The sequence below is a fragment of the Ruditapes philippinarum genome, unplaced genomic scaffold (genome assembly GCF_026571515.1).
Source record: "Ruditapes philippinarum isolate M1 unplaced genomic scaffold, ASM2657151v2 ctg279_1_1_1_1, whole genome shotgun sequence".
NCBI lineage: Eukaryota > Metazoa > Mollusca > Bivalvia > Venerida > Veneridae > Ruditapes > Ruditapes philippinarum.
The window spans coordinates 576-254109 of NW_026858680.1; the positions used below are offsets into that span (position 1 = coordinate 576).

The 253534-nt window shown below is 31.5% G+C and overlaps 2 protein-coding genes across 7 annotated transcripts; one reads left to right on the plus strand and one right to left on the minus strand.

The window, feature by feature from the left end:
• Positions 1-18799: 18799 nt before the first annotated feature.
• LOC132753933 (uncharacterized) lies at positions 18800-56334 on the minus strand. 2 transcript variants are annotated; one of them, XM_060744488.1, is made up of 10 exons: positions 55970-56334; positions 25975-26142; positions 25114-25278; positions 24550-24665; positions 23892-24073; positions 23349-23502; positions 22563-22619; positions 20814-22335; positions 20392-20483; positions 18800-19455 (listed from the first exon to the last, which is right to left on the minus strand). In XM_060744488.1, the coding sequence occupies exons 1-10, from the start codon at positions 56050-56052 to the stop codon at positions 19316-19318; spliced, it is 2679 nt and encodes an 892-aa protein (XP_060600471.1). In that variant the 5' UTR covers positions 56053-56334; the 3' UTR covers positions 18800-19315. The 2 variants fall into 2 exon arrangements, with proteins under 2 accessions (XP_060600471.1, XP_060600472.1); XM_060744489.1 differs by lacking the exon at positions 55970-56334 and adding an exon at positions 32437-32564.
• Positions 56335-118510: 62176 nt separating this feature from the next.
• On the plus strand, positions 118511-239397 carry LOC132753934 (uncharacterized). 5 transcript variants are annotated; one of them, XM_060744495.1, is made up of 10 exons: positions 118511-118639; positions 232101-232268; positions 233644-233808; positions 234247-234362; positions 234960-235141; positions 235539-235692; positions 236484-236540; positions 236769-238290; positions 238629-238720; positions 238933-239397. In XM_060744495.1, exons 1-10 carry the CDS (start codon positions 118557-118559, stop codon positions 239070-239072), a joined length of 2679 nt encoding a protein of 892 aa, XP_060600478.1. In that variant the 5' UTR covers positions 118511-118556; the 3' UTR covers positions 239073-239397. The 5 variants fall into 5 exon arrangements, with proteins under 5 accessions (XP_060600478.1, XP_060600477.1, XP_060600476.1 ...); XM_060744494.1 differs by lacking the exon at positions 118511-118639 and adding an exon at positions 155592-155789; XM_060744493.1 differs by lacking the exon at positions 118511-118639 and adding an exon at positions 160806-160963.
• The last annotated feature ends 14137 nt before the right edge of the window (positions 239398-253534 follow it).

Consider the following 253534-nt stretch of genomic DNA (forward strand, 5'->3'; position numbering starts at 1 on the left):
TCGGTTTGATTGAGTCTGTACATGAGGATAATGAATAAGTGGCAAACATCCCTCACGCCCTAGCACCGGCTTGAGCGGTACTCAATTCTCAACACTTTATAGTGTTGGCATCAATGATCCCGAAGGACCAGAAAATATAACAACACTGAAGTGAAGTACGGGGCAACTTTTTTATGGCTGCCACACGGCACTTGACACCTGATGTTGTGAAGTACAAAATTCTGGAAACAAAGTGATCCCTCGGAAGCATTAATCATGAGAATGAGAAAAACCTAACACAACTACAACATGTCTGCCAGATCATTTGAAAGAAATGTTCGAGAAAAGTGCTAGTAATCTTGATTTAGCAGAAAGAAACAAATTTGCTGCCTTACTTAACAAGTTTCAGGATGTTTTTGCAAATTCTACAGATGATTTAGGATGCACAAACATAGTCAAACATACTATAAATACAGGTGATTCAAGTCCTATTCGGCAACCATATAGAAGACAAGCATATGGAAAAAGAGAAATTGAAAAATTAGAAGTGGAAAAGATGCTAAATAAAGGTATAATCGAACCGTCAAATAGTCCATGGTCATCACCAATTGTGTTGGTTTCAAAGAAGGACGGCTCCACGAGGTTTTGCGTAGATTATCGTCGTTTAAATGAAGTTACAGTAAATGACGCCTACCCGATTCCACGCGTAGATGACTGTCTTGATGCTTTATCTGGCTCGAAATGGTTCAACACTATGGACCTTTGTTCTGGGTTCTGGCAGATAGAAATGGACGACGCGGACAAATTTAAAACAGCTTTTTCTACAAGCAGTCAAGGTTTATATCATTTTCGAGTAATGCCGTTCGGATTGGTTAACGCACCTTCTACGTTTCAACGTCTTATGGAAAATGTACTGCGCGGTTTGCAATGGGTAGAATCCTTATTATACATGGACGATATCATTACGCCAGGTGAAATCTGTTGACCAATGTTAAGAACGCCATTCGGCGTTCAGTGTCGGTGTCCCCCTCCATGTCCAATGATAAACCTGTCCGTGCTCTGTCTTTGCCCTGCCTTGTTTTTGTTTGGGGTCCGCCTGTGCTCATTGCCACTGGTTCTTGTTGCTGGGTCATATGGGGGTTGCGTTCATTGAACGCCGCCTTTACTTGTTGATCTTGTTTATCATATTTTGAACATGCATTTGAAAAGACTTCGAGGAGCTAGACTTAAACTTAAACCATCTAAGTGCCAATTTTTCCAGAAATCTGCTAAGTTTCTGGGTCATATTGTATCTGAAAACGGAATTGAAACAGATCCGGATAAAATTAAGGCAATTAACGATTGGCCTACTCCTAAAAATAGCAAGGAAGTAAGGAGCTTTATAGGATTGGCATCATATTACCGAAAATTTATTCAAGGTTTCTCTGACATTGCAAGACCTTTGCACAAATTATGTGAAAAGAATGCAAGGTTCCTCTGGAATGAAAACTGCGAGACAGCTTTCAAGAGACTAAAAGTTTCACTTAGTACATCACCTGTGTTAGCCTATCCGAAACTTGGTTCAAGATTTATTCTGGATACTGATGCATCGGATGTTGGCGTTGCTGGAATATTGTCTCAAATTCAAGATGGAAATGAGAGAGTTATTGCGTATTTAAGCAAGTCAATGAATGTACATGAAAGAGCATATTGTATAACGAGGAAGGAATTATTGGCAGTGGTTGTTGCGCTGCGCCATTTTCACAGTTACCTTTATGGTCAGGAAATTCTTCTAAGAACTGACAATGCGGCCGTGAGCTGGATGAGGTCGTTAAAATTGCCAACTGGTCAAGTAGCCCGGTGGTTGCAAGAACTGAATACCTATAACTTAAAAGTAATCCACCGCGCCGGAAAAAGTCACCAAAATGCAGATGCTCTCTCAAGAGTGCCGTGCAAGTCATGTAAACGCCAACAGGAACTACAGGATGAATTTAATAAAAACAATGACATTACAAGTGAAACATCATTAGAACAAGTGAGGACTGTCACCCGAAGTGCAGCTAATGACCTACTTACACAATTAAGTAATAACCAGATACTTTTAGATGGCTGGAGTTGTATTGAGATTTCAACAAACCAAATTAAGGACAAAAATATAGGAATAATTAAGGTTAAGCTTCAGGAAGGTGATGAAAGACCAAATTGGGCCCAGGTATCTTCCGGAACTGCTGCGCTCAAGACATTGTGGAGACAGTGGGACCGCCTTGAAATAAAGGGTGATTTACTTTACCGTAAGTTTAACAGCGACAAAGGTGATATATATCAGCTTGTTACACCTGTTGAAAAGCAAAATGAGGTAATTAAGTACCATCATGACATAGCAACAAGCGGACATCTTGGAGTTGAGAAAACTTTAAATCGAATTAGGCAAGCATTCTACTGGCCTGGAATGACTGAATCTGTGAAACGGTATTGTCGGAAATGCGATGTGTGTGCTGCAATGAAACTTTCAAGAGAATCAAATAAAGCCCCATTAGGTCAATATCACGTTGGTGAACCTATGGAAAGAGTTATGATGGATATCTTGGGACCTCTTCCAGTCACCAAAAATGGAAACAGATATATTCTAGTCATTAGCGACTGGTTCACTAAGTGGACCGAGAGTGTTGCAATATCAGACATGGAGAGAAAAAACTTCCTTTGAGATATGGTGCTCCCTTACAGATATATCCGACCAGGGGAGATGTTTTGAATCAAAGCTAATGATAGATTTGTGCCAGATGCTTGGTATAGAGAAGACCCATGCATCGCCGATGAGGCCGCAGGCCAACGGATTGGTAGAAAGATTTAACCGTACATTGATTTCTATGCTTAAGGCATATTGTATATCTCACCAAAACGAGTGGGATATGTATCTACAACAGGTAATGATGGCCTATCGTTCATCACCTCAAAGCAGTACAAAGGTCTCCCCAAATAAGATGGTATTCGGACGGGAAGTTGTTCTGCCTATGCAAGCTATGGTTGGACGTCCAAGAATGGAAGAGAAATTGGATGACTGCAATCAATTTGTCAGGAACGAATGAGCAATGCAAGGAAAAGCACTATGATTCTAATTCTAAGAAAGTGAAATATAAAGTAGGAAAGCATGGTTGGCTTTTCGGCATTTCTCAGTTGGGTGGTTCCAATATTCTTAATTGAATAATGTTGAATCACCCTTAGGATATGTTGCCTGCTTTTTAAATTTGTCTTTTGACGTCTTATCTGTGATATGCAGGCTTCATAACCTCTGATCCCCTTTCAAAATTCCATTTTAATTAGTTCCGCCCATTGTTTTCTCGTCCCCGAGTAAAAAAAAGCGTGTGCCGTAAACTAGAAAACAATGGGCGGAACTAAATAAAATGGAATTTTGAAAGGGGATCTGAGGTTATGAAGCCTGCATATCACATATAAGACGTCAAAAGACAAATTTAAAAAGCAGGCAACATATCCTAAGGGTGATTATACAGTATTCAAGTAGGAATACTGGAACCACCCAAGTTGAAAATGGCCAAAAAGAAGAAACTAAAAATACCACATTACATGTATACACAACAATAATGTCGTGCTGAACGATTTTCAAGGATCGAAAATATAACATCATTGATTAAATGTACGGGGAGACTTTTTACAGCCGCAATCCCATCTGAGTAACGTTAAAGATGTTGCCTTTAAAAGAACTCTCATGTGAACCGCCCAAGGATGTAAGGATAAACAAGGATGCTGTGAGTGGATAAAATGGGCCCTTGGTTCCATGCACTTGCTTGTGATCTTTTTATTTTTGTGTATTTCAGGGAGAAATGTTGGTTGTGTGAGGCAATGTTTGCCAACAAGACTCACCTACATAACCACCTCACGTCCGCAGCACATCGGAGATTAACTGTGATATGCCCATGGTGTAAAGGACGAGATCGTACGTTCACCAGAATAGCAGATTTAGAGGTACACTATAACTCGACTCATACCGAAGTCCATGTTCCGAAGAAGGTATTCACTAGGAATAATGGGTTTTATCTTGCCAAGTACCCTAAGGACTATGCCAAAGTTGTTGGCAAGATAACACCATATGACAGTGAGGAGGCGTATCAGGCAAGGCAGGCAGTTAGGACGTGGGCAGAAGGCTTCAACGATAAGAAAGAGAGATTAGAAGAGTGGAATAATGGATGGAAGGAGGCAGATAGTACAGTTGGGAGAGAAGGGAGCGAGTCAGCGGATAGACGAGTCATTAACAGACGGAGGGAAAGAGAGTTAACAACAGGTTCGGAAGAAAGGGTTGATGATGGAGGTCAGAGGAGAAGCAAGGGCAGAAAAGACAGGAGCTCAGAGAGACGTGGTAGTGGGAAGGATAAGGAGTACGAAAGGAATGAAGAGTCAGTTAGGAGAGGTGATAGTGAAGCGGGAAAGAGCAGTGTTGAAAAGAGAATGTCGGAGAGGGGTGACAGCGTCAGAGATGATACAGAGAGCGGGCAACAGCAGAGTACCAGTACCGGAAAACGTAAAAGGCAGGAGAGTGTAGGGAAAGATAGCAGTAAACAGTCGAAGACAGATGCAGCAGATGAGGACGGGTTTACTTCTTACTTGGATGACATTGATTTAGGAGAGGAAGCAGGAGGGGATGTTGCTACGGAAGTGATTGAGCAGGATGGTCCAGCGAAGGAAACGTCAGAGGAAGCCATGGAGGCGAGTAAGGGAACAGCTAATGTGTTAGATGGGAGCAAGGATGATAATAGAAGTGAGTCGGGGGCGTCAACTTGTTCCAATACTACAGGTTCCAGTTTCTTTACCATATTTCGGGGACAAGGTGGGAATATCAAAGATAGAGCCCACAGGATTTTACAAAAAGGTTGTATGCCTGTGTGTCCACCTGCGAAGCGTGACTGGAATGTCACTACAGAGTTAGATTTTGGTGCTGGGCTCGTATTGGAATGGCCGCCTCAGAACTGGCGAAAACTTACAGCTGACCAACGATTCATGGCCCGTGAATATGCTGCAATATTCATCGAGAAGAAGGACTTTCCTATGTATGTCAAATATATACATTAGTTATACATTATCAGGGGATAACACGCTCTGTGTTTGTTTACATCTAAAACCACGAGGTAGAACTACTTTCAATCCGTATTATGTCCGAGGTTATTTTACATAATAGCCGAGGACGTTCCGATTGCAAACTAACAACACAATAACGCCGGTTTCATTATAAATACGCAGAATGAAATTAACCGTAAAACATCTCGGAGTTAATACTGATTGAAAGTAGTTCTTCAAACACGTGGCTTTAGATGTAAACAAAAACAGAGAATATAATATTTGTATAATGAGTAACGAATGCATTAGTTCGTGTGTGTGTGTGTGTGTGTGTGTGTGTGTGTGTGTGTGTGTGCGTGCGTGTGTGCCTTGGTGCGTGTGTGCGTGTGTGTGTGTGTGTATGTGTGTGTTTTATAGATTATATAGTGAACTTAAAACATCTTCTTGTGAAACACATCTTGTCCAATTCCAACCAAACTTGGCAGAATTGTTCCATGGATGAAGGGCTTCCAAAATTGTTCAAAGAATTCCACAAGGTCAAGAGCATAAATATTTTGCATAAGGCATTATGTTGTAGACCTTCACCAAGAATGTTCATATTTTACCCCTGGGGTCAAAATTGACCCCGCCCTGGGGTCATAGGTTTTCCTTATATGTATTATAGTGTTCCTAAACAAAAGCTGTGAGTGGATTTGACAAAATGGGCCAAATTCGAAACAGACGACAATATATAATTTAAACAACAATATTTATTAGAATTATATTCTATGTATAAGAAACGATGTATAAATAAATTAGATCTTTAATTTATATGAATAAATTTATACGTTATTTATTTTGTTATGAAAATTCAGGTAGAGTCTTATTGCTTGTCTGATTCCTGTCATAAACTGAAATGTATTTACATTACTGCTGGTCAGTTCCTGCTAATCTGCTCCTGCCCCTTGAAATACAAGTATTCAAGATGTACAATGTAATGATCAAGTTTCGAAAGTTTCCGTTAAATGTTTCCGTTAAATTTATTAATGTGACTAATTTAGATGTTCTTGGCCGACTTTTTAAAAGAAAAGCTGTTGTGTTTTGCGCGCGTTCCTTCCTATTTTAAATGCCCCGCGCCATAATACTTTTGGTTGAAGGCCGAATAGTGGTAAATCGGTAGTTCCAGCCAATCAGAACGTTCAATTAGTGAACGCTTCATTCTCGTCCAATCAACAAGCTTCCCGGTTTTCCACGAAGAAAAGTGTGCATCCGCCTTACAACTTAAACATCTCTCGTGGAATTGATTTAGGCATGAAAAGTTACTCATATGTAATTATACGTCAAACTTATACGTTACTTTAAGTCATTTTATAATTTCATCTACAAACAATACAGTATTTAGCGTCTCTGAATGTTTCTCACAACACTGTGAATTTACGAACACCATGACGTCACAGTTCGAATCATTGTTTCTAAATAGAATTAGCCTGCAACTTGAAAAAATATTAGATTTGCGAACAAACAAGTTAGTTTACAGTAAGTACATATGCTAATAAGTTACTACAATAACAGTTAAGTCTAGGGATTATGTTTTTGAATGACTTTCCGATATTGTCATTTGTTTTCGTTACCCAGAAGTATAAAGTTACATTCAGTCAACGTACCTTGTATTTCTCAACAAAGAGATTGTTAACTATCACAAAGGACAGAACGGTATTTTAAACACTTTTTATTGTTCATATAATAAAGAAGCAGGAAATGTATATGAGCTCACATTACAGTATAAACATGAAATTTTCTCCTCTGAATTGACAAAGACTAGAGGTTAGATATTCCTAGATGTTCGCTAACGGAATTTTCAACGGCATATTTGACGGAAATTATGGTCGATCTTTTAACGGATAATTCTACGGACTTCTGACGGATATTTTTACGGATTTTTCCACAAATATTTTGATGGAATTTTAACAGATTTTTTAAGGTGTTTAACGGAAAACACTGCGTACCAATTAACGGAATTTTGACGGATTTTTCTTTGGCTTCTAACGGATTTTCCTGGAGTATTTGCATTGATATTTATTGCTTTTAAGATAACAAAAGGAAGGTTTCAGCCCTCGTGGATAACAGCAATCAGTCGGATAAAATTTACCTGACAGTCACAACTGAAAAGCTCAACTAACATCACAAAAATGGCCGATGATCAGGAATCCGACTCTGAAATAAATTTTAATGTAAATAATCAACGGAATGGGGATGAAATCAGGGGAGACAATGGTGATCACATTTATGGAGTTAGAGATTCACCATATAGACGTGGACCAATCCCTCACATAAAACCAGATGCTTTCACTGGCGAAGAGGATTGGGATCAGTACATTTCATATTTTGAAGATTGTGCGGAGCTTGGACAATGGTCAGAAAAAGAAAAATTATTGTATTTGGCAACATCACTTAAACAACAAGCCAGATTACATTACAGTTCTTTACCATTACATGAGAAGCGTTCATATGATACACTCATACAAAGGCTTGAACAGAGATTTGGAAACAAGAGGCAACAAACTAGATGACTCTCAAAAATGCAAAATAGAACCCGTGGACGACATGAATCAATTGCTGCTTTCGGAGATGACATTCGTCTTCATGCAAAAAAGGCGTACGTCGACCTTGACCCCGAGTTTTACAGGAAATGCTCGCGCCGCAGCATTTGTAAAAAATATATCTCCTGAGAGGAGATGTAGACTGATGGATAATGACTGCAGGAGCATAAGGGAGGCCGTGGAAGTGGTTGAGAGGTACGAGGAAGTGCTAGGTAAGACGAGTAGGGAAGCGGGAATTACTCATGTTCGAGGGGCTAGCGGAAGTGCACTGAGAGATGGTAATTTTGTACAATCATCTGTTCCAAAGCCAAACACAAATGATTTAGAAGAGATCAAAGATGCTATTCGTAAAATCGAAAATCGTCTTGAAAAAGTAGAAAAGCGGGAAAGTTTTAATGGTAGGGAAAGGACATGCTTTTCTTGTGGGTCAAATATGCACTTCTTCAGAAAGTGTCCAAATCGCAACAAGTACATTGGCAAATCTGCCCAGAATCAGGAAAACTCCAAACCGTCACATCTATAGGTCGTGATGTGGCGGACAATAACAGAAATCGACCTAGTCATAGCAACAGTGTAAGACAGTCTGATGAAGTAATGCCAAGGGTAGGGCAAGTTGGAATGAAAATGAATCAATGGGATAATGGCTTATACACCCGTGCTAGAATAGGAAATGCGGATATTCATCTTTTGCTTGACAGTGGCGCAACATCCACATTTCTTTCACAAGAAATCTATGAGAGGCAACAATATGTTTCCTTTGAAAAAGAAAACAGGATCTAGTAATCCAAAGTGTTGATGGTAAACCAATAACAGTTTACGGTAATGTTGAAGTAGAACTCTTATTAGGGGACTTTGCTGTGCAAATATCTATTATTATTTGTGACATATCCTTGGATGGAATCTTAGGGCAGGATTTCTTAATGAGTCACATCAAAACATGGAATTTAGAAACGTATGAATTGCACACCAGGTGCAATAAAACAATAAAACTTCATAATGGAGAGGGAAATAATAGAGTATGTCTATTGCTTGTAAAAGAGAAAGCACAGGTGCCAGCCAAGACTTGCAAATTGATATCAGTGAAAATACAGAATGCAGAATGGCTTTCTGAAACTGCTTATGTGGAAGGGATAGAAAATGAGTTTCAAAAATTCTTTCAAAATTCCATTTTATTTAGTTCCGCCCATTGTTTCCGTTTAGGGCACACGCATTTTTTTACTTGGGGACCATATGCCGCTCTTCATGGAATGGCACTTACGTGTCACATTGATGGTTCCATGAACACATCTGCGGATGTTTCAAAATTCCTAATTGTACCAGTTCGTGTTCAATGTTGAATTCTGCTTAAGCCGGTGCTAGGGGGTGTGGACGGTAACTTGCACTTTCCAGTACCGTCCATGAACAGGCTCAATCAAACCGAGCCTGCAACATTTTATAATTTTGTTGTGTTGGGCTTTCTTTAGGGATTCTGTTTTTCCCTATTTTTTCAATATCCTTCCATGATCATCGGAGGAGTAATAAATTCGCATAGTAATGAAACAGTAGTAGTATTGCTCAATGACTTGAATTGAAGATGGGACAGAACTGGGACAATGTCATCCAATTGTAGAAATTCCATATTCAATAGATATGCCAAAAGAACGATGTGCAGGTGTAATAAATGTCAATTCAGCTGAGAAAATTCTGGAAACAAAGTGATCCCTCGGAAGCATTAATCACAACAAAATAACATAAGAATTGCAGACTCGGTTTGATTGAGTCTGTACATGAGGGATAATGAATAAGTGCAACATCCCTCACGCCCCCTAGCACCGGCTTGAGCGGTACTCAATTCTCAACACTTTATAGTGTTGGCATCAATGATCCCGAAGGACCAGAAAATATAACAACACTGAAGTGAAGTACGGGGCAACTTTTTATGGCTGCCACACGGCACTTGACACCTGATGTTGTGAAGTACAAAATTCTGGAAACAAAGTGATCCCTCGGAAGCATTAATCATGAGAATGAGAAACCTAACTCAACTACAACATATCTGCCAGATAATTTGAAAGAAATGTTTAAGAAAAGTGCTAGTTATCTTGATATAGCAGAAAGAAACAAATTTGCTGTCTTACTTAACAAGTATCACGATGTTTTGCAAAATCTACAGATGATTTTGGATGCACAAACATAGTCAAACATACTATAAATACAGGTGATTCAAGTCCTATTCGTCATCCATATAGAAGACAAGCACATTGAAAAAGAGAAATTGAAAAAATAGAAGTGGAAAATATGCTTAATAAAGCTATAATTGAACCGTCAAATAGTCCATGGTCATCACCAATTGTGTTGGTTTCAAAGAAGGACGGCTCCACGAGGCTTTGCGTAGATTATCGTCGTTTAATTGAAGTTACAGGAAATGACGCCTACCCGATTCCACGCGCAGATGACTGTCTTGATGCTTTATCTGGCTCAAAATGGTTCAACACTATGGACCTTTGTTCTGGGTTCTGGCAGATATAAATGGACGACGGGGACAAACTTAAAACAGCTTTTTCTACAAGCAGTCAAGGTTCATATCATTTTCGAGTCATGCCGTTCGGATTGGTTAACGCACCTTCTACATTTCAACGTCTTATGGAAAATGTACTGCGCGGTTCGCAATGGGTAGAAATCCTTATTATACATGGACGATATCATTACGCCAGGTGAATCTGTTGACCAATGTTAAGAACGCCATTCGGCGTTCAGTGTCGGTGTCCCCCTCCATGTCCAATGATAAACCTGTCCGTGCTCTGTCTTTGCCCTGCCTTGTTTTTGTTTGGGGTCCGCCTGTGCTCATTGCCACTGGTTCTTGTTGCTGGGTCATATGGGGGTTGCGTTCATTGAACGCCGCCTTTACTTGTTGATCTTGTTTATCATATTTTGAACATGCATTTGAAAGACTTCGAGAGAAGCTAGACTTAAACTTAAATCATCTAAGTGCAAATTTTTCCAGAAATCTGCTAAGTTTCTGGGTCATATTGTATCTGAAAACGGAATTGAAACAGATCCGGATAAAATTAAGGCAATTAACGATTGGCCTACCCCTAAAAACAGCAAGAAAGTAAGAAGCTTTAAAGGTTTGACCGAAAATTTGTTCAAGGTTTCTCTGACATTGCAAAACATTTGCACAAATTATGTGAAAAGAATGCAAGGTTCCTCTGGAATGAAAACTGCGAGACAGCTTTCAAGAGACTAAAAGTTTCACTTAGCACATCACCTGTGTAAGCCTATCCGAAACTAGGTTCAAGATTTATTCTGGATACTGATGCATCGGATGTTGGCGGTGCTGGAATATTGTCTCAATTTCAAGATGGAAATGAGAGAGTTATTGCGTATCTAAGCAAGCCAATGAATGTACATGAAAGAGCATATTGTATAACGAGGAAGGACTTATTGGCAGTGGTTGTCGCGCTGCGGCATTTTCACAGTTACCTTTATGGTCAGGAAATTCTTCTTAGAACTGACAATGCGGCCTTGAGCTGGAATTGCCAACTGGTAGAATAGTCCGGTGGTTGCAAGAATTGAATACCTATAACTTAAAAGAAATCCACCGCGCCGGAAAAAGTCACCAAAATGCAAATGCTCTCTCAAGAGTGTCGTGCAAGTCATGTAAATGCCAACAGGAACTACAGTATGAATTTAATAAAAACAATGAATTACAAGTGAAACACCATAAGGACAGGTGAGGACTGTTACTCGAAGTGCAGCTAATGACCTACTTACACAATTAACTAATAATCAGATACTTTTAGATGGCTGGAGTTCTACAAAAATATAGATATAATATAGGTTAAGCTTCAGGAAGGTGATGAAGGACCTAATTGGGCCCAGATATCTTCTGGAACTGCTGCCCTCACGACCTTGTACAGTGGGACTGCCTTGAATTAAAGGGTAATTTACTTTACCGTAAGTTTAACAGCGACAAAGGTGTTAAATATCAGCTTGTTACACCTGTTGAAAAGCAAAATGAGGTAATAAGTACCATCATGATATAGCAACAAGCGGACATCTTGGAGTTGAGAAAACTTTAAATCGAATTAGGCAAGCATTCTACTGGCCTGGAATGACTGAATCTGCAAACAGGTAATGTCGAAAATGCGATGTGTGTGCTACAATGAAACTTTCAAGAGAATCAAATAAAGCCCCATTAGGTCAATAGCACGTTGGTGAACCAATGGAAAGAGTCATGATGGATATCTTAGGTCACCAAAATGGAAACAGATATATTCTAGTCATAAGCGATTGGTTCAATAAGTGGACCGAGAGTGTTGCAATATCAGACATGGAGAAAAAAGAGATGTTTTGAATCCAAGTTTATGATAGATTTGTGCCAGATGCTTGGTATAGAGAAGACCCATGCATCGCCGATGAGGCCAACGGATTGGTAGAAAGATTTAACCGTACATTGATTTCTATGCTTAAGGCATATTGTATATCTCACCAAAACGATTGGGATACATATCGATGGCCTATCGTTCATCGCATCAAAGCAGTACAAAGGTCACCCCAAATAAGATGGTATTAGGACGTGAAGTTGTTCTGCCTATGCAAGCTATGGTTGGACGTCCAAGAATGGAAGAGAAATTGGATGACTGCAATCAATTTGTCAGGAACGAATGAGCAATGCAAGGAAAAGCACTATGATTCTTTTTCTAAGAAAGTGAAATATAAAGTAGGACAGCATGGTTGGCTTTTCGGCATTTCTCAGTTGGGTGGTTCCAATATTCTTACTTGAATAATGTTGAATCACCCTTAGGATATGTTGCCTGCTTTTTAAATTTGTCTTTTGACGTCTTATCTGTGATATGCAGGCTTCATAACCTCTGATCCCCTTTCAAAATTCCATTTTAATTAGTTCCGCCCATTGTTTTCTCGTCCCCGAGTAAAAAAAAGCGTGTGCCGTAAACTAGAAAACAATGGGCGGAACTAAATAAAATGGAATTTTGAAAGGGGATCTGAGGTTATGAAGCCTGCATATCACAGATAAGACGTCAAAAGACAAATTTAAAAAGCAGGCAACATATCCTAAGGGTGATTATACAGTATTCAAGTAGGAATACTGGAACCACCCAAGTTGAAAATGGCCAAAAAGAAGAAACTAAAAATACCACATTACATGTATACACAACAATAATGTCGTGCTGAACGATTTTCAAGGATCGAAAATATAACATCATTGATTAAATGTACGGGGAGACTTTTTACAGCCGCAATCCCATCTGAGTAAAATTAAAGATGTTGCCTTCAAAGAACTCTCTTGTGAACCGCCCAAGGATGTAAAGATAAACAAGGACGCTGTGAGTGGATAAAATGGGCCATTGGTTCCATATAATTGCTTCTAATCTTTTATAAATATAAATATTTTTGTGTATTTCAGGGAGAAATGTTGGTTGTGTGAGGCAATGTTTGCCAACAAGACTCACCTACACAATCACCTCACGTCCGTAGCCCATCGAAGATTAACTGTGATATGCCCATGGTGTAAAGGACGAGACCGTACGTTCACTAGAATAGCTGATTAAGAGGTACATTATAACTCTATTCATACTAAAGTCCATGTTTCGAAGAAGGAATTTTCAAGGAATAATTGGTTTTATCTTGCTAAGTACCCTAAGGACTATGCCAAAGTTGTTGGCAAGATAACACCGTATGACAGCGAGGAGGCGTATCAAGCAAGGCAGGCAGTTAGTATGTGCGCACCAGGATTTAATGACAAGAAAAAGAGATTAGAAGAATTGAATAATGGATGGAAGGAGGCAGATAATACAGTTGGGAGAGAAGGGAGTGAGTCAGCAGATAGACGAGTTATTAACAGACGGCGGGAAAGAGAATTACCAACAGGTTCAGAAGGGTTGATGATGGGGGCCATAGGAGAAGCAAGTGCAGAAAGGACAGGAGCTCAGAGAGACATGGAAGTGGGAAAGATAAGGAGTATGAAAGGAATGAAGTGCCAGTTAGGAGAGGTGATAGTGAAAAGGACAAGAGCAATGCTGAAAAGAGAATGTCAGAGAGGGGTGACAGTGTCAAAGTTGATACAGAGAGTGGGGAACAGCAGAGTACTAGTACTGGGAAACGTAAAAGGCAGGAGAGTGTAGGGAAAGATAGTAAACAGTCGAAGACAGACGCAGCAGATGAGGACGGATTTACATCTTACTTGGACGACATTGACTTTGGAGATGAAGCAGGAGGGGATGTTGCTACGGAAGTGATTGAGCAGGATGGTCCAGGGAAGGAAACATCAGGTGAAGTCATGGAGGTGAGTTAGGGAACAGCTAATGTTTAGATGGGAGCAAGGATAAGATGATGATTGAAAGTGATTCAGGGGCGTCAACTCGTTCCAATACTACAGGTTCCAGTTTCTTCACCATATTTCGTGGACAAGGCGGGAATATCAAAGATAGAGCCTACAGGATTTTACAAAAAGTTTGTATGCCTGTGTGTCCACCTGCAAAGCGTGATTGGAATGTCACTACGGAGTTAGATGTTGGTGCTGGGCTAGTTTTGGAGTGGCCGCCTCAGAACTGGCGAAAACTTACAGCTGACCAAAGACTCATGGCCCGTGAATATGCTGCAATATTCATCGAGAAGAAGGGCAACAAGAACTTCCCTGAAATCTCGAGGAAGCTCTTGTTGGACAAGTATCAATTTATGAGTTTGGAGGGAGAAGGCAAGCCGCCGGAGGAGGAATGCGCCTCAGACAAGATCGATGCCAAGATTAGACTTTATAACTTTTCATATGTGAAAGGAATTGTAAAAGGTGAAATAGAGGCTTCTAGGGTAGCATGGGGCATTGTTAAGAGCATCGAGAGAGCGGAAAGATGGACCGATACAGATGAAATGACGGACATGCTTGACAAGCATGGCTTGAAAATTAGACTTTAACTAAGGCTGTGACTGGGTTGATCACTGTTGTTGTTATTGTTGTTGTATCTAAAGGATTGTTCTGGTGGTTAACTTTGGAAATGTAAACAAAAGACTATTGTTATTGTTATTCTTTTTCAAACATGTTTAAAGTAATATGTAACTTTATAATTGATGCATTTGTTCTCTATAATGTATGTTATTGCTGTTTTTTTTATTTCATGAGTAAATTGACACTGTTTATTCATTGAATGCATGTTTTTCTTGTTAATAGACATTAAATAATCCAGGAGGATTATATTTATAAAGGAGGGGGAAGTGTAATGTGAGCTCATATACAATTCCTGCTTCTTTATTATTTGAACATTAAAAAGTGTTTAAAATACCGTTCTGTCCTTTGTGATTGTTAACAATGTCTTTGTTGAGAAATACAAGGTACGTTGACTGAAAGTAAATTTATACTTCCGGATAGCGAAAACAAATGACAATGTCGGAAAGTCATTCAAGGCTTAACTGTTATTGTAGTAACTTATTAGCATATGCACTTACTGTAAACTAACTTGTTTGTTCGCATATCCCATATTTATTCAAGTTGCAGGCTAATTCTATTTATGCTATCAATATCAATTTCTTACAATGAACTCTAATCTATCAATATTTATCACTTTTTTATTTCTTGTTATCACTCTTTATTGAAATGTCCTTGGTGCCTATTATGTCATAGAAATGCTTTTATTTATATTTCTCAAAATCTTTTTATTTCTGGTATTCTTTTATACTTTTAAACAAAATGCTCATTGGCCAATTCTTATTCTGTTCCATTTTTGTGTCGCCTCTACGGAGTAGTGGCGACATATAGGGATCACTTCTCCGTCGTCTGTCTGTCCGTCTGTCCGTCTGTCTGTCTGTCTGTCCGTCTGTCCGTCCGTCCGTCACAAAACTTGTCCGGACTACCCCTCATAAACTACTGGTGCAATTTCATCCAAACTTTACAGGAATGATCAGTATCAAGTCTAGTTGTGCATATTGTCAGCATTTTCCGGTTCAATGATTTTTGTCAGAGTTATGGCCCTTTAGAAATTTTTAATTTTAAAGTTTGTCCGGACTACTTCTCTTATACCACTGAAGCAATTTCAATGAAACTTTACAGGATTGATCTGTAGCTCAAGTCCTTGCGCATATTGCAAGGGTTTTCCGGTTGAATGATTTTTGGCCGAGTTATGGCCCTTTGATAAAAAGGTGTTTTTTTTCTGTGTGTTGCCAGATACACAATAGCTTGTCCGGACTACTCCTCATAAACTACTGGTGCAATTTCATCCAAACTTTACAGGAATGATCAGTACCAAGTCTAGTTGTGCATATTGTCAGCATTTTCCGGTTCAATGATTTTTGTCAGAGTTATGGCCCTTTAATAGTTTTTATTTTTAAAGTTTGTCCGGACTAGTTCTCTTATACCACTTATGCAATTTCAATGAAACTTTACAGGATTGATCTGTAGCTTAAGTCCTTGCGCATATTGCACAGGTTTTCCGGTTGAATGATTTTTGGCTGAGTTATGGCCTTTTGATAAAAAGGTGTTTTTTTCTGTGTGTTGCCAGATACACAATAGCTTGTCCGGACTACTCCTCATAAACTACTGGTGCAATTTTATCCAAACTTTACATGATTGATCAGTACCAAGTCTAGTTGTGCACTGTCCGTCTGTCTGTCCGTCTGTTACAAAATTTGTCCTAACATGAAATTGGCCATTATGAGGCGACACATGTGATTACTGATCGCTCTTGTTTGCTATTAGTATATTTAGAGATTAAGTAAGTATTTTTTATGGAAGTCAAAGTACTACATTTTGTTACTTTATATGACAGTCGTTTAGCGCTTTTTTATTTAGGTAATAAACATCTAACATCCTCTAAAACGATTATTAAAACGTTATAAAACTAATGTTGACCTTTCTAAAGAAGTTATCTTATAGTCGTTTTGGAGGCACGTGCCTCTAAAGCATGCTCAATATTGATAATCATTGTCTTACATTTATCTCTAGCTTATCCCTGATCATCATCTTAAGAGAAAACATGTGCACCAAGAATGATAAAAATACTCACGTTTGCTTTCTGAAAAAAAATGACAAGCATACAAATACACTTTTCAAATGAATTTTAGTGATACATAGCGCCGAAAGCTGCAGACTTATTACATTTAAAGTAGTAAAAGTTATTTGAATTTCAGAAGACTGCACATCCTTATAATAAATGCTTCTTTCTTAACGATTAACTTGTCATGATTCATCAATCTTTTTATATTGTTTTCCTCTTTGCTCCACAAAAATTAAACATTCACTTATAAAAAGTAACTGTGTATCGGAATGTTGAATGAAGAAACATACATTTATTGATGGTATTGTCCCAACAATATTGACCTGACACTTCATTTACTTTCGTAAAGGTCATTTGAATATAAAATGACCAATATCTATCGAATGTATCGATATATTTGCTAATTTCACTCGTCAGTGAGCTTTGGTGTATTGGTATAGATGTAAGACCACCGATCTAAAGGTATCTGGTTCGATTCCTTACCAACACTACGTTATGATTTCTTTTTTTTTTAAATTTACTTGCAAAAATTAATTTGAAATCATTTTACTACACCTGATTTTAGCATACCTTTTAAATGGTGTTTTATACAAAATTATATACTTTATTTCATACGGTTCTCTTTGTGACGTTATGCAATTGTATATGCTTTAGCGCATACACGCTATAAAGACAGTTATTTGAAATACAAAATAGATAGGACATACAACAAAAAGGTTTGCAATAGTTTTAAAAGAGTGGCAACTTTAAAAATAAAATAAACAAGCAATTATCATAGTATTGCAAGCAATCCATACGTCCCCTACCGGTAAGAGCCCAAGCAACATTCTGAAGGGCCATTGGCCATTCACTTATGTTCCTATTTTAAGTAAATTTGTTGAAAAAGTTCTTTAAAAGTGATCACAGGAAACAGTTTTTATGTACAGACAGACGGACTGAGGAACACTCTAAAGTTATTTTTTAAAACATCCCTGTTATCAAAATATAACATTTTTAAAAATCTATCATGATTGAAGAAGTTGGAGTAAAAATTACCAATTTCTCAAAAAAAAGTTCAAAAGGGGCATAATTCTGGAAATAGTCTTGCTAGAGTATTGAACACTCACAAATTTTGAGTGACAATAAGAAACATTTATATTAAGTTTGAAGTAGATACATTCAGAAAAAGAAGTTATTAAAAAAAACAATTTTTTTTCATGAAAATTTTAAGTTCAAGGGAGGTAATTCTGATAAATTTTGTGCTAGAGTTGTAAACCTTGTCACATATGATGTGGTTGATGACAAGCAACTTATATTTAAAGTTTGAAGAAAATACCTTAAGAAATAAAGAACTTATAGTGAAAAAAACTTAAAAACTAGAATCAGAAATCTTGAAATTCAGTCTATTTGTTGCCATAGCAACCAGAATTTTCAACATAGGAAGATAAAAAAATATGTGCATAATTTCCATACTGCCATCTACCCATATGTCAAGTTTCATAAACATATTTTCAGTACTTTTTGTGTTATCACTGGATCCAGGTTATGTGTAAAATTTGCCGTATTGTCAGTCTATTTGTTGCCATAGCAACCAGAATTTTCAACAAAGGAAGAAAAGAAAAAGACGTGCATAATCTCCATACTGCCATCTATCCATATATCAAGTTTCATAAAAATATTTTCAGTACTTTTTGCGTTATCCCGGGATCCAGGTTATGTGTAAAATTTGCCATATTTTCAGTCTATTTGTTGCCATAGCAACCAGAATTTTCAACATAGGAAGAAAAGAAAAAGACGTGCATAATCTCCATACTGCCATCTATCCATATATCAAGTTTCATTAAAATATTTTCAGTACTTTTTGCGTTATCGCGGGATCCAGTTTTGTGGACGGACGGACTGACGGACGGACAGACGGACAGACAGACAGACGGACAGACGGACGGAGGGTAAACCTAAAGTCCCCTCCGGTAAACCGGTAGGGGACTAAAAATGAATCGCTGAAACAGGATTCGAACCTATCAGTTTACTTCTATAATCTTCAAGTGAAGGCCTTTTACCAACTGCGCTAAGACGGGTTTTTAATTTACACCATTTTAACAATTGGATATTTAGATTCATATCGATTTACAAGTAGATCGTAACGTTTACGGAATATACCGACAACAGGGTCAAATGCAAGAGTGCCAGATCAATATTGTTGGACAATACATGGTTTTCTTTAGGATAATATGGAATCAAACAGTATTTATTTAGTCTCGATTGTAAAACAGATAATTATTAGCAACGAATACCAACATATAATCTGTTCAATAGAAACAACGTTATATAAATCACATTTAAGTCCGCTTCCATCAACTGACCAGTACTGCTGCCATAAGAGGAGAACAGTGCAGAACCAAAGAAGACCATGGCCCTTTGGTTAATAAGCTGAAATTTTAAGTACAAGGTCACCGCCGCTTTCTTTAACAAAACTATCAATGAGGCAAACATTAAAATTATCTTACGGAAATGCCGTTTCAACGCATTTAATATAGCGGTTGCACGTGTTGTATGTACATTCTCCATGTAATAGTCCGATATGTTTTATTAACACATTTAATGTATTCGTTATGTATGTTGTATTTACACAAATCATGTATTCGTTCAGTAAACTTTGAAGGCATGCTTATCAGCACATGAGTTACAATATTCAGTAGTTTTACATTATGATATGTCAGAGAGACTTGTTACAGAAACACTTTACTACTAAGTTAATGCTATATCGTTTTTCATCTTGTCTTCTTTGCGTTTAAATATTGGTAGTTGTATAAGGAACAAGTCTATGATTTCCACGATTGTTAACATACTGGCACCAATAAACAAACCCATAGCTCCACCAATATCACCTGAAATCAAGAAATGTCAGATTTAGAAAATCATTTATTTTTAGAAACCGTTAATTTTGTCAACTGCTTAAAATCACAAAATAGAGGACATGCCTATTTAGAGATAATATATCTTATTGTTTATAATCATTAGGGAGTTGAGCATCGATGGATGTTAAACTAACTGAGATACATGTTGTGCTATAAATAAATACTTTATAGTATTTAAGTGGCATTATGCCCATCCAAGTGTAAATGGTTAGTAACCAGGTAAAGATCAAAATAATCTAACCAATTTGCCATAATTTTGTTCAATTCTTATATTTTAGTATGAAAAAAAATCAATAATCCATATAAGCAGCATAATTTTTTCATAAATATCCTTTAGAAAATATCGGAAACAAAGAGTGGGGCAGTCTTTTTAAAATTTAGATCATTTTTTATATTTATCACTAAAATTTTTATTATTCCTTATTATAATAGTCACTTTTGTCTTTTTTTTAGAAATACTTCTTATTAACTTGACAGGGACAATAACGAGCACAGTGTCACCTGTATTTAAAGCATTACTTTAACAAATGATTATGTATTTCTCAACAACAAGACTAATATAAATAAAATTAGATTTAAAACTTAACCTTTTGTTTTCTATAAATTAATATTTTGAAAATATTTTCTGTAAAAATATGTCACATATATCTAAAGTTGTCTGAATAATGTTATCCTCCAAGTAAATGATTTAGAATGATAAAGATGTATCAATTGTATTTCAACCAGCTTGTTTTGATTTGCTTTTATATTACACATAAAAGTCACATACTATTATGACACTTATGGTAGTTACATATTAAATTATATAGAATTTTAAAAAAACTTTAGCACGTATATTCAAATATATTTTATATCTAATTTTAAATACTTTATCACGTATATTCAAATAAGAAAATATATACTTACAAATTAAAGCAAAAAAGTCGTAAGCTTTGTGTTGACTAATGTATTCGTAGCTCAGCTGCCGATAAAAAATGTCCAACTGTAGAAAATTCTGCCTGGAAAGTAAATAGAGAGATCTTTACTAAATGATTTGAACCTGAACATAAACACACTCAAAGACAAAAGAAAGTGACTTTACTCTAATAATTATGTGATATAAAGTCTATCTTTGTAAATATAGATGAAATACATGTATGAGCGAATTGCATGTTTCGCTGCTGATTAACCGTGCCTTATAAAGCCCCAAAAATTATAGACATTTTTTAAATCTGGCATCAAAATATACCAGCTGTTTTAAATCATGTTTTATTTGTACTCGCACATGTTATAACACTTGTTTTAGAAATGAAAAGAAGAAAGTATGCAGGATAAATTTCTATACTAACTTGAGGAACTTCCCATCAACAACAATGTCATTCTTGAATTTTTCCAGATGAACAGTTACACCATCATTTGCGATAAGGAAGTCCTCGTCTTTGTTAAAGACGTGTTGTCGAACATCAAGTTCATGCAACTCATTTATTTTCCCAGTCCACTCATCCAGAACTACGGAAATATTTCTCAGAAACAAAGCATTATCAGTATAGTTATAATACTCTATGGAATCTTCGTCTGTAATAATTGTTGTCCATATATTTTTCACTGGTTTATTCAGAAGATTTGTCAAGTCGTTTATCTGTTGGCCTCTTGTTTGAACTTCTTGGAAAAAAATCCTTAAAATATTAACCAATAGTTTTGTCTCGTTTGATAAGAAAACATGAGCTAGATTCATAAGATTGCCTTCAGAGCTATCTGTATAATTTTTCATTAGTGCTATGATTTGTTCCATATTAGGTAAAATGTTTGTGGTAATATTACTCAGTAAAGTCACCAACGCATTTAAATTTTGTCTTAAATCAACAATGTTTGCATTAAAAGACGACCACTCGTTTTTAAAACTTGTTATTCTTTCCTGTATTACCCGAGTTGGCAATTCTATCCCTTGCGAATATACAACGCTTTTACTAAACATAAATGTCCGGCACGCATACTGAAACCGTTCGTATACATAATTCAGTTCAGTATCATTTACAGTTCTGTTCTCATACGCTATTGTGGCTTGATCTATAAACATACTGAGGACGGTATCCATTAAATCAAAGTCACTGGAATTCAATGTTGGAACGTATTTAAGCATATAGTGATTGTGATGCATTGAGTAGTTCATCAGAGGTTTAGGAACGATGTATGGATTATGAGCGCGCGGCAAATCTTCAAATTTATAATCAAATATAGGCGTTCCTGATATAAACGAACTAAGTAAAAGGGTTATATTTTCCCGCGCTTTTTCAGCAATCTTTTTTCTAACAGTAAGAGAGTCCAGTATAAGCTGGTATAATTCAAATCTGCTGGAATAATCTGTATTATTCTCGGTAGCTAGACGTTCGATTCGTCTTTTGTTCACTAATGCAAATTCAGCATAAGCATTTGCAACGTTTTTAAGGGTTCTCTCTTCCATTGCTTCACGACCCCTTAGAAAGTTCTTTTCTATAGAATAATCTTGGTATCTGTATATTCTATCTTTAACAGTATACACGTCTGTCATTTCTGTTACCACATTTTCCGTTACATTTCTTTGATTCGCGAGGCAGTTTGCAATAGAGGAAATAACCTCCTTCAATTGAGTAAACTTATCGTAAAATGTTTCTGCTATTGATTGGAAGAATCCAAACGTGTCTTTGTCCATTTTTGACGTAATCTCCGAGGCATTCTCAAATTTCTCAACCAATTCTGTAGCTTCTGATGACGTGAGTAGTTTGTTGACCAGATGGTTTGAAATAGAGGCATATGATACAGAGGGATCGTAAATGGCGAAGTAACAAGGAACTGGGCAACCGCAATCCTCACGTAAAGACTTTGAAAACTCAGCTGAAAATATAGCGTTAGAAATCTATGCAAACATTAAGTTTGAATTAACGCATTTACTTTTCAAAATTCACTGTATATTTCGTTTAAAAATGGTAACATTTTATAAGACTATAGTTATTGTTATAAATATCTTTTAAAATCTTATCTTTTGTGCGCAGTAATCCATAAAGGTGGTCGTTAAAAATGTTAGGTTGAAAATATAGATGAAAAACTATTTGTACACTTACCTTTAAGATCGACGAGGCAAGAGTAGTATGCGCCTAGAGTACATACTGGTATTGACCCTGTAAAATTATAATGAATTAATTCCATATTTCACAATTATTGACATCCCCAGTACAACGGAATATGAGTAAGACATACTTTCCGTATGGGGAAATAAAAAACTTGTCTTGTGTAAAAATGAAAACAGCTTGAAAGGTTTAGCAATTTATAAGTCATTCTTAAGTAGATTTGTATCCAATTATCCAGCTAGTAGATAGTTGGTTATTTGAATATACAACTACCAACTACTTACCAAATTGACGCTCATCCAATTAGTAGTATTTCTACATACAATTAAATGTGACTGTATACATAATGAATTATATTTTACTATAAACCGTTTGCTGCAGCAATGATAATGTGTTTTATTTATAATTTAAACTGCATGAATGTGAAAACAATGCTCAATGCTTTAAAGGTTACACAACTGCATACATCATAACACAAACCGGTAGAGTGGTACAAGGTAAAGTTAACAATTGTTTCACCAATGCTTAGTTGTTTTAAAAATATTTATTTAAGCGCGATTGCGAAACAAGTTCTTGCAGTTCTTTTCGCTGCCACTTCCTGGAACCAACCAGTTCTGGTGTCATATGAAGTAATATGGTCGTGACCCAAGTAGGGCTCGAATCAATGATCCCTGGGTTGATAGGCAGATAACTTAAACATTAGGCCATCACTCCCCTTTACATGTTATGTTTGATACATGCTTAACACTATGCTTAGTTAAATAAATATAAACAAATGACCTTTTTGGTCAGGCATGTAGATATCCCTACAGCCACATGTCTTATGTGCCAGATCAACTAGACAATCTAAATAACATTCCTCGGTTGTATAGAAGTCTGTATGTGACAACTTCTTTGTATCACATTCTCCGTATGGCTTCGGAAGGTTTTCAATCTGAAATAAATATAATTACTACTGTGCTCTGTGTATTTAAAAAATGGTTGATAATAACACATAATATTGATTATATTTTCAGAACTCTGATCTTATGTAATTATCTTTCGTTAATTTCGAAGTCAGTACAAAAGTGTACATTTTAAATGAACATATAAAAGAAACATATTTGAAGTAAAGACAAGCATGACTCTGTTTTTGGAAACTGAAGGGACACATCTCTAGATATTACCACACAAATGCATTTGTATAATTATCGCTCTTTTTCAAACAATGCAAATCAAATTAAATAAATATTTAATAAAACATATATTATTTAAAAAAAAGCTAGGAATACATTTGCAACAAGATTATAAAAGAAAGATTTATGTATATGTTAAAAGGCATACCGTCATAAACTTGACACCGACAAACGCATGTGTTCCGGTGGGCACTGCCTGACCAAGCTCGTGCACGAACGGCATTTCTCGTGAGTCATGTAATAATATTTTGATACCAGCTGCATCATGAGGGCCGGTCATGTACTCATACTGCTCCACATTCAACGTCACTCGTAACCCAGAATCTACTCCTTTATAAACGAAATTTACAAAAAGCAAATGTCAAAATATTTTTATAATTTTAATGGTTAGTCTTCATAAATCAACGTTCAAAGGATTTTATATATTAGAACGTAATTAATAGTTATACAGATACTTTCATCTCCTTTAAATTGAATATAGTAATAAAGTAAATTATTTACATTTTTGATACTATGTACAGAAATTTCTATAAGATACTGTCTTTAAATAATTTTTATTGCGTGCTTATTATTGAAATAAAGGAAACAACGGAATGGATGTCAGGTAGATATGTAGAGACAAATCATAGGGTAGTTTAATACAGTAACTCTAATAATTGTCTAAGCATGAAAAACAACTGCTCTTAATTGAAACGTTATACATGTATGTAAGCATGGTATTTGTAATGTTAAGAAAAAAACTTGGATAACAATATTAATGTAGAATGACATGTTACTAGAACATGTTACACATGTAAAGTATATACCTGACGAGGACACCAACATGTCCTGCTTCTTCTTCTTGAAAATATAACATACACCATGATCTGTTAGGATCATTTCAAAGTCTTCATGACTACAGTTGCCATTCTTCCATACACAACTAGCACAAAATAAATCATTGAATTTCATATAATATCTAAGTAGACTGTTACTATTGATAATCACCAGTACTAAATAAACGATTTCCATTCGATATTGTTTAGACATCGTTAAGCTCCTGTGCAACTCACTTTCTCGAAATCAATTCTTCAAGGTTTTTCCTACATATTACGAAAGAAATGCATGAAACTTTGAAGACGTGTAGATATTTAACAGTTTTCACATATGTTATCGTCACGTTATCCGATTTTTGAGATATTTTATTTGTCGTTCGTAATTCAGAAACAGTCAATGTAGTGTATCTTTAAAAATAACTGTTTATATTTATAGAAATAATTGTCGGTTTCCTTTTTGCTTATTTAAGACAAAAGAAAGAAGTAATTACTTTTTATACGTGTCAAGTTACTGCATCAATCATAAACTGCATACAAAATATGTTGCATCATTACCTTATTATGAAGTCTTCTTTTGTATGAGCAAGAGATGTATATAATTCTTCTAAACTTAGATCTGTAGCGTTAAATTGTTCAAGTTGTTGCAGGGAGATGGTTCCAGTGGTTGAGAATAGGAGTTCTATTAGTCTGTATCTATGAGTTTCAGACGCTTTAGTTGCCCTGAAACATGAGAAATAAGTGAATGTACAATAAAGGGAGCTCCCTGAGGTCCAAAAGCTTAAAAACATAAAAAAATGAATTTCTCTCGTAAATCAGCTTGGGCACATAAAATAATAAAGATAATCTAAAGATAATTAAGGAATATACACACAAAGTTTTGGCCATTTGATACTTTCGTTTTGTCCTTAACTCCCAAAATAAAGCAAATATATCATATAATGCACCAGTTAGTTGAGGGGAATATCTTCATAAATGAGCATTGCACTGCTGGACCATTGAGGTCATGTTTTATCTTGGCAACCAAAAAGGCAAGGTAGGGTCAAATAACAGTTCAGACAGGGGCTTTCAGTAGAGAATTAACCATCTGACTCGGGTCGGTGTCTTCATTTGGTTATATTTAACCAAATGCCAGTGAGAACTGAATTGACGCTTATTGTAAAGACATATAATACATGTATATGGTAGACAAAGAGACAGCTGGGAAATATCACTTGCACTACAATTACCTGTTTGGTATAGTTCCTATTGCAAATCAGAATATTATCAATATGTCATGCATTGTATGAATGTATATACTCGTATAAAATTAACGGTTTAATCTATATCACATAACTATAACTTATATCAAATCAGTTAAATATTAATTAGGGCATAATTATGTCATCTATGTAAAGGTCCTGTTGAAACCGACTGTACCTGAAAGCATTTTGATTACAGATGGTGACCGCAGGAAAATCAAGCGTCTGGTTGTAATTGATCTTCACGTTCACAGCGATAGGACGCTCGTAGAAATAGCCAACTCTGTCGATGATTTGCAGTATAACACCAGTAAGACAGGCAAGTACAAAAATCAACCACATAAACCTGTCAAATAAACAAGAAAATACGTGAAATGTTTTATGTTGTTGCTTTTGTTGTTTTTGTTTTGTATTTAACATTCTGAGTAAGTTTCTTGAAAATTTTAGACATGAAGTTAAAGCTAGTTTATACAAATCTTTAAAAAAATAAAAAAGTTAATTATCATCAATATAGTTTTGACATTTAACTCATTCGACCCGTACGCCGAGTATAGTCGTCGTCTTTATCTGTTATCGTGTACCGCGCGCCGAGTATAGTCGTCGTATAAAATTTATCGGCTATCCCGCATGACGAGAGTAGTCGTCGCGTATTGAACTACTACTGTATACCGCGTGACGAGTTATGTCGGCGCATTTCATTGGTTGTTTCGACGGGTTATATTAAGATTTGAGGTATTTTGACCAATCAGGAAACGCGTTATGTGTATAGTATAAAGGTTTACCTATACGAAAGTGAAAATTTTACCGAAATATCTCTATCTGAAAAAAAGTTATAATGCGTTAAAAAAATGGAAAATCGGAAGAATTTATTTGACATAATGTTTGATACGGACACGGAAAATGGCGCAAATTCGGATTGTGACATTAGTCTCGATAGTGAAAGTGAGATAGAATCAATCTGATAGATCGAGTGACAGTCAAAGTGAAAATGAAAGTGCGGACGAAAATGTGAAATATTCTCAGTGGAAGACAAACGATCGGTCAGAATTGCCTAAGAGACCATTCACAGGCCCAAATCCAGATCTTGATTCGGATTCAAATGAATTTGATTTCTTTGAACTGTTCTTTTCTGTGTTTCTGATTGAGCTACTTTGTAGACAGTAATTTTGATTTTGTGTACAAAAATATTTAGTCTAGGTGATTACCTTTTTTTCATTCCTTTTTATCAAGAAAAGTAACATAATTGAAAGCGCTAGAAAATAAGAGTAACTGTTCTAATGTAAGAAATACAAAAATGTAAATACCTTACAGTTTTTGTATTTATTTTGTAATTATTTTTATATTATTATTATATATAATTTTTATAATTATTATATATAATTTTGAAATTATCTAAAATTAATCCACACATATAACAATTTTCATTCATATTTCATAGATGGATTATTTTTTCTGGCTAATATTTTCTTACTTTTAGACACAGTAGTAAAGATAAATTATTTAAATATTGTTTTCTTTGAAATTTTCTTTAAAAAAAAACAACAGGAAAATAAAAGTTTTTTTTAATGAATATGAATTTCTGATGTATATACACCTCTGCACCATAAATGTTACATTTCGTGTCTGTTTTTATGAGCTCCACAACAAATACTTATATTTGCTCATTAGTCATTACTATACTTATTTATTTGCATAATGCTTCCAAAGTATTCATTTCTAATTTGTAAATTAGCAGTAAATTTCTCAATATATTTTTTAAATTATTATATTATGGAGAAGAATGTTTTAATAGAAATTTATACAAAAAATAAAGTTCTTTTATTACAAATAAACTGATTTTATGTTGAAAATCTTCTTTATTTTATTGATAATAAATCAGTCCAACATGTTGCCATAGTGATGGAAGTTACACCACTGATTAGGTAATTTTATTGCCAACATTTATGTGTCATTTCAGCTTGATTGGATTAAAAATGAGATTGCCAGAGGCAAATTACATAATGCACCCCCTATTATTTATGACCTGTCAATAAAACAGTGCAATATCCCTCAGGGAGACAGTTTAGATAAAATCAATAAGGTACCTAGGAGTTGGCTTATCAGTTATCAGTAGGGTTTAAGTGGTACACAGTGTACAGGGTTGAATGAGTTAATGATATAAATTATCTTTGGAAAAATCTTCATTTAATGTATGACTTATGCGTAAGGCATGGGACAATTTATTTAATTTGTCTATTGATTGATTGGTTGATTTTCTTAAGACCTGGCTGTCAAGGATAACCTACGAAAGTACAAGCACTTATTTCCAGTAGGGTCCTTACCGCAACAGACTCTAGAGACAGCTATGAGATACAAGGGAGTCCGGGAACCAGTCACTAGCTCTTATTGAATAAATCCCTTGGTTCTTTTACATGCCCAGTGTAAAGCACTGATACATGCGAGGATTACCTGGGTTACTTACCAGTTAACCTCTAGGTAGGTGGGAAACACTGAAAGTGTCTCTGAAAAATCCTAAGGGTGTTACCCAGGATCGAACCCGGAACCTCAGGAGTGACAGTCAGTGGTCTAACCAACTGAGCTATCGCGCCACCTAGATATCAAACGATGCATACTTCTGATGTGCACAGCAAATTGAAGTTTTCCTTTATTTCATAATTTGTTATCAAACGTTTTTGTTTTCATGTTCTATACTATTACAACCAACCAGCTTCATTTCGACATGTACTCAGGAAACAATTGCAAACACAATACTTCTATAATTTTGATATCAATGTCTAAATACTTATGGGGGAATATATACCAGATGGCGCACTTTACTTGCCATGCTAACACCTTTTTTTTCTCTGATGAAACTTTTAAGATGTTATATAAGCTGAAAAAAGTTGCAACATATTCCCCCGAAGTTGAAAGGAGAATAAATACAAGTAATTTAAACATTAATTTTTTTTATAAATCAATGCTTTGTTACAGGTCTTTTAGAACAAACACTTCTATTTGCCCTAGAATTTACCAACTATTTTTCAAATCTTGTTTTTATTCTGTTTGTCGTTACCATGGCAACCTAACGAAAACCATCCGTGTCGGCATACACAAAAATTCCAGTAGGCCTATCTTTAAAGGACGGTCATTACTAAGAATTTCCTGCCAACTGCATTACGTGTGGAGTAAGACAAGGAGCGTCTATTACTCAATAAATAGACTTGCTATCGCGTTGTTAACATTTTCATGATTTCTGTAATCGTTTCACTTCTCTGTCTTTTACAGACATGTGGAAAGACATTTATGGCTGATAAGAATTTCTAAATCTTAAATGATATTGTGTCGCCTTTTCTTTTATACATGTACTTTACTGTGATAGGCATGTTATTTAGGTATAAGTCATTTTATGTATTTTTGAGTACCAGTTATTATTATCCCCTGCCGAAAAGGCGGCGGGGGATATAGAAATAGTCTCCGTCCGTCCTTCCGTCCGACATTTTTGTCCGGAGCATATCTCTAAAAGTATTTGAGTAATCAACTTGAAACTTCATAGCTGGATAGACCTCATTAAGGAGGAGTGCAGTGCACAAGAATGATAACTCTACCCTGCATAATTTTTGAGTTATTGCCCTTTGTTATTTTTCAAAATTGATTTTTGTCCAGAGCATAACTCCAAAAGCCTATGAGATATCAACATGAAACTTCATAGGTGCATAGATCTCACTGAGGAGGTGTGTAGTGCACAAGAATGATAACTCTACCTTTTATAATTTTTGAGTTATTGCCCTTTGTTATTTTTCATACTTAATTTTTCACCTGAGTGGAGCATAACTCAAAAAGTGTTTGACATATCAACATGAAATGTCATAGGTGGATAGATCTTATTGAGGAGGAATGTTGTGCACAAGAATGATAACTCTTCCCTATACAATTTTTAAGTTATTGCCCTTTGTTCTTTTGCATGCTATTTTGTCCAGAGCTTTTCTCAAAAAGTATTTGAGGTATCAACTTGAAACTTCATAGGTGGATGGATGTCATTAAGGAGGAGTGCAGTGCACAAGAATGATAACTCTACCCTGCATAATTTTTGAGTTATTGCCCTTTGTTATTTTTCAAAATTAATTTTTGTCCAGAGCATAACTCAAAAAGCCTTTGAGATATCAAAATGAAACTTCATAGGTGCATAGATCTCACTCAGGAGATGTGCAGTGCACAAGAATGATAACTCTACCTTTCATAATTTTAGAGTTATTGCCTTTTGTTATTTTTCATACCTAATTTTTCACCCGAGTGGAGCATAACTCAAAAGTGTTTGAGATGTCAACATGAAATGTCATAGGTGGATAGATTTTATTGAGGAGGAATGCTGTGCACAAGAATGATAACTCTTCCCTGTACAATTTTTGAGTTATTGCCCTTTGTTCTTTTTCATACTATTTTGTCCGGAGCGTATCTCAAAAAGTATTTGAGGTATCAACTTGAAACTTCATAGGTGGATGGATCTCATTGAGGAAGAGTGCAGTGCACAAGAATGATAACTCTACCCTGCATAATTGTTTAGTTATTGCCCTTTTTTATTTTTCAAAATGAATTTTTGTCCAGAGCATAACTCAAAAGGCCTTTGAGATATCATTATCAAACTTCATAGGTGCATAGATCTAACTCAGGAGGTGTGCAGTGCACAAGAATGATAACTCTACCTTTTATAATTTTTGAGTTATTGCCCTTTGTTATTTTTCATACTTAATTTTTCAATTTTAATTTTTTTTCTCAAAAAGTATTTGAGGTATCAACTTGAAACTTCATAGGTGGATAGATTTTACTGAGGAGGGATGCATCACACAAGAATGATAACCTACCCTGCATTATTTTTCAGTTATTGCCCTTTGTTATTTTCAGCCATCAGTATTCACATAGGTTTCAAATCTGTAATCACTATAGCCATCAGTTTTCATTACCAAAAGACTTCTTAAAATGGAATTATTCTGCTGTACTACATATACATTCTTCCAATGAGCAAACACATTCGGCGGGGGATGGCCATGTTGACATGGCTCTTGTTACAAATGCAACAAAAATGAATCAATAATGATAAAAATATCATTTACAAATACTACTTTTTGTACCAGAATATGTGTGACAAACTGCAAATCTATCCTTTTCTTTTGATATATTTGTGATCGCAAATTTTCGTATTTGCAATACATGTATACAGAACTTTTGAGGACCAACTTTGAAATCGTGTTCAAATAATTCGTGTACAACATTATCCATAAAAGTGTTTATATGATACACATAAGGATAACATTTTTCATTTTCATTTTTTATCTTGGTTTGTAACTATTTCTTTACAAAATTTAGTTGACATTTGTTATATATCTTCTTTTAAACAATTACACTTGCACTAATGCGTCTTATTTATCGTGTTTAGCAACAAGTGTAACAAACTTTTTATGTGACAAGGATTAAAAAAAAAATGTTCATAAATTCGTGTAACTCTTTTCAGTGCATTTTTGTCAAATGTTTAGTAACGACACTTTTCCATTGAAGTATAAATGGCCTTCCTAAAGTATAATATTAGATTCATGATTGATAACAGACTGTAAAGGTGTTTCTAAATATCACGCTATGAAGAATTCTATATTATATAAATACACGCATATTTTTAGATACTTGATGACTACAAAATAAGAAGTGTGAAAACAATACATGGACAGATTTTGTCACACAATAATAATGCACACAGATTGCGTACGTGTCATGTGAAACACTTGCGATCTCTCACCGTTTTTGAACGAACATATCGGTTGCCTTAACACATTTATCAATACATATATTTTTTGTTTTTGTTCTTACCATCTACTATCTATAGCATTTGTATCAATATAACAGAAAAGTCAAAACTGCTGAAAACAAGATAGTGAAAGTAAAACTTTTATTTTCGTTAAGTAAAAATTGCTTACATTTACACAACTGTGATTCAAATATTACATGAGTTTGTAACGATATCTATGTCCCATCAAAGCAATGAAAGCAGAACTTAATCAAAAGCCATCAGATTCACGAATATTTTGTTTAATGGTTATAATGAAATAATTTACACCACTTTTCACAATATCTAACATCGACTGTTAACAGTAGTTTGTGTTCGTTACGTAACTCATTGGAATAAAGGAACATTAAATAAAGTAAAAATAGTATTGAAGAAATGAGAATGACGTACATGAAAACGAAAGGCTCACACGGGTATTTTGTCAAGGATTAACAAAAATGCTTCACACGAAATAGTACTAAATCATAATTAGAGGCTGATCATTTTCAAAGTTACCAAACACAAATGAGTCTAAAATTCAAAATTTAAGAACATGGTCAAGGTTTGTTCTTGTTTAATTAGCTGTAACTGACTATATTACAGCATAATTTTGTAAATGATGTCTAATGGTAAATACGCAGATCAGATATATTTATTTAAATATAGAAAACACATCGAGTAACAGCTGTGAATATTACCTTACCGAAAACATATTAAGTAGATATCGGACTAAGAAAAAGCGGTAAAATTGTGACGGGAAGCACTGTAATAACCAATGTATTTATAAGATAATAGTCAATTAATGTGAGTAAAATATAGCAAAGTCATTGATACCATTATAACATTTACCTTCTAAACGGGGCATGCGATGCCCCAATATATCGAACTCCATGTAAAGTAGTATTCTGTGTAAAATCTCTGACTGATTCCATTATCCTTTAATGTTATCATCCGTTAAACTTAATACATGATAATCCATTCAATGCAGAAACATTGTGTTCATCAATAGTTATATAGGCGAGTACCGGAATGAAATCTAATATCATGAATTTGAACTTCTAATACAGTGGTTTTTAACGGTAATTGGTAAAATCGTTGCCGACAGAGCAAAGAATTACAACTTGGAATTGCCTTCTTATACTTGATAAGATATCATTGTATTTTAAACATGATAATTTACTTTTACATCGATAGTGAAATTAACTTGCTGTTTTATTTTTTTTTGTGATTTCTAACTTTTCAAGCAAAATGATTAAAACAATGATTGTAACAAAAACAAAATAACCAAACATGAAAAGCAGAACTGAAATTTAAACAATATTATGTTTGCTTACACAATTGCATTCTAATTTACATATATTATTAAATAATTTATATTCTTACATCGGGCAATGAGTATGTTGTAATCAGAGATGAATAAAAGAGAAGAAAGCAAAAGCACTTTTAAAGTTACATTTGCATAATGTTCTTTCCATCAAAAGCGTAGGTGATGCACTTCATATCTTTGTGTATTCTTTATTATTTACACACTTAATAATATATTTCATGTTCAACTTTGCAACAGGTTGAAAACAAATTCATGTCTTACCCATTATTAATGTAATGCGAACAGTTCGCTGGCTGACAAAATCAAAAGATTTTAATCAATTAAATGATGATGTAAAAAGAAGTTCATATTCTGACACATTGGTACACAAACTACAATATCCGCCTTATATTACTTCCTTAAGTATATGAAATTTACGCTGCAATACAGAATGATGCCCTGTCCGCAGAACCAAATCAAAGCATGTTTGATTACTTCTAATCCAGTTACCTCTCTATCGCGTGGGTTCGATCCCCGGGAGATGCTTTGGTAGTTTAGCGCGGAGGAAGGTAGTCTAGTACTAAATTTACTCTCCAGGAACGATGGTTAGGAAACTACTCGCCTATATGACTGAAATACTGTTGGGAAAAGGCGTAAAATGAAACAAACAAACAAACAAACAAACTAACAATAATGCAATATTTATAATCACTTTTTGTTCTTTGGTACTACATGAATTTCAATTAATTTTTTACACTCAATACATTTTTAACAATATAAACCCCTGATTTGGAGAGTATTTTAAATGGCTTTGACATATTTACAAATGTATTTCAAATGTTTTAATGGTTGAATTGTTTCTGTATGGATTATTTATTCTGAGTCTCCTGACAGGTTAAAAGCTGCTTTAAAAAGCTGATATGTCCCGTATTGAATAGGAACGCAAAAACAAATCATTGATTTTGCTTCCAGGAGCATATACTGTAGCAATATTATCAGTAAAAAATGTTATTTAATGGTAAATAAAAGCAGTTCAAACAGTATACAATATTGTTATTACAATATAACCGTTTACAATTTTTATTTAAATCCAGAAATAATACATTATAATTGCATGTAATAACGTGTACGAAATTAACAAAAGTTTCATTCGTAAATTTAAAAATCTATTAGCTACTTAATATATAAAGGAAACTTATTTTGATATTATAATAGAGAAAACGGAAATCCCTAAAGAACGCCCAAAACAACAAATTGAAGATGTTGTGTAGGCTCATTTTGACTGGAGTCTTGCATTCAACATTACATTTACATTTAACATCATCCATGTGATAAACTAGACCTATACCGAGTGTCTTTTATCTTTGAGGTCACAGGAATTAAATTGCATTCAAACTGGCTGATTCATTTAATATATAAGTCATCTATTATTATTAATATTGTATTGATGCAAATATTTATAAGTTCAATTTATGAACTAACTCGCCATTAATCTGATGAAAATGCATACAACCCACAAAAACAAAAAATGAACAAGAGTGTTCAATATTTTCAGTTATCATTATTAACCAGTATTGCATTATAATCCCAACTATTCGTTTCCTAAACATAAATAAAAACTTTGTTTGGTTTAAACATATTTTATTTCGAACATTTTGTACAAACAAATTTATCATACAATATTGAATAACAAAATACAATGCTGAAAAAGGATCAGATCCGAAAGCATAAATGCCTATATAGGCCTTTTCCTAACATACAATTAATTACTAGAAATAAGACGGGTTTGAAAATGTTTGAAATATTGAATAAGAAGAGAAAATAATTTATTAATACTAATAGATTAAAGAAACAGGAGAAGTAAAACAGATAAGATTAACGACCTACGGAAACAAAAAACTATATATGTGTTTATACCTGAAAGGAGTAGGAAACAGGGACTTGAGATAGAAAAAGAAGCATAACGTAATAAAAAGTGGATAGAGAAAGAGGAAAAATCTATTCGGTAAGTAAACTGGTGGAGGAGCAGTAGATGTTGCATAGAAATATGGAAATCGTTTGCTATCTCGGATATTATATTTGAACTTGCCCTGAAATATATTGATGTTGATGTTGTCACTTAAGTTTGTGTCGCCGTTAAGTTAGTGTGTGGAGAGTTACAGTACAGTAATCTGAAAGTGTTTGAAAAAGTCTGTCTCTGATAGAAGTTGTATTTTTTGCATTCAAAGAAAAAATGATGGTTAGTTTCTGGAAGTCCACATTGGCATAAAGGTGTGTTTACAATATTTTTTCTGAAAAGATGGTGGTTAAGAGAACTACACTCTGTTCGTAGACGTGCATGGTAATATTTGCCATTTTTCTGATACCTGTAATAGAAATATTTTGGACACTTTTTAATGTTTCTATTCAATAGACACTTGAAAAGAAGATAACGAAGGGGCATTTTGTATATCCATCTGGAAGTTCATTCCATTCTCTGAGAAGCTGAGGGAAGAAAAGCATTTATAATATAGAGAAGTTCTTGTATGTTTATCCCTTGTATATCGTTCGAATTTCGTAAATTATAACGCGAGGTGTCACCTACAGAGGGAGGGACAAGACTTGATAGGTAGTCAGGAGATAGTCCATTTTTCATTTTCATAAACAAGAATTAAATTTATGTTTCTTTTCTTCTACTGTCTAAAAGTTTCCCAAGAGACCTCTCGATGGAGCTGATGAATGGACACAAGTTTGGTAACACCAGATACAATTCTTGAAGCTTCATGCTGGATTTATCGAGTCATCTTTTTCATATTGAGTACAATGTGGTGTAAACAACATCGGCGTAGTCTAGATAATTGGCCTGATATAAGACAAGTAGATTTTTTCTAAAGATTTACGTTCAAGTTGGAATTTAAATTTGCGCATGATATGTATACGTTTCCAGCCCTCTCTTTTACCATGATTAATATGAATCTGCCATGAACATCGTCCTGAAAAGTGTAAGCCTAGGTGTTTGTGAGATGTCACTGAAGATATTGTCTGTTTGTTGGATTGACAGAGGTGGGATGGAATAGTTTAGATGTTTTACGTGTGAATTAGGCATGGTTTTCAGATTTGGGAAGGATTAAACTTTACTAGTTCATTTGTGTCAGCCCATGAGGAAATCTTTGTTAATGTCAGATTGAAGAATATCAGCCGCAGTAACAGGATGGTCCCAACGATCAAATACAGACTGGTATCGTCGGCAAAAAGATTTACAAAGGACCTTAAGTCAACAACAATGTCATTTATATAGACTAATGAAAAGAAGCGGACCCAGAATCGAGCCTTGAGGTACTCCTGCGTTGATGACTGATCAATCAGATTTGGCGCCAGGAAGGACAACAGATTGGCGTCTATTTGACAGATAGTCCGAAAACCAGTCGAGAAGGGGTCCTTGAATAACCGGCTCTTTTTAATTTCACCAGGAGACCCTTGTGCCATTACTTTACGAAGGCCTTGCTGATGTCGAAAAAGACAATCAGTATCTCAAGACCTTCATCAAGGGCTTTTACAGAAGGAGTTTGTAAAGAAAGGTTAATTGATTCAACAGTTGAGGTCCGCCAGGTTTGAAACCAGATTGAAAGGGAGATATAAAGTCATTATTCATGAGAAAATTATATATATTACTTGAAAATAATTCGTTCAAAGATTTTTTCCATGCAGCATAAAAGAGATATAGGACGATAGTTATTGGGTAAAGATGGATCGCCTTTCTTAAAAATTGGGCAAATATTGGCATCTTTCCAAGTTTGAGGAATCTTACAAGAGCGGAGTGAATGATTAAAAAGTGAACAGAGTGGGGATTCGATTACGGACGACGTTTCATATAAGATCCTATTGCTTTATTTCATCAGGCCCAGAAGCTTTTATTGGTATTAAGAGTTTTGATGGCATCTTCAACATCTTGAGTTGTAATATATATTGAAGTGAGGGTGTTCCCAGGTTGCTCATAGAAATCGTCCGGACTTCTTTATCAGAGCTTTCAAGAGAGGGACTGATTGCAAAAATAGTTGTATTATAATTCAGATTTTTGATTTTGTTGTCATATGTAAGTCTTTGAGTAACTGGGTGAGAGAGTGCCGGAATTGTTTGTTTTTTTCAGTAGGTGAAATGAATGATTTTAATGAGTCTCCACCAGTCTCTCTGCGATGTGTTGTTGATGTAAGTGAGTCTGCAAGTTTTCTGAATGTGATTGCTTTTGGCCGTATGAATGAGTGGACGATTTTTTTACGTAATTGTTTGAATTTTTGGCTCTATGATTAAGTCTTTTTCGTTTTCGAATGAGCTTTTTATTTGTGTCGTTATCCATACTGCATCGTCGGTTTTACTATTTATGATTTTTGTAGGTTATGCTGCTCTGAAAGTCGAGGATTTTTTTTGTTGCTTATAAGTGCATGTTCATTTATGTCGTGTTTTGATTTGTTCCTAGTCAGTTTTGCATGAATTGCTTTGTTTTAGCGTGTGGTAGTTGCCTTGATCATTCTAACCAACAACGTTTGTAAAGATCCCTGATTTAGGTTTTAGAAGGAAAAAAGAGCGCAAAAATGGGCAGTGGTAGCGATGTTTTTTGGTCATGTTCCCCAACCCGGAACGGTTATTACTCGATGCTACATAGAAACAGAAAAGATCTAAAAACAGGCTGAAGTCTCGGTAAAATTGTGTAGGTTCGTTATTGCTTGCTCGATGGTTGAAATTGTTGAAATTAAAAGAAAGTTTGCGTCGTAATTGAAGGACTGATGGATTAAGAGTTAAAATCTCCATTTACATGATATCTGGATATTTTGTTCTTCTGCCAAGTTTAGAGAGTTGTTCTAGAGTCGTGTAATGTAATCTGCGCTTTGGTGGCGATAAAAAATACCTCCAAGATTCGTTTGATTGGATAGGAATATTCTCTACCCATACACATTCTACCATTTTCTAGGTTCGAGCATACATTCGCCGTTTGTTAAATAGTGAATTTTTATTGTTTATAAAGATGAAACTCCGCCGATGCTTTATCAACCCTGTTCATTTCTTTGGAGCATGGAAACATGGTTTATATGTCCGATAGAGAACTGGGTAAGCAAGTTTTCGAAGGCAGCTCCGAACATACTAATTCGTGGTAAGCAATTTCTATTTTGCTTACAGACTTTGAACTTATATTGAACAGATTTAAACGGGAACCTGACGACATTAGGATTGCAAGTTCCAGGGACATAGATGACGTAGTGGACAATGATTCGTTTGAGGATATTGTTGATGATGGCCAGGGATTCGGTGAACTATCTCAGATAATAAACATATGCTCCATTGACTCCTTTTGCGAGATAGCGATGATTTGATGGGGTTAAGTTCTTTTTGAATTTAGCATTCTAGCTGGGGTTACTTGTCTGTATGGGTTATTTAATGTTGTCTGTAACTTGATTCCTGTTTAAAGGAGACGCGAGTATGTAATTAATCTGTTTGAGCATGTGAATAGAACAAGCAAATTTTTGTAAGAAGGGAAAATTTCCATGTTTACAGGTAAGAGGTGATGTGGGTGCATGACATTTATTCACTATGTAATTGATGTTAGGAACAGCAAAAAGCGCACGCCGTTCTTATGCCTGAAAGTATATCAATTTTTAGCATCCGTAGCCATTCCATTTCATATTCCGAATAGATGTCCTTGGGGAAAAAGAGAGTGTTGGATATAAGGGGAGAATGTGTTTGAGGAAGACAAAAATAAAGAAAACGATGATGATAATTAAGTGACAATTTAAGATCAAATAACCATATAAACGACCAAAGGAGCACTGAATCTACCTTTAGGATAAGATAGCGTTGCTTATGTCTAAACTACCGGATTTTGTATAAAGGCTCTTATAAATCGATTACTTGTATTCAAAATTTATCATTTTCTATTTACATGTTATACATATCATTTAATATCAGTTATTCATTAGCTCTGAAAGTTATTGACAAATATTCACCAACAGTGGTTTGTTTGAAACATAGATTTTTGAAGAGATGTAGTATGTTTAAATTAAACGTGGACAAAGAACTACATTATTTCAATAACTTAATATAATTATTCTTGTCATATCATACTTGAAATAAGGAATTAGAGTGACATTTGCATTATGTACTTATTGTTATAATTTTTTCTAAGGCATATTCTTAAAAGAGACACAAAAAATTCAAAGGAAATAGCCAGAGCATTACAACTATCATTTAAGTGCATATAAGTATTATATTTTATTGATTTTATTTACATGAACTATATGATTGCATTTTTTGTTGAAGTTTGTCTTAAATTATCTTCTTTTTTCATTGATTTTTAACAAGCAAAGGTTTAAACATCTATATGTACTTTAACGCATATAAATATCACGCCATGCACACATACATTTATACACATGTACTTCCCAAAATTGAATGCATTCATGGGTTAAGATTAATTCTTATTAATTACAATCATTATAAAATATTATTGGTTTTCTATATAGTTTTGAAAGCTCAAAAAACATAGAAATATATACATAAACACAGTCATGCAAACAAGTAAAAACTACAAAATATACATAAACACGTACATACAAAAAACACATATTCACACATTACATAAATGTATATGTACACACATTTTACTTATGTACACATAAGTACATACATATGTACCCACTCACATCTACATGTGTTCATGGTAAAGCTTTAACCTTAATATGCCTTCATATAAATATCAAAAAAAGGTATTTCTATGATAGTATGAATAGCTCATTTACCTCAACAATATATGATATTGTTTATAAGTATAATTTTTTTTATCATAATCATTTACGTTTTCTAAACATCACTGATATAAATGTATTTAAAGATTCGTAGATTACATCGCGATGTATATTCAATCTTATTTTTATAGGAAAAAAGAAAAGAACAACTTTACAGACAAGTAACTTGGTCAAAGTTAAAAACTTTGATAATGGGGAGTTAAGCAGATCTTAATATGCATATAATAGACTTAATAATGCAATAATCTACAAGCTGTTTATATATCATTCAAATATGAACGTGATTTGTGTCTTAGATGACCTTTATTCGAATTTCTAAAATGTTTAATGCAAATGATTGATAGATAGTTTAAAAGAAGACTTTGTTTGGTGTTACTTTACACGATCCAAAGTCTTCAGGTTTCACTTATTTACTTCTAATCATTCCAGATAATACCTTTATATGTTACTTCTTAACTGTTAAGATATAAACACGGCATTTAACATGTTTGCTCATAGGTTTATTCAACTGTTTTGTTGTACAAACAAGGAAAATATTACTGTTAGACTTTCTGGAACTTGCATAACAAAGGTCTAGAATTTCTCTATGAAATAGAAAATATAAGTATTTTCTTAATGATTTCCTACTAGGAAAATTGAAAACAAATTCAAACACGATTGGAGCACGATTAAACTACGTGAAATTTCACAGTACTCAAACGCGAAACCGTACGCATACTTCAAAGATTCCACATTTTATTCAGGCATCATGTACAGACCGCTTACATACTGATTCCAAGTCATAATCAAATGGATGATTATATTAATGCCAATTTTTTGAAAATACTACTGCCAATTACTTTTCTCAGTGATAAATTACAATTTTTAACCTTCATTTAAATTGGCAACTTGTTATCTTTTCTCTTCTTAATTCAAATTATTTCATGTAGCATAAATAAGGATTCGTTTGTGAAAACTTTGTATTGAAATATTACGCATCATGGATCGGCATGTAAATTGCTTAATATTATGGTTACTATATATGAGAATACAAATGTTCTGGGCCAAAAAGGTACAGATTTAAAAAGTAAAAGTAAATGCTTGCCGAAAATAACAATCAAGAGCCTAATGGAAAAGCTCTAAAGGAAATGTTGTATAATTGAGTAGGTATTATGTATACTAATATATTTCATTAACATCAGTTACGACCTGCACAAACCAACTTCAAGGACAATAAATAATATTCATATTACCACATTAACATGGAGAACTTTCATTCAAAATGATAAGACGATTATCTTTTCATATAAATGGAAAGTATTCAAAAAATTTAGAAATACTTCATTATATCAGAATTTCTTATATATTGCAACAAAGTAACTATAAAAGTAAAACCAATTAATAGTCGACAATAAGACCAAAACACATGCTAATTTAGCAGACCAAGACATTAATCGACATCATCAACTAACACAGCATTTAATGAAAACAAAACAATAAACAGATTTCCTTTAAGCCTACTAAGAAAAACTGGTAAAGATTAAGCTGATTATAACTATTAGTACAACGCGTTTAGAACCAAAAAATACAGTATCCGATATTGCACTACAGCAACTGGTGGACAGTGTCATAATAAGATTTCAAAAAATGAACAAATATAAATTTGAATATGACCTGATGAAATAAAAATAATAACGACTAAAGTTATATATATACATTTTGACAATTTTTAAGAAGGCATATATATATATACCATTAAAGATCATATGCTTACAATATGAATGTAGGAAGAAGCTTTTAGGTTACTAAGAAAAGAATCGCATAAATGGCCGCATATATGATGTGATTTCTATCTACTATGAGTGAGTATGCTATTTTAAATCTTAATGCAATAATAACATGAGACCTGCTTCTATCCACCATCATCAAAGATAATATAAAATGTCTACTATTTCATTCATGTTATACGATTTTTACAAAAAAATACAAAAAAAAAACAATTTAGAAAAAAAAATTCAACCATGAAAATTCAAGTATTTATCAAAGATTACGGTCTTACTAAGCCACAATATCTAATAATTGTATAATAATATCTAAACTAAGACATTCTGAACGATATAGTTTTATAAATAGAATATAAATTATACCCCAAAAAAAATACCACCAACACTATGCTACAGAAATTAAAGATAAAGATATGTAAATAATTCATAAAATGATACATTCAGATAACTGGATTAAACATGATTTAAATAAAAAAAGGAACACAATGAACTTCATACAAAATAATAATAAGAACAAAAATATATAAAAGATACCTATCATTAGCAACATGTTAACAATTATGTTTAACTTGCAGACTCCATAACGAACAACAAGAATGATCTGTAACGACGGTAAAAAATACCAATAGAACAATGTACAATATAAATCCAATATTTCTACTACAGGCGATGCAATTATAAGACAAGACTTTTATTTCTTGTTACTTATTAACTTATCAATGTTTATTGTTTGTCATTTTGTTTTTTGGGAAACTACATCTTTTTTGAAGTATCTTAGACATGTCAACATAATAATGCTAAAATAATAACTGTTTTAAAACGTTGATATTAACGAAAGACAATGTTAGATGTTTTAACTAGTTCCTTATAATACAAAGATTTACTGATTTATTATATCACAACATCCAAATATGATCGAAAAACTAACTTACAGTATTCTAGATTAAATTACATTTATTATCTAATTAACAAATGTAACTTTAATCCGATATAAATCAAATTTGAATTTTCAAGCAAAGAACATTCTTATCAATCTAAGTAAATAAACAATTGTCAATATACAACTACATTAAAAGATCATAACTGCCACCAGAATATATTACATTTCTATTCAACACCAAGCCAACAATTTTTCGTTCCACTACAATTCAAAATATAACATTCTAAATCTCAGCGATGCTCAAAGATTCTGTTAGAATCTGAGAAAAGAGAGACAATTAATTTATTGTAATATACCAAAAACAGTTAATATCGTAACTAATGATCAAATTATTCATGGAAACACATTTGATGGATGATTTTCCTTTGAAATGAACAGAAATGATTAGTCAAATACAGTTTAAACAAAGAGGCTCAAAAACAAGAAAAAAAACATCTTTAATTAAGTGCATTGGTTTCTGTCCGTTTGTTTAAGCGTTGATCTACCTACGTGTACACTTCCCGTGTGGTCCAGGATGATTAGCATTAGGTACTGTGATAAAAAAGGGAGTAGGGCTTGTAGATTTAATTGAACGACCGCCCTTTGAAATCGTTTTTCATAATATTCTCTAAAAGAAAAACGTAAAACAAAACAACAAAAAAAATATGCAGGACATAAGGTTTTTTAGTAGGAAAATCTACATATTTGAATAACCAATAATATTCAATATGTCATGCACGAAGGTCTCTCCTATGGATCCATTCACCTTCATGTGACCACGCATAGTTATGAACCATCTCAGGAAAAATTGGAAGCAATGGTACCCCAAAGAAGAAGAACATTACTTTGGCCCTAAACGAAGACACAAAGGACGACGATACTATTAATAATCAGTATATTTTTGGAGGAGAGGAATGAAACACAGGCGACATTCACTTAAGGCAGTGATTAAACAAGAGAGAAAAGGAAACATATTAGCTTAAAATTACAGATTTAAATCACAAAAAGATTTAGAAAAAATATTTTGCATAGAATATTCAGGTATATTTTGCAAAAAAATTAAAAAAAACAAAAAAAATAAAAATAAAAAATGAAGAGATAAATAAGTAAAACTAGCATATTATAGTTATTCGTCCCCATATATGATATAGCAATTCAAATTTTTATCACGGAAACAAATATTTTCCAAGATATATAAAAATCAATATGAATTGGATTATCTGATGAGAAAAAAAATTAGGCATACAAAAAAAAAAGGAAGACATAATACACAGAAGGCAAAAAAAATTAAGTAACAGAGACCATCAACAAATGTATCAATTGTAACTTAACAATAATATAATAGCTTTTAGAATAAGAATATAAATACCGAATCCTAAAAGAAAGCCAACACAAGAAACAATGAAAATGTTGCGCTACGGTTATGATAGACCATGAATTACATGAAGAACGGATTAGGAGAAAGGACAAGTTACAGTCACCGCACCACCTAGCAACGAGCCTTAAGCACAAGAACTTCAAACATTCATAACATATTGAAATAAAGTAACAGTTTTGAAATATTAGACATTCCGCATACTGTTCATCGGCGTCCTATATGGAAACCTTCAATGTCTGACACTTCGTGCCATTCCATTGAAAAGACCGAGCGTTGGTCCCAGTTAAATAAAAAAGCAGGTGTCAACTAAACGAGGAAAACCAATGGGCCGAACATAAATAAAATAGGAAATATTGAAAGGGGAAATCAGAGGTTATTACAGCCTGCGTATACAAAGCTAAAGACGTCAAAAGAATATAAAACGCAGGCAACACATTTCCTAAGGGCTGATTCACTTATTCAAGTAGGAAATTGATTCACCACAACTAGAAAACTGCACGAAAAGTTGAACTAAAAATACCACAAGCACAAACAGTAAATTAATCAGTGCTTGAAAAAACGATATTTCAGAATTTTTAGAGTTACTGTATATAACTATAGACACAAAACTAATCGAAGTTTATTTAAAGCTTCATTAACAGTTTATCCTCATTAACTCTTTAAACTTATTCCACAAGTCAATTAGCATTATTATGCACCTCAATCAGGATTTGTTAAACAGCACTCATAGTTCTTATAATTCTTTTCAAATTTGTAGGCACACACGTTTGAATTACAAAAACTATAATTATATGAGTGTTCTCCATGGGCAGCATTAGAGATTACTCAGGAAAAGGCGCGACAAGAAGTCACCGAAATTAGTTATATTACATATTAAGATTAAAGACAAATTAATATTATCTTATTGATTTGTCCAAAATGGAAATAGACAATATTTGTACACATAAACAAATGAATTTATGCATAATAGGACACTATTTTAACTGAGCATAATATTAAACGTTTCATTTACGAGTTTTATACAAACAGGTTATGCTCAAATATTTGTTTTCGGTCGAATATCCTTCAATTCAAAGGCACATATTTCAAACGACCATCATTTATTTATCATATATAACACACGCCACTAGAAATTCATAGCTTCATTATTAAGTAATATACATACAAAAACAACAAAGAGTATTTCGATCCAACATATACCTTATTTTATAGATTTGAACAAGAATTAATTTTCTTATATTTCAGCTTGAAGTTGAATTTATATTTTTAAACAACTTTGAAGGGTCTTCACCAAGTTTTTATGGCATGACGGGACTAAATTAAGGTTTCGAGATTTATGTTCAATTTCATGTAAGTGTTGACAATAACTTCTGTTCATTCGCTTACTTTATTTTCCGAGAATTATTATTCTTATCATGAAAAAAGAATCCAAAATTAAAAAGCGACTCAACATGGCCTACGAATAGCAGAAAAACACAATATTCAATTTATTCCTGAGTATATTTTAAATTTGTCTTTTGCATATCTTTTTGTTAAGTGCCCCACTTGGTCTTTGCAAAATTCAGATGAATTTGTTATACTCTTGGACCTCAATGGAGGTAATGAAAACCGCTTTTACGTATGGGTAAGAGGTTTAGTCTAGAATAGGTGTAATATATGATGGAAATCGAAAGAAAAATGATAAATAGCTTCTCTTGAAAATATTTTGCAGTGAAATATTGACACATGTCAAATTGTTAATAAGGTCAGGAGACAAAATGAAAATTAGTATGTTTGATAATCAAATCAAAAACTATCTTTATTATTTTTGTATTTTTTTATTATATCAGCAACTTAATTTGACCGTCTTCAAAGATTGTTTAATTGATTCCAATTAGTAAGGACAATGTAAATTATCTTCAATCATTATAAACAAAAATCAATAAAAAATGTTGTTTCTTGTTATCTTTTAAAATATAAACTTATGTGCAACTATTACCAGCAAATGAAAAGTAATACTTATAGTCGGCCATTTAATGCAATATCAGCATGAAATTTATAAATATTTCAAACAATTTCTTACAAAAAGCAAATTACGATTAGCTAACCTGAACATTGAAGCTCTTATCACTTCGCTGAATCAATTGTTATCATCGTTTATATAAAGTTGCAGTTGTATATTACTTTTGGCTATACATTCATGAAAATACCAGTATTGATTTTTGATATCAAGGTGAGATAGAGACATTATTTCAAATATTTAACCAATCCATTGATTTGATAATATGTACTCGTATTATGGGAGATTTGAATTGTGGGAGCCTATATCCTTCGTTATCAATATTTCAACTGGTATACAAATACATGTTCTACCTGATATTTCGCATGTATCTATGACCAACTACTTATTAAACTAGTAAAAAGTAAGTTAAATAGTTCTTATATGTAATTGTCTGATCACTTTTTTCGAAAATAAGAAGTTGATGTGGTGATGTAACGGACGCCGTAGAATGTTGTTTCTTGTGTAAATTTTATAAAAGAGTCAATTGTTTTTGTGAACACTATATAGGTCCTGAATACGAGCACAAGTTCTACGTGTATCCCTCTGGACAGTTCAATAAAATTCTGCTTGTGTAGATTAACACAAGCTGTGTTATAACTATTCATTAATTCTGCAAAAATTCGCTATTCATCTTTGCAGATCAAATGAAGTTTATGTTTATAGTTCATTTACCGTTCATTATAAGTTCAAACTATCATTTGATAATGTTCCATGCCGCCACTATTTAGCAATTTTACCATTTTATGATATTTGAAGCGCCAGCAAATACTTTGAAACGGTATGTGAGTTATTCCTTGGGGCAGTGATTTATCATATAAGTTAAGTGTCTCTGTGATTGCACTGAACGTGATCGTTAGATTATCTAAATACATTATAAAGTATGAAATACAAATTGTTTTTTGTGCTTTTTCTAGAAATAAGGGGTATGACCCTATATTGGGATAGCTACAGTTTCTGAAATTAAAACAGTGCCTTTAGGTTTTGCAACCGAACTGGAAGGTGTGTCTCTCGTTCAAGATAAAAAAATATAAAACAACTTTGGTATTTGATTTAAATTGGTTAGAGAAATAAAATCAACATGTCATTTGTAATTGAGATTTCTTCTTCTTCATTTTCTGCGCCTTATGTATGACCTAAACTGTGCAAGTGCGCCATTTAATCAAACAAACAAACAATCAGCTTGTGTTTTTCAGTTGTCAAAATAATTGTCAATTTGTTCGTATTTTTTATTCATTTGTTTTGTTCATATCTTTTGTTCACATCTTTTTCAATTGTGACTTTGTGTGAGATTGAGGATACTAATAGGCGATAAAAATGGAAAAAGATTTCATTGTATGATCAAAATTCATGTAAATGATATTTTCATAACCTGCTCAACTAAACAGAATCTGCAGTATTTTTATTTTCTAACACTGGACGAGTTTTAAAGTTCTTATTTGTCTTGATTTAAAGAAGTGTTTGTTTGGTTTTGCTTCTCTTTTTAACTGTTTTTAAATAATTTCAAGTATTATGTACTGTTCTATGGCTAAATATGGCTTATATGCCCAATCAACCAGGGCCCGCAACATTTTCAGTTTTCCATTTGTATATCAGGGCGTTCTTTAGAGATTTCGTTTTTCTCTATCTTATGATACGCCATTGGCTGAGGTTATAAACTTCATTGCCATAACATGTTGTTCTCTAAACAATACCTCAAGGCTGAGATTATTCGATTATAAGCTGTGCTTAAAATACTCTTAGAATGGGATAATAATAACATCGAGTTTGCTAATTTAGCTTCCTACCAAAATAATGATATGAATTAAATTCAAATTAAATTAAAAACAAATATAATTCGTTAAAATAATAAGCTTGCCTTTAAGATGCTGTACTATTATCTTAATTTGCAATAATCATATCCTTCCGTATCATATATTCACAATGAAATCATGTTTGTTCTTCAAAACAATTCTTGAGGCACTATTTTGTTTGCGATATTTTAATATTAAGAAAGATACAAATATAATTTGAATACTTTTGCTTCATACTGATCTTTTATATAAATTACTTTTATTTTAAAACTCAACATCCGCATTTTCCAATTTTTCCCTTCGTTATGTCTGACACTTTCAAATACTAGATGAACAGAATCAGTGAAGGGATTGTTTATTTTCTAAAACAGTTACATTTTGTTTCACAATATGAGCCTGAGACTCATTAGCTTTCTGGGAAGGGGGTTCGTTCCGTTTTTTATTACGATTTGCGCATAGTACTCATAGGGTTTTAAAGATAGAGAAGTTGTCGATCATTTCATCAGTCTTTACGGCTTTGTAACATATTGGTTGAAACCAAGTACTTACAGGATTTAATCTTCGACAAACATCTTTTTTGTAGCTTTCATAAACTGTTTCTTATTTTTTCTTTAATTTATATGCATTACGAGTTGATAGTTGCTAATTCATGCATTTGAAGTTTAGCGGGATTTTTGTATCTTCCCGCAAGTCGTCCAATGAGTGATTCGCATGCATTGAAGCATAGTTATCAAAGTTTGCAAAATATTAAATAAACCTCATTTAAACAAATATTGAAACAATAATTTTTCATTTGATCCGAACCTTCAACGGTTACCTTCATTTGAACCTTAAAGTGTTACACCTTGTCACTGAGCCTAGTAGTAGGTCAAGAATGTTGCTAGTTATTTTAAGATTTACATTTACTGTTGCACCATACATTAAAACAACCCGTACGGGTTGCTTTGTAATCCGATTAAATTTTATTGACAAAAGGTCATTGAATATTCCTCAAGTCAATATTGCCAAAAATTTGTAGTGTGAGGTCTAACTTTTTTATCTGAGATTATTATTCTTCATTATGCATGTCATTATCATGAACTAAAGTGAATTGCTCTATAAAGAAAGGTCTGTAATGCAAGAAATAATTATATTGATTGTATTTGGTATCAGACAACAAACCATGAAAAGATATATAAAAATGTTGCCTGGCAAGTGCGAGATACATGATCCATTACTAAATAGTTTTGTATATCTTGTAATGAAATGTACGAGAGGAAAATATAATTATTATGTTCGTACTAAATCACTGAGAACCTTATCAATATTTAAATCAACATGTTACACTTTTATTGTTAGAAATGAGCATGGAAAATGTACCCAATGTAGACCAAACCACTTTGGATTTGACATTCATATAAAAGTAACTAAGGGGTGAGTAGCTCTCAAGTCTTACATAACATAAGTTTGTAAGTATATACGTTAACATATACGTATGGACGGACGAAACGTGTTTGTATCGAATGGCAATGCATAATTTAGCTAACACTCTTATAAAAAATATAGCTGTTTTTTTTGCTGCAAACATTATTATTTTGATTTAATAAGAACACTTCCAAAATGTTCCGGAAGATTATGTTCTGTTTACGGACGGTATTCATGTGTATGATAGAGACATATTATACTATTACTCTTCTAGGAATCAATCATAAGGTGATTAAAACATTTAAAAATTACTGTCGATGTACTTTTTATAAAAATATGTTGCAAATAAAACTTATTATTTTAGATTCACTAAAACAAAAATGAATTTCTAACTGCATTAAAAGTCAAGAATAAATAAATCCCTTTGGTTTACATTTTATGTCTTGAAGAACCCGCAATTGATCAATCTTTTTTGAATTAGGTCACAATATAATTAGTTAATGAAGCTTGAAGGAATAACAAGTAAGCGTGCAGGGATTAGAATTTATGTGATAAAAAAGAAAGACTTCTGTTGTCGTGCCAACTTCAATGTATATATTTGGCTAATTATATTTTCGTCACGTAGTGTAATATGTCGACGGCTTAAAGAATTGAGAGAGTATTAGAGGATGCCTGTGACCTACTTTCTGTTCAAGCAAATATATTATGTTTTAAATAAGTCGGAATAAAAGGAAATTAAATTAAGTAGGTTTATCAACATATCCAATTCTATTGAATATGTTTTAATAAAATACAGATATATATATGTTCACCTCATCAAGGTAATTTGTAAACCAATGACTGACTGGCTGAAGCTCTCTAAACCCTACACCCCTTGAAGGCTTGTCTTCAAACTTAATTAAAGTGTTTACAACAACAAGGTTATGCTATGAAGCAGCTGAGTCGTCTCTAAGTCATTATTACCTTTGAAAATAAATGGACAAATACCAGACCATTTCGTTTCAGTGCTTAACATCCTATGCCACTTGGGCTTTTCTTTACACCCGGCACACATTTTCACATCAAAAAGGCACAAAAAACCACTGTGCAGACACAATTTCACTCTTGAAGGTCAAATTCAAACATTTTGAGACTTTACTATGAATTCTGTACTTTTAAAATGACTTTTTTCAATCTTAACATAAATATTTGCTTATAAATATAATGATAAATTAAGCAATATAATAGCCAGTGCCATAGAGATCGGACATTCGTCACTGTTGTAGTAGCTCTAGTAACGTATGCTTTAAACGCCCAATCCAAACATAGTTCAGTTGGTGTATGAGTGACAAAGTTAAATGTATGATTATGAAAATACATCACATATACAGGAAAGACATTTAAATTATCGAAAATGGATTTTTTTCTTATTATTATTGATGAATAAAAAGTTATCAAAAAAAATCAAGCCACTGCTGAGACTTCGTGACAAACGTAAAATGATTGTTATGGTTTAATATTACAGTTTGAACATTCACATTAATAAATGCTTTGAAAACAATCTAACAGAATGAGACCTAATGATGCGAAGCATATTCGTTCAAAGCAAGTATCATGTAAACAGTGTATTGATGTAAGTGTAAACAAATTGCACGATCATCTTCAGCAGAACATATTTGAGTTATTACAAAATCATTTTTTAACTTCATTGTGTGTTGTTTAAAGTAAAACATTAAAAGTGCATATAATGCATTTAACTCATTATTTGATCAATAAGTTGCTAATCGGTTTTATTGTCTATTCGTTATTGCTAAAAACAAATAAAAATTGAGATATTAAAAGTGTAAATCAATTATATAATGTAATAAATCATAATTATCTGTTGAAAACAGAGAGTATGTCCAAACTTTGTGGACTATGACGTTACAATATTTTATTGGTTATATTTTAACAAAAATAGGACATCAATTAGAACTCCCTTCAAAGGTTTTTGTAAATGCCATCAATTACAAAATATATTTATAATATGAGTTTACCGTTATCGATATTTATAGTAGTAGATCATGATATAATATATATTATACAAATGTTTGTACATTACATTAAAAATTGTGCAATTTCCAACCATCGAATAGAAAACAAATTATCTAACCATATGGTGGATGTAACAGAAACTTACCTGAAATTCATGATAATTTATAAATAAATTAAAAGAAGAAATAACCGAATGTCCGTAGTTATAGCAATATCAACTAATATATAGAGGATAATTGTTTGTTTGTGTGCAAGATGAAATTTTATTTCATCGAGTGGGCTTTAAAAACAGTATTCTCACGAATGGTGTAGCCACGAGTGAGAATACTGTTTTTAAAAATCACGAGAAGAAATAAAATTACATCTTACACCACAAACAAACAAATTTTCTTTTTATTTTATGCTTAAAAACAAGTTAAAACGAAATTTCCTTAGTATTAACGTTAATATTTAAATCTGTTTTCCCCATTGAGAGCCTCATTTAGTCGAATTTCTCATTTAATACATGAAAGTCTTGGGCTGAAAAATACGTTTGACAATCAACGTTAAATGGCGGTGATATAATTCATTTCATTAAAAACATATGAATGATCGCTTGTTTTAATAATAAAAACAAACAATTTTAGTAGGAGAAAAAGTCCAACCATCCATTAATCCATATTTCTGTTTCTTACTGCGAATTTATATTAGACCTGGCTCTGTTATATGTATGAGGCGCCGTTTTTAAAAGTTGTGTATTTCACGGGAGGAAAATAATTGTGTTTGATTCAGAGGGATATCATTTTGATTTGTTAGCCATACACCTTTTTAAAAGAAAGAAAACTTATTTGAGGATTGTAACAGACAATAAATAAGTGTTATAAGATGTGTAATTCAAAAAGCGGCTAAGAAATTGGAAAACTTGGAAGGCTGCCTTACGAACGCTTGGTTGTTAATTTATTCTTCGGGCTGATGGCTGTCATTGCTTTTTAAGTTATCATAAAGCATACGGCAATTATTGCTCGTAGGATACTCAAATATGCCCAAATGTCACCAAGAGCTGTTTTGCATGTGGAAGGAATGTATTTTTCAGACTGTAAAATTAAAAGAGTATATTTGGTGATTGGTAATATGAATGAATAGAAGTAACTTTTCTTCTTTTTATTACTTTTGACATTAAAGTTTTTTATCAATTACATCTTTGCTTTTCTCTTAAACAGCCTGACATTGTCAGAACTGTCAGCAAAAATAAAATTGAGGTACCACATGGGGAAAATTTTGAAAAAATAGTTTTGTTATTGAAAAGTGTGAAATTATATTTGATAATTTTCACTGTGAAATTATCAAACATAATTTTCACGGATAAATCAGTAATTCACTGAAAAGCATAAAATTAAATATTATTTCTATATCGATACGAAGGAGTCTATAGATTGAAATTAAACACAACCAAACACACCACAACACACACATTGGAAATCGTTGTGGCTTTGTGGACTAACAATGGATATCCCTATTTGTATATTCACATAAGCTGATGTGATGTGCATTTAGCTGTTGTTAAACGTTGCTTTGTATCGCATTACAGTATGCGGTAGTATAATAATAAATCTACATATAAAGGTAAAATACTGCTTTACCGATATTGTTGATGAACTTATAATGACGTTAAACCGTACAGCTTAAGAAGAATCGCGTTTGAGTCAATATGCATAATTTGTGGTGAATTGTTCTTGTAAAAATCAAATGCACAATCTTAGATGGATAAACATTTTTTTATATTATTCGAATTGAGATAAATCCATTTATTGCAGTGACAGTAAACCTAACGTCGCCATCGTATAGTTTTGTATCTTACACTGAAGTTACACTGAAAATATCTCGTATTAACACATTTAATATGCATAATATTTCTTGCTATTAATGATGATATCAAACAATCGTACACAACATTAACTGTCGGCGAACTAATATAATAGAGATAAGATAAATGCATTGAGAAAGTGTTAAAAATAGCCACGTAAAATGTCAATACAATGCATAACTACGGCAATATCGCCGCTGAAGAACTATAAGGAAAAAAGTAAAACAATCGCTTTATTTACAGTAATATTATTGCAAAATATAATTCCGAAAAGTATATGCAAAATGTAAACAATCACTTCTTGTCATATGGCGGATATAGTTCCGGAAAAAAATGCTATAGTTAAGTAGTCGTTAATCAAGTCAATTGACACAGAGATATACCTTTTCATCTTTAACACGACACATTTATAAGTCCGCGGGTACCCGGTCATTCGATATTTTATTAACTGTGAGCTAATTTATCTAACTCTTATTTGATAATTGCATTACTGTTCTTCATAATCTGAACAAGAACATAGTACTTTGGTTAATATCAGTTGAAAAATTTCAAGATGCTTGTTGTCCAAATTTTGAATACCCATCGCCATACTGATAGGTAGTGCATATTTTAGTGCTAATTATACGATCTATTTATGTCAAATTTGTTCTATATAAGATTGTATGTCTGTGGGGCTGACACTGTTACATAATTCAGACTCATAGAATTTACAGACATGATTCCCTTGTGGTGACTGTTTACATAAATGATCCACAAGTGTTCCAAGTAACTATGATTTTACAGGAAAATGAAACAAAATAATTAATGTCTTCACTTTTCCTGCTTTCAACACAGTCGGATTCTATATAAAATTATTTAGTAATTAAGAATGCTGCTAATGGTTTAAGACACATTTTAAATTAAAGCAGTTAAAGAGGAACTGCATTGATAATTAATGGACTATGGTTTAAATTGATAACATGAAAAGCAATTGGAATATGTTCGTCTTGACAAATATGTCCTTTGATTGATTGAATAATAATATTTTTTCAGATTTTGTTAACCGATCTTTTCGCTGAAAATTGAGTAGGCAATAAACAGTAGAAATCATTAATCCAAAATAAACGTAAATGACAGGCTCTCAAACGCTTGAATAAAATTGGAAAGCATATATTGCACCATAACAATTACTTGTTTATTCTAAACATATTGTATAATAACAATTCCTGTTTTATAGTAATGCATTTTCATTGTAAAATCTTTAAATGGAATGACATTTATCGAGACGACCGGGTTAATATTTTATCCTGAACTGTTTTAAACCAAATCAATTTTCTATTAAAGTATACTGATTCATTTTGTCGTCTGGCAGTCTACAACAATGCAATAACAATTACGCAACTGTTAGGTTTGGAATGCATCAAACATCGCTAAATCATCTGTGACCAATACATTAAAACATTGAATATTACTCTTTCGAGTTTTTTTTATAATACTGGGAAGAATGGTTCCCATACTGTCAAAGCTTAAATATTATACTCCTACGTTTAACATTGCCTTACTAACATATTCTTGCACATATAGCTGCGACGGCAACATAAGTTTGCTGTAGACCATATACAATTTAAAGAATTCTAAACTACAATGTTTTTGGTTGATCTCGACAAAAATGAATGTTTCTCTTGGATCAAGGATATCACAATGATAAAAAGCTCCTTCTTTAAACATGCAAATGAAATAAGAAAAAAACAAAATCTTTAAAGATCGTCAATTGTTAATTAATTTCAGGAGAGGGAAAGGGATTCAGAGAGTTTGATACCTTATGGAGAACTGTCCTTAAAACCTATATAACAATTAAAAATCAAAGCACAGAAGGCGCTGAATTTGTTTGGGTCTCAGAATGTCAGAAAGGTGAAGGTTTTGAGATTATAAACCAATTTGTTTTTGTATAGTGCCACCAATTTGTAAAAATGAGTTTCCTTAACGGGGATTTGAACTACAGACCTCTCGTTTCCTTAGCGAACGCGCAAACCCTTCGGCCACGGTGAAGTTATATGTCAACGGCCTGAAGAAAATCATATTATTCTAAATTAGGGTTTGTAACCCTTATTATTTCGACGCTAACTGTTGTTTAACACAGATGTAAATAATCATGGAGCTTACTATAAGCATGTATATCTATAAAGAATAAAGAATTAGTTTTCCTCGACCATCCTGGAACTATTTTGCTTTAAAATCAATGCGCCTGCCATTTGACTATCTTTACGCAGTGATTTCCCCTGAATTTTGCGGCGTTAGTGTACATATAAAGGGAAGTAACCGCTTCAAAAAGCGGACTACTTTCGGCATTTGCAATTAACAGCATCAGAGTCTGAAATTTTGCTACCATTATTTGTTTGGTCTAACGACCCAAACAAATATAAAATATTACCCATTCCATTTCTTAGCCGTTGGTAAAATCCGTCTATTTAATGTAAAACACGGTGTTTTCTGTTTGTGAAGAACTATTAAACTGTGTATGTACCAATATTTCACAGTGAAATATCATTTTTAGTATTATACAATGCAATTACCTTTATTTCACTGTGATAAAAAAACTAAGTAAGTTTGTGTATCCTATAACGTACACAATGCAAATGATATATGGTTCTGTTTTTTTCTCTCCAGAAATTACGATTTTCCAACAAAATATTTGACGATCTACATTTCAATTGATGTCAGAAACTCATAGATACATACCGTTTCTGGCACTATAGTTCACAAACTACAAATATCAGTTTTGATTATTGCTATCAACATTATTAGGACGAGCTCAGAACATAAATTCATGTAGATGTATATCAAAATAATCCTGTGATATGATCAGATTTATAATGAAAGATCGGAAATAAAGGTGTCGATTTCTTTCACAGGTTATCAATACTTCAAATATACATCAGCGGTACATTTATCTGGATTATTTTTGTATGAATACGTGTATATAAATATATATGTATTACTGGTAGAGTGACTTTTTAATTCAAAAGCCAATATATGCGTTATTTCTTAACAATTTTATAAATATTAAAAAAAGCCTTTGTTGTACTATTCTTTTTCAATCTAAATATAACTTTATTGCTTATAATATTATAATCTCAAGTGTTTAATAAAATACAAATGTTCTGATCACTTACCTTCGGAAGTTGGAGTTGGAGGGAGTTAAATAACGAACCCCATGAAATGTTGTTTCTTGTGTAAATTTTACAAGAGTATCCATTGTTTTTGTGAACACTTATGATAAGAGCACTATACAAGAGTTATTCTATGTCCATTCCAACTTGATCAGTCTGGAAATTACATTCAAAATCGGCTCGTGAAGTGAAATTTGTGATGTGTTAAAACACTTCAAAGATTCTACAAATATCGCGTTCCATTTTTGTAGATCAACCTTATATTTATTGTAAAGTATCAGTTCATTACCCGTCAACATGTCAAATGTTATCGGCAATGTACAGATCTAATAAAAGAACTTTTTCGATACCATTTAGAAACATGCTAGTTTATAGAATGTGAAACGCTCGCAAAAATAATTTGACACTGTATTGAAGTAATTCCTAAGGGCAGTAATTTAACATATTAGATAAATTTCCACTGTGATTGCACTAAATGAGTTGATTAGATTTGATTATCTTCATTACAATATAGGATATAATATGCAAATTGCCTTTTACAATAATATTGTGTGATTTAGAGTAATTTATCCGAAAGGAATTTGCGGCCTGTTTTGCTTTTTTGGTTTGTGTGTGTTATGCTTTTGTAATTATGTATGTTATTCTCTTACTACGAATCATGGATTCGAACCTATACAGGACAGGGCTAATAACTCATGCAAACGCATCCACAAGTGAACACAGTTGCCAGTCTCGTAGTTTAGATAAAATAATTTTATATATTATTAAGTGGAAGAAAAGGTTTGTGTTTAAACTTTCCCTGAAATATATTCAACGCAGCCAGTTGCTTGCTATTTACAGAGTCATGAAAAGAAAGATATTGAGTGTCTCAATTTGACGAAGAAAAAACCGGACGACATTTTCATTTTTTTTCTGACCTGAGGCCGGTTTGTTTTTAGTTTGACTACCTGTAAAATTTACAGGAAATGACTGAATATATGTAAATTTTCTATTGGTTATTTTAAAATTACAATATTAAATCTCGTAATCTGGTAATTTTTAAATCAGTGAAGTAGGATTGTTCTGACATGGTATACGCGTCTATTTTTTAATTGATCTAAAGGAGTTCTGGAAACGAACTATCTACATTACTATCAAGTTAGATTTCAAATGCTAAAGTTCTGTTTAACCATGCCTTTTCATAGACATTATAAGTTCTATTTTCTCATGTACGTTTATGACGCTGCTTGAAGGAGTTATATTAACGAAACCACCACTTACAATAACGTCCGCGATCCGGCTTACAAATGCGCATGAAAATAGAGAATCAGATAAACACATAATTAAACAAACTTATCCGGTATTATCAGTTATTTATGTGAAATGGATACAAAAGTTATAATTTCCATGTATTTTACATATTAATGAAGTAATTATATAACCGCTAACGATTGAATGGATTGTTTATAATGAATCATTGTCAAACTATTTTTAGATTTAGAAAGCTTTCTTTCTGGTTTTTTTTCCGGATTTTAGAGTTCTTTCGTTATTTCCACAGGTGTTGCAAATCTGTTGATTGGGGTAATTCGTACCAACGTTGCCATATATAAACATTCTATTAAAATTTCGATTTGATTAAACTTCAATTACATGAAATGTTTTTCTTTGAGCTAAAATGACATTCACAGTAATAGAAATAAAAGAATTACGTGACGGTAAAAACGAATCGAGACGAAAACAAATGAGAACGAAATAAATAGTTTTATTTGTAGTTCTAATTTACTTCTTCTTTGCTTTTAACGGATTTACTTCAGGCTTGACATTTTGTTTCTTTTTTAAATTCTTCGTATGTGCCAATATATGCATATGATTATATATTTCAAAAATCTAAACGTAAAATTCAATAGTATGCTCATTTTCATAATCCTTACAGTATGATTTTATTTGGAACCGTGTTTCCTAAGATACGATATATAAATAAATCAGTTTTAGTTCGGCTTAGTATCTTTTTTTGAAAGATACTTCTTGTGTATGTTGTCAATGCGTACTTATCTAAGTATTAAAATGTGAATATGTGAATTTATATCTAAATTATATGTGTCTTTTAGTTATATGTGGCTATGTAAATGTTATTTATATGTTATGCGGCTATGTGTATGTATCTTTTTATGATATGAGGCTGTGTGAAGGTCTATTTGTATGCTGCTATCAGTACGTAGCTGATTATTATACGTCACAAGGTAGAATTAATGATAAACTCCTGGCGTAGGTTCGTCAATTTGATGAACTAATACGAAGAAAAAGCCAAATAACATAAATAAATGATTATAATGCAAAGTAATTTAAACATACAAAAAATACAACAATACAACAATTGAGCGATGCAAATGAGAATTAATTTCAATAAAATTAATAAAATGAAAATAATCTTACCACAGCGACTCAATACAAAAAGTAAATAACTTAATAATAAGTTATGACCTATCAACAATTCTATTAAATAAACTTATAGAATTAATGCAAGTAGAATTGTGTATCTAAACTCGTAAGAGCATAAAGTAAAAGTGACCTGGAGAAGAAACAGCGCACGGCAAAATGAACAATTAACATAACAAATGAAACGGTCGTGGCATTTTACATGGCTATGTATATGTTTCCGTCATTAAATGTTCAACAAAATTCGCAATAATTAAACGCTGCTCAATTTCCATTGTCTTTTATTTGAATTTTCTTCTATTATGTTAAGAACTGATAAGCCTAGAGCATTTGTTAAGTAAATTCTGGTTGGCTGTAATTTGACCAATTAGATAAGTTGTTACATACAGTGCCACCTGTAGGTAGATGCTAGCTCCCTCTGGGATGCAGAAGTTCATTTAACCAGGAATCTAAATGAATTTTGACATTCTGCAGCTAATTTTTGAAGACGTAACATCTTTAAAAGCACTCTCAGGTAAATTAATTATTCAATTTATTTTAGACACTTTGGCACTTTAGTAATCCTTAGAGATTAACTAAATTCACTGAAATATTTTGATAAATTTGTAAGTAATTTTTATAAGTTCCTTTTACAGAATAAAATAAGATTAATTAATATCTTTTCTTTGTTTTAAGTGGTAACCATCTTAAATTATTAGATCTAATTTTTTGTAATATAGATTAAAGCAGGACTTGCTACTATTTAGATTCATTATTTTATAGCACAGAATCATTAAGGCTATTTTTCATATTTTCAGTTATTACATTTTTAACAACTTTCAACTTGTTTAAATCTTCTTTTCAACTAGTTTATTCTGATTTTCATAGTTTTGGTTAAATAAGAACAGTTTATATCGTCCCCAAAATCATTCGAACATTATGCAATTTTCGTACCAATATTTAAATGGATATATTCTCGACACATATTGTCTTGAATTTATTTTAAGTATACCAATCATTTCAATTTTACGTGTTATCCGATTTATTTTCCTTCGTCCAGACGTTTCAATCTTTGTCGCAACAGACATACATTTAAGAATTTCAGACATGGCATTACTTTGTGAATTTATGCATTAGGTTCTACTTTTTCACAAGGAAGTGGCTAGCCGTACGGGCCCCTAGCCAAAAGTTTTAGCCGTACGTGAGTCACGTACGACTAGCCAGGACGCACTGTTTTGTCTAGCCGTACGGCACTTTTCAAAATTATATAGCAGTCGAAAGTGCATATGTTATTTTGTGTTTAAGTCTCCACATTTATATTCGTGTGTTCACTTTAATAAAGATGTTCCGCCATTTTGTTTAAAATATAAATACGAACAAGCGTTGTTATATATTTTGATAAAAGTGTCAAAGTTGCATGTTATAAGTTAAAACGTCGTTGTTTTTCATGCTTATGACTTGTTGTTTTATTTGTATGAAAGATGAATTTTTAAATCATTTTTTGTTAATGAAGCACATGGATGGAATAAATAATCATAACGGCAAAAGAAGCTTTTTCATAACGGCATGATCGGAGTGGAATTGATAAATAAATAAAAAGAACATTGACAAAAAAGAAAGAAGAAAAAACGGTGAAAAACAAAAACAATTGTATAATTTTTAAAAACAGTAGATAAATAAATATATAAAATATAAAATAAAGCGCAATCGATTAATTAGCCTTAATTAAAGCCTATCCAGGTTTTAGAATGTGTTTCACGGAACTTGCACACTTTCCTTAATGATGGACAACCTTCTATACTGTCGGTAATTGACGCAATTATCAGAGCACAACAACAATTATTTTTGGTGCTTTTTTTCATTTTAAAGGTGTCGAAAATTAATCTTATTGAAACAAAAAAGGATTAATATCGTAATTTTGTTAACTATTTCAATTGATGTTATTCAACTGCAACCAAACGCTCTTTTTTCTCGACGTCTTGAGATGAAAAATATAGATATTCGTACTTTATTTACTGCAGCCATCAAGGCGATTAAAAATCGAACGAAGACAATTGCTGTTTCTTGGTTAAAATCCTCACTTAAAGTCATAAAATAACATATGCATTTTCGACTTCCATATAATTTTGGAAAGTGCCGTACGGCTAGCCAATACAGTGTGTCCTGGCTAGCCGTACATGAGTCACGTACGGCTAGAACTTTTGGCTAGTCGTACGGGCCCGTACGGCTAGCCAAAATATGCAAATTTATTATTAAACAAAGAGCACATACCAAGAGCATTGAGAAAAAATTGATTTGTAATTCGGATATTCAACTGTAATAGAGAACGATTTTCAATGCTGATTAACTGTTCTCATCATTTGGCGGCGTCTTTGATGTGAAGTATCAACATTGAACTTGTTCCTGAATGTGTTGTACTTGATTTATGTTTGTCGCGAAGTGGCATATATCACCGAAAGTGTATTGTGAATACTTTCTATTCAATCAAATACATTTTCTCTTATTCGCAATGTTGTTCAAATACGGGCAATACACGCACAGATTCAAAATTGTTTCAGGAATAAAAAAGGTTGTTTTCCGTAAATAAAGCATCTGTTTAAATAATAATAATCCATGTAATAACTAAAGACAAATTGTCACAATCTCGAGTTTTCTAGTCCTAAGCTCAATATTTGTCCACTTATTTTCTATTGCAGAGAATAAATTTCAGAATTAAAATATTCCAACATAATCATCAAAAAGAAGTTCAAAAAAGTGTACCCTGTTATATTTCTGTATTTTACTTTACAATATAGAGGGAAGCTATTCTTCCTACTTTATAAAGAAGTCGTATAGTGCTCTCCCTTTGTTATTTCTGAACTGTTACAGAGTATTCTCCTTTTCTTTTGAACATACATTTTAAAGATTCAACTTGATTACATGCACATCGTCTCATGATGAACATCTGCCGAATAGTTCCAATTTACTACTATCAATTAAAGATACAACGTGGATAAAAAAATTGAAATTCATACACAATGACTAAATGTGACTTTCGCAAATGGAAATAATGTTTCTTCTTTTTAAAAAAACTGGACATGTTTTAGAAATGTAATGATATGCAGTTGGTAGAGAATTGTGCAAGAGTGAACCAATACAGATTAATTTTGCATCTGCTATTTTTGATTAATTAGAATACATTATGACCGTATCAGTCATCGCTATAAAATGATTAGTAATGTTTTTTTTGTTAATGTGTTGTTTGTTGTTGTTTTGTTGTTGTTGTTGGGTTTTCGTTGTAAATTGCATAACTGTTGATAAGATAATTGCTGTAATGTCTTTCCAAGAGCAGTAAGAAATTACTCATTAGTGTATGTTCTATAGATAAGATGTATTTATCTGTCCGTTGACAATATGCATTCTAAACAAATACGGAAATTAAAACCATGTAATTAGTGTATTGATGTATTGATGAAAGTCCACAAATATCAAAGAATTGCATGCTTGGTAAGTAGAAAAAAACATGTTAAGAGGAGCAATGAATCGATTTTAAATATAATTGGTGTTTGAGGTAAAAAATTCAATGTGAAATATCGTATTAATCTAATTCAAATCAATCAAATTAACATTTAACTCGCTCGTCTGTTCCGAAAACTTTTTATAACAAAATATGTCAATAAAATGTAAAAAAGATTCATCCAATCAAAATCAAATCTAATAATCTCGGACAATCAAATCTAATTATCTCGGATTATGTATGAATCATGCCGGAAATATTGTCCTCTAAAATAATAGCATGTAAGGATTTTGAATCTTTTATATTTTGTTGATAGTTAAGACACAAATCTTATTTGTATTATTTTAACCTGTCACATAATATCACGCACTATATTTTCGTCGACAGACACAATGCAAATAGTGAAGGTGAAATTCAAGGCCTATCTTTAGTATATACATGGGCATATAAGTGTGACAAGTAGCCTAATTCTGACAACAATTAAACCAAGTGCATATTTAAAACATACTATTTTTATTTTGTTTCTCGCATGGACATATTGAACACTATTCCTTAAGAAATTAGAAATTCAATATACCATCTGCCGGTAAATATCACATCATATACAATGGCTTTCTGTATAATAATGATCATGCAACATTATTTTCCACCATATTATTACATGTGTTAGTTTGATAGCATTTCTTTTTTAAGGTGAAGGTCCATTGTGCCACATAAATGCTTTTAATTGTCCTTTTAAAATGTTTTTTTTTTTGTTTCCTTTTATAAGTATTATCAGTTTGCAGATATTACTCATTAGCCAATAACCTTAACTATATTTTGCTCCTTTTGTTTTAGCGTACAGTTATAACTCCGTGCCAAAAGGCGCGGAGCTATTTGCGTTTACTATTTTGTTTTGTCCATGGACATTTTTATCATTTAATCCCCTCGATTTACAGCTATAAATAAATAAATTCGGAAGTTGTGAATCGATTATAATAATAAAAAAACAGACTTTGTTTATTTTGACTACAGTTTTGTATGTTCCAAAGAAAATACATTTAATATTCTAATCTCTAGCAAGTCGAAAAGTTTCAAGTTCTTTCATGCCAGAAAACCTTAGTGAAAACCCTTTAAACAAACAAATACATTCTATTAATCTACATAACGCATAAAAGATTTCAAATAATTATTCACAGTGCTGACATTTCATTTAACATGCTTGTGTTACTCATACCTAGTTAGTGCCAAAACTGATCTTTGCAATTACCTAAATTTGAATATGTACTAACTAAACACGGTTATGGAATTAATAGAGGATATTTAATGAGTTTTGTTTAATACTAAATTTATTGAACGAGTTGAATTAAATCATATTATGCGAGCCTCTTGCGAGCGTAATATTGTTTTATTAAACGAGTTCAAAAAAATTTAGTAATGAATCTACACGAATATAATATTCTTTTTATCACATATATAAAATAAGAACTGTAAACTGTTAAAAAGGGTCATTTTCCATTGACGCTCCTATAGTGTAACGCTTACATTAGTGCGCATTAACGCTATGTTTCAATATAGCGGAAATGACGTCACGTCAAAGTGTTATTACACTAGTGTAATATCGTTTTTATTAAATGGCTTTATTACACACCTGCGCCGCGGTTTATGTGATAAACAGTGTTATATAACATGTTAACAATCTAGTCAAAGTCAACATTATATTCAAACATGTGCAGTTCGCATTAGAACATAATTGTGTTTAAATTGTTAAAATAAAAACTGCCCTATTGGGTTGTTAAATATTTGCAAAATGACACGATCCGTGTATATGTATTTGTTTCGTGGTAATTGAAGTAATAACGTAGGATCTAATGTAACAAGAAAACTAGGTTTTGCAACTACAGATGTTATTCAATATTATTATTTTGGATGTTATATTTAATATTCTACAAGTAGGAAATAAACGAAATTTAGATTGAAACAAAATCAAACAAAAAGGAGCAATATTTTTTGGCTTGACAGTTTCCAACGATGATCAAATGTAATGTTATTTACTGCAAGTCTTGCTGCATCTTTCATGATCTCCCTTTGACAATTTTTACCATAGTAAAATATATTTTGTTTATTTCAAATTATATGATGATGGAATAATCATAAGGTAACAAATGCGATAAGCATAATCTTGTTTATATGCCTCAAATGCGTATCAAATCCCCTAAAAAGCATATTATTTTCGACTGTAATTCTCTTTTAATAACCTTTCAAAAGGGATTACTAGTATGAATTATTTATTACTTCATTAATTAATTGCTTATTCAGACTCAAGTATCTACTTATTCACATTAATAGAAACAAGATTGCATTTGTAAAAAATGCCATCCCACCGCATAAATACAACACTAAATAGTAATGTAGGAACACAATTTTTTTTGTTTCTATACAGATTGCCATAATGCATAGATCACTTCCATATCTGTTATAATCAGATAAGTACCTTCAGACAATAAGTTTTTTAATTTTTTACTTTATGACATAGTGACTGAAAATCAATGGTCCCCAGGGGCGGGGAAAATTTTGACCCCAGGGCTTTAATTTGAATAATCTTGCCTGAGGTTGACTACACAATGTTTAATGCAAAATGTCTAACCTCTAGCCTTTGTCAATTAGAGAAGATGATTGTTTAACGTTTTTACTATATACATGTAAGGAAAACCTATGACCCACGGGGCGGGGCTAGTTTTGACACTAGAGGCAAAATTTGAACAACTTTGGTAGAGTACCTATAGATGATATCATATACCAAATATCAAAGCTCTAAGCCTTGTACCTTCAGACAAGAAGATTTTTTTAATTTTTTACTATATGTACAAATTGAAAATCAATGACCCCCAGGGCAGGGACAATTTTGATCACAGGGCTATAATTTGTATAATCTTGCTAAAGGTTCACTACACAATGTTTCATGCAAAATATCTAACCTATAGCCTTTGTGAATTTAGAGAAGATGATTTTTTAAGTTTTACTATATACATATAAAGAAAACCTATGACCCCCGGGTAGGGGCTGATTTTGACACTAGAGGCAAAATTTGAACAACTTTGGTAGAGTACATATAGATAATAACACATACCAAATATCAAACCTCTAAGCCTATTACCTTCAGACAAGAAGGTATTTTAAGTTTTTACTATAATAATATTATGTACATATAGTGAAAATCAATGACCCCCGGGGCGGGGCCAATTTTGACCCGAGGGCTATAATTTGAACAATCTTGGTAGAGGTCTACCAGACAATGCCTTATGCAAAATATCTAAGCTCTAGGCCTTTTGGGTCTTTACAAGAAGATTTTTTTAATTTATTCTTATAATTCATTTTGGTTGCCATGGCAACCAGATTTCTGCATGGAATGAAATTCTTTAAACAACTTTGGAAGCCCTTCACCCAAGGATCAATCCAAGTTTGGTTGAAATTGGACTGTTGGTTTTTCACAAGAAGATTTTTTAAGTTCACTATATAATCTTTATAACACAGACACAGACACAGACACAGACACACACACACGCACGCACGCACGCACGCACGCACGCACGCACACACGCACACACACACACACACACACACACATGCGGTGGCATAATAACTAAGGTTAATAAGTATCGGTCTAATAATGTATGTACCATCACAATCTATTGATTGTTAATCATAACCTGATTATATAGGTAATTGATAAGTCCCGTCCGTTCTCTTCCTTTGTATCATCCCCATTATTCGTTGTCCTGCTTGAAATAATAATGTTGACCGACAAAAGACAAAGTTTTCTATATCATATTGGGACGTATCTTTACAATTGGCGTTTTGTTTTGCTCACAATTGTTTAAGTATGTATTAATATATTAATTTGATTTGACCAGCTATCGTCATTGTTTTCTATATGTAACTATTCATATTAATCGAGTATTTTAAGTCATGTGAGTGTATACCTTAACTAAAGATAATTGAAACAAGGCATAGCATTTGGTGGCACTTTCTATTTTGTGTTATAGTTTTATGCGCGTCTGGAGTTAGTATTCATTCATACATTCTTCATGTAGGGCATTTCAAAAGATATTGGTACACGATGTCACCACAAAAAGAAAATTTGTTGGGTGCAAGACCGATGCCCGTAATTCCAAGAACAAATTTGTACCACAAGGTCACCTGTCAAATCATGAACGGCTAATAGAATTATCAATACTTGATGGCATAATAAAATGTTTGACATGTATCTGTTTCACTGTAAGACGATATGCCGTGCTCAACCACGTCAGAACTTGAGATGTCAAGGCCGTGCTTAGTGGTCAAAAGTTAAATCCATTCCGGTCTTTAACTTTCTAATTCATTGATGAATTGTCCAAATATTTTGCAGATATATCCATTAAGGTCAGAGGGAAGATGACACCAAGGTCAAGGTTGTTCTTTGAGGTAATCATGGAAAGGGCATCCATGCCTTATGGACACATTTATAGTTTATTTAACTTCTGTTGAATTACATGTGTATAATGTAAGTGATGGTAACAAACTTATTAATCAACCTTAAGAAACGTTAAACTATCATCAAATACACTTAAATAGTTCACTAACCAAATGTGTATAACATTGTATATAATTTCAAGAATAATTTTATAATAATACCGATATTAATTGATATACAAATTGTATTATATATTTGCAACCTCTCAAAAGCGTTCCGGTTTGACAATTTAAAGGGTAAATAAAACACAGTAAAAACTCCAAATCACCTGTTTAGACAAAATATAAAATTGAAAATTTTTGGTCACGAGATAAACAGTGATATAATGGCAGTTTCCTGGCTATAATGAATTTTAGCTCGAAATATAAAGTCTTTAACAGATACATTTCTTACTATGGATGGAGCAAATACATACTAAATTTGATTAATTCTTGGAAGAGCTACAAAATCCGCACGTTTCTCAACGCTGGTTTATGTATTATCAATCCTTTAAAATATATTATAAGGGCCAGATGATTTCAAATGACCTGATATTTGCAATAGCAGTGAGAAAGTTTAAAACATTTAAAATGACAATTCAAATCATTATCAGGAGATACGCCATGGTAATAGTGTTTTAGCAATTTGAAACAGACAAGTAACTAAAATATGTTTTTTTTTTCCAGAATTCAATTGCAAAAAGGAAATAGAGTGTGTGATTCACATGCATTTGCTTTTTATTCTATCCTATCTCTGCAAATATTGCATAAATATTAATTGTAAACTAGACATGAAATATATACTCTTTCATCTTCAATATAACGAATTCGACGTTTTGTCCAATTGCTTCTGCTCATTAACTATAATGTGGATTGCACCATGCGCTATGTCTCAAAGGTATAATAAATTAAGTATATGTGTCAATTTTGTCCCTTGTTGCTGCTTTTATGAAACATTCAGACTTCTTTCGGGAAACAATACATTTTTCCTGAGCTGTACAGTACACTGACTTTCTATAAAAAGTGAATTTCAATAATAAATGACATACTGTAAACATGTTTATTTATAGTTAGAATAATGTTATTGGTGGCTACTGGAACGTTGTCAATAACATAGTTAAAAACGTTTAATCATTGAACACTATAATCGATGCAGTTACATTGTTATAACTTATATTTCTTTCTCTTATTTATCATTTTCGTGTCTGTATGAATCAAACCAATAAAAATGATAATGAAGGCTATTTGGAATCTTTGCTACAGAATTATGTCAACAAACTTTAAGCGGAATATTGTTATGTTTCGATACTATCACAAAGTTATGTATATCCAAAAATATTCATATGCAAAAATTATTTATTTGCATAAATACATTTAATATACCCATAATTAAAGCCAATATTTTGTAAGTTTTTTACACGGCGTGTTATGTAATAATCATACATGAACAAATACAAAAAAGGTATTTTTTAGCATATTTGAAATATTTGGGAATTATATGAGAGTGGGTGGTAGCTTGTACTTTAACTATCGTCTAAAACAGAATTGGGTGCGTATAATGTATTTATGCGTGTGCAGTTGTCATCAAATTGTGAGTGTTGGCTCACATTAAGGGATTGAAATAAAAAAATTGTCATAAAGACTTGCATGCAGCTCTTTTTTCTGTTTCCGGTTCACAACAACTGCCTTAAACAAATGTGTACACATTATCAGCAGAAAAGGCAATGTGTCCCAAAAGCAAAGATCAAAGTCACTGTTTTAGATTGATTTTACCGTTTTGTCTTATAGTTTTTAAGTGAGTCTGGAATTTGTATCAAGTCCATAACTTCTTCATGCATGATGGTATTGCACAAACTAGTGGTACACATAGTTACAATAAGTAGAGACTGTGTTGGGTTTATAGACCCACGCTCGTACCTTCAATGTAAAGGTTGTACTACAAGGTCAATTGTCAAAACAAGTACGGCTTTTACCTTTGCCAATACACAATGGATTGTCGAAATGTTTAACATGTTTGTTTCTAAGTCACAGTCAGACGATGTATGGCCGAAGTATAGATGCCAAGGTTGTATTTGAAGGTTAAATCTTGTGTCATAACTCGAATAAGTGGCGCAATGTTTGACAGATGCCTTCACCACAGCCAGGCGTTGCAAGACGTACGTCCGCATTTTTAACGGCAATGTCCTACTAAGGGGTAAAAATAAAATCCTGTCCGGTCTATATATTTCTTATTCCTTGGTGGATCGTTAAAAAATTTCACAGACATTTCCACTAGGGTCAGAGGGACGTAACACCAATATCAATGTTGTAGTTGGGGGTAAACATGTCATATGGCGTGGGAATAGGTGTTCTATTGACACATATTTAGTTTTTATAACCTTGTATATAATGTAAAGGGATGATAAATTGACATTTGCAAACCCAAGCCTATCGTCAATTAAACTTACCGATGATTTAGGACATTGTTTATAATTTCCTGAATATGTCATTTTTTAAAGATCCTGTATGTTTTGTGTGTGTACCACACTTACAAAAAATTATATTTGTATATATTTATGCAAATAAAATAATTTTCAAACATAGAACAATATATAAAATATGAACTGCAAATATTTGCGCACATTATATGTAATCAATAAATTATATGCATTCATTTCTATTGGAAAATTTGACTTAGAATTTATAGAAAATAAATTTCTTATTACCTCCCTTTATTTACATGATATGTTTAATTCGGATCTATCTTTACAATTAATGCTTATTTGAACTTGCAATATTGACAAATCTTAATTTGGGCATCATATCTATCTAATAAAACCATAAAAAATGTGTTACAGGCTCTTTAAATAATTGTATTGTTTTATATAATGTAGCGTTGACGCAGATTTGTAAGTTCATTTACAGGCATACGTAACAAATCGATTCGTTAATGTTCTTCAGTTCACACAATGCATTCACAAGAGCAGTGTTTATATGTAATAAATAACAAGACATTGCATTGACAGAATAGCATAATGCAAATTATATGACCTGTCATGTTGAGAGCGTAACAATTTAAACGTACCAAAACTGAAAAAAGTCTTTTAATTTATTTACCTTGCATCTAAAGCAAGTATTATGTTCTAGTAAAGGTCAGTCGATAGAGGCTATTTTTACAAAATTACATACATTTTTGGATGATATGTTTAATAAATGTACACATATACTTGGTACCTTAATAGTTTCATATCTATAAAATCTCTTTAGTGTAAATATGAAATGGTTTTTCTTTCAAATTCAAATGATGAACATTCTAAAGGTAAAAGGAATTCATCACTTAAATAATGATGACGTAAAATACATGTTCTGTATTCTAGTGGTATCCTGCTCCAAATACCAATCTCATAAGATAATCCTAAAATGGCATTATTTGTTTTTTAATATTAATTCTATAGACATCACTTGTGTTAAAGTTTCTCAATAGACCATACAATTCAAATTACAGCTTTAAACATTTAAAGTAAATCAAATCAACGGTACAATTTATTACAGCACTATTTATTTTTCAAACATGTTTGTGATTGGCACTAATTTAACTATGTAATATCTATTTAACTCAATATAGACCATCTAGTATAAGTAATACTGTGATGGGTACAACACAAAGTATCCATTAGAGTGGAATTCCAAATATTAAATGATAAATAGATACAACTTAAGGGATTAAATCTTTATTTGAAAATGGACTTACCTTCTATAAACTGAATTAGATTCTGTCACATATCTTATTCCATGGAAGGTAGTGTTCCTACAAAATTCCTTCACGTCACGTACGAAGGTGTTATCTAGAGATCTACTTCCTCTAAATGTGTGACTCGCTCTTTTGATAAATCTAATGAGTATTTCTTTTACACTTTATATTCTTCTGAATTTTACTTTACTTATGGTTACATGTCTAAGTCAATTAAAATCTTCTTCTCTGACAGTAAATCACCTATTATAAGTGTTTTCTTAAAACTATAACAATAGCACGTTTTGCACTTTTGATTAACGAACAGTTAATGTTATTTTTACATGTTCTCAATGAAACATTATACCATGCACTGTTGTATATAGATGGAAAAACAGAAAAGACTAGGGGGTTGCGGAGGGGGGAAGTAAAGGTATTGTCATGGAATGTAAATGGTCTTTCGAGAGCCAAAATGGAATGCAGTGAGTTTATAAGTATCATAGCTGAAAATGACATTATATTTTTTATATGAGTCATGGACGTGTTCTTATAGCAGTGTATAGTAAAATTGAGTCGGCTGGTTATTCATGCCACAATTGGAGAGTATTTGAGAAAGGCGAACAATATACATTTAACGCCGTCTTTGACGTTTGATGTGCGCCGCGATTCAAATATTTGTTAAGGTATTTATGGCATATTTCTCTTGTTTGTCGATATTTTTATATATTTTTTCTATGTAAATTTGTGAAAATGTTTCCACAATATGGGTTTATTTGACATCAAAATATCAAATTTGTATCTATAATATTTAGCTTTTAAACAATATTGTCACCTATACTGGGACAACCCTCTTATATTGTCTGGACCATATTTATTCAAAATGACCAGAAACGTATATATGAGCGTTAGTTCAGAACACATGTCATAAGGCCAATAATTATTTCTGACTTAAGTTCAAAAATGAGCAAGTAGCTTTACATACAGCTTCAGTTTATTCTGTAATGCCATTCGCGACATTGTGCCAGGTCGCAATTGTACATTTAATACTTCACAACAGCAAGTGTCAAGTGCTGTGTTGCAGCTGTAAAAAGTTGCACGTACTTCACTTTAGCGTTGTAATATTTTTCTGGTCCTTCGGGATCATTGATGCCCTCACTATTAAGTGTTGAGAATTTAGAACCACTCAAGCCGGTGCTAGGGGGCGTGTGGCATGTTGCACATATTCATTTTCCCTCATGTACAGACTCAATCAAACCGAGTCTGCAATTCTTGCGATTTTGATACTTCACAACAGCAGGTGTCAAGTGCTGTGTGGCACCTGTAAAAAGTTTTCTCGTACTTCACTCCAGTGGTGTTATTATTTCTAGTCCTTCGGGATCATTGATGCCAGCACTATAAAGTGTTGAGAATTGAGTACCGCTCAAGCCGGTGCTAAGGGGCGTGAGGGATGTTGCACATATTCATTATTCCTCATGTACAGACTCAATAAAACCGAATCTGCAATCCTCTTGTAATTTTGTTGTGACTAATGCTTCCGAGGGATCACTTTGTTTCCGGATTTTTATACTTCATAACAGCAGGTGTCAAGTGTTGTGTGGCAGCTGTAAAAAGTTGCCCCGTACTTCACTTCAGTGTTGTTATATTTTTCTTGTCCTTTGGGATCATTGATGCCAGCACTATTAAGAATTGAGTACCACTCAAGCCGGTCTTACGGGGCGCGAGGGATATATTGCACATATTCATGATCCCTCATGTACAGACTCAATCAAACCGATTCTGCAATTCTTGCGTAATTTTGTTGTGATTAATGCCTCCGAGGGACCACTTTGTTTCCAGATTGTTTTTACATCAAAGCTCGATTATAACTGGTTTGCTCTTTGAAGCAGTTGATGACTGAACTCTCTACTGCTTATGGGCCTTCTTGTGTGTCTTATGACACAGCTAGGCGATGGAAAACGAAATTTGAGTCTGGTGTAGAGTGCATCAAAAATGCACCAAAATCAGGTAGGCAAAAACCTGCATCTCGTAACGAAATCGTTTCCAAAATAAAGAATATCATTGAAGGAGATGCCAGATTTACAGTTCGTGATATTGCACAAAAGGAAGGCATATCACTATCAACGGTTCACTTTATTTTTTAAGAAGCATTTAAAAGTCAGAAAGATTTCTGCTAGATGGGTGCCATATCTGTTGACCGATGAGCAAAAGAGGCAACGCGTCAAGGTGGCCAAAAGGCTGCTTCAAATGTTTCCAAAATATGACAAAAACAGTTTACCAATGTCGTCACAGGTGATGAAACTTGCGTCCATTATTTTGAGCCCGTCAGAAAAGTTAGCAACAAAATCTGGGCCACTAAACACAACTAACGCTCAATAATTGCCAAACGGTCTTTGAGTGCAAAGAAGGTTTAAACTCCCCAGCAGTCATTATTATGCTGCTGACCGTTCCAAGGCGGCGCCCCACTGTGTTCCTCAGATGTATGTCTATGTTGTTTCATACTGTTTTGGTGACACTTTTGCTTGTGTCCCTTGTTGTTTTCTCGTCTACGGTAAGTATCTTCCCCATTGCCTCTAGTTTTTATTTCTTTGATTAAACCCCCCCCCTTCCCCCGGTCTCCTGTCCCCTTCCCCTTTGTGGGCCTATTATTATTTTCTTTGAATTCCTAATCAGTTACAAATTATTTATCATTTAATGATTAACGTGTCGTTGCCCTGTCCTTTTTATGTTTGGGGTCCACCTGGGCTCCTTGCCATTGGTTCTTGTTGCTGGGTCATATGGGGGTTGCGTTCATTGAACGCCGCCTTTCCTTGTTGATCTTGTTTTTCATATTTGTATGCAATTTTCTTCTCTGGTGAAGGAGTCGCATTAAAAGTGCCGGTGAAAAGGGCAAAAGAATCACTGGGTAGTACTACAAAGACGTAGTACTTAAGAAATTGAAATAGTATTATAAGAAACGACGCCCTGTCACTGGTTTTAAGCATATCCGTCTTCTACATGACAATGCCCCCGCTCATACCTTTCGCAATAGTTTCGGCATTTTTGAAAAAAGAAAAAGTAACTGTTTTGCCTCACCCCCGTTTTCTCCAGACCTTGCCCCATGTGATTTATTTTTGTTTCCGAATTTGAAATCCTTCCTTGCTGGGCGGAAATACAAGTCCCGATAGGCACTTGGATCTGCCATTCATCAGTATCTTAATAATGTGCCCAAATCGGCGTACCGTGACGCCTTCAAGAAATGGATACATCGGTTGAAACTTTGCACTTCACGGGGAGTACTTCGAGGGCATGAAATGAACACTTTTGAGCTAACTTGAAATTTGAAGTATCCAGATAGAAATAAGCAATACATTTCGAACATCCCTCGTATGTCTTAGCTAAGGCCTTAGTGTATGGTTACTGCGGATACTATTCAATGAGCATAATTATTTTAGCGTGCATTTTAGAACTGACTATTATGTTAACAAACCATTAAAGTTTATCTAAGTAACCAATTGGACAATTATTATACAATAGATAAATAAAGAATCCCTAAAGAAAGGCCAACACGGCAAAATTGAAAATGTTGCAGGCTCGGTTTGATTGAGCCTGTTCAAGATCGACTTTCTTTAAAAATACAGTACCTAACACACATTTTCAAATACAAAATTCTGGAAACAAAGTGATCTCTCGGAAGCATTAATCACAACAAAATAACATAAGAATTGCAGACTCGGTTTGATTAAACCAACTCAATTAAAGCATCGCTGCTTCCGGATAATTTAGTATATTGAATGATTATTAAAGTGCTTAGCATAGTACATTCATTATCATGTTATCAATTGTATTTCATCTTTACCAGATTAAATACCATATATTGAGTGTTCCACAGTCTCGGAGTACTAATATGTTCTTAAATCGATTGTGTTATGGTACAATGTTGACTTTAAAAGCCGTTTGGTAAGGTTCGAACATGTAGTACATGTGACTTGTAAACGATTTCTTATTGGTTCTTGCCATTGGTTCTTTGGTTCTTGGTTGAACCAAATGCCATTGGTTCTTGTTGCTGGGTCATATGGGGGTTGCGTTCATTGAACGCCGCCTTTCCTTGTTGATCTTGTTTTTCATATTTTATTACACGTAACAACAAAACATCGATTTTAACTTACTTTCACAACGATCCACATTTTCAGACTGAAATGATATTTTCTCAGAATAAACAATTTCACGCATGTGGATCTTGTACGCATCAGTGCACGAAAAACGGTCAAGACCGGTAACATTCAATTTATGATCTTTAAAGGATAGAATACAAGAATATTGAACATCTTGTTTTATCTAACATAAAATTGCCTTTATAGGGTGATATCTATCTAAATTACAATTTGTAGTCACGCTTTCAATGAAGTTCATCAAAACCCACTCCCATGAAATTGTATAACTCATCAAACATATTGATACAACTTTACATCTTTATTTCCTAAAATTAATAAACGTTTTATCAAATTTAATACGGTCCAAAAAGTAACAATATGGTCACAAAAGGATTATGCACTGCCATGTCAAATTATATAAAATGTTTCTATTATAATATTCCTCAATGTTTGTTGATGAAATTAAAAAAAGTATCCTTGTCTATATTTTTCACGGATGATAAGCCATTGTTGTGTGATGTGATTTGCATTTATTTGTTTTAGCAAGTTCTATATATATCACTATTGTGAGTGCTCTCGGTCAAAGATTAAACATGTGGATTGAAAACGTTGTTTATGATTTGCGCAGCTATAGCATAAAAAGCATCAAATACAAACTACAATGTATTTGGAAATTAGTACAAACAAAAATTGCAAGTAAATGACTTCATTTTGTTCGAGAACTTACAGAATTGCATGGTCAAATTGAATGAGCTAACTTCATAATCAATATTGATAGTGTCGAAAGTGACTAAAGTCAAAGTTTTAAAAGGACACTCTTAATTGTATAGTTCTTTGTGTAATATCCATACAAACATATGACGTATTTGCGTAGAAGTTTGTACAGAATTTGTATAATTATAATCTCTTTTGTCATTGGCAACGGTGATCTAGTAGTACAAGTATTTGCTACTCAACTAAATGATTATTTTCTAGTTCTTTTTTATGATGCGACCATATTACCTACAAAAAGCTCCAGTTATGATAATTCAAAAAGGAACATCAAAGTAACAGACTTAGACGCTTTTTATTACTTGGGGACCATACGCCGCTTTTCATGGAATGGCACGGAAGTGTCACATTGAAGGTTCCATGATAACCGCCGTATGAACACATCTGCGGATGTTTCTAAATTCAAAATTTTACTATTTCATGTTTAAATGTTGAATTCTGCTTAAGCCGGTGCTAGGGGGCGTGGACGGAAACTTGCACTTTCCAGTACAGTTCATGAACAGGCTCAAATTAACCGAGGCTGCAACATTTTCAATTTTGCCGTGTTGGGCTTTCTTTAGGGATTCTGTATTTATCTATTTTAGAACAACGTCTTGCAATTGCGTTTATTAACAAGGATATTATGAAATAGATAAAATACAGAATCCCTAAAGAAAGCCCAACACGGCAAAATTGAAAATGTTGCAGGCTCGGTTTGATTGAGCCTGTTCATGGACGGTAATGGAAATTGCAAGTTACCGTCCACGCCCCCTAGCACCGGCTTAAGCAGAATTCAACATTTAAACATGAAATAGTAAAATTTTGAATTTAGAAACATCCGCAGATGTGTTCATACGGCGGTTATCATGGAACCTTCAATGTGACACTTCCGTGCCATTCCATGAAAAGCGGCGTATGGTCCCCAAGTAATAAAAAGCGTGTGCCCTAAACGAGAAAACAATGGGCGGAACTTAATAAAATGGAATTTTGAAAGGGGATCAGAGGTTATGAAGCCTGCGTATCACAGATAAGACGTCAAAAGACAAATTTAAAAAGCAGGCAACATATCCTAAGGGTGATTCAACATTATTCAAGTAGGAATATTGGAACCACCCAACTAGAAAATGCCGAAAAGTTGAAACTAAAAATACCACAAGCACGACAACAATGACGTGCTGAACGATCTTCAAGGATCGAAAATATAACATCATTGATTAAATGTACGGGGAGACTTTTTACAGCCGCCACACGGCACAAATAACACGGATGTGATCATAAAATAGATAAAATACAGAATCCCTAAAGAAAGCCCAACACGGCAAAATTGAAGTTTCTGTTTACGAAATGTGACATGACAACGGTTAAGAACGTACACGGCACGGTTACCGGGGTTCGGGTGTACTACCTGACTCACCACATTGCTCGAAGATTATCTTCCTAAAATAATTGAATGGATAACTAAATTTTGATTATTTCACTTGATGATACCACTATTAATGATATCAAGTTTAAAATAAAGAACAAATGTGTTTCAGTCTATCTAAAGAGACAAAAGCCCGCGAGAAGGCAATAATTACAATAATTATAATCTAATTAGAGACCGAGTCTGCAATTCTCTTGTGATTTTGTTGTTATTAATGCTTCCGAGGGATCACTTTGTTTCCAGATTTTTTTTCTACCATTTATTTGTCCATTTACAAGGTATCTCTTCTTGGCATATGAGATTATCAGTATTCTTAATTTAAAGATAAATGTCTTCGAACTAAAGAGATATAACACTTGTAATAGTCTCCCAAAACAAATTCTATCAAACCAGTTATCTCCTACTATACGTAGAACTAATAACAACAACTGTATTTATAATTTGGCAGTATCACCACTTAAACAGGTTTCTTAAGTACTAGCATATAAAAATCTGGAAACAAAATGATCCCTCGGAAGCATTAATCACAACAAAATTACAAGAGAATTGCAGACTCGGTTTGATTGAGTCTGTACATGAGGGATAATGAATATGTGCAACATCCCTCACGCCCCCTAGCACCGGCATGAGCGGTACTCAATTCTCGACAGTTAATAGTGCTGGCATCAATGATCCCGAAGGACCAGAAAAATATAACAACACTGAAGTGAAGTACGGGGCAACTTTTTACAGCTGCCACACAGCACTTGACACCTGCTGTTGTGAAGTATAAACCATGCTGGTTTTACTCTCCTTAAAAAATAACCAAGTTCTGGCATGTCATTCGCAAGGAGTCAATATTTTACACACATTCTGTACAAAACTCTTTACCTTTGATACCTTTGAATAATTTTGTGATAAATTGAAGATTATTCCAACAGAACATATCTTGATAATTAATGTAGAAATATATTTTATAAATAACGTAGATACCCTTTGATCATGAATATGGTAAAATTATGAAATAGATAAATACAGAATCCCTAAAGAAAGCCCAACACGGCAAAATTGAAAATGTTGCAGGCTCGGTTTGATTGAGCCTGTTCATGGACAGTACTGGAAAGTGCAAGTTACCGTCCACGCCCCCTAGCACCGGCTTAAGCAGAATTCAACATTTAAACGTGAAATAGTAAAATTTTGAATTTAGAAACATCCGCAGATGTGTTCATACGGCGGTTATCATGGAACCTTCAATGTGACACTTCCGTGCCATTCCATGAAAAGCGGCGTATGGTCCCCAAGTAATAAAAAGCGTGTGCCCTAAACGAGAAAACAATGGGCGGAACTAAATAAAATGGAATTTTGAAAGGGGATCAAAGGTAATGAAGCCTGCGTATCACAGATAAGACGTCAAAAGACAAATTTAAAAAGCAGGCAACATATCCTAAGGGTGATTCAACATTATTCAAGTAGGAATATTGGAACCACCCAACTAGAAAATTACAACGTTCTGTTCTATATATCTACATTAACTGTTATAGCATTTGCAACATTAGTCATGTCTCGAAGGTGCACTTTTTTAATAACGCGTGTGTATTAGGACTTTCTCTCTGACTCTCTTGCATGATTCACCTATAAATATGCTGTAACATTATTTAGTTAATAATTACATTTCATATCTATTTCATTGAAATTGCTCAGGGTAGTAGTTTCGCTGTCAATGAAAGTCGATTGACTTAACATTGTTGGGATTCGTTCTGTCTAATCTTATATTGTTTCCATTAGCAAATCATTTTAAACAATATTATTACATTTTATTTCCTCTTCCCTGATAAACTAAAATGCATGACAGTCACTCTGTTAATAGATCAGCATATAAAGGAATACATACCAAACATGATAAATGAGGTACAGGTACTTTAAAGGAAATTGACTGTCACATGTTTGTTTCATACTTAACGTTTCACATCTGCGGATTTGTCTAAATTCAAAATTTCGTAATTTACAATTTGACACTTTTAAATGTTGCAGTCTGCTTTATTCGGCGCTATTTGACCGTGGATAATAGCTAGCAGTTATCACTATTTTTCTGTTCATGCTAAATCAATCCGAGCCTGCAACACTTTCAAGTATGTCGTTTTCTGCGCTTTTGGTGATTCTCTTTTTCTCTATTTCATTTATGCCAAGTGATACATGTAATAAACGTACAACAAGATATTGTACCTATAATATGATTCTGCAATTGATAATGTGATTAAACACGTTATAATTATTTGAACACATTGATATAAAATCATATGAATATATGTAATTTTTATAATACGTATCCTTAAACTCTTTGTACACAAAATTAATCAGGTATGTGTTGTGTTTTGGTTCTTCTATCTGATATACAGCTAGTACACAACAAATTGTCTTCTTACAACTGCATTTTAATATATTTTTTATTCAAAATCCGAAAAAAATAGTGAAAAACAGAATCCCTAAAGAAAGCCACACAGGACAAAATTGAAAATGTTGCAGACTCGGTTTGATTGAGCCTGTTCATGGACGGTTATGGAAAGTGCATATATAAGTGAAAGCCCACATACAAAACACCCACTATAAAGTTCAGAAATCAATATCAACACTGTTGTACAGCGTCCACCGGATATAGCCCCTAAAAACATCGAAAACGAAAGTAGAAAGCTGTACACCGAGTACACCCAAGGTAATGTTTTAACTTATTTCTTCATCATAACTTCATCGATTTTTCCAAACTAAACAATTTTTGTGAAGCTTAATGTTTCTGGTTTTCGAGCAATATTTGCTTTTGTCTGCAAATTGAATACTTTGTGTTAACTTAGTGATAAAATGTAGCGTATTTGTTGACATTTGCGAACGATGTTGATATTTACCACTAAATCAAGCCCAAAACGCATTTGCTGTATCAAAATTCGCCGTTTAACACAAAGTATAGTCATCCCTCTACTTAGATTTGAGCTTACACCCTTCAGCTTGAGCTGCTTTTAACAAAATTTGCAAAAAACGGCCTTGCCTTGTGTACAGAGTCTAGCAAAGAAAACAAATTTAAGTGAACGGGGTGTAGTAGTTTAATGTACAGGGTTTAGTAGATGTGTACGGTGTCTAGCAGTCAAATATTTTTTAAAGTATAGTCTTTTATATAATTTTTACTTGGAAATAATCTCATTTCAGACCAAACATGGATAGATTAGAGGACGATACAGAGGTATTTGGTAAATAATTTAACTTTTTAGTGTTTTTGAGCCTAACAGTATAGCTGCCTTTAATTTTTATTGTCATACCATCAGCTGAATAGTGCCTGTCGGTATTTATAAGACATGTTGAGGTGTCTTCTGACCAACTCGCTGAATGGAGATGGTCCGAATGGGGATTTATATATATACATGTATAACTAGCCTACACATAAGACATGAGGTCGATAATTGATCAGACACTTAAAAGATTATGCACGAGTGTCATTTTCTACAAAACGGCATTTGCACTGTCTTCTATAAAACAGTTTTAGCCGCCTTATATAAGCTATTAGTCGACTTAAAAGATACCGATTATAATATGCCGAATAGACTCTTTAAATGTTTCATATCTCTCTGCACACTCTGTACATTGGTATGGCATTGTTGAACTGAAAAAATAAAATACCATTATTATCATCATCGTCATCATCATCATTGAATAGTCATCATTATCATTTTATTTTTCAGAAAAAGCAGCAACATTTATAAGCGGCAGCATTGTATTTATTAAACAATATCGAAATCACAAGTGAGGTCACCCGAGTTTGAACGCAAAAAAAATATGAAAGCCTTTATAGCCACAAAAGATAAATCTAATGATTTACCTAACTAATCAAGGCGGATATTTTACCAAAGCTCATTAACATATGTTTGTTTTCCAATGAAGTCTTAAGACCAATGAAATAATAAACCATTAGAACAAGTTTAGGTCAAGCATAACCCAAACATGGTTTGAAATTGTTTAAGACAAATTATAGAATTTGCTTACATAATGTTCTACCAATATGGAATGAAATTGTGGTCTTTTGAGTTTTACGATTTTCCTATTAACTACTGTATAAAGTTACGAATAAGTCATAGTCACGAATAAAAAGTGGTATAGCAGGACGGAAACTGTTTACTGCAATTAATATACATGTTGCGTAACATGTTTACAATTTGAAATTTTTCATCTTTTAAAAAATTAAAATCATTCACTTCACAATCCCTGCTCCCGACATTAATCGTTTTCTTCATATGCTCTGGTACTGAATTTATTTTGCAGAAAACGACATTCGTTTACTTACACCCCGTACACAACAGTTTTCCATCTACACCCCGTACACATCCGTGCTAGACTCTGTACACAAGGCAAGGCCGTTTTTCGCAAATTTTGTTAAAAGCAGCTCAAGTTGAAGGGTGAAAACTCAAATATAAGTAGAGGGATGACTATTGTTTGTATTTACGGCGGGATTCGATACAGCAAATGCGTTTTGGGCTGGTTTTTGTGCTATATATCAACATCGTTCGCAAATGTCAACAAAAACGCTACAATTCATCACCAATTTAACAAAAAGTATTCAATTTGCAGACAAAAGCAAAGGCTGCTTTAAAACTAGACATATTTAGCTTCACATTATTGTTTAGTTTGGAAAAATCAATGGAGTTATGATGAAGAAATAAGTTAAAACATTACCTTGGGTGAACTCGGTGTGAAGCTTTTTACTTTCGTTTTCGATGTTTTTTAGGGGCTATATCCGGTGGACGCTGTACAACAGTGATCAAACATGTTGTGCGTCATGCAGATAGTCACTACTTGAATTATTTTCACTTGTTAAAAACAAAAAATATCTATATTCATTTAACATCGGCTTACAATTGTTTTTCATGATAGACTGAATAGTACGTTTTTATATTCCGTCAAGCTGGCGAATATTAACTTTACAAATTGATTTAGTATTGGTTCTAAATCGATAGATGTCTTAAATATATGAAGGAGATAATTCATAATAAAACAGATGACACTAAAGATGATTAATGAAGGAAAACTGGAAAATGCACTTACCTTCTATATACTGAACCAGATTCTATCACATATCTTATTCCATGGAATGTAGTGTTTCTGCAAAATTCCTTCACATCACGCAAAAACGGTTTTTTGTTTTCTATCCTTTCATAAGTTTTGCTTATGTCATTGATTTTCGTGAAAGGTTCCATTTCTATTTCATCAAACGAAACTTTATATTTGTTTTGAAGGACGCATTCAGTACTTTGTGTCAACATAATCAGTCATTTCCTACTTACTCTGTTTTCAATGAAATTGTTGTTTACATCTTCTTATATTATCACCTCACTAAATCTGCAGTTTTATTTCTATTATTATAGAAATCATTTTATTTGCAAATCGCCATAAGCTTTTTGAGTAATCATCGGGGAGATTCTGACAGATTCAAATCTACCGTAAATGAGGTCAGATTTATTTCTTCACTTTAATTATAAAACACTTATTAAAAATGCTAAAATTGTTTACTTTTTTACAAAGTTGTCTTTACATTTAACAATCTAATAATGATATATTGATCCTCTAGAATGTAAAGTAGGTCCCCTATTTCAATTGTTCACGGCATAATCACTTGTAATAACATTTAGTATTCCTTTAAGACACTGTCATTAACAGGTTTAATTGCGTACCGTTTTTTAACAATAATATTGAAATGTCACAACCATGACCGTCATCGTGTTATTCTCAAAAGGTTAAGCATGCATTCAACAATTCACATTTTTAGATTTTCAATTAGTAAAGTTTTCACACAGTGGATAAATAAAACATCACGTGATCGCTAATTTTTATTTAACTGTCAAAAAATGACAGAAATGTTGTTCTATCTCAAGCACCTTTAACATTACAACACACAGTTAAAATGATTATCATATCCTTATGACAACTTATAGTGTAGTTTTGGAATACATTTCAATTATATATTTAAGTTCGTAAAACCCACTTCCGTGAAATTGTTTAAACAATATAAAAAAAGTATTGATAAAAAGTTAAATCTTTCAATGAGATAAAAAGGAAATCAATAACGTTTAGATAAATCCGAAAAGGAGCGAAAACGTTTGATCAATGAACATTTCATGCATTTTTTACAGGTCTATTTGTTTTCAATAGCTCTAGACGATTATGTTATCATGTCAAGTGCTATGTAATTGTTTCATTTCCCAGCGGTTTCCAGTCGTCTAAACTATAGGCGGAGAAATAGAATCTGTTGAAATAAAAACTAGTATATGAGGACATATCAATTTATTCGATGATGGTACATTGTACAGTTTGTTGTGATGTTTATAATTGCATAACGGCGAACAGCCGGAAATACGGCGTATAGACATCGCCGCTAATCTTGGTTGTCGCCCTTTCTAAGAAACGGACAGTTGTCAATGTAAACAAATAAATGTCTTTCAGTTTAACCATCACATTAACTTACAAAACAAGATAACACAAAATGATTATGAGAAATGTTGTTTATTGATGTTTACTATTGATAAATGCTCATTATATTCCTTTGAGAGAATAATGTTTAGTGTAATAAACTTCTGAGCTGGAAAAAAACGATTCTAGATCTGACGTCACTGATCGTTTTTCTACCGTCAATCTGAATTCATTCTAGGAATTTCTGAGGGTCATGTTTTGTCTTAGGCAGAGTAATTTAATTTTTTTCTTTAGTTAATAAATCTCCAATGTTAAGCTTTGTTAAATCAATTAAAATTCGAATTTTCGAACGGTTCTGAGCATTTGAATGTCCAAAGTAGTTGGCCCCGGAAAAATAAAACGCATACCTAAAACATGTAGAATTGGATAAATACCTTCCAAGCACAAGGATTTAATGTATGTGTTTTGTATTAAATATACATCATGAATCTTTTTAAAATTGTATGCTATAATTGCGTCAACACACGTTTATTTCGTGTTATAAAGTCTGCAGAGTCCCTCGGAACTGTTGGAGCCCGAGCCCGTTAACCGTTCCTCGGGACTCTGCAGACGTTATAACACGAAAAAACGTGCGTTTACCCTATAATAATATCATTTTATAATTGTTAGTTTTTTAATGGTCATAAATGTAATATCGTAATTATTTATAGCATATATATGTATATACAGTCATTTATAATCCATTTGTGTAAGCAGGGCCGTTCAAATACATATAATCAACACCACACTGGTGTATTGTCCCTTATTATGTTATCACTATTAGCGAAGACTCCTCTTAAGGTATCTGTTCACACTTAGTAACAATATGACACTAGTTATATTACCATGTTGAGCATAATTGTTTTATTATACAATAATTGTAATATCTATTTTGATTTTTTTTTACATATTTTATGAATATTGTTTTCTTTTTCTTTCTTTTTTGTGTTTTATGTGCTATTTTAATACTAAGTTTTTACGTTAAGTACTTTTTTTATTAAAATAGTAAAATATTTTTTTTAAGAATTTAATTGTCATATTGACAGACGATTAACTGGAAAAAGTCAATCAATTGAATAATTCATAAAATCTAATTTGTAACTTAGAATAATTCCTCAGCATGTTTACTAAACACGAATAACAAATTAAATAAAATGTTTTAAAGTTGATGATGTCATATTAATACCATTAAAATGTACCTTTTTACTAAATTATTGGTTTTTTTTCGAATTGTATGTTTATGTATAATAATAATCAATTTTGGGAGTTGATCTGTGTTTATTGGCGTCCGCGCCGAAGCCGGCGCCTCTTATGGAATGAAATCAGATTTTGTGAAAGGGCGACAGCAACTTCTCGAGCCTTTTAGTCGGACATTCCGATCAGTATGAGGGTGCTTGGTTATTAATTAAAAATGAAATGTCGCGATATATACAATGAATAGCGAACTGGAGAATTTCGCAATGCAAACATTTTCAAATGAAATAACCTTTTCCGTCAATAAATCGCGCTCTTTGGGGTATTTTATTTATCATTTTGTAGTACACAGTGGGTTATTATGGTACATGTATCCGAAAGCTGAACAGAATGATGAGTTGATGACTCAAAATTATTCCGAAAATCTATTTATAGAGGGATGTACTCCTATCGGTAATTCCCGGTCTCTCCTGGTCTATTTTGACCGGGATTTACTAGTGACCGGCGAATAGTACCACACGTTTATTGTCCGGTCTCTCCCGGTTTTGGAGTAGATGAGTAGATGTTTGATATCGTTACAGAACATAACAAATATTTTACAGTTATATAATTTTTTTTTTTAAAATGAATGTTTGTCACTTAGTTTGGTTACAATAATTAATAAACACAGATCAACTCTCAAATTTATTGATTATTATTCTACATAAACATACAATTCGAAAAAAAACCCAACAACAACAATAGCATGTTTTATTTTATCTATATGAGATAAAAACAATAAATATGTACAATAATTGAGAAAAAGGGTACATTTTTATGGTATTAATATGACACTATCAACTTTGAAACATTTTATTTAATTTGTTATTCGTGTTTAGTAAAGATGCCGAGGAATTATTCAAAGTTACAAATTAGATTTTATGAATTATTCAATTAATTGATAATTTAAAAAAATGATAAAGAGAAATACAAATGTACATGTATATGGTTTAAGAATAAACAATATTATATATTGAAAGATTAACCATAATTTACTGACTTTTTCCAGTTAAGTTTTTACTTATAATCGTCGGTCAATATGACAATTGAATTCTTAAAATAGTAGTAAAGGTAAAAACTCAGTATTAAAATAGCACATAAAACACAAAAAAGAAAAGAAAACAATATTCATTAAATCTGTATTTTTTATTAAAATAGATATTACAATTATTGTATAATAAACAATTATGCTCAACATGATCAACCTGGTAATGTAACCAGTGTCATATTGTTAGTAAGTGTGAACAGATACCTTTAGAGGGGGTCTTCGCTAATAGCGATAACATAATAAGGGACAATTACATAAGTGTGGTGTTGATCATGCATTACACATATGGATTATAAATGATTGTATACATGTATATCCGTTGCTATTAATAACCACGATCATAAAGAAATAAGTAATATTCTAATCTCTAGCATGCCAATCAAAGTTAATAATGAACAATGTCTTTCGTCCGTTCATTCATAAGTGATATACAATTCTGGTAAAAACCAATTAACCATTGAAAAGTTTATAATCATATATCTACTAGTTCATCTTCACCTGCTGCATTTCTTGGTTGGACGCCCTTTGATGCTTTGCATCAATGCTTTTCTTGTTAACTACTGTAATCAAACTAAGTGACAAACATTCAATTTGGAAAAAAAACAACTTATTTGTCTGTAACATCTACTCCAAAACCGAGAGAGACCGGACAATAAACGTGTACTATTTGCCGGTCTCTAGTGAAAATAGACCGGGAGAGGCCGGGAATTACCGATAGGAGACCGGCGAATAGTACATCCCTCTATAAATAGATTTTCGGACTTTCACAATGTTAAGTACAGTTTTCAGATACATGTAGAACAATAACAAACCATAATAACCCACTGTGTACTACAAAATGATTAATAAAAAAACCCCGAAGAGCGCAATTAATTGACGGAAAAGATTATTTCATTTGAATATGTTTGCATTGCGAATTTCTCCAGTTGCTATTCATTGTTCGCGACATTTCATTTTTGATAATCAAATGCCCATCATACCAATCGGAATGATCGGCTATTATGACCGACGAAAAGGCCCGAGAAGTTGCTGTCGCCCTTTCACAAAATCTGATTTCATTTCATAAGGGATTCGCGCCTCGGCGCGGACGCCAATAAGGACTTAGTATCAAGCTTTATTTGGTTTCATTCATATTCACTTAATTACATCACTACATGCAGTGTTTTCTCTAGAGAGCGTTTTCTGCGTTTTTGACGTAGTACTTTTGCTTTTGACGTTGTAATATTATAGCCGTGCGATTTCGTGACGCATATTTTTGCGAGCGTCGTAGTATAAAAATTATATTTTTTTCTATAATTAGCAAGAATTTCATCAGCTGATCGGCACATGATTGATCTTAGACGCTTTAGTGATTATTATACGTTTAAAGCGCTCAGACGTTTCAGATTGTGACGTCATTATCCGGGTAAATCACAATGTCTGCTTCGAAAAAAAGCAGCGAAGATTGACATCTTTTTTCAATAAAGACAATGTTACCGTTGATGGGGCGACATAATCTAACGTAAACAACTCTGCGCCTATACCAAATGAGGTTTTCCAACCAAATCAATCGGCGAATGCTGACACAAATGAGAATTCCAATCAAAATGATAATGCTTGGAAGCGAGTTTTTCGTACCGAGTGGCTTGAAAGCAATTTTTGGTTGCAAAGTTTATATAATTGAAAATAAAAAAAAATCTATTCATTTCGGGATGCACAAACTTAAGAGCATTCGGAACTGCCTCGGCTATTATCTATAATAACCTCGTAAACAATACGGATTGAAAGTATTTCTACCACGCGGTTTCAGATGTAAAAAGAAACAGAGATAATGTAAAACGAATGTATATTTTTGATATCTAATGTCTGTTCCGGTAACTCTTGTGCTTGAAAATATGTCTGACAACAATTTGCAATTTAAATATGCCCACTGATGTTCAATTTTAAACAAATCGGACTAAATGTCAACAGGTTGGTATTTTGTACTTTCGGTTTCTACAACCATAATAATAAATATATAAATAATGTTTTGTTTGCTTTTGTACCTATGAATTCACTCATTTTAGGTGGACTTTTACTACATATATTGGAAATAAACTTGTCAACAACTCCCAGCATTAAATTACTATTTGTTTACATGTTTAGTTTCTAAGCGTAGGTTAGACCGAAATACCGCATCCGTTCTGTGTATTCATACTATTGTGTTCGAGGACCTTACCCGAAGACTGACGGAAAGGGCCGAGTAGTTGCGATTGACTTAAGAGTTTTGTAGTACCATATGGTACAAGTTACGGGAGTTGACGGAAGTAAACGGAAGGTTCCGGACCAACCGGAACTAGTGTGTTAGGCTTGACAGTTGGGCCCCATATTAGTGTAATTTATAACTAGAAGAAGTAGGCAATTCCTAGCTTGGCTACGATCCAGACGTGGAAGGTAAGTCGATTGTTTGTATTGTCAAATAATATATGATAAACAAGATCAACAAGGAAAGGCGGCGTTCAATGAACCTTTATAATCAATCGCGACAGTTCTATATTGGTGGCAGCGGTAATTTTTACGAATTCCGTTCCGAAAGATAGATGCTACCAAAGCTCTATGAATTTACCGATTGTGCACGAATTTGCCCTCAAATAAAAAGTTTGTTGTCCAATACTGTAAACACCTTACATATTGTGAATGTGACATTTTGTGTATGCATTCACAAAAGTTATTAAGAAAAAATGTCCCATCAAAATTAACCCTGCTGTAGTGGTAATTTATTCTGCATTATTTTATTCTCCATAGTCTCATGGGAACACACTTGCATTATAGATAATTTTAACAAAGCCCCCAAAATATTAGGGCAAAATATTTCAATAACTAGAAGGGCAAGTAAAAGTTGAGCTGGACTGGTCTTTCAGTAAGTTCAGTTGAAAAATAACACTAAAAAACAGTTGTTTCTGGTGAGCGACTCAGGGCCATCATGGCCCTCTTGTTATAGTATTGCAAGCAATCCATAAATCCCCTACCGGTTAGAACCCCAGCAACATTCTAAAGGGTCATTGGCCATTCACTAATGATTCAATTTTCCTCTATTTTAAGTACATTTGTTGGAAAAGTTCTTTAAAAGTAATCACAGGAAACAGATTTTATGAACAGACGGACTGAAGGACACTCTAAAGTTAATTTTTGAAACATCCCTGTTACCAAAAATAACCTTTTTAAAAGCAAAATTCTTAAAGAGGAGATAACTCTTGAAATAAAGATGCAATTTGATAAAAATGTTCAGCTCTTTTTGACTAATCACAAATATTGTTATATTTGCCATGTTTTAAGCAAAATTGTTGCCATAGCAACCATTTTTTCATAATAGGAAGAAAAGAAGAAAGACATGCATAATCTCCAGACTGCCATCTACCCATATGTCAAGTTTCATAAAAATATTTCCACTACTTTTTGAGTTATCATTGATTCAGTTTATGTGTAAAATTTGCCATATTTTCAGCAGATTTCTTGCCATAGCAACCAGAACTGTCAACATAGGAAGAAAAGAAAAAAACGTGCATAATCTTCAGACTGCCATCTACCCATATTTCAAGTTTCATAAAAAAAAATCCAGTACTTTTTGTGTTATCACTGGATCCAGTTTATGTGTAAAATTATTAGAATTAATTCAGAATTTCAAACGCGCTTGGCGATGGTCAGGTTAAATATGCCTATGTCATAACCTATATTAATGGTCAAGCTTAAAAGGCCTAATATATTTCTTTCGTAAATGATTTTTAAATTAATTTCAAATATTTTTAAACTAGAGATGTTTGTTTTTATAAAATTCCGCAGACAATGGTGGCATACTGTTAAAGTATTTAGATAACTGTCATACGTTGGAATCTCATACATTTGAATGCTTCTTAGGAGATTGATTAATTTAATTAACTGACATAGAGAATACAAAGTGTCCCGTTGATCGCCTTGGTTTTCTTATGCGATGATTTCTTTCTCATTTGTGTTATTTCCTTATTATTTCTCTAAACAAGTCAACACTATTTGTATTGCATGTTCAACAATACATCACATTCTTTCATGTATGAAATTAAATAAATATAATATTTCATTACAGTTTTAAATTTCTAATACTTAAAAAGCTTAGAACTTATACTAGTTCTTTATACAAAGTGAAATTAAAGACTTCAGCATAAACACATGCATGTACAATGAAATAACGTAATAGATAATTTTCGACGCTTAGGTTATATGAAAATTAAACGGATGATATTAAGAAAACCCTTATATAATTTATGTTCCATACTTTGAATTCATAGCTTTATTTTCATGGAAAGTAAACTTAATTTATCGAAACTTGTTTTGTTTTCCAAAATAATTTTCAAACTAACAACATGCGAACATATATTTAATATTTTCACCAGTGTTTAACAAAGTGTTACTTATGTAATCAAAGCTTTACAGAAAATGTAGCTCATTCCTTGATTCTCATCATTAAAATCAAAACAAAATTACCTTGCTATTTAGTGTCAATATTTTTGAAAGAGTTCTGAATTTGAAAGCATCGATTAAAATAATTGCCAGATATTATTGCCATTGGCCAACAATCACAAAGTTTGAAACTATTTTGTCATGTTATTCTAGAAAAAAATAATTCAAAAGGAGACAAGTTTACATTTTCCTATCATTGTACATGTATATTGATCTCGAAACGTATCCAATTTTTATTGAGTTTTGTGGACGGAGGTATTTTCCTTCGTATTTTCCTGATGATAAGTCCAAAATATGTTCTTGACGGATGATGCAATTTCCAGCAATGTGACTTTTTTATTCAGAATTCATTCAGAATAACGTAATGGATAATATTCGACGTTTTAGGTTATATGAAAATTAAACGGAGGATATTAAGAAAACCCTTATATAATTTATGTTCAGTACTTTAAATTCATGGCTTTACGAAGGTTCCATGATAACCGCCGTATGAACACATCTGCGGATGTTTCTTAATTCAAAATTTCGCCATTTTCGTGTTCTGCTTAAGCCGGTGCTAGGGGGCGTGGACGGAAACTTGCACTTTCCAGTACCGTCCATGAACAGGTTCAATCAAACCGAGCCTGCAACAGTTTCTATTTTGCCGTGTTGGGCTTTCTTTAGGGATTCTGTTTTTCTCTATTTTATATACTTTAATGCACTTTAAAGACGATCAATATTTACTCTTAAATAGTATACTCATCTCCATCACACATATAACCTGTCAAGACCGAAATATTCTGCATCTTAAAGATGAGGCAATGGACATATATCCATGATCGTTTATTCTAACACGACCCGCATTATTCCCCATTGAACATGAATAACCGAAAGTGTGTGTTATTATGCAATAAAATTACTATTTGACTTTCTATATTTAGACATGTGAAGTAATCATTATACACGTCATGTAACCACTGAAAATGTAACGCGCTGAAAAAAAATACGGAAACAAATCGGGTGCAATTTAGGTTAATATCAAGCTCGCCAGAATTTATTTGTTGATGTCGTGTTAGAATCGAAATAATATATCCGTAATATAATTCCTCGCATCCGAACTCCAAACAGTGATTCTATTAAAATCATTTTTGGGATATATTATTTCTCTCTCTCTCTCTCGTTCTCTCTCTCTCTCTCTCTCTCTCTCTCTCTCTCTCTCTCTCTCTCTCTCTCTATATATATATATATATATATATATATATATATATGAAAGAAAGAAAGTCATGAGCGTGAACCCGTGGTTCGAGTCCCGGCTGCGGCGTGCCGATTTTTCGTGCGATTTTTATATATATATATATATATATATATATATATATATATATATATATATATATATATATATATATATATTGTCTCTCGTTTTGTATTTTGTTACAAACTTAAAATGTTCCGTTGTAATTATGGTCATATAACAAACATCCTCCGCTAACCCAGATTTGATAACATTTTAAATTTGCATATTGTTGCTATCAACTATGTTTCCTGTCTATATTTATTATGCTAGAAACGTTGTATAAAGCAAATAAACTGTTTTTTATTGTATTGTATATCCGACGACTTAGGAATGTTTTCTTAAGATGCGCTTTATGCCGAACGTTCGATATATAAACAAATAAACAAAAGATAAATAAAAAGTGTCAAGTGTTTCTTTCAAGCAGCTGTGTGTTCATAGATATATGGTTGTACATTTGTACAAATATCTATAAACAATTTAAAAACAATTTATAAACAATTATTTGTATTTACAATGTACTCAGTGCAGAAAAATCGCAGGTGATGCCAATAAGCTTAAGTTTTGCTTTGGTGTCCTGCCGAGCTTCTTACCGGTAGTCCTATGTTGCTGAGTCGTGTGGAGGGGGGATGACCCTTCATTGACGATCTTTTGTTCATATTTCATACTCCTGTGTTTGTGGTCCTTATCCGAAGACTGGCGTTACGTGTCACAAAGTTGGGAAGGGGTCTACGCATATATATATTACATATCCAACGAATAAATTCACCACACTATACTCTTTAGTGAACTTTACAAATGAATGAAATATTTTGGACTTGGAAAACATTATTGAATTAATTTGTACAGGTGACCTCTTTTACACTTTCTCTGAATTAATTGTCGCACTTGCTATTTAGGTAAAATTATGATATCATCTTTTTTCATTAAAATCTTATTATACTAACATGTTCAGCGTGTTTAATGTATTGTATCAAGATGTCGCGTTACAAAATGACAAACGCACTGATCATAATTATTTGACAAAATTTGACATTTGTACTTTTATTTGTACGCACATAAGTATGATAAAAGTTTATTGATTTGTTTCGTATTTTGTTTTCTTCTCCAAAGTACATAACCTTTAACGTATATCCTGTTTGACTGAAGACAGCAGGCTTGTCATGTTGGGTTTTTTAAAAGTCAGAGATAAAAATATGGTTGTTATTCATTTTAACTTGAAGACCTATTTGAAGAATAACTAGCATAATAATGTTTTATTGTTCTGATTCTTTTGATAAAAATCAAGAATGAGTAGACCGATAATCTTAATATTTATTAAAAGGAAATGCCCACGTCTAAAGCACAATTGATTCAAATAGATATTTTTTGAAATGTAGTTAGGCATGCCTTAATCAGGTTCACTTCGTGTGTTTTTATTTTGGTAAATTAGAGCTCATTTCTTGTCAAACATATATTGTAAAATGATTTGAAACTTCTATATCAACAGATAGAAAATTAAACGAAAATATTGTTCTCCTCATAACTGAAACAGATGTTACGTCATTACAACTTTTATCTGTATCTATTAACATACTATTAAAGATAAATCATTCACTGAGAAATAAATAATTTTGTTTCCTACCTAACCAGATACAAGGCTAAAATGAAAACACAGGTCTAAACAAAACAATATTTATCCCGTAATCATTTGTTATTTATGTAATCTGTTTCCGATAGTTTGAAAAGTAAATAGATTAAAAATATGACATACATATGCATTTAGTCAGGGATGTCATATTTTCAGTATTTAATCGTTCTGTGCGACTATATGGTGTTAGGTTCGTGATATTCTAAGTTGCTTCAATTTCACAATTCTATTACTGTAACAGTTGTTTCCGCTTTTTATTAATTTGTCTCTTTCATTTTATTTTTACTTTGATGGAAGCATACTTTGACCACTGCTGTCATTGAAAAGGCTCAAGCATTTAGAACCTGTATTAATTCTTAATTGGTCCGTTGTGCGATCGTCATTGTTTGTTTCTGTAAAAAGCATTATTAATAACATTTTTAAGTAACTTAAAAGTAATTGACAGCAATCGAATAAAAACATGTCAATGCAATTATAAAATAGAAAAAAACAGAATCCCTAAAGAAAGCCCAACACAACAAAATTGGAAATGTTGCAGGCTCGGTTTGATTGAGCCTGTTCATGGACGGTACTGGAAAGTGCAAGTTTCCGTCCACGCCCCCTAGCCCCGGCTTAAGCAGAACTCATCATTTAAACATGAGCTAGTAAAATTTTGAATTTAGAAACATCCGCAGATGTGTTCATACGGCGATTATCATGGAACCTTCAATGTGACACAGTAGTGTCTTTCCATGAAAAGCGGCGTTTGGTCCCCAAGTAATAAAAAGCGTGTGCCCTAAACGAGAAAACAATGGGCGGAACTAATTAAAATGGAATTTTGAAAGGGGATCAGAGGTTATGAAGCCTGCATATCACAGATAAGACGTCAAAAGACAAATTTAAAAAGCACAAATTTAAATTTAAACCACACAACAAAATATTTTTCTAAAAAGTACCATTATCGAATAAATCGATATGTCTTCATATATTCATGTCAATGGATTCGTTTTTTTACATTTTAGACGACTGGAAACCGCTGGGAAATGATACAATTTCATAGCACTTGACATGATAATATAAACATCTAGAGCTATTGAAAAACAAATAAACCTGTAAAAAAGTGCATGTAATGTTCATTGAAAAAACGTTTTCGATCCTTTCCGGATTTGTCAAAACGTTATTGATTTCCCTTTTGCTCAAAAAAAGATGTTACTTTTTATCAATACTTTATTTGTTGATACAATTTCACGGAAGTGGGTTTTTATGAACTTAAATATATAATTGAAATGTATTCCAAAACTACACTATAAGTTGTCACAAGGATATTTTAAGCATTTTAACTGTGCGATGTAATATTAATGGTGCTTGAGATAGAACAACATTTTCATATATACGGAATTCAGTCATAATAAGACAGAAAAATAAAAGTTATCGATCTTATGATGTTTTATTTATCCGCTGACACGTGCGAGATGAACATGTGTGAAAAATTTACTCATTGAAAATCTAAATATGTGACTTGTTAATTGCATGCTAAACCTTTTGAGAATTACACGATGACGATCATGATTGTGACATTTCAATATTATTATTATTTACAACAGGTAAGCGATGTAATCTGTTTATGACAGTGTCTTAAAGTAATATCAAATGTTATTACAAGTGATAAATCCGTGAAAAATTCAAATAGAGGACCTACTTTACATTCTAGAGGAACAATATATCATTATTAGATTGTTAAATGTAAAGACAACTTTGTAAAAATGTAAACAATTCTAGTATTTTTAAATAGTAATTTAAGTGAAGAAATAAATCTGAGGCTCATCTACGGCAGATTTGAATCCGTCAGAATCTTCCCGATGATTAATCAAAAAGCTTATGACGATTTGCAAATGAATTGATTTCTATAATAATAGAAATAAAACTGCTGATTAAGTGAGGTGATAATAAAAGAAAATGTAAACATCAATTTCATTGAAAACAGAGTAAGTAGGAAATGATTGATTATGTTGACAAAAAGTACTGAATGCGTCCCTCAAAACAAATATAAAGTTTCGTTTGATGAAATAGAAATGGAACCTTTCACGAAAATCAATGACATAAACAAGACTTATGAAAGGATAGAAAGCAAAAGAACTTTTTTACGTGACGTGAAGGAATTTTGTAGGAACACTACATTACATGGAATAAGATATGTGATAAAACCTGGTTCAGTTCATAGAAGGTAAGTCCATTTTCTACTAGTTTTCCTTCTTTTATCATCTTTGTGTTATCTGTTTTATTATGAATTATCTTCTTCATATATTTAAGATATGTATCGATTAAGAACAAATTCCCAATCAATTTGTAAAGTTAATAAGAAACGTAGCATTCAGTCTTTCATAAAAAAAAATATTACTATTGTAAGCCGATGTAAAATTTTTATAGATGGCTTTGTTTTTATCAAATGTAAATAATTCAAGTAGTGACTATCTGCATGACGCACAACATGATTGAAATTGATTTCTGAACTTTATAGTGGGTGTTTAGTATGTGGGCTTATCGGATTTTGAATAAAAAGTATAATAAAGTTCAGTTGTATGAAGACAATTTGTTGTGTACTAGCTGTGCATCAGATAGAAGAACCAAAACACGACACATACCTGATTATATTGTGTACAAAGTCTTTAAGGATACATAGTATAAAATTACACATATTCACATGCTTTTGATATAAACGTGTTCAAATAATCTTAACGTGTTTAATAACATTATTATTTACATAATCATATTGTAAAGTACACTTATCTTGCTGTATGTTTATTACATGTATAACTGGGCATAAATAAAACACAGAAAAATAGAATCGACCAAAACCGCCGAAAACGGCATACTTGAAAGTGTTGCAGGTTCATGTTCACAGACACGATAGTGATAACTGCTAGCAATTATCCACGGTCCCATAGCGCTGATTTAAGCAGACTTCAACATTTAAACGTGTCAAATGGTAAATTCCGAAATTTTGGATTTAGAAAAATCGTTAAGTATGAAACCAAAATTCATGAAAACATGTGACAGTCAAAGTACATGTAACTCATTTATCATGTTTAATATGCATTTCTTTATATGCTGATCTCTTGTCAGAGTGACTGTTATGCATTTTAATTCATCAGAACTAGAGAAAATAAAATGCTATGATATGGTTTGAAATGATTTGCTGATGGAAATAATATAAGATTAGACAGAACGAAAATCCCAACAATATTAAGCCAATCGACTTTCATTGACAGTGAAACTACTGCTTTGAACAATTTCAGTGAAATAGATATGAAATGTAACATAATTATTAACTCAATAATGTTACAGCATATTTATAAGTGGATCATGCATTACAAAAGAAGCAAGAGAGACAGAGAGATTGATCTAATACACACACGTCATTAAATAAGTGTACCTCCGAGACATGAACAATGTTTCAAATGCCATTACAATTGAATACAGAGAAGCTATTGAACAGACCGTTGTACTTTTTCATAATTTTTTCATTTTGATGGTCATAGAATATGAACTTTTTTTCATTTCCGTAAGTTATAACATATATTTCTGCAGTATTTATCAATGTACGAAGAAACAAAATACATTGTTTATATACAACCAGACAAACCTTCTTTCTGAAAACAATGTGGAAATATATTTTGTAAATGTGGGATTTGGAAGTATATATAAATTTAAAGTGAAAAAACTACTTGTCAGAAATGATTGGTCTGATGTTAAATGGATAATTTGAACTGTAAAACTTGTCATGAACTCAAGTTCAGTATTGTAAATTGCTCTTCAGAATCAGTAGCATAAACAAAATATTAATAACGATATTGATGCTAAAAATGAGAGATGTTTTTCTACTGCAATATTGTTTTACTTAAATGAATCTAAACATTTTAATTTGAGACTCAGCATTGCTTGAAAGGTAAATTGGGATATTTGTAGCATCTTCATTTTGTTATAGAGTAACACAAACGGGGTCTTTTATTTTGACAATAGTGATATCAAACTACGAGTATATTTGATAATCATTTATGTATGCATTTTCTTCACATTTAGTAAACTTAAGAAAGTGCTGCAATTCCAATGTTTGAAGGAAGATATTTTACATCTATGTGCTGTTGTAACAATCTTCTATTTAACACAAAAATATTCAAGGTCTCATAGGTACGGAATATGTATACGACCTTAAAATATCGGCTGTTTCCGAATGACATGCTTGAACTTTGTTATTTTAGAGTAAGACAAGCATAGTATACATGGCAGTACTTGTAAATAAACCTTTAGAATGTGTGATACTGCCGAATTACAAATAATGGTGTTGTTAGTTTCTATTATCCTCTACGTTAAATGTTTCTTATATTGCCTTAAGCATAACACTAGAACCAAATCAAGTCAAAGAATAGGCAGTTTATATCCTACAAAAATCTGGAAAAAGGTGGCTCCTCGGAAGAATTAATCACAACAAAAAGGAGAAACTTTTCTTTGTAGTCGTCTGCATGATTATTGGAGGCACTTTTGATACAAACATGCAAAGTTCCGGAATATGTCGGCCCTTTAAGTATAGTAGGAGATAACGGGTTTGATAGAATTTGATTTTGGGAAACTATTACAAGTGTTATATCTCTTACGTTCGTCCACATTGACCTTTAAATTAAGAATAGTGATAATCTCATATGTCAAGAAGAGATACCCTGTAAATGGACAAATAAATGGTAGAAGGCGATATACAATAGAGTGAAATAAGAATCCCTAAAGATAGCCCAACACGGCAAAATTGAAAATGTTGCAGGCTCGGTTCGATCAAGCCTGTTCATGGAAGGTACTGTCAAGTGCAAACTACCGTCCACGCCCCCTAGCACCGGCTTAAGCAGAATTCAACATTTAACATGAACTTAAAAAATTTAGAATTTGAAACATCCACAGATGTGTTCATATGGCGGTAATCATGGAACCTTCAATGTGACACGTTAGTGTCATTCCATGAAAAGCGGCATATGGTCCCCAAGTAAAAAATGCCTGTGCCCTAAACGAGAAAACAATGGGCGGAACTAAATAAAATGGAATTTTGAAAGGGGATCGGAGGTTATGAAGCCTGCATATCAAAGATAAAACGTCGAAAGACAAATTTAAAAAGCAGGCCTCATATCCTTAGGGTGATTCAACAGCATTCAAGTAAGGAATACTGGAACCACCCAACAAGAAAGATGACGAATGGATAAAACTAAAATACAACAAGCACAAAAATGATGTCGTGCTGAACGATCTCTAAGGATCGGAAATATAAAATCCCTGATTGAATGTACGGGGCGACTTTTTACAGCCTCCACACGGCACAAACAACGCTGATGTGGCGATAAAATAGAGTGTAAAGAAAGCCCAACAGAGTGTAAAGAAAGCCCAACACGGCAAAGTTGGAAATGTTGCAGACTCGGTTTGATTAAGCCTCTTCATGGACGGTTCTGTCAAGTGCAAACTACCGTCCACGCCCCCTAGCACCGGCTTAAGCAGAATTCAACATTTGACATGAACTGGTAAAATTTAGAATTTTGAAACATCCGCAGATGTGTTCATATGGCGGTAATCATGGAACCTTCAATGTGACACGTTAGTGTCATTCCATGAAAAGCGGCATATGGTCCCCAAGTAAAAAATGACTGTGCCCTAAACGAGAAAACAATGGGCGGAACTAAATAAAATGGGATTTTGAAAGGGGATCGGAGGTTATGAAGCCTGCATATCACAGATAAAACGTAAACCTGATAAACCTTACCATCTAGGCTTTGTACCATTTCACTGAATTTGACACATATAATACTAAGTATTTTTAAATTAATTGTTACGATTTGGCATTCAATATTTCTTATTTTTGTTGAACAGAATGTAAATAACTTTGAGTGCCAAATCGTCCTCGTTTGTTCAATAAATATCCAGTGTGTACAGAAACATTTAACTAATAATACATACAATAGCAGTTTTCCTAAGATAAATAGGCGTGGGCTTAAAGTTATTTAATTGAATCATAATTAAATCATAATTATTGTAATTATTGCCTTCTCGCGGGCTTTCGTCTCTTTAGATGAAAAACATTTGTTTATTATTTTAAACTTGATATCATTAATGGTGGTATCATCAAGTGAAATAATTAGATTAATTCATCCATTCAATTAATTTAGCAAGCTAATCTCCATGCCATTTGGTGAGTCAGGTAGTACACCCGAATCCCGGTTTACTTTCCTAACCGTTGTCATGTCACATTTCGTAAACTTCAGAATATCCTTGTCAACAAACGCAATTGCAAGACATTGTTCTAAGTCTGTCACTTTGATTTTCCTTTTTGAATTATCATTACTGGAGCATTTCGTAGGTAATATGGTCGCATCCTAAAAAGAACTAGATAATAATCCAATAGTTGAGAGGCAAATGCTTGTACTACTAGACCACCGTTACCAATAAATGACAAAAGACATTGTAATTATACAAATAATGTAAAAACTGATACGCAACTACTTCGTTTGTATGGATATAACACAAAGAACTATACAATAAAGATGGTCCTTTTAAAACTTTTTCTTTAGTCACTTTCGACACTATCAATATTGATTATGAAGTAAAATAGATAAATACAGAATCCCTAAAGAAAGCCCAACACGGCAAAATTGAAAATGTTGCAGGCTCGGTTTGATTGAGCCTGTTCATGGACAGTACTGGAAAGTGCAAGTTACCGTCCACGCCCCCTAGCACCGGCTTAAGCAGAATTCAACATTTAAACATGAAATGGTATAATTTGGAATTTAGAAACATCCGCAGATGTGTTCATACGGCGGTTATCATGGAACCTTCAATGTGACACAGTAGTGCCATTCCATGAAAAGCGGCGTATGGTCCCCAAGTAATAAAAAGCGTGTGCCCTAAACGAGAAAACAATGGGCGGAACTAAATAAAATGGAATTTTGTAAGGGGATCAGAGGTTATGAAGCCTGCGTATCACAGATAAGACGTCAAAAGACAAATTTAAAAAGCAGGCAACATATCCTAAGGGTGATTCAACATTATTCAAGTAGGAATATTGGAACCACCCAACTAGAAAATGCCGAAAAGTTGAAACTAAAAATACCACAAGCACAACAATAATGTCGTGCTGAACGATCTTCAAGGATCGAAAATATAACAACAGTAAGCTCATTCAATTTGACCCTTGTACTTCTGCAAGTTCTCTGACAAATTAAAGTCATTTACGTCCAATTTTTGTTGTACTTATTTTCAAATACATTGTAGTTTGTAATTGATGTTTTTTGTGCTATAGCTGGACACAAATCATAAACAACGTTTTCAATCCACACTTTTAATCTTTGACAATAGTGCAATATATAGAACTTGCGAAAACAAATAAATGCAAATCATATTACACAACAATAGCTTGTCATCAGTGAAAAAATATAGACAAGGATATTTATTTATCAGTGAATCACAATTAATTTTATCGGCAAACATTGAGGAATGTTATAGAAGAAACAATTTATATAATTTGACACGGCAGTGTATAATCCTTTTGTGACCATATTTTTACTTTATGGGCCGAATTAAATTTGATTAAACGTTTATTGATTTTAGGCAATAAGCAATAAAGATGTAAAGTTTTATCAATATGTTTGATGAGTTATACAATTTCATGGGAGTGGGTTTTGATGAACTTCATTGAAAGGGTGACTACAAATTGTAATTCAGATAGATATCACCCTATAAAGGCAATTTTATGTTAGATAAAACAATATGTTATTCAGTCCTTTAAAGATCACAAATTGAATGTTACCGGCTTTGCCGGTTTTTCATGCACTGATGCGTACAAGATCTACATGCGTGAAATTGTTTATTCTCAGACTGAGAAAATATCATTTCAGTCTGAAAATATGGATCGTTGTAAAAGTAAGTTACAATCAATCTTTTGTTGTTACGTGTAACAAAAAAAACGTTTACATGTCACATGCACTACATGTTCGAACCTTACCTAACAGCTTTTAATGTCAACCTTGTACCATCTTACAATTATTCTAAGAGCATATGAGTACTCCGATACTGTAGAACACTCAATATATGGTATTCAATCTTGGAAAATGATAATACAGTTGATAACATGATTTACGAAGGTACTGTGCTAAACACTTAAATGATCATTCAATCCGGAAGCAGCGAGGTTTTATTTCAGTTGTATTTGAAAATGTAATGGTGAGTGCGTTAGGTACTGTATCTTTAAGGAAAACATACGTCGATCTTGTATTATAATTCTCCAAATGGTTACTTAGATTACTTAGATAAATTTTAATGGTTTGCAAACATAATAGTCAGTTCTAAAATGTACGCTGCAATACTTTTGCTCATTGAATTAAATTGTAGTATCCGCAGTAACCAAACACTAAGGCCCTAGCTAAGACAAAAAGAAAACCATAACGAGATTGTTCTCTGAGGATTTGTCGTTTTTAATTTGCGTCGAGGTATCAATTGATTTCGATCAACATTTGATATTTAGCAAATAGTTTAACTGACTATCGTATACCAGAACAGTGGAAAGGTTGTCATTTACTATGGAACAAACGTAATATTACAAACCTCACAGATTTGTATTATTATATTTTTATTTTTAATGTTTTATTACCAAAGTGTATTTAATCCGGATAGTAAGTTGAGGTAGAATAAACAAAAATCACTATGCTGTGTTCTACTGATTTGGATATTGCTACAATATCAGATTAGCCAGAAGCATTGCAGCCGATTCTAACAAGTCAATGATATTTGGGAAATAATAGGTCAGTTTAAGTGAAATGAGAATGAAATATGAAATAATAATTCACTTAATTAATAAATTAATTAAAAGCATATTTATAAGTTTACCATGTGAAATAAAAGCAACAACAAAGATACTTAATACACACTCACACTATTAACTTATTGTACAATTGCGACCTGACACAATGTATCGAATGGCATTACAGAATAAACTAAAGCTGTATGTGAAGCTATTGATATTACTTGCCCAATTTTAAAGTTAAATAAACAAATAATGTCAGAAATAATTGGTCTTATGACTTGTATTCTGAACTAAAGCTCATATACAATGCATAGGTTTCTGGTCATTATGAATAAATATGGTCCAAACAATGTATATTTTACGACTGATTACTGCATAAACGGTTGCTAAAGCCTCTGTTATAATATAACACTGTGTCGAAACGGCGTTGTTACAATAAACAGAGCGCGGTTAAATTGCAAGTAAAATCTGATAAGTTGGAGATTTTTCGGCCTTGTCACCACGACCAAAGCAATTCCAAATAATTTTCACGGCGTTCTATACTGTTCGTACTGAGGTTTAATTGACAATATCTGAACATTTAAATCTCTGTAGAAGACGTTACAGTGATATTATGGCACTATTTAGGATCTCACGCTGTGCTCCTTTCAAAACGCCGATGGATGGTGTTTGTTTTGAGCATGTTCGAAACAAATCCCGCCGGTCGTCTGTGTATGCGGTCCCATCACGTTTACAGTGCAGCAACGGTGACGTTTGCTTTTGTACTATGCTCAGCTGGAGTTCTTATTTCTATCTTAACGTGGAAACGACCACGCTAGCAATATATATTTAAAACAATTCGTTTATTTGTATCTAACAGCTTGCCTTATGAATGTTTTTTTTTCAACTATGGGGGCTATATAAAATTAATCTTTCACATTGAGTCTAATGGTCATTTGAATTTCACTGCTGATTCAGAAATTTTCAGCAACTTACGCTGATATTTTAATTACGAGTTTGTGATACGGAAACCCCGTTTAGATGAAAATATGTAATAAGAATAGAAAGAAAACCTAAAAACAACAACAAAAAAACTACGAAGAAACAAATACCGTTAAATTATTTTATTTGTAATCTTAATACAAATAAATTTGTAAATACTAGCTTTGTTTACTATAATATTTTTTTAAAACTTAATTTCAAAGTTGCCTTTTTTAATTTAAAATTTTCATCATGAAAACATTTGTGGACATGATACACTATGCATCCGTTGTTGACGTTATAGCTCAAAATAGCTCTTTAATTATATATGTCCATGTCTTTCGTGTTAATGTTAATTGGTATGTCCATGTCTTTCCTGTTAATGTTAAATTTCTATTTTGTTGATTAAAATCTCTCGTTAAAGAAATAGAAAACAAATAAATGTACAGACAATTGGGACTGACATTTCACAATTGTGTAAACAGCTACATAGTGGAATGTGTATTCGTTTGCTTTCCTCATCTTTTTTAGTAAATTAGAAATACGTTCTATTGAGATATTTTAGTTGATTTAAATGATTGTGATATCTTCAGGTGACAAAACAATCAACTTAATGGAAGTAAGTAATTCATTCTAGTTATTGTTTATTTTGATTGCTTTTGGTTCGATTCCTGGACTTTAAAGTGCAAGTAACATTTGTAGTGGCACGTTTGTGGCAACAATAATTTTATTAACAATCCCTCTGCAAGGTCACAAACACATTTACACCAAAAATAACATTATCCATATCTGAGCAAAGTTTACAGACAATATGTCTAGTATAATTTGTATTGAGAATATGTAAATATAACAATATTATATGTTCATTAACCAAAATTGAAAAACATACTATTGTTATCGTTTTAAGATAACATTTATAAAAGGTGATTTATCTGACCAACTGACATTGTTACACTATCATTACTGTATAAAGTACTTTCATTCTCCGTGGTCGAGGGGTTAGAGTCGATGACTTCTAATCCAGTTACCTCTCTGGCGTGGGTTCGATCCCCGGGAGATGCTTTGGTAGTTTAGCGCGGAGGAAGGTAGTCTAGTACTGGTGTAACTCTCCAGGAACGATGGTTAGGAAACTACCCGCCTATATGACTGAAATACTGTTGGAAAAAGGCGTAAAATGAAAATAAAAAAAAAAAAAAAAAAAAAAAAAACTTTCATTCTGTTTGTATTACAAAAAAGATTGAAGGAAAATTTTGAATGTCCTTCACGATATCTATTTTAACTTTGTTTGTCTACTTGCTGTTAAAACATCTCTCATGCACAATGCTCTTAACATCCTTGATGTTCACAAGGTCCCAGGACAAAACGATTACAGTGCCATAAAAGAGTTTTTGGAGAACTTCCTTTCTTGATTATTTGGATATTTGGAATTTCATTTATTTTACATTATGGTAAATTGCATATATAAAATTACTTAAAAACAAACTGTAATATTGACAATGTATCTTGTATGCAGTATGCAGCGCAACACTTGTAAAAAGTCTTATGAATGCTTAAAAATAATACACAAATAAACAAGCTTATAAATTAGTTGAAGACATAGAGAGATTAAAACGTTTACTGACAGTGCATGGTATAATGTTTTATTGAGAACATGTAAAAATAACATTAAATTTTCATTAACCAAAAAATGCTATTGCTATCGTTTTAAGATAACATTTATAAAAGGTGATTTACTGTCAAAGAGGAAGATTGTAATTAAATTAAAAATATAACCACAAATAAAGTAAAACTCAGGTCTATATCATGTATAAAAAGAATGCACATTCACTATATCAATTTTTTCAATATTCTTGAAAAGAGTCCGTGAAATATAATGAATTAAATGTTATCGACTACAACTGTTTGTTTAATGCATCGAGGCGTGAAAAAATACACGTGTGGAAAGTGCATTTATAAGAAATGTATCGTTTACATCTACAACCATTGAATGCAATACTAGTTCTTGAGAGTATAAGGCATTCCGATATCAGTATTAAAAGTGTATAAATGTTGCCTACCCAATAAGGAGGTGCATTTTATGTGTGATATAAAAACTTACATATTGATAAAATGGTTGACATTGGACTTGTAGAAATCATTCTATATACTGGATGAAAATAAAGTACATGAGACTGTTAGTTGAATCAAGTTCGGTATTGATAAATGAATTATTTAAAATAGTAGTCAAATGGGAGAGATTAATGAAAGATAAAACATTTTAAAAAAGAAACGCTCAACAACAAAAATGTTTACAAAAAGCACCGAATGCACACCCAAAAAAAGATACCAAGTATCATGTGAAAACATAGAAATGGAACCTCTGGCCAAAATAAATGGCACTAATGCGAGTCACACATTTAGAGGAAATGGATCTCTAGATAACACCTTCGTACGTGACGTGAAGGAATTTTGTAGGAACACTACTTTCCATGGAATAAGATATGTGACAGAATCTGATTCAGTATATAGAAGGTAAGTCCATTTTCAAATAAAACTTAAATCCCTTTAGTTGTATCTGTTTTATTATTTAATATACGGAATTTCTCTCTTATAATGGATACTACAACTTAAGTAATGTATCAGTGATGCACCAATCAAAACATTTATTGCTGTCACCCAGTTCTTAATCTCCTGCCTGGGGGCTTGGCAGAGATCTTTATCTATCAACATGCTTGACTGACTTCAATGTTTAAACTGCATAATTGATTGGTTAATTACTTTCCAAAGGTCTAATGAAATAAATAGTCACAGATAGTGGCAAATAGATATGTTAAAAAGTACACCATATTAAACTATTAAATCTTTTTTTCCATTTTCTAAAGGAAAGCCCTACTGTATAATTAATAAATTGAAAATTATTATTTGTAAATTTAAAAGATGGCGAGTTTTATTAAGATAATATTAAAGGAATGGCATTTTAATAACTAAGAAATAACTTACTCAGATTTTTATCAAGATGAAAAGATTGGTCATTTGCTTTTAGTAACTTTTTTATGACAGATATATATTTTTTAAATAAAATTTAAATTGTACTGACCTCTGGATTGATTGATGGAAAAAAAATCTTATTGAATATTAGTGTTTGAAATTATGTTTTTGCACAATAGAAAGGCAATATTTTAATACCACTTTACTTTGGAAAATCGTCTATTATTCAAATGAGTAAATTGATCAAGTGTTTGAAATTATTTTTATTAACGGTCGCGCATACAATGCTTACTACTAAACACCAAGGGAATTCTATTCGAAAGACCTTGCATACAAAATACAGTGTGCTGTAAAATCATCCAAAAGGTACCATAAACAGCACTAGAAAGTCAAGGAAATAACACCATTTTCAACCTCATATTTCAAAATTTTCTCAGTCTATGGGAGGGGACACCCCAGGCCCACCCCAATTACATGTATTTTTTCTTAATTCCATACTGTATCATATACACAGAAATAAGCCACTCATAAGATGACCTATAAAACACATCAAATTGCAATTTTTGTTACATGAACAAAATGCTGGTCCAATCTTCAAACAAAAGTGCACAATTTTTCGCCTGTCGCGTTATTTTTTTATCAAAATCTTCCACCCATATGTCAGTCCCCCCAGGAAACCATGTTCTGTATCCGCCCCTGTTAGTTATAATAGATGGTCTTTATTGACTAAAATGAATATTACAATGTTTACATAGAATAAGTGCTTAAAACAATAAATAGTGCTGTTACAAACTGTAACGTTGATCTGATTTACCTTTGAATCTTGAAAGCTGTAATCTGATCGTATGGTCTATTGAGAAATTACTACACAAGCGTAACCTATAGAATTGATATTAAAACACAAATACATGTATTGCCATTTTAGGTAAATAGTACAGCCAAAAGAAAACAAATTGAAAGAAAAAATTAAAGCCACGATTTAATACATTTAAAAGAACATTACATTTAAGAAATGTTATAGATATAAAATACAAACATATAAGATACAACAAATATGTGTACACCAGTTCAACATATCATCCAAAAATTAATATTATTTTTCTAAAAATAGCCACTATGCATTCCTAGTACATATTGCTTGTTTTAGATGCAAGGTAGATAAATTTAGAAACTTTTTTAGATTTCGAATGTTTATATTGTAGATCTCTGAAAATGATAGGTCATGCTATTTTGACATTCCAATGTCTTCTTATTTATTATATACAAACAATGCTCTTGTGAATGTATTACATTATGTGACATGAGAAAAATAAACGAATTGATTATGATAATCAAAGTGATTTGCTGTTGAGTCATATGAAGTTACAAGCTATTTGCGTCAACGCTATAAAACAATATAATTGTTTTAAAAATTTCTAAAGTAATCCGATTCTGTGGAACACACAATTGTCATGTGTGATTCAATTTCGTTATAACGATGCAGACTGAACTGATTACATAAATATAAATGTGAAACAAACAAGCAAAGTAAACAACTATTTTATCCGATAATTGTGTTATTCATTAAAACAATAAATAAATATACTGAATTATTAGCAATCAAAGATTTCTTATTTAAATTTTATTAAGAAATAGGATGGCACGTGTATAAGATACTGTCTCATCTCTAGACATTTTTATCCAAATGCTTAATTTGTTAAATCGTAATGGTGAACAGACCTAATAAGCAGTTTTGTAACCGTACAAAATTATAATGCATTGGAAAATATTCGAGTTGTTTGTCATTTAGCCCTGATAGATAACGAATATCTGATATCAATTTATCGATATACTGCTTAAGGTGACAACAGACACTTTCCGTGGTACTCACATAAATGTCATTTAAACAAAGTTATTTTAGTAATAATTGTTATTTATTTAATCTTTGTGCATTAAATGTCGTTGATCATCATAAAAAATAACATATTTGAAAAAAAATGCCTTTGTAAATGATTGATTTTGAATAAAAATCTTAAAATTTTAAATCGTCATATCAAAGTCATTTTTTATTTTTTTGTCATCAAACTTTCGGAAAATAACCATACTTATATTATCTGGGGAACCGTGTCTCAAATTTTTTCTATCTTTTTTCAAACAAATATTACGTAACGTCAAACATTTTATGCGACTTTTTTCACCATACATATTACGTAATTAAAGATAATTAAGTCTCCTATTGAGCAAACAAAAATCCCTGACACGGTTCCCTCCGTAAATGAATTTCCTTTCATGTGCTTTAAACCGCATGTTAATTGCTTGATTATTAAAAATGTTATGCCGATTCAAAGTTAGTCCGACCGGCATCAAACGAAGTGTCATAAATCGGCTGTTCTCTCTCGGACCCCTACGTTTCACGCTAAATAATTGCATAATACACAAATATCGCACCAGAGAGGGTCACAAGTTGCGGTAACATACTCTAACAACATTTTATGACCCAGTGACATCTGACCAATTAAAAAGCTGCTGATTAATATCAGTTTATAGCCGAAATTTCTTCAATTCTTAACGTGATTTACTGTTCGTCTGGTATCTGTCGCACATGTCACGTGACTATCGGTAAAATTTGAGGCACTCAGTGGGGGGAAATGGAACGCATTTGCGCACCCCTAGCGGGGTATTTAATTGTTTCCTTTTAGAAATTTATTATCATCATCAGCATTATTATTGTATTATACCAGTGTCACTCTGCCTGTGTATGAAATTCCGTTAAAATATAAAATAAAATAACAAAAAACTGAGCTTCTGACAGTCTTTTAAAGTCCATGGTAGATGTACAAATAAGAACGGGATATTATATATTTTTTCCACCAAATTGATAATGCTTTAAAAGGTATTACTCGATCATTATGATCTGGCCTTCTTGACTTCTATTATGAATATCATCTATGCACGGCATAGAGATCCAGTTTCTACCGGGATTGACAATAAATTTCAGATTTATTAGTACTGTGTCCGATTTACTGGCGAACAATTTATTTTCACTGAGAATATATTTTAATATCTTTTTTTTTATTTATAGAGAAATAATCATCCTTAGACAATCTAAAATGGTTTAGAAATTTGTCAGGGACACCTTACCACAAGTCATATAGGCGTTCACATAAAAAATGTTGTCTGTTTTTGTTGTTGTTTTACTTGACATTGTTAGGAAACGAGGTTGAATGTAAAGTAAGCCCTTGAATCCGTACAAAAGTCTATCAACTCAATGTAATATCTATCAGATTAACGGGACAGACAAATTATTTTCACATATTATGGATATTTTAGCAACTACATTTTTAATCAACCACGTGGTCGTGCGATTTGCCGCTATCTTAATTATTTATGTTTCATTCATGTTACGTACATTGGCCGACAATTTCTTAATTTGCAATAAAAGGCTAAGTGTTGAGGTATTTATAAAAGATGTACGGTAGTTGTACGATACATGTATTACGAGAAGTATGGACCAATATGGACCTGTAATTCACGGATATATGGAATTACCGATTTCCCTCATTGATGCCTCAACAGGGGGCGGAGCGTTATCGATAATCGACAGGTTACGCGAATAGCAGATACGAATAGTATAGGTACCGTTTTAAAACGTTTAAAAACACATTTTTTGGTTTAACTGCTTCCAAAATTAAATCACGAATGTGTTCAGAAAAGGTTGATAAATCTACTTAGCAAAAAATCTCATTTTAGGTATTTTCAGAGATAATTGACTCCGTTGTCACCTTAATAATTACAATTTACTTCATTCACAGTCACCGTAATCGTATTATGGAAAAATGTTATAAGACTTGAAGTGCCATGACGCCGGTAACAATTTCAGCTGAGTCAGAACTTATCGCAAGTTTTTTTTAAATCAATCAATTATAAGTAACAGGTTTTATATTAACACTATAAACACTGGGTAATTGCAAACTGAATCTACGCGGACAAATTGAGTACCAAATGTATAGGTGCAAAACAAAAAACAACTAAATATAAATGAGTGTAAATATAATAACTTTACCTAATTTAAACTTTTACAAACGCAATACACATCAACACAAATTTAGAAAATAAATTACATGTATATCAGGCTTTGTGATATAAAACGCACCAGACACAATTTAAATTACAACATATAGTATTTAGCAAGAATAAAAAATCCTATGTGCAATGTATATTGAAGTTATAATAATTTGATTCATATAGATATGAATATACAGTAAAAACTTTTTACAGTGACCTTCGATGGGAGAAAAGAAAAAAGGTCATTATAGACGGACAGTCTCTACATAATTCGGATATATGAACATATCATACTAATATTTTGTCGAAAAGCAGGATAGTACCATACTTAGGGTTTAATTATATTTTTATTGATATTAAACATACCAAATATCATTTATAAAAAACCAGGACAGTATTAAAATTGCATGTATAATTGGTTAAGATTATAAACTACACAATTACATTAGTATTTAAAAGTTACATATTGATTAAAATGTAATTTATATTGATAAATCTGTTTGTAAAAAGAATATTTAATTTCAATTTTACTAATGAGATGTTAGAGACATTTAATTTTGTATAATCAGCTTGTTTACTTTACGGAGTTCAATGTATTAACAAATCTTCACATAATTTCTACAGATAAGTACTCAGAAAAAAAATTTAACAATCGAGGTTTAGAACATAGCCACACCTTTAAGACGTTGAGCATTGTTTACCTTTACTCGCCAAAACACCTCAGCAATTATGTATATGCAGGTGTCTTTAATCACTCAATCGGCGAAAGTTGATTGAATCTGTCGCCATTGTGTGTAATTGTCAACAAACAGCCACAGTGTATTAGTGTGTCGCCGATTGGTCAATGCAAACTGCCGTAGATACAACGCGCGTTCTGATTCGTCAATCGCATGAATACATAATGATAAAGATATACATAGTGAACTCTTGCCGTGCGGCGTGTATTAGACTTTGTTCATGTTGACACGCGTTCTTAACTAGCGGATTAACGGTAATCGGTTGTAATTTAGAGGTAAACAAATTGTTAACAGACCTAGCGGCGTAAATAAGTATGACAGATCATTAAAAAAAATCCGGCGACTTCAAAATCTCTTTGAAGTTTGTTTTAGGCGAAGTCGCTGATCAGAAGGCGACTTTTTCGCCCAAGTCGCCCCCTAGCTCAAGCCCTGCTTCCCTTGCCAAAGTCATTTTTCACGGCGCAAATACAGTAACTGGTGACTAAATCATGGTCGTTGTACGGACTAGACAGGGAGTCGCTACATACAGACAATTTATATATTAAATACTGTTTGGCGCACCTAACTATGGTCACTAAAGACAGAACGTCGCTATATACAGGGGATCACTAAGACAGTCTTTACTGTATTAGATAAGAAATGAATATCAGTTATATCAATGTTACTGCATTGTTTATAGTGTTCAATGATTAAATGCTTTGAACTATGTCATTGACAGAGTTTCAGTAGCCTCTAGCAGCATTTTTTCCCTATCTATATATAAACTTTTAAACAATTTCTCATTTATTATTAAAATTCATTTATTAAAAGTCAGTGTACTGTACAGCTCAGGAAAAATATATTGTTTCCCGAAAGAAGTTTGAATATGAAATAATTATTAGCTACATTATGCAATAACATATTTATGAGTGTACCATGTGTTATAAAAGCAGCAACAAGGGACAAAATAAACACATATAGTTAATTTATTACACCTTTGAGACATAGCGCATGTTGCAAACCACATTATAGTTAATGAGCAGAAGCAATTGAACAAAACGTCGAATTCGTTATATTGATGATGAAAGAGTATATATTTCATGTCTAGTTTACAATTAATATTTATGCAATATTTGCAGAGGTAGGTCAGAGTAAAAAAGCAATTACATGAGAAAGACACACTCTATTTCCTTTTTGCAAATGAATTCTGGAAGAACATATTTTAGTTACTTGTAAGCGTGTGGATTTTGCAGCTCTTCCAAGAATTAATCAAATTTAGTCTGTTTTTTGTTTCATGCATAGTCAGAATTTTATCTGTTAAAGACATTATATTTCGGGCTAAGATGCATTTTAAAGTCAGGAAACTGTCGTTATATCACTGTTTGTCTCGAGAGCAATAATTCTATATATTGTCTAAACAGGTGATTTGGAGTTTTTTCTGTGTTTTATTTACCCTTTAAATTGTCAATTCAGAGGTTGAAAATATAAAATACTCTTTGTATATCAATTTATATTTGTATTATTATAAAAGTATTCTTGAAATTATATACAATATTATACACATTTGGTTAGTGAACTATTTAAGTGTATTTGATGATAGTTTAACGTTTCTTAAGGTCGATTAATAAGTTAGTTACCATCACTTACATTATACACACGTAATACAATAGAAGTTAAATAAAGTACAAATGTGTCCATGGGGCACGGGTGCCGTTTCCATGTTTACCTCAAAGTACAACCTTGACCTTGTTGTCATCTTCCCTCTGACCTTAATGGAGATATCTGCAAAATATTTGAACAATTCATCAATGAATAAGAAAGTAAAAGGCCGGAATGGATTTAACTTCTGACCACTAAGTACGGCCTTGACATTTAAAGTTCTGGCGTGGTTGTGCACGGCATATCGTCTGACAGTGAAACAGATACATGTTAAACATTTTGATATGCCATCGAGTATTGATAATTCTTTAAGCCGTTCATGACTTGACAGGTGACCTAGTGGTACAAATATGTCCTTGAAGGTACGGGCATCGGTTTTGCATCAAACACATCATCTTCTTTTGGTGACTTTGTGTTCCAATATCTTTTGAAATGCCCTATATGCAGAATGTATGACTGAATACAAACCCGAGACTCGCATAAAACTATAACACAAAGCAGAAAGTGCCATCAAATGCAATGCCCTGTTTCAATTATTTTTAGTAAAGGTATACACTCACATGACTTAAAATACTCGATTAATATGAATAATTACATATAGAAAACATTGACGATAGCTGATCAAATCAAATTAATCTGTTAATACATACTTAAGCAATTATGAACAAAACAAAAACGCAAATTGTAAAGCTACGTACCCATATGGTCTTTTGTCGGTCAACATTATTATTTCAAGCAGGACAACGAATAATGAGGATGGTACAAAGGAGGAGAACGGACGGGGCTTATCAATTACCTATATAATCAGGTTATGATTAATATTTAATAGATTGTGAGGGTACATACATTATATTAGACCGATAACTATTAACCTTGGTTATTGTTTATTAATGTGAAGAAGTAGATCCTTGAATAAGCAATCAATTAATGAAGTAATAAATAATTTATACTAGTAATCCCTTTTGAAAGGTTATTGTCGTAAATAAAATAATTATCAGCGGATTTAATACGCATTTGAGTCATATGAACAAGATTATGCTTATGAACATTCCATCTAAATAAAATTTGAAATAAACAAAATATATTTTACTAAGTAAGGAATTATCAAAATGGTAGAAATTGTCAAAGGGAGATAATGAAAGATGCAGCAAGACTTGCAGTAAATAACATTACATTTGATCATCGTTGAAAACTGTCAAGCCAAAAAAATATTGCTTTTTTCGTTTGATTTTGTTTCAATCTAAATTTCGTTTATTTCCTACTTGTATTTTATCAAATATAACATTCTCAATAACAAAATTGATTAACATTTGCAGTTGCAAAACCTAGTTTTCTTGTAACATTAGATGCCAAGTTATTACTTCAATTACCACGAAACAATTACATGCACACGGATCGAGTCATTGTGCAAATATTTAACAACCGAGTAGTGCAGTTTTTATTTTAGCAAATTAAACACTATGTTCTAATGCTAATTACACATGTTTGAATAAAATGTTGACTTTGACTAGATTGTTAATATGAAATATAACACTTCTTATTACATAACAGTGTTCAATAAGTACATATTGAAATTTTGGTAATTGCAAAGATCAGTTTTGGCATTAATTAGGTATGAGTAACACAATTTTGTTAAATAGAATCATGGCAGTTCTGTGAATAATTATTTAAAAATCACTAATGTGTTTTGCAGATTAATTTTATGTATTTGATTGTTAAAAGGGACTTCACTGTGGTTTTATGACATGAAAGAACTTGAAAATATTTGACATTAAAAGCTAATATCCCACACATTGTATTTGGGTGGTTTTTGAAATTAAGTCATTAAAAATTAAATTCCATCACAGGCTCGTATATTAATTTGGAACTAAATGATAAATACATGTCTTCTGCAACGAAACAACATCTACATTATCCTGCTTTAGTTTTAAACCGTTGCAACGTTTTATTTTTTAAAGATTGGCTTAAACTATGAACACATCTGTTCACAGGTTTCAAGTAGATCAGTTGGTTGCGGGTTGCAATTGTGCACTTAGTAAGTTTTTTATCCTGCAGTCGATTCCTGCACAATATATGATAGAAAATTATATCTTTTCAAAGTCAACAGATGAAACGAATGGTTTTTTAACTTCTGCAGAAAGGGCCCATATGAGTTTTTTTACATATAATTATGGTTTAAGAGCATGCTAGATGCTTATTACCTGAAAGATCAATGAATGTGAAATGTGTTGTCATTAAAGTAGCAAAATGTAAACAAAAAAGTATTTTGACTTCTCTAACATTACAAAATACTGAATCATTCACTAAAACTGTACGCTAAAACACCAGAAGCAAACGATGGTTAGGGTAATTGGCCAATGAGTAACATTTGCAATCTCATAATAGGACACCAAAATAAAAGAAAGCTTTTTAAAAGGACAATTAAAAGCATTTCTGGAGAACAATGGGCCTTCAACTTAAAAAAAGAAATAATGTTTTCATTCTTACACATGTCATAATATGATGGTAAATAATGTTGCATGAACATTATATTAAGAGAGCCATTTGATATGACGATATATTTACCGTAAGATGGCATATTGCTTATTTCTTAAGTAATAGTGTTCCATAACTCCATGCTAGAATAATAAAAAAAAATATGTTTCGAATATGGACCTGGTGCAATTGTCGTCAGAATCAGGCTACTTGTCACATTTTTATATATATAAATGTGACAATTATATATTGTAAATATATCGTCATCGTTTAGTATATACTAAACATAGGCCTTGAATTTCACTTTCACTATTTGCCTTTTGTCTGTCGACGAAAACATAGTGCGTAGTTTTATGTGTAAAGGTTCTTTAAGACATGTTGAAATAATACAAATACGATTTGTTTCTTAACTATAAACAAAGTATAAAAGATAAAAGTTCTTGAACCTGCTATCATTTTAAAGGACAATATTCCCGGCATAATTCATACATAATCCGAAAATCATAAGATTTGATTGATTGAATTTATTTTACATTTTATTGCCATACAGCTTTTGTTATTATTTGTTTTGGGAACAGACGAGCGTGTAAAATGTTAATTTGATTGATTTGAATTAGATGAATACGTAATTACACATTGAATTCTTGACTTCAAACACCAATTATATTTAAAATTGATTCATGGTTCCTCTTAAAATTTCTTTTTGCTTCTTACCAAGCATACAATTCTTTGACAATTGTAGACTTTCGTCAATTCATCAATACACTAATTACATGGTTTTATTTTCCGTATTTGTTTTGAATGCATATTGTCAACAGACAGATTAATACATCTCATAAAACATTCATTAATGAGTATTTTCTCACTGCACTGCGGAAGAAATTGCAATTATCTTATCAACAGTTATGCAATTTACAACGAAAAAAAAAAAACAACAACAAAAAAACAACAACATAAACTTTACTAATCATTCAATAGCGATGACTGCTACGGTCATGCATAACATCAAGGTAAATTTAAATTCAAAAGTTATATAGAGAATCTGTCTCGTAGTAATGTACTCTCTTTAATCATAAATAACAGATGTAAAATTATTATGACTTATTTCACTCATGCAAAATTCTTATCTACTAACTTTACTTTTATGGCTGTATATCGTCTAGTCTGTTAATTTTATTTCTAAAGCATGCCCAGTTTGTAAAAAATAAACATTATTTCGACTTGCGAAGGTCACATTCAGTCATTGTGTATGAATTTGAATTTTTGTATCCACTCAGTGTCTTTAATTGATAGTAGTAAATTGAAACTATTCGGCAGGTGTTCATCATGAGACGATGTGCTGAGTGAATGTAATCAAGTTGAAGATCACACTTTGTCTTTGAAATGTATGTACAAAAGGGATAATACTCTGTAACAGTTTAGAAATACATAGCAAAGGGAGAGCACTATACGACTACTTTTTAAAGTAGGAAGAATAACTTCCCTCTATACTGTAAAGTATTCTTCTGTGAAACTCCACAGGAACAATTGTTTTTTGATGATTCTGTTGGACTATTTCAGTTCTGATATTTATTCTGGAATGGAAAATTCGTGGACAAAAAATGCGCTTAGGAACTAGAAAAAAAAACGAGATAGTGACAATTTGTCTTTTGTTATTACACGGATAATTCTTATTTAAAAGAAGTTAGAAGAGCTAAATCAGTTTTTTTTTCTTACGAAAACCAACCTTTTTATCCCTGAAACAATTTTGAAGTTGTGCTTGTATTGCCCGTACTTGAACAAAATTGCGAATAAGAGAAAATCTATTTGATTGAATAGAAAGTATGTCACTGGTCACCTTCTAATACACTTTCGGTGACATATTACACTTCGCGACAAACATAATTCAAATACAACACAATCAGGAATAAAAACTTATTCTGCACGCACTAAAAGAAAACAATCAAGAAATAATCTTCAGGCTGCAGATAATATATCATTGCCTTTTCCTTCAAAAGGCACAAAACTAGGTGCCAGCTCATTAACACATACTAACCAGAAAATAACAATAATTTAAAAAAATAAAATATATTACTGTGAAAGCATAATACAGCTACACAGCTTCAAATAGTTTCATTCAACGAATTAAAAATTTAAGGAATGTTATGTTATTATATCTTTAAAATGGCAAACATGATTTCTTTTATACATGTAATATTGAATGGATTTGAAGCATATTTAGATAATTATAATTAAAAGAACATAACACTGAATTATTTGAATATTTTGTTTTGCAAAAATGCAACTGAAGCAATACAAAGTGCAGCGTTTTGAGTACATTTTTGAAATTGAAACAGGAAAATAAAATGAAAAAGCTGTTTGGAAAATGCAAACAAATAGCACTTTCCTTTAATACGGAATATGCACAAACTTAAAATTCAATTTCGCATATATCCTGAAAACACAGACAATTTAATTTCCATTTAAACAAAAGTGACTCATTTAAATATCATATACATGGCCATTCAGTACCGAAGTCAGAGAGCCTCATGGGTATGTGAATATATTACATAAAAGAGGAAAACTGTTTAAGGTACTAAGAATAAATGTCATGCCATGTCAAGACGACTTCCATGTTTCTTTAGTGTTTTTATACTCGGTTATTATACATAATTGAATTCTTGTTGGGATATTAACCAATTAGTTGAGGTATTATAAAGTTCAAGTTGCGTTATGACATTTCACATTATGGCCTTATGTCAAAATGACATAGAGAAGTACACAATAATAAAAGAATATTGTACTTTCAAACACTTTTGCTACAAGCACGTATCAAAACAGAAAAATACAAATAAAAGACAATGGAAATTGAGCAACGTTTACTTATTGCGAATTTTGTTTAACATATAATGAAAGGAAACATATACATAACCATATATAATAATCAGCTACGTACACATAGCCGCTTAAAAATAGACCTACACATATCATAAAGAGATACATAAACATTGCCGCATAACATATAGATAACATTTACATAGCCACATATAACAAAAAGACACATAATCACAGCCACATATAATTTAGATATAAATTCACATAGTCACATTTTAATACTAAGACACATATACATTGACAACATAAACAAGAAGTATCTTTAAAAAAGATATTCGGCCGAACTAAAACTAGTTTACTTATATATACAAGGTTCCAAATAGAATCATAATGAAAGGATTATAAAAAATGAGCATATTACTGAACTTTACGTTTAGATTATTGAAATATTAAATAATATGCGTATGAATTCTAAAAAGAAACAAAATGTTAAGTCTGAAGTAATTCCGTTACAAGTAAAGAAGAAGTAAATAAGAACTACAAATAACACAATTAATTTCGTCTCAATTCGTTTTAACCTCCATGTAATTCTTTTATTTCTCGTATTATTGTGAAAAAGAACCAAAAATACTTTGACAAAGATTTATGGAGGATGCATAATTATATAGAACTTATAATGTGTACAAGAAGACATGGTTAAACAGAACTTAAATATTTGTAATCTAACTTGATAGTTAAATAATTTATGAATGTAGAAATTTCGTTTCCAGAACTCCTTTAGGTCAGTTAAAAATTAGACGCGTATACCATATCAGAACAATCCTTTATGTTACATTACTAATTTTACACTTGCAAATCAGATACCGAGATTTCATATTGTAACTTTTAAATGACCAATAGAATGTTTACATATATTCAGTCCTTCCCTGTAAATTTTACAGGAAATCAAACTTAAAACAAACCGGCCTCAGGTCAGAAAAATGAAAATGTCAATCAATATGTTTCTTGTAATGACTCTGTAAATAACAATCAACTGACTCCGTTGAATATATTTCAGAGCAAGTTTAAATACCAACCTTTTCTTCCACTTTATAAGATATAAAATCGTTTTTATCTAGACTGAGAGACTGGCAACTGTGTTCACTTGTGGATGCGTTTGCATGAGATATGTATAGGTTCGAATCCATGATTCGTAGTTAGAAAATTACATACATAAAACTCACAAAAAAAGAAAACGGGCCGCAGATTCCTTTTGGATAAATTACTCTATTCACACAATATTATTGTTAAAGGCAATTTGCATATTATATCCTATATTGTAATGAAGATAATCAAATCTAATCAACTCATTTAGTGCAATCACAGAGGAAATGTATCTAATATGATAAATTACTGCCCTTAGGAATCACTCAAATACAGTGTCAAAGTATTTTTGCGAGCGTTTCACATTCTATAAACTAGCATGTTTCTAAATGGTATCGAAAAATTCCTTAGGCTAGTTCTGTTCATTGCCAATAACATTTTGGGACGGGTAATGAACTGATACTTAACTATAAACATATGTTTGATCTGCAAACATGGAACGCGATATTTGTAGAATTTTCCGATTTTGAATGATCAAGTTGGAATGTACATAGAATAACTCTTGTATAGTGCTCTTATCATAAGTGTTCACAAAAACAATGGATACTCTTGTAAAATTTACACAAGAAACAACATTCCATGGGATTCGTTATTTAACTCCCTCCAACTCCAACTTCCGAAGGTAAGTGATCAGAACATTTGTATTTTATTAAACACTTTAGATTATTATATTATAAGCAATGAAGTTATATTAAGATTGAAAAAATAGTAAAACAAAGGCTTTTTTTATATTTATAAAATTGTTAAGAAATAAAGCATATATTCTTGTCACACTGCAATTGAAATTAAAAAGTCACTCTACCAGTAATACATATACATTTATATACACGTATTCATACAAAAATATTCCAGGTAAATGTACCGCTGATGTATATTTGATTTATTGATAACCTGTGAAAGAAATCAGCACCTTTATTTCCGATCATTCATTATAAATCTGATCATATCCACAGGATTAATTTGATATACATCTACATGAATTTATTGTTCCGAGCTCGCCATAATAATGTGATAGCAATAATCAAATCTTGATATTTGTATTTTTATGAACTATATTGCCCAAAAGCTATTATATCAATGAGTTTCTGACATCAATGGAAATGTTTAGATCGTCAAATAATTTTTTTGGAAAATTCTTTATTTCTGGAGAGAAAAAAACACAAAACAAAACCAATATATCATTTGCATTGTGTACGTTATAGGATACACAAACTTACTTTATTTTTTAATCACAGTGACCCAAATAAAGGTAATTTGCATTGTATAATACAAAAAATGATATTTCACGTGTGACAATATTGGTACATACACAGTTTAATAGTTCTTCACCAAACAGAAAACACCCCCGTGTTTTACATTAAATAGACGGAGTTTAGCTACGCTAAAAAAGATAAAAAAAAGGGTTTACAAAATTTTATAAATAAAAAAAATTAAAAATTAAACAAAGAGGTAGCTGTTTTCAGTTTAACTAAAGATTTTGTATATTTAAAGAATGATCGAACTGTTTGCCTCACACCAAAGTTAAAAAAAACAGAGTGAATATAAGCACGCACTTTCTGTATGAAAATATAGCAAAAATTGACAGACTATGGCGTTCAATTCACGATAAGTACACAGTTTCATTTTGTTTATAGAATATATTTAGAAACATAAATCTTGTCATGGAATGGCTAATAATATTATTTTTAATTGTTATATAGGTTTTAAGGACAGTTCTCCATAAAGTATCAAACTCTCTGAATCCCCTTCTCTCTCCTGATATTTATTAACAATGGAAGTTCTTTAAGTATTCTGTTTTTTTTCCTATTTCACTCGCATGTTTAAAGAAGGAGCTTTTTTATCATAGTGATATCCTTGATTCAAGAGAAACATTCATTTTTTTTTAGATCAACCAAAAACATTGTAGTTTTGAATTTCTCTAAATTGTATGTGGTCTTCAAAACTTATGTTGCCGTCCACATATGTGCAAAAATTTTAGTAAAGGCAATTTTAAACGTAGAGTAAAATATCAACTTTCACATTTTTGGGAAACATTTCCCCATATTAAAAATAACCGAAAAGAAATATTCAACGTTTTAATGAAATTGGCAAAGATTTAGCGAGTTAAAATTAATTCCAACCAAACAGTTGGTAATTGTTATTGCTTTTTTTTTAAGCAGCGAAAAATAAAAATTTTTACTTTAATAGAAAATTGATTGGTTAAAAACAGTTCATGAAAAAATATTAACCCGGTTGTCGTGATAAATGTCATTCCATTTCATGATTTTACAATGAAAATACATTACTATAAACAAGTAATTGTTATGGTGCAATATGTGTTATTCTATTTAATTCAAGCGTTTGAGAGCCTGTCATTTACGTTTATTTTGGTGAATAATTTCTACTGTTTATTGCCTACCCAATTTTCATTTGACATAAAGCGCGAAAATATCGGTGAACAAAATCTGAATAAATATATTATAATGGCGACTCCACTGAGTTGTTTTGACATAATGAGACTGAAGATATTTTTTCCAGATAAATGTACCATTTGATGTATGTTTAGCGCACTATTCCAGAATAATTATTCAAATTGTAAAAAAATAACCCAAATCGAAAAGCGTTTAAACGCTTTTCACTCAAATCGGGCTAAGAAAAGCATAAAAATACGATTTTCAATTTATTTCAAAGTATATTTCTTATTTATATCTTCATATACAAATGTATTTCTGTTTAAAGTGCCCCAGCTCATTTATGTTAGAAATTCAAAGATTATGTTGTTAAGCTTTTAAACCTCAGTGGAGTCCCTTTAATTCAATCATTCAAAGCACATATTAGTCAAGACGAACATATTCCAATTGCTTTTCATGTTATCCATTTAAACCATAGTCCATTAATTATCAATACAATTCCTCTTTAACTGCTTTAAATTAAAAAAGTGGCTTAAACCATCAGCAGCATTTAATTACTAAATAATTTTATATAGAATCCGACTGTGTTGAAAGCAGGAAAAGTGAATACATTAATTACTTTGTTACATTTTCCTTTAAAATCATAGATGCTAGAAAAAACTTGCAGATCATTTATGTAAACAGTCGCCACAAGGGAATCTTGTCTACAAATTATATGACTCTGAATTATGTAACAGTGTCAGCCCCAAAGACATATAATCTTATATAGAACAAATTTGACATAAATAGATCGTATAATTAGCACTTAAATATGCTCAACCTATCAATATGGCGATGGGTATTGAGTTTTACTAATATATTCAAAATTTGTACAACTGTTATCTTGACATTTTTCAATGATAATATCCTATGCTTCATAACCACTGTAACATGATTTTGTTCAGATTATGAAAGAACAGTAAAGTAATCATCAAATTTTGAGTTTGATAAATTAAACACAGTAAAAAAAGATTAATGGAGGGTACCCCCTGGTGTTAAAATGCACGCTCCCGTTGAGCCAAAAATTTTAAAAATTTAAAATTTTGGAAAAAAATTATTATTTAAAAAAAGTAAAAAAAAATCAAAAATCAATTAATTATTTACATGTTATGTGCTAATAATGACTGATTTTGCAGTATCAATCACTATAATTTTACTGCGTTACTAACGCAATAAGAGGTATCTTTGTATAATATTGGCATCCTTTTGGAAATTTACGTCGATTGTAAGTGCCGTTTGCAATGTGTTAATTACTTTATTTGTTCAGTTCACAATATTTTACTTCGAAATACATTTTCAATATTTTCATGAAAATTAACATTTTTTGACAGAATTTGGAGGCATGCTGCTTTAAAGATGAAAAAAGTATATGTCTTTGTCAATTGACTTGATTAACGACTACTTAAGTATAGCAATTTTATTTCAAGGAACGTTAATGGAACAATATAACGGTTTTAAGCTTGTGCGGTTCAAGACAAATCTTCAATATCTTTCATAATGTATATTTGATTCATTTGCACGTGGTAGAAATACATGTATATTTTCTGCTTGATTTTTTTGCACACACTTTTAATTGTTAACTGTACGATAGAAACTCCAATTTGATGTAAAGTTGTAACGTGTGTATAAAAATTGTTACGTTATAATGAAGATGATAAGAAAGTCGACATTATTTGTAAATTACAACAATTAAGTATAAGCGTCTTATAGTTATATAATATGTATATTTTCGAACAATCAAATACAAAATTTCTTACTGCTGCCATAATTCATAATCGGGTAATTCACATTAGTTTGTCTATCTAGTTTTTAACCCGATTTTGGTCACATTTTGGCGACCAGTCCATCCAATCGTTTCGCTGAATGACTAACTTGATTACCAATTTCCTCTTAAATGAAAATCAACTTGTCCCACATGATTTCTGTATCACAATTAGACTTCATGTTCGAGATCACACGTCATTGAGGTATTTCGCCATGCACTAGAATAGAACCAGCGACCCCTTACTGACATATCCAGTGTCTCTCCCTATTGACTTTTGTAGAAGTCTTTGATAATAAGTGCGGCTCAAACAAGTTTGTAATCGAGTGTATTTACCTAATTGAATTAAAAAGGGAAACAATCTTAGTAACGCGTTTTATGCATCATCAAGAATAAGACTTTATTCATTTGTTGCATTTGACTTAATACCTTGCCTTGTATTTTCTTTGTGCTTTATTAGTATACCAAAAAAGTCACGGATATCAAATATCCAGATTTCGCCATCTTCTTTTGTGTCCATTTCCTTTTATTAAAGCGAATGACATTTCACCAGGATTGCAGTACTGTACTTATTTTCTCCACATTTACATTTAACGTATATTTTTCGGCATTATATTTTGCAATAATATTACTGTAAATATAGCAATTACGACAAATATTTTTGAAATATTGCGATTGTTTTACTTTCGTAAATTTACATTTTTCCTTCAAGTTCTTCAGCGGCGATATCTCCGTAACTATGCATCACGTGGCTATTTTTAAAATTTTAACATTTTTTCAATGTATTTATCTTATATCTGTTATATAAGTTCGCCGACAGTTTATGTTTTACGATTTTTTGATATCATCATAAATTGCACAAAATATCATGCATATTAAATGTGTTAATGCGAGAAAGTTTCAGTGTAACTTCAGGGTAAGATACAAAACTATACGACGGCGACGTTAGGTCAACTTTCAATGCAATAAATGGATTTATCTCAATTCGAATAATATAAAAAATTGTTTATCCAAGATTGTGCCTTTGATTTTTTACAAGAACAATTCACCACAAATATGCATATTGACTCAAACGCGATTCTTTTTAGCTGTACTGTTAAACGTCATTATAAGTTGTTCATCAACAATATCGGTTAAAGCAGTTGTTTACCTTTATATTATGTAGATCTATTGGAATCATACGACCAAAATACTGTGCAATGTTTAACAATAGCTAAATGCACATCACATCAGCTGCTGTGAATATACAAATAAGGATATCCATTGTTAGTCCACAAGGCCACAACAATTTCCAATGTGTGTTTTGTGGTGTGTTTGGTGGTGTATAATTTCAATTTATAGACTCACTTGTATCGATATAGATATAATATTATATTAGTTGATATTGCTATAACTACGGACATTCGTTTATTTTTTTTTTATTTATTTATAAATTATTCATGAATTTCAGGTAAGTTTCTGTAACATGCATCATATGGTTAAATGATTTGTTTTCTAATCGATGGTTGGATAATAGCACAATTTTTAATGTAATGTAAAAACAACAACAGCAGTAATGAATCCTCTGCTGTCGTCCTTTTTTGCTTTGTGCCTGCAGTATCTATGTAATTATGTGTGTATTTGGATAAAGTATATCATGATCTACTACTATAAATGGCAATAACGGTAAACTCATATTATAAAAATATTTTGTAATTGATGGCATTTGCTAAATCCTTTGAAGGGAATTCTAATTGAGCTCTTATTTTTGTTAAAATATTACCAATAACATATAGTAACATCATAGTCCACGAAGATTGGACATACTCTCTGTTTTCAACAGATAATTTTGATTGATTACATTTTATAATTGATTAACACTTTAAATATCTCCAGTTTTTATTTGTTTTTAGCAATAACGAACAGACAATAAAAGCGATTAGCAACTTATTGATCAAATAATGAGTTAAATGCATTATATGCACTTTTAATGCTTCACTTTAAACAACACATAATGAAGTTAAAATGATTTTGTAATAACTCAAATATGTTCTGCTGCAGATGAGCGTAAAATTTGTTTACACTTATATCAATACACTGATTACTTGATACTTGCTTTGAACGAATATGTTTCACATCATTAGTTCTATAGAAAGATAAAGTTGCGGGGATAGATAATCTTTTAAACGAATATTTTATAGAAGCAAGTGATATTTTGTCTGGACATATAACAGAGCTATTTAACAATATTTTAGAATCTGGTATTTTCCCCGAAATCTGGACAAGAGGTTGTATAATACCATTACATAAAAAAGGAAATAAAGAAAATGTACAAAATTACAGAGGAATAACTTTATTAAGCCATCTTGGTAAATTGTTTACTAGTATTTTAAATCAAAGTATAACTAAATGGTGTGATGAAAATAATATTATCTCTGATGCGCAGTTTGGTTTTTAAAAAGGTAGTTCGACTACAGAAGCTGTTTTTATATTGCATTCTTATAATTGAAAAATATTTGAACCAGAATAAAAGATTGTATTGTGCTTTTATTGATTTAAAACGCTGTTTTGATTCTATATACAGGAATGCACTTTGATTTAAGATGTATAATGCTGGTTTGAAAGGTAAATTATTAAGAATAATAAGAAGTATGTATAGCTCTTTTTTGTGATATTTCGATTGGATTACGTCAAGGGGAGATAATTTCCCCAGTTATGTTTTCCTTGTTTATTGAAGATCTAGAACTTTATTTGCAAAATAACTTAAATTCTGGTATAGATCTTCAAGACATTTGCCTAATTTTACTTTTGTTTGCTGATGATATGGTATTAATTGATGAAAATCCTCTAGATCTTCAAAATTCATTAAATAAGCTTGAATACTGCAATAAATTGGGATTAGAAGTTAATGTAAACAAAACCAAAATCGTAGTTTTTCGTAAGAGAGGTGATTTTAGAGCAGGAGAAAACTAGTTATTTGGTCAAAATAATATAGAAATTGTAAATGATTTTAATTATCTAGGTGTTACATTGAATTATACAGGAAATTTTAACTTAAATACTCAAACTTTATATGGTAAAAGTTTAAAAGCCCTAAATAATTTAGTGGCAAATTTGAAAAAATATGAAACAAAACCAAAAATAGCCCTAAAGTTGTTCGACTCTTTTATTGGTTCTATTTTAATGTATGCAAGTGAAGTATGGGGTTTTCACAAATCAAAAAAGTGAGAAAATATTCATTTGAAATTTTGTAAAACTATTCTTGGTGTTAGAAAATCTACTAGTAACGTAGCTGTGTATGGTGAACTTGGAAGCTATCCGTTGTATATAAACAGATATGTTCGAATTGTAAAATTTTGGTTTAAGGTAATAAGTTCAAGTAATATTATTATAACTACAATTGTTAATTCATGTATGTCTGATATAAATATAGGGTATACTAACTGGTTTGCAAATGTACGAAGTCTTTTAGAAAAATACGTTTTTTTATGTATGGTTAAACCCTTTAAGCGTTAATCAAACTTGTTTTATTGCCGTTTTTAAACAGAGATTAATAGATGAATATTTACAAGAATGGAGAGCTAGTATTAATTGTAATGATGTATTATTTTTATATAAATCTGTAAAGGACAGTTTTGAAATGTCACCTTATTTAGAAAATATTGTATCAAGAAAACTGAGAATAGCTTTGACAAAACTGCGTATTTCAGCTAATAATCTTAGAATACAGACAGGTAGATATTCACGTGAAAGAGTAGAGCGAAATTTAAGATATTGTTTAATTTGCAATACAAATGAAATTGAGGACGAGTTCCATTTTGTGTTTAAGTGTCCTGCATATGAAAATTTAAGAAATATATATATTAAGAATTATTATAGAAATAGACCAAGTATGTTTAAGTTTACTCAATTATTAAAAAGTGATAAAAATAAAGAAACAATTATGCTTTGTCAATATATTAATGAAGCTTTCAAATTACGATATCAGATTATTAATGCTTAGATATGTATTTCAACCTACTTTTATGTATACCTAACAGGTCCAAACTAATGAAAAGTTTTATTGTGTATACTACTGTGTATGTAATAGCCATTATGCTTTAATATTTGTGTCATCTCTATTTTGTTTCGTCCATCCAATATAATTATTATGTTTACTTTCATGTCATTGTATTTTTCATGTCATTATATATGTATGCTTGTATATATGTTAATCACGAGAAACTTGTAGTTTAAGTGAAATGAACGTTCTTCTTCTTTTTCTAATTCTGCTTGCTTGTTTTCAATGCATTTTTAATGTGAATTTTTAAACCGTAATATAAAACCATAACAATCATTTTAACGTTTGTGACTAAGTCTCAGCAGTGGCTTGATTTTTTTGATAACTTTTAATTTATCAAAAATAATGAGAAAAAAATCCCTTTTCAATAAATTAAATATATTTTCTGTTTATTTGATGTATTCGCATAATCATACATTTAACTTTGTCACTCATACACCAACTGATTGATTTTTGGATTAGGCGTTTAAGCATACGTAACGTGAGTCCCGTCTGATCTCTATGACACTGGATATTATATTGCTGAGCTTATCATTAATTTTATAAGAAAATATTTGTGTTAAGATTGAAAAAAGTCATTTTAAAAGTAAAGAAGTTATTCTTAAGACTCAAAATGTTTGAATTTTGACCTTCAAGGGTGTCCTTTAGTCTACATATTGGCAGCATGGATTATCTGCCTTTTTGATGTGAAAATATGTGACAAGTGTAAAGAAAATGCCTCAGGGACATATGATTTATAGCACTGAAACGAAATTGTCTGGAATTTGTCCATTGACCTTCAAAGGTAATAATGACTTAGAGACTTGTTTGTTTGTTTCATTTTACGCCTTATCCCAACAGTATTTCAGTCATATAGACGAGTAGTGTTCAAACCATCGTTCCTCGAGAGTTATACTAATACTAGAATACCTTCCTCCGTGCTAAACTACCAAAGCATCTGCCGGGGATCGAACCCACGCCAGACAGGTAACTGGATTAGAAGTCATCGACTCTAACTCCTCGACCACGAAGGCGTTCAGACGACACAGTTGCAGCATAGCATAGCCTTGTTGAGGTGAACTCTTTAGATAAGTTTGAAGAAAAACCTTCAAGGGGTTTAGGATTTAAAGAACATTGATATTGCCCCTTTCACCTTCGAAGGTGATCTTGACTTTCAGCCAGTCAGTCATTGGTTTTACACATTGCCTTGATGAGGTGAACATTTAAGCAAAGTTTGAAAAACTATTTCAAGGGCAGAGGATTTATAAAGCGGGCATGTTGGAGACGGACAGACGGACCGACAGACAGTCTGGTCGGCGCGACAAAGAAAATCCACATTATGTGATGTGATGGGATATCAAACCTCAATATTTCTGTATCCCTCAAAATGAACACAATTACATATTTATCTGTATTTTAAAAATACATGATCAATACAAGGGTAGAGGATTTATAAAGCAGGCATGATGGAGACGGACGGACCGACAGAATGTCTGGTCGACGCGACAAAGAGAAAAACCTCAATATTACAATATCCCTTCAAATGAACAGAATTCCATATCTATCTGTTTTTTTAAAAAAATACATGTTTAATACAATTGAATATTTTGATAAACCTATTCAATTTAATTTCTTTTTAATATTCCGGCTTATTATAAACATAAAATAGTTGCTTGAACAGAAAGTAGGTCACAGGCATCCTCTAATACTCACTCTCTCAATTCTTTAAGCCGTCGACATATTACACTACGTGACGAAAATGTAATTAGCCAAATATATATATTGAAGATTGCACGACAACACGAGTCTTTCTTTTTTATCAGATAAATTCTAAACCTTGCACGCTTACTTGTTATCCCTTCATATTTAGCTTCATTAAATAATTCTACGGCGGCCTAATTGAAAAAGATTGAACTACGATCATCGATTGCGGGTACTTGAAGAGATAAAATCAAAACCAACAGGAATTACTAAATCCAGTTTTAAATTCATTTTTGTCTTATTGAGTCGAAAATATTAGTTTTATTTCAAAATAATTGTATAAAAAATTCATTGACAGTAAACTTAAAATGTTTTAATCACCTTATGATTGATTCTAGAAAGAGTTATAGTATAATATGTCTCTGTCATACACATGAATACTGTCCGTAAACAGAACATAATCTTCCGGAACATTTTGGAAGTGTTCTTTTTAAAATCAAAATAAAAGTGTTTGCAGCAAAAAAAGTGTTTTAACTAAATTATGCATTACCATTCCATAAAAAACTGTTAACGTATATGTTAACGTATATACTTATAAACTTATGTTATGCATGACTTGAGAGCTACTCACAACATCTATATATATCGTTTCATGGTTTGCTGTTATGTCTGATACCAAAATACATTAATTTAATTATTTCTTGCATTACATACCTTTAGAACTTTAGTTCATGATAATGACATGCATAATGAAGAATAATAATCTCAGATAAAAAAGTAAGACCTCACACTCCAATTTTTTGGCAATATTGACTTGAGGAATATTCAATGACCTCTTGTCGATAAAATTTAATCGGATTCCAAAGCAAACCGTACGGGTTGTTTTAATATATGTTACAACAGTATATGTAAATCTTAAAATTACTAGCAACATTCTTGACTTACTAGGCTCAGTGACAAGGTGTAACACTTTCAGGTTCAAATGAAGGTAACCGTTGAAGGTTCGGATCAAATGAAAAATAGTTTTTTATTGTTTTTCTTTAAATAAAAGTTATATAATATTTATTGCAAAATTTGATCACTATGCTTTTATGCATGCGAATCACTCATTGTATGACTTATGGGAAGATAAAACACCGTTAAACTTCAAACGCATGAATTAGCTACTATCAACTCGTAATGCATATAAATTAAAGAAATAAATAAAAAACAGTTTATGAAATCTACAAAAAACGTTTGTCGAATATTAAATCCTGCAATAACTTGGTTTTAACCAATATGTTACAGGGCCGTAATAACTGAAATGATCGACAACTTCTCTATCTTTAAAACCCTATGCGTACTATGCGTAAATCGTAATAAATTACGGAACGAACCCCCCTCCCAAGAAAGTTAATGAGTCTCAGGTAATATTGCGAAACTATATGTAATTTATTTAGAAAAAAAACAATCACTTCACTGATTCTGTTCATCTAGTATTTGAAAGTGTCAGACATAACGAAGGGTAAAATCGGAAAATGCCGTTCATGTGTTTTTAAAATTAAAGTTATTTTATTTAGTTTTATTATTCAAATTATATTTGTATCTTTCTTAATATTAATATTAAAATATCCTAAACAAAATAGTGCCTCAAGAATTGTTTTGAAGAATAAACATTTTTTTTACAGTGAACATATGATAGGAAGGATATGATTATTGCAAATTAAGATAATAGTACAGCATCTTAAAGAAAACCTTGTTATTTTAACGAATTATATTTGTTTTTAATTTAATTTGAATTTAATTCATATCATTATTTTGGTAGGAAACTAGATTAGCAAAATCAATGTTATTATTATTCCATTCTAAGAGTATTTCAAGCACAACTTGTAATCGAATAATCTCAGCCTTGAGGTATTGTTAAGAGAGCAACATGCTATGCTATTTAATTTTATAACCTCAGCCAATGGCGTATCCTAAGCTAGAAAAAAACGAAATCTCTAAAGAACGCCCCTATATATAAATGGCAAAACTGACTGTTGCGGGCGCTGGTTGATTGGGCATATAAGCCGTATTTAGCCATAGAACAGTACATAATACTTGAAATTATTTAAAAACAGTTAAAAAAGAAGCAAAATCAAACAAACACTTCTTTAAATCAAGTAAACAAACTTGCTTAGTGTAAGAAAAAATAAAAATACAGATTCTGTTTAGTGTAGCAGGTCATGAAAATATCATTTACATGAACTGTTCATATAATGAAAATTCTTCCATTTCTATCGCCTGTAAGTATAATCCATCTCACACAAAGTCACAGTTGAAAAAGATGTAAACAAAAGATATGAATAAAAGATATGGATAAAAAATATGAACAAATTGACAATTAATATTTTGATAACTGAATAACACCAGATGATTGTTTGTTTGGTTTAACGGCGCACTAGCACTGTTTAGGTCATACATACGGCGCAGAAGAAGAAGAAGAAAAAATCTAAATTACAAATGACACGTTGAAATTCTTTCTCTAACCAATTTTAATCAAACACCAAAGTTGTTTTATTTTTTATCTTGAACGAGAGACACGCCTTCGAGTTCGGTTGCAAAACCTAACGGCACTGTTTTAATTTCAGAAACCGTAGCTTGCCCAATATAGGACCATACCCCTCATTTCTAGAAAAAGCAATAAAACAATTTGTATTTCATACTTTATAATGTATTAAGATAACCTAACGAACACGTTCAGTGCAATCACAGAGGAACTTTTAACTTATACGATAAATCACTACCCCAAGGAATAACTCACATACCGTTTCAAAGTATTTACGTGCTTCAAATATCATAAAATGGTAAATTGCTAAATAGTGGCGGCATGGAACATTATCAAATGATAGTTTGAACGGTAAATGAACTATAAACATTAGCTTAATTTGAACTGCAAAGATAAAAAGCGATTTTTTTTTCAGAATTATTGAATAGTTATAACACAGCTCGTGTTTATCAACACAAGCAAAATTTTATTGAACTGTCCAGAAGGATAAACGTAGAACGTGTGCTCGTATTCAGGACATACCTAGTGTTAAAAAAACAATGGATTCTTTTATGAAATTTACACAAGAAACAACATTTCACGGCGTCCGTTACATCACCACCTCAACTTCCTATTTTCGAAGGTAAGTGATCAGATCATTACATATAAGTACTATTTAACTTACTTTTTACTAGAAGTATATACACTCCCACAATTCCAATCTCCCATAATATGAGTGCATATTATCATGTCAAAGGATTTCACCTTGATATAAAAATCAGTACTGTTTTTTCATGAATGTATAGCCAAAAGTAATACACAACAGCATCTTTATATAAACGATAATAACAATAGCTTCAGCGAAGTGATAAGAGCTTCAATGTTCAGTTAGCTAATCGTAATTTGCTTTTTGGAAGAAATCGTTTGAAATATATATCAATTGCATGCTGATATTGCATTATATGCCCGACTATAAGTATTACTTTTCATTTGTTGATAATAGTCACACATAAGATAAGATAATGTTTTTTAAAGATGACATTGACTTTTGTATAGAATGATTGAAGGAAATTTACCACCCTACCCTAACTACTTGGAATAATCTGAACAATGTTTGTAGACGGTCAAATTAAGTTACTGATATCAAATAATATAAATTATGAATATAGTTAATGGTTTGATTATCGAACATACTAAAATTCCTCCTGTCTCCTGACCTTATTAACAATTTGACATGTGTCAATATATCACTGAAAATATTTTCAGGAGATGCTATATATCATTGTTGAGCTAATAAGAAAATATATTACCCCTATACTAGACTAAACCTCTTACTCTGTTTCACACATAAAAGTGGTGTTCATTAACTCTATAGAGGCCCAAGAATTGAATTTTTGCAAAGACCAAGAGGGGCATTAATAAAAGATATGCAAAAAGACAAATCAAATTAAACATAGGTTGAGTCGCTTTTCAATTTTGTGTTCTTTTCATGATAAGAAAAATAATTCTCGCAAATTAGAGTAAGCGAATGATCTTAAAGGTTAAACGTAGGAGTATAATATTCAAGCTTTGACAGTATGGAAACCATTCTTCCCAGTATTATAAACAACTCGAAAGAGTAATATTCAACGTTTTTATGTATTGGTCACAGTTGATTTAGCGATGTTTGATTAATTCCAAACCTAACAGTTGCGTAATTGTAATGGCATTGTTGTAGACTACAAGATGACAAAATGAAACATTATACTTTAACAGAAAATTGATTGGTTTAAAACAGTTCATGAAAAAATATTAACCCGGTTGTCGTGATAAATGTCATTCCATTTCAAGATTTGACAATGAAAATGCATTACTATAAAACAGTAATTGTTTTTATACAATATGTATGAGAGCCTGTCATTTACGTTTATTTTGGATAAATAATTTCTATTGTTTATTGCCTACTCAATTTTCATTTGACAAAAGGCGCGAAAAGATCGGTGAACAAAACCTGAACAAATTTATTATTATGGCGACTCCACTGAGGTTTTTTGACATGATGAGATTGAGGATAATTTTTCCAGATAAATGTTTCATTTGATGTAGGATTAGACCGCGAAACTTTGTACAAAATTTCAAATCATTCGCGCACTTCCATTTTCCAAAATCATTATTCAAATTGTAAAAAAATGACACAAATTGAAATGCGTTTAAACGCTTGTCACTCAAACCGGGTTAAGAAAATACGATTTTCAAGTTATTCCAAAGTATATTTCTTATTTATCTTTTCATATATTTCTGTTTAAAGTGCCCCAGCTCATTTATGTATGAAATTCAAATGTTATGTTTTTAAGTTTTTAAACCTCAGTGGAGTCCCTTTAATTCAATCAATCAAAGCTCATATTAGTCAAGACGAACATATTCCAATTGCTTTTCATGTTATCCATTTAAACCATAGTCCATTAATTATCAATGCAATTTCTCTTTAACTGCTTCAAATAAAAATAGTGGCTTAAACCATCAGCACCATTTAATACTAAATGATTTTATATAGAATCTGACTGTGTTGAAAGCAGGAAAAGTAAAGACATTAATTATTTTATTACATTTTCCTTTAAAATCATAAATGCTAGGAACACTTGCGGATCATTTATGTAAACAGTCACCACAAGGGAATCATGTCTGCAAATTCTATGATTCTGACTTATGTAACAGTGTCAGCCCCACAGACATACAATCTTATATAGAACAAATTTGACATAAATAGATCGTATAATTAGCACTAAAATATGCTCAACCTATCAGTATGGCGATGGTTATTGAGTTTTACTAATATATTCAAAATTTGTGCAACTGTTATCTTGACATTCCTCAACGATAATATCCTATGCTACATAACCATTGCAACATATTCTTGTTTAGATTATGAATAACAGTAATGTAAATATATAAATTAGCACACAGTTTATAAAAGATTGAATGGCCGGGTACCCGGTGATAAAAGATAAAAAGTATATGTCTGTGTCACGACTTTTTAATTATAGCAAGTTTTTTCCGAAACAATATCCGCCATATGACAAGAAGTGATCTGAAGGAAATTTTTTAAGGTAATGTGTAAAGGGTTCTCTTAAAGTTAATTTATACAATAAAAAATGTATTACAGGCTTTTATTTCAACATAAGAAACTTTTGCGATCTTATAGAATAAAATGAAATATAGGGATATATTAGATATTTGTAAACAAACCACATTGTAGACAAATCTTCAATATCTTTCTTAATGTATATTTATTTTATTTGCACGTGGTAGAAATACATGTATGTTTTATGCTTGATTTTTGCACATACCTTTTTATTGTTAACTGTAGGATAGGAACTCCAATTTGATATTAAGTTGTAACATGTGTAGAAAAATTGTAACGTTATAATAAAGATGATAAGAAAGTCGCCATTATTTATAAATTATAACAATAATGTATAAGCGTCTTATATTTATATAATATGTATATTTTTGAACGATCAAGCACGAGATTTCTTACTGCTGTCATAATTCATAATTGGGTAATTCATATTAGTTTGCCTGTCTAGTTTTTAACCCGATTTTGATACATTTTGGTCATATTTTGGCGACCAGTCCATCCAATCGGTTTCGCTGCATGACTAACTTGATTACCAATTTCCTCTTCAATGAAAAACAACTTATCCCACATGATTTCTGTATCACAATTAGACTTCATGTTCGAAATCACACGTCACTGAGGAATTTCGCCCCATGCACTAGAATAGAACCAGCGACCCCTGACTGACATATCCAGTGTCTCTCCCTATTTACTTTTGTAGAAGTCTTTGATAATACGTGCTGCTCAAACAAGTTTTGTAATCTAGTGTATTTACCCAATTGAATTAAAAAGGGAAACAATCTTAGTAACGCGTTTTATGCATCATCAAGAATAAGACTTTATTCATTTGTTGCATTTGACTTAATACCTTGCCTTGTATTTTCTTTGTGCTTTATTAGTATACCAAAAAAGTCACGGATATCAAATATCCAGATTTCGCCATCTTCTTTTGTGTCCATTTCCTTTTATTCAAGCGAATGGCATTTCACCAGAATTGCAGTACTTATTTTCTCCACATTAACATTTAACATATGTTTTTTGGCATTATATTTTGCTGTAAATATAGCAATTACGACAAATATTTTTGAAATATTGCGATTGTTTTATTTTCGTAAATTAACATTTTTCCTTCAAGTCCTTCAGCGGCGATATCGCCGTAACTATGCATCACGTGGCTATTTTTAACATTTTCTCAATGCATTTATTTTATCTCTATTATATAAGTTCGCCGACAGTTTATATTGTTACGATTTTTTGATATCATCATGAATAGCACATAATATCATGCAAATTAAATGTGTTAATGCGAGACATTTTCAGTGTAACTTCAGGGTAAGACATAAAACTATACGATGGCGACGTTAGGTCTACTATCAATGCAATAACTGGATTTATCTCAATTCGTATAATATAAAAAAATGTTTATCCAAGATTGTGCCTTTGATTTTTTACAAGAACAATTCACCACAAATATGCATATTGACTCAAACGCCGTTCTTTTTAGCTGTACTGTTAAACGTCATTACAAGTTGTTCATCAACAATATCGGTGAAAGCAGTATTTTACCTTTATATTATGTAGATCTATTAGATTCATACGACCAAAATACTGTAATGCGATACAAAGCAATGTTTAACAACAGCTAAATGCACATCACATCAGCTGCTGTGAATATACAAATAAGGATATCCATTGTTAGTCCAAAAGGCCACAACAATTTCCAATGTGTGTTTTGTGGTGTGTTTGGTGATGTATAATTTCAATCTATAGACTCACTCGTATCGATATAGATATAAAATTATATTAGTTGATATTGCTATAACTACGGACATTCGTTTATTACTTCATTTGATTTATTTATAAATTATTCATTAATTTCAGGTAAGTTTCTGTAACATGCACCATATTTAACCATATGTTAAATAATTTATTTTGGATGGTTGGATCATTGCACAATTTTTTATGTAATGTACAAACAACAACAGCAGTAAGTCCTCTGCTGTCGTCCTTTTTTGCTTGTGCCTGCAATGTCTATGTAATTTATGTGTATTTGTATATAGTATATCATGATCTACTACCTTAAAAAGCGATAACGGTAAACTAATATTAAAAATATATTTTGTAATTGATGAAATTTACAAAAACCTTTGAAGGGAGTTCTCATTGCGCTCTTAATTTTGTTAAAATATTACCATAAATTTTGTTACATCATAGTCCACGAAGTTTGGACATACTTTCTGTTTTTTTAACAGATAATTATGATTGATTACATTTTATAATTGATTAACACTTTAAATATCTCCAGTTTTTATTTGTTTTTAGCAATAACGAACAGACAATAAAACGATTAGCAACTTATTGATAAAACAATGAGTTAAATGCATTATATGCACTTTTAATGCTTCACTTTAAACAACACATGATGAAGTCAAAAATGATTTTGTAATAACTCAAATATGTTCTGCGCCTCAGATGAGCGTACAATTTGTTTACACTTATATCAATACATTGATTACTTGATAGTTAGGGGCGTCCGTGGCCGAGTGATTAAGGTCGTTGACTTCAAACCACTTGCCCCTCACCGCTGTGGGTTCGAATCCCGACAAGGACTTTGGATTCGTTCATGTGAGGAAGCTATCCAGCTAGCTTGCGGAACGTCGGTGGTTCTACTAAGGTGCCCGTTCGTGTCTGAAATAATGCACGGAAGGGCACCTGAGGTCTTCCTCCACCAGTAAAGCTTGAACGTCGCGATATGACCTATAATGTGTCGATGTGACGTAAAACCCAAAACAAAACAAACAAATATTTGATAGTTGCTTGGGACAATTATGCTTCTTTTCATTAGGTCTAATTCTGCTTGCTTGTTTTCAAAGCATTTATTGAAGTGAATATTATGAACTGTAATATAAAACCATAATAATCATTTTAACGTTATTCACGAAGTCTCAGGGAGTGGCTTAAAAATTTTTTTATAAAATTTTAAATTTATCAAAAAATTAAAAAAATTTTTTAAAAAAAATTAAATTTTTTTTTTTGCCTTTTTTTAAGAAAAAAAATTTAAAAAGGTTTCAATTTTTAAAAAGTAAAAAGGAAATTTAAAAGGAAAAGTTCTTTTTTTAAAAAAAAAGTCATTGAAAAATTTTTTGACCTTTTTTTCAAGAGTGAATTGGTCTGGGACAGTACAGAAAAGGTTTTTCGCCTTTTTGATGTGAAAATATGTGCCGAGTGTAAAGAAAATGCCTCAGGGGGAAATGATTTATAGTACTGAAACGAAATAGTCTGGAATTTGTCCATTGACTTTCAAAGGTAATAATGACTTAGACACAGCTGCAGCAGAACAAAGCCTTGTTGTGGTGAACACTTTAGTTTGAAGAAAAACCTTCAAGGGGTGTAGGATTTATAGAGCATTGACATTGTCTGATATTTCCCCTTTCACCTTCAAAGGTGACCTTGACTTTCAGCCAGTCAGTCATTGGTTTTACACATTGCCTTGATGGGGTGAACATTTAAGCAAAGTTTGAAAAAAGCTTTCAAGGGGCAAAAGATTTATGAAGCGGGGATGATGTAGACGGACAGATCGACAGGCTGTCTGGCCGACGCGACAAAGAAATTCCACATTATGTGAAGTGGTGGGATATAAAACCTCAATATTTCAGTATCCCTTCAAATGAACAAAATACATGTTGAATATTTTGATTAACCTATTTAATTTAATTTGTTTTCAGTATTCCGGCTTATTATAAACATAATATATTTGCTTGAACAGAAAGTAGATCACAGGCATCCTCTAATACTCTCTCAATTCTTTAAGTCGTCGACATATTACACTACGTGACGAAAATTAGCCAAAACTATATATTGAAGATGGCACGACAACACAAGTCTTTCTTTTTATCAGATAAATTCTAAACCCTGCACGCTTACTTGCTATCCCTTCATATTAAGCGTCATTAAATAACTCTCTGGCGGCCTTATTGAAAAAAGATTGAACTACGATCATCGATTGCGGGTACTTGACGAGATAAAATCAAAACCAAGAGAGTTACTAAATGCAGTTCAAAATTCATTTTTGTTTAAGTGAGTCTAAAATATTAGTTTTATTTACAAAATAATTGTATACAAAATTCATCGACAGTAAACTTAACCCATTACTTCATAAGCATTTTGTGAAAAATGGCTGTTTTCATTGAAAAGTCTCCTTTTACAAGTTCAAATTGCTATAAAACTATAAAAAAACTGCTTCAATACCAATCAAACTTGGCACAAATGTTGACTGGACCATTGCCTTTCTAACAACATGCTCAGACTTAAATATCATGTTACCATGGCAACGAGGGGAAATCTCACAATTGCCAAAAATCACTATTTTGCGTTGATTTTTTTCCATCAAAATTGATTTCAAAGTGCTGCAACTTCTCAATGGATTCAGATACAGTCAAATGCTTTTCAGCGTTGATTACACGTTACCTTATGATCGATCTGGGGTCATTTTTAGCCTCTGACAAGTCCAAAAGTTTCCTGGCGAGGGTGAAATTTGATCAACCAATCCTTTTTCCATCTTTGTAGTCCATCTAGGTCTTGCTTTAGGGCTTTGGCATCATTGTCTGAATGGATGGAGCGGTATAGGGCACAGTCAGCAAACATTCTAGTGGTGGATTTTTAACTATAAACAAAGTATAAAAGATTCAAAATCCTCTAAGTGTTTGAACCTACTATCATTGTAGAGGATAATATTCCCGGTATAATTCATACATAATCCGAGATAATACGATTTGATTGATTGAATTTATTTTACATTTTATTGACATAATTATTACTTTTTTGTTATTATTTATTTTGGAAACAAACAAGCGAGTAAAATTTTAATTTGATTAATTTGAACTAGATGAATACGTTATTGCACCATGAATTCTTCACATTAAACACCTTTTATATTTAAAATCGATTCATGGCTCCTCTCAAAAATGAATTCGCTACTTACCAAGCATGCAATTCTTTGACAATTGTGGACTTTCATCAATACATCAATACACTAATTACATGGTTTTAATTTCCGTATTTGTTTTCAATGCATATTGTCAACAGACAGATTAATACATCTCTTAAAACATTCACAAATGAGTATTTTCGTACTGCTCTGTGGAAGAAATTGAAATTATCTAATCAACAGTTATGCAATTAACAACGAAATAAAGAGAGCAAATAACATCAACATTACTAATCATTTTATAGCGATGATTGCTACGGTCATAAGATCAAGATAAATTTTAAGTCAAAAGTTATATAGAGAATCTGTCTCGTAGTAAATGTATCCTAATAAATCATAAATAGCAGATGCAAAATCAAAATGTCTTGTTTCACTCTTGCAAAATTCTTATCTACTAACTTGACATTTTACTTTGATCGTAGATGAGTTTTATAGTTACTTTAAATCTTTATGCGGCGAAGAGTATTCGGGACATATCAGCTTTTTAAATCTATTAACAATACTAAGCAGCTTTTAACCTGTCAGGAGACTCAGAATAAATAATCCATACAGAAACAATTCAACCATTAAAATATTTGAAATATATTTGTAAATATGCCAAAGCCATAGAAAAATACTCTCCGAATCAGGGGGTTATATAGTTAAAAATGTATTGAGTGTAAAAAGTTAATTGAAATTCATGTAGTACCAAAGAACAAAAAGTGATTATAAAAATTGCATTATTGAAACATGCTTTGATTTGTTTATTCGGACAGGGCAACATTTTGTATTGTAGCATAACTGTAATATACTTAAGGAAGTAATGTAATAAAGCGAACGTTGTATTTTTTGTACCAATGTGTAAGTATATGAACTTCTTTTTGCATCATCATTGAATTGATAAAAATATTTTGATAAAGTCAGCCAGCAAACTGTTCGCATTACATTGGTAATAGGTAAAGCATTAATTTGTTTTCTACCTGTTGCAAATTTGAATATATTATTAAGTGTTTAATGATAAAGAATACACACCTGTTAAACGCTTTTGATGGAAAGAACATTATGACGCATGTACTTTAAAATTTTTATTTTTGCTTTCTTTCTTTTTATTCATTTAACTGGACTCTGATTACAACATGCTCATAGTTCGATGAAAGAATATAAATCATTTAATAATATATAAATTGGAATGCAATGTTGTAAGCAAATATTAAATAGTTTAAATTTACAGTTCTGATTTTCATGTTTGGTTATTTTGCTTTTGTTACAGCACAGTTCAGTTTACAATTGCTTTAATCTTTTTGCCTGAAAAATATGAAATCACAACCCCCCCCCCCCAAAAAAAAAAAAATAAAATAAAAAAAAAATAAATAAATAAGTAAATAAAACAAAACAAACAAAAACCAGCAAGTTAATTTCACTATCGATGTTTAAGAAAATATACAACGATATCTTATCACGCATAAGAAGACAATACCAAGTTTTAAATCGCTGCTCTGTCGGCAACGATTTTACCAATTACCGTTAAACATCCGCTGTATTAGAAGCTCAAATTCATGACGTCAGATTTCATTCTGGTACTCGCCTATATAACTATTGATAAACATAATATTTCATATAAAATTCGTTGCATTGAATGGATTATCATGTATTAAATTAAACGGATGATAACATAAAAGGATAATGGACTCAGTCAGAGATTTTACACAGAATACTACTTTACATGGAGTTCGATATATTGGGGCATTGCATGCCCCGTTTAGAAGGTAAATATTTTTTTAATATTAATTATTATTATTGCTATATTTTACTTACATTAATTCAGCTTTATCTTATAAATACAATGATTATTATAGTGTATTTCTAATTAAGATTGTAGTTTCTTCGTTAAAATCTATTTCATACCTTACATGTAATGCGATTTATTAGCTGTTAATTAATGCACCAGAACCATAGGGTTAGGGTTAGTACACAGATCAAATTTCCGTTTACCTAAGAGTATGATTCAACTGTGAAGTACGTGCATGGATAAAATAGAAATTATTTATAAAATAATGATATACCTCTGCAGATATGGCAGCTCTTTTTACACATACACGATTTTGGCATATTCTTAAATCTAAGAGGCTAGATACATTTAGTTCTAGTTCTGGTATCTGTGATTATGATTAGCCACTATTATAAAGTACGATTTCGTTTTAAAACATGTTTGTAGAACCTTTAATACCAAAACCCTTAGTCTTTACTTCAATATTACCGAATCCAATGACTTATTTTTTTTTTATATATTTGCTACAGTATACAAGCAATGCTAGAAAGTGCTAGGATTTATGTAAAGTTTTCTGTCCTTCAATTGATAAGATTCTCGTTAAAATGAGACAGTTTTAATACGCTTCAGATTTTATTGCTAAAAGGAAGATATTGTATTAATGTTATCTAACTTTTAATGAAATTGCAAAAAAAATGAACACTATTAGAATTTCTTTTGTATTTCAACATGAATTATTCTGATCAAGTGGAAATGTCCGACTGTATTTTAAAACAAAATAGAAAAAAGGCATAACTTAAAAAAAAGTGTTGCAAGCTCGTGCTTAGTCTGTTAATTGGCTTTTGCATGATGCTGATCTATAGAAATGCTATAGATGATTAGTCAAGAATATTGAGAGTACTGCTTTATCAAACAATTTATTCGTTCAAAATATCGCGAGTGTTGACAGATATGTAGTCGTCATGCATTTATTTCACATAGAAAACAACTTGTATTAGCGCTCCCTCCCCCCACACAAAAAAGGGTTTTGTTACAGAGTGATACCTAGAATCACTTCATTTTCATTATTTCTTTATATCACATGTCATCTGCATTAAATTGACGAATTTTCGTAGCAAATAATTTTGAAATTAACGTTATGTACGGTGCATGTAAATTTTAACATGACAGGAGGAGTGTGAGTGATGATTTCAATATTGTGTTGATGATCTTTTCTAGCCATTCCAATTAGATATTTAAAATTTCTATGAAGCAGTGATTTCGCACTTGTTAAAATATAGACAATTTATATACTTTACACTGATTAAAATATTTTACAACAAACTTTATTCCTGTGATCAATGAAATAATACTGTAGGTAAATGAACTTTCAAATATAGAAAAATAGGATGAAGTAGAACAAAATGATTTTATTATCTTTGTCATATGAAAGGTTTGCTATTACGATAGTTGTTCATGAGTTAAAACGAGACATTTATGCAGGCCTTTTCGATAAAGAAAAAGTTATTTTAAGCCTATATTTCTTCTTATTTGCCTTCTGTTTATATTACTCACTGTCTTGTATCTGTCAATATGTTGGAACCTTTGTCTTATTTCTAAATGTAGAAACCTACCAGAACAACAGACAACTAGCCTCGCATGTCGATTAATGTTCTATGAATATAACTTTGCTGCTCTACAGTTGTCTAATGCACAGTGATATATTTGAAACCTTTTGGAATTTAAATGACTGACAAAAACATTTAACTAATTAGTTTCATTTAAAGTGGATAAGTTCATAATAGAAGGTCTGTAAATTCCATAAATGACTTTGTAAAAGAATTTAGTACCATACATAACAACAAATCTATGGATGTTGTAGGTAAATATGAGATATATGGTCCTATATGACATATAATATATATAGCTGATAAAAAATTGTTCTGAAACAAAAATACATTATTTAAGAATATCTAAACTATTCATTTTTTTCATTTTAATGAATATTTGAACATTTTCCCATTTTAGACCAATGCTCGTGCTTTTTATTTTCTAACAAATTGATAGCAAATCCCATATGCATGTTTGGAATAAAAACATATAAGCAACTCATTGTTTTGTCATTTGATGTTTTAGAAAAAAAAGAAAACTTTTTTTTAAATTCATTGCATAACCTTTCTGAAAGCTATTATAGTAACCAGCTTTTGTACAAAATATTACTTGTAAGATTATGATTTGATTATTCAATATAGAGAATAGATATTAATGTTATTATGATTAAAACAGGGTGAAAAAATGTCCGGTTTTACTATTACTTTAAGATAAAGCGGTGGTGTCTGTAGATTGGTTGCTGTTATTTGCTACAGCCACGTAATAAAAAATTATAAGAAGTTTTGCTTTTATTAAAAGTTATGTTTGTTGTTTACGAAGATAACATTAATGTTTACAGATATACTATGCTCAAATTAATTTTAGAATAAAATTGATAATTGCAAAACATTTTATAAAATACAGTATAACTTCCGAATTCCGGAACTTCTGAAATCCGGAAACTTGTAAAAACCGAACAATTTTTTCGGTCCCGATTTTTTCCCTTCTATTTTCTATTAATATAATACTTCTGAATTCCGGAACTTCTAAATTCTGAATTCCGGACGATATTTTCGTAAAATTAGAGTCAAATCAATGCAATTTTACCTCCGAAAACCGGAAATATTCAAAGGTGTGAAATACATTGTAAATCGAGAATGTTTACTCTGCAGGAAGATTTAATCTCCCTATCGATTGTTTACTTATTAGCGGTGATCGTGTAATTTGACACGCGTTAAAATCACAAACTGTAAAATGGTATGTTTGAAGTGATGCGGTTAATCAAAGTAATTTACCGCGGTCAGTTAATTTGAAGTGTTTATTAGCGGATTAAATCTCAATTAGTTGGGACAATGTATGCATCAAACGTCTATAGGGATTTTATTGCATTTGATGTAATAATTAATTAACTAGCATCGGACGATATGTAAGTTTATGAAATTAACAACATTTCTACAAACTGATAGAAATTCGAAAGCATTTTCAGGTGTAAGATAAAAATGTATTCTTTTCATTCACATCTTTATCTTGATTAAAAGACTATTATATATGATATTACAGAAATGGCCACATCTTCCTTGACATTTAGTGATATTAAGTGTTTTAGTCTTGTCCACATTATCATAAACCTCTGAATTCCGGAAACCTCTGAAATCCGAACTTTTTGACAAGTCCCATGGGTGTTCGGTTTTCGGAAGTTACACTGTAATATAAATATAATATAATATAATATAATATAAAAATGATTCACTTCACACAAAGTAGTTATGTTTTGTTTAAAATTCTACACGCAATAGGTGGACATATAAATTCATCGGGTCATAAAAAACTGACAGTTTCTTTCATTCAAAAGGACCAACTTTATGTGTCCCGTAATAGGGAACGCAGCGTCTCATACAAAGTTTATTCATTTTTTTATTCAAATTAGACATGTTCATTTTGCTACAGAATTTTATGTTTGAAATCACAGAGTGACGCCAGGGACAATTGTAAACATTTGGACATTTCCACACCATAGATCTCCTCATAATCGATTCCTAAGCAAAGTATCATTATCAAAAGACAATGCTAGCTTCACACATTAACGAAGGCAATAGCGAGAATTAAAAATGCTGCATGGTGGGTAAAGATTTTATCAATTACCGGTAAACATATCCGTAGTATCAGAATTTCACATTCATGATGTTATATTTGATTATGAAACTTGCTTATATAAATGTCCATAACAAATACGTTTCTTATAAGATTCGCTGCATTGATTGGATTATCATACATTAAAGTTTAAAGGATTATCTCATTAATTTAATAATGGATTCAGTCAGAGATTTTACACAGAATACTACTTTACATGGCGTTTGATACATTGGTGAATCAAATGCCCCATTTAGAAGGTGTTTGTTTTAATGATTGTTTGAGTTGTTTTAACAAGTCTCATGTCATTGTGTATATTCAATACAGTATATTATTACATCAAGATATTACATGTATTAAATAAAAATTTCGCTTTCCGTCAAAATTTGATAATTTTGTCTGAGTTCGATATGTACTTAATACGTTTACAGTAAGGTAATATCCCCAGCTGTTACTCGATGTGTTTTCTATATTTAAATAAATATATCTGATCTGCATATATACCAAGGAAAAATGATCTGTAAAATATCTGCAAGAAATCATTTACAAAATAATGCTGTAATACTGTCAGTTACAGCTAATTAAACAAGAACACGCTTTTAACATATTCTTTAATTTTGAGTTTTAGACATATTCATGTTTGAGAACTTTGAAAATTATAAGCCTCTTATTATGATTCACCACATTTTCGTGTTAAGTATTTTTGGTAATCCTTCTAAACCATTTTGTCATTTATTTCAATGAATTAAATAACGAACATAAGCTGTTTTTAACAGTCGTTGTTAGATAATGTGAGAAGCGGTGAAAATAATTATATCATAACTATTAGATAAGATATTCGTCAATTTGATGGCTTTTGATTATGTTCTGCTTTCATTGCTTTGATGGGTGGGACATATATATTATTACAAACTCAGGTAATATTTGAACCACAGTTGTGTAAATGTAAGCAATTCTTACTGAACGAAAACAAAAGTTTTACTTCCACTATCTTGTTTTCAGCAGTTTTGACATTTCTGTTATATTGATACACATGTTATAGATGGTAGATAGTAAGAACAAACAATGTATGTATTGAAAAATGTGTTAAGGCAACCGATATGTTCGTTCAAAAACGGTGAGAGATCGCATGTGTTTCACATGACACGTACGCAATCTGTTTGCATTATTATTGTGTGACAAAATTTGTCCATATATTGTTTTCACACTTCTTATTTTGTAGGCATCAAGTATCTAAAAAATACGTGTTTTTATATAATACAGCATTCTTCATAGCGTGATATTTAGAAACACCTTTACAGTCTGTTATCAATCATGAATCTAATATTATAGTTTAGGAAGGCCATTAATACTTCAATGGAAAAGTGTCGTCACTAAACATTTGACACAAATGCACGGACAAGAGTTACATGAAAATGTGTTGTTTTTAAATCCTTGTGACATAAAATGTTGCACTTGTTGCTAAACACAGATAAATAAGACGCATTAGTGCAAGTGTTATTGTTTAAGTGCAGATATATTACAAATGTCAACTAAATTTTGTAAATAAATATAAAAATTAAAATGAAAAATGTAACATGTAATCCTTATCTTTATCACATAAACTCTTTAATGGATAATGTTGTACACGAATTATTTGAACAAAATTTCAAAGTTGGTCCTCATAGGTTCTGTATACATGTTTTGCAAATACGAAAATTTGCACTTACAAATATATCAAAAGAAAAGGATAGATTCGCAGTTTGTCACACATGTTCCTGAACAAAAAGTAGAATTTGTTGATGATATTTTCTATCATTACTCATTCATTTTTGTTGCATTTGTAATAATAAATGGTACTCAAAAATACATAAAATGACTTATACCTAAATAACATGCCTGTCACAGTGAAGTACATGTATAAAAGAAAAGGCGACACAATATCATTTAAGATTAAGAAATTCTTTTCAACTCCTAAAAGAGACAGAGAAGTGAAACGATTACAGAAATCATACAAATGTTAACAACGCGATAGCAAGTCTATTTTTTGAGTAAAAGACGCTCCTTGTCGTCTCAGTAATGAACGTCCTGTAAAAATAAGCCTACTATATTTTTTGCGTATGCTGACACGGATGGGTTTCGTTAGGTTGCCACGGAAACGACAACCAGAATATAAAAAACAAGATTTGAATTAATTAATTTTTAAATTTAGGCCAAATAGAAGTTATTGTTCTTAAAGACCTGGAACAACGCATTGATTAATACAACATTAGTGTTTAAATTACTTGTATTTATTCTCCTTTCAACTTCTGGGGAATATGTTGCAACTTTTTTCAGCTTATATAACATCTTAAAAGTTTCATCAGAGATTAAAAGGTTTAAGCATGGCAAGTAAAGTGCGCCATCTTGAATATATTCCCCCAAAAAAGTATTTAGACATTGATAGCAAAATTATAAAAGAATTGTGTTTGCACTTGTTTCCTGAGTACATGTCGAAATGAAGCTAGTTGGTTCTAATTGTTTTTAATTTAATTTGAATTTATTTGTTTTTAACTTAATTTGAATTTAATTCATATCATTATTTTGGGAGGAAGCTTGACTAGCAAAATCAATGTTATTATTAGTCCATTCTAAAAGTATTTTTAGCACAACTTATAATAGAATAATCTCAGCCTTGAGGTATTGTTTAGAGAACAACATGTTATGATAATTAAGTTTATAACCTCAGCCAATGGCGTATTATAAAATTATTTAAAAACAGTTAAACAAGAAGCAAAACCAAACAAACACTTCCTTAAATCAAGTCAAATAAGAACTTAAGAAAAGTGTAAGAAAAATAAAAATACTGCAGATTCTGTTTAGTTGAGCATGTTATAAAAATATCATTTGTATATGTGATCAAAAGATATGATCAAAAGATCTGAATAAAAAATATGAACAAATTGACAATTAATATTTTGATAACTGAATAACCCAAGATGATTGTTTGTTTGGTTTAACGGCGCACTAGCACAGTTTAGGTCATACATACGGCGCAGAAAATGAAGAAGAAATCTAAATTACAAATGACACATTGAAATGCTTTCTCTAACCAATTTAAATCAAATACCAAAGTTGTTTTATGTATTAAAATAATCTAACGATCACGTTCAGTGCAATCACAGAGAAACTTATATGATAAATCACTGCCACAAGGATTAACTCACATACCGTTTCAAAGTATTTGCTGGCGCTTCAAATATCATAAAATGGTAAAATTGCTAAATAACGGCGGCATGGAACATTATCAAATGATAGTTTGAATTTACAATGAACGGTAAATGAACTATACACATAAACTTAATTTGATCTGCAAAGATGAATAGCGAATCTAAGCAGAATTATTGAATAGTTATAACACAGCTCGTGTTTATCTACACAAGTGGAAATTTATTGAACTGTCCACAGGGATAAATGTAAAACTTGTGCTCGTATTCAGGACCTACATAGTGTTCACAAAAACAATGGATTCTTTTATTAAATTTACACAAGAAACAACTTTTCACGGCGTCCGTTACATCATCGCCTCAACTTCCTATTTTCGAAGGTAAGTGATCAGATCATTACATATAAGTACTTACTTTTTAATAGTTGGTCATAAATACATGCAGCAATTCGAGGTAGAACATGTATTTGTTGAAAAATCTAGGTAGAACATGTATTTGTTGAAATAATGATAACGTACGAGAGATATAGGCTCCCACAATTCCAATCTCCCATAATACGAGTATCAAAGGATTAGTTAAATACTTGAAGTAATGTTTCTTTCTCACATTGATATCAAAAATCAATACTGGTTTTTTCATGTATGTAAAGCCAAAAGTTATATACAACTGCGTCTATACATGTATATACACATGATAAAATTGCTTCAGCGAAGTGTTAAGAACTTCAATGTTCAGTTAGCTAATCATAATTTGCTTTTTGTAAGGAAGCATTTGAAATATATATCAATATCATGCTGATATTGCATTATATGGCCGGCTATAAGTAGTACTTTTCATTTGTTGGTAATAGTCGCACATAAGATACGTATATACTTTTTAAAGTTAACGAAAACAATTTTTATTGATTTTTCTATATGATGATTGAAAGAAATTTATCGTAACCTAACTACCTGGAATCATCTGAACAATGTTTGTAGACGGTCAAATTAAGTAACTGATATCAAATAATATAACTTATAAACATAGTTAATGATTTGATTATAGAACATACTAAATTTCCTCCTGTCTCCTAACCTTATTAACAATTTGATATGTGTCAATAAATCACTGAAAATATTTTCGGGAGAAGCTATTTATTATTGTTTTTTTAGATTTCCATGAGCTTATAAAAAAAATATTACTCCTATACTAGACGTACCCACTTTTTAACACGTAAACGTGGTTTTAATTAAATTCATTGAGGTCCACGAGCATAACAATAATACAGCATTTGAATTTTTGCATAGACCAAGTGGGTCACTTAATAAAATATATGCAAAAGACAAATAAAACATACAATCAGGAATAAATTGAAAATTGTGCTTTTCTGCTATTCGTAGCCCAGGTTGAGTCGCTTTTCTATTTTGTGTTCTTTTTCATGACAAGATTAATAGTTCTCGGAAAATGGAGTAAACGAATGATCTTAAATTTTGCACAGAAGTTATTGTAAAAACATACATCGAATGGAACATACATCTCGATCCCGTCATGCCAAACAAACTTGGTGGAGTCCTTTCAAAGTTGTTTAAATTATAATTATCAACTTCAAGCTCGAATATAAGAATATCAATTCTTGTTCAAATTTATAAATAATAGTATTAGTTTTGATGAAAACCTCCTTGGAATTTTATAATATACTTTGCATTTTAAAATTAGAGTAAAGTATGCAGTAAGAGCAGGGCGTGTGTCTATATCAATTGCTTGATCTAATAAGTTAAAGTTATATGCGAAACTAATGTGTGTGTATATAAAAATGATGTCTTTAAATATTTGCCCTTAATTGAGGATCGACCAAAACAAATATTGTAACAGTACCTGTTTTGTAAAACTATAATGAAACCTATTTTAAATCAATTTTCTAGGTTGTATGTATTGATTCTGTTTATATTTGCACAGTTTTAAATTGTTGTCGTGTTATGCATAATGCATTATTAAATAAACAAATTAACTAGTTCAGTGATCAAATAATTAAATATAATTATAGCTTGTTAATTTAATATGAATATGCTAATTGTGACTGTTTCAAGTTTCCTAAAAGTTCTCAACTTCCATGAGACACTTTATATAAAATATTGCAAGAACAAACTGTGGCCTTCAGATGTTTGGAAAAATATTAAGATACTTTTTGAGTGTGTTTAACCATACTGTTTTTGAGGTCAAAATTTCATGGTTTCTTTGATATTTAAAAGTTAATAAGGAAACTATTTAAGCTTTTAAGTCGATTTAGTTGTTTTGCTTAACATGATACAAAATCTAAAAGGCAGATAATCTTTAACTTACACTAACTTGTTAAGCCTTTTGTTAAGCCTAATTTCCCACAAAACCATCAATGATATTCTTAGAATATTTGTTCACTTTAAAAATTGGAATGCATATCAAAGGAACGGATAACCATTAAATGCAATTTTACTAATTTATCTCCCTTTTTATTTTTTGTATCTTAATTTTCTCAAAATAACCATCACGAAATTTATTTTCTAACTTGAAATACTTGTTGAAATTTCAAGGCAAAATATCTGCCTTCCAAATTTGAAAATTCCATTATTCTGTTTTAATCACCCTAAGGATATGTCACCTGTTTTCCCCTTTCAAAATACCATTTTATTTAGTTCGTCCATTGTTCTCGTTTAGGGCCGTTGTATTCCTTTACTTGGGGACAATGCGCCACTTTTCCTGGAATGGCACTCGGGTGTCACATTGAAGGTTATTGGTCTAATAGAGAAACTGCATGAACAGGTTATCAAATAGAGATTCTGCAAAAATACCTAAGCTGCAACATTTTCAATTTTGTTTTGTTTCTTAGGAAATATATAAAAAAAGATTAGGGTGGCGTTCAATGAACACAAACCCTACACGACTCAGCAACGCAGGACCACGGGTAATTGCACAGTAGGACACCAAACAAAAACAGAACAAAGCACCTAAGATGTTTTTTTCTCTTTTTGAGCCCTTTAATGTGTTGACTGAGCATTATTCATCATTCAGTAGGAAACTTATCCATCAAAATGTTCCAGAAAAACTTGATCAATAGTTACATATATTGTTTGGTAATACAGAAAATATTGTCTATCTTTTCAGATTCAACAAATCTGACATGCGAGTTAGAATGTAATGAATTGTAGGGAACAAGAATGTTGGCTCTCGTGGAACGAAATGTCAAAATACTTGGCAGTTATATCTTTAAGTCATTATAAATATTTATGACTATGATTACAAAGGCGTTGTTTGTTTTCAACTTGAAAATCTATTAATGATAAAATATGATAAAATGTCTTACTCTAAACAGTAGTTAGTTTTATTTGGATGTGTGATACAGATACGCGTTCTTTCTTTGCCTATCCAGTTTTAGTTTATATTATTTCACATTACATGCCCAACTCCTTTCACCCTTATTTCCACTCCAGGTTTTTGTTTGGTGCCTTCTGGGTGCCCTACTTGAGTGTGTCGGTGGGGGGGGGGGGGGTGCGTCCTGTGAACGTTGCATTTGCCTTGTTGATCTGTATTCTTGTTTTTTTAATATATCTTTTGAAATTATTTTTGCTGCTGTTCTTTTCTATAGAGATTAAAAAAGTAAGACATCTTCATTAGCTAAGTATCGGGAAGAATTCATTTTGCAGATTGTCTGGAGAAGTCTACAAAGAATGATATTTTATGACAGGAAAGATAAACAAGATATAGCGACATTCACTTAACTTAGCCCCCAACAGTATTAAGCCACACGGGTCTTTCGGTAGGCCCCGTTAAATTAATGTCGCTCTCTTCCTTGTTTATTTATCATTATAGTCAAATCGAACAACCAACTCAAACATTTCTCTTTGGCCATAGTCAATTGATTCATAAGCCAACAGATCTAGCTGTTTCAGGAGTTTTTGCCAGGTTCATTGCATCAATATTTCTAAATGTAGACAAATGTACTGCAAATTGTGATGAAAGCAATGCTTTGGTGACATAACTTAACATAAAAATGGTTTGTCTAAAGAACATCATTAATATGAGTTATCGGCGGGCAATTTTTAACCAAAGCTCAATGGTTCCCAATGACTATAAGCTGTTTTATCAATACAGACAAGCACTTCCCGTTTCTTTACTTCTCAGATTTCTGTTTTTCCCGATCTTTTTGTAATGTCAGTCAGATATTTCACAGAATATGTAAAACAATATCAACAATGAAGAGGCAGCGTTTAACGAACACACATGTCACTTTCCTATGTTTGAGAACAGCAGTTTCTTGTGATCTTTTAAGCTCCATGAACAGACGCAATCAAACCGAGTTTGCAACATTTTAAATGTTGCCTTTATGGGATTCCTTAGGGGTTCTGTTTAATTTTTAATCTATTTTCTGCATTAGGAAGGAGTGGGCTGAAAAACCGACATAAGGTACAGCAGTAACCTAGCTGAACTTTAACAAAGCCATAAAAAGCGATTTTATATATTGATTTCGGTCATCTGACACAGTAAAAGACAAGTTAGCATCACTTGATCATGATTCTGAACAAGTTTTATTGGCAATTATAAGCATGTCAGATGAGAACAAATGCAACTAAAATATAAATATTAAAATCAACAGGGGATAGGTGTGCATCGTTCATGAAACACAGTCCCGATAAAGTGTAGAATTGGCAGCAATACTGTGTGAAGATAATCTAGTTTCGTTATTGCATGTGCCCTTAGCGGCACACAAAATATATTTTCAATCCAATCACTGCTAATTCACTGTCTGAGGATGGCAAGTCATTAAATTAGGACGTTGTTTGCTGTTTCAGTATGATATAATTTTTATATAAAACCGAGTGTCTTTGATATCATTGCTGTCTTTTTGATCGACCTTTTATTCATCTTCTTTTTAAACAGTTAAATGTCCATTAAACCCTCAAAATGCTTTCCATTTTTGATGTTTAATATTTTTTGTTTGTTTTTGATATCTTGAAACAGTTTCCAAAACGTTACTAATTGGCCTTGTAAATGTATTATCTTTAACTTTTTAAGCTCTTTTTCATTTGGTATACTCGTAATTATAGTGTTTTAATATTATGTATGGAAGGTAACTTTTTACTTCGTTAACATTTTGCTACCGTAGCGACACAAACTTGGGGTTGCGTCCATTGAACGCCGCCTTTCCTTGTTGATCTTGTTTATCATATTTTGTAATTACAGAACTAGTTAAACATCTAACATGCTCTAAATCCACTTTTAAAACATAATTTTTAGCACATATTTGACCATTCTAAGAACTAAAAAGATGATTTCCCAGGCATAACGTGCCTTGGAACGGTAATCAGCATAAGTAAATGAGAAATGACCAAACCATTTGCTACAATTTGCATAAAACTACACAAACAAACAAGCAAACAAAACATGAAAGTTAAAACATATCGCAATATAAAGTTAAACTCAATAACCTTACTTATTCAAGTGCATCACCTGTTATTGATGATGTAATGTAACGTACATGTCAAGGATTTTTACCTCATTACAGACATCTGTGCTTCGTTATGGAGCTGCATATGAACATATTGAACATTTGCAAGAAGGTATCTTATATCTTTTATTCTATTATTTTGTTTGTCAATGTCATTATATTGTCAATGGAATCATATTATTGCACTGTATTATACATCTAACCACCAGTGCTTGTAGGCTTAAAAGGAACTCTTATTTTTGTTCAAAAATGCGTGTTATGAAATAGATAAATACAGAAACCGAAAGCTGGTCTGCTAAAAGTTTTGCTATGACATAATGATTATACTTTACAGTTACCTTTGTGACAAAATGTGAAACTGAAACTAAGATTTCTAATTTTAAATATTTCTATTAAGAAAATATACGATATGATTTGAATGAAAGTTCATGAATGTGCTAAATGATATCTTATGCTTTGAGTTGTTGCAGTTTTTAACTGATAATTTAAATATAAGACATATAACCACATCAATATACAAATTTCCTAGATATTTTCCAGCCTCTAATATTATTTTTGGGCAAAACAACTTTAAACTGGTGTTCAGTAGCCGGTAACAACCGCCCAGAACATTTGTATTTCTCAAATGTTGTAACCATAATATTAAGTAATGTATCTTGCCGATCCAACCGTAATATTCATCAAAGTTTCCAACGAATCCTTATTTATAGCTACATGAAATATTTGATTATAGAAGAGAAAAGATAACAAGTTGCCAATTAAATGAAGGTTAAAAATTGTAATTTATCACTGAGAAAGTAATTGGCAGTCAGGAGTAGTATTTCAAAAATTTGGCATTAACACGATCAACCATTGATTATGACTCGGAATCAGTTTGTACGGTCTGTACATGATACTGATAAAATGTGGAATCTTTGAGTATGCGTACGATACGAGTTTGAATGCTGTTAAATTTCACGAGCTTAATTGTGTTTAAATCTTTTTTTATTTGTTTCAATTCCACAGTAAGGAATCATTAAGGAAATACTTATATTTTCTAATTTCATAGAGAATATTCTAGACTTTGTTATGCAGTTCCAGAAAGCTACAGTAATATTTTCCTTGTTTGTACAACAAAAAGTTTGAATAAACTATGATGCAACATTGTTAAATGCCGTGTTTATCTTATCAGTTAAAGTACATTAAAAAGGTATTATCTGGAATGATAGATAGTAATAAGTGAAACTAATTTTTATCGTGTTAAGAAAGAAAATAATATTTTTATTTATGTTTAGGATACGAATAGTAGGGCTGACGATTATGATAATAAAGCAGTACTGGTTTATAATGATAACTGAAAATATTGAACACTTTTGCTCATGTTTTGTTTTTGTGGGTTGTATGCATTTTCATAAGATTAATCGCTAGTTATTTCATAAATTGAACTTAACATTATTTGCATCAATAGAATAATAATGATAATAATAATAGATTGGCGAACGTTATCGACTCTATATTAAATGTATCTGGCAGTTTGAATAAAAATTTGATTCATGTGACCTCAAAGATAAAAGACACTCGGTAAAGGTCTAGTTTATCACATGGATGATGTTAAATGTAAATGTAATGTTGAATGCAAAACTCCAGTCAAAATGAGCCTGCACAACATCTTCAATTTGTTGTTTTGGGCGTTCTCTAGGGATTTCCGTTTTTTGCTATTCTAATATCAAAATTAGTTTTCTTTATATGTTAAGAGGCTAATAGATTTTTTAAATTTACGAATAAAACTTATGTTAACTTCGTACACGTTATAACAGGCAATTATAATGTATTATTTCTAAATAAACATTGTAAACGGTAATATTGTAATAACAATATTTTTTACATTTATCTATAGTTTATTTAAACTGCTTTATATTATTATATAATTAATATTATAACACTATTTATCTGATAACATTGCGACAGTTTATGCTTCTAGAAGCGAAATCAATTATTTGATTTTGTGTTTCTTTTCAATTCGGGACGTATCAACTTTTTAAATCTAAGAACGCCAAGCAGCTTTTAACCTGTCTAGAGAATCAAAATAAATAGTCCATACAGAAACAATTCAACCGTTAAAAAATTTGAAATACATTTGTTAACGTAGATTGAAATTTATGTAGTACCAAAGAACAATAAAGAATGATAGAAATCATCGTATTATTAAAACAAGCTTTGATTTGGTTCTTCGGGCAGGGGCATCATTCTGTATTGTAGCGTAACTTTTATATACTTAAGGAAGTAATGTGATAAAGCGAACATTGTGGTTTTTGTACCAATGTGTTAATATATGAACTTCCTTTTGCATCATCATTTAATTGATTAAAATCTTTTGATTTTTGTCAACCAGCAAACTGTTCGCAATACTTTAGTAATGGGTAGGGCATTAATTTGTTTTCAACCTGTTGTAAGTTTGAACATGAAATATATTATTAAGTGTGTAAATAATAATAATACACAAGGGTATGAAGTGTATCACCTGTTATACGCTTTTGATGGAAAGAACATTATGTCGCATGCACTTTTTTGCTTTCTTTCTTTTTATTCATTTTACTATTTTTGGCTCTGATTACAACATACTCATTGCCCAATGTAAGAATATTAATTAATTAATATTATATGTAAATTGGAAAGGAATTTTGCACGCAAACATTAAATTATTGAAATTTTAGTTCGGTTTATTTCATGTTTTGTTATTTTGCTTTTATTACAACACAGTTCAGTTTACAATTGCTTTAATCATTTTGCTTGAAAAGTTTGAAATCACAAAAAAAATCAAAAAAAAATTAGCAAGTTAATTTCACTATTGATGTGTAAGTAAATTATCATGTTTAAAATACATCAATATCTTATCACGTATAGGAAGACAATACCAAGTATTAAATCGCTGCTCTGCCGGCAAAAATTTTACCAATTACCGGTAAACATCCGTTGTATTAGAAGTTCAAATTCATGATATTAGATTTCATTCTGGTACTCGCCTATATAACTATTGATAAACATAATATTTCATATAAAATTCGTTGCATTGAATGGATTATCATGTATTAAGTTTAACGGATGATAACATAAAAGGATAATGGACTCAGTCAGAGATTTTACACAGAATACTACTTTACATGGAGTACGATATATTGGGGCATCGCATGCCCCGTTTAGAAGGTAAATGATTTAATGGTATCAATTATTATGGTATATTTTACTTACATTAATTAAGCATTATCTTATAAATACAATCGTTATTACAATATATTTCTTATTAAGATTGTAGTTTAATCGTTAAAATCTACTTCATATATTATAGGTAATGTAATTCATAAGCTGTTAATTTATGCGCCAGAACCATTTAAGTACACTAATAAAATTTCTGCTTACCAAGGAGTATGGTAGAACTGTAAAGTACATGCATGGATAAAACAAAATAATGATATACTACTGCAGACATGACAAATCGTCAGTTACAGTTGTATTTCACAAATACACGATTTTGGCATTTTCCGTAAATTTTAGAGGCTAGATACATTTAGTTGATTATGATATGCCACTATTAATAAGTACTATTTCGTTTTAAACATGTTTGTAGAACCTTTAATACCAACCTTTAATACCAATAACCTTAGTCTTTTCTTCAATATCACCGGATCCAATGACGTGTATGTTTTGTATATTTGCTACTGTTTACAACCCATGCAAGAAAGTGCTAGGATTTATGTTAGGTATTTTCCCCTTTAACTGATAAGACTCTCGTAAAAATGAGGCAGTTTTAATACGCTTCAGATTTTATTGCTAAGGAAGATATTTTATCAATGTTATCTAACTTTTCATAAAATTGTAAAAAGAAAGAAAAAAGTATGAACACGATTAAAATTTCTTTTCTATTTCAACATAAATTATTCTGATCAAGTGGAAATGTCCGATTGTATTTCAAAACAAAATAGAAAAAAGGGCATAACTTTAAAAAAAAAGTGTTGCAAGCTCGTGTTCAGTCTGTTAATGGGCTTTTGCATGATGCTGATCTATAGAAATGCCATAGATGATTAGTCAAGAATATTGAAAGAAGTGCTATATCAAACTATTTATTCGTTCAAAATATCGCGAGTGTTTACAGAAAATGTATGCAGTCGTCATGAATTTATTTCCCGTGTTATATAATTTTTCAATATAATTATGTCATTGTTAAACTTATTTTGTTTTGTTTGATTTTGATTTTTTTCTTAAACAATTGTCAAATACATAGAATAGAGTGAAATAGGAATCCCTAAAGAAAGCCCAACGCGGCAAAATTGAAAATGTTGCAGGCTCGGTTTGATTGAGCCTGTTCATGGACGGTACTGTCAAGTGCAAAATACCGTCCACGCCCCCTAGCACCGGCTTAAGCAGAATTCAACATTTAACAAGAACTGGTAAAATTAAAACAACTTGTATCAACCGCCCCGCGCCCCCCCCCCCAAAAAAAAGGATTTGTTACAGTGTGATACCTAGAATCATTTCATTTTCATTATTTCTTTACATCACATGTCATTTGTCTAAAAGAAAGGTCCTATTAAAATGACGAATTTTCGTAACATAATTTTGAAATTAACGTTATGTACGGTGCATGTACATTTTGACCGATGACAATGTGATTCTCCAGTTGACAAGAAGAGTGTGCGTGGTGATTTTAATATTGTGTTGATGATCTTTTCTAGCCATTCCAATCATATAGTTAAATTTTCCATGAAGCATTGATTTCGCCCTTGTTAAAGTATTGACTTTTTATATACTTTACTCTGATTAAAGCTATTTTACAACAAACTTAATGATCAATGTAATGATACTGTAGGTAAATGAACTTCCAAATATATAAAAATAGGATGAAGTAAAACGAAATGATTTTGTTATTTTTGTAATATGTTTTGTTATTGCGATAGTTGTACATGAGTTAATACGAGACATTTATGCAAGCCTCTTGGATTAATTAGAAGTATAATAAGATCAATATCTATTATGTATTATATTTTTAAACTTGAAACTGTCTGTGGAGTAAATCGATGATTTAATTTAATATTTAATTCAAATCGAAACAAATCAATTTTTTAATTATTTCTATGTTCCTCCGAAATAAACACATTTCACATAATCCAAGTAATAGATTTCCTTATTTTTTGCTTATCTGTATCGTAAAAGGTGGCAAATGATAACAATATCTATTTAAGTATAAAGAGCCATCAGGAAAGAATTTAACTCACTAGAAAATGTCTTTGTCATTTAAGTTATCAAATGATTTTTCATCAACGTTTTTTCATGTAGATAATCTTCCATTTGTTTCCAAAGTACACACCAGAAAAGCAAGTCGTTTGCATAGGTTAAAAATGTTTGATTATTTATTTTGTAAAATAAATTAAATAAAAAATAAATAATAATAAAAAAAAGTTTCAAGTTTCAATGCCCCTGCTTTTAATTTTCTAAAAAATGAATGAAAATTCCATATGCGTGTTTGGAATGAGAACATATGAGAAAGCTCAATTTTGTCATTTTTGATGTTTTAAGAAAATATAATTTTTGCTTTGCATAACATTTCTGTAAGCTATAGAAACCAGGTTCTGTACACAATATTACTTGTAATATTATCTTTTGATTAATAGATATTAATGTAACTATGTTCAAAACGGGGTAAAAGAATTCCCCTTCTTACTATTACTTTTAGATAAAGCGGTAGCGTTCTGTAAAATGATTGCTGTTATTTGCTACAGCCACGTAATTAATAATTATGCGAAGCTTCATTTTGATTAAACGTTTTGTTTAAAATATACTATGCTCAAATTGATTTTTGAAAATATTAATAATTGCTACAAAGTTTCATTGCCAATGTAAAATAAACATGTTTACTTCATATAAAGTAGATATGTTATATTTGACATTCTGCACACTATAGCTGGACATACTATAAACTAATCGAGTCACTAAAAAAACTGGTAGATTTTTTAAGAAAGGACCACTTTTATGTGTCCCCTAATAGGGAACGCAGCGTTCCATACTTAGTTTATTCATTTTTTATTCAAAATTAGACACGTTCCATTTGCTAGAGAAAGTTATGTTTGAATCACAGAGGTACGACAGGGACATTTGCATAAAGAACTTGCACACCATAGATCTCCTCATAATCGATGCCTAAGCAAAGTATCATAATCAAAAGACAATTCTATCTTAACACATCAAAGAAGAAAATAGCGAGAGTTCAATAATAAGTTTTAAAATGCTGCTTGGTGGGTAAAGATTTTATCAATTACCAGTAAACATATCCGTTGTATCAGAATTTCACATTCATGATGATATATTTGACTATGAAACTCGCTCATGTAAATGTCCATAACAGATACGTTCGCTGCATTGATTGGATTATCATAATTTCAAGTTAAAAGGATTATCTCATTAATTAAATGATGGATTCAGTCAGAGATTTTACACAGAATACTACTTTACATGGAGTACGATATATTGGTGCATCACATACCCCATTTAGAAGGTATTTATTTTAATGATTGTTTGAATAGTTATAAAAAAAAATAGTCACATGTCATTGTGTATTCAATACAGCATATTATTACATTCAGATATCAAATAAAAATTTCGCTTTCCGTCAAAATTTTATAATTTTGTCTGAGTTCGATATCTACTTAATAGGTTTACGGTAAGGTAATATCCCCAGCTGTTACTCGATGTGTTTTCTATATTTGAATAAATATATCTGATCTGCATATATACCAGGGAAAAAGGAACTGTAAAATATCTGAGGTTTCGTTAAGATGCCATGGTAACGACAACCGGAATGGAAAACAAGATTTGAATGATGTTTTTTTTTTTTCAATTTGACCAAATAGAAGATTTTGTTCTTAAAGACCTTGATCAAAGCATTGATTTATAAAACATTAGTGTTTATATTACTTGTATTTATTCTCCTTTCGACTTCGGGGGAATATGTCGCAACTTTTTTCAGCTTATATAACATCTTAAAAGTTTCATCAGAGATTAAAAGGTTTAAGCATGGCAAGTAAAGTGCACCATCTTGAATATATTCCCCAAAAAAGTATTTAGACATTGATATCAAAATTATAGAAGAATTGTGTTTGCACTTGTTTCCTGAGTACATGTCGAAATGAAGCTGGTTGGTTATAATTGTTTTTTTAATTTTTTAATTTGAATTTAATTCATATCATTATTTTGGGAGGAAGCTACACTAGCAATGTCAATGTCATTATTATTCCATTCTAAAAGTATTTTTAGCACAACTTATAGTAGAATAATCTCAGCCTTGAGGTATTGTTTAGAGAACAACATGTTATGATAATTAAGTTTATAACCTCAGCCAATGGCGTATCATAAGATAGAGAAAAACGAAATCTCTAAAGAACGACCTTATATACAAATGGCAAAACTGAAAATGTTGCAGGCTCTGGTTGATTGAGCATATCAGCCATATTTAGCCATAGAACAGTACATTATAATTAAAATTATTTAAAAACAGTTAAAAAAAGAAGCAAAACCAAACAAACACTTCTTTAAATCAAGTCAAATAAGAACTTTAAAACTCGCTTAGTGTAAGAAAAATAAAAATACTGCAGATTCTGTTTAGTTGAGCATGTAATAAAAATATCACTTGTATATGTGATCAAAAGATATGATCAAAAGATATGAATAAAGAATATGAACAAATTGACAGTTAATATTTTGATAACTGAATAACCCAAGATGATTGTTTGTTTGGTTTAACGGCGCAATAGCACAGTTTAGGTCATACATACGGCGCAGAAAATGAAGAAGAAATCTAAATTACAAATGACACATTGAAATGTTTTCTCAAACCAATTTAAATCAAATACCAAAGTTGTTTTATGTGTTAAAATAATCTAACGATCACGTTCAGTGCAATCACAGAGAAACTTTACTTATATGATAAATCACTGCTCCAAGGAATAACTCACATACCGTTTCAAAGTATTTGCTGGCGCTTCAAATATCATAAAATGGTAAAATTGCTAAATAGTGGCGGCATGGAACATTATCAAATGATAGTTTGAACTATGAAAGGTAAGTGAACTATAAACATAAACTTAATTTTATCTGCAAAGATGAATAGCGAATTTAGCAGAATTATTGAATAGTTATAACACAGCTCGTGTTTATCAACACAAGCCGAAATTTATTGAACTGTCCAGAGGGATAAATGTAAAACTTGTGCTGGTATTCAGGACCTACATAGTGTTCACAAAAACAATGGATTCTTTTATTAAATTTACACAAGAAACAACATTTCACGGCGTCCGTTACATCACCGCCTCAACTTCCTATTTTCGAAGGTAAGTGATCAGATCATTACATATAAATACTTACTTTTTAAAAATTCCATAAATACATGCGGAAATTCGAGGTAGAACATGTATTTGTTAAAAAATCCAGGTAGAACATGTATTTGTTGAAATAATGATAACGTACGAAGGATATAGGCTCCCACAATTCCAATCACCCATAAAACGAGTATCAAAGGATTGGTTAAATACTTGACTCTCACATTGATATCAAAAATCAATACTGGTTTTTTTATGTATGTAAATACAACTGCGTCTATACATGTATATGCACATGATAAAATTGCTTCAGCGAAGTGATAAGAACTTCAATGTTCAGTTTGCTTTTTTGTAAGGAAGCATTTGAAATATATATCAATATCATGCTGATATTGCATTATATGGCCGACTATAAGTTGTTGGTAATAGTTGCACATAAAATAAGTATATACTTTTTAAAGTTAACAAAAAACAATTTTTATTGATTTTTGTATATAGTCCAGTCCCTGGGGACCTTTTGTGTGCAAAAAAGGTCCATGGATAAATGATATACCAATGTAAAGCTAAATGTTTGAAGTTTACAAAAAAATTGGGTAGACATGTCAAATCATGGTACGTTTTGAGAAATCCAAGATGGCCCCCAAGATGGCCGCCAAATTATTGAAAAATGGCTAATACGCAATTTATATGATAAAATTAGTTCTTTTTTTGTACTTATTTTAGTACAGGTGATGTAAAAACTTCACATTCTATTGGAACAATATGAAAATGGGTCCTTTTCCATTTTCTTATACATATACTCTTGTTTTCATAGAGAAATTTTGCTAAAAAAGCATGAAAAAGTATCAAAAATCGACATGGGGCTGGCATTTTTTCCTATCAGTCGAGGCATAGTGGTGAAAATGAATATTTTTACCATATATTACAAAGACCTGATCAACATCTTACTAATTGTACCCTTATTTTTATTTTTATTGTGTAAGAATGTGAATTCTGACATTCCTAAAGTGGGTGGGGTACACGAAAATTGAGTCCCAATTTCTAGTGAACTGATATATAAAGATTATTGAGACCAAGAATAACCAACAAGATTACATTTTGAAATGTTCTAAAGTTTTAATTTTTTTAAAGGTAGATTTGCATTATACCAACAACATTAATTGGTTCTGTTGCCATGGCAACAAAGTGGTAAAATGAGAGAAACCCGGAAACGTATGAAGCTTTCAGTTTTATCATTTAAAGCATGTTGTAGAAGTTAATGTCGTGATTATGAATTACAGAATTCAGAGTTGGATACGTTTGAAACATAAAAAAATCATTTCAAATTTCACTACATTTACTTTCCAAAAACATGAATTTAAACATTGGTAACATTTTGCTGAACCGTTACTGTAACAATAAGAACGCTTAAAGTTTTAGAGGCAAAAGACAATAATGAAATCTACTCAGGGTTATATTGAAAAATAAAATTTATGCTTGATGTTTGGCTCGATTTGAGAAAAAACCTTTTCAACATTCTTCATTTATTGGTCATTAAATAATAATAATAATAAATAACAAATATACAAAATATATTTACAAATTCATTTTACATTCCAACGAACATTAGATTAGTATAAAACATGGTCTTTCCACCCATTTCATGTTGACGCCTAAGATTATCTGGCGTTTAATCCCACAGATCAAAATGTGATAAGAAGGAAGAGACAATATGTCAATATGTTGTGTTAAAGAATGTCTTCAAGATAATGTGCCATGCATGCATCTGTTAAACCTTAATGATTGTGTTCTCATCTCAATGCAATACAAGCCCAGCTGAAAAAATATTTTAACAGTTGGAGAAACATGGATAAAATCACCATTTTTTGTTAGAAATTTGACACTTTCTTCTATTCGAAAACAATATAGAGCAGCATAAATTATAAATCATGTATAGATGTATTGGTATGCAAAACAAATAGGCCATATTCCACCGTTGCCTCAAAATTCTTTATCAATTATTTTGTGACCTACAGGTCAGACCACCTAACGCTTTGTTATACGGTCAGTATGTCTTAAATCATCAAACTCCGAACTGTTCATGAAATGGCATCTTGTCTTATTACCAAAAACAACCCCTCCATTTAAACACAATTAAACGTTGTATAGAATCTCCATTGTTTTATCTATTGAAAATCGGATACAGTAGGGACAAACTTCAGTATACATTAAGAACAAGCTACAGAAGAATGTACACAAAACAAAAACTTAAAAGTCTCAAATTAATTATACAACATAATTTATTCCGATATGTAAACATGAGTTTTGTTACCGCAGCCTCATTTCGTTCTATAGAAATATGTGACTTTTTATGTAGATGGCGGTCTGTTTCATAATATTATTATAAATCAAGTTGAAAAGATTTTAAAAGTATGTTTATATGCAAATAGTTTTACATAGTCATAGCTAGATTAGTATAATTGTTGAAATTTCATTTAATGTCGAGTATTCTTTTTTAATGTTTATAACTATGATATAAATTTGTTGATTTTAAAGCATTTGAACATGTTATATATATCAGAAAGGCACTTAATAAATTTGGTGTAATGGTGATAATATTATTTATAATAATAATATTACTAGATTTTGCTTTTGTTTTCGACCGTTTTTTACCAGTTATAAGAAAAATATGTTTTTGTAAAACTTTGGGAGTGATTTTTGTTCCACTCACACAAAAAAGTATGTAAATTGTCGTCAAGTAGTAATAAGCTATAACTGATATACAGGTAAGCATTCAAATAAAATCTCAAAGACATTGCAATTTGGTAATCATATCAACTGTTACAGTTTCGTTATTTTCTCACCATCAATAAATATCGATAAATCATGTGGAATAACCCGCGGCTGAACGTATCCAAAATTCATATAAGCTTTCGTTTTAAATAAGTCATTATAAAAGTGCAGTCTTAAAACCATAGTTTCAAAGTAATTGGAGATAATGAAAAAACAGCATTTCTTAAATTGTCCGGTAGCATGTAATGCACATGAACACTAGTGTGTTCCAAATTAAGATTAAGGTCAGGCCGTATTTGAATTTGGAATCGGGATGAACATATGACTTTGATTTCTTAATTTTACAAACAGTTTTCTTTATTTGAATAAGCCAAATTTCACTTTCTTATAGACTTTGTAATTCTGATTTGCCTTTATAGATGACCATTTTTGTTTGTTTTGGGTTTTACGTCACATCGACACAGTATAGGTCATATCGCGACGTTCCAGCTTTACTGGTGGAGGAAGACCTCAGGTGCCCTTCCGTGCATTATTTCAGGCACGAACGGGCACCTGAGTAGAACCACCGACGTTCCGTAAGCTAGCTGGATAGCTTCCTCACATGAAAGAATCCAAAGTCCCTGTCGGGATTCGAACCCATAGCGGTGAGGGGCAAGTGGTTTGAAGTCAACGACCTTAACCACTCGGCCACGGACGCCCCTTTAGATGACCAGAAGGTGTCAATATTATAAAATCATGCACGGAGGGAAACATATAAAGGACTTCCTCAGTTAAGCAGGAAAGTCGCCACAAAGCCTTTTAAAGTGTTGATGTGACGAAAAAATAGGCTATATTTGATAAAATTTGACAGAAAGTTTGTTTTGTTGTTGTTTTTTGCACAAATCTCTACTAAAGTTGTTCAAACGGTTCAGGATTATTGTACATCTTAGTCACAGAAGTTAAAAATAGAACTGACAATGCGTAATGTTTTCAAATATTCCCAGAAATAAATAAAAAGATCTTGAGCTTTTATATGTATGGCTTTTTCAGATCGGACTAAACCAATATTTTTAATCACCTTCGGCATAGCGGAAAGGAGATAATAGGAATGGCCTCCTTCTGTCAGTCCGTTCGTCCGGAACACTTTCGTGTCCCCTCCATAACTTTTTGACCGCTGATTTTCTTTTTGAAATCATTTGGCACAATTGATCACCATAATGAGACAATATGCAGAGCGCAATAATTGGGTTGCTACCCCCAAGGCCAAGGTCACATTTTAAGGTCAAATGTTAAAAGTCTTCATTTAATAATAAAAGGTCTACATTTCGTGTCCACTCCATAACTTCTTTAACGCTGAAAAGTTTTGAAATAATTTGGCATAACGGATCACAATTATTACACGACGTGCAGTGCGCAATAATTGGGTTGCTACCCAAAAGGTCAAGGTCACACTTTAAGGTCAAATGTTAAAAAGTCTACATTTCGTATCCGCTCCAACATTTTAACCGCTGAAATTTTTAAAAATATCTTGGCACAATTGATCAACAGTATAAAAACATGTGCAGAACGAAAAATTGGGTTGCTGCCCAAAAGGTCAAGGTCAAATGTATAAAACTCTACTTTTCATGTCCCCTCTATGACTTTTAAACCTCTGAAATTTTGTTTAAATAGCTTGGCACAATTGATCACAATTATGAGACGATGTACAGATCACAATAATTGAATTGCTACCCCCAAAGGTCAGGGTCACACTTACAGGTCATATGTTAGAAAGTCTACATTTCGTGTCTGTCCATAACTTTTAAACCTCTGAAATGATAACTTGGCAGAAATGATCAGCATTATGACAACATTGGTAGAGCACAATAATCAAGTCATAACCCTGAAGGTCAGGGTCACACTCAAAGGTCTCTTTTTTCATGTCCGCTCTATAACTTATTGACAATTCAAAGGTTTGAAAAATACTAAGCACAAATGATCCCCACCACGACACAATCTACAGACATCAACATCCAGGTTGCTGCAACCAAGGTCAATGTTATATGTTCTCCATAACTTTTTTGACTTTATAGAAGATTTTAAATAACTTGGCACAAATAATCTCCATTGTGAGACTATGTGTTTATGATATGCATGACACAACATCAAGGTCATGGTTGGTAAAAGGTTAAGAAGTACACGTTCATGTTCCTTGCGAAGCTCCGGAGTAAACTTTCTTTACACAGTGTAAATATAGGAAAAACATGAAAATATTCTTCTCCATAACTGCAGGACCTAGTATAGAATACTATTAAATTTGCTTAAATCACGACCCTGTTGTCAAATTCAATTATTTTTAGGTTGAAGGTCGGTTAAACTATCTGACTTTTATGGATAAATAACCAGAAAGGTAATGACAAATTTCTACTAAGCTACGGTACTTTTTTGACAGACAAATGATCGTAAAACTCAATGTCCGAGATCAATTGTTGTCTGCGGATAGAAGAAGACTTCACATCCGACACTCTCCGTAAAGAGCTAAGTTTGCAGGCATCAAATAATGATCATGAGTCTGGATTAAAAAAGACCCGGTTGAACCGGGTGATGCTTCTCGACTAGGTGTTGGACACACGCCCGGCGACTATATGCTCCCCCGAAATTGTTCATGGAGCATAAAATTTGCACTGCCTAGATGTCGATTTTTAATAAAAAACTTTTTATGTCAGAAGCCATAATACAAGACCATTTGGTTGGAAGAATTGTCTTGAATGTGTTCTTCTTTGATTGTTCAAATCATGGCCCCGCTGGTATAAGGTGACCTAGAATTTAAGACCTCGTGATCTACCTTCTTGTTTTTGAAGCTTCAGAAAATTGGATAACAGATACAACATGACATGCCAGCTGATCTTAATCTGTTCTAGTGACCTCTTTGCATTTTGGTTGTAAAATTTCAGATGCAGAATTATACACTGAGATCAGTTGACCTACACTTTTATCTAATGCAAGTTAAATTTTCATAATACAAGCTACAACCAAAATGTTTGAACTCAACAATAAATTCGATTGTCATTAAAATTTGATATTGATTGACGTAGAATTTGAACCAGTGACCTACTTATTTCTCGTTTTAGCTACAAAGTCTTAAATGCTTACCCTATGTACAGTTTCAAATACTTGATAATGTTTATATACATTTCTGCCTTAAGACTGCCTTTTACTTATTATTATCACCATTAATTATATCCTTTCCAAACATGCACATTTGACATGACCTTTTTCTATGTATAGCAGTTTGAAAAAAGCAAATGCATGATACAAATTCTTGAAATAAATTTATTCATCTAATTTCAAAATATCGGCTGTTATCTGTGTTGATAATTTGCTAGAATTTAATGTGACTTTTTTAATGTTACATTTTTTTCGATTTGTTACCATGGCATTGTGCACAGATAATTTATCTTTAAGTTTTTGTCATTCTTATCAACATGCTTAAAATGTAAAAAGTTGAAAGTGTCATACGTTTCAGGTGTGTCTTTTATTTTACTTCTCCGTTGCCATGGCAACAGAACATGTTGAATATTGATAAACAAAATATCAGTCTAAGTTTCTTAATTACTTATAACTTTAGGTACATGCCAAAGTGCAATACATGTTGACTATTCATAGTTTTAATTATCATAACAAACCAGTTAACAAAATTCTGAGACTTAATTTTCGTTACCCCACCCACTTTAAGAATATCAGAATCCACATTCTTTTACAATAAAGATAAAAAATAAGGGTAATATTGGTATGATATTGTTCAAGTCTTTGTAGTATATGGTAAAAATATTCATTTACACCCCTATGCCTTAGCTGGTAGGAAAAGATGTCAGCCCCATATCAATTTTTGATATTTTTTTCATGCATTTTTTAGCAAATGTAACTATGAAATTCAGAGAATATGAAAAAATAATGGAAATGCCTCCATTTTTATATTGTTCCAATAGGATGTGAAGTTCTTACATCATTTATAATAAAATAAATACAAAAAATAACTAATTTTATCAGATAAAATGCATATTAGCTATTTTTCAATAATTTGGCGGCCATCTTGGATTTCTCAAAACGTACCATGATTTGACATGTCTACCCAAAATTTTTGTAAACTTCAAACATTTAGCTTTACATTGATATAACATTTATCTATGGACCTTTTTTGCACACAAAAGGTCCCCAGGGACTGTACTAATATGATGATTGAAAGAAATTTACCGTAACCTAACTACCTGGAATCATCTGAACAATGTTTGTAGATGGTCAAATTAAGTTACTGATATCAAATAATATAAGTTATAAACAAAGTTATTGATTTGATTATCGAATATACTAAATTTCCTCCTGTCTCCTGACCTTATTAACAATTTGACATGTGTCAATATATCACTGACAATATTTTCGGGATAAACTATTTATCATTGTTCTTTAGATTTCCATGAGCTAACAAGAAAAAATATTACTCCTATACTAGACTAAGCCTCTTACCCACTTTTTTACACGTAAAAATTGGTTTTAATTAACTTCATTGAGGTCCACGAGCATAACAATAATAAAGCATTTGAATTTTTGCATAGACCAAGTGGGTCACTTAATAAAATATATACAAAAGACAAATAAAACATACAATCAGGAATAAATTGAAAAGTGTGCTTTCCTGCTATTTGTAGCCCAGGTTTAGTCGCTTTTCTATTTTGTGTTCTTTTTCATGATAAGATTAATAGTTCTCGGAAAATGGAGTAAACGAATGATCTTAAATTTTGCACAGAAGTCATTGTCAAAACATACATCAAATGGAACATACATCTCGATCCCGTCATGCCAAACAAACATGGTGGAGTCCTTTCAAAGTTGTTTAAATTATAATTATCAACTTCAAGCTCGATTATAAGAATATTAATTCTTGTTCAAATTTATAAATAATAGTATTAGTTTTGATGAAAACCTCCTTGGAATTTTATAATATACTTTGCATTTTAAACTTAGAGTAAAGTATGCAATAAGAGCAGGGCGTGTGTCTATATCAATTGCTTGATTTAATAATTTAAAGTTATATGCGAAACTAATGTGTGTGTATATAAAAATGATGTCTTTCAATATTTGCCCTTAATTGAGGATCGACCAAGACAAATATTGTAACAGTACCTGTTTTGTAAAATATAATGAAACCTATTTTAAATCAATTTTCTAGGTTGTATGTATTGATTCTGTTTATATTTGCACAGTTTTAAATAGTTGTCGTGTTATGCATAATGCATTATTAAGTAAACAAATTAACTAGTTCAGTGATCAAGTAATTAAATATAATTATAGCTTGTTAATTTAATATGAATGTGCTAATTGTGACTGTTTCAACTTTCCTAAAAGTTCTCAACTTCCGTGAGACACTTTATATAAAATATTGCTAGAACAAACTGTGGCCTTTAGATATTTGGAAAAATATTAAGATACTTTTGAGTGTGTTTAACCATTCTGTTTTTTGAGGTCAAAATTGCATGGTTACTTTGATATTTTAAAGTTGATAAGGAAACTATTAAAGCTTTTATGTCGATTTAGTTGTTTTGCTTAACATGATACAAAATCTAAAAGGCAGATAATCTTTAAGTTACAATTTGCAATGTTATGTTCTTTTTTACTTAAATTTTTTGCCCTGGTTAAGTAATAGTTATAGTATATGAAACGAGGTAGTTACGAGGATATAACACTGGCTGGGGCGACATCAAGGGATTTTTCTGCTAAAAAAATGGCGAGGCCGTTAGGCCGAGACAATTTTTTGCAGAAACATCCCGAGATGTCGCCCAGCCAGTTTATATCCTCGTAACTAACGAGTTTCATATATTATAACTGTTTTATCGCAATGGCATGTTTTCTTATTATGTAATAGAAATAAATAAATAAATAAATTCCATTTTTTTTGCTACTGACAATTTTTTGCAGAAACATCCCGAGATGTCGCCCAGCCAGTGTTATATCCTCGTAACTAACGAGTTTCATATATTATAACTGTTTTATCGCAATGGCATGTTTTCTTATTATGTAATAGATTTACTGAAATAAATAAATTCCATTTTTTTTGCTACTGGGAATGTTCGTTTACACTGCCCCATTGGAGCCTCTGTGAAAAAACTGTATTGATATATACAAGAGGCGAAAAAAACTCGACCGTTATATATTAGTCGAGTTTTTTTCCTTTATGAATCAATGAAAAAACTGTACTGTTATATATCAATACAGTTTTCAAATGCTCATTGAAGTGTACTGAGTATAATGGATTAGTTAGAACAAAGGAAAAGTTCCAAACCATTCGATAAGCCTTTTGTTATGGCTAATTTCCCACAAAACCAGCAATGATATACTTAGAATATTTGTTCACTTCAAAAATAAGAATGCATATGAAAGAAACGGATAACCATTAAATGCAATTTTACTTATTTATCTCCCTTTTTATTTTATTTTTTGTTTTTTAATTTTTGCAAAATAACCATCACAAAAATTATTTTCTAACTTGAAATACTTGTTGAAATTTCAAGGCAAAATGTCTTCCTTCTGTTTTAATCACCCTAAGGATATGTCGCCTGTTTTCCCTTTTCAAAATACTATATTATATAGTTCCGTCCTTTGTTCTCGTTTAGGGCCAAAGTATTCCTTTACTTGGGGACCATGCTCCACTTTTCCTGGAATGGCACTAGCGTGTCACATTGAAGGTAATTGACCTATTAGAGAGACCGCATGAACAATGAACAGGTTATCAAATAGAGATTCTACAAAAACCTATGCTGCAACTTTTTTGTTGTTTTTTTACGTTTTCTTAGGAAATATGAAAAACAATTTCAAGGGCGGCGTTCAATAAACACAACCCCTACACGACCAAGCAACACCGGACCACCGGTAAGGAGCACAGTAGGTAGGACACCAAACAAACACAGAACCAAGCACATAAGATGTTTTTCTTTTTTGAGCCCTTAAATGTATTGACTAAGCATTATTCGTCATTCAATAGGAAACTCATCCATCAAATTGTTCCAGAAAAGTTTGATCAATAGTTACATAAACTGTTTGGTAATACAAAAAATATTGTCTCTCTTTTCAGATTCAACAAATCTGACACGCGAGATAGAATGTAATGAATTGTAGGGAACAAAAATGTTGGCTCTCGTGGAAAGAAATGTCGAAATACTTGGCAGTTATATCTTTAAGTCGTTATAGATATTTATGACTATGATTACAAATGCGTTGCTTGAAAATCTATAAATGATATCGATAAAGTTTACATTGTTAATATGATAAAATGATTAACTCTAAACTGTAATTAGTTTCATTTGGATGTGTGATAATAAACAGATACGCGTTCTATATTTGCCTATCCAATTTTAATAGATCTTTTGAAAAAAAAAATTGCTGCTGTTTTTTTTCTATAGAGAGATAGAGATAAAAAAAGACACCTTCATTAACTAAGTATCAGGAATAATTCATTTTGCGGACTGTCTGGAAAAGTCACCAAAGAATGAAAATTTTATGACATGAAAGATAAACAAGATAGAGCGACATTCACTTAATATAGCCCTCAACAGTATTAAGCTACACATGTCTTTCGGTAGGCCCCGTTAAGTGATTATCGCTCTCTCTCTCTCTCTGTTGTTGATGTATCATTACAGTCAAATCGAACGATCACCGCAAACGACTTTCTTTGGCCAAAGTCAATTGATTCATAAGCCAATAGAACATTGTAATCTAGCTGTTTCGTGAGTTCATTGCATAAATATTTCTGAATGTTGTCAAATGTACTACAAATTATGATGAAATCTATGCTTTGGCGACCAACATAATATAGCACAAATATGGTTTGTCTAAAGAACATCATTAATATGAGTTTTATTATAACCAAAGCTCAATGATTCTCAGTTATTGATTACGGACATCTGGCACAGTACAAGACAAGTTACCATCACTTGATCATGATTCTGAACAAGTTTCATTGGCAATTTGAAGCATGTCAGATGAGAACAAATGCAACTAAAATATATATATTAAGATCAACAGGGAGGGGAGTACATCGTTCATGAAACAAAGTCCCGATAAAGTGTAGAAGTGGCAGCAATACTGTGTGAAGATAATCTAGTTTCGGTATTGCACGTGCACTAAGCGACATACCAAATATATTTTCAATCCGATCACTGCTAATTTACTCTCTGTCGGAGGATGACAAGTCATATTGAATTCAGAAGTTGTTTGTTGTTTCAGTATAATATATATTTTATATAAAATACCGAGTGTCTTTATATCCTAGCTGTCTTTTTGGCCAACCTTTTATTCATCTATTTAAACAATTAAAGGTCCATTAAACCCTCAAAATGCTTTCTATTTTTATTGTTAAATATTTTTTGATTGTTTTTGATATCTTGAAACAGTTTCCAAAACGTTACTCATTGGCCATGTAAATGTATTATCTTGAACTTTTTATGCTCTTTTGCATTTGGTATAATTATAGTGTTTTAATATTATGTATGGAAGGTAACTTTTTACTTTGTCAACATTTTGCTACCTTAACGACACATACTTGTAATTACAGAACTAGTTAAACATCTAACATGCTCTAAATCCACTTTTAAAACATAATTTTTAGCACATATTTGACCATTCTAAGAACTAAAAAGATGATTTCCCAGGCATAACGTGCCTTGGAACGGTAATCAGCATAAGTAAATGAGAAATGACCAAACCATTTGCTACAATTTGCATAAAACTACACAAACAAACAAGCAAACAAAACATGAAAGTTAAAACATATCGCAATATAAAGTAAAACTCAATAACCTTACTTATTCAAGTGCATCACCTGTTATTGATGATGTAATGTAACGTACATGTCAAGGATTTTTACCTCATTACAGACATCTGTGCTTCGTTATGGAGCTGCATATGAACATATTGAACATTTGCAAGAAGGTATCTTATATCTTTTATTCTATTATTTTGTTTGTCAATATCATTATATTGTCAATGGAATCATATTATTACACTGTATTATACAGCTAACCACCAGTGCTTGTAGGCTTAAAAGGAACTGTTATTTTTTGTTTCAAAACGCGTGTCAATAGTACAGCTAACCACCAGTGCTAGTAGGCTTAAAAGGAACTGTTATTTTTGTTCAAAAACGCGTGTTATGAAACCGAAAGCTGGTCTGATATATTACAGTTTTGCTATGACATAATGGTTTTACTTTATAGTTATCTTTGTGACAAAATGTGAAACTGAAACTAAAATTTCTAATTTTAAATACTTCCATTAAGAAAAGATACGATATCATTTGAATGAAAGTTCATGAATGTGGTAAAGTATATTTTATGCTTTGAGTTGTTGCAGTTTTTAACTGATAATTTAAATATAAGACACATACCCACATCAATATACAACTTTTCTAGATATTTTTCAGCCTCTGATATTATTTTTCGGCAAAGCAACTTTAAACTGGTGTTCAGTAGCCAGTAACAACCGTAGTAATCATAATATTAAGCAATTTATCTTGCCGATCCAACCGTAATATTCATCGAGTTTCCAACGAATCCTAATTTATAGCTACATGGAATATTTGATTATAGAAGAGGAAATATTACAAGTTGCCAATCAAATGAAGGCAAAGCATTGTAATTTATCACTGAGAAAGTAATTGGCAGTCAGGAGTAGTATTTAAAAAAAAATGGCATAAGCACGATCAGCCATTGATTATGACTCGGAATCAGTTTGTACGGTCTGTACATGATACTGATAAAATGTGGAATCTTTGAGTATGCGTTTGAATGCTGTTAAATTCCGCGGGCTTAATTGTTGTTTAAATCGTGTTTTCATTTGTTTCAATTTCACAGGAAGGAATCATCAAGAAAATACTTATATTTTCTATTTGTCTCTCTATTTTATATAAGGCAATTATAATGTTGTATTTCTGGATTTAAAAAACATTGTAAACGGCTTTATGGTAATAACAATATTGCATACAATTATCTATGAACTTTTTGAACTGCTTTTATGTAGTATATAATAACACTTTTTATATGATAATATTGCTACAGTACAGCTTCTGGAAGCGAAATCAATGATTTGATTTTGCGTTCCTATTCAATTCGGGACATATCAGCTTTTTAAATCTAAGAACGTCAAGCAGCTTTTAACCTTTCTAGAGAATCAGAATAAATAGTCCATATAGAAACAGTTCACCGTTAAAAGATTTGAAATATATTTGTAAATATGCCAAAGCCATTGAAAAGTACTCTCCGCATTAGGGGTCTAATTGTTGTTGAAGCAGGTTGAAATTCATGTAGTACCAAAGAACAAAAAAGAGTGATAAAAATCGCATTTATAATTTATTGAAATATGCTTAGATTTGGTTCTTCGGAGAGGGGCATCATCTATATTGTAGCCTTATCTCTTATATACATCAGGAAGTAAAATGATAAGGCGGACATTGTAGTTCTTGTATAAATGTGTTAATATATGAACTTCATTTTGCGTCATCATTTAATTGATTAAAATCTTTTGATATTTGTCAGCCAGCGAACTGTTCGCATTACATTAGTAATGGGTAAGACAATAATTTTTTTATTGCAAGTTTGAATATGATATATATTATTAACTGTGTAAATAATAAAAAATACACAAATCACCTGTTATACGCTTTTCGTGGAAAGAACATTCTAACGTATGTACTTTAAAAGTGTTTTTTTTTTGCTTTATTTCTTTTTTAATTAGTTTGGGCTTTGATAACAACATGCTCATTGCCCGATGTAAGAATATAAATTATTCAATAATATATGTAAATGGGAATGCAATTTTGTAAGCAAACATTAAATTGTTTAAATTTCAGTTCTGCTTTTCATGTTTGGTAATTTTGCTTTTGTTACAACACAGTTCAGTTTACAGTTGCATTAATCATTTTGCTTAAAAAGTTTGAAATCACAAAAAAAAAGAAAAAAAAACAAAACCAAAAAACACAAAAAAACAGCCAGTTAATTTCACTATCGATGTGTAAGTAAATGATCATGTTTAAAATACAACGATATCTTATCACGTAACTATACGAAGACAATACCAAGTATTAAATCGCTGCTCTGTCGGCAAAGATTTTACCAATTACCGTTAAACATCCGCTGTATTAGAAGTTCAAATTCATGATGTTAGATTTCATTCTGGTACTCGCTGCATTGAATGGAAATTATGTATTAAGCATGAAAGGATAATGGAATCAGTAAGAGATTTTACACAGAATACTACTTTACATGGAGTACGATACATTGGGGCATCGCATGCCACGTGTAGAAGGTAAATATTTTAATGGTATCAATTATTATGGTATATTTTACTTACATTAATTAAGCATTATCTTATAAATACAATGTATTTCTTATTAAGATTGTAGTTTCATCGTTAAAATCTACTTCATATCTTATAGGTAATGTAATTCATAAGCTGTTAATTAATGCGCCAGAACCATTAATTACACTAATAAAATTTCTGCTAACCAAGGAGTATGATAAAACTGTAAAGTACATGCATGGATAAAACAAAATAATGATATCCTACTGCAGACATGACAAATCGTCAGTTACAGTTGTATTTCATAAATACACGATTTTGGCATTTTCCGTAAATTTTAGAGGCTAGATTCATTTAGTTCTATTATCTGCGATTATGATTAGCCACTATTGATAAGTACTATTTCGTTTTAAACATGTTTGTAGAACCTTTAATACCAAAACCCTTTGTCTTTACCTCAATATCACCGAATCCAATGACGTATGTTTTGTATATTTGCTACAGTATACAAGCAATGCTAGAAAGTGCTAGGATTTATGTAAAGTATTCTTTCCTTCAATTGAAAAGACTCTCGTTAAAATGAGGTTTTAATACACTTCAGATTTTATTGCTAAAAGGAAGATATTTTATTAATGTTATCTTACTTTTCATGAAATTGCCAAAAAAAATGAACACTATTAGAATTTCTTTTGTATTTCAACATGAATTATTCTGATCAAGTGGAAATGTCCGAATGTATTTTAAAACAAAATAGAAAAAAGGCATAACTTAAAAAAGTGTTGCAAACTCGTGTTAAGTCTGTTAATGGGCTTTTGCATGATGCTGATCTATAGAAATGCCTTAGATGATTAGTCAAGAATATTGAAAGTAGTGCTATATGAAACAATTTATTCGTTCAAAATATCGCGAGTGTGTTTACAAAAGATATATAAAGTCGTCATGTATTAATTTCCCGTGTTGTATAACTTGTTCATATAATTACGTAATTGTTAAACTTATTTTGTGTTGTTTGACTTTGAAACCTAGAATCATTTCATTTTCATTATTTCATTACATCACATGTCATCTGTCTAAAAGAAAGGTCCTATTAAAATGACGAATTCTAGTAACAAATAATTTTGAAATTAACGTTATGTACGGTGCATGTAAATTTTGACCGATGACATGTGTTTTTCCAGTTAACAGGAGGAGTGTAAGTGGTGATTTCAATAATGTATTGATGATCTTTATTGGCCATTCCAATCATATAGTTTAATTTTCTATGAAGCAGTGATTTCGCCCTTGTTAAAGTATAGACAATTTATATACTTTACACTGACTATTACTATTACTATGAGCTATTTTACAACAAGCTTTTACTGTGATCAATGTAATGATACTGTAGGTAAATAAACTTCCAAATAAATAAAAATAGAATGAAGTAAAAGAAAATGATTTTGTTATCTTTGCCACATGAAAGTTTTGTTATTACGATAGTTGTACATGAGTTAATACTAGACATTTATGCAACCCTTTTTGATAAAATGGAAGTTATTATAAAGTCAATCTCTAATTTGAATTATGAAATATTTTCAAGCTAGCAATTTTGCTACAAGTAAATCAGTGACTTAAGTTAATATTGAATTCAAATCGAAGCAAATCAGTTGATTAATTATTTCTATGTTCCTCCAAACAAAACATATTTCATCTAAACCAAGACATAAGTTTCCTTTTTTTTGCTAATCTACATATCTTTAAAGTTGGCACATATAAACCATAGCCATTAAAGTATAAAGAGCCATCAGGAAAGAATTAAACTCACTAGAATCTGTCTTTGTCATCACGGTTATCAAATTATTTTACTTTCGTCAGTAGACACAAAACATTCATTTTTTCGATTAGTTATTTTGTAGAAGATATTTAAATGCATATCTGCAAATCACTGAGTGTAACATAGTTTTCTAGTAAGTGCATAACCATGTCATATGAAATATTTATTATGAACGTACTATTATTTATCTCATGCAAATAAGAAATTATAGAGGGTTAATATTTTTCTTTTGAAGTTTTGTTTATACAGGTAGAGACAGCAGTATGAAATTTGTTAATTGATTTTACATGCAGTACTCCCCATAATTAAGAGGAAAAGTGTTTCTAATCAATTTGAGAACGTCTTAATGTTAACAAGTTTTTTGGCTATTAAATGCTTAACTTCAAGAAATACTTCTACTGACAGAAAAGTTATATCATAAACAGGTGCTTGTTATGATAAATATCTTTGAAACATGCAAAAAAGATTAACAGAAGCTTAATGCTGGACGATGTTGTTTGCTCAATTTATCCTACCAATATTATTACACATAATTATAAGTCGAGAACATGTTTATCATAAAATATAAGTTTCACTTTTACTTTCATCATTAGTTATTTCAATGCACAACAAACAGAAGGTTTGTTTTAGGACTAATTATTGACATACATATATTAAGAGTGTTTCTGTTTGGATATTGAAACATTATTTAAAATATTGTTTTAACATTGTTTTGTTCGAATATTCTGGTAAAACTAAACATTAAAAAGTAATATTCTATTTACAAAGTACGCAAAAGCACCATAATAAATAAGCAAGCATTTTTTCACTGATAATATTGTCTAAAGGAGACAGGTCATTATATTTATGTTAATTTATAGAGAGCATTGCTATAACTAATTACCAATTTCAAGTATTTTATTAAAATGAACATATTTTTACAAAAACATCGTTAAAAATGATCATGCCATTTAATACCCAATGTAATTTCGCATTTAGCATTTATTCAAAATATAAAAAAACATTTCGTCTTGACAATGCTTTTTCGACATTAAATAAATGCACTGTCTCTCTTGTACATTATACTTTAATACGTCACAAAGTATTGTGCCATCATTTATATATACGGTTATTATTATTTTGATAAGTTTGTCAATGTTAATTGAAATATTTCACGTGTAGAAACTGCACAGAAACGTAAGAAAGGAAAAAAACATATAATCTTTCCTTTGTAAAAACTGAAGTATGATAAATCATTAATTTTACGATATGTCGTTGTAGCTGAACGAACATGTAACCTTATACCTAGTTCCTTTCTAGGATGGTAAATTCCAGCCTATTTTTTCTTCTTATTTGCCTTCTTTTTATAATACTCACTGTCATCTGTCTGTCAATATGTTGGAAACTTTGTCTTATTTCTAACTGTAGATGAAACCTATCAGAACAACAAACAAATGGCCTCGCATGCCGATTAATGTTCTATGAATATAACTTTGCTGCTCTACATTTGTCTAATTTACGAGCGAAATATTTGAAACTTTTTAGTATAAAAATTACTATAAAACTTTTAAGTAGTATTATTTAAAGGGGGTAGCTCCATAATTGAAAGTCTGTAATTCAATTAATAATTTTCTGATAGTATTGAGTACCACACATGACAACACATCTATGGATGTTGTAGGTAAATGTGAGATAGATGGTCCTATATGACATACTATATATATATTAGATAATAAAAAATGATCTAGAACAACACATTATCATTCATTATAAAAATGTTCATACTCAAATCTCTATCAACATTGTTTCCAAAATTGCATTTTTTAAGAATACCGAAACTAGTCCTTTCTTCTATTTTAATGCGTATTTGAACATTTTTCCCATTATATACCAATACCATATGCGTGTTTGGAATAAGAACATACGAGCAAGCTCAATTTTGTAATTTTGGATGTATATTTTGTGTATTAAGAAAATAAAACGCGAGTAATGATATTCGTTTTTATGCGGTTTTTTTCTATATTTTTTTTCATTTTCATTGCATAACATTTCTGAAGGCTATAGAAACCAGGTTTTGTACAAAATATTACTTGTAAGATTATATTTTGATTATTCAATATAGACAATAGATATAAATATAACTATGTTCAAAACAGGGTGAACAATTTCAGTCTTACTATTACTTTTAGATAAAGCGGTGGCGTCTGTAGAATGTTTGCTGTTCTTTGCTACATTCACGTGATAAATGAACTTATTTAAAGTTCTATTTATTGTTTACGAAAATAACGTTAATGTTTGAATATATATCATGCTCGAATTGATTTAAAAAATATTGATCATTGATACACAATTTCTTTGCAAATTATGAAATAAACATGTTTTGACTTCACACAAAGTAAATATGTTATGTTTAACATTCTGCACACTTAAGGTGGACACATTATAAATTCATCGAGTCATGTTTGTTTTTAAAAGAACCAACTTTATGTGTCCCATTGTAGGGAACGCAGCGTCCCATACATAGTTTATTTATTTTTTATTCAAAATTAGACATGTTCAATTTGCTAGAGAACGTTATATTTGAAATCACAGAGGAACGCCAGGCACATTTGCATAAAGAACTTGCACACCATAGATCTCCTCATAATCGATGCCTTAGCAAAGTATCATGATCAAAAGACAATGCTATCTTAACACATCAAAGAAGGCAATAGCGAGAATTCAATAGTAAGTTTAAAAATGCTGCTTGGTGGGTAAAGATTATATCAATTACCGTTGAACATATCCGTTGTATCAGAATTTCACATTCATGATGATATATTTGATTATGAAACTCGCTTATATAAATATCCATGAATATACGTTTCTTATAAGATTCGCTGCTTTGATTGGATTATCATACATTCAAGTTTAAAGGATTATCTCATTAATTAAATGATGGATTCCGTCAGAGATTTTACACAGAATACTACTTTACATGGAGTACGATATATTGGTGCATCACATGCCCCATTTAGAAGGTATTTGTTTTAATGATTGTTTGAATTGTTATAAAAAAGTAACAAGTCATTGTGTATTCAATACAGCATATTATTACATAGAAAAATTTCACTTCTCGTCACAATTTTATCGTTTTGTTTTTATCGAGCTCGATAACTACTTAACACGTTTACGGTACTGGCATGCGAGCAGTTCCCGTACAGAAGCAGTACCCGTATTTTTCATTTAAACGCTTGATTTTTACTTGCATTCTTCAAAAATTCATTTCAAATCAAGCAGACACATAAACGAGACAAAATGTAAGTGTCAGTTCGGCAGTGCGTATAAAAAGTGTAATTTTAAATCACTTTCACCTGTGCGTCGTCAAAACGTGACCTTGTTTTCTCTGGGGGATTCCGTCCTTGCGCGCATGCGCAAAAATACTTACACGTGAGGCTTGTTAAAGGGTTTTCCACTACTACCACCTGTTTACAGATAAGTTGGCAATGTGATGAAAACTTGTTTAATTATCAGAATTTTGACCAATATTACTATATAAAATAATTTTATGGCTTTGATGCGTAAAATATCATGCATACAAGCATGCTATTGCATGTGAATGCGTTGGGGTAACGGTACCTGGTAATAGATACCCGCGTTTAGTCTACGCTCTATTTCCTGAATTACATCTATTTATCTCTTAGATAATGGTCTGTTCAACAATTGTAAATGAAAAATAGGTCCGATATAATATAACTGTATAATTATAATGGGTTAGATTTTATGTACGGGAACTACTTCTCTTCATACAAAATAATCGATAATTTCGGTACCCCATATGAGGCCTCATAAGTAAGGGTTATTCTATGTTTAGAACATGATGGAATTTCCATGATTTGTGTGACGAGCCGAATATTGATGTGTAAAATTCAAACTTTGGTGAGTGAGCGTAATAAAAAATAATGTTTAAGAAACTATGATTTTTGTACGGGAACTGCTCGCATGCCAGTAAGGTAATATCCCCAGCTGTTACTAGATGTGTTTTCTATATTATCTGATCTTCGTGTATACCAATGGAAAATGAACTGTAAAATATCTGCAAGAAATCATTTACAAAATTATGCTGTAGTGCTAATTAAACAAGAACACGCTTTTTACATGTTCTTTACTTTTGACTTTTAGACAAATTCACGTTTTATAACTTCTAAAATGATAAGCCTCTAATTATGATTCAGTACTATTTTGTGTTAAGCATTTTTGTTAATCCTTAACAAAATACCCGTGTGAGCTTTTCGTCATCATATACGTCATTTTTCATTTTTTTCAATACCATTTTGTCATTTATTTCAATGAATTAAGTAACGAACATAAGCTATTATTAACAGTCGTTGTTGGATAATGTGAGAAGTGGTGAAAATAATTATATAATAACTATTAGATAAGATATTCGCAAATCTGATGGCTTTTGATAATCTTCTCCTTTTATTACTTTGATGGGAAATAGATATTGTAAAAATGTCATGTAATATTTGAATCACAGTTATGTAAATGTAAGCAATTCTTACTGAACGAAAACAAAAGTGTTACTTTCACTATCTTTTTTTAGCAGTTTTGACCTTTCTGTTATATTGATACACATCCTATAGATGGTAGATAGTAAGTACAAAAAATATATGTATTGATAAATGTGTTAAGGCAACCGATATGTTCGTTCAAAAACGGTGAGATGTCGCAAGTGTTTAACAGGATACGTCGTACGCAATCTGTGAAAATCTGTCCATACATTTCGTTCACACTTATTATTTTGTAGTCGTCAAGTATCTATAGAAATACGTATATTTACATAATGTAGAATTCTTCATGGCGTGATATTTAGAAACACCTTTACAGTCTATTATTAATCATGAATCTAATATTATAGTTTAGGAAGGCCTTTTATACTTCAATGGCAAAGTTTTGTTACCATTTGCCACAAATGCATGGAAAAAAGTTACACGAATGTATTAACATGAAAATGTCTTGCTTGTTAATCCTTGTCACATAAAACAGTTTGTTATGGTTCTTGCTGAACATAAATAATTAAATAGTTACAAACCTAGGTAAAAAATGAAAATGAAAAGTGTTCTCCTTATCTTTATCACATAAAAGCCTTTATGGATATTGTTGTACATGAAATAATTGAACACAATTTCAAAGTTGGTCATCAAAAGTTCTGTATACATGTTTTGCAAATACTTGGAATTTGCTCTTTCAAATAAATTATAACAAAAGAAAAAGATACACAGTTTTCTTTAATAACAAAAGTAGTATTCTTAGATGATTGTTCATTGCATGTTGCATTTGTACTAAAAATGCATAAAATGACTTATACCTAAAAAAAACAAGCCTGGCACAGTACTGAGTGTAATTATAAGTATTATTATATTTGATAAGAAAAAAGGCATGTGTATAAAGACATCACAATATCATTTAACCCATTACTTCGTGAGCATTTTGTGACAAATGGCTGTTTTCATTGAAAGGCCTCCTGTTAATGGTTCAAATTGCTATGAAACAATACAAAAGGTGTTGACCGGACCATAGCCTTTGTAACGGCATACTCAATCTTAAATTTCCTATTACCATGGCAACGAGGGGGCATCTCAAAATTGCCAACAATCACTATGTTGCGTTGATAATTCCATCAAAACTGATTTCAAAGTGCTGCTAAATGGATTGGGATGGAGTAAAAGGCTTTTCAATGTTGGTTACACGTTACCTAACAGTCGATCTGAGGCCATTTTTAGCCGCCCACAAGTCCAAATTTTTCTTGAAAATGAGGGTTCTACCGACCCCCTTCAAACCTCCTAACAGAAGTGGGCACTTACCCCCTCTGGCACTTCCTTGGTGTATCTATTTGAGCGGGGATGGGGCCGAAGAAGTGAGCACTTTTTAACAGCATTTTGCAATCGAAAATAAGTGTTTTGGGTGTAAATAAGGCATTTTTTCACTATTTGAGGCCTCAAAGGGGGGGATGAAAAGACGTGAAAAGACGTCTATATGAAGTAATAGTTTAATAATTAACAATTCTTTTCAACTTCCCAAATATCTTGCTACATGTCTGTAATAGACAGCAAAGTGAAATTATCAAAGAAATCATGCAAATTATGTTAACAACGCAATAGCCTGTCTATTTATTGATTAATAGACGCTCCTTGTGTCTAACGCCACACATAATGAGATTGGCAGTCCTGAACGTCTTTGCGAATATAGTTCTACTCGAACATTTGCGTATGTTGACATACATGTAGATAGTTTTTGATAGGTGGCATGGTAACGGCATACACAATTTGGAAAAAATATTGGTATGATTAAGGCAAAATAGAAGTTTTTGTTCCATTAAAACTTTAACAAATCATGGATTTATACAACGTCATTGTTTAAATTACTTGTATTTATGTTCCTATCAACTTTACGCATTTTATCTAAACCAGGACTTCAAGGAAATATGCTACACTTCTGTCAGCTTTTATAACCTCTGAAAAGTTTCAACAGATATTAAAAAGTGCTTGCATGGTGCACCTTCTCCAATAAGTATGTATACTTTGATATCAAAGTGATAAAAATGTTGCGTTTGCCATTGTTTCCTGAATCAAAATGGTTGGTTCTAATAGTATAGAATATAAAAATAAAATCGTTTCATAAACAAATAATGAAAAAGAAGGGAAATTCAATTTTCCGCGCACAACAAATTATGCATAGTTTGTTACACAAGAGCTGACAATTACACAAAACAAAGTATATATCTGGTAGTTATCTAAATTTTATTCCGAAGGAAAGCCTAATAAAATAAACTGTTATTGTCATATATTACCATCAGATTAATTTGATATGTGAATTGAATATCACATTTTTTTCATAATGAATGCATGTACGATAATAAAATGTTCTAAAACAGGTTTAGCTCATTATAAAATTGTTGTTGATGAGATGGCCAAAAATTGCTGTTTTGTTGTCTCATGTAGCAGGATAATATATCTGACCTTGTGTTTAATCTAGAAAAATCAATTCTCTTAATAAATCATGAAATCGTAATATGATATGTTCAAACAGTAGTATTAAAAAACCTTTGAAACGATATTATTTAAGATACGTTACTGACAGCCCGCAATACATCGTGTATTTATTTTTGCTTAATTATTCTGAATTTTGTTTCAATTCAATCTAAAGAATGGTTAATATATCATCTGTGATGAAAGATAAATATGATTAATAGCACAAATATAATATCAACGATAGCATGGTGTTATATACAATTGAAATTTGATCCTATTTTGTCCAGAACACACAGATATGCACTATTTAAAGATGTTAATAAACAGTTGATTGAAAACAATTATATCTTGAACCGTTTTATATTCGAAGAACACGTTGAATGGTATTAAAAATGTATGAATGTAGTATTTATTTAAGGATTGGATTCGTTACATTAATCACAGTATCATTTTATTATTAAAAGTGGATTTCGTATTAACAATATTAAATGAAATCTGTCAGAAATTTTACATAAAATAGAAAGATACCGATTGCATATTGGTCCATTACATGCCTAATTTATGAGTTAATTATTAAATGATTTGTTAAATAATGTATTAAATTTCTTATTAAACCTTGTTTATGAGTTTTGATATGATTTGATGTGAAATAAAATGTCAATCTTTTGATATTTATATATTTACATACGTTCTTTACCACATAAGTTTATGTTAAACAAAGAATTAAAGATATAGATGGTTATTCTTAACTGTTAAGATACTTATTAAACTTATATTGTTTACGAATGTTTTCTACCACACAAAAGAAATGCAGTGTTTCTTTAAACCCATAATTTTGTTATCTACTTAATTAATGGAAGATGTTAATCCATTCTTTTCTTTACTATTTGTGTAATCATAATTGATGACAATTTGATAATTAAAGTATTTCCAGGCACAGCAAAAAATATATAAATAAAAACGTTTGCAAAATGATAACCATTATTAGAGAAATTAAATCATGTTAAATTGTATTAACTATTATCAAAAGATCTATCCGCTTTGATTATTCAGTCTGAGCCAAACCAGTCAGTATAGCATCATTAGAGGATAAATGCTGTGCAAGAATATCTGCAGAGCCACGAGGACATATTGGAAACTCGCAATACTCTTACATCAAAATATACGTTTGCTCTGGCAAGTTCTTAACCTAAATTTAAAATAAAATTATTATTTTACATAGCGTCCTGAAATTTATTTATAATTATACAATCTTTTTTTCTCCGTTAATGTACCCCATCATGCGACACTTTAACATTTTTGAGAGCGCATGAGTTTTTCAGAATATTAGTAAGCATTGTAATACATTTTGTATTAAAAACAAAACTTAAAGTCAAATTTATAAAACTCATTGCAGCAGTTTTCATAAGGATTCTGCAATTAGAATGAGATTGGTTATGTTTGTGGAATATCATATGATAACACTTTTAATCAGTTCACGTTGATCGATCCAATTTATATGCAATACAATCTATACTAATTAATTTTCCCTTTACTTTTTAAAATGTGCATTATCTAAATTTATTTATACTTATTGACTGTCCCTTTACGATATCATACAAATTGTTTGGTTTTTATCTCTTATTGTGATTGATATAGAATTCCCCTTACTAAATATATATATACAGAGAATAAAGAACATATTTCTTTGTTCGTACGTTTCTAAAAAACACTAAAATTGTATTATTTACAAATAGATATGTATTATTTACAAACTGTACCAATAGCTTGAGAAGAGTACTGCTGGAATAATTTTGACAACGTCAATGTATATATCAAAATGTTGTCCCCTGTTTGTGATATATCTGAGCATACTGTATGTCAAATCAGAGCAAGAGTTATCCTTAATGATACGAAATAGTTACTTATTACAACGTATATTTATTTTATTTTCGCTAATAGAAATTGTTGTAACAATGTTAATTTAAAGTAAATTGTTCTGTGTTTTTCAACTAGTTCGTAAATACTATAACTACTTACTATTCGTACTACTATAAATGTTTTTTTTAAATGGTTTGTAACATAAATGTATTAAACAATCAAAATAAAGTGATTGGATCATTTTAAATCAGGTCAGCCAAATGTATCTAAAACATTTACGTATACGATGAAAGAATGAACCGTACCGTCATAACAATTGGCAGCTTTTTCACTTAATTGGTACTATATGCCTAGCTTTTTCAGTATTTTCTTAATTTTCCAATACATTCAAACCCATCCGTGGCTCTTATTACAAGCTTTATCAGAAAGTATAAGTAAGAGGGGTAAATCCATACTAGTAGCCGTTATTCTGTTTCTGTTATAGCTTGTCAATAATGCTTTACATTTTAGGCGGCTAGGTCACATAAATGCTAGTGAAGAGTTTAACATCTTTTATGATTTATCTCTCCTTGTCTATATTTACTTGTCAGCTTGACCGAAATATATTGTATAACAATAGGTTTTCTTTATTCTTTTATAGTGCATGTATTACAAAACTATTCTTGATGAAAAAGGTAAAAAAGTTAGAGTAATAATTTGCTCTACAACCATAATTTATTTACACAAGTTACAGTTATTTCTTTATTTTTGTCACAATTTATGATTCAGTGTCATCTAAAATATTATACTTCAGCTATAAACTTTTTTAAATGGAACAAAAAAAAGACCAAAAAACGTTGTTTTTTGCCCAAGACATGTTTTGTCATCGTAAAAATTTTATTGCTGACTGATTTGTGTTTGAATTCGAACTTAACTTAACAACAACATATATTACATTTTAATCACCGATGACTTTAAATAATTCACGCAGATATCACATACTGGGAAAAAAGGGCAATTGATACAAATGATGTCAGTAAATGTAAAAGTCAAAAAAGAAAGTTGTTGTTAGAATAATCAACAGGATACGTTTCAGATGCAAATATGATTAGATGGAACGGCAAAAATTAAGATACTGATGCAACATATAAACCTATTAAGTTATTTTGTGTTTCAGAAATGGCAAAGTAATACTATACGTTTATCGGTAAAAAAGTAAAATACATCAATAAATTTCAGTACGGTATTTTAGTCAGTTTAAGATTATTCAGTGAGTAAAAGTATTATGTACGTGTGACATAATATTTGATATATTTCAGGTTTATACCAGCACCTCTGGATATAGATTATGTACTGTTTCAAAAGCTACTAGAGTAATTGATAGCAGTAAGAAAAATGTATTTTGACATAAGTGAACTCATATGAATTGTTCTTTGATACAGTTGTATTATCTTTTAAATGGACATTATAATTATAATTGTTAGCTTATCAACATTTTTCTATATTCGTCTACGGTCAAAGTACATACTTCAAAGTAATAGGCAAAGCATTTTTATCAGTGTTTGCTTTTCATATAATTGTGGTATAATTGATAATATTATGATATAATTGATACTTATAGAAAGAAGGCTTCTCAAATACGTTGTCGATTGTATGTCTGGTCTAACTAAGGAGGTAAAGACATTTTAATCGTAATTTCTTTCTGTCCTGTTACAGAAAATGATTAAATATCAGTACGGCTGTTTATTCTCATACTAATGCAATGATATTAATTTATGTATTTGATAAAAATAACAATTTATTTATATTGATATTTATTTACTGAATGCTATGCAGCTGCTAAATACTATTTCCTATCAATTATGTGAAATGTAAAGGTAAGAAAGTAGTTTTATATGCTGCAGGTAATTAGTTATTCACAATATTGTATACTTTGAACAAGTTTGAAACTCCGAATGCCGTAATTTCATGGTAAATACTACATGTATTTAAATAATTAAACATTTCAAAAAAAGATAATTGGATATGAACACGTATTTGCATGTATTTTAAGAAGTGCAACAATATATATTTTGTTTTACATCCAAATAAATCTTCACTAACAAAATGATAACATGAAGTTAAAGTGACATTATGCCCATCCGAGGGTATATAGTGAGTGAGCGGGTGAAGATAAAAATAAGTTTTAATTTTGCCATAATTCATTTGAATTTGATAATTAAGTTCGCATAAACAATAAATAATGCACAGATCCAAACGAAAGTTGTGTAATTATCCATTAGAATTTACCTATAACACTTAGTTTGTAAAAAGAGTGGGGCAGTCTTTTTAAATTATAGACAGATTTATAATTTTATCCTAAACATTTTCTAATATCAACTGTTGGTCAAACACCATTTTGACAATCAATCTATTGAAATATAAAGTCAATTCAGCTCAATTTGACTATGAAATTATGGGCATAATGTCACTGATGCAGGACTGATGCAGGTTGCGGTTAAAAATTTGTTTATCTTGTATCATCTTTTGCAATAGCATGTATCCCATAAACTTATTTGGGTTCGAATTTTACACGCATAGCCTATGTATCAATTTCCCCTCTTACAGTCGTCAAAGCAGCAAAAGGGACGATTACCCTACCAAGTTCACAAATGCAGATAAAAAAAAGTTAGCGGGAAATACCAGCGCAGAAAATGTTTGTAACATTTGAACGATTACTTGAATCAGTAACTGAAAAAATGGGTTCAGTCAAATTCAGTCTTTACGATACTTTGTTGTGTTTCAACGGTTCAATGATACTGAACTTTTCGTGAAAAGGAAAATAACTATAACCCAATTCAAATCATTTCGTATAAGTAACTGGTTTTAGTTATTTGCTCTTAAAATGATATAAACACTCATTTAGGGGCATATAACTCTAGGAATCGAAGTTGGATAGTGACCTGAATCATTTTATCACTTTGTTTCTATAATGATTTTCTTTAGTCATCTAAAGATTAAGTAAAATTATCTGAATTCCCTTAAAACGTCTCTTTTTGCGGTAAAAAATGTAATACTCATGGAAACGTCTTAGACTAGAATAATTTGTAGAAACTTCTATAAGTCAGAACTGTTGCAAATAACCAAGAGAGCATCTTGTATTTGACATTTCTGACATTACGGGAATCCTGTCACGCAATGTTGAGATATCATTTTGTTTTAACACCGATCAGCTATTCAGTATCGTGAAATGTTTTCACGATGAGTACATAAGGGTGAATATTTTGCAATATGACAATACCTTTTGTTTTATCCTGCTGTAGGTGATTTTGTGATTGATTGAATACATTTATTTTCAACTATTCAAATAACTTTGATTTGTGTACGTATGCCAATATAACATCTCAAATAGACCCCTTTTATGACGTAAGATAATATGAGCCCAGTTATGTGTGTTGCTGAATGAACGCTTTACTAGGTCTACTTGATTATGATATCGACTGTCAGGAATATATTTATGTAGCTTATCATTATAAACACCTACGTTATACATGTATCATGAAGTTCCACAAAGACTAAGCCAGTACTTAACAGTTATTCAAAAGATTTTATTAACATTTTAAACTTGATTGTTTTTTTTTTTGTAAAACAGACATGGGGTTACTTATAATTTACAATAATTACAAGCAGATTGTCAAACCCATTCAATTTTAGCTCACCTGAGCACAAATAGTTGAACTCTTGTGATAGTGTGTCTGTCGTTCTTCGTCCATCGTTATCCACAATTTCTTTAAAACCTTTAAAACAACATCTATATATATACCTCCTATACCGAAATACTCCTCTATTATAATGATATTTCACCACAATGTACAGGAATGGTCAATATATGGTCCTCTACATTATATAAACGATAGCAGTCTGATACATTAGTAGATCACAGAAGCAAAAAGTGACTTTCAAAGGAAATATTTAGAAATGGTCTTCTCAAAAGCTACAATGTTCAGAGCTTAGCATGTATCACCACCTTGTGTTCCTCTACAAAAATTATACAAATCATGCCAAATGTGGTCCAAAAATGGACCCGACCTTGGGGTAACTTAGTTTACTTAGGCTTTTATAGGAAAATATATTAAAGTCTTCTTTTACGAACATGCAATCCCGAGAGCTTAGATATTTGGCTTGCAGCATTGTAAAGTGGACCTCTCCATAACCTAAAAAATCAAACCCCTAGGGTCAAATTCGCCGGACGTCATATTATTTATATACACTTGAAATATAACTTAAAGGGCTTCTCTTTTAGAAACTAAAATACATAGACCTTAGCTATTTGGCATATAGCATTACATTGTTGTCTAGTATTAAAGTTATATACATATGCTCCTGGGTTCAAAATTTACCCCTATTCGAGGTTCACTTAGTTTATACAAACTTGTTTCTATCTGTGTAGAAAAATGAATTTACGTCTTCTTTTTTGAAACTTTTTAATGCTACGACCTTTGATATTCTGCGAAAATTGATGAACGCTATTACAATTATTAACTTTCTTTTGAGGTTAAAATCTAATAATTTTGATTAATTTTACAGATTAATTTTACAGAGCTGTTAATTATATAGAACAAACCATATTTTTTTGTTTTACCCCCAAGGAAGTCCAATCTTCAAATCTATAATTCTAAAATGTAGACATCACGCGACAAAATGTGATATTTTTAATTGTTCATTAAAACTTCATATTAGATATGATTAATAATGATGAATATACTGCAGCTGATGGATTTCTGATGGCAATTCCAGATTGCTGCATAATATTTAATGCAACAGTGACATTTATTTGATTTGATATCCAATCAGATGTTTAAAATAAAACACATATATGGCGATATATTAAATGAAAATTTCATATTTCAATTTCCTTATATAGAATGAGATACATGCTAATTTTTGTCGTGAATATTTCATGTTTCTATCGTGTATATTTCATGTTTAATTATTTTGAATTTTGTAAAAATCCAAGAGGTTGATATATCATCTGTGTTTAAAGAACTCTATCATGAAGGACTCTACATGAAACCATGATTTCTGTGGAATTTCAATTTTATGATATATTATCTTCAGAACACACAGATGTGTATTGACAGTTTAGTTAATACATCACATTATCAATTACCATATAATATTAAAAGAAGATAAAATGGAATCGGTCAGAGACTTTACACAAAATACTACCATTCACGGAGTAAGATATATTGGTGCATCACATGCCCCGTTTAGAAGGTAAGTATTATGATGAGTATTTATATTATGATTATTTAAACATATAATTGTTAAACGGCGTTTTTGAAGTGTGATATTTGATGTGTTACAAAATGCTATTTGTTTATGTACATTATTTACTTTAATACGATTTGAAAACAAAAAAATAAAAAGAAAATTTGTATATCTAAAAGTCATTCTTACATTTTTGTAAATAGTTTCTTACAAACTTACGAAAATTACGTAATCAATCTTTCTACCGCATACAAAAGGAAGGATGCAGTTGAATGTTTTTACTTAAACCCGCCATTTTGTTTTCAAAACAGTGAACAGAAGAGGAAATGTTAATCATAAAAAACATTTAACCTTTAATTTCATTAAGGTTAGTTCATCAAATCTTGAAAATACGCTTGCAAAGAGCTATATATGTAATATACAATGATATGAGTTTGCAATAATTGTTAACTGAAAACATACTGTATACGATGAACAAGAACGGCACTGCTATCAAAAGTGAAAGCTTTGTTTACAAAATTGATTATATTCTTTATGTTAGACATTTAAGAATGCATGTCTTGATGTTCCAAAGACATAAGCAAACTGACGAAATGGAGAAATGTCATTCTTGTCGCCATGTGTCTGTTAATGTTATAACTTGTCGATTCTTTCATACATTAATGTCACATCAATATTACGGATAAGTTTTACATTTTTTATGATTTATCTCTCTTTTATACAAAGAAAGAGAATCTAAATCACTTTTGTTATTTTGGTAATATTCATTAGACTAACACTCAGACTCATATTTCATTGTAAAATGATACTTTATTTATATATAAAACAGTAATAATTTAAATAAAATAATGTGTCTACAATAAATTCATTTTCACATTTAGCATTTATTCCAACATGTTTTGTCACAATTCATGACCTAATTTTCATGAACATTTTGATAACCTTAAAATGTACAGATTCTATCTGAAACAAGAAGAAGATAACTAAATTCTCAATTAACTGCCACACAATTATTGCTGGGCGTGGCCAACTAGTCAGCAAAACAATAGCATTTATCGCATGTTCCATTACTGATCACTTGAAATAAGTTACGCATGTATCACAAACTTGTAATATAATGTATGTGATACAAACGACGGTTCCGACAGTGAAAGTCAAGGAAGAAAGTCGTACCAAGGATAAATTAAACAGCCAAAAATGCTTGAATAGAACGATATATTGATATACCGGTACAGAATGCATGCTTATCATCTTTAGCTAAATGACGTTCAAATTGGAAATGCATTCATATTTACCTGTCCAGAAACAAAATGTAATTAAAAACGAAATATCGCTGATATATTTGAAAGCAAGAAAAAAAATGAAACTAGCACAGAGAATGTTCTAAAAACTTTGCAAAATTGAAGAAAGTTATTATACACGTAGAAACGAAGTACTGAAAAAATGGGATTGATCTTTTGTTAGTTATCTGCCCCTGAAAATGCTATTTGTTCTTTTTTGTGGTCACTTTCAGGAGCAGAATACTCATATCAAGCATATTTTTACCTTGTTCTTTTTTAAAAGAATTTATTTGGTTGGCAAAGTTTTAAACAATTCAGTGAAAACGATATTTTTTATGTATCATTGAATAAAGATCTTTTCTTCAAAAAGGGGCATAACTTGAAGAAAATTACAATTATTTAACACAAGCAATAAAAGAATAAAATTTGTTTTGAGTTATCTACTCTGAGCAATGTCCTTAACTCCATTCAGGGGCTGATATCTCAGGATGGTGACCCCAATTTTTCATCTCGTTTCTACAATAATGAATCTCTTTAATCATATGAAGGTTACGAAAAGTATCTCTTTCTTTATTTGCTATTTTTTTTGTTGTTGTTTCCTTTTGTAAAATCTGCAAAACTTAAAACGGATATTTCAGTCAATCAGAGCTGTCACAAATGTATAATGCAACATCTACAGGTCAATTAGCATGAATATTTTACAGTTTGCATTTTGTTTGTGCAGTAACATTTTGGAAATGATTAATACAATTACGACATATTCAACTTTTGTAATAACTTTGATATGTTGATATATTTGAGTATGATATCTTAAAGAGACGTATCTTGTTGTAAATAAGCTGCTACTTTATACCATGAAGTTCTAACATAGGTTTATAATTAATTTTAAAATTGCAGGCATTTAAATGGTTTGATGAAAGTACAAAACCATTTATTTAGTATAACAGACAATAGGTTATTGCAAAATAAGTGGTTTATATCAAAGTTTTCACTTAATTATACTTATCTTTATACTCAATATACGTAAATGTTTACCAAATCATAGTCATTTATGTGGAGTAGAATGCGCTCATTGAATGCACACTGAATCTTATGATATGAAAGCTTTAGATAACACAATAAATTAGGTTCGTATTTTGTGTTTATTGCATTACATTTCAAACGTTTAAAATACATATTTTCTATAATATTTGCATTCTATGGTCTATTGTGTTTAGTCCTGTATGGTCATAAGATTTCATCTTTACTAAACAATTAGGAAATGAAATATGACACCAAAAGCCATTTGTAAAGCAAATTGTTTTTATTTTCAGTCTATCAATATGAAAGTAACCTTTACACATTTACTTTTCCCTACAATAAATGCAATCAGTTGAAATGCTCTTTGCTATTAATGGCAGGCATATCATTGGCGTCCGCGCCGAAGCGCGGCGCCTATTATGGAATGAAATCAGATTTTGTGAAAGGGCGACAGCAACTTCTCGAGCCTTTTATAGTTGTTCATAATAAAAGCCGATCATTCCGATCGGTATGAGGGTGCTTGATTATTAATTAGTCGCGATATGTACAATGAATGGCGAACTGGAGAATTTCGCAATGCAAACATTTTCAAATGAAATAACCTTTTCCGTCAATAAATCGCGCTCTTCGGGGTATGTTTGTTTATCATTTTGTAGTACACAGTGGGTTATTGTGGTATGTTATGTACTCCTATCGGTAATTCCCGGTCTCTCCCGGGATTTACTAGTGACCGGCGAATAGTACCACACGTTTATTGTCCGGTCTCTCCCGGTTTTGGAGTAGATGTTTGATATCGTTACAGAACAGAACAAATATTTTACAGATAAATAAGCTTTTTTTTCAAAATGAATGTTTGTCACTTAGTTGGGTTACAATAATTAATAAACACAGAGCAACTCTCAAATTTATTAATTATTATTATACATAAACATACAATTCGAAAAAAAACCAACAACACAAATCGCATGTTTTATTTTATTTATATGAGATAAAAACAATAAATATGTACAATAATTGAGAAAAAATGTACATTTTTATGGCATTAATATGACACTATCAACTTTGAAACATTTTATTTAATTTGTTATTCGTGTTTAGTAAAGATGCCGAGGAATTATTCAAAGTTACAAATCAGATTTTATGAATTATTCAATTGATTGATTATTTTAAAAATGATAAAGAAAAATACAAATGTACATGTATATGGTTTAAGAATAAACAATATTATATATTGAAAGATTAACCATGATTTACTGACTTTTTCCAGTTAAGTTTTGACTTATAATCGTCGGTCAATATGACAATTGAATTCTTAAAATGGTAGTAAACGTAAAAACTCAGTATTACAATAGCGCATAAAACACACACACACAAAAAAAGAAAACAATATTCATAAAATCTGTATTTTTTTATTAAAATAGATATTACAATTATTGTATAATAAACAATTATGCTCAACATGATCAACATGGTAATATAACAAGTGTCATATTGTTACTAAGTGTGAACAGATACCTTAAGAGGGGGTCTTCGCGATAACATAATAAGGGACAATTACACAAGTATGGTGTTGATCATGCGTTACACATATGGATTATAAATGATTGTATACATGTATATCCGTTGCTATTAATAACCACGATCATAAAGAAATAACAAGTACTATTCTAATTTCTAGCATGCCAATCAAAGTTATAAATAATGAACAATGTCTTTCGTCCGTTCATTTATAAGTGATATACAATTCTGGTAAAAACCAATGAACCATTGAAAAGTTTATAAGAATATCTTGTCATCATATATCTACTAGTTCATCTGCGCCTGCTGCCTGGACGCCCTTTGATGCTTTGCATCAATGCTTTTCTTGTAACGTGTTTGTTATCTAATCATCACCCTAAGAGGTAGCAATCGTTACAACTGAAAGTCAGTAACACTGATATAGATATTCAACTACCATAAACAACATTAAAATACCACAAAATGACATAAATATTTCATAAAAGCAAATAATCAGTCCAGTTAAAACAGTCTAATATGAGAACAAATTAAAAGGAGCTGCCTAGTGGTTATCACGTCAAACTAGTATTCTGAGGAACACCGTCAGTGGTGAACAGTTGCTTCCTTGAGCAAGAAACTTAACATTCATTGCTAAGTATTAGTATTTTCCTAATACGGGTTCAATGGTGTGTCTATTTGTTTATAGCTTCTTACAAAATCGAACTAGTAAAGATCCTCTATTAACCAAATTAAAGCACAATGTGCCATCCTCAAGTAATGACTAATAGGTCGAAGTGTTTATATTTTATTTCATAAGGGCTCCTGGTGGATGATAAGAGGATTGTTAATCACCAAAAATTATTTAAAGAAACGTATGCTATTACTTTTGTCCATGTTGACTATTTTGATTATTAAATTTCTCAATAGATAATCATTATGAAATTATATGTAATTATTATTCAACATAGCTTCATACAGTTCCATTTCAGCATTTTTACAACACTTACGGAATACGTGCAATTTAGCAGAAATGAATGTTTATCTGCCTATAAAATATGTTATAACGATTATACATCGCCACTAAATTGTAAATGTATAATTTTTGATATAACTTCCTGTTTTACGAACAACCGAGGCTGCAATGTTAGAATAACCAAGTCTTTAACGATATTCACCGTCGTAATAAATAAAATAATATTAGGCCTTTTACTGCTTTGCCAAGGACATAGACAGGAAATATCGTCCATACATGTTAATGTTATCATACAGACTGAAATATTAGGCTATATATACGTGTTATAGAAACTTTATGTAAAATTAAAATGATTTGTATATTGACCATACACAACTAAATCTAAATCGCTAAGTGTGTTAACAAACACAATATATAAAGTCTCTTTAGCTTTGGATAATCTCTGTAAAAGCATGTGCACTTTTAGATTCAACAAATTTATTTAGCAAATTTTAAATCAATTTTCAATATAATTATATGGATTGGAAAACAAGCATGATAATTATATAAATTCTTTTCTATAATCAAGGATATCATTGTCTGGCACATTAGCGTGACTCATAAAAGTAAACAACTTATTCTATTTTATTAGTTTGTCATTGTATAGTAAAACAGATATTCAATTGGAATACCTTCAGATGAAACAGATGAATGGGATAGTATGTGAAGTATCAATAAATGATTATCATTTCTGTGTACGAAAAGGAAAAAGATGGCAATTGATTTTATTATTTAGCTATAAAGAACATTGTTATTAAAAGGTAAGTTTCATTTGTTGAGTGTGATACATTTTATGATAAAATTCTTTTATGATTTAAAATATGAAAGAATCAAAAGATAAAACAAAATAATAATAAACGATATTTTGTTCATTCAGATCAATATCAGAATGTAAACAAATGTACTTATAATATAAAGTGAAATAATAGAGGCGAAACTCCAATATAAAACTTTATTAAATGTTATGGTAAAGTATCTTAAACGGTGTATGGATCAACCGTATTAGTGATTATTTCTAACATTCACTTTTCTAAAAGCATACATTTTAAAGAGTAATAAAAGCACAATTAACCGTAATATTTAGGGGTCTGGTTTTAAAACAAATCTATTGAAAACCGACGAAGAATAATAAAAATAAAATATAAAACAAAAAAATAAAAATATCGAGAAAAGAAGGCAAGCCTTTTCCGATTTTACTGTTGGTTCTGAGCTACTTTAAAACTTTGCAACTATCGCATCGGTAAATCAGTTTTAAAAACGTACACAACGCTCTTTTCATAGTCTACAAAAAAATATATCAACCTAATATGTTATTTTTTCTTTTGTTGTTCTTTTTGTGGTGGGGGCAATATAAGATTTCAAGTTTTTTACTAATTACGACTTGAGGTACAAGTTAGTTCATGAACTTGAGATCTTCGTTATTTTCTTTTTGATAAAGAAAACAGGCAATCTGTCTAATCTATGAGAATATACAAACAGGTGAATCTGTAATGAAATTTAGTAGATAGCAAAGGGCAACAAATAAGCGCTGTGGTGTACAGATTAAATAAACAACATTTGTTTGTGTCTTTTTATTATGTTTATAAATGAAATGTTTTCTCTTATCATAAATTAAACGTTACAATATTTTAGTAAATATGCTATATAGCTCATATTTAAGTCATCAGTGAACTTTGTTTAAACAATTGCTAAAATGACAGAAAGTAATTAATGCGTTATTAATGCGTATTGCCTTAATGGCTATTGCGTTACGGAATCCTATGAGTAATTTCATAAGAATTTACAGTTTTCATTGTTATGATTATTGGCAAAAGTTTAAAGATACCAAAATATAATGCAAATTGACTCAAATAAAGCAATATTTGTATAATTGTCGTTGTCAGGTAATCGGTCTTGGCTATATAATCGATCGTTGATTTTGCTTTTCTACCACGCAGATCTCGACTGATAATAATCTATTATTAATTAAAAGTGTAACATTCGTTACAGTTATTCTTTTTGTGTATCATATTTCATAACAGTATGTTAAACTTTATATTCTTTAAAATACACTTTTGCTATGAAACGGTCAAAAATATATATAAAAAAAAAGATTTTTAAAGGAGAAATGAGAAGGGCCAAATTTTGTTAAATGTATTTCAAACATACTGATAATAAAGGATTTTATCGTGTTAATGAGTGTGTATACACAATGATTAGACATAAATTGTATGTCCATTTGGTATTTCATTCAATTTATAAATGATCTACATGATACTTACACAAGAGATCATTAAAATAATTTATTAAATATAATCTTATGATATTACCGTGCAAGTTTTCAAAGCAAGTGCAAGAATGCAGTGACATAAAATTACAAAAACATAAGACAAATTCAGTTATTTTAACAAAACACATTTTAATAAAAAATGGCATTTCAATTTTTTGCACCGTTTTATTTGCCATCTCTGACATCATGATACAATACAAATAAAAATTATAAACTTCTACTATTACAAATATTAAGTTCGCGATAAGGATAATAACTTTATCCGATCGTCATGTTATTAATATTTTAAAGGATAGTATTTTGATTAGATCAATTTGCTGGTCAGTGTATTTGAATGGAAGTGTAACAGCAAATTAAAAGAGAATGACAGACAGGCCGTTATAAGTATTTAAAGAGTTTGTCGAATTATGAGATTTTTGTTCATAATTGGCAACAATCATCATGTGTAATTTTTTTGAAAGATCTATATAATACTGAGCGAACATGTTAAGTCTGCCACATAATGAACGCAACCCGCCACACGACCCAGTAACAAGAATCAGTGGCAAGGAGCCCAAGCGGACCCCAAACAATATGTTCCTTATATCCAGAGTTCTTTGTAATCATTTAGCGAATAAGTTCCTTGTATTAGACGTTTTTTATAGCGAACAGATTTACCTATAACGAACTGAGTGCATCTGCGGATGTTTCAAAATTCTAAATTTTACCAGTTCATGTTAAATGTTGAATTCTGCTAAAGCCGGTGCTAGGGGGCGTGGACGGTAGTTTGCACTTGACAGTACCGTCCATGAACAGGCTCAATCAAACCGAGCCTGCACATTTTACAATTTTGCCGTGTTGAGCTTTCTTTAGGGATTCTTATTTCTCTCTATTTTACCATCCGTCTCCTGTTTTGAAGAGCATTTAATTTAGAAAAATAGCTCATCAGGGTTCGTCATTGTTGTCGCCCTTACATTGATTCATTAAAAAAAGAGAAATTATTGCAATGTGTTTTTAGTTGAAGTCTTAGAAGATCTGTATTTTATTGAGAGAAAATGTTTAGTCTGTCACGTTTATTACACTATATTAATTTACTCCTTCATTGTTGTTACATTTACAAACAGAAAACGTGAATAAATGTTTTGCATTAAAAGCTGTAGATGTTTTATTATAAAGATTTTACGTTATCGAATAAACATCATTAACATTTTCGGAAACATTATGCCGAAACGTAGAACAACGGATTTGTATTGAAAAATATATAACATGATAGATAGTCAATATGAATATGATTTTAACTATATTAGATCGATGGTATAAATAGAAAACGATCTTAAGTATCATTATATCATCAAAATGCACATCTTGAAATGTGTAGTGAAATTGAGTTTATATTTCATGAATAGCCAGACATAATTTGTTTTCTATAATAGTAAACAAAATATATTATATTTTAGGGTGTGTAAAACTTATTGTTAAAAGCACTTGTTACTTTATAATACTTTATTAGAAGACTTCCTGAAATTATGCAAACATTTCGGAAGGTGTTTTCTGAAGTTGTTAGATAGGTCAAGCTACCTTGGCTCAGGAAAATACAAATGGCATCTTAAGATCCAGATTTATTTACGTTTTATTTTGCAAAATGAAAAAGTTTCATACTAGCGTCTATAAATATATTTGGAATGTTAACAGGTGCATTTTATATTTATATAAACAGAATATACTATAAAGATAAATAGGAATGAAAAGTAAAGAATGTTGAAATATAAACTATCACGTTATAATTATCACAGTTAAAGTGAAGTAGGAACAACTTTAATTTAATTCAGATGTTCAAAGTACGTACGAATTTACAATTGATGATGAATGACGTCTGATGTAACTGAAAGGTATATCAACAAAAGTAGGAGAATGAAAGATGTACACATGATGATCTTAAATACTGGTTCTTTCCAAAATTTTGGATCTTAGCATGGATCCAATTATGAATTGTAAGCGTGCAATCTTTGAGAAACAAAATAATCTTTTCTATCACGAATTATTCATTTCACGGATATGGAATCATTGTATACCAGCTACTATCATAAATCATATTTATAGCTGATTTTTTCATATAAGCATATTTTTTCAGAATGAAATATAAATTAAAACACCACAAGGCGATTTCTATTCTTTGTAAATGGAATATGATGAAATTCGTCCTTAAAGTTAATTTAAGACACGCACATTGACATTTTAAAGATAAATGTAGCGATTGTTAGAAAGTAGGTATGCTATGGTAAGGTATAGAGGAACGTAACTTCACTCAGTCTCTTTTTATAAAGTTCGATGTAGATTTTGAATTTATGGAAATATGCTTTGTCAATTTTTCCGTTCTTCTCGTGATTGGTCGGGTCCCGACAGTCATAAATAAGAGACATATATTTCGTTGGGATTAATTGTACTAGCCGAGTATTCAAAAACAAAGTTACGCAATAAACTTCAGCGCTCTTCCAGTGAAAACTACACCAATAAAATGAGAAGCCAATACGCTTCACCTTAATGAATAATAATAATAAATAATTTCACGCTTTACAAAAAAATAATAAATGCCAGCAACATTAAAATAAATCTACATTTGCAACATTTTTGCAACTATAACACGATTATATATTTGAAACAGGAAAAAATGCTGTTTTTGTCGTTTTGATAAATAATTATGCACAATTAGGAGCTATTTACAGACCTATACAAAATCTTTCAAAATGCAATGCAGTTGTATTCTAAAAATACAATTTTCTCACATTCTTAATAGTTTTAATTTAATGTTATTCTAGCAGTAAACTAGAACTCCGAGAGTCGGATGTGTCGCCTTGTGAACAGTATAGTTGTCACTTCGAAAGGCATTTTCTTCTTAAATATAGGTTATATATAAACATGGCTAAAGGGCAATAACTCAAAAAATAAGAAGTGCACAGTACCAGACCTTGTGTATTGCATTTCTTCTTAATGAGATCTATCATCCTCCATAGCTTTTACAATTTAGGTGAAATGGCCGGGATAAAAAAAATTAAAAAATCAACAAAGGGCAACATCTCGAAAATTATGGGGTATAAGTTTTTGTGCATTGCACTTCATGTCAGTGAGATCTATCATCCTATGAAGTTTCATGTCCAAAGCTTTTATAGTTTAGGAGAAATGGTCCGAACAAAAATAAAGAATAGAAATTAATAAAGGACAATAACTCAAAATATAAGAAGTGCAGAGTACCGGTTCTTGTGCATTGCACTTCTTCCTAATGCGATCTATCATCCTATGAAGTTTCAACCAAATAGCTTTCATTGTGTAGGAGAAACGACCCGGATAAAAATGGAGAATGAAAATTAACAAAGGGCAATAACTCAAAAATAAGTTGTGCATAGTACCGGTTCTTGTGTACAGCACTTCTTCTGAATGAATCTGAATCATCGTATGAAGGTTCAAGTCAAGAGCTTTTATAATTTATGAGAAATGGCTCAGACATCTGCGGTTTCATATTGTCACAACAGGGAACGTGTTTTTATGTTTGACTATGATACACAAGAGGAAGAACATCAAAAGACTAGGCAATCTGATTTATACTACGCCCCACCCTATCGTGCAAATCAGATGGCCTCGTGTCTATTACATAGACTAAAATTTTTGCCGTGTTGAGCTTTCTTTAGGGATTCTTATTTCTCTCTATTTTACCATCCGTCTCCTGTTTTGAAGAGCATTTAATTTAGAAAAATAGCTCATCAGGGTTCGTCATTGTTGTCGCCCTTACATTGATTCATTAAAAAAAGAGAAATTATTGCAATGTGTTTTTAGTTGAAGTCTTAGAAGATCTGTATTTTATTGAGAGAAAATGTTTAGTCTGTCACATTTATTACAATATATTAATTTACTCCTTCATTGTTGTTACATATACAAACAGAAAACGTGAATAAATGTTTTGCATTAAAAGCTGTAGATGTTTTATTATAAAGATTTTACGTTATCGAATTAACATCATTAACATTTTCGGAAACATTATGCCGAAACGTAGAACAACGGATTTGTATTAAAAATATATAACATGATAAATAATCAATTCGAATATGATTTTAACTATATTAGATCGATGGTATAAATAGAAAACGATCTTAAGTATCATTATATCATCAAAAATGCGCATCTTGAAATGTGTAGTGAAATTGAGTTTATATTTTCATCAATAGCCAGACATAATTTGTTTTCTATAGTAAACAAAATATATTATATTTTAGGGTGTGTGTAACTTATTGTTAAAAGCACTTGTTATGAATACTTTATAAGAAGACTTCCTGAAATTATGCAAACATTTCAGAAGGTGTTTTCTGAAGTTGTTAGATAGGTCAAGCTACCTTGGCTCAGGAAAATACAAATGGCATCTTGAGATCCAGATTTATTTACGTTTTATTTTGCAAAATGAAAGTTTCATACTAGCGTCTATAAATATATTTGGAATGTTAACAGGTGCATTTTATATTTATATAAACAGAATATACTATAAAGATAAATAGGAATGAAAAGTAAAGAATGTTGAATGATAAACTATCACGTTATAATTATCACAGTTAAAGTGAAGTAGGAACAACTTTAATTTAATTCAGATGTTCAAAGTACGTACGGAACATTCAAATTTACAATTGATGATGAATGACGTATGATGTAACTGAAAGGTATATCAACAAAAGTAGGAGAATGAAATATGTACAAATGATGATCTTAAATACTGGTTCTTTCCAAAATTTTGGATCCTAGCATGGATCCAATTATTAAGTGTAAGCGTGCAATCTTGAGAAACAAAATAATCTTTTCTATCACGAATTATTCATTTCATGGATATGGAATCATTGTATACTAGCTACTATCATAAATCATATTTATAGCTGATTTTTTCATATAAGCATATTAGTTCAGAATGAAATATAAATTAAAACATCACGAGGCGATTTCTATTCTTTGAAAATGCAATATGATGAAAATCGTCCTTAAAGTTAATTTAAGACACGCATATTGACATTTTAAAGATAAATGTAGCGATTGTTAGAAAGTAAGTATGCTATGGTAAGGTATAGGGGAACGTAACTTCACTAAGTCTCTTTTTATACAGTTCGATGTAGATTTTGAATTTATGGAAATATGCTTTGTCAATTTTTCCGTTCTTCTTGTGATTGGTCGGGTCCCGACAGTCATAAATAAGAGACATATATCTCGATGGGATTTATTGTCCTAGCCGGGCATTCAAAAACGTTACGAAATAAACTTTAGCGCACTTTCAGTGAAAACTACACCAATAAAATGAGAAGTCAATACGCTTTATCTTAATGAATAATAATAATAAATTATTTCACGCTTTACAAAAGAGATAATAAATGCCACATTTAATTAAATCTTCATATTCTACATTTTTGCAAATATAACACGATCGATTATATATTTGAAACACGAAATATTAGCTGATTTTGTCGTTTTGATGCTCAATTAGGAGCTATTTACAGACCTATACAAAATATTTCAAAATTGCAGTTGTATTCTAAAAATACAATGTTCTCACATTCTAAATAGTCTTAATTTAATGTTATTCTAGCAGTAAACTAGAACTCCGAGAGTCGGATGTGTCGCCTTGTGAACAGTATAGTTGTCATTTCCAAAGGCATTTTCTTCTTAAATATAGGTTATATATAAACATGGCTAAAGGGCAATAACTCAAAAAATAAGAAGTGCACAGTACCAGACCTTGTGCATTGCATTTCTTCTTAATGAGATCTATCGTCCTCCATAGCTTTTACAATTTAGGTGAAATGGCCGGGATAAAAAAGAATTAAAAAATCAACAAAGGGCAACATCTCGAAAATTATGGGGTATAAGTTTTTGTGCATTGCACTTCATGTCAGTGAGATCTATCATCCTATGAAGTTTCATGTCCAAAGCTTTTATAGTTTAGGAGAAATGGTCCGAACAAAAATAAAGAATAGAAATTAATAAAGGGCAATAACTCAAAATATAAGAAGTGCAGAGTACCGGTTCTTGTGCATTGCACTTCTTCCTATTGCGATCTATCATCCTATGAAGTTTCAACCAAATAGCTTTCATTGTGTAGGAGAAACGACCCGGATAAAATGGAGAATGAAAATTAACAAAAGGCAATAACTCAAAAATAAGTTGTGCAGAGTACCGGTTCTTGTGTACAGCACTTCTTCTGAATGAGATCTATCATCGTATGAAGGTTCAAGTCAAGAGCTTTTATAATTTATGAGAAATGGCTCAGACATCTGCGGTTTCATATTGTCACATAAGGGAACGTGTTTTATGTTTGACTATGATACACAAGAGGAAGAACATCAAAATACTCGGCAATCTGATTTATACTACGCCCCATCCTATCGTGCAAATCAGATGGCCTCGTGTCTATTACATAGACTAAAATGTTGTCCCCTCCTGTGTGATTTTTCTGTGTATAAATTCCCGCTCATGACTTTCTTTCTATATGAACAAATTATATTCTATGAAGTCTTCTAAATGATTAGAAATAATCACTAATTACTACTAATAGGTTTATTTACTTTCATTATATGAAAATATTGTATCACTGCTATTTGAAATAAGTAGTTTTATGTTTATTCAACAAGGGCGCATTCATTCAACTGACAAATTATAAAAGCAGGCAACATATCCTAAGGGTGATTAAACAGGCAGTATTCAAAACCACCTAAGTTGAAAATGGCCGAATAGAAGAATATAAAAATACGATATGACATATATATACAACAATAATGTAGAAAAGATTATAAATACCATATAACAAGTATACACAATAATGTCGTGCTGAACGATCTTCAAGGATCGAGTAATTAAAAGTGAATAAGATTCCCTTCCTTTGTATAAACGAGAGATAAATCATAAAAGATGTGAAAGTCATTACTCATATTAATATGGCCTAGTCTCATACATGTATTAAAGTATCAATAGATTCTAAACATAAACAAACACTTGGCGACTAGAATAAAACATTTCTCACTTTAGTCAGTATTTAGTAACACTTATCGTGAAGCTGATTACAAGGGGAAGGGAATTGAATCTGTTTGAAAATAGCTAGGCTGAACGAATATGCCAAAAAGCTTATCGACTTCGACATTAAGCCAGAAACATAATGTAATCGTAAACGAAATATCGAAACCAAAATGAAGTAATAGACTTTTATCAGTACAAGTAAATACATCAATAAAATCTCCCTACGGTATTTCATAGAGGATATTTGTTTGTTTTGCATGTAAGATCGAAATATAATTTCACTGAGTGAACACCAGATGCAATATTTTCACGAGTGGCGTAGCCACGAGTGAAAATATAATAGCTGGTGTTCACGAATGAAATATATTTCAATCTTATATGTAAAACAAATACATTTTCTTTTTATTTCATGCGTTTTAAGTGATTTTAAGTAATTTTTACTGATTTTGCCGCGTAACGTCGCGCATTCTCCTTTGTGACGTCATTATATCATGACGTCACATCATCAATTTTGAAATATAGTTCTGTTTAATTTCTCTAATTTTGTTACATTTTCAACATGATGTATAGTGACATCGACTTTCTTTTCCTAAAGAAGCAAAATTTACGCATGACGGCATTTATTTCTGCCTGTTTTTCCATTTAGTTATGATTTTCTTTTCACCCGCATTCAGATATAGTCCGGCTACAGTGAAAATTATATTTTATAAATTTCACTAGTGGTTTATCAGAATATAATCATCTGATATATTACAATAAAACACTGGAAAGCATGAAATAAAGGTTGTTAAACTTATTCAGATAGTATGATGTCTGACATAATATTTGATATATTTCTTATTTACACGAGCACCTCTGGATGAAAATATGTAGTGTTAGAAAAGGCTAAAGAGTAATTGTTAGCAGTAAGAGGAATGTATGTACATATTAATGTGATTGCAAGAACTTGCTTTTGATACTATACGTTGTGTTATCCTTAAAGAAGAATGTGTACATAATAGCCAGCTTATCAAACTATGTCTATTTTCGGTAAAAGTGCATACTCCACAATAATATCTCTAGCTTTTTATCACAAGTGTTTGCTTCTCAAATAACTGATTATATTGATATATATTGTTGATGATACTTAAGAGAGCTTCTCAAATACGTTGCCGCTTTATGTAATAATCATTATATTTATGTGTTATATTTTAAAATATTACGAACAAGATCAACAAGGCAAAATGGTATTCAATGAGCGCATTCCACACACAGCATTTGCATTAAACTTCGTGCTGTTCTATTGCAGGAAATGATTATGTATCCATTACTTGTGCAATAAAGTGCTATCAGTAAGCTTATATGTTTGATAAAAATTAGAATTAAATTACCTTTATATTACTATAAATATATCTAACATTAGTGCCAGTCTGTCTGGTTAAATGTAAAAGTTATATATATGCACATGATTGTAAAACATATATAAGCTTGTATCTCTGTATGCCGCATAGTCATTAAATAGGAAATATTTATTTATAAATATTTATAAATATTGATATATACGAGCATCTATTTTATTTTACAAAGTGTTGCTGTTTTTATCTTATGAAATCTGCATTACAAATTGAAGTTATAAAACAAGAGAATATGAGCAATAAGAGCAATTATGTTTTCCATAGACTATTTGATTATGATAATGTAGGTTATTCTAAATAAAGGACAGAATAACGGAATCCTTACAGAACGCCAAAAAAAGACAAAACTGAAAATGTTGCAGGCTCGGTTTGATTAAGCCTGTTCATGAAAGTACTCTAGAGTACAAGTTACCTGCGTTATATCATAAAGTTCCGTAAATGAATAAGCTAATAATTTTGACATTGCATGTATTTAAAAGCTTTTATAAAAACAAACCAACCGTGTATTTTGTATGTAACAAAAATGGGGTTATTGCAAGAAAATTGCTTGTTTTTTGCCTCAAGCATCACTAAACTTTGTCAGGATGTTTGTCTAGGTAATTGCTGGGATGAGTTCGAATATGGTTCAACTCGGATGGAAAAACTAGGTCACAGGAGCTTAAAATAGACAAATATTGTTAATATTCTAGTGGCTACTGTATTGACCTAAACATCCTGGAAATTGATCTGAAAGTTTGTTTCGATAATTTCTAGGTCAAGCTAGAATATGGGTTACCTGGGATCAAAACTAGGTCATTCCGCCAAAATATGGCAAAACCTTGTTAACACTCTAGTGGTCACATTTATGACTCATTTGTCATCAAACTTGGTCAGAAAGCTTGTCTAGGTAATTGCTCGGATACTTTTGAACAAGCTTTATCTCGGATTAAAAACTAGGTCACAGGAGCTAAAAATATTTTTTAACTCTCTAATGGCTACTGTTGTTATCCAAATATCCTGGAATATTTTTTTGATGATTTCTAGGTAAAGTTTGAATACGGGTCACCTTTGGTCAAAACTAGGTTACACTACCCAGATATGGAAAAACCTTGTTAACTCTCTAGATGTCACATTTTTTATTCAATTGTCGTCAAACTGCTTGTAATTGCCCTGATGAGTTCGATAGGTCAGGTGAGCGATCTAGGTCATCTTGGCCCCTTTGTTAATGATTTAGGAGGAATCTCTGATTTCACTTTTTCATTATCCCTCAGGCTCATGTACGGACTTAATCAATTTTGCTGATTTTAAAGCTTCCTATGATTCACCTTTTCCAGATATCTATACTAATGTTTATACATCATATACGCAAATGTTTCCCAAATCATAGTCATAAATGTGAAGTAGTATTCGCTCATTGAATGAACGTATAGGTTTGCTACAATGATCGAAAACATCTTATAAAATTACATTTTTATTTCAACATTGTTAAATAGGTATATATTCCATCTTCTTTCCATCCTCTGGTATATTATATTTAAGACTGCCTGTCCATTAGATTTTATCTTTACTCAAAGAATAACACTATGAGCTATTGCCTGACATTAAATATAGGGCTTGATTTTTATTCCCCTTCCGTCAACGTAGAAACACTTTACACGCTTGCATCTTATCTAAAGTAATCACAAGCTGTTGAAATGATCTTGTTTTTAATTACAGACATCTCATAACTTGTATGTTATCTGATCATGATCTTAAGTGGTCATAACTGAAAGTCAATAACACGGATATAGATATTCAACTATCATGTACAGGAGTTTAATAAACAAAAGTCCCATTAGGTTACATAAATATTTCAAAGAAGAAAATAATCAAAGTTAAGTTAGAATAGTTCAGTGTGAGTACAAAATCAAACGTGATGCCAAAATGGTTAACACATCGAACTTGTAGTTTAAGTATTTCTATCCGCGTTTGATCAAAGTCCGTTAGAGGTAAGCCGTTTTTGTATTTTCTGATTGCAGATCAGGAAATGCAAAGCTGACATCCAATCTCTGGCATAGCGTTTCACGACAAACCTTACAACAAGTAGTTCTCAAAACAGCTTAAAACTAGAGATGTAAAAGAAAGAAATATTTTTATTTTGTTACAAGTATCCAACAAATTACAACGTATTCAAAGTTTAAAAGAAGCGTCGGCTTATAGAATTGTCAATAAATGCACACTCACAAATTACGCGGATGAATATCATCGAGATGGGTGTGAGAGGTCTGGGGTTCAAATCTCGGTCGTGGCAACTATTTTTTTTCATTTTTTAAAATTTTTTTTTAAGGAAGAAGCCACAATATGCAATGATAAAGTGTGGCTGTCATAAAAATGAATATAAATGATTTCCTCATGCAACTCTTGTAATGTAAAATTCCGTATGTATCAAACTCTACCTGTTATAGTAAAAAATCTAAACGCAGTCGCTGCATCTCGGTGCCCTGCTAGGTGAATTATAGTTTATAAAAATAAACTTATACAGGAAAATACATACAGATATACAGTACGATTTAGATTACAAAGATCAGAAATTATCTAAGAGCTTACAACCTTTTGATTCCCTTTGCAAGTGTACTGATTCGCTCCAGGAACTGATTCAAGGGTGTGTCTATAGTCTCATTGCTTCTGTCACAATCGAACTCATATAAATTCTATAATTACTAAATCAAAATGTTTTTGATTATTACCACGCACAATTATCTTCAGAAAACAACTAATATCTAAACGCCTACGGTGTTATTGTTTGTATGTTATTTTATAAGGGCACCTTCTGAATGAGGAGTGGATTCTTAATTCCTGTATCAAGTTGTGAGAAGGAAAATAAAAGATGTAGGTTTTGTGTTTATTCAGATCGCCAATTTATTTAAATGTTAAAAGACTTGTATCCTTTCATAATATTTGTTTCATGGTTAAACCAGGCATAAATAAACAAACGTTAATGTCGATTGTTTTTGTCAGGAAAATTAAGATTTCATGTACTTTACTAGTTACAGCTGGGTTCATAAACTTGAGGCCTTCATTATTTTCTTTTGTATACAAATACATGCCGATTGTTGTAACTTGAGTACATGTATGAGGCCACATCCCCTCGTACAAATCAGATTGTTTCTATGCTCTTTCTATTACTTCTATTACTGAATATAACACTGTCTATAAACCTTGTTTTATTGTTCGCGGAGCTGTAGAACATCTAACGTCATATCATCTACAAAAGGTACAACTTACTGATTTAGCTAAGTGCATAAGATAAAATGAAAATTGGTTTGTTTGACAGTCGTCAATAAAGAAATATATCTTACATATTCAGGCAATACTATCAATTATTCTCTATACTTTAGATTAGAATTGCAAAATAAGATTTCCTTAACATTAATATAAACATTATTAGTACTATCGTTTTACATATAAATAACATATCTGTTATAAGCTAAAATTATGAATTTATGAAAAACTTAGAGTTAACCATCTTTATTTGTTTTGGAAAGGTAATCTGCATACACCATTATTGCAGGAGGTTACTTTTATATTGTTGAGTGTTTTTCTCTTGGAATGAAGTTTTCGATGAATCGTATGTTTTGCGTTGAATAATACGTTTCGGCTGCAAACGTAGATTCATTGTTTTGCTTAATTATATAAAAGACACGGACACACAGATGGCCTTGTTATTTTGATATTTAGCTATAAATATATATTTCGTAAGCGGTCTTAATTGAAAGATACAATAACATTACATAATTAACCATAAATATTATTTATTCCCTATTTTTTATGTTCTGACATTTTGGTAGATCACGAGGGACTAGATATATCAATTGGTTTTAATATAGGTTTTTAGTTATCGTATTTTGTAGTTTCATAACATCAGAGTATATCCCATTTTTATCGGCAAGTTATTCCCACATTTGTCATAAATGCTTAAAATAAATTGGTTGAATACCATATTCATCAGCTTATTAGCCTTTCATTATTTATTACGTATTTAAAATTTCGTATGTATGTCTGAAGTTATTGATGCATCTGGTACTTGTCAATTTATACCGGTCATGTTGTAAACAAATCTTTCAGGCATGGCCTTCTATAGGTCATGTAAGATTTGTCAATGTTCGAAAATCATATAATAGACATTAAATTTGGATATAAGGAATATGATTTTATTGCTATAATTGTTGGTAAAAGATTAACAGATACCAATTAATAATGAATAATGATTCATTTAACAATATTCAATAAATGTTATTTGTATAATTGCCGTTGTCATGTAATCGGTCACGGCTTTTAATCGTTGAAATTGATATTCCACCACGATAGCTCAAATGACTTTCATAACCAAACAAATCGATATTCATTTTTAATTATCAGCATAATCTTAATTTTTTGAAAGTGTCATATTAGTTATTGATATTCGTTTTGTCAGTCATGTTTTGTATTAGTATGTGAGACTCAAATCCTTTAGATGATCTAACACTCCATGAAACGGTCAAGATAATTATAGATTTTCAAAGGAAAACAAAAGGATCCAATATTGTTAAATATACTTTATACATATTGGAAATCGTGTAAACTATTGTGTATACCCGCTGGTTTGACAATAAGTGTCGATTGAAATGATAACATTTCATGGCATTTGATTGAAAATATACTCAATAAGTCATTTAAACCCAAGAAAGTCGTTTATGCTTTACTTGAAAGTTTTCTATGAAAGCGAGTTTTATAAGTAGATAATGATACAATGACGTTAAGAACAGAACAGAAACTTTATTTTCAGACTTGTACAAAATACATTGTCTTACACAATACAATCAATTAAATATTAGGAAAATATAAGGAAAAGAACGATTAAATTAAAATTCATTGATTTGTCAAATCAAATTTAGCACTTAATTGGCCTTGGATCACTATACTTAACATAAGAATATAATACATTAAAGACTATGAACTATTACAATTACAAATACAGAGGAAGAGATCAATATCTTTATCGAAGTGGCATGCTATTGATATTTTAAAGGATATTGTACAAACATAAATGTTTTGATAATAGGGTCAAATAATATTTAAACAGCAAATTAAAAGACAATTGAAGACAAGCCGTAGTTATGTAACGAAATAGTTTCGCGAACTGAAAAACTCGCTTAGCTTGACTTTTATTTGTAGTCCGCAACAATTATCATGCACATTCAAAAGAAGTAATTTTCTTAGAACTTAGAAGATATATATAATATAAAAGAAAAAGTTTAGTTCACCACATATACTGTAAATAGTTTTCTTCCGTCTTTCAAATATACAAACACGAAAAGTGAATACTAGTAAATGCTTTGCATTAAAGGCTGCATAAAACATTATGATAAATATATTCTGTTTTAAATTCAACATTATGTACAATTTCTGAATCAATTGGTCAAAATATTTTACGCAGAAAAACAGCTTTTCTATAGAAACATGTGCGGAAAAAAAAGTTCAATATAAATATGATTATAACAACATTTGCTTGATTAGATAAACAACTTAAAACAGATTGAGAATGACCAAAACACATAGCTTTAAAGGGTGAAGTTAATAACATAATTTCATGCAATGTTAGAAATAACGTGTTTTCTATGGTAACTTATATTTTAGACGTGGGAAAAAATCAAGATATTTTGATAAATGCAATTGTTGAAGACTTACTGACGTTGTGAAGGCATCACAGGGAAAATATGCAGAAGGTGTATGCAGGAGGAGAGCAAATTGAATACCTAAACGGCAAAATTGAAAATGTTGCATGTCTGTTTGATTGAGCCTGTTCATGAACGATACTGGAAAGTGCAGTAAAAACTGTTGAAGGATGTCAAAAAGCCGAAGAAAAAAAGGATATAAAAATGCCATTTATAATTATGTTAGTTATAGTGACGATACAGAAGTAAAAGTGACATTTTAAAAAGAAATTAAATATTATTTCAATGCTCATACAAGTATTTTGTATTTAATATCTACAATTTTAACGATTTTGTATGTTATTTAAAGGTACACCTACGTAGGTAGGAGAAAGCTATATGTACAAGTTTGTTTTCTTCCAAAGTGGACAATATTGGCCCTTATCCAATTATAAAGTTTGAGCAATTAATCACTGGAAAACGAAATAAATTGTTTATATAACGAATTATTCATATCTTCGGACATGAAATCATTATATAATTGCTATCATAAATCATATTTATGGCAAATTTATTTCATATTAGCATATTATTTCCAGAATTAAATATAAATAAATGTATTATACGCAATTCCTATTCAGGAGAAAAAGATTTTAAGAAACGTTTCCTTTAAATGTATAATTAAGACATGCAAATATACTTTAACAAAAATAATCGTAATGATTTCGGGGGGACATATTATATCATAACAACATGAAACACATGCTGGCATGAACAATATGCATCTACCGTCCGTTATCTAAGGCTTGAATTGCATAAGAACGGACAACTTTGAAACTTTACCCAAAAGATATGTTTGTATTGTATACTTTGTTTATAACTAAAATGAAATGCTCACCTGTAATTGCTATATGTGCCCTTTAAATAGATACGAGTAATAATGCATATTTATGATTAATTATTAATTAACTTTTCAATATTAGGCACGTTTTCACTTCAAAGATAAGGCTTATATGAAGTTTACCACGACATTATAAACATAAAACAAGGCCATTATGGGAAAAATACGACCTTTATGAGAAAACTAGGCTATTATGAGATTGGAGAATTTTGAATGGCTCTCCAGCTCGGCCATTATGAATCTGCCTTTTTTTCATTGAAAAAAAAAAACGGCGACATTTTGAATTGCTGCAAGATAGCCTTTGACCTCAGGCTAATACCCAATAACAAGCCCATTATGAAAACACTTAGTTATTAACATTATATTTACAGAGTTGTAATAAAGATATATTTTGCTCATATTCGAAATTTGAAATACTGCAAATGGCTATACTGTCTCTTTTTGTAAATGTACATAACAATGTTTACACTAATGGAAGATACGTTTCTTCTACACACTTGAGTCATTAAAAATTTGACAGTTCCTTTAAGAAAAGAGAAATTAATCTTGACCAGTAATAGGGAATACAGCTTGCCATATCAAGTTAAAATTTGTGCATTCTCTTATTCAAATTAGACATATTCCGCAAGAATTTTCTACTTTTCACAAAATTCATGCAATTACGGTAAATATTTTGGTAAATATTTTATATAAAAATTTTGCGTACTGGTAAAAATTATGTTGCATTTTATTGATAACAACATAACATTGTGTAATGATAAACTCGTGTTTAACTGTAAATTTAATATTGACATTAAAATTAAGTCTGTCAACATTCTCTGTTGGTGTGATAGAATTTCTTATTTGTTTACAGTATCATTTTTACTGAATGCCTCTAAATGATTTCCTGTACAAAGCAAATGACCGTGGGCGCTTAACGCTGACTGCTACAGTGATCTTAGTTGTATGATCTAGGCTATGCCAGAGCAAATAAGTATTCAGTAGAATTAAACTTTGTTTACATTATGAAGATAATTGTCAATTCAGTGCATAAATGTAATACAAAAATAATTGCGTTATTATTTATTCATACCTTACTTTTGTATTGAAGCGTAGCAACGTGGGGGCCTTGTGGACTCAAATTATCTATATGTTTATTGACGCATTCTAGGAATCATTAAATATTATTTTACGATATCTGTCACAAAAGTACGGCAATATGTGTCTAGTCATAAACAATATTAGATCTTAAAATACTTATATTCTGAAGTGTAGTATACTGAATTTCAATCATGAAAAGTTCCTAAGATGCATAAATGTATAAATATCGCCATAAGAATTAGAACAATCAAAGATATACTTTACTTAAAATTGATATTTGAAATTTCTGATAATTGTTATATAGTTTCTTCTTAAATGTTAGATTAATATCTTTTGAGTACGCAGAGACTAAATGTTAGGTATTAAATTTTACACATTATAGGTAAGCACAGCAAGACTATTAGTTATAATAATGATATATTGATAATATAAGTTATTTAACAAAAATACATTTTCTTTAAAGAAAGGACCAAATTATAGATTTTTTGTACAATAAGTGGTGGTGCGATTTTACACCCAACCCCCTCCCTTAAAAATTCAGATTTATATATTTTTAATATGGAAATAATAAGATTAATTGCAAACAGTAGAACATGTAATATATTTTTGTTTGCTCTTAAATATAAAGTAAAAAATGTTGTAAAATAACTGTAGTTATCTTAATTTTAGAGTTTCTCTTCTTCAAGTTTAGATTAGAGATATTTCCCTCATATGATTTTATTGTCAAGGCAACACAAGTTCAGATAACAGTACAAATGACGTAGTTCTTATTCCAGACAGTTTAATGTTCCTTTGCATAATTAAAGTAAGATATCGGAGCATCACAAGGAATCCGAGAATATCTAAACAGGTGCATCAGTAATGATTGTTGAATTTAAAATCCCTTGACAGAGAAAATGAAATGGGAGGTAAGAAATTTCTGAGGATAGAGAAAGACAACATAGAGACCCTATGAAATATAACGAAAAGGTGTACTAGTTACATTCATTTCAATTTTAGTGAAGATGGTGAAGTAATAAATTAAATTTATCATTAATTAAATGGAATCTTAAATGTTCATTTTGCTCTAAAATCATATTTTACTACTCTACATGAGTTCCTATTTAAATAAAAGATTTGGCGACTTAGATAAGAGAACATTATATATACTCAAATCAGATGATTGATATTAATTTGTGCCATGATCACAGTGAAAAGTTTGTGCGGAGTTTCAGCAAGGAGCAAGTACTTATTTCCAAAATCAAAGCGTATAATAACTTGAATGTCTGTATCACATGTTAGGAAGTTACTACATATCAACACATATATTTTCAAGAATCAAATCATAAGGTGATCCATATTAACTAAGAAGTTTGTTCTTATAAATCATTTAAAGACACTAAGTTTACATACAAATGAATCATAGTTGTAAACTTATAATGTTGTACGTATTTGGATTAAATTCTTACAAATATTGAAAATTATATGCATTTTATATGACAAAATATGTCTGTTTATGAAACAGTTCTAAAATAAATGTAAAGAAGAGATACACGTGTTGTTTTTGAAATCTGTGTAAGGTGAAAACAAATATATAAAGAACCGTCCAGAGAATATTTGCTTTAGCCAATATTTTACCTTATAAATGGTTTTTAATTTTTCACATAACTATACAAAAAATTGATCCATGAATGTGTTATTCCCTTTTATTCTCTTATCAGTCTGGAATTTTTTATACTCCCTTTTTAGCTCACCAGAACCGAATGGGCCGCTAAAGCTAAAAATAGAAATACCTTTAAACGTCTATATCTACAGAACTAATTAATGGATGCTCACCAAACTTTGTCTGTAGCATTCTTAGGTACTCCGTTATCACGTTGGCACATATTTATTTGATTGAAGCCAAAAATTGAAAAACCTTTGAACATCATTTCCTAATGAAATAATTGATAGATGATCAATAAACCTTGAAACATTCTGAGGTAGCCTTTTATCATATTTGCTCATATCATGTTGATTGGCCCCGTTAAAGCTAACGCTTAAATGCCCCAGGTCATGGTATTTCTTCAAATTATTGTTTAAACATATTCTATGATCAAATTTATTATTGAAAAATATTGACAATGGATAACTTCCAACACAGAAAAGCAGTTGTTTATGGTGAGCGACTCAGGGCCATCATGGCCCTCTTGTTTGTTAATCATATTGGGTTTAATTGTCATTTTACAATATCTATGTTTTTGACTTTATATTTGAGACTTTTCAAGAGTATGGATGATCTGATATATATTATTTATTAATTTATTTATTATTTTTGTGCTTAATGTGTAATGTGTCCCAATTTTTCCCAGCATAATAAGAAAAAAAAGAGGGAGCACTTAATATCCAGTATATTGAAAGTAAAGAGGCAACATGGCTGAGAAATAAATGCCTAGTAATCGGTCAGTTGCGGGCTGGTTCTGCTTTGAGCATGAAATATTACACACATTACTTATTACTGGTTTGTTCCAGGAACTGATCCGAAAATATGTCTATAAGCTTAAAGCTTCTTACGCATTTGAACTTAAATAAATTCTATATAAACCAAACCATTGACAAAATAAGTAAGATCGGTAACAGTGCGAAAAAGTTATTTGGAATATTAAATTATGTTTACAATACGGTGACTGTACATTCAATTTATAAATGTAAAAATAATTGCATTATCATTAATTCATACTTCTGTTCCTGACTTTCGGTTCAGTGATATCTAATAAACGGAATTGCTGAAGCGTATCATGGGGCATCATATTTATTAGTTTATTCACGCTTTCCCGGAAACATTTATTGCTAGTTCACGATAGTCATCGCATATATACGGTTATAAGTCTATTTTCATAAAACTATATAAGACCTGGGAATACTTTTATTTTGACGTGTTGTGAATTGAACACGTACCAAATTGTTTCATAACTGATGAATATATATAAAAAGACTCCGTAAATGTATACATACCTCTTTTGCAATGGGAAAAATTGAAAAATGGAAATTCTTACTGATAGATTGGGCAAGACAAACTACCTTACATGGTGTAAGGTATGTGGCAATAGGGGATACGTGGATCCGAAAGTATGTTTATGTTTCTTCATTTTTTAAATAGCTTACAATTTTTGCATGCTTTTCTAGCATTTGAAACTCGATATAAATATGTTTTGGTTTTACTACACTTTGGATTTATCGCTTTGGATACGTAGAGAGTTATATCCGCCTTTTATTACCCATATGAGCACGTATACTATTTCGTGATTTTGAATAACATAATTCTGTAGAACAGCTTATTGTTTTACTAAATGTCCTAACTACTTATTCATATAGCTGCGCTTTGAGTACATGCGTATGGAAGGGATTATCCGCCAATTCACCTATCATGCTTTATGACATTCCAATTTCCATTTTTACTTTTGCGATAGTGAATTTGATGTTAGATTTTGGTTATTTTCAAGACTAAGACTTAGTGTATTTCGTATCTTTATAAATTATAAAGGTATTTTGAAATATATCTTTGTTATATGTTAATTTTATTTTTATACACGTTTTTCTTGTTTCATTCTGAAAATTGGTTTGATTTCCCTTAAAATATATTTAATACATTTTAATTCAAAATCATTCATTAAAATCAACATTAGGTATTTAGTGTATGGACGCTACCGAATATGTGTTAATTCATTTGTAATAAAATGTTCAACATTTAATCAAAACAATCAAAACATCATTCGCAGTATAAAATGCTGTTTAACATTGACTCATTAAAACAAAATCGTCTTCATAACAATGTTGACGTTATCAAAAAACGAAGCTGGGAACCAATTTTTGTAGTGCGTTTTCTTACGACAGAGGTCGCTGTTTAATACTAACTGATCCCTTTCGGTGCGGACGTAAAAATCACCTCATGGAAAAGATCTGATCAAACATCGTGATACCCTGCCTTGCAACTCATTTTTGAAGATCTTTCAGAAAAGGTATGCATGTGGCATACTGTATGCGGCGGATTTTGAGATATTTTGCCTCAAACTTGGCCTTTTTACTATACGTTATATATCGGGGGAAAGATTTGGTAGTCATTATTATTTATGGTTATTACTTTTTACGTTTTTACCAGTTATTCCCCGTTGATTTAAAAGGCCAATTCTAGCGCAAAAACCTTTAATTTTGAATTATATTTCGAAACTCTTAGTGTGCTATGCAAACTGCTGTTTCGAATACATAATACACAATGTCAGCATGCGACTAAAATTACCATGGTTTTTGTAAAATAAATACTGAAACACTGTAAGAATAAAAAGTGTGTCAAATTGATTTTAGAAAGCAAATTCAAATAAAGGAAAAATATTGGAAAGCCAGCAAATTAAATATCTAATTATAGTTTGCATGTTTACAGCCTTAGAACTGAAGTGTAAATTGAATGTTGCATATTTCAATAAGAACTCGAGTTACGTCAGCAAGTACAACATCTTAATATTGCATAATGATTACAACGTATTAATAATAATGTCTTCATATTAATAACAATGTTTTCATAATAATAATAATGTCTTCCTATCAATAAGAATGTCTTCAAAATAATAAGAATGTCTTCATATTAATTACAATGTATTCATATTAATTAGAGTGGCGGATAATCCCTTCCATACATGCACGAGAACTTACATGTAAGCTTTATTAGAAAGAATATTTGAATAATTTTCATATATGTTTGACTGATTTCAAACTGTATACTTAAATTTACCCGGTGTAAGCCAATATTACACAAGATTAATTATATGCCTTTAAGGTATAAATAAGCGATCACTTAAGATTGATTTTACAGACGTTATTCTATTAGTACTAGAAACAGAAGGTTTATAATGTAATACAAATTTTAGGCTATATAATTGAACAAAGATAGCCTTTGTAATAATGTTTATTTGTTTTCTTTAGCTTATTTATTAAAAACATATACATTTTATATGCACTTATTACAGTATTCTGTAACTATTTTAATTATGATTGTAAACCTATTTTTCATTAATGTATATACATCGGGTCCTATAACAGGGAATTCTATGGCTATATAGCCTAGAACGATAGATTGTTTTATGTAGTCACGAGGTCGAATCTCACACGGGATTGGGCTATTCTAGATGAAGGTACAATTTGAAATGTTCGTACAATGAGGGGTCGCCGGGGATATTCCTTCCATGTACGGAGACCACAATGGCTCTGATTTTAAAAGATTAGTATTTTCGTTATCATAAATGATGACTTTTATGGAGAGTTTTATGGAGAGTGTGCGTGATACATATGAGTGCCCACCTACCTTGATAACTCTAAGTACAACCTTTAAAATAGCTTCTTTTGTTGGCTGGTCAATGTCATTGTGTTTATTTGTTTTTGACCAAGTATTCCAAGGGGAATAAATAAGTGTTTCCAGATAATATTTGGATTGGTCAATGGTATTGTGAGATATAAACACATTAGTTTCCTAGTCTTGTGATTCATTAAAGTAAAATTGATTTGAAGAGATCCCAAAAGAATTATGATTTTAGTACAAATCAGTTATTATACAATTATCGGCAGTCACCGTGTCTAATGCTCTGCTTTGATTTCAGCTTTTTTAATTACTCCGTTTTCAGGTTTCGTGCTTAAAATGCATTGGAATTTAGCAACATTTTTATTCTCACATTACATTATATCTTTGTACAGCATTCAACTTCAATTTAGAAAAAAGCAAATATTTGTCACTGATTCTAGTGTCAGTGCCAGTTTGAAACTTACTAACTTTACTTTTTAATTGTAACTTTATTCTGAAACATTTCGATTGCGGAATGGTTTATAAGGACTATAGATTAACACGGCTTAAGTCTTTGATGGAATGGGCGAACAATACAACCGTTCATGGCGTCAAGTACATAGTCAAAGCAAATTCGATGACCGAGAAGTAAGCAATTTTATGCTTTTGTTGATTTATGTATGCATATTTTGTAATAATTTTGACAATATCGTTGCATGTAATTGTTGGGGAAAAGCAAACAGTTTTTGTCTTTAATAAATATTGAATTTAAATTCGAAATTAATTTTAAACTGTAAAAGACAGAATTAGGTTTCATTAAATTAATGGACAAAATTTGGAAGCTAATATGACTTACATACATGGAATATTAAAAGTTCTCCTTTTCGTCTCTTAACAGTGATTGATACACTTTTTTGAAAATATTCCGGGTTTTTCAAACTGTATTTTCACTTTTGTATGACTTAATTTATTTTATATTTACTTCAATAACTGACTCAACAAAGAATACGCACAGTGAAAATAGTTTTTCCTATTTTCAAAATACTATTGTAAATACTTTGCAGGTATCTGTTGTCACACAATATTACGATTTAGTTTTAGAAGGAATAACATTGTCACATTGGTACAAGACTGATACAGAAAATGTTAATAGACAGTTATACTGATTTATCATTATTTTTGTGAATTGAATTATGTTTGATAACTTATTTCAATCTGTGCACATTACTAAATAAAGTATTGGTTAAATATACAAGGTATGTACCTCTTCCGCTTGAACGGTCGTTGTTTAAAAGAATCAGTTGTAATTTTGAACTTGTTTCAATAACCATAGGTCATGAATAGCTGATGTTGTTGTGTCTTTTAAAATAGTGGACACCGAGATCTTATCATTTAATTTAGGTAACTAGATCTGAGATCTTCTAAAAAATTATTTTGCTTGCACTTTGTATGGCTATTTAAGGTAACATTTACCAGCTATACTAGATTTCAAGGGTAAAAAAGCAATAAGAACTTATAAAAAGACCATATATATCCTTACTATCTTATTCACAATAGAAATAACTGGCATGCCCCGATAATGTATATGAAAAATTTTATTTCGATACAAATTACAACGAATCTGTCTGTGGAATGACAGCCCTAGCCACTATGTTATGGAATTCGTTTACGCTCGAGCTGGCTTTAAACACATTATCCGGAATAACGGAAACATGTAACAGTGATTCATGTACTTGGCTAAAAGTACTATATATTTATCCTATCAATTTGAAATTGCTTTAAGTGAATTAGAATATATTCAATAAAAATTATTGTTGATATATTTTTTAATATACAACTATAATTGATGTTATTGTGCAAGGTCGTTTCTCAACTGAATTCGAAATAGTTTCATGGAGAAGACTCGTAAGTTATAAACACTGAAGGACAGAATGAAGCATTTTAGACTTAATTGCGCAGAAAGATAATTGAGCTTATAGGCTTATTAAACTAGTAGTAAATTGTCCATACTAATCAACTACTAAGTACACTAAAAATTTGACAGCTTATTATTACGTGTGTGCCGATCAATTGTGGAAGGGACAAAATTGTGAATAGTAATTGTTATCGCAATCGACTCCTCCATCATAAAATAGTGCAGAATATTCTTTACAAAAATAACTCCAATGTTATTCAAATTAACCTAAATATGCATTTGATACAATTTTGTGTCAAATTCCTTTGCAACTTTACCAAAATATATTAGATAAATAGATTGTATGTAAAGAAATATTAAGTATTTAAACTCATTCGTTATATATCGTGACTTTCTGTATTGTCGCCGTTAGTTCAAAATTTAGCTGTTATTGTATTACAATCAAAGGACTAAATTTTAATCTGATTAAAGATTACTTACAGCAATATTTAGTAAAGCCGTGTAAGAAACAATTGACCCATCACGATTTATACAATGTTTGAAGCAATGTTTGCGAAAGCATTGCTAATATAAAAGGAAATTAACGAAATGTAAAGTTTTAAAAGAACGTGCTATTTTTTTTTCGGATTATTAGTTTCCTTTTTATATTAACCTCCATTAAAATGTTAAGATCTATTAAAGAGTTCACACAGAATACCACCTTCCATGGAGTCCGTTATGTTGGAGGAGCACATTCACGCTTCAGAAGGTAAAATATTTACAAAAAATGCTATTGTTCAAGCATGAATTTAAGTACAGAACCCCGGTAATTAGTAGACGGTCTCTCTCTTGTTTTTAATGACTTATTGAATGTCCCTTATCAGACTGTGATTTAAGGTCATGTCAATATTAAGCGGGCGCTTTTAAATTTTTTTAAAGATTAGTAATTTGAATCTTCCTTCATCAGTAAAAGTAAAAGTCTGCATCATTTTCCAATTGCCGTCTGAACATAACCAAAACTATTATAACATAATTCAAATACATGGGAATACGCATTTTACAGATTTTCTAAAAGATAATTGTAAGATTAAAGTAACGTAAGCCAATAGATTAAGATTAAGCATAATCTCAAAGAGGGTATTGTCATTATTTTCCTTAGCTAAAGAAAACGATCTCTTTAAATACACTTATTAGAATGCATGCTTTTCATTTCAAATTTAATAAGCCCACTATTCAAATAGAAAAAGAAAATGATTAAATAAAGAATAGTAAAAGAAGTACAGAAAAAATATTTTTATCGTAAATTCTTAGGTCATTGTATGTTTTCTAAAAGTACTACAGTATAAATAGATTATGTTCTGCTAGGAAAAATAGTGTATTATTAAAACATACATAAATGTTTTGATATGAGTAATGCTGTATGAAGCACTTTTATTCTTTATGTACAACGTGTTAGAAAAATAAAAATAAATTCATTCCTAAATTGATGCTATTATTTTATCCCTTGACATAGAATAGCGTCGGATAACTTTGTCAATAAATTGATTAGATGCTTTTGCTTATGTACAAACAAATAATGTTTAATTGTTCGCTTTCTGATTTCCTAATCACTTTATTTAATTGTTAAATTAATTCGATCAATATTGAATGCCAACGTTTTTAATACTCGTTGCTTTTTCGTCAATAACTCATTATTACTACTATTGATTGATAAATATTGCAATTATACGTTTACTTTATAGAATAAAAGAGTTCCTAATTGAAACCCTTGATGTTTCACATATCATTTACCTTGGGATTAACGCATATCGTTTATTTTGTCTTATCACCATTTGCACGAGCGTTCCGAATCTAAATGTGGCAAAAATTATCAATGTTTTTCGTTATCAGGGAAATATTCATTAAAGTGTATAAAGCTATATCTGCTGCCTTTAGTTTACTTAATTATTGATGAATTTTAAAAGGAATTTTAATGAAGAAAGAAATATTTTTGAATTTGAGTAAACAGCACATGCTTAAATTTTACTACTAAATGGTTAAAACCAAACTTAAAATATCAGTAAAATATTTTGTAATAGAACAGTTTGTTGTGTTCAAAGTAGAATATTCATCGGCCAATGAATTTCTGAACATCATTTTACCGTTTACAAGTGATATCGTTTAGTTTAATGTCCTTTTAACTAGTGCAGACAAAATGATTTTAATGTATTACGGTTTGTTTAATTCTATAAACAATAGATAATGAAAATTCTTAGTAACCGTCGTTTACAAAATAACATTGGTGCGGGAATGTCCGACGACGAAAGCAAAGTCAATGATTGTATTTTGATGAGGGATTGGGCTCGGAATACAACACTTCACGGAGTAAAATACATAGCTAATGCCGACGGAAGGATAAGAAAGTATGTGTTTTTGTGTTACTTAAACGTACCTTAAATAATACACATTCATATATCAAATTACATTTATTTGTGTCATTAAATACTTTACAAAAACAATTTCATGCAGATATTTCTTTACGTTTTACTGTTTATTCAAACATTTATGCCTTTTTTCCAGACAAATCCTTTTTATAATTATAATAATAATAATAATAATAATGAAAAAGATTGACAATGGATCTTAATGAGATAACTAAAGTTGATGTGCTAACGAAAGCTTTAAATGGTTAAACTATGATACTTCCGGTCTCAAAAATAAATGTTTTGAAGGCACAATGATATCACAAAAACATTGCAATTTTAGAAAACATATATACCTCGTTTTATTCAGTTTATTCATGATGAGCATGATGATTTAGGCATAATTAAACGGGCAACATTATCATCCCGGCTTTTCCTAAAGCAAGCATCGTGAACCGAATATATATTATTCATATCAAATATAGTTGAAACGCTATTTGTATGATTAAGTTGGTCATTTTATCAATATTATTCTCTTTAATTGTACTTATCCGGAGATCTTATTACCTTAATAAATTAATAAAACAAATGTAACCTTTAAACTTTCTTTAATATATTATTGTTATAAGTTTGGCATGTAGTATGGCTCTGACTGACTGTTAATTACAATGTAAAAACACTTTTTACTTAACAAATGCAAGTAGCATTATGGCAAATACAAATAATGTAAAATATAATTTATCAAATTTCTTGATATTCTTATACAAATTGATAAAATAAGCACTAGAATGCCTAACAAATGCATATAAATGCCCACTGATAAATTGTTGATGTCCTTTTGAATGCACTAGTGTCCTTCTAAAACATTTGTACCAAATAAAATCAATTACTACCTTAAATGTCATACGACTTGGAATACTTAATTTAAAACACAAGTGTTCACGAAAGCAATTGTAATATCTCTAATTATCTGATGTATGAATTTAATATGATAGTCACACTGACAGTCTGTCTCACAAGCATTGCTTTCCATTTTGTCTATTTGACATCACAAATTGGCAATCTTCAGTGAGCCCACAACGCAGCCAGTCATGCCGATTTCTTAAATGGTAGTTTGGATGATCATACACTCCTGGAAAAACAAAACTAGAGCGAAGCATATGTTTCAATTTTATACATGTATAATAGTAACAGTATAATATACATTTACTTTATGTGAGCTTGGAAAACAGGGAAGGGATGGGTGGGTGTTAAAATATTTTTGTAAGAGCACTAAAAAACGTGACCTGCTTCGCCGAAATCCAATGCAGAGAGAATGTCTCCACGTGCTTTCCTGATGACGTAGTAAATAATTGCGTAGACACCGCGTGGTCAGAACCTACATGCCCGGAAGAGTTGCCTCCCATAAGACTCCGGATAAAGTCATATATTTAAAGACTTGCTTGAAATATCTGTACTTATATAGCGATACAACAATTGGAAATTATTTGTTAAAAGAACTGACGAAAAATATTTGTAAGTTTGTAAGCACGCTTGGGAATGCTTTGTTAACCCGTTGAGACATAGAAGGAGTAAAAACAAACCGACAGTGTGCTTCTTTTATAACTACTTTCATATGAACCAATTAATCAATGTAAAAGCTTCCTACTTAAAAAAGGATTGATAAATAAACAACAACAAAACGAAGCTTTCGTTGTACTTAATTTTTAATGATCCCCGTGACTATAATAAACATGTTATACTCTAGAGAATCTAGAGTATAAATGCATTAAAACACATCAACAGATTGGTTAATCAGCTAGAGATTTACGATAACGACTGGATATATCATAATTAGTTATAATAAAAACACTTAGTATATAATAATAAATGTTACATTTACTAATGAAGAATATCTCCGTTAATTATGCTGATCTTGTAGAAAATTACTTAAACGGCAAGTAAAAGGAGGATGACCATTTGGCCAATTTTCTATTAGAAACCACTATATTCTAATTTGATTTAAGTAACAAACGTGCCTTTGTCATGTGACATTTTTTATCTGTTTGGTTAACAAACGCACAACAGTTCAGGTAGTATTTTGTACCATAACGTTTTTGTATTTTCTGATCGTAAGATCAGTAAATACATAGCTAACATCCACGGTCTAACACAAAATTTCCTCACAGTCCTAACAACGCAAAGTAGTTCTCTCTCAAAACTGCTTAAAAACCAGCAATTTAAAAGAAAAATATTTTTAATGTAGGCATTTAACGAATTACAGTGCATTAAAAGTTTAGATTAGTCAATAAAAATATGAGGTTACAATCACAAATTTCGCGGATGAATATCTTTTTTACCCAATGAAAAATGTTCGGCTATTTCCGTAAAGCTTCGGATTATCATGAATATCATTTTAATCAATGAAAATGCTATTTTTGGCTATGCCGATTACCGAATACTCCAGAGCGTAGTACACAAATTAATCTGACTGTCGAGTAGTGGAATACATATATATACATGTCGGACTGTTTTGGCGAGAAGATTTTCGATAAATTTTTTTCATCAGTGTTAAACAACACGTTTATCGTGAACAAAATACCTCGAAATTAATAAGGATTACAAACACGAAATGGAAATTCTCAATTGAGAATTACATAATGTATTCGTTTTTATTCAATGAACATATGTATAATTTCGCCGTGGTGCAGAGGTAAGCGGTCTCGTTGAGGGTGTGAGAGGCCTATGGTTCAAATCCTAGTCGAGGCAATTCTATTTTTTTTCATGCAAAATTCCATATGTATCAATCTCAAACTGTTTTAGAAGAAAATCAAAACGCTGTCGCTGCGCAAGATGAATTATAGTATATAAAAATAAACTTATACAGGAAAGTACATACAGATAGTCAGTATGATTTAGATTGCAAAGATCAGAAAATACCATAGAGCTGCAGCCCTTTGATTTATTAATATTTTATAATCAAACAATTGAGTAAATCAGTCAAATGATTTGGTATACAGAAAGATGGTTTATGAAGAAAATGAATCCGGTGTTAGACATTCATGCGCCTCGAAACTAAATCCCCCAAACCATCACAATACTTACATATATAGGATAGTATTGGAACGTGACTGGTATTTAAATGGAATTTTATAACTGTCATCACAATGGATGAACTATTGTGATATCTTAGTGTGAATGGTACTAATTTGATCTGATTTATTGATAAATATTTAATTTTAAATGACTGCATAATAAATTAATCTGAGGGGTGTTTCAAATATTAGTTCATGGGACTGAAATGCAATATTAAACAATGCTTGCCATATAGTAAATTATTTATCATCATTCTAATAAAACATGTAAATTGGTCTTCTGTTCTAAAGCTGTTAGGTAAAATAATTTTTTCAGCACTAACACACTTGTTTTTTCCCCTTTCATTCTGTCAATGTTTGGGCTCTATCCTGTCCTATACGGTAGTTAAATTTAACAGCAGATTTCATCTTTGGTCATTAAAATATTTGTAGGCTTGCACTAGGAGAGCAGCAAACAACGAGGAAACCTGAAAATATTTGCGCATTTTCTTCCAAAAGTTAAAGTTTTCGTTATGAATTATAGTTTTAGACATAAAGGTTTTATATGTATGAAACTTCCAAACAATGACTGATATTGTTATTTATTTACCATCAATTAAATAATTTGTTTCAAGGTTTAGAAATATAAAGAAAAAAATATTGGCTCAGCGCATGATCTAATGACACGTTCATGTCTATGTTTCACACCACTTAATCACTTGGGGATGATGTTAAAAGACCCCAATTGAGTGCCCAATTGGACTTGAGTAGGGGTCTCAATGAAAATCCTTGGCCACTTCTATAGATAAGCTATTGATAAATTCCGTCTAAAATAGTAAGAATTTAAGTCAGCAACTGTGATTTTATTGTCTGACTTTGTTTTTCAATCAATCTGAATGCCGAAAACATAGGCAAGAAATGTCAGTGTCCATATCTGTATTTTGAGAATAAATTACATAAAATGCTTAATATATGTTTTTGATTGGATCGTATAAGATCTCTAATACTTCATGTTGATGAAACATTGTATGTATCGTTTTCGGTTATAACTCCCTTTGTGACTTTTGATATTACCCTCATTGTTTGATGCTGGTGTATTGTACGAATTTAGAGCTACATTCATTAACGGACAATATTTTGAAGTAGTAAAGTCGCTTTATGTATATAGATAAGTGAACAACATAAAAAGAACTATATTAAATGTAAAACATAGTTAGTAGTTGATAGGTTTGTTTAGTTTACTGACAGTATCTGAAAGGATTTAGAGATAACATATAAGAACATGATAAAAATGAAAACCAAAATTGAACCAAATTCTGTGACTTGTATTCAAGTAAAACCTATATTATCTGATGACAATGTCAGTGTTGAGAAGGACAAAGTGTCAAAACATGATTGGAGATATTACATTAAGAATTGGGCAGAATCCACGACATTACATGGAGTGAAATATTGTCTGGGAGCAGGATCTATCTTTCGGAGGTTTAGTAAACATTTTAGTTTGAAATAAATTGTTTTAATGTGCTTATTGTAAAGTTATGTTACACCACCCCAATAAATGTACATATTTATCTTATAAAGTTCTTGTTTAAGTAATTGGCTATTATCTTACAAAGTTCTTGTTTTAAGTATTTGGCCTGCAGTTTTTTTATATCAAGTCTATATCCCAAACAATGTGGTGTAGTAGTTTTAATTCACAGAGCGTGTAATAATATTTTTGAAAAGTGCAAAGCTTCAAAATATAAGTTTTATTATAAAAAGCTATTCTTTTAGTAATTACCTAATGGAATATCATTCTTGACTGTCATAAATAAAAGTTGTGTTTCGAAATGTCTTTATTTCTATACACTGTGTTATGACTATTTATTGTCAGCATAATATGTCATTTGCTTGAGTGCTTATAATAAATGAAATCTCAATCATCTTATGTGTTTACATTTTCTCAGATATTAATCTGTATGATTCAATGTTTGCGACTTCTTTCATGTTTATGTATCTATGTATCATGACAATAAGTGTAAAAGCTACTTAACAAATAAATACTGATGAACAAATAAAAATCATTTTGATGTAAAAGCGGCGTGGTTTTAAGACATTTTTATTGTAATAAATTGAGAACGTATTATACTAATATATGAATAGATTGATACAATAAAAAGTCATTCTAAAAGCGTGAACTATTTGAATTAAACCGACGATATGTTATCTTTAAATAATTTTAAAAGCCTGTTCTTCGTGAACTGATCATGATAATTGTTTTACCTTTTTGCATTTGCATTTGGATAAAAATTACTGTTCGCCATACTCATAAGGCAATTTGAATTAAACGAATAGTGTAATATACAAACGAAGAATAAAGCAGCATATAATATACAAATAATCATCTAGACAGTACATCAAACGATGGAATCTGAATACATTTGTGAAAGAATTATACAAGTTTAATATTGTGTAGTTAGTACGGAGGATTTTGTTTATTATGGCTCATAGTAAACTTATAGCTAGCAAATTTTCTCACGTGAAAAAGTGCATGACGTATTTTGCTCAGAATACTTCTTGCCATGGAATCAAGTATGTCACCGAATCGGAATCTTTTGTCCGCAGGTAAAGTATAGTAGATAGCTAAAATAATTTAAAATGTGAGTATGGCGGATCATTTTTAAACGTCTACATACATTTGCATTTACATTACATTTGTCTTGATGATGTTCATAGTAATATTTCATGCATACATGAAGTACATTTTGTATATTCATTTATCCGCTATAATTTGAATTTATAATTATTTAATTGTCTGAAAGTAATTTTCGATCTAAATCGTTTTAACCTTGTAAGCAATAATGGCATAGCATCGATGGGTATATTAATCATCATTTTATTTATATGTCAATTTATTTTTATAGACGTATTTCGTATTTTCAAATTCATTTTTGGTACTGTTATTTCAATTTTAAGAAACTTTCATATTTATTTTAATAACTCTATAACTCGTAATATGTAAGCTAGGAAGTGAAAGGTCCGGTGATGAATGTCGAGCTGTAACTGTGTAAAAAGCGGTTACTTATAGTTACAAATGTTTCATCATGTGTGCATTTCTGTAAATTATAAACATATACCTAATTGACATTTGTTTAATTACGTTTAGAAATTTCTATATAACTTCCTCGTCCATTAGAGTGTTATTCTGTTATTCTTTTCATAACGATTAAAATAGTAAAAAATTAACAACTGTTCCGATATTCCATCATACTACTAAGTATTTTTCATAATCAATTATAAATACAATTCTTGCATTGAATCTGCTATAGCAAGTGTACTTATCGTCATCGTCGGATACCAACCGTTGATTAACATGTAACATTACATGCTGTAACATAACATGTAATCAACCAAGGGTAAAAATGAATCAAATTGTATCGATAAACAGCTTCAGGTGCGTAAAATATTGACTAATGAAATAGTGTTTAGTAAATTTTATATTCTTGGACAGCAAAGGTAAACAACTATCAGAAACAAAATAGAGCGCCCACGGAGTTAACCTTTTTCACGTGTCTTGCAAATATAAAAGGCAAAACTATTCCCAATCTAAATTATTCCACAATTATTTTTGTCTAGAATTAACGTTTCACTAAACGTCGTATAGAACGAGCGTTTTGATTGGTTATAATCGCCTCATGAAATCGTGAGGCAACTAATCAAAAAGCTGTCTTTGACACACCTCTTATCGACCGAATATCTGGCTGGTTCGGCCGTAGGTATCCGACAATAACTTTTCTACGGGGAAATAAACATGCATTAACCTGTATAATCAAGGATGCATGCGCCATTGTAACACGTTTTTGATCAAACGTGTCTCGGGGCGACATGTAGAAACAACTGATTGCAGTGACAACCACTTAATTTTTTTAATGGCAACGCATTTTCGCGTGTAAAAAGCAGACGAAACCGGTTTCTGTGTAACGAAATGCGGAATGAACGAATCTGAAAAGAACATGTATTACACAATTACTATTTTTGTATATTCGCCTCATCTAATTTTGTTTATTGTAGTTTTATTACACAAATGAAAAGAACTGACACTTTTTCATAAAAATGAACATATAATGTTCGTCGACATCACATCGAATAGTGAACAATTTCTTCACAAAAATGATTTAACTATTGTGATTCTTATCTTAATTACAATACATCATTACTTGTAGCATTATGCATTATTAGTTTTAAAGAATTTGGAATGAGTTATAAACTTATTTAAGCCAAGCCGTTTGTTTGTTTTATTTCTTTTTGTTTTTGTTTCTTTTTTGTCTTTGTTTTGTTTTTTGGGGGGAGGGGGACAGAAAAGGGACATCTTTCTTAAATATACATTGACTGTGTCAATATTTATATATACGCCAATTTTATCCTGTGAATATCGGCGTTATTATAAGAAAAAAATCCCAATTAAAAAACTGTACTGTAAACACATAAGCCACAGCCACAAGCTAGACTGGTACATATGTACCGGACTACGGAATCTCTGGATGCCTTTATACAAACCTCAATGTCCGTTTCCTGAAACTGTGCTAATGTGAATAAAATTTTGACCAATATATACTGTTAATACGATTCTACTTTCCATAAATCACGAGTTAATTGTAGCCGTCAGAAATAGATCATTAATATGCATACCTATGAGACACATTACAAAAGTATAATTCTCTAGACACTAGTCCATTGAAACTGGTGACTTTTAATTTGACGTATTTGTAGTTACTAGTAATAATAATAATATGATCAATACTTGGTTTTGATCTCACGCAGATAAACAGCTTTTTACATTTCAGTGATTGATAGTTGGTTTAAGCTTGGTTATATTGACCATTTGTCCAACATTTTCAGAGACGGTCAAGCACCTTATAATCAGGGGATTGTAAATTGAGTATTTATAAATGCTTGTGGTTCAAAAGAATTTGAACAATATGCCATGAAACGTTAATCGCTTGCATTGAACAGATTCATTCACACAACTTAATGCCACCGCTCCCAAATAATCATTTAATCATCGTGAAATGTATGAAATAATTTGTTAATTTAAATCGCAGATTGAAGTCTCAAATTTAAAGTTCCCGTTGCCAAAATTGTGTATCGTTTGTTTCAAGTCTTAAATATGTATATTGTTTTGTGTCTTTACAATAAGATCCGCTGATTCTGATTTGTTCTAGGTTTAAAAAAATGAGAAATTCTTATTATTATATCAACTGTACCCCGTGTTATCCAAAGTCACAAAATGATGTTCAAGGACATACATGTACATCACATTTGTATAAGCTAGATTTAACTTCATGCCCGAAATTTTCAAGTAATTTACTCTAAATGCAAAATACAAAACAACAACAACAACAACAAAAGCAACAACATAAATATTCAACGTATTTTCTTGTTTATTTGACAGGTTTATGTGGTTGATCTTTGTACTTGTCTGTCTTACTGGTGTTATACTTCAAATTATCGACAGGGTTGGCTATTTCTACGAGCGTCCAATCGCTGTGAACGTCAAGATCAATTACAACCAGACGCTTGATTTTCCTGCGGTCACAATCTGTAATCAAAATGCTTTCAGGTATAGTGTGATGACAATATTTGGATGGCATATGCCCTAATTATAATGTCACTGTCACAAATGACACACGGCCGCCGGGCGGCGTCTATTTCTCAAAAAACTCGTTATACCTGTCCGGCCACCTTGACAATCGGACGACAGCAGCTAAAAAGTTTGCTCATTGGGCGGGCGCCGTCGAGTTTTAAGTACTATTTCAAAGCTAACGGCATCCGGGCGATAATATTTGGGGTCAGTGAGTTGAAAGGTCATCTGGCAGGGATCATACGGACATCGTCTAGGCCCACCCGGCGCCCGAATTGACATCAGTTGGCAGCAAGTATCGCTCGGTACCCGGAATATTTATGCACATGCACTGGGCGGTTATCGGATTGTCGTCCGGCGATCGCGCGACTTGACTTTGTTGTGATTGCGGCTTACGTTGTTTGTAGTTGCCTAAAATGTATCTGTGAATTCCTTTGGATTTAACATAAACTTTATGGTCGAGCAAGAACGGATACTCGGATTATTATTAAGAAAAAGGCAAACTACAATTGTTGCATTATTTGCTTGGTCTTCATTTTGTCTCTCTCAACTGCCTCCTTTGTTGGCATATTGACCACTGACTGATTTTTAAAACAACATCATAAAATGTCAAGCCTTTACCGCCCTGCGCATAAGCGGTGACCGTCCGAGCATTTATAAATCGCACAGACGCCGTCCGGACATCGGGCAGCGACCGCCCGGTCTTTGAATGCTTTCTGTAACATCAATTTGGCAAAAAATCGCGCGGCGACAGTTTCATTCATGACCACGCAAGATATCAGATTTAAAATCGTCTGGCATTTTTGAGCCGATGTTGTAAAAATCGTTAAATCGGCGGCCGTTTTATGTATATGTTAGTGTTCATCCCTGCTGTTCTACAGAAATAAGAAAATTCGACAACTTCGGATGAATACTAACATACTTAGTGTCAAGCATTATTTGGCCTCACTATTATTCCCTTTATTACGTCACTATGCGGTTCTATGAAGTACTATGGAAAAAAGAAGTCGACTATGAACGGACTTATATATATAGTATCGACTTTTGTTCGTCTATGAAAATTAACGCACAGAATATTTAAGAAATACAGAGTTGTCTTTGGATGACAAATAAAGTTGGACACTAATTGTGACCTAGGCATAAGTTAACTGATTTGTAATAAGTTATAGGTTATAGTTATAAAGAATATACCCTTCTTTGTATACAACCTCATGAAATGCTATAAATATTGATAATATTCTGATTTGCAACGAGGACTACATCAAACAGGTAATTGCAGTGCACGAGATATTTCCCAACATTGTCTACCATATATATTATGTACTTACTCTTTAATGTATATTCACTTATACAGAGCAACTAAAGCGTCTGAAACTCATAGATACAGACTAATAGAACTCCTTTTCTCAACCACTGGAACCATCTCCCTGCAACAACTGGAACAATTTAACGCTACAGATCTTAGTGTAGAAGAATTATATACCTCTCTTGCTCATACAAAAGAAGACTTCATATTAAGGTAATGATGCAACATATTTTGTATGCAGTTTATGATTTATGCAGTAACTTGTGCACGTATAAAAAGTAGTTACTTCTTTTGGTTTTAGTAACCAAAAAGAATACAGAAAATTATTTCTATAAATATAAACAGTTATGTTTGTAATTACACCACATTGACGGTTTCTGAATTAAGAACGACAAATAAAATATCGCAAAAATCGGATAACATGGCGTCAACGTCTGTGAAAACTGTTGAATATCTACACGTCTTGAAAGTTTCGTGCATTTCTTATGTCAAATTTACGAAAAAAGAATTGACTTCAAAAAGTAAATTGCCGAGCTGCTCAATGATGTCTTAACAATATCGAATGGAAATCATTCAATTAGTATTAGTGATTACCATTTGTTACAAACTGCTGAGATATTATATAAAATTCAATGATTTATTTTGTGCTAGTTGTGTATGGAAGAATGGCAACTGTAGTCATGAAGACTTTGAAATGATCCTAACAGACCATGGTGTATGTTATATTTTCAAGAAGAAGAAGCAGGATATGCTGGTGTCTTCGTCAGGTATATACTTTACATGTGTAACATGCCATTCAAAGTTATTGTGGTGTCCTCGTCAGGTATATACTTTACATGTGTAACGTGCCATTCAAAGTTATTGTGGTGTCCTCGTCAGGTATATACTTTACATGTGTAACATGCCATTCTAAGTTATTCTGGTGTCAGCCTATGTACATGTTGTTTTCCAACTTTTCTTGTTTGATATTACAATTGTTATGTATACATACATGTATAACGGGTTTGAATTAAGCACAGTTGCTTTTCATGCAAAGACAATTATTAGAGATAACTCCCAAATGATTTGTCTCTACATATCTCTCTGACATCCATTCCGTTGTTTTGTTTATATCAATGATAAGCACGCAATACAAATTTTTTGAAGACAGCATCTTATAGAAATTTCTGTACATAATATAAAAATGTATATGCTTTATTTTATTATTATATTCAATTTAACGGAGTTGCAAGGATCTGTATAACTATTAATTACTTTCGAATATAAAAATCCTTTGAACGTTAGAAGTGATTCATTAAGATTTAACAATTAAAAATTATATAAATACTTTATCATTTGCTTTTTTATAAATTGTGTTTATAAAGGAGTAGATTCTGGGTTACGAGTGACATTGAATGTTGAGCAGTATGAGTACATGACCGGCCCTCATGATTCTGCTGGTATCAAGATATTATTACATGACTCACGAGAAATACCGTTCGTGCACGAGCTTGGTCAGGCAGTGCCCACCGGAACACATGCGTTTGTCGGTGTTAAGTTTATGACGGTATGCCATTTAACATACATGTATACATTGTTAGTATGCTTCCGCTTTTTATGATCTTGTTGCAAATGTATTCTAGCTTATTTTGAAATTATATACGTTTATTAAATGTTGTTCATTTTAGTTATATGGAAAAGAGAAATAATCGTGTCAATGCATTTGTGTGGTAATATCTAGAGTTGTGTCCCTTCATTTTCCCAAAACAGAGTCATGCTTGTCAATACTTCAAAAATGTGTCTTTTATATGTACATTTGTAATGTACACTTTTGTACTAACTTCGAAATTAACGAAAAATAATTACATAAGATCAGAGTTCTGAAAATATAATCAATATTATGTATTATTATCAACCATTTGTTTTAAATATATATAGCACAGTAGTAATAATATTTCTTTCAGATTGACAACCTTCCGAAGCCATACGGAGAATGTGATACAAAGAAGTTGTCACACACAGACTTCTATACAACCGAGGAATGTTATTTAGATTGTCTAGTTGATCTGGCATATAAGACATGTGGATGTAGAGATATCTACATGCCCGACCCCAAAGGTCATTTGTTTATATGTATTTAACTAGGCGTAGTTTTAAGCATGTATCAAACATAGCATGTTAAGGGGAGTGGTGGCCTAATGGTTAACGTGTCTGCCTCTCAACCCAGGGAACATGGATTCGAGCCCTACTTAGGTCACGACCATATTTCTTCATATGACACCAGAACTGGTCGGTTCAAGGAAGTAGCAGCAAAAAGTACTGCAATAACTTGTTTCGCAATAAATATTTTTAAACCAACTAAGCATACAGAAAACATTTGTTAACTTTACCTTGTACCACACTACCGGTGGATGTTATGATGTATGCAGTTGTGTAACCTTTAAAGCATTGAGACCAATAAAGGACTTATATAAAAAATCTTGTCCATGTCCGTCATTGTTTTCACATTCATGCAGTTTACATTATATAAAAAAACACATTATCATTGTTGCAGCAAACAGTTTATAGTAAAATATAATTGTTACGTATACAGTCACATTTAATTGTATGTAAGAAATAATACTTATTGGATGTGCGTCAATTTGGTAGGTAGTTGGTAGTTGGATATTCGAATACCAAACTACGTACTAACTTGATAATTGGATACAAATCTACTTAAATGCAAATTATGTAGGATTAAGTTACTAAAGAATGACTTTAAATTGCTAAAGCTTTCAAGCTATTTTCTTATTTCCGTAAAACAAGTTTATTTTATTTCACAATGCGGAAAATATGTCTAACTAGTATTCCGTTATACTGGGGATGTCAGTCATTGTGAAATATGAAACTAACTCATTATAATTTTACAGGGTCAATACCAGTATGTACTCTAGGCGCATACTACTCTTGTCTCGTTGATCTTAAAGGTAAGTGTACAAATAATTTATCTATAGTCACATTTATATTTTCAAGCTAACGACCCACCTATATTGATTACTATTGACAAAAGATAATATTTTAAAAGATATTTATAACAATAAATATAGCCTTATAAAATGTTATCATTTTTAAACGAGATATAGAGTGAATCTGAAAAAGTAACTACGTTAATTCAAACTGAATGTTTGTAAAGATTTCTTAACACAATGTTTCAGCTGAGTTTTCAAAGTCTTTACGCGAGGATTGCGGTTGTCCAGTTCCTTGTTACTTGGCCATTTACGATCCCTCTGTATCATACGCCTCTATTTCAAACCATCTGGTCAACAAACTACTGACGTCATCAGAAGCTACAAAATTGGTTGAGAAATTTGAGAACGCCTCAGAGATTACGTCAAAAATGGACAAAGACACGTTCGGATTCTTCCAAGCAATAGCAGAAACATTTTACGATAAGTTTACTCAATTGAAGGAGGTTATTTCCTCTATTGCAAACTGCCTTGCGAATCAAAAGAATGTAACGGAAGAGGTGGTTACAGAAATGACAGACGTGTATAATGTTAAAGATAGGATATATAGATACCAAGATTATTCTATAGAAAAGAACTTTCTAAGGGGTCGTGAAGCAATGGAAGAGAGAACCCTTAATAACGTGGCAAATGCTTATGCTGAATTTGCATTAGTGAACAAAAGGCGAATCGAGCGTTTAGCTACCGAGAATAATACAGATTATTCCAGCAGATTTGAATTGTACCAGCTTGTACTTGACTCTCTTACTGTTAAAAAAGAAATTGCTGAAAAAGCGCGGGAAAATATAACCCTTTTACTTAGTTCGTTTATATCAGGGACGCCAATATTTAATTATAAATTTGAAGATTTGCCGCTCGCTCATAATCCATACATCGTTCCTAAACCTTTGATGAATTACTCAATGCATCACAATCACTATATGCTGAAATACGTTCCAAAATTGAATTCCAGTGACTTTGATTTAATGGATACCGTTCTCAGTATGTTTATAGATCAAGCCACAATAGCGTATGAAAACAGGACTGTAAATGATACTGAACTGAATTATGTATACGAACGGTTTCAGTATGCGTGCCGGACATTTATGTTTAGTAAAAGCGTTGTATATTCGCAAGGGATAGAACTGCCAACTCGGGTAATACAGGAAAGAATGACAAGTTTTAAAAACGAGTGGTCGTCCTTTAATGCAAACATTGTTGATTTAAGACAAAATTTAAATGCGTTGGTGACTTTATTGAGTAATATTACCGCAAACATTTTACCTAATATGGAACAAAACATAGCACTAATGAAAAATTATACAGTCAGCTCTGAAGGCAATCTTATGAATCTAGCTCATGTTTTCTTATCAAACGAGACAAAACTATTGGTTAATATTTTAAGGAATTTTTTCCAAGAAGTTCAAACAAGAGGCCAACAGATACACGACTTGACAAATCTTCTGAATAAACCAGTGAAAAACATATGGACAACAATTATTACAGACGAAGATTCCATAGATTATTATAACTATACTGATAATGCTTTGTTTCTGAGAAATATTTCCGTAGTTCTGGATGAGTGGACTGGAAAAATAAATGAATTACATGAACTTGATGTTCGACAACACGTCTTTAACAAAGATGAGGACTTCTTTATCGCAAATGATGGTGTAACTGTTCATCTAGAAAAATTCAAGAATGACATTGTTGTTGATGGGAAGTTCCTCAAGTTAGTATAGAAATGTATCCTGCATATTTGTTTTCTTTTCATTTCTAAAACAGGTGATATAACCTGTGTGAGTACAAATAAAACGTGATTTAAAACAACTGGTATAACCATATTTTGATGCCAGATTACAAAATGTATATAATTTTTGAGGCATGGTTAATAAAACAGCGAAACATGCAATTCGCTTATACATGTATTTCATCTATATTTACAAAGATAGACTATATATCACATAATTTGTAGAACCGCATTTCTATTGTTTCGTCACTTTATTGTCTTTAAGTGTGTTCATATTCGGGTAAAATCACTTAGTAAAGTTATCTCTATCTACTTTCCAGGCAGAATTTTCTACAGTTGGATATTTTCTATCGGCAGCTGAGCTACGAATACATAAGTCAACACAAAGCTTACGACTTTTTTGCTTTAATTTGTAAGTATCTATTTTCTTATTTGAATATACGTGATAAAGTATTTAAAACTACATATAATTTAATATATAAATACCATAAGTGTCATGATACGCATAAATAAAGTCTTTATTTGTAACCCAACAGGTATCTCAGCTAGGAATTACCTCCATCGATGCTAGTTTGTGATTGCTAAAATATATGATTGTCTAAATCCGGCATTTCTTGATTTCAGGTGATATTGGTGGAGCTATGGGTTTGTTTATTGGTGCCAGTATGTTAACAATCGTGGAAATCATAGACTTGTTCCTTATACAACTACCAATATTTAAACGTAAAGAAGACAAGAAGAAAAACGGCATAGCATTAACCTAGTAGCATAGTGTTTCTGTTACAAGCCTCTCTGACATATCATAATGTAAAACTACTGAATATTGTCATTCATGTGCTGATTAACATGCCTTAAAAGTTTATTGAACGAATATGTTAACTGTATAAATACAACATGCATAACGAATACATTAGTAGTTAAGGGGGCCACTATGGGCTGAAACTTATGGGCTGGAAACTTATGGACCGGGCACTATGGGCTGGATGTTACTTTCGGAAACTTTTGGGCCTGTGTTGGGAAACTTATGGGCCCGGGGAAACTTATGGGCCTTTAATAGATGGATAGGGTACACTTAAACCCTTTTAAAGGTTTACCATATAATGAAAGTATTGTGTTCTAAAAAGCCCTTTTTTAACCTGTGCTGACATGTATATATTGATCAGTGTGTACTACACATCAAGTAAACAAATTTAAATTATACCTGAGACGTACTTTCATTATCAAATAAACTTTACTGTACAGTATATTTTGTTAAACTTTTTTTTATAAATAGGTTGACAATATATGAAAGATATTTTTTTCGGGAAGAATTGTGTTGGTTCTAAAAAGAACCATTTTCCTATTTTATTATTATTTTTTTTACTTTTAAACAGTACATCAGTATCTCACTGGTTTAATCTTTACTGTTGGTCAGTGTGCTCACTTGTTTGTTGCTCAGTGTGTTGTTCCGTACTAAGTGGTTCAGTACTGGTCTGTTTAGTTCCCCGTTGTTGCTGATGGTGACCTAAAGGAATAACAAAGTATGGCATGAATCGCAGCTGTCGATTCCTTATGTCGTTTTGCCTATCATTTTGTTTGTGTCTTTCCTGTCTCAACTCTCTTTCAGACTTCTCTCTATATGACTGAGCATTTTGTTGCATGGTCTCTGTATTTCTACACCGGTAGGTCATTCTTTTCATCTCTTGCTCCACCAGTATATGAACTTCAGCCTACAGTTGTAGACTTCTGAGTTCAAGAGCTTTAATCTCCGCAATCTTTTCTTCAACCATCTTCATGTTGCCTATGGTGTGTGGTAAGGTGTGTGCCATGTTGACAAATGATGAACATTAATGGTAGAGCGCTCTTTATATAGGCATGGGATCGGATTGACCTCATTTAACATTAACCAAGATATCAAATTATGATATCATGATAACCAATTATGAGCAAAAAGACATGGTGTAATGGACCAATCAAAAGAGAGCTATGATAGACCATGACGGGAACGTGAATTTTAATGTCAGCGAATTATGAACATTTTACTGTAAATATTTTTCTGATTATAATTATGAATTTTTAAGTGAATATATGGAATTAAGGGACTTATACATGTATAATGACTTTGAAATTTGTACATGTATAACAATAATGATCAGATATTTTCGTTTTGGATGAAATAGGGTGGCCCTTAAAAGGGCCGTTTTTTTAATATATAAGGGGTGGGGTGGGGAACCCACCACACGTCTTACTTCGTTTTCATCATCTTTGAATGAGATCCATGTCCAGGTCCAACATCTGTTTTTCTTTTCTCCGATAAATCCCTTATCAGATACATTTTTTTTATCATTTGAGTGATTAGCCTGTCCGTGTTCTGCCTTGTGCCCTGTCCTGTTTTGTTTGGGGTCCGCCTGGGCTCTTTGCTGCTGGGTCTTGTTGCTTGGTCATGTGGGGGTTGCGTTCATTGAACGCCGCATCTTGTTTATCATATTTACTGGAGTCATCAGGCATTGAGCAGTGACTGTTTTCCCCTTATTTAAATTCCACGGGAACGACAACGGTATCTGTCTTGAATTTCAGCGGGACTGTCCGTTCACGCAGTGCATTTTCTAAATTTGTCATATTGGTGTTCATTGACCGCATGTCTTGAATCAATTGTTGAGATAGTTTCACCATTTCACCCCAGGTTTTGCTGAATTGATGTTGTTGTTGTTGTTGCTGCTGTTTTTGTTGCTGCTGCTGCTGGTGGTGGTACTACTGTTGTGGGCCTTGATACTGATATACCGGTATCTGTGCTTGATGTTGTTGATAGTCTACTGTTTGATATGAACCGTAAATCGGTTTGCCCAAATAATTAGGATCACATATCACGTCTGCTTGAACAATTTGCGCCGAATTCAATGCTTCTGTTAAGATATCTGTAAATTCATAAATGCTGAAGCTAAGGAGGAATGTGTCAAATAAAAACGAACGTCTGTATTTATGTGAACTGAACGAGTGAATCGGATTGACCTCAGTTACAATTTTCTTGTAAATAATTGACCAATCAGCGAACGTTATGTGTATCTGAACTTTTCTGAACGTGGCACAAAACTGAACGTTATTTGCGTTTCTTTGAATATGAAAAACGTGATATAATTATATGAAAAATAATACTAATATGATTCAATTTATGACTTTCTTATTTACCCCATTCAGTCTAATGCAAACATGTATAGATATCGAATTTTTCTATCCTTATAATAATGTAAACTGTAAAAATAACCCTCTTAAACCGTGAGTTTAACAGTGTTCTACATTAAAAGATAGTATTATGTAAACCGAAGTATGTATGAATTTATTGCATTGCTGCAAAGAAATTTTACTAGTAGAAGAAAGCTATGTATCTGCCGTCCGTTATTTAAGGCCTTAATTGCATGAAAATATATAGAATATGTATACGATGTTTAAAAATATGAAATGCTCACCTTTAATTGCTATATGTGCCCTTTAGATAAATACGAATAGTAATGTATAGTTATGATTAATCAACATACTTGAATTAAATATTATGCTCATATTCGACATTTGAAATATTGAAAATGACTATACTGTCTCTTTTTGTAAATGTACAACACATGTTTACACTCATGGAAGATACATTCCTTCTACACACTTGACTTATTAAAAATTTGGCAGTTCTTATAAGAAAAGAGAAATTAATCTTGACCAGTAATAGGGAATACAGCTTTTCATATGTAGTTTAACTGTGTGCATTCTCTTATTCAAATTAGACATATTCAGCACGAATTTCCTACTTTTCAGAAAATTTATGCAATCAAATATTTCATATAGAAATTAGCATACTGCTAAAAAATGTTGCATTTTCTTAAACTCAAATATAACACATTCATAACCAGTTTGACATTTTAATGATAACAACATGTGTAGTGATAAAACCGTGTTTAACTGTAAACTGATATTGACATTATAGTCTATAAATATACTTTGTTGGTGTGATAGAATTTCTTATTTGTTTACAGTTTCATTTTTACTGAATGCCTCTTAATGATTTCCTATACAAGCAAATGACCGTGGCGCTTAACGCTCAGTACTGCAGTGATCGTAATTTTATGATATAGGCTTTGACGGTGAAAATAAGTACCCAGTAAAATTAAACTTTGTTTACATTATAAAGATGATTGTCGATTCAGTACATAAATGTTTTACAAAAATAATTGCGTTATTATTTATTCATTCCTTACTTTTGTATGAAACAGAATAATTTAAGCGTCGCAACGTGGGGGCCTTGTGGCCTTAAATTATCTATATGTTTATTGACGCATTCTGGGAATCATTAAATATTATTGCATGATATCTGTCACAAAAGTACGGCAATATGTGTCTAGTCATTGTAGTCTAGTAAATTTGGAAATACTTATATTCTGACATATAATGGATTGAATGTTAATTGTGAAAAATTCCTCAGATAAATGTATAATGTATCTACATTATTGTAAGGACAATCAAAGATCTACTTTAACCAAAGTTGACATTTGAAATTAATAATAATGGTTGTACAGTCTCCTTTCAAATGTGAAATTAACATCTTTTGAGTATGCACAGAGACGATATGTTAGTTATAAAATTCTACATATTATAGTTAAAAAACTGGAAACAAAATAATTCCTCGGAAGCATTAATCACAAAATATTACATGAAAATTGCAGACTCGGTTTGATTGAGTATGTACGAGGGATAATAGATAAGTGTAATTGTTATTTACCAAACTTGCATTTTCTTTAAAGAAAGAACCAAATCAACCTGACATCTTATAGATGATGCAGTTCTTAAAACATTGTGTGTGGACTCTCCTTTTTTAGCAAGAATTATTAAGTAAAAGTCTGTATTAAAAGTATTTTACCAAAAGATGAGCATAGTATATATTTAGAAATGGAAATACTTCCGGAGGGAACAACATTTCATAGTGTAATATTTGTCGCAATAGGAGATACGTTCATACGAAAGTATGTTTATTCTTACATTGGCTTACCTTTTTGCATAATAACCTGCCTGTTTGACTAACATACACTGAAATAAAAAATAATTGTTAAATATTTCTTACGCGATCTTAATTCAAAATAAAAATAACTTCCATATATGTAGTTATTTATTATAGTCATTTTAACTTATATATACGATGAATATTTTTTTTTATTATTATCATAATTGAAATATGTTATTTTTAATACGTATATATATATATATATATATATATATAGAAATACATTATCGTCTAAATTATAAGGTGTATACCATGTTGTTTGATTTTATTGACCTGTCAATGACACTCATTTCAACTCGCTTCGATTTTTCTCGTTAACTTTGCGAATATTGATTTTAGATGTAAAACTAATGATTTAAAAAGTAAAATTTAATGATGATGTAACATTACTATCCAACAGAGGAGTGAATAAATGAAATTTCACAATGAAGCTTTGAAGTACGTACTCTGTTTGACATGTTTTGGAAAGCATGATAATATACCATTTTTACCGAAGTATAGATTTTGTGTACAGTAAGTGCTGGTGCGATTTAAACGCCCCCTCCCTTAGATCAGAGATGTATTTATTTTCAATATCGGAATAATTAATTAATTTCACACATTTATAGTCAGTAGAAAATAATATTTTTTTACTCTTAAATATTAAATAAAAAGTTTTGCAACAACTGTAGTTATCTTAATTTGACTGTTTGACTTCTTCATGTTGAGTGAACAGATATTTCCTTCCATTGATTTTATCGATCAGGCAACACAAGTTCAGATAAAAGTATAAATGACGAAGTTTTTTCAGACAGTGTTATGTTCTTTTGCAAAATAAAAAACAAGTAATATCTTGAACTATCCGAAAATATGTTAACAGGTGCATCAGTAATAAATGTTGAATTTGAAATCCCTTGACAGAGAAAATGAAATGGGAGGTACGAAATTTCTGAGGATAGAGAAAGACAACATAGAAACCCTATGAAATATAACGAAAAGGTGTACTAGTTACGATTCATTTTCAATTTAGTGAAGATGGTGAAGGGTAAATAAACTAGATCGTGTCATTAATCTAAATTAAAGGAATTTTAAATGTTTAAATTGCTCAAGAAAAATATTTCTAACCACTCTTCATGAATTTCTCAATCTAAATAAAAGAATTTTCTTCTTAAGATTCTTAAGAATAAAAAGAACGATATATGTACTCAAAAAAATTTCATTCCTTCCCTAGAAAATGATTGATATCAATTTGTGCCATGATCAACAGTAACAAATTTGAGCGGAGTTTCAGTATGGAGCGAATTTGTTATTTCCAAAATCTAAGCGTAAAATAATTTGAATCTCTGAATCACATGATAGGTAGTTACTATATATCAACATATATTTTCAAGAATCAAACCAGAACGTGATCTATATCAACTGGAGAACGTAAAGTAAGAAGCCAGTTCTTATTAATCATTTAAAGACGCTTAGTTTACTTATAAATGAATAATAGTTGTAAACTTATAATGTTGTACGTGTTTCGATTAAATTCTTACAAATATTGAAAATAATATGCATTTAATGTGACAAAATATATCTGTTTATAAAACATTTCTAAAATAAATGTACAGAAGAGATACATGTGTTTTCTTTTTTTGTAATGTGTGTAGGGTGAAAACAATGTGAAGAACCGTCCAGAGAATATTTGCTTAAGCCCATATTTTACCTTATAAATGGTTTTAAATGTTTCACATTACAATACAAAAATTTGATCCATGAATGTGTTATTCCCTTTTATTCTCTTATCAGCCTGGAATTTTATATATTCTATTTTTGTTAATCTTATTGGGTTAAATTGTCATTTTACAACATCCATGTTATTGACATTATAGTTAAGTCTATTCAAGAGTATATGGATGATCTAACATATATTATTTGTTTATTTGGTTTTTATTTGTAATTGATTTCTCATGTGTCCAAATTGTGCCCAGTATAGTAAGAAAAAAAGGAAAGAGGAAGCACTTAATGCCCATTATGTCCTGAAATACCTGTAATAATTCAATGCACTTGGGAAAAGTGCAACAAAGTGGCCAAAGTACTTTTGGCTGTATATAGGTGACCAAACAACTTTAAGAATAGCATTGGCTTGAAAACAGAACCACTTAAATTTCTACCTGTGTCTCATTAAAATACATACCTCTTGTAGTTGTCTTGGGTTTTTGTTCTGGAACGCATACCTGCCGCGACCTCGACTTTATCTTGGGCTTTACCTATGAATAAAAACATACAACATTTGATGGAGAATTAGCAAATTTAATAGTTAATGCTGTGATGGTTTCCAGATTACACACTTTTAGTGAGCTGCATTCTGCAGAGACAACATTTCATATGCCATGTTTCTGAATTCTACAAAATGTCATGGCATAAATAAGACAAATTAAATACTTACATCAACTACGACACAACTCAGTTAAAACAAACAAAGAAACTAGTGATGGGATAGTGGTTGGAGAAATGCAATTGATTATCGATTGGAATTGATCAGTAAACCGATGCGATATATTGGAAAAAATAATTGGTTAAATGTTAGTTATATACAAAATTGTCTATTCAGACATTTGTGTCTTTAAGGTGACTGTTTTGATTTAAATTCTAATGTTATTTTGAAAACTTGGGCATATATTATTCAGCTGGCTCCAGGTTAACAGAAATTTGTTAAGTAACCACTAATGAGTTGCAAAGAGGGAAAGCTGGGAAACTACAATAATTTACAATCTGGTATTCATATTTTTAACGCTTTCCTTATCAGACAAAAGTAATAGATCCCAATATTTATTTAAGATTTCACCAATGCTAGGCACTAGGCAGAGATGTATTAAAATAAACAGTAAACGGTATTATTGAACTGGTACTTTAAAATAAATATTGGGATCTATTACAATGTTTGCGACTTCTTTCAAGTTTATGTATCTATGTATCATGATAATTCGTGTAAAAGCTTCCTAACAAATAGATATTGAGGAACAAATAAAATCATTTTGATGTAAAAGCGGCGTGGTTTTAAAAGCCATTTTTATTGTAATAAATTGAGAACGTATTATACTATATATGAATAGATTGATACAATAAAAAGTCATTCTAAAAGCGTGAACTATTTAAATTAAATCCGACGATATATTTGTCTTTAAATAATTTTTAAAAGCCTGTTCTTCGTGAACTGATCATGATAATTGTTTTTACCTTTTTGCATTTGCATTTGGATAAAAATTACTGTTCGCAATACCCATAAGGCAATTTTAAATCAAACGAATAGTGTAATATACAAACGAAAGAATAAAGCAGCATATAATAACAAATAATCATCTAGACAGTACATCAAAACGAATGGAATCTGAATGCATTTGTGAAAGAATTATACAAGTTTAATATTGTGTAGTTAGTACGGAGAATTTTGTTTATTATGGCTCATAGTAAACTTAAAGCTAGCAAATTTTTTCACGTGGGAAAAAATGCATGAAAAGTATTTTTTCTCGAATACCCCCTTGCCAAAGGAATCAAATATGTCACCGGGGGCGAATCTTTTTTCCCCAGGTTTAAAATATTAATAGCTTTAAAAAATATCCCCAAAAGTGAAAGGGTGGCACGTAAATTAAATTAAAAAAAGTTTTTTTGGTTCCCTGTATATCACTTAAAAAAATAATCATTTTTTAAAAGTTCACGTGCATAAGTTGTAGTAGTAGATACAAAATTTGAGTAGTTTTTTCCCTGGGATTTAGAAATATATTCATTTATCCGCTACAGTTGAAATAGGTAATTCTAGATTTATTGTAAGTATTTATGACACACGCATCGATGGGTATATTAATTATCATTTTATGTATATGTCACTTTTTAAAATAAATATTGCCATGTCAAAATTATTTTTATGGACACATTTCGTATTCTTAAATGCATTTTTGATACTGTTTTTACAATTTAAAGAAACTGTTATTTTTTCATTTAAATAACAACATGTCGATAATTTTTAATATAACTTAATAAAATGAGCTAGCAAAGGAAATGTCCAATGATGAATGTCAAGCTGTAAATATTACGATGTATTTCTTTTGAAAGAGCTGGTTAAAAAATAGTTACTTAAAGTTAATATGCATTTCTGTAACTTATAATACAGTATAGATACTTATTTAAACATTGTTTTATTGATGTTTGTTTAATAAAATTTGGACTTCTCTATATATCTTCCCCGTTTAAAGAGTGTGGTTCTAATATTTTAAGTATAAAAACTAATAACATTCTGTTAACTTGTTCAGAATGCAATCATACTATTATTCACAATCAATTATAAATACAATTCTTTCACAAAATCTGCACTAGCAAGTGTACTTTTTTGTATTTAACGAGGAATTAAACATGCATTAACAAATATAATCACGGTCTCAGGGCGTCATGTAAACAAACTGACTGCAATGACAGCCTCTGAATTTTATTTTATAAAACATAAACGTTGTCTGGCATCGCACTTACACATGAAATATGCATGACGAAACCGATTTCTGTGTGGCGAATTGAAGAATGAATTCGAATGAATTTGAAAAATCCTGTATTATACAGTAACTATTTTGGTATATTGGACGACAGTAATTTGTCTGTTTCTTATTTCTATTCTTATTTCTTATAATTTTGTTAATTGTAAATATAAACACAAATAAAAAGAAATGACACTTTTACATAAAAATAAACATATAATATTCGTTGACATCACATCGAATAGTGACCAATTTTACATAAAATGTAATTAAACTAGTGTAATTCTTATCTTAAATACAATACAAGTAATAGAAAGAGCATCGAAACACGAGGCTATCTGATTTGTACGAGGGGCGTAGCCCAAGAGTATTAATCAGATTGCCGAGTGTTTTGATGTTCTTTCTCTTTTGTATCATGGTCAACATAAAATCACGCTCCTGTTGTCACAATATGAAACCCCAGAAAAAAGGAACCAATGAACAAGCATCTGGAAATGACATTTCTATCGCTTTCCCTTTCTCTTCCGTCAAAATATGTAAACCCCAGAACAAAATGAACCAATCAATGGGCATGCTCTGGAGTGCGGTAACTAATACCTGCACTCAAGTTAAAGCACGGTATGTATATATGTATATACGATTTAACTCTGACACATTCTCAACAGAAAGGTCCCCAAACTATGATACATCATTAGTTACAGCGTTATACATTATTATTTATAAAGGATTTGGACAAGTTGTATGGCACATTTATTTGTAAACTTATATAAGCCAAGCCGTTTGTTGTTGTTTTTTTTTTTGTTTTTTTTTTTTTGGTTCTTTTTTTTGGGGGGAGGGGGATATTTTTTATTTGACAGAAAAGCGACAAAATTTCTAAGAAATACATTGACTGTATATACGCAAATTTTATCCTGTGAATATCGGCGTTATTTTATAAAAATAATCCCAATCACCAAACGGTACTGTAAAGCTTCAGCCACAAGCTAGACTGGTACATATTTACCGGACTTGCCTGTATGCAACCTCAATGACCGTTTCCTGAAACTGTGCTAATGCTGAATAAAATTTGAATTAAACTTTGACCAACAGATAATATACGATTCTAATTTACATAAACAGTTAATTGTAATCTTCAGAAATAGATAATCATTATTCATGCCTATTTAGACACATAACAAACGTATAATTATCTAGACACTAGTCCATTGAAACTGGTGACTTTTAATTTGACTTATTTGTTGTTACTAGTAATAATAATGATCAATACTTGGTTTTGATCTCACGCCTAAACAGTTTTTTACATTTCACTCAGGTGTTGAATTAGGTATATTGACAATTTGTCCAACATTTTCAGAGACGGTCAAGTACCCTATAATCAGGGGATTGCCCATTAAGTATTAAAAATGCTTGTGGTTCAAAAGTGTTTTAACAATATGCCAAAACACGTTAGTCATCTGTCTCAAACAGATTTATTTACACAACATAATGCCACCAAAAACATATACATGAAATGTATGAAATTAGTAGACAAATTAAGAGGCACATTTGAGCACCGTTGCCAAAATTGTGTATCGTTTGTTTCAAGCCTTTAATCTTTAATAAGATCCTCTGATTCTGTTTTGTTTTCTTCCTTTAATCTGTTTTATAAATTTTTATAAAATCTCATTATTATATCAACTGTACCCCGTGAAATCCAGTCACAAAGTGAGGTTCAAGGTCATACATTTCATTTGTATAAACTAGATTTAACGTCATGTCCGAAATTTTCAAGGAATTTACTCAGAATGAAAAAAAAACAAACACAAAACGAAACAAACATTCAACGTATTTTCTTGTTTATTTGACAGGTTTATGTGGTTGATCTTTGTACTTGTGTCTTACTGGGGTTTTTACTTCAAATTTCAAGGGGTTGTATTCTGAGCGTCCCAAACGCTGTGAAAGTCAAAAATCAATTACAACAAAAAGCTTTATTTTCCTGCGGGCACATCTGTAATAAAATGCTTTCAGGTAATTCTTTTCAACAGAAACCCTTTAAATTAGATGACATATGTCCCAATTTTAAGTTAATTTTTTTGTTATAAGTTTAGTTAAAGATATACTTCTTGTATAAAGACATATACGTCATGCAATGAAGAAAATGATTATATTCTAATTTGCAATAAAGACTTTTTCAAAAAGGTAAAAAGAAGTGACGTGATATTTCTAAAATTTATTTTTTAATAAAATTAATATAACTTTCAATCGTCTTCAGTCCGGGATATGGTTAAAAATAACCAAGAAGACCCGGCCCGGTCAGTGGGAAATTTTCTACTAAAGCCCCTGTCTGAATGTTATTTGACCCTTTCCTTTCCCTTTTTTGGGGCCAAATAAAATACCCCCAAATTTCCAGAGTGCAATGCCTTTCTGAAAAATTCCCTCAAATAACTGGCGCTTCATAATTAAAATTTTCTTTTTTTGGGTTGGAAAACGAAAGTACAAATGCCAAAACTTTGGTGTAATTCTTTTACTTTAGATTTTTTTTTTTTTAAATTTCAAGAAAAAATTAAATTGTTTTTGTTTTTAAGCTTTTGGCCCCAAGGGGGGTCCCCTTTAAACTACATTCATTTTTCCGTGTTTTAAACAACTAAAGGTCTGAAATCATAGATCAGACTAATGAATCTATTCCCTCACCACGGGAAACCCATTCTGCAAAACTTGAACAATTTAACGCTACGATTAGTTTAGAAGAATTTATATACATCTCTTGCTCATACAAAAAGAGAACTTCATATTCAGGTAATGTTGCAACATATTTTTATGTAGTTTATAAAAAAGCAGTAACTTGTGCACATATAAAAAGTAATAAAGAAAAATATTTGAAAATTATTTCTATAAATATAAACATTAATTCGTTATTTATAGGTAACGACCTGTCACTCGAATTAAATGACATCCTGAAAATATAGATATCGACAACTTTAAATGCATTTCTTACAAAAAATCGAAAAACGTAAAGTATATGACATAGACGTCATTGCCCAGCTGCTCAATGATGTCTTAACAATATCGAAATGGAAATTGTTTATTTAGTATTGGTGATTACCATTAGTAACAACTGATCCAATATCATATAATTACGAAAGACCGGCGGGGACATTTCAACATTTCAGCTTCATGAATTCTCGATTTCAACTTCAAGAATTCACGATTTCAACTTCATGAATTCACGATTTCAGCTTCACGAATTCACGATTTCAACTTCATGAAGTTGAAATCGTGAATTCGTTGAAGTTGAAATCGTGAATTCATAGAGATGAAATAGTGAATTCGTGAAGTTGAAGTCGTGAATTCATGAAGCTGAATCGTGAATTCTTGAATTCCGTATTTTGAAACGGGAATGCACGAAGTTTAAATTGTGAATTCATGAAGATGAAATCTGGAATTCATGAAGTTGAAATGGCCCTACCGGTCTTTCATATATAATACTACTGTTTTATATCATTCAAGTTGTGTATGGAAGAATGGCAACTGTAGTCATGAAGACTTTGAAATGATCCTAACAGATCATGGTGTATGTTATATTTTCAAGAAGAAAAAGCAGGACATGAATTGGTGTCCTCGTCAGGTATATACTTTACATGTGTAACATGTCATTCTAGAATAATCTGGTGTCCTCGTCAGGTATATACTTTACATGTGTAACATGCCATTCTAATTTAATCTGGTGTCCTCGTTAGGTATATACTTAACATGTGTGACATGTCATTCTAAGGTATTCTGGCGTCCTCGTCAGGTATATACTTTACATGTGTAACATGCCATTCTAAGTTATTCTGGTGTCCTCGACAGGTTTATACTTTACATATGTAACATGCCATTATAAGTTATTCTGGTGTCCTCGACAGGTATATACTTTACATGTGTAACATATCATTCTAAGTAAATCTTGTGTCCTCGACAGGTATATACTTTACATGTGTAACATGCCATTCAATGTTATTCTGGTGTCCGCGTCAGGTATATGCTTTACATGTGTAACATGTCATTCTAAGTCAATCTGGTGTCCTCGTCAGGTATATACGTTACATGTGTAACATGCCATTCTAGATTAATCTGGTGTCCTCGCACGGTATATACTTAACATGTGTAACATGTCATTCTAAATTAATCTGGTGTCCTCGACAGGTATATACGTTACATATTTAACATATCATTCTAAGTTAATCTGGTGGCCTCGTCAGGTATATACGTTACATGTGTAACCTGCCTTTTTTAATTAATCTGGTGTTATAGTCAGGTATATACTTTACACGTGTAACGTGTCATTCTAAGTTAATCTGGTTTCCTCGTCAGGTATATACTTTACATGGGTAACATGTCATTCTAAGTAATTGTGATGCCCTCGTTAGGTATATACTTTACATGTGTAACATGCCATTCTGGTGTCCTCGTTAGGTGTATACTTTACATGTGTGACATGCCATTATACATGTAATTAATTGTGGTGCCCTCGTTAGGTATATTCTTTACATGTGTAACATGCCATTCCAAGTTATTCTGTTGTCCTCGTTAGGTTTAAACTTTACATGTGTAACATACTATTCTAAGTTATTCTGTTGTCCTCGTTAGGTATATACTTTACATGTGTTACATATCATTCTAAGTTATTCTGGTGTCCTATTAGTTATATACTTTACATGTGTAACATGTCCTTCTTAGTAATTGTGGTGTCCTCGTCGGGTATATACTTTACATTGTAACATGTCATTCTAAGTAATTGTGGTGCCCTCGTTAGGTATATACTTTACATGTGTAACATGCTATTCTAAGTTAAACTGGTGTCCTCGTTAGGTATATACTTTACATGTATAACATGCCATTCTAAGTTTTTCTGATGTCCTCGTCAGGTATATACTTTACATGTGTAACATGCCATTCTGGTTTCCTCGTTAGGTATATACTTTACATGTGTAACATGCTATTCTAAGTTAGACTGATGTCCTCGTTAGGTATATACTTTACATGTATAACATGCCATTCTAAGTTTTTCTGGTGTCCTCGTCAGGTATATACTTTACATGTGTAACATGCCATTCTGGTTTCCTCGTTAGGTATATACTTTACATGTGTAACATGTCATTCTCTGTGGTTACATACATGTATAATGTTTGAATGAAGTAAAGTTGTTTTTTATGCTAAGACAATTGTAAGAGGTACTGTATTCAACTCCCCTATGATATTTTCTCTACATATCTCCCTGACATCCATTGCGTTGTTTCGTTTATTTTAATAAGAAGCACGCACTTCAAATTATTTGAAGACAGTATCTTATAGAAATTTCTGTACATAATATCAAAAAAGTATACTCTTAACTTTATTACTATATTCAATTTAACGGAGGTGAAAGGATCCGTATAACAATTGATAACGTTCTAATATAAAAAAACCTTTGAACGTTTAGAAGTGATTCATGAAGACTAACAATTAAAAATTATATAAATACTTTATCATTTGCTTTTTTATAAATTTGTTTTATAAAGGAGTAGATTCTGGGTTACGAGTGACATTGAATGTTGAGCAGTATGAGTACATGACCGGCCCTCATGATGCTGCTGGTATCAAGATATTATTACATGACTCACGAGAAATACCGTTCGTGCACGAGCTTGGTCAGGCAGTGCCAACCGGACACATGCGTTTGTCGGTGTCAAGTTCATGACGGTATGCCTTTTAACATATT

Bases quoted from the DNA above. Each gene is read 5' to 3' on its own strand.
- LOC132753934 (XM_060744490.1), top strand. From the start codon at position 217,017: ATGGGAAAAATTGAAAAATGGAAATTCTTACTGATAGATTGGGCAAGA. The intron at 232,269-233,643 runs GTATAGTGTGAT...TCACTTATACAG, and splicing joins TGTAATCAAAATGCTTTCAG to AGCAACTAAAGCGTCTGAAA. The intron at 236,541-236,768 runs GTAAGTGTACAA...ACAATGTTTCAG, and splicing joins TTGTCTCGTTGATCTTAAAG to CTGAGTTTTCAAAGTCTTTA.
- LOC132753933 (XM_060744488.1), bottom strand. From the start codon at position 56,052: ATGGATACTCTTGTAAAATTTACACAAGAAACAACATTTCATGGGGTT. The intron at 23,503-23,891 runs GTATGCCTTTTA...TATTTATTTCAG, and splicing joins TCGGTGTCAAGTTTATGACG to ATTGAAAACCTTCCGAAGCC. The intron at 20,484-20,813 runs GTTAGTATAGAA...TTTACTTTCCAG, and splicing joins GTTGATGGGAAGTTCCTCAA to GCAGAATTTTCTACAGTTGG.